This window comes from Hirundo rustica, chromosome 3 (genome assembly GCF_015227805.2).
Source record: "Hirundo rustica isolate bHirRus1 chromosome 3, bHirRus1.pri.v3, whole genome shotgun sequence".
NCBI classification, from domain to species: Eukaryota; Metazoa; Chordata; class Aves; order Passeriformes; family Hirundinidae; genus Hirundo; species Hirundo rustica.
Genome location: NC_053452.1, coordinates 50596759 through 50840551, shown reverse-complemented (window position 1 = coordinate 50840551; position 243793 = coordinate 50596759). Strand labels below are relative to the sequence as shown.

Here is a 243793-nt window from a genome sequence, read left to right as displayed (position 1 = left end):
TTTCCAAGATTTTCCACCTGAACTTTAAGTACCTGGCATATAATACTGCCATATAATTCATTTTTCTTTCACTGTTCATTGATGCATTTCAACTTGCTGGTGTGCATTTTTTTGTTTTGAGCCATTAAACATCGGTATCCACCCAGGCAGTGCCTGGGCAGAGTGGGAAGATGTATTGACTTAGCTGTACTTGAAAATAACTCTGTTAAATCTGTTTCAGAAAACAAAGTGGTTTTCCAATGTTGACTATGTAGAACTACTCCTGGAGAAACCATCACAACTCCAACCCTATGTAGGACAGATCTCTAAGGGGCTTCATTCTAAAATCAATTTTGCGGTTCTGCTTGCATCTGAGGGACACAGGAAAACACTCTAATTCTGAAGGGTGGATTTTTTAAAAGAAAAGTTTAAATTTAAAATATTTGCTAAATAGCACAGAAATAAAATATATTTCCAGCTCCTGTATTTTGTTCAATTGTTGTATTTGCATGGCACAAATTACATGAGTATTGTTACTGAACGCTTTGAGGCACAAATGAATTCTGGCTTTAAAAATGTGTCAGAGTCAAGAAGAGTCCATGCAGTGATATCCCTCAGTGATGACAAGTATTTCTCACTTAGAAATACTTATCAGTGTAGAACATCAATACTTCATATATTTTCAATTAAACTTCACAAGCTTCTGTCATGTTGAACATAAAAAGAAAATGGTCTGAAGCAGAAATGAGAAAATGGAGATTAAAAGTGACCAGTGATCCTAAGGAGAACTCATTACTGGAACTGAAACAATAGTTTAAGGAAAACTCTCCTTTAAATACTTAACCAGGTAAACGTTTTCCTTGGGGTTTGAAAATCCTTCTACTACATGCTTAGGAAAATTACATGGAAATGCCTTCCTTGCTGGGAACTCCACTTATATTCATACGGTTAAGTCTAAGGGGAAATTTAGAGAAAAGTTCTCAGAAACACCGCACTAGGAAAGTGATTATTCTGTTAGCAGAAAGGAGAGGCAGTGAGAGAATGGATGCAGTGGGATTTTTGCTGCCTTGTCACACCAGAATGTCTTCTGCAAACAAAGGAGATTCTTCAATCAACTGGCTTTACCAAAGAACGTGGAACACTTCACTTTTTTTTTTTTTTATTAGTTGTCATTCTTCAACATGATGAATACTTACAGCAGTATGTTAAAAAAGATACAGTTAAGTCTCTTGGCATCACTGCATAGCAGTCACAGCATTTTCACACAATCTAGTGCTTCCTTTCAGAATGATGCATATGGCATATATACGCACATATGGGGGCTGATTCTTGGTCCCAGTGAAGTTGGGGGGACCAGTGTTTGGCCCATAGAGTTGTATAAGATATGTGACTATGTATATATAAAATGCTTTACAATAAACATGACATATACAATCTTGAATTCAAAGATAAGCAGAATATATTTTACATCCAAGTCAAGCTTATGTTCTGCACTTAAAAGTTTATGTACCTAAAATATTGGATGGATTATAGAAACAAAGAGCAACAGTTTGCACCAATCAAAGTAATTTGAATACATATTCATGGCATGAAGCTTGCCTTGTGGGTTTTTTTGTGTTTTGGGTTGTTTTTTTTTCTTTTGGATTTGCAGGGTTTTAATTCAAATTTAATTACTGATTTTTGTGGGCCATGGGGGTTGTGGTGACTTCAGAAGGGGAATGGGCGTACTTTATGGACAACTCAGCTGTGTGACTTAAAATATAAGGCAATAAATTATGGCTGGTACCCTGGCTGGCACCTGAAAATAAAATTGTGACTACTTGAGTTTCTCCTTTCTGAGTAAAATTCATTTGGAAGGGCTAAGTGTGTACTGTGTGTTTACTTTGATGGAAACTTTTAACAGAAATTTAAACCCCAGATTGCAAAAGCTGGTGAGATCGCTACTCAGTGTAACAACAGCCTCATCTCATTTACAGCTTTCTAATTAATCACTAGGGAGGCTTTGGTTTTCTTCATGAAAACCGAGTTTATACAAAAATAATTGACCTGTGTTGTAGATTAGGTTAGATACAACTGCAGATCATGTGGGTTGGTTTGTTTTTTGTTGTGTTTTTTGTTTGGGTTGTTTTTTTTTTTTTTTTTCCCCCTCCCGAGATTCTACTTAATCTCAGCTACTCCTGTCTTTCTTCCCTGTATTCCAAAGGTACATGTTGTCAATAGTCCTTTTATTCCCCATTTCATTGGTGACTGGACCACTGACATTTACAAACACAAAGATAGGTAAAATCTTTACTAAATGGCAATGCATACATATGCATTATTTTAACCAGCCTAAGATTTTCACTTATTATCAATTATTGTTGTTAGTTATACAGAATTGCCTCTTAAATGGTATGAAATCTTCATTTAGAGCAGCTAGATTTTAATTGCATTTGTGAGGCATAAAAACATTTTAACGTCCTGCTTTTAACATTTTTTTTCCTCTTTCTATATATGAAAACCTTAATGCAGTTTGAAAACTTCAAAATCTTTCAGCTGCACTGGCCCAGTGGGAAGGAAAAATAATTTAAAAGGGCCTTCTGTAAAGTGGCTGATAGGGCTGACAGCACTAAAATCTGTGCTATCTGCACAGCTTTTCTATTCTGTGCATCAGCAGCCTGTTGGCACACCAGGGAGAAACCCCAGTGCAGAAATGCCCTCCAAACCAGAGAATACCAAATGTTATCACAACTGCATGTGCTGAACACTGGTGCTGTTGGATTGGCTGGTACCAGTTATGGTTTCTACAGGAAATCAGATGGTTGCATTTTGCATTACAGACCCCAGGGAATCTGGCTGCCAGGCGTCTCCTGCCAGAGACTACCCTTTCCGAGCACTTCTGTCTGGAGCACCTGAGGCAAACTGGCCCAGGCCCAAACCTGTGTAATGGGTTTGGCTCACAAGTACAGAAGCATTGCTGGGGCCACCCTGAACCTCTTTCAAGCACTGTTTCATTAGACAAGGTGATTGAAATCTGGCCTGTTTGTTCAGCGCACCAAAATCCCCCACAACCTGATCATTTTCAGACGAGCGTTTTAAAGTTGGAAAGTTTTAACACGGTAAGAGCAAACTTATAGAAAAGAGCTTGGGTTTAATGTGGCTGTAACAAAATTCGATTTGTACCTAAGCTTTCCTGTTGGACCTATTTTCTGGAAGCTCTTCAGAAACAGCTCGATAATGTTTTTGTCAAGAGCTTTTTCTGTTGCTAGATGCTGGGTTTAACTAAACTTCAGAGCATTTTAAAAAATTTCTTTGAACCAGATGGAAAAGGGCTTCCATTTCTTAGTAAAAAGATAAAACACGGAAAATTACATCCTTTTGTATGGACTTAAGTGCTTCTAAGCAGTGCATTACATTGCTCATGTAATGTCCTAATGATTGTCCTACATCTGTCAGAAGGAAAGGTACACCTAAAAAGCTGCAAAGTGGTGGCGCTTCCACCCCCACCACCCCCACGTGGTTAAGAAGACATTTATGTCCCGTAGTTAGAAACAGTTTAATTCTACTACAACTCTGTTGAGTGCCCTTTGCTTGCTGTCGTCCTTCTGTTATATGAATCCCATTTAGATTAGTGGGAGGAAGAAGGAGGTTTTCTATTGATTGTACCTTACATAACAGGGGAGGGGCAGAAAAACATCGCCGGAGCGCTTTGTGTGCTCGCCGCCTTTTGCCCTTGCTTACTTCACTGGGTTTCAGCCTCTTTTCTCCAAAGATACATACAAAGAATTAGTGGAGTAAATCATCTTTCACTAAAACTCATGCTTTTTATTTTCCTCTGAACGTATTAGTTACTTAGGAGAGTGAACTTTCTCTCATGAGATCAATATCCCCTGTAATTGAGAAAAATGTATTATATTTTTCCTTGCATTTTTGTGAGTCAACATCTTGCTCTGTTTCTCTTAACACCAGCTTAAAAAGCTTTTTCTTTGTTGGCCTCTTCAAGGTCTTCATATCCCAACGTGACTATCCAAATGTGACTACCTGGCCATACCTGCTGGTTCTTTTGGAAAGCAGCTGTACAGATTTGATGTACAGGGGGTTCACAGCAACGCTGTACTTCACCAGAACACAGTTATTCTTTCTGGGGGCAGAGGAGCAGGGGACAATCCCTTTGGTGCAACGCAGTAGTGTCTGAGAATACAATCTCACTGAAATGGAGGAAGCTTAAGTAAAGTTTAATAAAGACTTTCCGAACTGAGGTTGTTTATGGCGTAGTTAAGGCCAAGTATCTTTCACAAACACGAGATCATAGAAAATTCCTCAGCCACTATGATAGCTAAGAGGATTTCTCTTAATAGTCTGACTACAGCACGTTTTTTTCCTTCATTGACTGAGACTAACCTAAAAAGCCAGTTGAAGTATTCTTTTAATTAAAAGAAAAACACAAATGTGTTTTGATGCTGACTATCTAAGGAGGGAATGTGGGGAAAAATCAGCTACACTGCAACATCTCTCAAGAAAACAAATGAACTCCAGAACTAATGCCGTGCTTCATAGATCACTAAGCTATTTAGTAAAAATTCACACATTTGAATAAATGGTAATCAGGCTGAACTGTCAAATCATGTGGTTTTGCTCTGGGGCCTGAGGGTTCTTCTGAACTTAAAACTTCAGGCTCTGTGAAACATTTGCCTAGACCGAATGTGCAAGGTGCCATGGATTAACAACATGGACCCATATGGAATGTGTTTGAAGTTTTCCAGAAGTTATCCTGCCAGACTTCATTCCTTAATGACCTTTGATACACCCTGGATACTGGAAAGGCAGTTCAGAATCATATCTTATAATCGTATGATTTTGGCAGCTATCAGAAGATGAAGGATGCTAAAAGTTAAGGCTTTTATCCACAAACAATGGTGTATATTAATAAACTCTATACCATATTTACAAATGCTTTCTCTTGTATTAAAACTAACAGTATTCTGTTCACAGTGCCAATGTTTTTACAGGTAGCAATCATCCCACAGTACTCCAGTATTTTGGCATGGGAATCAGTAGCGCTTTCTATTTACAGAAAATGTACACATATGAATATAAACAGGTAACTTGAAACAGTACTCAAAAGATAGATCTGTTCGTGTTTCAAAGGTTTAGACTGTACTACACCTTCCCTTTTGGCTGCGAGGGAATACTGTTCCTTGCAATGAGAAGATGCCCATCTTTTATCCAAAGTGGCATAAAAATGATTACCAAAATGAGCCTTGTTACACTGGAGGTGTGTATATGGAGAGTAACTTCAGTTCAAGGTTTATAGATCTGTTGTTTAGTGCACAGAATACAAAAGTTAAAAAGGTTTTTAACTACTAAAACAACCTGACTCTCTGCCCTCTGTGAGCACTGTTCTGCTCAGTCCATGACCTCTGGATGCTGGAGATGCTGGTGGTTTAATGTGCAGCCCAGCTGCCAGCCTAGAAAGGGTGTGGCGCTCTGGGCCTATATACATATGTCACCATACGACTTGTGGTAAATGAAAAGATCACCAAGAGTGCCTCTCTGCGCCCCGTGTTCTCTCAGCAATCATCCCTGCTTCATGGCAGTCAGAACAGGCCTGGCTTCCCTGCTGCTGACTGGGACTCTGCATCGGGGCAGTTCGGGATCAGGAGTGATGAATGGCATCAGGCATGCACAGGATGGAGAGGAGGGAGAGGAGCGTGAACATCAGAAAGAAACCCAGCAGAACCATGGGCGCATTTGTGAGGCCCCTTAGAGCTTCGCCATCTCTTGCCTTTGCACGGTGTTGACAACAGGCTCCTGCTCCCTGGGACCTTGTTTGCTGCTGTGACCAAGACGGAGATAGCAGTGCTAGAAGGAGAAGTGCAAAGCCACCACTAAGGAGTCTCTTCTTCATTTAAAGTCTGTTCCTGGCTGCTAGTCACTTGGCCTGAGTGGTCGTTGCTCCTACTACTGCTGTGTTGCTTGTGGAGCAAACTTCTCCACTTGGCCTTGTTCCTCCTGAGATGGTTTAGCATGTTTTCAGATAGGGGAGTGTTGCCTGTAAACTGGGCCCACCTCTCAAAGAGTGGTTCAACGATGTATGTCATGAACCCTGGAGAAACACACAAGGGACAGCTGGTGAGCAACGAGTTAATTCCAGAAGTGCCCCACCGAGTGCCTCGAAAGCACAAAGCGAGGTAAGTGGCAAAAGTCCTGATGAGAAATAACAACAAACTCTCAAGCAGATGTCAATTCCTTTTGAAACGCACAGCTTTGGACCAGCGTACGTGACAAGATATGGCTCTATCTAGGTGTGTCACAGTAAACTCTGTGACAGTCAGCAACTCCCTGAGGAGATATCAGACAAGAAAGTAACCAGTGTTTAACACTAGCTGCAATTTTTTCCCATGGGTATTTTTTCCCCTTTGCAAAGACCTCTCTGTCTTTCTGTTAAACATTTGGCTTAGATAGGCTTCATTTTGAACATTTTAATCTAGAACAAATTTTTTAACTCTTATGTTATCAGCAGCTCTTATTGTTAAAACAACTGGATTGGAGTGGGGCATATGGTGGATTAAAATTTCTCAGAGCTTCTGCCACAGTGAGATAAGCATGAAGAGAATGAAACTAATACTTACCAATCTGGATGCTTGGTACTGTATCCTTTTGCTGATTACAAAGGGGGCTTATTTCCAGTTCAAATTTTTGTTCCAGATCACCTGCAAAAAAAAAGGAAAAAAAAAAAGAATTTTTTTTCTGCCACTTTTATCTCTTCTCCATACCTGTGGGCACACTCACACAGTGTCTGCAACTGTGTGAGGAGTTGGAATCTTCTACCAATGATGATCAATTATCCATACAAAGAAAGATCTGAGAAAAGAAGACTTTGAGATGAAAATTAAATCTGAGCATGTAACTGTTCTGAGGACCTAAATTTTTAAAATAGACTCTTTCATGTGAAAGATTTTAAGACACTCTAGTCATTTACTCATTGTTCAAATCTCTTCCCACCAGAAAATTGCAGTATATCCATTTTAGAAGAAATTCATCTCCAGCAGTACTGTCGTGGAAATTTCTAGTGCGTTCTTGTGAAAGTGGCTTGTAAAGGGAAGAGTGTTGGAGCCTGGCAGCCCACAGCTGTGGCTGCACTAACAAACTAATAAGGGCCAAAGCATGGACTCCAGCAATGTTCGAAGTGTCAAGAGCTATGGAGCTCCAGTTATAAATGTGGGAAAGGGATGAAATTCAAAGTCTGTCTTATTACTGTGCAGTAGCTGGGTATCAAGCTATGCATTTCTTGCTGCACTGAGCATATTTATTTCCTGGGTCATCCAGGAAGCCCCCAGAGAGGCATCTGCACTGGACCGACTCGAGACAGCAAAGTAGTTGGCTGAACTCATAGCCACCTTCATAGCAGAGTATTTGATTAATTAGACCAGGAGATCTCCAGTTCTAAATCCAGGACTGCCCTTAAGATTCCTGCAGGAGCTCCTGCTGCGATCAGCCCTGGGGACTTTCTTGTTGGGAAGAAAAACCTGGCTGAGGGATCTGCTCACTCCTGATGCTACCCTTAGATTGTTCCTGATGCAGAATTGACCACGTTTGACATGGAGAAGATGCTTATAACCAGTCAGTAGAAATTATTCCTGCAGAAATGGTCACACAGGACAGGCTTCTGTACATAGTGATGGCAGGAGATGTTTTTTATGGAGTTGAAGGAAGTCAAGAGCAACAACAACCATTCTGGATTTAAGAATTCAGCAGAAAAACATCTCAGTGGGTGTAATTTGCCCACTGCCATGCAAGACAACAGTCACTTTTTCTGCTGGAGAAACTGCATTCCCCCATGCCTGCAATTACTTCATGCAAAGATTGCTCTAAGTTTTGGGTGTAGGGGTTTTCTTAAAACAAACACTTTCTGTCTGTGAGTGCAAAAAGTTCATCCTTTGTGATCGTCAGCCTTCCCTGCCAGTGTACATTCCTGGTTACTGCATGAGGTACAGGACCTTTCCTGTCTACAGTATGGAAGGGAAGTGAGAGTTAAGTGTGTGCAAGCTTAGATGTGCCACTTCCCCTCACACAATAATATTTTGTCCATCTGATTTACTAATAAGGATGTAGTGAGGGCTGGTTAGGAAAAACTTTCCTGTAAGATAGACAGACCTGCTAGTTTAGACAAAACACTGTATTTAACCCATAAAGAAACATTTTGCTTTAAATCCACTGGTTTTGTTTAAAAGCTATTTTCTCCCCACTAAGTTTTTGCTGTTGTGCTACTCAGGTTCTACAGACCCGTATAAAACACTGTGTGTATGTCTAAGCCTTGCCTTTCTTCACTCTGCAGCATGCAATTGCTTCTTAAATGTGAGCAGAGTATTTTCAGTTCTAATTGAGTACTTAGAAAGTATCAGGAAAACATTTTTAGCTTCATGAACAATCAAATGGAACAATTTAGCAAAACTGAGACACAATAACAGTTTCTCGTGTTTCCAAATGTGCAATTTGTCTTCTTCACATCTACCCCACCAAAATTTTTTGACTAAAACAAAGTTTTTAACTCCAGTGATAATCCCCCGTGTAGGTGTCCTGGGTAGAAAATGGTTGACCTGTCTGGCTCCAAGTATATCCACATCTTCCTGTCTTTCAGAAGTCACTTAACTGACACAAATAAGATTTGCTTTTGCACAGTAAGAACTTAAAATGACAGTCAGTTTCTTTTGTTTCAAGTTACTATAAAAGGAGCTGCATGAATTAGTTCCTGAGAACTTTCATGCTAGGGAAAAACCTACCAAGCAATTTTAAAACCTTATCAGAGAAAGTGACCATTAATGTTGCTTCAACACTAGCCATTTTCTTGAAAGCTTTTTCTTACAACTTCCAGTTTCATATATACAAATCAAGTTTTATTACTTATGCAGTGTTCCTAGCTGTGTCGACTTTTAAAAGACCTGAAAACAAACTAAAGTATTTCTCTAGGAAAAGTTTTTGTTAGGAGCTGCTGTAGGCTCAGATGCTCCATGAAAGGTACCTGGATTGTATGTTTCATTTACTAACATGTAGTGTAGATGTACCAGAACACTGGAAGATCAGGATTGAGTGTCTATTAAAATGAACTTAGAAATGTTCTATTAAAAAAAGTTAAAACTTTGTATCTGTTCCAGAAGGAAGATTAAACAAAGCACTAATTGTGGTATTATCTGTTTCATCTGTAGTTAAAAATCAAAACACAAGATCTTATGGTTTCCAAATGTTAAACTTGGTGCCAAAAAATACCTTCAAGCCCCATCACTGTGTTTAAGGGGGTAGAGAGGTCTACAAAAACACTTTAAAGTCATAATGGTATCTAAATGCGTGCTATTTACTACTGGGGGTGTTGTACCACAACTAAACAGCATTATACACCCACTCGTGATAGTCAGACCAGAGTTTCTGTATAATTGTCCCACATAAAATGCTCCTTTTCTCCCTGTGATGCTTCTTACTGGTCTCACGTACTCAGGTATCCCCTATCAGAGGTCTATTTTAGATGTTAGACTAACAAATCTCAAGGGCAGTGGAAAAAGCTTACATTTGTAAGAGCTGAGCTGTCCTCAGCTTGCTCCCCCGATACACTAAAGGTGAGGTACTGCACCTCACAAGCTGCATACCGATTATGCCCTCACTGCACATCAGACTAACTAAACCTGTATTGGGCAACTTGCTTACGTTGCTTCAAAGGCATCAAAGTCAAAGACATATCGTCAGCCTAAACTGTCATTGGCTGAAAATTAACTTGCTGACCTTGTTTGTCTTTGTTACAGAGTAACTGTACCAGGTACCACCTCAGATGTGGCTTAATTTTGTAGTGCAGAACATTAAATGAACTAAGAACTTCATTGTGCGCTCTTCCACTTGCTTTCAGCTCTCAGGATGCTCTGAACAAAGAATTTAACAGTGATTAAACTCTGCTGCACCCTGTATTGCAGCACAGCATGACCCTGCCTATGCAGATAGAGCCAAATGGTGTAATTACTGTGCTTTTAAAAAAGCCCTGCTTGACTGTGCTCTCTGCAGGGGTCTGAAAACATTTGCAGTAGGTTCTAGCTGAGGTTTGGCTTGCCTGCTTTGGCCCTTTCAACAGCATGCTGGGAAGCTGTTTGAACCCTTTCTCTGCATTTGCAGGCAGAAGAATGTGTCATATTTGGGAAACAGTGAGGGTAAGTCTCCCATCAGAGTTGTAGTGGGAGCATGAAAAGCAAGACAAAACACAATGCTAGGATTTTGGGGCAGTGTGGCACTGGCACCACTCCAGCTCAGAAATGGTGACTGGAGGGTCTCAGAGAAGAACCCAGCTGTGGGCTTTTCAGCTGAACTCAAGTGCTGAGGCACAACAAAACCCTCCCTCCTGCCTGATGCTGGTAGAGGAGCAGAGAAACGCTTGTTGCTTTTCTACCCCTTCCCACTTTTCCAATGAGGCAGCGCATCTCTGAACAGCACATTCTCAAGGGACGTTTCAGTGCTACCTCCAAATTTCTGCCAGACAGAAACCATGGCAAGCTGAGGTGAAACGGGACTGCTGTGAGTTGAAGGGGCTGACCTTGTCGGTAAAACTCTTCACAGACCCGTTCACTCCACTGTTTGCTGAGATCCCAGACTCGGCACGGGTTGCAAATGTCAGCACACTTGAGTGCAATCTGAAAGCAAGAAGAAAAGCAGTAGTGAGAAAAGAAGTTACTGTTATAGCAGCGCTTCAGCAGTAAATCTGCAGTCATGGAACTCCCAGGCCCCAGCAGCAATGTTGGGAAGGGTTAACATTACCTTTCAGAGACTCAACCTCACCCAAATGTGCCCTTTGAGGAAAAAGCATGTATTTCAGCTGCAAACAAAACTTTCATTCAGCCCTCCGCTTTACCGTAGTGAAAACAAGAGCAGGGCCACATGCCAAGGCTGCAAAGTGTTTTGGATATTCCTTGCAAGGGATAAGCCAACAAAAGCCTCAGGCTGGCTCCTGCTGACTGCTTGGCTCAGCATCTATGGCTGATGACAAGGAAGGGAAGAGCCAAGCTGGTGTATTTGGGCATGATTTCTCTGCGGTCTCAGTGAGTGACCTTGCATCTCACTTCATCTTAATGTCTGCATATTTTTGTTTACAAAGCTAAGCACAGGGCTCTCCACACTGCCCCTGACCTGGTTTCACTTAGTTAACTAGTACTTTTAAGCACTTTGTAGGAGAATGAGTACGGGGGAAAGGTTTTTAAAACCGAGTAACTACTTCAGAAAAGTAAACCACTTAGTGTGCCTGTCTTGCTGCCTTGAAACGAAGTATCATGTGCCTTGTCTCTTCAGACTGAACACAGTCATTCTGTCTGACAGAAGTCAGAAGTCATTTTGGCCCCCAAGAAGAAAACATAAATATTTCCTGTAAGAGTTCAGACCTGTGAACCAGGGGAGGGAAATCTCAAAGTCATTTTTCTCTTTGGATTAAGCTGATTAGCCTTAATGTTATTGTCTAGTGCAAGGACCTTTCAAACATTCTTTAGGTAACTCCAATCAACCAAGATTTGATTTTTTTGTTTTCTTTTTCCATAACTAATCCACCACATAAGTAAACCTTACTATGTCTGTTCCCTTGTTCCTAAGTTCCTAGTGCATAAGAAATCTTTTTTGCAATAGCTGAGAGCTGTAATTCGCCTGCTTGTTGGCATTTGCACAACTTTCTTGACTCATCTGTCCAGAAATATGGTCAACCTGTCACCCTGCCCTGCACAGTCTGTGCAGGAACCTGACAGAAGACTGTGTTTGAGGCAGGAGAGGTGAGAAGCTACTACAGTTCCCATGCTGCTAGAGGGGGGAGAATGATCAGCACTTCTTTGCCTTGCAGCTGTCACCCTTTCTGTAACTTTGATGGAAGGAAAATATATAGGTGCTTGTTTTATAAATGGAAAAGATTATTTCAACTTCTTTATGTATTTAGGAATGAAATTAATGTGATTTCTCCAAAGAAACAAGTATATGTAGCTACATTAATCACAATAACACTTTAGTAGGCAGAGGCTTATTCGAAAGGGTCTGCTAATGACTGCTGCTTAGCTGGAAGAACCAGGGTGAACCTATTTGATTTTTGAATAAAGCATGGGTTTTTCATCAGCTGGGCAGATGCACTGGAGAAGCATCTGCTGCCATGGCAACAGCTGTCTCTGCAGAGGCAGTTTCTGAGCATCCATCACAGGAACAGGACTTGGAGACCTGATGTCAGGCTGTCCTGAGGGGGCTCTCCTGCACGGTGCCAGAAAATAACACCAGTGGAGTGCCATTTGCCAGGAGAGAGAGAGAGACACTACTAATTGAAGCATTACCTGGCAAGAGAAGCAGTGTTCTGTAAATAAAATAATTACTAGCTTATCTTCATTGCTTAGCTTCTGACACTCTCCTGTATCTGTTGCATTCACAGCTTTTTAACTCAAGGAAATAACATAAGGAAATACTGAAGGCACCTTATGCTTGCCTGACATGCCAGAAGGTGGCAGAAGGGAAGTGTTTATGGTAATAGATAAGGAGAGGCTGATGTCCAGACATGCTATAATACACTACTCTTAACATATATTAGGAAACACTGTGACCTGAAAAAATTAATAAAAACAGTTTAAAAAATTTTTTGACGTTACCTGAAGCATAAAATGTCTGTCTTGTGCATCCTCCAGCCTCAAATCCTGATTGTCAAGGTGAGATTTCAGACGAATCAAAAACTCATTCTGCCTGTTGATGTCTGTTGCCAAGATCAGGGAGCCCAACTGCTGTTCAATGTCCTGTCTGCAATGAAGGCAAATAAGCCCCTTTAATCATGGAACTATTCAACATTAAGAGCTCAAAACAACCTGCTCTGGATCTTTGGAGCTGGCATAAAGCTCCCTCTTTCTTTATGGACCCAGTCTGATCTGTTTGGTCAGTCCCTGCTGGGGTTTGTGGGGTACAACTGTTCTACCTGCCCAAATGCGTTCAAGAAGAACAGATAATGTAGAAGAAAAATGTTTGCTGGCACAAGTTGTTCTGAAAGCTTCTGAAAAGTGCTAGGAAGGTACAAAAAAAAAAAAAAATCCATCCTGAAACAACAGCACGTTGCATCAAGAAAAAAGCTCACGTCTTACTTCAGCTGCTCAGAGGTGAGCGGTGAATACTGCAACTTTCAAGTTGCAGTCAAAACTGTGAAGGTCTAGACTGAAGTCCTTTAAGTTGTCGGTTTGATGCAAAGAATTTCTGGAGGGATATGGAGCTTATTGCTTCCAGGTAACTTGTTTATATTCTGGGTAGAATCGCCTGTGATTTAAAATTTAATACTGCAGTCTGTTCACTGTCTCAGTCTCCCATCCTTGGTGGGACTAACACAAGTAAAAAGCTAGCAGCAACTTGCCAAGGTGCTCATGTGGCTGGCTCTTCTTTTGCTTTATCCATAAAAACTGAACCACATTCCCTCAGTGAGGTGAAGTCCAGAACAGTCTTGATGTTTCCTGACCAACTCCTTCAATTTCCTGGTTTTAATCACTAAATCTTTCCATATTTGGTTGGTGCTATGTAAAATGAAAAATGCCAAGAATCCATCAGAACAAGTCCACTCTTGCTGGAACTCTCTGTGTTCCTGGTGCCCAGCGTGGCCATTCCTGTGCTGCAGAAGTGGGTAGATCTTAAAAAACACTTCCACTGTGTAAGTTTGTCTCATGATTTCATAGTGGCACCAAGAAGGGGCAGGAAGTTCCTGAAACCTGGGCCTGTTTGCCAGCATGCTTTTAAGAAGGGAAAAGGAGGCCATGGCCTGGTTTCAGTGATTCTGGTGGATACTTACGTGACCTCCTTGGGCAGGTGGGCGAGCAGCCGTGACTCTCGAAGCATGCCTATGGTGGAGCGCCAGTGGTGGTTCTCCAGCACGGAAACGTTCTGGGGAGGAATACCACCAATAAACGCAAGGATTAGGATGGTATCCACGGTACAGGTACACAAATGGATTTGCCATATCACATGATATCCAGAGCTGGTTAGACATGCTGTAATGTGAGCCTAAAATGTGTGATTTTCAACCACAGTTGGATTAGAGTAATTGGTCTAGATTTCTACAGTTAAGGACCTTTTGCTTCTGGGTTTCTTAGCTCAGGTCAGCCCTAGGGGCCTGTTGTTCTGCAGTTTTTGAGTCCTGCTGTGAACAGAGGAGCTAATCTCATCTGAGTGGGAGGTAGCTTGCATTCTAACAGATTTATTAACAAATGAATTGAAGCAGGACTGCAAAATCATATTTTTACCTCCTATTTATTCCAGGTTGACTTTTCAGCCTCTACAGTTTAAATGCAGAGCGGACAAGAAAGAGAAAACGAAACTGCCGAATTTCCCTTCGAGTCAGGGAACTGGAAGCTGCCTACAGCTGTTCAGTGAAAGCAAGAGGAATAGCAGTACTGCTGAGCATTTCCAGGCCTCAGCAACTTAGTCTGCAACAAATTTTGACTCCTCTTTGTTTCCTTGCTTTCAACTAAGTGGAACCCAAGTCAGGTTGGAAAAAACCTGCTAGGGAGCTGAAATCCAGCTTTCTAGGTTGTCAGTAAATTACAACAAATTTGGTATCTTATGTCTGATGACTTGAAATTACTATCCTAACACACAATGCATTTTCCCATCATCCCTTGTTTAGTTCACAGAGTACTTTCTACCACCAAATGCCTCAGAAATATCACTTGTTCAGAAACCTCTATCATCTGTTCCCTGTTTTGGGCAGTTCACAACTTTTGCAGCAGATGAGCACTGGATAAGAAAAACGAAACCAAACCTTTTGAGCAGGCAGCAGAACAAGGACTCCACCCTGCCTCTGCCAGCTGGGAAATCCAGCTGGAGTCAGAATCCCTCCCTCCAGCCACTGTCCATCTCTAGCTCCCTCACGCACAGTCCCACAGCTCTGAGGTGTTGCTGCCATAGTACTGCCTTCCCCGTGGGACATGATGTGCAGCCTCCACGTCTCTAAGAGGGACTGAGCAGTATTTTCTCCCTCAGTCTTCCCCATCTTCCTTTGTAGTCCTATCATATTGAATAATGACTGTTGAAACTCTGAACATTGCCAGTAACCAAGAGCCAATTTGCATTGTGATCATCTTGTGTAGTGCAAAAGTGAGAGTACAAACTGGATTGACTTCCTATCACAGTACTTTCTGCAATGCTTTTTGTTGCTTCTGAATTCACAGTGTTGCCTTGGTTATTTCTCTGGGTTTGTCTGCTTGTTTCCCTTACAGAAATCACAGATTCTGTGGGGGGAAAAAAAACCAAGTAAAACCAACGCCAAAACTTTCCAATCATGCAAAAAACTTGCTTAGGAAGAGCTGATGGACTCAGGTCTCAACATCAGTTATGCAATACAGAAATTACTTTTGACAGCAATTCTGTTCATTTGCCAACATAAATATCCCTTTTCTCCTTTTGCCTAAATACATCAGGACGGACTTTTGCAACCCTACACTCTGACCAAGGAAAATAAGAATGTAATAGGACATCATAACAATTTTTTTTTTTTTTTTCCACCTACCGAGTCGCAGAGCTGAATACTGGTCCCAAGAGTCACCCAAGGCCACAGGCTGCCATCCTCCTACTAAATTGGACAAACTCTACCTGACTGTCAGCTTTGGCTTTTGGGAAGGCTTACGCTTGTTTAAGGCACTGCCTGTGTGCATTTCCTGTGACTCTGGTCTGACTGCATCCTTGAAACACTGTGACCAGGGAGATCCCCCATGAAGCACCCTGTGTCCCCACATCCCTCCCAGCGTGGCAGCCTTACCTGCTGTGAGTAGCTGCTTCAGCAGCACCTGCCTCAAACAGGGAATTACACTCCATGGATGCAGCTGCTCCTTGGCCATACTGAAGATCAGCCAGAGCAGGGCTGAGGCATCTGAGACCTTTCCTGCAACCACTCAGTAGTTGCTCATAGGAAAAAGCAAACTCAGGTAGTCATCTCAGACTATTTCTGCTTCTTTAAGTTTCTGCTCTTTGCCTGCTGCTATAGGGGGAACCTTAAACTGACACTGCTGTACTGTTTAGTTTCCCACACTGAAACTACAGGGAGGAGGGAAAAGGAAAGGGCACGTTAACAAGCAACAACTGAGCATGAAGTCATATGACTCCCCTCTAAAATGTAAGGAGCCAGAATCCCTGAAACCGCTGCCAGTAATTAATAGAGTCAGCTATTCCACCCAGGACACACTACTGCTTTATTAAGACTAATTGCCATGAGCTATCCGATCACCCAGGCTGGTGGGAGACAACCCATGCAGGGAAAGTCTCCGTGCTGGCGTGCAGACTGGGGCTCTCAGCTCTGCTTCACGTGGTGTTTCAGTTCTTTAAAAAAATGAGTAGGGCAGCTTTGCTTTAAAGGCTGCACTACAGGAAGCTTCTGTCACATTTACAGCCCAAGCCCGGTAGACTGCTCGAACGGAGACTTCAGGCCTACGACTGTTTACTTTACTCAAGCTACCACAGTATTTCCAATCTGTTACTTAGTCTGAGCTATTCGAACCATGGCATTTGACATACACATTTGAAAAAGAACAGTAACTTGAAGAGAGGGAGACTTGCTACTAACTAGGTCCAGAGCAAATTTCAATTTTAATTCAAAGGGGATTAGAATTTCTTTCAATCTTTTCAATCTATTCTTACTCATTAAGCAGTTGGTTTAACTACATAATGTTAAATAGTCAAAAATGACACTTATAATTAGAAACATTGCTTTTAAGGAAGACTGCAAAGGAGAACTGTTTTTACTGATGTCCAAAATGTACTTTCCTATTTCCAGCTCACCTACATCTGTTTTAAAGTTGTAAAGTGTCTTTTCACAGTTTTCTGAAACCTGTTTTGTACTAAGATGTTGTATGTGATCTATCCACACTTCTAAACTTTTACCGTTCATTTAAAAGCCAGACAACGCAAGCTAGAAGCAAAGTCTGCGTCACATTACAAGGAATGCTGTTGTGCTCTTCACAGCAAAACTAAGTGACCTCCAGACCACAGAGTCACCTTCAATGCTCTCAACTGTCCTTGTAATGCTGGAGATTTCAATGAGCTGCTTTTATTTTTGTAGATATTTTTGGTGCATGCAATCGTGCAATAGACTCTCGTGGAAATCACCCTATAGATTACAAAACAAAGTGTTTTGCACCATACAATATGGATTTAGTTTGAAAATAAATACTGAAAGCTCTGAAGTCCTTGGTGATGCCTTCCTGAAATATAACTCTTCTCACACACACATTTCAGAAGCTGTCAAACACTTTACATCTTTGTCAAAAGCTGACCTACCTCATTTTGCAAAGCCTTTTCTTCCAAATGTAAATGTAAAGTTCTAATTTAAATGTCAAGAGACATTTAAAAGCACAGAAATGCCATACATGGATAAGTCCGCTGTCTCAATGACAGATGACTGCCAGCTCTGTTAAAACTTACTTTCATTTGATTCTCTTTCTGATTAATCCCAGCAGTTCTGTGGCTCTGCTACTTAAAACCCAAAAACCTAAGAACTTTGTTTCAGTTTCAAGCACATGTTGAAGTACATATTTTAAAGACTATTTGCTAAATCTAAATTTTTGACTAAAAATGTTTTCAGCAAAACCTTTTTCCAAGAGTTATTTTTATTGGCATTCATATACTGTATATTACTAAAATCTTTGGAAACAATGTGGGATCGTTTTCAGTTAAAATAACTCAAACTTGCCAGCAAATGTCCTTAAGCAGGGTACTTCAGATCTCATTTGCCGTTGAAAGATTGAATTTTCTGCTTTGTCACTGCCTTTTCTAACAACATTTGTAAGTATATTCATACCCAAATAACTGAGCAGAAACCACTTTTCCAAGATACTAATATTTTAGCTGTATGTCTTTCAGATTAGCCTGATTTTTCAACCTAATCATAAAGTACTGTTTGCCACTATTAATTTGAGAAGGAATTCTTTGTACTTTTTCACAAGACAAGGGGTTTTGTGGAATGGCTGTACTCACTCCTCTTCAAAGCACCCTTACCGTTCCCGAAGTACCCAAGCTTAGGCCCCTGGCTTTTTTCCCCTCCTCATTCAGCTGGCCTGACATTTAGAAAAGACTGGACCAGAAGCATATGGGTATGACATAAAAAGCTGCATCAGCTTATGATGAGGCCAGTCACAAGGGTTTCAGTGTCTGAGCATCACTGTGCCCTGGCTGGGGCTCCCATACTCCAGCCCATTCCCATGTCTGAGGGCAGGAGAGTTGCACCATTACACAATCCTCTTCTTATGGGAAAACTCAAATGTTGCTTGTGTAGGATAGAAAAAGAGAGAGAGACTCTCTTATCAAGTAGTAAGCACATCACAGCAATTTCTCGATTTGCTAAGTACGTGTATGTAGCTATTAGCGAGTCTTCTTCAGGTAGATTCATTTTAACATGGGATATTCGGTTTCTGACAACCTCCATGAAGGCTGAAATTGACTCTTACAAGTGGCCAGAAAGCAACCCAGTGAGAGTGCTGGGTTGACAGCCAACTGAACACGAGCCAGCGTGCGCCCAGGTGGCCAAAAAGGCTGATGGCATCTTGGCCTGTATCAGGAATAGTGTGGCCAGCAGGAGCAGGGCAGGGATTGTCCCCCTGTACTTGGCACTGGTGAGGTCGAGTGCTGTGCCCAGTTCTTGTCCCTTCACTTTAAAAAGGACATTGTGGTGCTAGAGCATGTCCAGAGAAGGGCAACAAGGCTCATGAAGGGACCAGGGAACATGTCTTACAAGGACTGGCTGAGGGAACTGAGGGTGCTTAGCCTGGAGAAAAGGCAGCTCAGGGGGGACTTGATTGCTCCCTACACCTACCTGAAAGGAGGCTGCAGCGAGCTGGGGGCCGCTCTCTCCTGCCGTGCCTGCAGTGAGAGGACCAGAGGCAATGGCCTTAAGCTGAGACAGGGGAGAGTCACATTAGATAGTAGAAAAAAACCTGTCACTGTTACGGTGGTCAGGCACTGGAATGGGCTGCCCAGGGCGGTGGTGGAGTCACCATTCCAGAAGGTGTTTAAGAGGTATCTGGATCTGGCGCCAGGTACTGGGTGAACAGCTGGGTTGGACCTGATGATCTTAAAGGTCTCTTTCAACCTTCATGATTCTATGAGTCTGTGATCATAAAGAAATCAATACTATCTCCATTTATTACCTGTGAATTATGGTAAGTGCAACCAAAATTAAGACGTACAACATTGCTCTGGCACATGGTATATGTAAGTACAATGCAAAGAATGGAGAGATGTGCATATATAATAACGTATTACACGTGTGCAAAAATTATACTCATAGGACAGTCTGAGATAAAATACAGAGCTACAGCAATTGCTGTGGGCCAAAACCTCAAATATATTCAAAAAGGACCACAAAAATCAGGCGGCATGGGTTCATTGCTAGTTATCAAACAAGAGGGTCTGTGTTTTTGTTTCAGGAAGTTTTCTACTACTGCTTGCCAGAGCTGAAAGGATGTATACTAGGTGAAGGACAACTCTGTACTGTTCCCAGACTTAGGTTTCTCTCTGAGATCTTTTACTAACTGCTCTTAGAAACAGGATACTGGTCTAGACAGCCTGTGGTGTGACCTAGTGGCTTTCTTGAAGCTCTTTCTTTGTATCTCCAGGAATGTTACTGTAAATGTCTACAACTTTTCCTTTGGTTTCATCTGCCTTCTATTTTTTTTTTTTAATGAAGTGTTCATTAACTGTTTAATTTTACTACAGCCACATGAAGCAAAGGCAAGTTCTTTTAATGCTATACCAATTTAGAGCATGCCTGCTGCTTACTTGCTTACTGAAAGAAAATGAAATCTTCTTGTCATGATTTTACATCTCCTATCCACAGTTCCTCACCCCAGATGATCTACAGCAGAAACAACCCAGGCAACTGATCTGGCTTAAATGCCCTCAAAAAAGTCTGACATTTTCACTTCTTTTCCTGTATCAGCTTTGCTGTAAGAAGTGACACCCAGTGACGTGCTTGACTGAAACTGTCCAGACTCCAAAGAGCAGGGTGACTTGACCCGCATCTCCCGTTGCCAGATTTTGGCATTAAAAGTTCGCTGCAAATTGCTTAAACTCTCCTTGACTGCATTTTGCACGTTAGCAACTCAATGAGCAATTTTACCTGGTACAGGCTGGCAAGGTGGTGTTTAGTTTTAATCAGGAAGGGTTGATTGACCCCTGGGTGATCCACGTCATGAGCTGCAGCAGCGAGCAGTCCGAGCATGATGTCCGATGGGGTGAGGAAGCTGGCAAGCTGAATCATCACACACATTAATCACAACAAGAACATGAACAGTAAACACTTTCTTTTGGTAAATAAACAAACCAGCTGGACATCATGGCATTGCTTGCCTTTGCAGGCATTTGTAGACAAATGTCAAGTATAAATTTTGTGAACAACATTTTTAAGGTAAATGCTGAACATATGTCTATAAAGATATTAGACTACATAATCATCTTTTATTACAGTTTTTATTTCTTATCTCTTTATCATTCATGGCAATATAAGGATTGTTATAAGAGAAGTGCTTGAGCATAGTCTCAAAGATTTAGTTTGAAAAGCAAACAGGTAGGCTGACAGGCTGGCATATGTTAGCATCCATTGTAAGAGCTCTGTCTCTCCAAGTATTTAGTAATACCACCAAAAGATTAGGCTTCAGTTCTCCAGCATAGCACCATGTTATAAAATGCAGAGTTTATCAACTTCTGAAATTTCAGCCTTGGCTGTTAAATATCTATCTCAGTTCTAGTATTTGTATTTTATTACAGAACATAATTTACCTTTCCAACTTCAATCATTCAAACTGGAAAAACTGTTCATATTTTTTTTCTGCTACTGGGCTCATTAAGAAGCAAAAAAAAGATAGTCTTAGCATTTTCTGTTTGTGACAATGAGGCAGTTATTACCAGCCCAATGAGTCTGTACAGAGTACAGGTCTACGAGATGAGAGAAGTATCCTGAGGTGAGAACTGATTAGCAGTATAGTCCAGGTTCTGGATTTTGGCTGTCTTCTGTACTTCCTGGCAAGAATAAACTTGCAGATCTTGCAAGAGATGAAAATACAGGAAAGGAGGGGGGCCTGTTCCTGTCCTCGCTTACCATTACTATATTCTGGTGTAACAAACTGCTAGTTCTAGCAGAACATCCTTTCATTTGAGCCAAGCCAACAAAAAGATTAGTTATATTCTTATACTGTGGCTCAGCACAGCAATATTACAATGCCTTCCCGTAACACACAAGGCAACACCACCCTGATACTCTGAGAACTGGCAGCAGCAGTCAAATACTTGTGCAGAGGACCTTTGCAACAGGCCCATCTGAAGGGACTGTTTTCCCCTTTCCTGGTGTGGCACCGCGCCTGATTCGGTATTTTGAAATAGCGATGTGGGGAGCTAATGCTCTGAGGTGGCCGAGGCACAGACATGCATTGCCTCCTACTGAGTTTGATGGGAGAAGAACTGCAGGCACCAGCGGGTGGCTGGGTGACACCGCCGTGGTGGCTGGAGCTCACATGGCAGCACTTAGACACGATGCCTCCCGCAGCTTGACTGAAACATCTGTAATCTGTAGCTGAGGCTGCTCCTGACTTCCAGCATGCCATCACTTTCTGCTGTCTCTTAGGGGTTTAATTTCAGTCCTGGGAAGAAAACATCTGAGAACCATCTGAAAGCAACATCAGTGTCAAAGGTTGCCATTACCTTGGGCTCCCTCAGATAGCAGTGCATAGCTTGTGTGACATCAGCAGCATGGACAGCATTGTGGTATGGGTTCTGGCTATGGTAATCTTCTTGAACCATAACTGGGAATCAAAACAGAAAACAAAGATCCTATTGTCTCTGAATGCCATGGCCACAAGTGGGAACTGGACTTAAAACACACTCTGAGGTTTTGCAGTCAGCTGCCTAAGGAGTTTCTTCAAATAGCTCTAGCTTATTTAAATTGCTGCATTTATCGGGATACCTTTAGAGAAAAAATGCATGAAAGGATTTGTGAGGCCCAAGGGGATATACTGGGTCTAGTGCATAAATCACCTCTTTCTTGCCTTAGTGAAGGCTCTCATTGAGGAGTAAAATAAACAAGGAAGAGAGGCAAATTGATCCACAACGGAGTGTAATTACTTAGGCTGCTGTCATAGGGTAGTAGTGTGCCATTAAGGCTGTACCACCTATTTTACGGCAGCAGGGAGTGAGACCCTGATATCCTGCCATCATTTGTTATTTGAGTCATGGACTACAGCCAAAGGCGTTCCTCCCCCCCCCTCGGTCAAAGAATCAAAAAAATCAGCTTTGGGGTATTCACAGCAAAATCTCCCGTGACAATTTTAGTCACATCTGTGTGTTCATTTAAAAATGTCAGTCCCTCTTTAGTTTGCAGTGCTGGAACCGCTCCAGTTGGACCAGGAGCACCAACCTCTTAACTCTCAGCTTTGTCTCAGACACAAAAATCACTGAGATGCGTGCTTCACACCCCTCTGTTCCTTGCAGCAGCGTGTGCACCGTTACGTGGCCTTGGGACACCACCACGTGAGCGCTGGAAGCTGCACGTGACCCTGCCTAAAGCGCTCCCCTAGACACGATCAAATTATCAAACGGAAAGCTAACAGGCAGATTTCCCATGGCGCTCGCTGCCAGCTTGAGGAGCGCCAAAGAAAGGCCAAGCCCTCTGTTTGTTTCCAGCCGCACAAGCATCTGGAGGTACAGAGGGTAATCCCTTAAACTGTGAGTACCACTAGCTCTAATTACCCGACTGTCCACTTCACGTCTGCCCACAGGAGTTAGAAACAGCAGGGAGATTTTGTCTGTCTCCGCACCAGAGGAACCCTTTCCAGAAGCAACAATTAGGCAGTCTTAAAGAAGAGACCCTGCTTTGGAAACTCTGCCTGACAGCCTGAAAAACTGGCATTTGGCTGCCTTCAAAAAGTGATACAAAAAGTAATTGATTTTGGCCAATTTCTTCTTTTGGTTCACTGACAGCATGGGGCTAATATTTCTGTTGGCAGTAACAGCAGCAGGGGCTTTCATCAACACTGTTCAGTGTAGACAGCTTGATATAATTTGTTAAATTTTGACCATAAGCTTTTAACTGCCCCGGGTCTCAGTGGTCTTTTAGTCACAGTAAATAATTACACTGCACCACAATTGTACTGTGCACGCGTAGGTCCTGCAGTGTCTGTCTGTCTGTGTGGGCCTAAGCCAACCATATCTCTGCATGGCATACTTTATTTTAAATCACCACTGTGACTGTGGTTCTGGGATGCTTCAGACCAATGCAGAGCCTTTTGAACTCCCTCCACTGACTAGGTACTGCTTGAATGCCTGCAAACTGTATGCTGATATATATCATAGACATATTTTCTGAAATATTTCCAATTACACCATCATTTTTACACAGAAAGACGAAGCCAGTGCCTTCTCTGATGCTCTACTTAAGCTATAAACTTCATTCAAAGATGGCTTTGAGGTGCGCACTTACCAAAAAACCTGTGTAATGTAACCATGTCTAACTGGAAATGGTGAATAAGTCCATGCACATTGAAGAGGTGACAAAGCAGTGTTACGAGACTGTTTCCTAAAAGCAGAAAGGAACAACTCTCAGATTCCCTTTACATGAAGTTACAAACCAAGCAAGGCTAAAATCCTGGGTAATTTCCTATTAGTCAGCTCCCAGCACTGCATGTCCAATGAAGTGAGCTTAGATGACTCTCATATACACAGAAGTCACTTATATGAATTACTCATACATATAACCAAGACCTGATGGAAAGGTTGTACCAATGGAGTGCCATTCTTGTGTCTAGATGCCATAAAGTCACATTGCTGTTTCAACATGACAGGCAAACCAACATGGTTTTAACAAAATCTTTTGACAGGCTTGTCTGAGAGCAACATCGTCTTCATAATTCAGGTCTGTCTTCAGAAACCACAGAAACAAGAGTGGCTTTTCTGCCACTTTGGTTTGTCACACTGTACTAATTAATTAATCACAAAAATGAGGAGTTTGGAATTTTTTTTTTTAAATTTTGCATATGGCTGTAAAAACATGTAATTAACCCATGTAAACCTAGCTCAGCTACAACTGCATCTCATAACGATCATACAGACAGGAAAAATTAGTTGAAGCATTTACAGTCTCAAATCCCACTGTAATGTTACCATAAATCCAATATTGGGATCACTGGCAAAATTGAGCCTTACTAGTATTACATGATCAGCCATACATAAACACGGTCATTAAAAAAGTTTGCACTGCTTAATTCAGAGGCACTGTTTCCATAGAAGTTAGGAAAAAACCCAAACCAACCAACCCATACTACACATAAACAAAGTTTGAAGGGAGTCTTTTCTTATTTAACATAACTCAGGAAGGAAAATAAATATCTGTATGAAGAACACATGGAAACTGACTTGGTCTTGACTACTGAGCAGGGGCACAGAAAGATAATTTAGAAGAACTATGCTTTTGCTGCCCTGGCGAGTTGCAATCCTTTTCACTCTTCACTGCCAGTCACTCAGCTGAATGACCCTCTAAACCAACTTTTTTCTGTATCTTCTGCCCCAAACAAACCTAATTAGACTGGGGGTGAGGAATGAGGGATCTCAGTTCTCTGAGCAGTACAGGAAGGGGAAAGGTGCGATCATGATCCTCTTCAGCAGTTACCTGATCAAGAGGTATTGCCTGGACATTTGTGGGGAAGAGGGATGGCTTTACAGGCATGTACTTAGAGAAAACATTTAACAGATTTTTACTGTCTTAATACATTTCCTAATTTTTGCTTCTGAACAGACTCAAGGGTATTTTCGCTCAAATGTCTTTAGTGTTGATAGAAATTGACTGATTATGGAGATCTGGATGTATTGACCAATGTATCTAACAGGTATATTTAAAGTAGCTTGGGAGTTTCAGAGGAAAATGAAACAGAAACACCTTCTTGAAAAGGTGACAACAGCAAATGTAGGAGATTAGATTAATACAAAAGCTCACTTTAAACATTACCCTATAGCTCAGGAAGAGCCTGAAAAAGCTCCAGGATGTGATTTTACTAGAGGTTAAATGTAGCAAATTTCTCTTCAGAAATTTAAACTGGAAACATTTAGCAATCAATTAATTTGAGATTTTTTGAATAGTCATATACAATAGTAAAATAAAGCCTTAAAAAATTTACTTACCATTTGTCAAGCGATCAAACAAGAAAATGTCAAAATCCCACATTCCCACTTTGGACAGCATATGCTGGAAAAAACAAATGTGAAAAGGCCAATGATTGGTATGTCACAGTGTAAAACAATTTTTATTATTATTATTACATATTAACCAGTCACAGAATTGGTTACTGCAGCTTTAAAGTTTTTTTCAAGAAACCTATAGAGGTTGTATTTGAAATATCAGAAATCAGGTTCATTAAGCTGTACTGCATATCACTTGCACTTAGTTAATTGAGAAGGTTTTGAACATAACACTAAAAATGCCTTCTAAATGGAACTCAAAACAAGGAATAATATAAACCAAAATATTATGAAAATATTCCCTTTACTGCCTTATGGTTCTTCATGTCCCCATATTGTCAGTGCAAATTCTCTTAGGTTTTTAATACAGTGTTTTAAAGTCTTAGCTCTCATGGTGAATATGAGTGGCAATGTGCTAAACAAAGCAGTACACTGGAAGAGGTTTTATAAACTATTGTTTATAACCACTGTGCTACTGTTAAGCCCACTCAGACATGCAGAAGGATCCATCATTACCACCAAATGCAGTGTTTTTGCAGCTGCATCAGTTAAGTCAGGAGACTGATGCTGGACTACCTCTGTGACCTATGGTGATGTACGTGTGAATGAAATACACATTCATTCCCGTCTCTAGTCTACATTCAAACAGTTCTGGATTCTTAAATTACTTTCGAAAACCTGGCATATAATCTCCTCTAGCAGAGAATAAAAAAATGCCTAGGCATATAATCCCAATACCATCAATTGTGCAAGTTTTGCTAGAAAATACCGTTCAAAGTAAGTGTAAGAGCGGCAAAATAAGATAATTAAATTTTGATCACCATGAAGTTTGCAGTCAGTGTTCCACATTTCCTAGCCTTTGCCATTATGGAGAGCGATTGTGGATTGCCTAATAGCTGTTCCATACCAGATGAGAGACACCTGTCTTTCTTCAAGTGGATCAACTAAATGCTGTCGGGGCTGCACTTAGGTCAGTAACTTAACCTGAAATCTGTTATCCTTTAATAAATCCGTATTGTAATTTCAGTTGTTGGAATCTGAAAATGCTGACTTTGACGCTGAAAAAGCGACTTTTTGTCGCTTTGAGACCTAAGCCTTCAAGGCTGTAACCACAAGTGAGGAAGGGACAATCTGCTGGGAGGGAGGGACGTACCGTGGGTCACTTAAGAAAGATCAGCCATGAATTCGGTTATCTGAAGACTAAAACAGAACTGACACTCCCCGCAGTATTATTAAAAGAAATGGAGATCTGGACACCTGTCTTACCCTTGCTTGCCCAAGGTAGTCCTCATCCAGTAGGTACAGAGAGGCTTGTGGTACAATTCCACGCAGTAACCGGGATGCATGGAAATACCTCTGGAAACTTAACAGTCTTTTCACTTTTTTCTTGGTGCCAATTTCCCCTGAGAGTGTAGTATCTGTGAAAAGCAATCAGTACAGAAACCATGAAACCTGAGATGGTGGATGACATTATCAGTTTCGTAAGAGAAATATCAAACATTTTAAAACAGTAATACAAAAATCATGAATTTCATGCTTCTTGCCAAGCCACATGAAGGAGCAGTATTCAAATCACTTCAGCATAATATATTTGTTTATTTTAGAAAAGAAGTATGTTCCAAGAAAGAGAATACTATTGTAGGTTTTGGAAGATCTGAGTTCAGCACACTGCCTGCCACAGCCTTTAATGCGACCCAGCTCAGGCACTGGGGGGAAGGAGGTCATACATCTCCTAACTGTAGGTGTTAGAGGGAGCATAAATGACTAGCCAGAGTTAGGTACAGGAAAGCTGCTCTTACCCTCTCTGCCTCTGCTCCCTAACTATACACCTGAAAATAACTTTATCTGGCTACCTCACGGGAGTGTCATTGGAATATAGTAAAAATTGCACAGTACCAGAAGCGATCTTGTGTATAAAATCAAAAAAGTGACACTAAAAGAGAACTCAAAATACACTTTGAAAACACAAATGTGTGACCCACTTTTGGAAAAATAAATAAAAGAAAGAAATAAGAACAGGTTAATAATCCTATTGCATTGTCTGCTGTCTTTTCTACATATTAAAGGAAATTATAAATGAAGAAAATATTTTAGCTCTGCAATGGGGAAAGCAGGTATATTCAGATAATACAGGCATTTCTGGTTACACAACAGAATATTTTCTTTTCACTCAGTACCAGGATAATTCTAATTCCCTAATGCTGTATTAGTAGATTTTCATATAGGGCTAAATGTGACACAAAAACCAAGGCAGTTTTTATACAGTGATTAAATCACTAATTAGAGTACCTAAATTACCTTATTGTTAGTAAGAAAAACGTGGAGGCTTTCTGAAACTCATAATGGTTTAGGTAATTTCATTTGAACTTTTAACAGAACCTCACACTCAGCTGTGGTGTTTTCATTTTGCAGACTGGTATAAGTTTTGGAAAAAAGGGAGGACAGAAACTGGACAGTTGGTTGAAGGTAGCAAGATTTGATACAGTTTTATTTGTAAGACAAACCTTGTAAGAAACTGAAGATTAAAGAGTCCTCTGAGAGAACAGTAATGATTTATTGAGATAAGAAGCTCCATAGCAATTCACTGGATTTCAGGTTTAAATAAGAGCTCACGAAAAATATCCACACACTGAAGGTGACTCTCTCTATTCTTTATTTTTCCATCTTTTTTTATGAAAAAACACTGAATGTTTGTTCTACTGTGAAATTAAAATATCATTTTGTCTGCTGTTTCTATGGGTGGTATTATTCTGAGAGGATTTTCAGAGAAGTCGCTAAGGTTTTTTTGGATCATGGATGGTTCAGGATTTGATATCTCTAACAGCAGATGTGCAAGCACTGTCTGTAGCAAATTTCTTCCTTATTAAGTAATCCAAGAGCTACTGAGCAAAACAAAGTCAGTAATAACACCAAAAGAAGCCATTCTTATATACTGAGTATCAATATAGCTTCCAATACCAGTAATCCTCATGGTCCTCGCGCAGCCCAAGGACCTAACTGAGTTGTAATAATATAAAAGCACAAAACAACTGCATTGCAACTTGACAAGCCATGTGGTTTCCAGAATGTAAACAGTAACAACACCACTACTGTACAAGCCTGAAGGTCAGGTTTTCATTTATGATGTGCCAGCACCTGCCTTGATTTTCTCACACATTTTAAAAGCTGGAACAATTTCATGGGCTGTTGAAGGAGTGACTAATGTAGGTGCGAACAGTTACCCAGTGGCAGAGACACGTGGAGGAACCAGTAGACATGTTTTCTTACTTCTTTTCATTCATACAGGGCTGCTATGAAATGGCTGGCATTCAGTTTAATTCCTGGACAACAAAACAATCTTAAAATAAACTCACTTTTTAAACTTGTGTTAGCTGTTTCTTGACTTTCCAACTTTCCTAGTTCCACCTTAGCCCACAAACTGTCACTAGTTTCAGATAACAAGTTTAAATTTTAAAGTACAAAAACCTTCACTTTTTTACATTAAAAATTAGAAGTCGCTCCCACTAGTTTTTACCTAAGTTAATATCTGTTTTTTTCAGTTAAAGACAGATGACTGAAATCGCCACCTACACTCTCTTAGATTGTCAGTAAAACTCACACGTAGAGTTGCTGTGGATGATCTGAAGGTGAAGGTTTGGTCTGAGTCCCAACAAGCAGCTCTGCATTGGATTATGAGGAAGTGGTTATTTTATCCTTTGGATTACCGTATCATTTCAGTTGCATAAATAATACTTGCCAAAGCACAAACACATCAGATGGAAACAAGAAACTTCTTACAATGAAATGTAATTTTGAACTGAACCATCAAACTTGCTGCCCATTGCTCTGTATGGTTGTCATGGGTCTCAATTCAAATTTAATCATCAGCAGACAGTGGCCCTGAAACCTGACTTGATGCTTCAGGTGAGCATTATATTCTAATATATTATACTAAAAATATTAAACACAAAAATCTGTTGATCTGTATTTTTGTTCATAAGGGAAGAAGTTCATAATACTGATGAAGAATTGTAGGAAATGTATTTCCAAAACTGGGCTCTTGACAGAACAGCCTGAATCCAGCACTGCAGGCTATCCACATGCAAACTCTGGATGTCAGCTTAAAAGAATACCATGCTAAAAACACATCCTTCGGGTCATTTCAGTAATAATTGATTTGCCTTTGAATCACAGGACTTATCAGCAGATTTCTATGACCCATCTCAGATTACTGTGACATCCACAATAATGTACTTTATTATGATGGTGTCTCGCATAAAACTGGACTAAGAAGCTGCGCTTCTCTGAGCACAACGCATCCCAAACAAGTATAATCTCACCAGCATTTTCTTTCCCCTTCCAAGATCAGCGTCAAACAAAAAAACCAAAAACCCAACTATAGGAATTTGAGAGAAAAAGGTTAATTAGAACAGAAGAGCAAAAGGCAATGCAGCCAAAGGTGAACACTCAAATTCTGCCCTCAGCTCAGCAGTTGCATCTCTGAATCTCTCAGAAGCAAAGAGCCATTCCCAGCATACGGGATCCAGCAGCTGACACAAAATCAAGATGCAGTTTTAAGATGGAATTAAGGATTAATGTGAATGACTTGCAGTAAAATGCTGAACATACTACTTCTTTACTGAGAACTGCAAATTTCAATTTAAATTGTAAACATAAAAATTTTGATGATGACAAGTGATCTAAGTCATGTAGTGCCTTCAAGTGAAATTGAGTTACAAAGTAAATGAATCAAAATTACTGCAGATATCCTTGAAGTTCAGCTGTGGAACTATGGCTACTGAAACTTATATGCTATAGTATCTGGTTGAAGACCATGATCTGCAAAGCTCACATGGGAAAGATTTAGTAATTATGCGCAATTTTGAAATGATCACGAAAGACAAACGAGAATGTCTTTTGTTTATATCCATAAAACTTCCCTCGAGAACTGTGTTTAACTTTAGTCATTGTGGCAACTTCTGGATGTTTTGCTTACCTAAAAAAACCCCCTCCATCTCTTATTAGATGCCCATTCTTATGCTCCAGTTACTGCCTAGCACAGGGGTTGCAGAAACCCTCCTTTGTACGCTGAACGAAGTTATTGTATGAATTACACAGACATCTTGCATGAATTACACACATATTTACAGAAGTGTTTGTACAAGCATTCCTCACAAAGCTCAACTTCTGCCTTCAAAAGCTCAGGCAGCCTGAGCTCGCAGCGTATCTCCTGTGTTTTAGCAGGCAACCAAAGTGGCTGCATTTTTCTTCAGGTAATTTGATAGCCACATCACGCACACACACACCAGCAGACCATGGTTGATGTCTGCATTACTACACATGGCCCTCAAGAGGTTAATAAGCTGCAGAAATCAATGGCTGCCTTCTTTCTCCCAACACAGCTCCTCCAGTTACACTGATCTTCTCGCCTTAAATTGATCTATGGCTCACTACACACCGACCTCTGTTATTTCAGGAAAAGTTTTCCTGCACTGGGAACTGCTACCAGTTTTATTTCATATTTCTTTCACACTGCTGTGCTAGCATGTGCCCACAGGCAGCATGAATATAAAAATGATGGAGGTTATGCTAACAATGGTTGAGTTAACATCCAGAAATGATCACATAAATCAAATTTGGACAAGGATGTACTTAACTCTGCACCAGACATTCATTACATTGTTACTGTTCTTTCAAAGTAAACAAACTTTGTTATGCATTCAAATAAAACCTCTGAGTTTTTCTTCACAGTACTGCCTTTTGTTATTTTATTGCACCTCAGTGTACAATAAAAACAGGTCACCCAGCAGCATGAGCGGAAAAAAAAAGGGTTTATTAATTTTCAAAAATGAACTGATTCAGAAAAGGGAAACGTTTTTTTTTTTCCCTCTTCTTTCCTAAAGGATGCAGAATAAATAAGATCCTCGAGCAGCTGCCTTTGACTCATACAATTTATAATACCCTTTCCCCTCTTCCAAGGATGCAAAGGCGTTTCATACACAGCCACTGTATGTCTGAAGAGCCAGGCAGGATTGGTGGGAAAGTGCTGGGATACCTGGAAGATAAGGTGAGAGGGTGAGCCCTGCAATTTAAGGTCTGGACAGTCATCTGCAAACAGTGAGGACTTTGGGAAACGATTTGTCTCTGGTCCTACAATTTTCTGCACTGGTTCCTGGCTCGACAGCTGGTTATAAAACTTCTCTTTGTGACCCTGAGAGGTTTGTAATTGACTTAGGAGGAATAACTGGCATTTCTCCTTTTTTTTTTGCATGTAAAACTATGCCATGCATTTAGATCACCTTTACTCTAGTCTGGTTTGGCATATGCATTGCATGCTTGGTTGCTGAATTTTTCTTACACAGGAGAGTGCATAGCACTGATGATAGAAAAAACCGCTGTGCTTTCCTAGTATCTTCTGACATTACAGATTTATCACAGTGTCCAAAAGACAACAGCAGCATTAGTACGGGTAGTTGAACTAACACAGGTGATCTAAAAATTAATTACAAACTCAGTATTTTAAATTTGAATTTTGGAGAAAGCACCTGTCAACTAGAACAGAAAACCTCTCCTCTCTGCACTGTCTAGGCCTTCTGGATACGTTTCACCTTGTAGTCCAAATAGCCTTCAGAAAGAGAACACTGAAGCTTTGAGGAGAGGTCTGAGCAAATGCACAAACCACCAGAAGCCCATGTGGAGGGACTGTCACTTAAAAGCTTTCAGTCTAGTGCAGAAGGACCAAGGAGCTCAGATGAATAAATACCCCAGTTCTACATCTCAATCATCTGTGTAAGAAACTAATGAACAAGATTGATTCAAAAATAAGAAGATTGTGTCATTTTTATCATCTGAATATACACTGGTCACTGCAACTAAGAAGACTGAGACAAAGACCGTGCGCTGTATCATACTGAGATCTTGTAAATGCAGAAATCCTCATGAGACTTCCTCAGACTATATGGAATCCAAAAAGTTGTGTTATAAACACTTCGGTTTTATTTGCTCCTCTAGTGTCTAAAATATTCTTTGTTCCTTGACTTCTGATAAAATTTGTTTTTAGAGATCAAGTGCTCTCTGTTAGCTGCCGTTGTTCATATAGGTTGCAATATTACATTATTTCTCTTTAGGGGGTTAGACTTTTTTTCAAATACGCAGAAGCTGTGAGAAAGAGAGAGGGACCCTGAACACATCAGAGAAAAGCACAAAATTAGAAGTATAGCAAAAGAACTTTAAAATTTCCGCTTTTGAATAAAAATTTTGTTCTCCAGCCACGTGCACAAGTGCACAAAACCAATGCAAAGCCTTGTTTACAGAGGAGGTACTTGTCCTTCTCTGGCTGGTGGGAGAGGTTCTGAGCTTTCTAGGTGACCTGGCTTTGGAGTTTCCTCTTCTTTAAACATCACTTGAAGTGATGGTGACTTGTAACAGCTGAGTTTCCAGCTCATTGAGTTCCTGCCCAATTGTTGGCATCTTGAAGAATGCTAGTCATGCCGTTTCCTCCCCATCCCAAAAGACATTCTTTTTGATACTGTTTGAAAGAGAATACAGAATTTAAGAATTATGCTGATAATCCCACTTATATACTGAATAATCCTATTACAACAAGTTCTGGAGACATCAGGGTTTCAAAGACCACTTAAGTAACAGAATATCAGCCATAATAGGAAGAGGAATAAATTAAATCCAAATTTAAAATGAATTTAGATGTGTTTCTTATCACAATTTGAAGCCTTTATTTGGACTATCATTCATCTCTATGCAAACAAACATTTTGGCATCTTTTTATTAAGCCTCCTCCAATTTCTTAGGAAATAGCATGCTATTTTCTGTTTTGTCACAGTCTCATTATCATTTAATTGTGAACCTTTGCTTTGCCACTTCAATCTCTGTACAGCAGCCAGGACCTTTTCTTCCTAAAACTGCAAATGTTCCATAGCTGATTACAGTTTCTCCAACAGGAAACAGTGCATCCCCTCCTCCTTCACTCCCCTTGAGAAAAAACAAACATAACCTGTAATAACAGCAAACCCAACTTTCATTTATCATTTTAATGATCCCTTCTCCTCATTCTTTCTTTTCCTCTGGTCATTTGGAAAGTATCCTCAGTGTTATCTTCAGTACATCCTTTCCCTGTTTTAATCAAGGAAAAGAAGGTGGGGTGGCAGAAAGGGTCACACATCATTTGGCAACTTTTAAAGGGACACCTCCAGTTAACTGAATCCCAAGTCTGTACTAAAAAAATAAATGTGTGTAATCAGGTCAGTGTTCGCTAAGACTTTGTGTATGAAGCACCTGCAGGATTTTTGTTTGCTTTGCTAGCTTTTGTTTGTCTTGAGTCCTCCTGAAGCATCCATAACCCAAAATGATGCATTTTGTTAGCATATGAGGGCATGTGCATCAGTTTTACATTCTGGCTTTCATTTTTGTGTAGATATGGCAATAAAGCTAAATAATGAGCATGAATGGCAGGAAGTAGATTATACTTCTCAAACAAACTCTGTAATTAAATTTTGCATATAACACTACTTAGAAAAATACAAAAAATGCAAACTCCCCCCTGCCTCCCCCAAAAAACACCAACCCTTGTTGTTATTTGATGAAAAGGGTGAACCAGATTGACTTCCAATGACAGGAAGAATTTTTAAATATAGTGAGGAGTTACTAGAAAAGGGAACAATCTCCATGCTGAAATATTAAGGATTCAAATTTCTATTCCTTGAATAGGTAACTGATAGCAAGGCCACAGGCTAACCAGTTCTGAAAATGCTTGTCCCATTCAAACAAGCTAACCAGATTATGAAGCCTATGTTTCTTAGGGATGTTGATGAGTATCTTTTGGATGGGCTTATTCACGAGGAACTAGGGGAGGTATTACATAGAAATAATGCAGACCTCATAAGATCTCTCCCTATCTAATTTAAAAACCATCTGGAACTTTGGACTCATCTCCACAGGCTGGGCTGGGATCTGAGTAATCCAATCAGCCCTTGAAACTTCCTCACAAGACTTTTAGTGTCCTAATTTAACCTAGGTCAGAAATATCTAAAAAAGCATCTCTCACTCCCACTGCTTTTTCTAGCCAAAGGCAACAAAACAAGGCACTTAACCAAACTCTTTTTAACCTCACTCAATTGGGTTCGGGTTACTTGATGGTTCAGTTTTGGGCTGGTGGCTGTGGTTACGTTTTATTTTCCCTGGAGATGGGCCCTACCTGAAAGCCCTGAAGTGTTCAAAATTCAAACCTAAAAATGAATGTAAATTTTGCAATAGACCCTTCTGTAGACAGGCAGAAACCACAGATTCAAATGTCCACAGAATTCAGTTCTTTGAGATGGAGACATTTTCATGACTTCATATCTTCCCTTATTAACCCTGACAACACGTTTCATTCCTCCAATACCTAATTCATCACATGCCTGCAAAATATGCGATGAATTCACTTTATTTGCAAACAAACTGAAAACTAGAATATTTTGCTTGACTCAGATCAGACAGCAAATCAAGGACAGAGACTGAATGTTACCTAATAGTGCCTTTCATCCCCATCTGGAGTTAAAAGTACATAACCTGTAATAAATTAATTTGCCAAGCTAAGCTTAAAGCAGGTGGGATTCTTCTGGACTCAACTTCTGCCAGCATGACAACTTCAAGATCCTAAGTAATAGAGAGACATACCTTTGGAATGTCTACAGACATGTTTTGACATTTTACATATTCTCAGATCCCACTCTGTGCTCCTGTTGTGCAAGGTGTGAGAAAACAGGTATCGCTCTGGGTAACACCATTTGGGTACCCAGAGTCCAATTTGCAGGTCACACAGATAAATACTGAAGTGAATACTGAAGAAATTAATTAAATATAGTCAATTAAAGGCTAATAATTTTGTCATTTGCAAGCCAAAATTTAATCCAGATAAAAGCTTAGCATAAACAAGATGGGAACTGGAGAATTTAAGTCTTTGAGAACCTCCTTGTCTCCTGACTTGCTTGACAAGCATACTTGTAAACAACAAGTTACTTATCTCAGCTGTAAACTATGTTATTTTGTTACTCTACTTGATTGAACCTGGCAGAAAAACAAAGTATTTAGCATAATTGCAACAGGGTGAGGTCTTCTTGCTTACTGCTGCATGTTTACTTTCAAGTCCAGATTTATCTCAAGGAATTCCCTCAAACTTTGAGCGAAGGCAGTGAAGAAGTGTACCGTCACAGTCACCAAAAAAATTCGTAATGAGATCATGAAATCCACTTAAATCAATGCATATTAGTCACTGGTGGGATCTGTTTCAATGACTCACTGAGCAACTTTGTGAATCAGAGAACTAAATTACTGCTTACCATAGCTATGCTCCTTTATTCCTCAAATCCAAACTATACTCTGCTAAAAGGAAAATTGGATTAATTTTTACTGCAGAAGTGTTTCAAATTCTAAGTTATTACCCTGCAAATATTCAGTTTAACTCTTTTTCTGTCTTGTGAACACAGTAAGGTTCATTTAACTCACTGAAATTCAGAAGTGTTAATGAGCTGCCAACATCAATTTCAACCTGCACCAGGTTCAGTTTCAAGCTTGAGACACCCAGTTCAGAGTCAAAATTTCCAGAAATTTGTGAGGTTTTGTTCGGTATTAATTGAAGAGAAAACTCTCACCCTATTTTCCTATAAACCTACAGGACTGCGAAAAATTTGTATCTCTTATTTCAGGAGTTTGTAAAGTCTGATATTGGTTCATTAAGACCCCTAGTGAGCGTGGAGCCTCAAGTCTGTCATGAGGGGTTTATTTTTCTTGGGGTATGTCAGGGGCCATTGGGAGCAGGTGGTTTGGCTGCCCTATCAGGACAGAAGGAGGGCTGGTGGACTTGCCTCCAGTAGGTCCCCGCACCAGGCTGACAACAAGCAGCAGCTGCCGCAACTTCCCCGCAGGGGAAGAGCGGCTGCACGGCTTCCCCTCAAACTTCTAACTCCCTGCCATCAACACAGAACAGAATCTGGGGCTACACAAGTTGTGGGACTAACCCTAGAAGCAGGGGCAAACTGCTCCTCAGAAAACAGAAACCCAAGGAGCTCTCAGCGACACAGGGCTATTTTACGCTTGTTTGTTATTCCAGAGTTATCTTAAGAGTCCCCAGACCCACCACTGCAACTATGCCTAGGAAAGGAAAGGAAACTAGGCAGAGAAAAGACAGGAAGACACTAAAGCCCTGTATCTCCCCGAGACAGGATTCTGAAAGATCCTCATGGTCCTGACAGCCTGGCAAAGACAAGGTGAAGGAACACTAACTTTCTATATAATGCAGAGAGTCACGGAAGGAATGTGTAGATGGCACCACAGACTCAAACTGTAAGAAGCCAACATTAATCCAGTTGGCTTTGGTTAGGGCTACAGAAGATCCCATTTTCAGAGTGCAGGAAGTTTTCCCATCCAAAAAGACTTCATAGTGTCTTAAGTTACACGGCGACTTTACTGGAGGACTCCAGAAAAAACAAAAGATATGGTCTAGTCTGTGTTAACCCTTAACAGACAAAGTAGGGAAAAATCCAATTATTTGACTGAATCTGCAAGTACACTAAAAAAATGTTACATGTAAATATCCTTTAGTCTGACATTAAATATCAATGCCCTGTTTTGGGGGGGGGGGTGTGTGTGTGTGTTTGGTTTTTTTTTTACATGTGAATTTACATAATGCATGTCAACTCTGTTCAAGAACAAGCTTCAGTGCTTCAGTGTTTTCCCTTACTTTAAAACAAGGCTGGTACAGTTATTTGGAACAGTATTTCAGAAGTGAGATGGAACAACCGCTATTTAAGCTCAGTTTGTTAGTGCGAAGCTGGAGTAATGTTTATGCTGCATTTGTTTATGACCTCTGAGGATATTTACTATAAAATTTCCTCTGCCTCTTCTCTCCCTCAATCTAACATCTTTCAGTATACAGTTGCTGCCTGCCAGTTATCGCCCCCAAAGAAATGCAACATGGTGACAAAATTTTACTGCAAGTGTTAGTTGGGTACTTTTCAAGAAAGTGGGCAGTATATATATTATATATATTTATATATATTATGTATTTATATATATTTCTTTTTGATAGGATGTGCAGCACCATGTTTTTCGCTGCTTACATGCTTATATGTTTTGCTACTTCTGCACAGCAGAAATGGATTTAACAGACAGATGTAAATGAATAAATATTACAGAAGCCTGTTTATTTCCTGGCAAAACACATCCGCATGCTCTGATGCTGAGCATCTTCATTTACTCGTAGGTCACCAAGCGAGCCAGGCCCAGTGCACTTGGCAGCTACGACAATCAGTAGTCAAGTATCTACAAATCTCACTTCATTTTGCAAATTAAGGCAACACTACTTCTTAGAGAGAAAATGGTAAATATATAAAAACTTGAAATCCAAAGTCAAGATCACTGCTTTCCCTCACAGAGATCATGATCAGCCATACTGACGTATTTCAGATTATGGAAAAGCGGTAAAAAGAGTAAGCTGGAGGTCTCTGTTACAGAGCAGGGGAGCACAGAACCCCAGGTGCCCCACCCTGTTGGACCAGAGGTGCACACACAAGGAGGCACCACTTTTTAGGTTCAGCAGTTACATTTAGAGGTGTTATGTGGAGTGCCCTGCTCCCAGCACGATCAAAGTCTGAGTATTCATCAGAGCATCCCTCACCATGGATGTCTCCCTACACAGCCCACAGACAGCACCAGAAACTGGCAGGATCTGGAGGATGGCAGAACTCATCTACAGGGGCTAAAAGTGAAAGCCCTATCGCCAGAAAAAAAACCCTGAAACCATTCTTGTGTTCTTTCTTCTCCATGAAGGAAAACAGAAAAGTTTTCAGTTTCTTTACCCATGGAGAAGGAAGAATACAATAATGGAATTTCATATAACATGTATGTATTCAAAAATAAAAAGGAAATAATTAATTTAGTCACCTTTCAATATGAATATATATCCACTTCTATTTCATGAATGAAAAGTGCTTTATTTTCTCTCAGTCTTTATAAGGGCATGCATGACCAGCACTAGTTCCAGCTAGCCTACACCTGATTTTTCTTCATGCTTTTCATTGGCAAGTCAGAACTAAATTGTTCTCAAAACTCTGCTCAACCACTAAGTTATTCCCTTTGTCCTGGGAAAACTGATGGACCCATCTTACCCCTTACGTCCTTCTACCTCATCCATAGCAAGCTCTTTGATGGACTTACAACCCAGAAAATACCTTTAATCAGCAAGACTGATAGCAGCACATTGCTGGGTGGCAGTAACTCTGCCTGCATGGGTGAATGCAGCCCATCAGTTCCCAAATCCTCTCCTCCCCAGCTCCTCTTTACTCCTGACTCCCAGCCAGCCTTCCTGCTTTGCTTCCTCCCCACTCCCTTCCCTCCCCACTTCCTCCTCCCTTCCCCTTTCCCAGGCACTTAGACAAGGAGGTACAAAAAGCAGAATTCAAACTTTGGTTTGACAATTGCTCTTTGATGAAAAGCACAATTGCTAAAGCACAAGTGTCAGCACTGCAACTGTTGGAGTTCCACCCTGTTTTGATGAGGACAGCGAGTAACAGTTTTTTCAAAGGTTGCTTGTGCAAGTACACAAGGACACATGGAGATCTGCCCGTGTCTGAACACCGAAGTTAACACAGCATCCAAGCTCAGTGCTACAAGGCCCAAAAATAAGTGGTCACTGTTCCTTTTATTTTTTACACACTCACTAAGGGGTTGGCATCAGTACAGAGAGTCCATCAGGTGAAAAAAAACCCATCAGGATCACTTTTTTTATTCTTTTTTGATTGCACAGCAATCTCTCCTTTATTTACAACAGTGGCAAAGTAACTTCCATCAAAACGAGGTTAAGATTATTTTTAACAGATGTTCACTGCTGGCCTGACCCAAAATCCATTGACGTCAATGAGAAGACTCCACAGGGCTTTGGATTGGGTTCTAATTGTTGGAAAAATTAATGTTATTGTAAACCACTGGTCAGTGCTGTCACACGCTCCCCTTCTGTGCCAATTCTATATGACCGGATAACAGCTTCACATAAATCTATTCCAACTGTTGTCTAAGAGGCTGAAGGACACAGAGGTTTATCTTTTTAATTCTGAACTGCCCCCACTTCTTCCCAAGCACATCCCATGGCCCTACTGTATTTACATTTGGCAAACTGAGCATTGTGGACTATTCACACAATCAAAATATTTCACAGCCAGACACTGAGTGGAAAGAATGGAATTAATGCTGACTGTGTGAAGACAGCTGAGATATGTACGAGCTGAGACAGTTTGGTTCATATACTTTCAATAGAGCTTTTAATTTATTTTTATTTAAATACAGACCTGAAAGAGAGGTTACACTTACTGTTAAGAAGACGGAAGTCTATAAATGGGTAGGAGCCGCGGCGCTCGGAGACAACCCCTGTCTGACCTCTCACCCGTGCATCTCCTGCAAAACACAAAATCCCCAGAGAGATCAGAAGGGGCAGCTGCCTTTCTCTGCTGTTTTGATCTAGATCTATTTTTTAATACAAAGTGACAACATTACACCCCTCCAGTGGGAAAACTAAGGTCCAAAAAATCATCTCCCATGACATCCCTGGGTAATTGGGTAAAGCGGTACAGCTGATCCTCTTATCAGAACAAAGACACAAAAACCCCTTCATTGCTGGCTGGGATTAAACCACAACATTATCCTATTGAACAACTTCCTGCCCAGCAAGCAGACTCTCACTGATTCACAAAAAGTGCAGGCATCTGCTTTTTCTTCCTCAAGCAAGAACAGGTAGGATTCTGACTGTCATGGCTTCACATACAAAGGTCCCAATCCTGGACCAGGCCCACAATCCAACTGACTTCCAAAGTTGTGGGAGTGGTCCCAAAATCATTAGTTGATGAAAAAATCCCCCCAAAAACGTATGAAGATATTTTTGCACTTGGGTGGGTGGTTTGTTTGTTTGTGTTCGTTTTACTTTCTGCTCTTTGAGCACTGTGGATAATGCAAGCCTTCTCCTCAAACACTGCAGCTGCTTCATATAAGTGAAAACCTGATGTTCCCAGATAAGCATTACTCTGGAGCGTTAATATGTATATTTAAAGATGTGATGTGTCAACACAGTACTAAGAACAGAACTGCTGTGCAATTCACTGACTAGTTCTTGACTTACCATGTAATATTGATGAAATAGGCAAAACTAATTTAAGGAGAAAGATGCTCCTCAGGATGAGTAAGTTACAAAACCTCGATCCAAACAGACAGGAAGTAGTGGGAAAGCAGATGTTCTTTTTTATGTTTCCAAAATTTTAAGTATTTTGTAGTGCAATGTAATTATTTCTTTACAGCAAGACTAAAATACTAAAAATTCTTAAATAAGATGAAGTTTGAAGACTTTGACATTCTAGTTAGAGTATTCTAGTTCTTCACCATACTAATTTCTCTTCTACAGAAACAGACCACAGTGTTGAAAGCATACCCACTGCACACCCTTACACGGCTCACACGGTAGTCCTCTCAAAGTTTGCAATAAAGCATGAATTTTTAGTTAGTCTGAACTGTATTTCCTCTGGGATACAAATATAGCATCTGACTAATCTAAACAACAATAATTTAAGAATTTGGCTGCTAGTGCCAGCTTCTACTGCTTGTGTTTAAAAACAAGAAAACATCGAGTAGCATAAAAGAAGGACCTAGTTAAATGCTATTAATTTTTTCTATCTAATGTTCACTTAAAATGTGCTTACAGTTATGTTTAAGGGAAGAAAGCCAAGTAGAACTATTAAGTTGAATATTTGAGGTGGAGAAAAACTTCCGTGCCCTGTAGGGGTCCTTAGAGATACGAAAGACACAAGAGAGTGCATGCAAATTAAGAATATTTCAAACATAGTCGCTTTTGATTATAAATATAAATCTAGGTTATCTCACCCTTACTTTCACTTTGCTTTTTTGTTCCCAGAGACAGAAGCTGTGTTCCCTGTTCTCAGCCCTTGCTTGCCAACCACTCTAAGGAACCAGTCCAAAACAACTCAAGCTGTTGTTGACCCCACTTACCCCTCCTGACAGCAGGGGCAGGAGGTGCAAACCTCTACCTGCTCTTCAGCTGTTCCACTTCAAAGGTACGGTAATGCCGTGGGTCCACCTTCATCAGCAGTTTAAAATTACATGCAACGCAATTGTGGCAATGAAGGTTCACGAACCCATCCCCCTGCCATCCTTGTGCTGAAGAGCAGAAGGGTGGAGCAAAGAGCTGGAAAGTTTGTAAAACACCGACGCAAGACTCATCAGCACCCACAAGCCAGAGCCCATGAAGCAGCACCCAGACTTAAAAGCATTGCTCTCTGCCACAGGTAACCCCATCAGATTGGCTCACGTGCGCAGAAGCAGTAAGAATGGCAAGCATATGGTACACATTATATAAACTCAAAAAAATCAGGCAGGCTTGAGCCTGCTACTAATACAGGCATCAGCAAATTAAGAACGGGTGAGAATTCAGAGCATGCCTTGACTGACGCTTTTGTTTTTCTGCAGGCACCAATGAATTAACAGGAATCTGCAAGTAATCCTCTGCTTTACACTCTGACAAACATGTCACTTGTGACTATTTCAGCACAGACATTAAAAAAAAAAAAAAAAAAAAAAAAAAAAAAAAAAAAGAAATTTAGACTCCAAAAATCTGAAAAAAACACCCGTAGCATATGACACTATAAAAGCAGCAAGACTGCTATTCTTTCTAGGCATGAAATAATACATCTATCAAATCAAAGGAAGTACTAAAGAAAATCATATACTGTCATGTATCAAAAAGATTGCTTAACTCTGATCTCAATAGCATGACCTCCAATTTTGAGGAAGAGAACAGTAAAGGTAGGTAGACAACTGTAACACGGAAGAAAACACAAGGTGGACTTACCAAAAGTAGACCATACAAGATACTTAACTGTCTCAAATAAAACAGCTAACTGCTAGACAAAAGGAAAAGAAAGCAATACTGTAGTGCAATTCAACCGTATGGACCTTGTTAAATATGCAAGAGAAGGCAAGAGATGAGTACAAGAACTGAAGACTAAAAATAAGAAGGTAACACAGTGCACTGAAAGGAAACCTTCGCTTGGGAACAATTACTCCATGATCTCCACGATATTTAGAAAATTCAAGCACTACAGACACTTGAGGACAACACAATGCTGGGAGACACCAGGTATTAACAGCTGCAGCTTTTTATATTAAGTTCACTGCTGCTGCCACCTTTTCTGTCCCAACTGCTCTGCAGCCCAGATACCCGGATGTTCCTGTTAGCCCAGCTTCCTCCCACGGTACTGCTGTCTCATACAGAACTAGAGACTAGCCAAATGAGATGCTTATGTACACCATTCAAAGCAATTTCAGCAACGAGAGGGAAAGCAATGGAGCTATTGATGCAATTAGTAAGAAATGTGAATGAGTTTTACTAGACTAGCAAAGCCCAGGAACTGAAGTAAAGACAAATTAGTGATGATTCCAATTGGCTATCAGTGTAATTTTAGTTTTTTTACAGACAATATAATTTTGGCCTGTCTTTAGCACTATAGGAAATCTGTATGCAGAATCAATCTACATCCTTGCTGACTTAGGAAAAGCCACTAAAATCTTTATATTGTTACATGATTATTAACTTTATCCTGAGGGAAGGCAAGTTTCTGATGAGTCAAAGATGTTATCAAGCAGCTCTACCTCATAAATCTGTTATTTCAAAATACTTCACCAGGTGCCACCTAGTCTCTCCCTACATCATTAGAGAAAGATTAGTTAGGAAGTGGTGGTGGGCTAAAACGACCACACCTCCCTTCCTCCATTTTTTCTTGGCTCATGTATTTGGAAAATATTTATATACTTCCCTATTATTTTAATTGCATCTAAGGACACTCAACAGAGAGACTAAGAACAGGGATTGCACCAGATATACAGCTTATGACACGGATTTTAATTTCCAAGAGGCAAGGGCCACTCATGGCAAGACACTCAATGTTATTTTTTGCTTTGGCAGATGACTTCAAGGCTGACTTTCACCAGTCAGACCTTTACAGCTCTTTGTCTCCACCTTAAAAATCAAGCTAAGCAGTCGTTCCAACAATTTATGCAATTAGCAGTTTTAGATAAATAACCCTTTTTAGAGCGAAAGGAAGGAATTCTGTGGTAACAAGGCAGGAAATTTTGACAGCTCATTGTGTTCCCAAATGAAACAAGAAGGGTGAAGGGAAATGGTCAGGGTACAGATTCTCCTTGACTGCTTTCGGGCTGAAGATGCAAGGCTGGAACATCTGCAGCTGCAAACACCAGCGGCTGCACCCTCACTGGTGCCAAGCTTCCACACGAGCTTCCAGCAGGGACATCTCCCAGGGGCTGCTGTGCTCTTGGAATTTACTTTGTCCTTGTTAAAACAGACAAGAGCACAAACCAAATAAACCAAAACAACCTATATAGGGAGCCAGAGCTGTGACTGACATGCATGACAGAAAATCAGCTATAGGGCAAGAGCCACGGCACTACTGCAGCCATTGCATCAAGGGCATGTCAAGATGGCTCAGAAGGGTTAAGAAAAAAATGAGGCAGCTCTTAATTGCCTTTCACATCTGGAGGAAAGCGCCATCTGCACTGAGGAAAACAACTTCTCCAAGCCTTGCCTGAAACAGCGTACGATTCAATTTCACTGAGCAAGCACAACAAATTAGGAAAGAAAATAGGTGCATAGCTGTGACAAAACAACAGAGTAGCTTCATCCAGCAGACGTTAGGATGAACCACCAAATTATTGATTCTATTTAGTACACAGCCCCATGTAGTAAATCTGGAATACCACAGCAAATTCACAAGAGGTTACAAGTATTTATTCCAGTCAAGCTTTCTTACAATCCTCATTCCAGTATTTCTTAAGTTGACTGTTCACATACAGCAGTGGCTGACAACTTCTCACAGAAAACCAAGCAGCAGTAATAAGGACTCTTGTGGATTCTGTGGAGCCCATGGCTCCTCACTATTTCAGAAAAGCCTTGGTATTTCTGACCTGAAGGAAGAGGACTTGTTGATGTTTTAAGCATCAATCTGGTTTTAGTGGAAAGCTCTCTAAAAGAGAAAGGTGTTGCTCCGTAAAAGAAGCAAACAAAAATGAGAAGTTATGTTAAAAGTGAGTATCAGAATTACTGGAATTATACTTCTATTTAAAGAGACTTAATGCTTCTTTGTGGTGATTCACGCTGGTTTGGATTATTTTCATTCTGCTGTATTAGTGCTATAAGTGTTACTGTAAATTTGTGTTTGTAGAAGGCATTTTATAAAGATTTCTCATGTGCATCAGATCTTCTGAACAAAACCGTTTCCTCTGAACAGACATAGAGAGACTGATTTAAGGGTTACAGACTCAGGACAACTCCCCTTTGCGGCAGGAGAAACTGAAGCAGCCAGCTCACTTCATTCATTTGCAAGCACAGAATTTTTAAGCATGTAAACATTCCAAAATATAAGCTTTTCTGTGCTGTATGATGCATGGTTCTACTATTTCTGCTAGTAGTCCTAATGAGCTCCTAAATATTGATTTCATACAGTGTATTCTGCAGTTTTGTTTCAAAATGCTGTGCAAAGGAAGTAATTGCTGGTACTCCTTTTTTGCAAAAAGAGGATAAAGTGATGATGTAGAAACTGCAATTCAGTTTTTTAAATGTTTTTTTACATAGAAAATAAATAATTTCCCTTGTAGTGGTCCTACCCTGTGAACAAATTATTTTTATTTATTTATTACCAGTCAGTTACTTGAAATTCAGCTATTAAAAATTCCTCTTCCAGCTGTAGATGAGACATTTCACGCATCCTCTGTTTCCTTAGTATTTTGAAGTGAAGTGAATGGTGGTTCTTATGTTCAGCAAGAACTACTGGGACTTCTTTACTGTACCTTCCAGCTCTAATTTCTGTCCTCCTTTACTGACCAAAATCCACACTGCAGTTGTATCTTAACCTCCCAAACAGTACTATCACCACTCACCCTTCTCAGTGCTGGAATTCTTCTGGTATGTCTTACCCAGCTATAGAGGAAGATCCTAGGATCCACAGGCATACAGCCATTGTCCAGTCTGACAAATGAACAAGTTAAACGAGTATTTTACAGACACTCTAGAAATCCTCTCTTTAACTGTATCATATGACACCAGTGACTGCTGAAAAGACTGAACTGAGGCATCTTGAGGCAAAGCTCTTCCAACATGCAGACTTTGGAAAAAGTTCTTGCAGACGAGTGAAAATCAAGAGGATGAGAAAACTGCCATTGAGAACCAGAGAACAGCAGTCATCAGAAACTCATATATTGAAGCAGCACCCACATTTCCCTCTTCACAGATCTGTTTGCTCTTGCATGAGCAAATGTGGAGCCTGCAACACCAACATCTGACTGAAAAAAAGTGGCCAGAGTTGATAGGACAGACTCCCTGTTGCATGAGCTAACATAGGTAAGTTTCCAAAATGTCAATGTATTATATTGCACTGGCAATTCTTTCACTTGTTTTTGAGTTTGATAATGGGCTATGAATTATTGCCTTAAGGTCAAACGTATTTCACTCACTCATAGGTCTAAATGAGTGGAGAGAAGTAGGTGCCTCCACCCAGTGACTAATGCTTAAAGAGATTTTCAAAGATCTAGGTTTCTGACTTTGATGCAGGTGGAGTCTAAGACCCTCTTTTCCTAAATTAGGTATCATGATTATAAGCAGAGCATGGAGGGGGGAAGAATCCAAGACCTCACCTGTGAGGACTGTATTCAGAAAACTCAGACCACACCAAACCCCTTACCTTTGAGTGCACCTTTCACCGTGATTAACCCTGTGACTATTTGGTAACAAACAGAACAGATACATACATATCTTTAGTTCACACAAACGCAGTCACACCCTCAAAACTTGCATGTACTGTGCACACTTGTTCAGTGTAATGTTATCTCACAGCTCAGTTAAACAAAAAACAGCACTTGTTATGCCACAGCCATTGGAGTATTGTTCTGGATAAAACACAGTAACTTATCTCTTTGATTCTACTGCATGATATCTACTTAACTTTCAGTATTTTCTAGATAAAATACAGAAGTTTATATAGAAGTTTACATAAAGTGCTAAACCACAGGACATGAAGACAGAGAGGGACATAAGAATGAGCAATTTGCACAGCCTGTTTAATTAGGAACTTTTCCTTTTGAAGGCATGAGAGAGTCAGATATAGGAAGGAGCTTGCCAGAAAAAATTTTGCAAAATTCAGCCAGTGGCTTTCACATGCAGATAAAAAGACAGACAAGTGTTGTTATCTAGTAGTAAAGTATAGGGAGTTATTGAACTAAAACCAGGAGACAGGTTTTGAAAGAAAGAATGCAACAAGAGAGAATGGAGACCTGTACAAATACAGCATGTTAAGTGTAGAAGACAGAAGCCAACTATCACCACCTCCATACTTGAAAGGCATGGTTTAGACAACCATCTTGACTTTGGTAAATATTTTCCTTGCACTGTATTGTAAAGAGCAAGCCATCTACTTTCTAGAGGGGCTGAAGTCACTAGTAAGAGAGGAAAATGAAAGCCTGGGAGAACGACTTGCATACGACTGATGGTATCTTGAGAGGCACATTGCTGAGATCCCAAATGGAAGCACTCAGAAGGGTTGGTGCAGTAACAGAAGTCCTGGAACACTCTGAAGCAGAGAGGATCCTCTTAGTAAAGTGGATATGACCATTCCAAGTTCTAACACTACGAACCACCTGTATCTCGAGTTTTGTATGGTGTTATTGGTGGGCCATTTCTGTCTCCAAATACTGATCACTGACTTTACAGGAAAAGTGGATATTAATATAGATAGGGCACTCAACTGTCTTGATAATCTTGTCTTCCTAAATGGTTTCATAGCTTGTAAATTTCTTTGCATTAGAGGAGAGAAGCCATGTCAGCAGAATCAGGTTCTTGCAATGCTGCCACTGCTATTACTATAGAGCCCTGCTGGCAAGTGGCAAAACATACTGGTTTTCCTAAAAATGAAATTAAATTGTAACAAACACCTTAAAAACTAAAGGATACATCCAGCAATGTTAAGAGCTGTAATAAAAGTAATAACAGCTACAGCATAGCCTTAGCAACAGGTAGTAAGTTGCATTACCATGGCAACTTTGAACATAACATCCTACTCTCATGCTACTCCCATCCCTCTCTCAAATAAATTACAGCATAAATAAAAGAACATTATTACTTATTCAATTTGAAATTTTTTTATTCTAGTCTTCAGCTAGACTCTCAACTACTGAAATAAACAGGTATTTAATAACAAGCTTCTAAGACAGCTACACTCCCAATTCCAAGTCATTAGGCTTTCATTTTGTATAAAAGAAAAAGCACAAAAGATCTGGGTTTTTTTCTAAGACCAAAAAGTGGTATCGAATTCAAATGTCTATGCACAGTGAAGCTACTTCTGCTGTCATTCCCCAAAGACAAGGGTTTTCCTCTCTCATGAATACATCAAAATCCCAAGTTATCCCAAATATAAATTACATTTTCTTAACTGAAATAACATTCTAGATATAGATACTCTATCAGAGACCCCTTTGTATTTGCCTACGTATTGTAACTTCAAACTGAATTTTTTCAAGCATATATATAGTATTTTATTATACGGATTTCTGATTTGAACATCGCCAATGCTTTAAATGCTCCTACTGTGAGAACACAATTGGACTCCTTGGATCCACCAGCGAGGGTTTTGCAGTTCAAAAACAGATTCTTTTTCTGCAGAAAGCTGAGCTAATTGTCAAGCATTTATTCAACCAAGTCTGCCTTACTGTTCTGCATTCTCATTCCTCAACCACCGATATTATTTGTTAAGGGATCTCTTAAATTCACTTTTTATTTTTTGTTCTGCAAGTTCTTCACGAACCTACACGCAAGTGTGCACACATAATGAGTTGCACTGATTGAGCCACAAGGCATCATTCCCATTTTCTAATTCTAGCATTCTTAGTAATGCTAAGGCACTATTACGTTGGCAAGCAGAAAATGGTTGACACTACAATCCATATAAATCTAGCATAGCCACTGCTTAAAATTTGATATATTACATACATTTATGTAAAAAAAATAATATAATGACATAAATATTAATGAAAAAATGCTGCTCACTCCAAAGAGGAATAGAACAAATAGAACTTTTTTTTTTTTTTTTTTTTTTTAATGTTCAATAATTTGGTATTAACATTTTTTTGTTTCTGAGAAAGAGAGGGCATGCTTGGAAATAACATGCAGGATGATAATCATAAGCCCTGAGCTCATTTCCTGGTTTCTTATGAAACAAACTGTTTTCTTTCCATGCTTCAGTTTTCCACCTCTGTGTTTTGTTTGTTCTGAGTAGACAGTGAGTTCTCTAATGCAGGGCCTCAGCGGTTCAACAGCATTTTCTACCTGCAGTTCTGGTCCTGGTTTCTACATTACCACAGTTCAAACACTAATTATCTCTGCTTTTTTTACAACCAACAGTAAAGTTAGACAACACAATAGAAAATGAATGCAGAGGGGTTTACTCGTGCCATTAAATCAAAATTTGCTTTCAACTCTTTCATGTGACACTTAAGAAAATTTCCCTCTATTTCCACAGCTTTGCCCGCAAGATTTCTCCACCCTGTCTTTCCCATTAAACTACAAAAGGCACATGTTTAAAACCATAAGTAGTAATACAGCAATTGCCATTGACTACTTTTGAAACACCTAACATTAGCCAAAACCTCAAGTCTATCAACAGTTTTCACAGAACGGCAGCCTGTGGAGCCAAAGAGAAAAAGCACAAGACCCTCTGAATTTGCTCCCCTCTGATTTTGTGCTGAAATTGCACAGCTGCCATTTGCTTCACACAAGGAGACTGAGTCTCTGCTGATTCAGTCTGTCTCACTGTATTTAAAATATGGCGTTTGCATTGGTACAAAGCCAACGTTGGAGATTGAATGAGACACAATAAACTTAAATTGTCTCAATCTTGTGCACTGACCACAGGATGATCCTTCTGTGCCAGTTTCTGCATGTCTCCATCCCCTCTTTTCCGACTCTGCTCTGCATTATACATCCATACACACATACATACATACACACATGCATACATACACACATACCTACATATATATATGCATGTATCCCTAACTCTTACGCGACCCTTCTTCCTCGCCTCTGACTCAGCAGTAATTCAGCCTCCCCTCTGCTCACTGCCCTCTCCCGAGACTGGAATACTGTGGTATTACTGGTATACTGGTCTAACAACCAGCCCAGCAGAACTGGCCACTTATTCTTCCCCATGGGGTTACCCCAAGGGTCTTCATGGCTGGAGAGAGCAATGACATGAAGAAGGAGGAGAAGGAAGCGCGGAGCAGTGGCTTGGCAGCCCAGGGAGGTGCCTGTTACATCTTGCAGGAGAAAACTTTACGCACCACCTGAAGCTTTCCTCTGATTAAAAGCTTTATCTACATGGGAGACTGAAGGAACAGATGTCTTGAGGTTAATAATTTAAATTCTTTTTGTACATTATATATTACAATAAATCCTTCTCTATCTTTTGAATTCAAAAGAAGTATCTACGGTAAATAACTGTAAATCTTCTTTCTTATTTTTAAATTTGGTCTAGTATCTCTTTGGAACATACAAATACCTCCACAGCTCAGTGATTACCGATCAAGAAGGCAAGATAACTTGTCCAAAATAAGCACTGGTTTTTAGCAATAAGGTAACCTTAGCATTATTTGTTTATTCAAGATGAGTATTTCCTGAGCTAGTCCTAGGCTAGTCTACATCTTATCATGCAATACTTCTTAATCATAAAGTTTTATTTTAATAAAAAGATATCAGATGTATGTAACGTAACTATTTGGAACGGGACCTGTTACGTTTTGATGCTAGACACAAGAACAAAACTGCATCAAGCGGAAGCCGAGCATAACTGATCTACTGTTCGGAAAATTCTTTTCTCTTCCTGTTTTTCACACTGTATTTTTCAAATAATTCATTGTATCTAAAAAAAAAAAAAAAAACAAAAAAAAAAAAAAAAAAAAAAAAACCAAAACAAAACAAACAAAAAACAACACAAAAAACCACACCAAAAAACAACCCCACAAAAAAAAAAAAACCAACAAAAAACCCACACCCAACTCATCAAATGCAGAATCCTAATCCGGCTATAATTTAGCAAATATGCTACCTCTTACACTTAAACACATCACTGACCTGGATCATTCTTGCTTGGTACTATGCATTTAAATTTCATAACTTCAGAAAAGTGGGGCAAAAGAGCAAGCTCTAGATCAATCTCACATTACTCAAACATCAGCACAGTCTTTGTGTCCTGCTCACTGTTATGGTTCAGTTGCTTTAAATTATCTGTAGTCTAAAGTACAATTAAATAGCAGTTGACCTTTTTTCTTCATGGCACATTCTTAAGAGAGGTAAGCACAAGCTGGCTCCAAGAAAAATAATTATCTGCATATTTCTGTAATTACAAAACACCTGATAAACCCATCTAATTAGGTGCTTCCCATGAGCAAAGTCTGGGTATTTTCCCAGACCCTGGGTTTGTGTTTCCTGGGATGGCTAAGCCCTGACCATGACACAAAGTAGTGGCAGGAGCAAGTGGCATCTGGTCCTCTTCCCCAGATGATGTGCTGTCAGCCAGACCTTCACTGAGACCAGCAAATGTGCAAGCTGCTGCCAGGTAGCCTCTACCCAACTTCTTGGGACAAATATGGGGTTCCGCTCCAGCTCTTTATTCCAGAAACTGCGAAACTTTATCATCTGGAAGGAAGAGCGACTCACAAGCCACGCAGAGAGGGTTAAGCATGGCTTACCAAAACCAGACCCCTCTCAAGGACCTTTTACATCACCATCACTGAGTGCTGCTTTCACTTTGACAAATAATAATATCCCATAAGGGACCTGCACTGAACATTGCCCTTTGTGAGGAAAGGCCAGGCATACCTGAAGAGGGGGAAATCCTGTCTTGCCCTGGAAATAAATAGATTCTGTTGGGCCCCTTGCTGAGGACAGACAGACCAGGGGAGAGAAAGCATTTTCCTCCTTCCTCTACTCTGTAACTACTTTTCTGACTACAAGAAGTCAGGAAAAAACTTGGTTTTCAGACTCGCTGCTCAACGTTTGTATCAATACATATTTGATTGATAATCTTCCAAATCCACCATGAATGGATAAAACCATGTTTTAACATTGTAAAAACGGTACAAATGATTCATCTGCTAACTGGCCCAACCCAGCAGTCTCCATTTATGAACATGGAGCTACACCTAGAGACTATCAGCAATTCAGGCCCATTATGGCATAAACCTTGCCAAGGTTTTATTTACTGTGTCAGCATCAAGAACCAGGAGGCATATACAGGCAACCCACTGTGAAGGGAGCCAGCAAGGAAGCTTTTTGGGATGTTGGCAGTCCGGTGCAGGCTGGCATCATACCCTTGATGGAAGCCAAGATATACAGTTCTATCTTCCTATTTGATGTCTTCCAACTACTTCAACCTTTAAGAAGCGTCATTAGTAAATATATTTAATTTTTTAATTAAGGCTAACTTTATATTTGCAGTTTCCACTAAAAGCTCCATGCACTTCATCCCTGTTTTTAATTAACACAGAAAAACAACAAAACCAAAACAGCATCAAAAATATTAAGAACATTTCAGATGTTTTTTCATGAGAAAAGCCTGGTCCTCCGATGGGCAGCACACACTGCAATACTGCCTCTCTCCACAACTAGGACTGAAAACAGAAGCCGAGGCTTTTGTCTCCTGTGTTTTAACATACTCTTAGGGAATTCAAATAGTTGCTCAAGTCTTTCAGAAAGAAAGCAGCAGTCTAAAACTTGTAATTCAACAAAGATAGTTTTTTGGGTGGAGGCAAAGAATACTGGAGAGACGTTTTTATAAATCCCAAAGGAACAGTAAACTATGCAAACAGTAATTTAATTTTGGTTTGTCTCAAAATTTACCTTTCAATTACAGCTTAGCAGCCCAGGAGTTCTGTCTTAGATATTGAACAGATCTTTTTCTGAGCAATCCAGCTCCTCAGGCTCCTCCTCAAATTGTATTTTAAAAGAGAAAGAGCAAGACAGCTCCTCAGTATTTGCTCTTCACAACCCCCTGTAAATTCCACGAGCAAATAGCTCTGGCAGAGACCTTTTGGCACGTGCACGTGAAGACACATAAAAAGTATTTCTAGACTCATACTCTTGTGCAATTCATACCAAGCAAAGTTGGGGTTTTTTTTGCTTTTTGTTTTGCATTTGGTGTGGGGGTTTGTTGTTGGTCTGGGAATTGAAAGACATAACAGAAAACACAGTAAGGTTACTGTCTTTTTCTTCGTAACAGATCAGCTTGAATAAACATTGAGTGTAACCTGAAGCAATATTGGGAAAAAGATTTTGTTTTTCCTAGAATCTACTTTAACAGTATATTCAGAAGCTAAGGATTAGAAAAGAAAAATCAAGACCTGTATGAAAATAGTCTTATCTAGTTAGACTCTACTTCCAAATTACATATAATATAAAGGTTCTGCAAATTAGGTTTTAAATTATTACAGAAAAGCAGTTCTGCAACTCTGCTAGAAAACCTCCAAGAACCTTCCTTACTCAAATATTTGGCTGACTAAACCAGTGAAACACTTACCTAAACACTTGGAAATTTTGAAAAAATGTAAATTTTAATTTGGCTCTACACTGATGAGAAAGTCCATGAAGATTTGTAAGAATCAGCTCATCATTATCACATTACTGAAGAATGTAATAAAATCCTGTCTATAGTTGTAGAACTGACTAATGTTTTGGAGCAGGCTCTAATGCCAGATGTATATTACTGGGAGAAACACTGTACTCCGCTAAGTTCCCACACAAGTGTAGCAAGGTAATGTACACTCTATGCACACAAAGCTATTCAAATACAGATCCTGTATCAACTATAGGATGAAAAACATTGATTAAAATTCTACCAGCTGACAAAAGTGTGCCTAATGCCTTAACAAAGGGCATATATTGTAGTTTACCTTAAAGTGAGCCTCCTGTTTTATTCCTCCCCAATGCCAAACAGCTGAGTAATTCTCTCTCCAGAAGGCAACACGATCCGTTGCAGCAGGGATTGGTATAGAGAAAAAGAAATCAATTCTGCCAGCACCATCTTGTTTAGTACACTGCAGCTGTGTGCTCATGCTTCAGATTAGTTGTTTCAGTATGAGATGTTCCTATTCTCTCAGTCTTTTTAAGATAAAGCTCTGCAAATCTGGGGTTTGGGTTTGTTAAGTTTTTTCCCCTAGATACAGGAAGAATAGTTTTTCCTAGATCTCGGCGATCAAGTACTGGGTGTCTCCAGTCCCTGTGTAGGCTCCTGCAGTTGCTCTGAGATCTACTGGCCCATCTCCAGCATCCCACCAGCCCTGGACACCGAGAGATCTCGCATACTAAGGCCAGTGGAGGTAGTGGCTTCATGTGGCTACTCCCCACAAAGGAGCTGAGCAGCCTGCCCTGCTTTTCCACCTCAAAAGACAACTCTGATGTTCCTGAACTGACTTCCCATTTGTATAATAAAAGGGGAAAATCATTTCCACTCTATGCAAATGGGAATGGGTTCTGGGGGTGACCTAGTCACTTTCCCATTCCTTGATCACCTCTGTGAGGTCCCTTCCTAATCTCTGCAACTGACATCGTCTCTGGGGATCCCAGAAAAGTAAATGTGTTGGTTTGGGGAGGTGTTGGGAGTAACAAGAAGAAAAGAACAGGTTGTCCTGAGCCTTCCACAGAAGGAACAGCTGATGCAGGACACCCTCAGGCCCCTAGGGCAGAGGCAGCCGTCCCACTCCCAAATCTTTCATTTTCAGAAACTGAATGACTGCATCTGCATTCAGATACTGCAAAGTCTGCAGACACTTCAGGAACCACTGTGGTCAGTGAAAAATCAAAGTTGTGGGCACTGGTGAAGGGTGAAAACAAACAAACAGGACCCTACCATTACTAAAAGGATATGCTATTCTGTTTGAATATTACTGAGGAGTCTTGAAATTTCAGATCAGAAACTGAGTAGGAAATTAGAACTTGTAAAAATCACATGTATTCAAGACCTTGATCCAACAGCCTCAGAACTCCATCTCCTAAAAACAAGCAGTGACACCCAGCACTCCTGGGACACTTATGTCAGGCTGTGAGGAAATTCAGCTGAGACCAACACACTTTTCATAAACTAGACCAAAAAATTCACTTGTATTTTTTTTTTCCCTGTAGTCGGGTAAATATCTGTCAGTGGAACAGACAAAAAGTGGAAGAAATTGAAGTTAATACAAACTTTCTAAAATGAAATCTATGTAACTTAGTAACAAGTAAGCCCTGTATCCATCCTCAACATACTAACACATAAAAAGGAAAAATACTACATTATACACTAATATTCAGAGATATTAGTGAAGAATGGAGAAACTGAAATGGGTTTTAGCAAATCATTCAATTGCTTTCAGCAATACCTTGTCTAGCAGATATAAAAGATAGGATATCAGATTTTCCTTCTCTATAAAATGAGCTTCCCAAAGAAGAGCATACATAGCTAAAACAGAGTAGTTGTTATTTGAGTTTCCTTCACAACTACAAGGAACTGGAAAAAGAAGGACCTTTGACAGCAAGCTTTGTAGCATTACTTACAACCCTCAGAAAATGTGCATAATCATAAAAAAAAAAAACAGTAGTCATAGAGTACAACTGTTTTCACTACATTTATGAGAGCGTGGAGGGAGCCAGGGGAGATCAAAGCCAACTATTCTACATTTTCCCTCAGTGTCTCATCCAAGTGTCTTTCCTCCATTTATTTTCTCTGAGATTTTATGAGCTGTCTTACCATACTTTCAGTTGAAATCAAGTAAATTTTAGCTCACATGAAATCTTGTGTCATCTAGTCAATACTGGAGCAGGCAGTGCTATGAGAATTTTTCTATAGATACTAACATTACATACAGTAAAAATAAACATACTGGGAAAACCCTCCTGCAGCACAGGACATCTTCAAATACCTTCAGACGATTTCACATTCTAGTCCTAGAAGAACAACATATTCCCAAACAAAACAGTCTTGCATGCTCAATAGATTCTGAAAAGACCTTGTTACCAACCTCAATTCTCTAATCTTATCAACAGTAATAAATAGGACAGGTGTGAAATATATTCATTTTATTGAACGCTGCTCTGCACATCCAAGAAAGCTTCAACTCTACCCATTCTTCAAGGGCTTTTTATTATTTTACACTGTACAATAAATGATCAATAAGACCTTATCTTTTTCTGTCACATCAGGATGAATAAATTTAAGGTGGGTTTCCCTTCCCAATATAATTTTTTTCAAAACACCAGGCACTTAACATTTCAGATTTATCATAATTAGTTTCACACCCAAGGATTGCCAATGATATGTGCTTGCTATTGTTTTGAAGAGCAAAAGCGGGTTTGTATAAACATTCCTACATCATCTGCCTGACAAGCTATTGGCTCCATCTGTGAGCAGCCCTTCAGTGTGGAAGTTCCTGCCTAATTACTGCAGACAGATGTTGTCCTGCTGTAGCTGTAGACACTGTGGAGGTTTCTGCCATGTCAATTAACCAGCTTAAAGACATTCCTTTTACAAACTGAAAAACCTAGAAACACAGTAGAAATGCAAAGTCTCACCTTACCTCCATTTTTTTTTTTTTTTTTTGCTAAATGGAATTTTCTCTGTATTTCCTGCCAGATGCTCAGTAGAAATTCAGCCTAGCTTGGTGATAAGTATGTTTGACCTCACCCAAACAGTCCTTTACAAATGGCTTTGGGCAACTACTCTGAGAGACCAGTATAATTTTATACTTGCCAGAGACTAATTTCACTATTAATACATGGCAATGACCCACAATTTCTCTAAAGGTTATATTGACAAAACAAGTGGCAAAGTTTGCCATGAGTTACATCAGACTGGTAGAGCATTTCAACAGCCAGGTGCCTGAAAAAAATGGGAAAAAAGCAAAGTAAAAAGGAAAGGGAAATACAAATATATATTTACATACATGTAAAATTTGTTTATGTACATAAAGACATATTTAAACACATTTTAAAGATTTTTAAGATGTGATGTCTCCCACAGCAGTGAATTGGTAAGGTAGTCAAAATGGTTTCTGTGTAAATTGTTTTATCAAGGGAAACAAAGGTTTAAACACTGCAAGTATTTCAGAAACATGACCCTCTCCTAAAACTTTATTTACCAATAAGATTCTAAGATGAAAGAGTTTGACAAAAAGGGAAAATAAACCATCCTTTCATTCTCTTGTTTATACTTTTATTCTGGCTGGGAAATCAGATGTTTGGGGATTAACTGAAATAAAACATATATGCCCTGCCCCTGTTATGTCTTCAAGAAACACCAAAGAAGTTTTACATGACTAGTGGTACGGGGTCACAAAGTAGTTTTTTAGCTAGTATTGTTAGGAGTGGCTTTCCTTCACAAAGCCTTCTACAAGTGGTCAGACCAAACCTGACCAGTCCAATATACAGGTAGAACACAAGACTTTTCCAGTTAATGCACACAATGTATGAAGGTAAAGTAGGCTCAGTTCATTCTTACATAGCTGTTGAAGTCCATTTCACACATGGGAAACTAATGCTGGAAACTGAAACTGACTTCTGAGAATCCATTAAGTCCAAACTCTTTCACATCAAACACTGCTCATCCTTCACCCTATTATTAAGTAGAACATTTAGTTTACACGAAGGTGTTTTGGTCTCCAGGAGACTTCAGAACAAAGGTGAAGGAGAGGATGGCACCTCAGGTTTTCAGTGCCTGAAATCTCTGCAACAAGCAGGTAAGTTCTGCGCCCAGACAACTGCAACAGACAAACAAATGAGAAGTCATGAACCCCAAAAGTGATTTGTTTTCGACTAAATTAATGTTGAGATTGAAAAAGTTTCCATATTTATACTCAGATCTTCAAGTGACCCTACAACATAGCTCTGTGTTTCCGTGACACAAAACATCAAAATAACGTACAGATTAAGGTGCAGAGCTGGATCTGACTTTTGGGATTCTCCTAATGCAATCTAAGGGAGAAGCAGCTCCTGGGTCTGGGCTCCAGTTCACAAACAGGCCATGTCCTAGTGCTACTTCATTCTTCCTCCTGGTCCCAATAAAAGGTGAATTGAGCTGTAAGTGCAACTGCAATCTATCAGGTCAATACACACTGCCCTCCAGTAATGTTTCACCAGCTGTAAGACAGAGGAAGGAGACAAAAGGCATTAACTAAAACCTACTCATAACTAAGGGAAATGCTGATAAAGAGAACGGAAAAATCAGATGAAAATTACCAGAAGAACACACCGCACTTTGTCCTTGAAGAAAGGGAGCATTCATACAGAATCTACTCCATCTTCACCACCTATAAAAAATTATCTCTTACAAGACTTTTGAACCTCAAATTACTAGATTTCATTAAATCCTCTTAGACATCAGTATAAATACCACTGTAAAAAAAAAGGATGTCTTTTCTTTACGGGAGGTATTTGTCCTGAGGAGGTCCCACCGTTAAGTAGAAAAGAAGTCACTTTGAAAAAGAACTTGGACATTGGCTGAAGCAAGACAGCAGTCAGCAATATAGAGCATGGATGCTAAATGGCTGCAGTGTACTCAGTAGGTTACCAAACAACTGCACAAAATGAAATGGTAATGCACATACACACCCAAAATATGTAGCAGGCACATAGATGCTGCCATACAGATGGCTGCTCTAAAAGATGTAAATGCAAACAAAACACCCCACTGCCTAGAACATGATGTTCTTGAGTCTGTGATGGCTAGTGTGACATCTTGAAAAATATCTCATTTCTTAGGTACGAAAGATGATATGTAATTATTTCTTCACAGCTCTAAAGTAGGTCCAACATCCTTCCTCCTTTGTGTGAAAAATCTATTACAGTCAACTCTGAGCCTCCATAATTGGTCTCCATTAGTAATGATTTACATGATATTACAGCTGTCACTGAATGTCAAGGTAATTTTCCTGTTTTCTTTGAATCCTTTTAGAAATTGTAGTTTAAAAGAGTACCTACTGTAAACATGTTCTAACAGAGGAAACTGCTAAAGAAAAACAAATTCTAAAGGACATGAGACTGTGATTTTGAAATATCTTGTCCTTACAAAATTGACATTATTCATTTCAAGTTATGAAGACTTTGTATTTCTTTTTGCACCCAAGGAAACATTGTGAGGAGTGAAGAATTCAATTTTCTGATCTGACAATGGCATAGGACAGGGTGGAACAATCTGTCACTCCACTTGGAAACCTGATAATGTGATGTTTTCAATTCATAAAGCTTCAGTATGAAGCTAAGAAATCCAAAGTTAATCTTCATAAAAACCATTTCTTAGGATTACATGCCAAAATTCGGCTTAGGACCTGCAGGCCTGAAAACTTCCAGAAAGAGGACAGGCTTTGAGTTGCCTCCCTTCCTAGCTGTAAGCCTGGATGAGAAGCTGATGTTGGAAATGACGCTGCCTCCCACACCAGTCTTGTGTTGGATGGAGGAGCGTGGCATACTGGCACAAGACACGGCAAGCTGGCAGAGCAGCATGGAGTTGAAACGTCCTGACTGTATACTGGACACAAAAGAGATGAAGTATAAGCATCCTTTCTTCAAAGGGACTGTTCTAGACTGAGATTGATCTGAACTTGGTGGGTACAGGAACACAGACTACAAGTACAGCTTCTCTGTGGGTGTGACTCATGCAGTTCCTCATGGTGGTGTTGACAACAGACTTATTACAAGTGTCTTCTCAAAACCTGCACATCCAAACTATGTCCTACATTTGACAAGTGGAGTCAAAGCTACTCTGCAGTCACTAAACTCTAACCATAAGTTCAAAATTCAGAAAGAAATACATATGATAGTGTTTCATAATACCATTTAGACATGGAAAATAAAAGGTAGGAAGAATGTATTGGCTGACACAATTGGACTGCTGCCTTCAAAATTGTTCCTAACAGTAATTTAGACATTGGTTGATTTTTTTTTTTTTTTTTTTTTTTTTTTTTTTTGTAGTGGTGGCTCTTTAATTCATACCTACTAGAGATTATTCGGGAACTACTTAGGAAAGCGTAAGTGAACTTAACAAAGGAGTGAGATCCACTGGAAATCTGCCCTGGGCAGATTTTGGTTTCATTTTGAATAATCCATCTTTATTCCAAACACAGGTCCCATTGATTATCACTACAGAGAAAATCTGCTTTCCTTTAAAAAGTAATTAAGAGTAAGTTGGTTTGTGTTTGCTTCTCTGCAGCCAAGTTTTCACGTCATAAACCATCCATCACCATTTACACTATTGGGTGAACTTCTCAGAGAGATTAATAGGGAGTTTTGAGGGCTCTGCTGTCCCAGCAGATGATGCTCACTTATTCCTGAGAATCCCACAGAAAATCAGGACAGAACAACTCAGAAAGAGCTAAATGGGAACAGCTGCAGTCACAAATGACCAAACTCTGACTGAACAGAGCAATTCACTCCTAACAGCTCCATGCTGTCCATAACAACCTATCAAGGGTAGCACATCCAACTTGGAAAAAAAAATATTTATCTATCTGTCAAGTAGAATTTTTTCAAATAAAATTAAAGAAGCAGTTCTCAGAAGCATCAGACTACATCAAACATTGTTTGTCCCTAACAACCAAAGTGTGGAAAACACTGCAGTATAATTCTGCAATTGGGAGGGAGACCAAAAGAAAAGCAGAAGGCTGTTTTAAGATGTAATTTATTACTGATTAAAAAACCAAATCAAACCCCACCCCCTCCCCGCCCCCCCCAGCCCAAGGGAATCTAGGAAATAAAGGCAGCTTGGCGAAGGGAGTGAATTTACAAGCTAAGATGTGGGTTTCTCCTGTACTGTCAATGAGGTGAGGGCCCCCATGGACCCATCCCAGTCTTACAAAACATACCTGGGGAGATCAGCCTGGGGAACAGAAGAAGCCCCCACAGCCCTCTGAGCTCTCCCAGCCTTCACATGCCCATCTGCTTCTCCCAGGGCTTCCACCCCTCTGCATGACCTGGCAAGTCCTACCAGCCTTCCTCAGCCTTCCTTGTCCTCAGTTTCTTAAATTGGCACTGAAACACTGAGTTCTGCTGCAATCAAAGGTAAGGACAGAACAAACTAGTATCACCAGAGTTTAACAGAACCTGAAGGTTGAGAGAAAATTCCCTACATCTAATACTTAAATGTAAGCATTTGCATGTGAGCTACATGTCTCAGCTCTCATTCTAGTCAAAGCTGTAAGCCAGTGGAGCTTAGAGAAGTATTCAGTTGATTCAATTTCCACTGGCTACAGCAGGAACTTACATACCAAACTTGAACCGTCTTAACCTAGAGCTAAATCGCTGGCTCTAGTGACCAAGAACAAAATTGTCTAGAAGAATCACAATTTTAGGACAAACTGTAGAGAAAGGAGATATCTATTTGAATGCTGAGGGTAATTTAGAATAACATGTAAAATCCCATTAGAATCACCATAGTTTTTTGGGGTTGTGTTTTGTTGTTGCTGGGATTTTTTTTTGTTTGTTTTTTGGGGTGGGTGTTTTTCTGAGGGGAGGTAGGGTTTTGGGTTTTTTTTTGTTTGTTTGTTTGTTTGTTTGTTTTTGTAATGTTGTTGTTTTGCGTGTTCAGTGGGATTTTTTTGAAGTGTTCTTTTGAGGTTTTTGGGAGGGTGCAGTTTTTGGTTTTGGGGGTTTTTTTGGTTTTTTTGTGTGTGTGTGTGAGCGTGTGTGAGTGTGTGTGTGTGTGGAGAGGTTTCAATTAAGTATTTTCAACAGTTGTCTGACAGAAAATGGATTAGATTTAAAGACTATTAGTTCAACAGAACCAAGGGGGAAAAAACCCCATCTAGATAGGTTTTCAGCAGAAACCCATTCTGTGGATATTACTCAAGAACACTCTACCTTTCAGTATGTTTTCTGATTGTAGTCATACTTTCCCAGTCTTAACTCAGAAAGACAGTAACATACTAAAACATTTGCTTTTCATAGCAAACTATAGACATAAGCTCAACTAATTAAACTAAACCCTTAGCAAGAAACTAGTAACAGTACATAAGTATGCTTTGTGAAGTCAAAACTCAGAAACCACTCATTACCACAATAATTGCATAATAATTGTGGTCAAATTCATTGAGCTACACACTATGGTGCCCATATCTGAATATTTACTTCTAGCTTACCACAGTTCATTAACTACCATCTTATACATTCTTGAGCAGCACTACGTAAGATGCTTTCAGGCTGTACAAACCCATTGAAAGATGTGGAAACATCCTCTGCCAGCTTGCCTAAATCTGCATAATCTTTGCTATCTGAAACTAACGTATACTAATTTAAAGGCTCCTTTCCAAATTCAGTCTCACAATGTAAATGTAACACCCACTACTTCTGTGAAGTATCTAATGCTTCTACATCACTGCACCTGCACAGCAGTTATATGCAACAGGAGAAAATGAGGATTTTCACCAGGGCAGTAAAAAAATGACATTTGAAATGTGTGTGTGTGTGTGTGTGTGTGTGTGTGTGTGTGTGTGTGTGCAGTTTGAGTCAATATGTGCAGTTTGAGTCAAAAGGACAGTTTCCTCAGTGAGCTGAGGAATGCTATGGTTGCCTAGCTGATGTTCAGCGCATTTTCATACAGAGATGAAGCTCTGCTTTGTTTAGTGAAGTTATCAGTAAAGTAAAAACAGTTTCCATTGCTGGAGATTTAGAGTTTTGCTGTAATTTCTGTCCTTTAAGAGCAGTAGGCTAATGGAAAAGTAACATTTATGGTCTTAGCAGAGTCCCAAAGAAAGTTACCTTACATTTTGGCTGGACTGGAAATACTAAGGGAATAATCCACCTCATAGTATTTTTGTTCCATTTCCATGAGGTTTTGGGTGAAGAACTTTGATGGGCTCTGAACTTTAACAAGCCTACCACCTTCAGGTCAGGTGACATTACTTTATGGCAATTCTCTACCACATAAATTAACATCCTTGGCTTTGACAAGTCTACTACATACACAAGGAGACTGCTAAGGTAGAACACTTACTTTCTTACATATCCAGTTAAGGATCACATAGACAGAATGATTCAGTCTTCATGTCTGTCCTCTAAAGAATATTGAGATAAGACTTCTTTGCAGGCCTTTGTGTAAGCATATGTTTTAACTAGTGTGGGCCAAACCCTGAAACTGTAGGGGAAAAAATTAAAACCCCAGAAAAACCAAAAAGCAAAGAGAACTCTTTTCATGGTCTCAGAAAACACTGTTCTCAGTGTGTGGCTTATCTGAGTTTTGGGGTACCCCTCTGCAATTTCTAAGAAATTATTCTAAAAAAAGAACCAGAGCAGAATATATTTGAACCATGGGCGTGCCTACAACAGGAAGCTGCATATTAAAACAAATTTTCCAAAAGCACCTTTTGTGACAGCAAAAAATTGCTAACTTTTTATAATTTTTCTGCAACTTTGTGATAGGAATGTCAGCTTCTGGAAAGCGCTGACACACTGTCATGTTGTCTCCAATTAATTATAATCGCTAACATCTCTGCTATTTGTTATTCTGAATAGAAAAAATTCTATGGAACTAGTAAGCGAATGAATCAAAGTACCTTAACTCATGAGTATTTTTATCACGTTTTGTTCTTTAAAGCACTGTATCAGGATGAGAGAAAATAAGAACTGTTAAGCAAGGGAATCTTGAGTTGTTACGTGACTATTTTCTCTGATTCTCACCTTACACTTACAAGAACTCTGTAATTCTATGGAGAGGATGATGATATTCTCATTCCTGTTACAAAGAGAGCCTGCTGTGCTCTCATACAGAGGCTTTTTTTTTTTTTTACCCCAACTCCTCTTGTTATCAATCTAAAGTGAATTCTACTCTTAGTAGGTAACTATGACCACTCATCATTATTTTCTGAAGTTCATGGCTCAGTGACAAAGCCTCTCATTACAACAAGGAATTTGTTCTCTCATAAGGATGTTTTTCTACCTCTGGCCTCCTGCATTTCCTTTGTTCATCCAGCTGTCTTTTCAAGAAAGATGTATAAAGTTCAAAATGTACAGCACCCAACACCCTGTCCTTCTGCAATTTGCCACAATTTCTGCATTAACTCTGTGCCCTGGCATTAGCAGCACAGTGGAGTCCAGAGAAGGGCAGGGGGGCTCTCCCACCCAACAGGTTGTGCAAACAAGTTTCTAGGGCACAGACGACTAAGTTTTTGACAGCTCAAGGAAAATTTTCAAGAGCCTGGCACATACCTCTGCAAAAGCAGAAGGAAAATGGTGGGTAAATAAAGCAAATACATGCTTACCATTTAGCAACAGCTTTTCTCTCTTCATTATTCCAGTTTTTGTAATCTTCCAGTCAAAAGTTGTTTGTTTCATATACAGGCATTGCTGCACAAAGCCCTGCTAATCTGCCCTTGCCGCCTCCTCCTGTGCTTCAAGTATAACAAAAGGTGATTTTCTTTCTTTTTTTGTGTAATTGATTTAAGTGAAGGATGTGTTCTTTTCATTTAATACCTTCTTTATACAAGACTGAAATACCATGTCTGACACCCGACCATTACGTATTTATTAGATATAAATAAACATACCGTCAAACCTGGCACTTCAAACAAAAAAAATCTCCTTTCCCCAACATTTCTGTTCTCCAAACTACTGTATTATTTTCTGTACTCAGATTCTGACCATAAGAGACTGTTCTTGTTGATAAATGCAGTGTAAGTTTCCACCTCTATCAACATCCATCTGCTTGCCTAAAAGGTTCTGTTTTACTGTTATTTCATTCAACACAGCATCATGCAGCAAGGTGAAACAGATTTGGAAATACAATGCTCATGCCTTGATGCTGGGTATGTCATGCAGAGCGTGATGAGATGTTCTATCTACCCTTTCAGAATTTCAGGCAGAAGTAAGAGTTAATTGGATAGGATTTGTCTCTCTCAAGAACCCAGTCACACTTTCACAATGCTCTGAAAATTTCCTTTTTCCAGCTTTCCCTTGCTACCTATATCCTGGCACAATGAGTTGCTGGACACTTACGAAACAAAATCAGCTCTCTTGGACTGATATTCTGAAAATTCAAAGCTGTAAAAAGGGCTCACAACTCTCAGAGTGATCTGATGGTTAGAGAAAAATAGAATGCAGCCTAATAATTTTCAGTGCCAGCCCTGGTTTGATCCCATTCTACCCTAAAACCATCTTCAGACCCAAACCCAGGACAGCTCCAAATCTGCAGGACAGATGGACCTGAAATGCACATGTACTCATCAGAATAAGTCTGAATTTTGACCAAGCAAATCTATTTCTCTAATGACTTTTTTTTTTTTTTTTTTTTTCCTTTTGGATCCTGACTGGTTCCTATATAGATTTAAAACAAGAGTGTTGCAACTAAGAATTTGGACACTGAGATACTAAATTTCAAAAGTTTTTCATTTGCACATCTGTACATAAGTAATAAATATCACTCACTTGTACTCCTAACAACTGACTGTTGTGTTCAATGACAAAATACATAACCTTGGCATTACCAGCCTTGCATTTCAAAGCCATTTCATAATTGTTTACCTCTTGGCTTGAACAGTAGTACTGTATGTACAAGGCCCTCCTTGAACTTGTGTAATTCAAAACTGTTTGGAAACTTTTCCTCAAACTAATTTCTTCAGGAGGGGGAAAAAAAAAAGAAAACGATAATAATTATAACATATTCCAATAAAGGATTTCTGTTAAGCCTTTTTGTTAAAAATAAAAATTCCTTTCTCTTCTACCCCAGAAAAGCAGTTTTCATTCTTGCTTATTTCAAAGGAATGTCTGCAATTTTGCGGTATTATGCAAACCCCAATTAGCAGTCCACAAGGTGTTTTGAGAAACAGTGCCTAATGTGTTACAGACACATTTAGTGGCCAACCTCCAACAGCTTGAAAAAATGCCTTTTTTGAAAGAATGTTTGGGAATTAAGTCACCTCAATTTTACTGGGAAATGCTAATAGAAATAATTCTTCCAACAGTTAATAAAACTTTTTTTTTTACTAGTTGTTGTTGCTTTATGTCCTCTTACAGGAACAGAGCAGGATATTTCTGGCATTTGAGCAATTTGGTTTCCTTCAGTCTTTCCTTAAAATCCAGTTCTACAACTACCCACTGCTGAGCAAAGTGGTTAGTACTACAAATTGTATTCATTATTTAAAAGCAGCTCCAAAGACATCCGTTGATTATATTTGTTTATTTAGATTTGTTATGGGACCTAATAACCGTGGGGTTTCTTTCACCTACACTGCCCAGTGTAACAGGACACAGGTACTTAGGCTGCTTGATAGGCTAACCTCCAGGACTGGGTTTTACAACAGTAAAAACAGTAAAGGATGCTTATTCTAGGAGCACTCCTGGGCTACATACACCACGACTTCCACTGAGCAGAATGTGCTGTCTGGCACAGCCCACCTGCACATAGGAAACAAGACTCCACAGATTTAAACACCCAAAGCACCACTGACATGCACAAGTGACAGGGAAGTTGCTACTCATTCAAAGGGCTGAGGTTTTATCCCTCCCTTCCTCACCAGAACAGTGGAAAGATTTCATGTATGCCAAAGTTGGAAAGAAGGTAAGGACATACATATGTGCATTTCAAACACCCATGACTGTATTGTGCTGGGTATTTCATTCCCCTTAATTTCTCTTCCCTGCAGAGGAAAAAACCCTCATCCTATTGTTAGCAATCTTTTACAAGTGATCCTACCCCAGCCAACTCCAATAAGCACGTTTTATTGCTCGATTAGTTCTTTAGTTCTATCATGCCTAGGAACAGAAGCAAGATCTTGAAAAGTTTAAACCTTTTTTCTTCTTGGCTCACATTCTACACAAACTGTTTCTAAAAATCTCATCCTTTCTCACTGACACATAAAAGCTCCTGGTCTTCTTTTTCCAGTTTCTAATCATGCCTCAACTCCTCATGAAACTCCAAGAGGCCCTGGCAGGCTCAGCTCCTCTCTCTCATTCTTTGCTAGCACGAAGTGGGGCTTACAGGACAAAGGGAGAGAAGGGGCAAGGCTTTATTAAAGTTACTCTCAAAAGATTTTAATTATCATCAGAATAAACACAAAGAAGATGAGTATCTTAAATTGTGATTTTTTTTTTCCCCCTGAAGGCATAAAATACTGTGCGTATCTAGAAACACCATAAATTACAGATCAATACATTATGTAAATAAATATTCAGTGGTTGACTAAGACATATTTCTGAACCTCTGGTGCTGAGTACCATTTAAGTCATTCAATAGCACATCAAAACTGATTCTTGTTTTAGTTTTCCTGAGAAGTTCTGCTGACCAACTGCCATTTTGCTCTTCCTTGTTTGGAAATCTGTGAAAGGAGAATATGCATTTAAAAATATGAAAGGCATAAATCAGTAAATTAAAAATTACAGAGGAAGGGTCTGAGCTTCAGCTGAGTGATTCTTACAACCTTGGCTTTACTCTACACTTTACTGGGCCTCAAGCTGACAAAATGGGGCCAGACAGCCAAACACTTTCCCTTTTGGTTCAGTCTGGCAAACTGGGAAGGGCTGAGTCAGCCACAAAATACGGGGCCCAATCTGTTCTGCTAGAACAGCCACTTTTGGTAGCTGGTGTTGCTGACAGGACATTGCTTCCAACAACCTGAAGTCTTTCAGGTAGTCACTGTATAAGTTCAGCCTTCAAGTGTAAGGCAAGTCAAAGTGTGTATTGGTTTACTAAAGTAACTGCCCCGCTGCCGAAGGTATCATCCCTCTAGCTCTGTTATGTTAGAGGAGCATGCAAACACTCCTAGCCTCCCTCAATGCAAGGTGTGTAAAATATGTTAAATAACCTTGAACCTAAATAAACTAATGAACTTGTGGGTGGTTTCCAAAGTTATCATCCATCTGTACCCACATGCTGCGGGTTGCTTTTAAAGCTGAACGGTACAGGAGCCTATGATACAGACCGTTTTTACCTCAGTAGCAGGCATAACAGTCTCTCTGCCAGAGGTCAGCATTGACGGCAAAGCAGATCCAGAAAGAGAAGGGTTTGGACCTCATCTTACCTGTCAACTAACACGAAAGGTCTCTAAGTTCATGCAATTTCAAAGCTAGAAACTCAAAGAAAAATTTATATGCTTTTTCGTGTTCAATTACGCCAGTAAGAGAAACAGCCACTCTGAGCCTAAATAAAGTGCATTTAGGGCTTGGGCTCTATTTCAAGTTCTTATTAGCTCCTGGAAGGGTGCCACAGCAGTTCAAACCCTCTCCTGCCTGAAGCTGCTTAACTCTTCTGTACAAAGAGCGTCACATCTGCATGGAAGAAAACCAGTTCCTTTGGATTCCCCACTTGTGGCTCTGCTTAGCTCTGTACAACCACACTCTCCATGTGCTGAGCTGCCTGAGCCAGAGGCACAGCTCTGCTCCCCATCTCCATGTTCCCCTGCAGCCCAGGAAACACAACCCGGTGCCACACAGCAAGAAGGCACCACCAGACCACCACTGACTGGATGCACAGATCACCTGTGACATGTCAACACAGCCCTGAGCAGCTTCTGAGTGCCTCATACATAATTCACGCTTCCTAAAGTGGTTTCTATGTGTATTTTAACGGCTGACACTCCAAGTTCATTTCTTGTCTGTTGCACCCTGGCATCGAAGAGCTCTAAATGCTAGCTGACTTCCCCCAGAAAGCATTAAGTTACATACAGAGTCTTTGTTCTCCACACCTCCCCCCCAACAAAAAAAAAAATAGCCTGGTGGCTTTCCTGTAAATTGGTTCATGCCTTCAGCAGCTAAAAAGGAAATAGAAGAAAGTCAGTTCCTTCCTCCACTCTGCATCTCAGACTCATACAGAAAACCCAACACAGTGGTCACACACCCTCCTCCCACCCCCCTTTTCAAGCCGTGGAGACAGCTCTTTGAAGGCCATCTCCTCTGGTAACAGTCTGCAGGTTGTACTTCCAGAGCTTGTAAGTGGCGATTTGGGAAAATCACAATGTGTGGCTCCACCAGCCTGGCTTACTGCATTTCTCAGCTGGTCAAGCGTTCAGGTGTGGTTTTGCACTCAAATCCATCAGAAAATACACTACTCGAGGCAATGGGAGCTGGCAGGCAGCTCCTTTTGGTTTTGGGCTTTTTTCATTATTTCCCCCATGCTTCTTTATTTGTAGAAACATCTTGTAAACAGAGACAGAAAAATAAAATTTTTGCCCAGATTTTTCATGGTTCCATTGTAACATCTGTTTGCAGATCTTACATTTGATAACAAAGGGAGAGAAGTAACAGAGAAAACAGTTTTAATTGTTCCATCTTCCCCTCCCCTTCAAAGAGTGAGGACTCCTGTCCCCAAAAGGGACTAAACAGCACCTATTTTGTGAATTGGTGCCTCCTGTTCACAGGCCACCTTCCACTAGCATCAAGCCTTAAAGAAAATATTTTCTTATTTCATCCTCAAGGGTGACAGCCTGAAATAGAGGTGATACACACCCTTACTTTCAAATAAGTTTTTGATTCATACAGCACTCACATGCTACTTAAGATTTTTTTGGGAACTGACAGATGAAGTAGCTAAGCCACTCTCCATCATATTTGTGTAGCTGTGGCATTTCAATAAAGTTCCCACCAACTGGAAAAGGGGAAGCAAAATCCCCATTTTTAAAAAGGATACAAAGAAGACCTTGGGAACTACATGTCAGTAGGCTGGTCAGGCTCAGGCTGCTCAGTTTCACCTCGGTGACCAGCAAGATCATGGAGCAGATCCTCCTGGAAACTACACTGAATGATCACATGGAAAATAAGGAGGTGACTGGTGACAGCAAACACAGCTCCAGTAAGGACAAATCATGCCTGACAAACTGGTGGCCTTCTACAGTGGCACTAACATGTTGGTGTATAAGGGAAGAGCTACTGACATCATCCGCCTGGATTTGTGCAAAGAAGCTGATGCTGTCACACACAATTCCCCTCTCTCTAAACTGGAGAGACATGGATTTGACAGATGGACTATGCAGTGGATGAAGAACTGGCAGGATGATCACACTCAAGACCTGCAGTCGACAGCTCAATGTCCAAGTGACAAACAGCCTTCCTCAGGAGCTGGCTTAGCAACCAGCATTATTCCACACTTTGGTTGGCAACATGGACAGTGGGACTGAGAGCACTCTCAGCAAGTCTGCCAACAACACCAAGCTCTATGGTGTGTCCTGTATGCTGGAAGGAAAGGATGCCACCCAGAGGAATCTTAACAGGCTTGAGGAGTGGGCCTGCGCAAGCTTCATTAAGTTCAACAAGACCAAGGGTAAGGTCCCTCACCTGGACAGGGGAAATCCCAAGCATAAGTGCAGGCTGAGAAGAGAATGGATTGAGAGCAGCCCTTGTGAAGACTTGGACCTGTTGGTGGCTGAGAAACTTGACATGAGTGGGCTGTATAAGCTCGCAGCCAAGATGATCAACCATGTCCTGGGCTGCATCAAAAGCAGCGTGGCCAGCAGGGCAAGGGAGGTGCTTCTGCCACCTCAGTCTGCTCTCATGAGACCTCATCTGAAAGTGCTGCATCCAGTTTTGGGCCCCCAACATGAGAAGGACATGGATGTGTTGAAGCAAGTCCACAGGAAGGACATGGAGATGTTGACAGGGCTGGAGCACCTCTCCGCTGAAGACAGGCTGAGAGACTTGGGGCTGTCCTGAAGATGCAAAGGCTGCAGGGAGACCTTATAGCACTTTCTGGTACCCACAGCGGGACTACAGGAGACCTGGAGAGGGACTTTTTACACGGGCATGAAATGACAGTACAGGGGAAAATGGTTTCAAACTGAAAGAGGGCAGGTTTAGATTAGATATAAGAAATTCTTAACTATGAGGGTGGTAAGACATTGGAACAGGTTGCTCATAGAAGCTGTCAATGCCCCATTCCTGGAAATTTTCAAGGTCAGGTTGGATGGGGCTTTGAGAAACCTGGTCTAGTGGAAGGTGTCCCTGCCCATGGTGGCGTGGCTTGAACTGCATGATCTCTGAGGTCCCTTCCAACCCGAACAATTCTGTGATTTGCGATGCAATGCAGCACTACGTAAGTGTCCTGGGGTGACTTTATGATGCTCGTATCTCCAATCGTGTGTTCTGTTTGTGCTGTATATTAGGTTCTACACCTTGAAGACAGGTTCTGAGAGTGAAGCAGGGAGAATGAGAAGCGCTGAGTTTGTTTTGAGAAAATTGCCTGACTCCTGCACATTCCAGCTCCTGGACTGGGTTCATCTGAGGCACGGACAGGCAGCGGGACAGAGATCTCTTCACTTTTAGTTAGTTTTAGCTAGCTGAAACAGAGAAGCTTCCTGGACTGTTTTCTTTTTTTCGTTTTTCTTGGGACTGTTTAAACCTGCTCCAGACTGGAAGACCCAGAGGAGCACCAGGAGTTCACTCCTGCAGCCCACCGGAGTCTGGACCTCCGGAGGGACTGATAAGAGACTGGGAGAGCTGAGCTAAACTATGGAAAAGACTTTCTGAATTTGCCATCTCACTTCAGAACAACAAAAGGTTCTGTTGTTTCATACTACACATTCTTTATGCTTCTGGGCACTTTGTTTGTCAAATAAATAGTTTTTTCCACTTTTCTCCAAAGAAGTTCTTTCCCGGACCAGTTGGAGAGAGGGGCCATTTGGGTTTGCTTCCCAGAGGAACCTATTTGGAGCTTTTCTCCCTAAACCAGGACAATAAGGATGTCTAAGAAGTTGTTCTTTCCTGATTTCAGTGCAGTTTATTTTTGCTCTATCCTTGTCCAATCCAGTTCAATTACTGGATTCCGTCTTAAAGAGACTTTAAAACAGTCATCCAGCTGTTCTGATATCCCATTGATTGGTTGTGCTCCCCACTCAAGCCATCCGTCTGGCATTCATATTTTACATGCTTTTATTTTTACTATCACGCAGCTTTATTTTATTTAATCTCTGCTCCTTCCACTCTGCTCCTGTGTATGGCTTTGATGGTTCTGTGTTACTTTATCAGACTCTTAACTATAAGAGAAATTTGGGTCAGATACCAAGTTTTGCTGCTGCATGCCCTGCTTGTGCTCACTCAAAAGAGGCTGAGGCTCTTCTCTTGATAAAAAGATGGGTTTGGGAACCGGAGCAGAACTTTTGAGCAATGGTATTACAGTCAAACAAGTTTCTACTGGCAGCACCTTACCAGTTCACTTGGGAAAACTGCTGACTCCTACAGGCCATAGGGTTTTGGTGATTGCAATGCTCGTGACCCAGTGCACAATGAGGTTTTCATGAAAATTAAGTTTCGGTATCTACTCTCTCCTTCTGGACAAAGGTAAAGGAGAAGCTCCTGCAGGGCACTGAACATACACCTCCCAGATGAGACACATAGTTTGAAAAATTGCTGGTTAGAAGCATGCCTGCCTTTGCACCGTGACAGTCATCCCTGTAGCTTCAGCTACCCTAGTTAAAATAAGGTGTGGGGTGCTATCTGGGGAAAAACAGGAGTGCTATTGACTTCAGCCAGGGAACAGATATTTATGAGGCATTTCACAAGCCATTCATACAGTGACAGAGCAAGCTGTATTTGTAAGGGACATCAACTGTCTGCAGACTCCAACAAGACACAGCCTTATCCACCATATCTACCATATGCTATCTTTTGTTAAAGGAAAGGAGCAGTAAATAAATTCCTGCCTGTAACAACGAGGAAAAGGGAGTGCGAGGGACAAGGGATGCCAATTTTCTGTTGAAAGAAGCGTCACTGAAAATGTACTGTGCACAGAGGTGGAGGCTACAGTAGGGGAAGGTTTCAAAGACTATCTAAAATAGAGAAGAGGCAATTAAGACTGCAGGTGTGGGAACCAGTTAAGTTGAAGACAGAGATGTGATTGCAACAGAAGAGAATGAACTTGCAGTGAGGTAGTCAGTCTGGTCATAATAATTTGGAAAGATGCTCAAAGGCATGGCAGCTGAGGAGTACACTAGGACAGAATTTGCAGTATGAGGGGAGAACAAATGACTATTAAGAGAAATTGAGGATTTGACAGTGATGGTGAAAATGAAATCCTGTATTGAACTGTTGCTCTGCTTTTCTAAAACGGAGAACTGGCCTGGTGATTTTTCTCACCCTCATCTCCCCCCTGTGATCTAGAGTCGGCATGAAAATTGAAGTCTATATAGGAGATTAGGGGAAAAAAAATTAAGTAGATGACCAGAAAAACAAAGATTCTCAATGATGATCTAACCTTCAGTAGTTCTGCCTCTAATTCACAATGTTGCTCTTAACTCATGCTGCTAACAAGGTCACATGTAAAACGTTTTTCTGTCTGTATGACAAGACAGCTAAGTATAGAGTGCTTTCCCCTTCTAGTCATTTGATCCTATTCAAAACATATAATCTCCCTGGTCTCCAGTCTGTGCAAAGCCAGACATCAGCACATTTTTGGCTACATGGCACCTACAAAAAGATTAGTGACAGTCTTGTGAGGCTTGTGGTGCAGATTCTGTCAAGGGGCCAACATTTAAATAAGGTATCTTGCATTTTCATTATGAAAATTCCAGTTCACTATTAGCAAAGTTAGTTTAATTTTTACTCTGTTTTGTCAGCTACTTAGTAGGTACTTAATGACGTGCATGGCTGGAAATGGGGGAAGGGAAGATCTGTTCTATTGCTATTCCACAGGGAAATTAAATAAGCTTGCTGAGTCTGCTTGGTTTGGGGTTATAACTTTATTCTGAATTCCATCTCTTTAATGTAATTATGATTTAACAGCTATGTGATTTCAGTAGATGATGACAGTTTACAGATTATATCTTATAACTCAGAAAACAAGAACAGTATTCTCTACATAGCTTAAGCATTTATTTGGCACAAATCAGGTAGCTTCCTTGACACTTAAGTCAGGCTTCTGTCTTGAAGCAGAACTTCAGATCTAGTTATTAATGAAGATCTGAGCATTCAGGTTCTACTGATGATCTGTGAAATCTTGTCAAGGATCATACATTTCTAACACGTAACCCACGCAGATCACTCAGTGAACACATCCCAGTCCCGTTCTGACAGGAAAATCCCCTACTTCTGACTCTTATTTTCTCCCTAGGCAAAACAGGGTCTTCAGGAACACTTCTGTCTTAAGCTACTTATTATTTGCTGCACTTCACCTTGCACGCAGTACGTTATCTGCACTCGCCTCACAAGTCCTACCATCCCTTTCACTTTTACAATGGCTAAGTTAACTAGTACTCAGGAAGAAAGAAAAGATATTATACTGAAACCTTTTTGATTACTCATTAAGCTGAAGTATTATAGTCCTGTAACAGCTTCTTTATGCTCTTGCCTGCAGCACGTCTTCAGCATGAGCCCCCATGCTGCTTGAGTTGCTATTCTTGATATTTTCATCACTTTGGCTGAGATGCATGAAGCTAGAGAAATGGATAAACCATACTTCACAACATGCTTCTTAAAAAAAATGTCTCTGAGAGTCAATGCAGGACTGCGCCAAGCCCATCTCATCTGTGTCACCATGCCCTCATCCACATCTGCAATTACGGTTTCCAGTGAGAGGGCAGGACAACTTGACAGAAAGAAGACGGGCAAAAAGCTGTGCCAGCACTTATACGCAGCAGTGATTGTTGCCTTATTCATGATTGACAAGGAGGAAACTTGGGATTAAACTTGGGACATGCTAGTGGACTAAACAGCACTGAAGAAGTCACCATCTCTCCCTCCAACTCCTACTCCTTGCTTGCCTCTTCTAAGTGCGATCTGCTTCTCAGTGCTCTGCTTTCTTGAGAGCTCTCAGTTTGCTGAGATCTAAGCAGGATGTTCAAATTGACCTTGCTTGGAAGTGTATGCTGACAGTGTCACCTAAAAGCCTCGCACCTCTGCAATTTTAGGGTGACAGTTCTCAGCTGTGCAGTAAATTCCTCTCTCCTTAGTCTCTTCTCCAGTGGTCATAGAAAGCAATACACAGACTTTTACACACACAGAAATGAGTTCAGTTCTGAGATATTACCAGTACTAATTTATTCAGCTAGCTTTAGTTCCCAAATAAGAACATAAAATGTGTGTTCACTAGTGTTTCCAGGAAGAACAGAAAGCAAGTGCAATAGCTGTGCAGCACCTATACAGTTCAGAATCTCCTGCATGCAGTTTTCTGTTTCTTGCTGTTAGTGTGCCTGAAAACAATCTGCAAGCAGGAAGTTCAGAATTCTTTTCCTCTCCCCACTTCTTTTAATGAGACAAACCTACATGCAAAGCCCAAGCTGGATCAAATAATTTTTTCTGGCATTTCTCAAAAAGCCCAGTCTCTCTCACCCCTTTATTCTCTCAGTTCCACTTGGAATCAGAAATGCAATTGCCCAATTACTGTGAAGGCAGCTGTTTCTGCCGTATATCCACTCAGGCTGGAAGCAGGAAATAAGAAATCTTCCATGAAAGCCTGTGATTACAAGACTTCCAGTTTAAGTTTCGCACACATGAACTGTTTGGAAGATGTCTGGATAAGCCAAGTTTGGAACACAGCTATTTGGATAAGCACCTGGTTCTCCTGATAACCCAGATAACATGCAGAGATGACCGCCCCAAGGACTTGCTGCGAATAACCTTAACTAACGAAAAGGTCAGAAAGCTCACTCACAGAAGCACTTTCCAGACAAGGAAGAACTTAGGCAACAGCTATTAAAAACAGGATAGTGGAGTGTGTATGGAAGGTGTTTTCAGCACCTGTCAAAATTTTGATGGCCTAAGAAATGTTCTGCACCTGCATTTTCCAATTATTCTGTCTGATTTTAAATGGAATATTCTCCTGGCACATCTGTGTAGACACTAGTTTTTGACTATTGTGGAACACAGGTCCAGCAAGCTTAAAACTAATTCCTTCTACTTGATGAACCTACTTTATGATTTATCTTTCAAAAGCAGTGTTCAAACACTATTATGTAGTACTTAGTTTAGAGTTATTCTTCTGTCTGATCTGTAATTCCAGCAGCTGAAAACAAAGCGTTCAATCTCAAGGCAGTGCTTATGCAGCGGGAAAGAAGCAATGCCTGCCACAGCACAGCGCATTCTGAAAACTCCCCAGGATAATGTTTCACTTCTAACTGCACCTGCACAGAGCATCTTTTAAGTAGGCCTTTGAATTAATACTTTGTCCTTACCTTTGGTCAGGGATATCAGGAGAACACTGAGATAGCAGTATTTGAAGGGCATTACCTCCACACAAGCCAGAGCTGGCTACAGATTAAAGGATTTCATACGTTTTGCACACTTCCCCTTCAGAAGGGATCAGAGCTGGGGGAAGTTTACAACAATTTCTCCAAATGGTCTTGTGTGTATAGACACTCAAGGGTACAGCTTCCACAGGGTTTTACCTAAAAGTAACACTGAATATCCTGTTTTAGAACACAGGCCGTCCATGTCTGTGGAAAGACCGTCCCCGGCTTCACTGCAGTTTCAAATACGTCCTCAGTTCCTTGGACTGGAGAGCACTCCCACAGCTTTGCATTCCCACAGATTGTAAATAAACTGGCAAAGGTCAATGGCAAAGTTTTATTTTCTGAGGGAAATTTGAAGGACACCTGAATTTCAGGATATTCTGCTCAAAGAGCAATGGAAGGGATTTGCCTCTCTATTGCTACTGTAATAAGGGGCAGATCGGACAGCAATACTCCTGAGCCTGCTACATCCTTACTGCGTTGGACCACTCTCTTTGCACACTCCTTAGACAATACTGTGTTCAGCTTTTTCAAGGAAAACCACAGCTGGCAGTCCACAGGGGAGCCAAAAGAAAGCTTTATCCAGGAGGTGAGCAAGAAGGATTTATTCCTTCTCTCATACAGAATTTCTTTGTTTGTATATCCATAACAGTGACAGGAGAAATTGTATGTTGCAAGCTGAGGAAAAAAATGAAGAGTGGAGACATTTTTGCCTTGTATTTTCAAGTCTACACCGTGGGCCAGTCAAGTTACTTTACTTAATGTAGTTTATCCCATAATTTAATAGGCTGAATGCTCTTTTTGAACAAGGTAATGATGACTTACAAAAAGTTTTTAACAAATGTCAAAGCATGTTTTAAGCTTGATATCTCAAGAGTGTTTCACTTTTTAGTCCAGACAAAAGGAGAAAGTTTTATAGAATTATAGTGAGAACCAGATGCATAATTGCTGTAAAGAATCAGCCTGAGGTCAATTGACTTTTTTCAAAGAAGTGACCAGGGAGCTCCTGCAGGACAACTCCAACTCAGACAAGTTTGCCCATCTGTAAAGATGCCGCTTGGAAACGGGGCAGTGGCGGGGCAGCATGTGAGCTATTATTGTAAGTAACATGGTTCTGAAAGCTGAAAGCAGAGTTCTGGGGAAGGGGTGTGAATAGGTCATAGTGGAGAAAATGGTGACATGGACACCCTTTTTCTTTGTTGTCAGGATGGAAAGCCAAACTCACACTTCCTATAGCCGGACAACAGAAAGCTGTCTGGGATGCGTGTCTCCAAGCAAACTCTTTTAAGTATGACAGATCACAAACTAAGTTTGTTATGAAGAGGCACTGAAACAGCAAACAAGTTGCATACAATGTGCTTCCTACTTTGGAAGTTGGAATGCAGTATCAAGCCTCCCACAATGCATTTTAAACATTTCTCCCACAACATTTAAGCAATGAAGAAAACCACCACCACGAGGCAGGCATGGCTAATATCGCCACTGCTTTCTATTGCTAACCGCTTACCAGTTTAATTCTTCACAGAGAACTTTAGAGAACTTTAGAATCAATTTACCAAAGATAAAATAAAACTACCAGCTTTAACTCTAATGAAGAACACAAGCATACAACACCCTCCCCCCCCGGCAACCCCCCAGCCCTGTTTGTATTACAGTGCAGAAGCTTTTCCTTTAGAAACAACATCTTTATATATAAAGCCACGTCTCTGGCTCCTAATATTTAGAACCACTTCACTGTGGGCAACAGATCGGGCCACCATTACACAGCTCACTGGAATTTGTTCTATTTGCTCTATTTGTATTTACAGTTTTCAGCAAACTGCTCATTTGTCTCTTGAGCTGACAGACCAATAAACCTCTGTCACTTTTCTAGCATGCCAGCCCCATTTCCTTCTTCATGCTGGCCAACATCAAACCTGGGCAATTACGTTTTATCTGCTAACTTTATCCAGAAGTCCTAGCTCTAAGATATTGTAGTCTTTTTCTCTCTTTTGTGGCTGTACATAGCTGAACAGCTGCTCAAAGAGCTTCTCCAAATATTTCTGCAAATAAATTTTGTTTTCCAACATTCACAATAATGCAAACAAAAAATGTGCCAGCCAGGCTGAACTGGAAGACCATTTGGAAATCACTGAGATTTTTACATTATTTCTTCTCTACTGCTTACCCCTGGTCTAGCTCCTATTTTGGTGGACACAGCAGTGGTTGAACTTGGTCATCTTAAAGGTCACTTCCAACTTAACTCTGAATATCCCAAAATCCCAACAAATCCACACCAGAAAATTTATGTAAAGATGAAGTAGAAGAGAGTGGTTAAGCACAGTGGTAAAGCAGAAAATCTTCACTCACAAAATAAACATGACTTCAATTGACAAAAACAAAATAAGCTCAATTTGACATATTCAAAATGAAAGACTTCTAAAATCAGTTTAGCTTTTCATTCTACACTACATTTTAAACATATTTCGAAGTAAACAGGTAGGTATCAAACAAAGACCAGAATTTGAATGGTGACCATGATTTAATACCTCAAAATTATTTATTTTAATCTTGGAAGCCAATTTGCTAATTAATACACCCTTCTGGAAAAAAAACAGCCCCAAATCTTATGTATCAATAATTAACTTACATTCAGCCAATAAACTGAAGACTTGGGTTTGAACAGCATTACCAATAGATGTGGTATGAGTTTTCTCTCGTGGTCTATATACGCACACTATAGAAGCGGTACTGCACACTGTCTAATTTCACTGTTCTTAATAAGACTATCACACATAGTTCCACTGATTTAGATATAGATATAGAAGATATAGAAGATCATATTTCTTTATCTCAGGAGCAGGATTTTCAACACAACAGTCAGTGAGCAATCAAAGTTGCCACAGGTAGTCTTGATCCTATCAAACTGACATTCTTTGTCCTTCTAAGTGTAATGGATTTAACAAGTCTCAACATAAAACTTGGGGGAAAAAAAGAAGAGAAGAAAACCTAACCTCAGAAATATATACAGCAAGCTGCCTTCCTGCCTGCTGCGCATCTGTCACCAGAACATAAACAAAGCTGATTTCAATCTAAACAATAACACCCGAGACTGGTCAGATGCTAAGACAATGCCATTTGACACCTCCTACGATTTATTTATTACAGGATCTACATTTGTGGTACCTACATGCTCAGCACCAAATACTCAAAACTCTGAACTTTTAAGCTGTTAGCCAAACCCCCATTAGGTTCTCAATAATTTACAGATTTAAATTTTAAGATTTTATGCTTATTAGTTATTGCAGTGGACCTACAAACACAAGCATGAGCTTCAAGGTGTCACAACCGAACACAAATTTGTATTCAGCAAATATGCAGCCAAACAGGTTGTTCAGAGAAGCTGTGGATGCCAATTCCTGGAAGTCTTCAAGGCCAGGTGGGATGGAAATTTGAGCAAGCTGGTCTAGTGGAAGGAGTCCCTGCCCATGGCCAGGGGATTGTAACTAGATAGTCTTTAAAGTTCTCTTCAAACCCAAATCATTTTGTGATTCTATAAGCAATGATAGGGAGTGGAAGCATGAAGTTTACTTTAACATGCACAGCAAAGCTATTGCACAGGATGATAAAAATTGTTAAATATAAAAGAAAAAATTAAGTAGAAGGCATGTTTCCTGGGATACTATGGAAGAACTAGGTCTTTGGGAGTCTCGTGAATAACTTTAAGGAAGACTTTCAAGCAACCACTGAGGAAACACACATGATTTGACTCTGACCTCTCCAACAGGTGTATCACAAGATTGCTCAGCAGACAGCTCTAAGGTTTGAAAGACCAAGAGAGAACTTTGAATAGACTGCTGAACTGTAGAGGAGACAGTGGAGTGAAGAGCAGAAGTAAACAGACACATCAGTAACTAGTGGAGATTTTCCCAACTGTAATAAGAGTGATGTGTAGTACCTGATTGTTTTTCCGACTCATGGCAAAGGGACTCACCAGTTAACAACAAGCATGATGCACACATGAATCAGAACTTATATTTCTGAGAAAACATCCACCAACAGAAAGAGGTAAGTGGAAAAAACATTCAGAGTTACTTCAAAAAACCCACAGTGTCTCAACAGACCTTGGTAACTCTTAGTAGCATTGCACCTTCTCTCAAAGTCTTGCATGTTTGCACATGTGCAAGACTCAGCACAGAAAGTCTCTCTGGAGTTATCTGGGATGATCACTGTAAGCTTAATAGGTTGCTAATGCTCGTAACGAAGACTTTTGGAGGCAAACGTGTACCTGTTCCCTGATCAGGTTTGTTTGATATGCAAAGCTACTGCTGAACTCTAGGAGAGGGTGATAAGAAAGTTACGGTCATAAACAGAACACAGTTCCCTCCTAGAGATCAACAAATTTTCAGATCAGAATTATTTAAATAATTCAACTGTAATAATATCAACACATGGTGTTATTTTATTCAAGTGAAAGACACTGGCTTGCAAATAATCTGTTTGAAACACAGTATGGAATGACATCAAATTATAGCCATTTCCCACAGAAATGGCTTCTGTCACAGCCAGAGAGAGTCTTCAACAAATATCAGTTTTGCTCTGATTTGGTCAGGGATTGAAACGTGGGGGAAAAAAAGAGCTACTAAGCAACAGCAGGCCAGGACCAGGAGAAAGGTCTATACTCTTAATTGATACTAACACTAAAAAGCAGTGCAACAAGAAGAGAAGGCTCAAGATGAGAGTTTTGCTGCTTTGGAAGTGAAAATAAATCATCATTAGAACCCCAGGCAGGCACTCACTGAAATCCGAGTTCTTCATTCATCCCAACTATATGCTGCGTGATGTATTGCAAACCCATTTTTTGCAGGGAGATTAAGTAGCTTATTCTTGGTACTGAACAAGATGAAAGACCCAGATATAGCTCTTACATATGAGAGCCCAGGACACACAGATAGTTTTGCTCTCTACTCCTACCTCAGGAAAGGGGAATGTGGTATAAATGACGGTTAAATGGGTCCCCAAGATATCGCCAAGCACAGGACTGACATCATGTGCAGATATAGCTCTCACTCCTCCACACTATCTATGGTTAAGAGGGTTGTGACTTTTCTAGAAAGCCAGCCCAAAGCCCAGTCTGATCACTTGGACAAGGCAAAGAAATTTGCTTAGCTAAATCTGCATTAACATGATCAAGCAAGCCAGAAACCCTGACAGTTTCCTTCCAGAATTCATATCTATTTCCTCTTCTACTGTAAGCAAAGTAGTTTCATAAGGATGTGATAACAGAACATGAGTTATCACATGAATACTTACAAATTCAAATGAAAAAGCCCTTGATGTGGAAAGTGCTTGTGAACTCTGCTACTGAACAATCAGCCTTTATTTGCCTAGCTAGCAGTACCTCAAGCAGAAGTTATTTGCTTCAACTTCACCTGAAGAAAATCTGATTCCTGACTAAGTACTGCCTTTTTTATAAGATTTAAGTTATTAAGTTTTGTTCCATTTTTTTTTTTTTCCCGCAGGAATCAAACATTCAAAATACACCACTCAAACATGAAGCTGAGTACCTCAAACTACTGAGCCTTCCAAACAATTATCTCTTCTTCCCATTTCTGCATTCTTTGACTCTGCACTTATTTAAGTATACTAGATTTCAGCATTTACTGGTTTTCCCACATACCCCAATGTACTCAAAGTGACTAAAATGAAACCACAAGAGGGAAAACTACTAGGATGACTGTTGCTGAGGAGGAAAAACCAGCAACCCAGGTCTGGTTCACTCAAACCGTCTGATGATTCGTATTTAAAGTGTTGAGAGTTAAGAGTCATCTTCTGCCCTGATTTGTACTGGTGCAAGCCAGCTGCGTTTATGAAACAGGATCTGGCACCATGAAGAGGACTGTCCCCTCACAGGATACGAGTAATGGCCATTTGAGTAAACGCAAGTTACTCACATCCTGCTAGTGGACTAATCTGTCTCTGTACATTCATGCTCATTTTTAGTTGCCTCCAGGAATCTGAAGGTGAATCTCATTTGTTACCTAATGAAAAGTAATTTCACCAGATACAACACAAGCACACTGAAAAACCACCATTACTCATACATAAGGTGTAAGCAATGCAGCATTTCTTAGGTTGCTTAATTAGGGTCCATCTCTGAACACTCAGCATTCACCACACAAGCCTCAATCTCCTTGGCTGGCTACAGTACATTCCCAGCAGATCTTCTCCAAGTCTTACAGAGCAATATGACCTCCTCTTTTGTTAGCCACATCACTCTTATTATTTCTTTAAACTCAAGTGATTCCCTTCAGAGTAGGGTGTAGAAGATGTACCATCTGTCCCTCTACTCTCTAGCTTGAGACCTATCTCCCCTTTTTCAAAATGGCAATGGATCAAGCATTTTTTTTATTAAACTGCACACATTTTAAATAATAGACATAAAATGACCAACCAGCCAACCTTAGCAAGCATTCAAAAGTGACAGACCATACCTATTTAATATTCAAATTTATATATACAATTACGGAGAATACATACTTACACACAACAAGCACTTCGAAACACCTACAAAGAAGCGATTCTATCTAAGAAACCAAATTATTCTGGCACAAAGTACTGTAGATTATAGGTATCAGTAAGAGATACACCAAAGAAGATGAAGGCACAATGTTTGAAGACTGAATGCATTGGAAGGATAGATACAGTGACCAAGTCGCAGAGACGAGATAATCCAAAATCCTGAAGAAACAAGCCACGCGGTTTCATTAAGTCTATTAAATCCCAGCAGCGCAATTAGAGAAGAATAAAAAAATTACCAACTGAGAGTGACACAACTACAGGCCTTATCACCCTGACTTCAACAGAAGGCAAGAGGTTTTGAACCATAAGCAATGTGGAGCACAGGTTAAGATGTAGAATCAACTGATCAGAAGTACCATGCTAACCTGAAAACTCATCTCTACCTAAAGAAAATGCTGCAGGTCTAACCTGGATTTCAGTAAAGCATGTGATGATATGCCATATGTTAGTGAGATCGGAAAAAAATTGTCAGACGAGATTTATAAAGTTAATGAAAAAGCACGTGCTCTTTACCCAGTAACATACCACTTTTAAAGAGAAAGTAGTGGGATAGGGCAGCGTTTCTCAAGTTTTTAATAGCGGTGGCTATCAAAACCCAAGCCATAAGGGAGTCGCTCCGCTTTGCACAAGGGAAGCGCGGGCCGGTCCTGTGAAGTGAGCCCAGCGCACGCAAAGGCCGGGGAGAGGTTTGGCGGTGGAAGAGGAGAGGCCATACGCTCGGAGGGGCACGGCGAACACAGCCGGGAAAGCTCCTGCAGCGGCCGGGCTGCCCGGCGGTCCCGGGGCACCTTGACCGCAGGGCCGCCGCTGCGGAGGTCCGTGCGGGCCGGGAGAGCTCTGAGCCCGGCTGCCCCGGCGGAGGTCAGCCTCTAAGCCGCGGAGCTACTCGCTCCGGTTTTCCGCCGAGCTTTTATCACCCCGCGTACAAAAACCACGCAACAGAGTGAAGCGGGGGAGCGCCATCGGCAAACTGACGTGGCTTCAGCGCGGCACAAACTCCGGTGCGCGCGTCCCGCGGCGGCGGAGAGCCGCCCGAAGCACGGGCTGCTTCCCAGCCCGGCCGCGCTCGGTCGGGCGGCTTCGCGGTCCCGGCGGCTCTGCCCCACGACGGGACGGTCCGGCTCCGGCCGCGGCCCCCAGCCGCCCCCGCCCCCCGGCCGCGTTGGCCCCGCAGCTTCCCCGAGCGGCAGGGCGGGGGAGACCTACCTGCCGAACCGCCCAGGGCATCCTCGCTCTCCAAAACGCCTCTGTGCTTCGCCCCGCGGAGATCCCCCTTGGATTTCCAAACGAGCTTTACCATCTTGATCATCTCGGGCAAGTCCCAGGCCAGGGTCCCCTGCTGATAACCGGGCAGGCTGCCCATGGGAAAGGGCATCGGCTCTTCCCCCGTCCTCCTCCGCCTGCCCGGCTCTGCCGCGGGGAAGAAGCGCTCCAGCACCGGCATCCTGGCCCGCGCCCCCCGCCGGGGAGCCGCAGCCACCCCCCGGCCCGAGCAGCCGCGATGGGCATCCAGAGCGCGAGTGCGGCCGGCTGCCCACCGCCGCCGCCCCTCGCCAGGGGCGCGCCCGGCCCCGGCCCCGCGGAAGGAAGGAGCGCCGGGCTCCGGCGGCCGCGCTGGGCTCCCGCCGCTGCGCGCCCTCAGCCCGCCGCCAGGCGCCTGCAGCAGGGGCGAAGCGGCTGCCGGGCAGGCGCGGGGCCGCCGCTCATGCCGGCGCGGCGCCGGGACCCGGGGGCGGAGGCTCGGGCCGCTGCTGCGGGCGGCACTCGGGGCAGCCGCAGCTCACGCCCCGCGAAGCGCCACGGCGGAGGCACTTTGACTTTATCCCTGCCGCGATGCCATGGGGGTGCCCCCGCCGCCCCGCCTTCCTCCTCGCCCAGCTGGCTGCGGAGCCGGTGGGGGTTTTGGCCTCTTAGTCAAACCCCGCCGTCACCTCGGCTGCCCTTCGGCGGGAGGAAGGGCGGTGATTCACGGGACGCTGCGAGGGCCGGGAGCGGAGCCCGAGTGCGCTGGCTGCCTGCGGTGCCCCCCCCGCCCCGCTCTCGCCAGCCCGACCGGGCCCGCCGAGGGGCAGCGGAGGTGCCGGCGCTTGAGGGGTCGGGGGAGGAACGAGTTGCTGAAACCACGGGTTTAAGGGAGCTGTGGGGTCTGCCCCGCGCCCGCAATCGCTTCGGCTGTAAAGCTCCACCTGGAACGGGTTCACGTTAGGGTAGTGCCTGGTGGCAGCGGTCGCTGCCAGACTAAGACGAAGGAGGCAATTATTAATCGCTAATCTTTAAAAACAAGGCAAAGCCGCCCGGGGGAGTGCTCTGTCTCATGCAGCAGCAGAGGTGGCGCGCTGGGGCTGCGCAGCTGTCAGCGAGGGCTTCCCCGGCCTTGTGGGCTGCCTTTGGCCAGACCCTGTAGCAGCACCCGGCCTTTCCTTGGATCCCGAGCCCGGAGGGGCCGTGCGATTTTCACAACATTTATAATGCCTTTATACAATATAGCCCTTTTGGCCCGCTCGTGGTGCTGGTCTGTCTCTCAGTTTACGGAGCGTACAGGAGAGGGATGGAGGTTCACCTCTTGTACCGGCACCTAGTTTTCAGTAAAATTGCCGAAGACTTACTTAATGGGATGTTAGTGGGCATTATAACGCTCCCTAGCATGCATAGTTAATAGGTTTGTCTTCTCTGGGTTACATTCAGTGTTCTGCCTTCGCTCCAGATGGAAAAGTAAACCGTCAAACAAGCTGGATCTTCCTTCAGACAGGAGAAGCCAAGAAAATCGACTGAAACTTAACACTTTTACATGTAGAAAACAGAGTGCACAAGTCTTTCCTCCTCATATTAACATCAAGCTGTTTCCCTTGCTGCAGGATCTCTGCCTTGTTTATCTTGATGTTCCAACCTCAAACTGACAACTCTGATGGTTTGCTTAGGTTTTGATTGCAGACTGCAGTGCCATACTATTAGCCCTCTACTGTCGGTAGCTTTGCCTTGAAAATTATGAAGCACTTCCAAATTAGTGTAGTATTGTTGTTGTGCTGATATTTTGCAGTCTTTTATGTCAGGATATCCTGACTCATTGAACAAAGGAGTTAAGAACAAAGAAATAGATGGCGTGCAGTGCAGTAGCACAAGCATTGACACATTCATACAATCTGCGATTATAATCTTCTAGAAAGGCAAATTTTATTGGTTCTATTTTCATATGGTTTATTGTGATACTTTAGGTGTTTCAAATTGGTGTGTCTCATGCAATTACTCTTTAAAGCACCGTTCCTGTCAAAAAGGGATAAACTAGGCAACAGAAATCCAGAAGCCTTTGAAGACTCTCTGCCTGCTGGGTGGTTTAAACCATACACCCCAACTACTTCATTTTGGTTTTGCACAACAAGGAGTTGCAGTAACTTTTTTCAGCTACTGCTTTTCCTCTTTGTCTACCTCTGTGTTTTGTGGCAAAGAGCAGAAGTGCCAGAGCACTCTGAAAGAAAGGCTGCCATTTCCAGCTTCACTGGATGCAAAAAGTGATCAAGCGATAACTGAAAGAGGCACTTAGCGCTGTGGTTTAGCTGACAAGGTGATGTACTGCCAAAGGTTGGACTCACGGTCACGGAGGTCTTTCCCAACTATAATGATTCTGTGATAAAATATACCAGACATTGTGGAAGGCAATGTATCACAGATGTCTGGACTAATTTTTAAATGAATACCTGAATATTTAAGTGTTCAACAGAAATTAGCCACCAGCCCTCTTGATAGCAGCAATAAAAATCTTCTGAGATTTCAAAATCTATGCTACCTTCTTGTGTCCTTAAAACTGTGAAAGGTTTTGTATCATTTGTGGTTGGGTCACTTGGGTCACCTGTCTTATGGATAGGATCAGGATTAATTGTTGTATTTGTTTTCACTTCCAGTTCTACAGGTACAAAGGAGGAGGCCAGTCAAAAAATAAACTGAAATACATCTGTTGTTATAGTATCAGTATTTCAAGAAGCCATGTAATAAACCTAATGAACTGTATGTACTTTTTCTCTTGTAAAATTACTCTTAGATGAAAACAACTGTTTTAGATAGCCTGAAGTTTTTGGTTTTGAATTTTTTTTTCTTTCTGATTTCTGGCCCGTTTAAGGATCAGCAGTTGTGAATGGCGGGGGGGGTGGAATTTTGCTTGGCATTAATGGGTATGTTTGTAAATTAATTCATCTTATTCTTAATAAACTTATGCTTCACAGTTGTACTCCGATTCAGTGATTACTTATCTTTAATTCACCCAAGATTTTGCTGTAACTTACTTTCTTTTTTTCTTTCATTATAAGAATGGAGCCACATAAGAGCTGCTCACAGGAAAGCCTGGAAGATCTGTATTTGAATATGAGGAGTTCTAGCACCAAAAATCAGCTGTAGCATCACTCACAGAGATTTCTAATTGGCAAAATGCTCAGATATTGCACGTTTTCTGTTTCTCTGACTTCAGCTGTGCTGTGATGATTTACCCGACTTGAAGATGTGACCTCAACATCATGCTTTTCATTTAAGAAAATCCATCAGAAATAAAACATACTTCTACACAGCAATGCACCCAGCCATTTGTAACTGCATTTTAAACAGTCCTTCAAGCTCGGCCTATCTAAAATATCTCTTTTGCATTCACACTTCTAGTCATATTTGAAGGAAATAGTTCAGCAGAGATGGATGGCTTTATTTCTACCAATTGCATTTCTCTCAGACTCCAAGTTAAAGAAGCTTAGTGATTACAAGAGAAATATAAATGTATTAGCTCTGTCCCTCATTCATTCTGAGAAGCAATGCCAAAAAGAAGGCAAATGGAGTAATCTGAAAGCATGACAAGGCAGTGCATATTTTCACAGGTAGATATGAGAATTGGAAGAGTTGAGGAGAGGAATACTGTGGTGGGAGAAAAGGGAAGAGGGTAAGCTGACAGATTAATAGCTGGTGTTTCATGGTTGGTGTCTCTTAAAAAGTTTTACTTGTTTGATTATTCACTCCAAAGTTATGTACTAAGAGCAGCAGCAGCAGCAGAATTGTATGCCAGATGGTAGAGGAAGTGCCTCGTGTATCTTTCCAGTCCACTGAAGCCTGCAGGGTTCTTGTTAACCCACTGCTCTGGTTTTCATTGCAAATCCCTTTCTTCCCCTTTTTTTTCTTTTCCTTCCTTCAAAGAAGAAGGAGGGAGGGGGGAAGGAAAAAAAAAAAAAAAAAAAAAAAAAAGAAAGAAAAGAAAAGCCATAGTTTAAACTGGCAATAGCACCATCCTTTTGGCTTTGAGCTACCCTGTCTTGTGCCAAATATACTGTCTCCAACAGCTCTCCCACAACAAATCAGTCCAGACATACAAAAGCTATAAAAAAAGAATGGTGAAGAAAGATCCTTGATTCTCCTCTTCTACACCCCCCACCCCCCCAACAGCCTTTTCCTTTTGCTTCCCTCCTCGAGCTTCATTCCCCAGCAGTGGTCTCCTTCTTGCCAGTACTGTAAGCGATACTGGGACCTCCAGCCTGCAGCTTTGCTGACAGCTTCCTTAGAGTACAGGCGCCTTTGCCTTTCTGTATTAACAGGCCATTGTAAAGCAGAAGTTATATTCTATTATTCCTCCCACTTCCATCTGATAGCTGATGTTTGAAAAAATGGCTCATAAATTATTAGCATGGCAGAGTCATTACTTTTGGAAACTTTTCCTATTCTTTCAGCTAACCCCCACCACTGCATTGTGTCAGAACTTGCATTTCCAAACAGACACCTAAAAAGATTTTACATAATGTGTTTTTACAGTATATTATTTTAAAAATTTGGAAAAATACTGCCAATTTTTAAGTGATTCATGAACATTAAGGAGTCCAAATGTAGAGATCAGTTCAAAGACTATCAGATACCGATTTTTTAGAAAGTGTAAAGCATGTGTCTTTAGACAGCCTTTACTAGTGAAATCATCTTAAATCAGTAGTTGCTTGTGAAAAGTATTCCTTTGTCTCTCTTTGAAGGATCGTACAGTCATGCAGAGACGATAGGTGAGGCCATTGCCTAGGGTCAGAATCAGGAGATGACACTATCACCAAATCAAGTTTTAGGAGGTTTCAGGGGGGTGAGTTTCATGTAGAAGAGAAGATTGCAAGTGCAAGGGCACAGTCCCTGCACAGAGTGTAAAATAAAATAAAATAAAAAAAGAATGTGCACATTTGCAGGGCAGCATAATCCGAGCAACAGAGAAAACAAGAATGCAAGCAAGTAACTTTTAAAAGGGACAAGGGAACAGAGTGCCTAAGAAAGTTGGGGAATATGACAGAAAAAACATAAGCAGGCATAGTTATGCAGATTTTTTTCTAATAACCTCCTGGAAGGTTTCTTTCATCACTTAAAAAATTATAGTATAATTCTCTTATTCTTTGCCCCACATTTGTCTCATTCCAGATGCCTATTATTTTTTATGTCATTCTTACTAGTATGAACAATTACTCTTAGTTACTGCTATCATTACAATTACTTCATTAAATATGAAAAATATTTATATTTATTTGAGGACAGCTGCTGTGTCTTTGCTCTAAAGTGAACATATCAAATTCTCTAAACTCTATCTCCGAGCATTTTTCCAAATCTTGAATTTATTTTAGTATTTTTACTACGAATTCTCAACAATTCACTAACTTTTCTTTCATGCATAAAGGTACACAGTAGAAGATTTTTTACCTGCTACCAACTCACTGTCAGGAGCAATGAGCTTAACTGCTAAGAGCATGGTACAATGAATTAATTAATTAATATTGCCTGAGCTTAATATTGCCATATCATCACACCTTGAGAGCCTCACCTATTGGGAAATGTAGAAGACAGTCTGTAGTGTTCTATGGGTTCATAAACTGTTGGTTGTTTTCATCAGTTAATCAGATTCCTTGGAAAAAGGTTCTGGAAATGGAGGAATAAGGATTGCTTGACTTCTGTAAGGCAAGGAGAAAATGCCTTTTTCATTCCTAGTGCAAGTGAGAGAATAAATTTTTAGGATTAACAATTTGTACTACTAACTAAGCAAAAAATGCTTGCAGTAAAGGAATAAACAGAAGTCAATAATTGGAAACATTGAGGTTGTGTAATATTTCCTTTGCTTTCTTGGGAAAATTAAAAGTTCAGCATACTGAATCTGATGATTCAAATCTACCACAGTAAATAGCAAAATTCCATGTGGCTTTAAAGGAAATAGAAAATAACAGAGAATAGGCTCATCTCAACTTAATAAGCCGTAATAAGAAAATAATAATGATAGGCTGAAAGCAAATTGAAAAGGGAATTGCCAGCAGGATATTTAATTGTGTTGCACAATGTATCTGATGGTCTGTTAGCTTATTCCCGCCCATAATTCTTACACACCAACAAAATTTACCTGATCAAAGGCAAGGTCAAGGGACTTAAAACTCATTGCCTGAGTTTACAGAGTGATCAGTGTAATAGATGCCTGATGATGGACTAGGCTAATGGAGTGGGAGGTTAAGAACACTGCATCAACTTGAAAATGTTGTAGAAATCAGGTAGGTAGAAAATAATAACCTGTTATTTGGGATGGTGGACATGCTAGTAGTCATCTTTATGAAACAACCCTATGAAAAGAATAATGTCTGCATCCCACAGGATTCCCTTTAGGGAATATGTGAAAAAAGGCTGAGGGCTGAGTAGAAAAAGAAACTAACCATGTGAGAGACACCCATCCCTTAAATACATAACTAATAGTAAGTAACTGTATGGTCTCAATGAACTCAAAGGGATTGCTGCCATCTTTAAAGCTGAGCATGTGCATAGATTTTTTTCTCCGTTGGGACCTATGTATCTAAAAATTATTGCATCAATTTGAAAGATGAGAGATGTGCCACATTTGAAAAGTTTATTTTGTCACCTCTTACTTTAATGAGATGGCATGGGTGGCCACATGGCCTGCGGTGTCCTTGTCCCTTATGGTATACAGAAAAGACTTGTGCCTATGATTTTGTCTTTTTCTGTCTTTTGAAATTATAAAAGTGAGTAGCTACGAAATCTGCATTAAGAGATATCAAGTTTAAATCTTTTGTCAAAGAAAGCTTAATACCGTAAGACTAAATGGAGCGTAAATATGAAGAAATATGCAGACAAATAATAGTGCTTGCTCCCTCTTTTGTAGATCTGATAACTTAGGTTTTCCTTTTCGCTTTTAAAATGGAGATTAGTATTTGACTAGGAAAGGAAGCACTATTTTAAATAAAATTAATACATTTTCTTAATTTTGTTAACTTATTGGGTATTTGATGGCATATATTAATATTGCAGAGTATCTCTCTGAGTATCCTCGTTATTCTTCAGTCTTATCTGACTTTAATAATTAATGGTGAATTTATTTCTTTGTATAATCCCATTTAGACCTTATAACAAGCATCATGATTGCATAGGTGCAGACCTCTCCCAAATTTATTTCTATTTGCAATGCAAGAGTAAAATAATACAGCTGAATTGCATTTTGCCTGATGCCATTCTGGTTGCAGACTTATTACTATCTCTGACTAAATAAGCTTGACACTTTGGTCATGTTGAATAGCTAGGCCACTAAGTATTTCAGATTAAATATCTACGATACTTGAGTACCATACCTACGCTTCTGCTCAGGTCGTATCCACACTTTGTACTTTATGCTGCCTGCACATCAGCATTCCAGTGATGTGTATATCCCAAAGCTGACATTATCTGCCCTCTCACAGAAGTCCTACAGCTTCATTTCCCTCTTTGCATCTTGCATGACAGCAGTGGGTGGAGTTTGCTGTGGGGACAGACTGGAGATGCTGCTGGGAAGTCGTGGGAAAGGCCTAACAATGATGCACAAATATCCTAGTGATAAACTAAGCTCCCTCTGACCTAGTTTCTCATGACTGCAAAATCAGGCCATATTTACTGTAATCAAGCTCTTTGCATTTCTTACGAATGCATTTGTGTAAATGTAGCTCCACTGGGATGAGCAGCTTTGGAAATACGCTGTCACCCCTGTCCTGGCATTTTATTACCATGCACTCAAAATCCACTGATAATCATGCAAACACATGGGTTCTTTTCTTCACTACCGATTCTTTTTGAAATATATTCACACTGATGAAGCTGCAGAAGGAAAAAACTCAGAGTAGACAGCCTAGGAGGAAAAGCTCTCTCCATTAGATCTGCAGATGGAGGGAAGGCTTTTTGGAAAACCTTTTTCTCTCAGTTGTATTTGGGCAGGTTGCTCTCAGTTATGTAGTTCCAACTGTACTGTGCTTTCCAAGATATCCTGACAATATGTAAAACCATAATTGTTTTTGAGTGTTTCCTAAGATATGTTACAATTCTTTTTTTCCAATCCAGGCAAACACATGTGATTTTGCCAGGCTCTGCACAGCTTTTATGATAGCAAAAATAATTTAGATACACAGCAATTGTAAGATACATTTAAAACCCACAAATGCTTAGTAAAAGAAGAAAGTATTCAGGTTATTTTGAAAAGATGGTCATGAAAATACTGTACTATACACAGATTTTTCCCCAGACATTAGCCACATATCAAAATGTGAGCTTCAGTCATGGTACTGACATCCATAAACATCACTTTCCATCAGTAGTGGTGCAATTACAGAAGTTTTCAGGTGGCGTTGTCAGTCAAAAGCTCGCTCCCTTTCTCCACCTGTTCAGCACTAGGAACTACATTTACTTGTGGTTTTTTTCTGAGGTTTGCAATATTTTCAATCTATTTTTCTGAGGTTTGCAGTATCTTGTGCCAAATCAACTACAAGGTATCACTGGCTACTTAATGCCAGAGACTTTAAAAACTTTTAAGACTTTTGGGTTACACTCTTTAGCTTGCCTTCTACTGACAGAGGTCCCCTAGAAACAGCAAAACCCTTTTCAGCCACCTTGGGGTGGGATGACAGCTAAATGTAAGAGTGCTCCCACTATCAGAATCTTTCAGTTGCAACCTGAAGATGCTTAATTCAGAAACCAGGCTCAGATCCTTAGAATGACAGGTGCACTCTTCTCTGTGTAAGCATGGGCTTGTGAAACAATCACCCTTTTACTGGAGTCCGTAGAGTTATGATCACACTCAGAGAAGCTGACTGAGGGAGATTGCTGTTGGTTTCCATCAGCCAAGGAAAGACAATTTCCATGATCAAGGGAGCATTGAACTTCCAGGGAAAATTTTGCTCCCCACTTCTATATTCACTGTCCATACAGCTCTTGAGCACTTTGAGTAGAGGAGATGTTACAGAGTATTTGTTACTGTGTCCCAGAATCAGAGTTTAAAAAAAAAGTCCAAATGATGGCCTAGTCTATCTTTTCACTTCTTTTTAAGGGAATATTGTGAATATACTAAGTAAGTAAAATGGCTTATGTTATTTTTGTCAGGAACTTCTTATGCACTTTGATGAAACCTATTACATAGTTGATGCTGGCTTTTAAAAAAGTATAATATCGATGTTCAAGTAATACCAGATGAAACTGATTTCAGCCACCACTAACTGTGGCTTTTCAGAAAGGGAAAGGAATCCTTCAGTATTTCCAACTTCAGCTGGAACATTGGCACAGGAAACTATTTAGCAGGGCTAGTGTGCAAGGAAGTGATGTAACTTTTACCAAATTTTCTGACTGTGTGGAAAAAACCATCCAGCATCCATTGGCCTACTACCCTATTAAACCACTAGTTTCCTGTGCCAATGAATTGGAAAATGAACTTCATCTCCTTTGCTGACATTTGCTATCTACATCAGCTGGTTTCTTAATGGTCAAATATCAGATTTCCAACTATGCCGTAACATGTGCTTGAGTAAGTCAAATAGGAAATACTTATTTAAGTCTCATTTTGGCCTGAACATAAACTTCCCTTTCTAGTTATATCAGAAACAGAAGTGTGTGCTGATCTAGGACTGTCTGCTGGTTAATTAATATATTATTTTAAAAATCCTGATTCTGTAGTTCAGAATATAATTCCTAAGATAATACTAGTAATGTTAACAGTAGCAAGTTGGAAAGCAGAATTTGCTTTACAAAAATGTCAGATTTTTTTATTAGAAGTTAGAAGTTAAAACCAAATGTCCATCAAGAGAATTTAAATTTTTGCAGGAAATTACTTCTGAGAAAATATTTTTTTTTCCTTTTGATGTAGTGAGTATTCTGTTGAGATAACCTCAAAACATTGCAATATAATAAGAGATCCTATAACCTGGTATTTGAATAACATTTAACCTGGTATTTGAATAACATTTAAATAAACATGTTAGAATATTAAAGTCTAAATAAATTAACAAAACAATAGTGAAGGAAAATTACCAGAAAAGGTCAGAATGCAATGCTGGTTGTTTTCCTAACAAAATGAGAAACAAGAAGCAACCTTTCCCTCACAGAAAAAATTGCAAATAACTTTTTTTTAGGGAAAAAAAAAAAAATACTGCCTTTTCTAAGGCAGCCTGAATTCACTGAAAAAAACCAAACCCAGCTTGCTATTTTATTGAACGTTTTGTCTATGGAAGTGTGTGGAAGCCACAGAAACCATTGGAGCAAGAATGAGGATGGGTTTGAGTAAAGAGCTCAGTGGCTTGCAGAGGAAGACCTGATGCAGCACTCAAATATCTTTGCAGCAGTAATGGTAAAACCCCCACCTTGGTGGCTCTGCAGCTGATGTCCTTTTCTGTGGCTGGGACCAATGTGCTGTGATAGAGGAACTGGCAGAAATTTTCCTGTTGAAGCAAGATTAAACAATGAAGGAGAAAATTCATGGTCAAAGAGAATAATAGAATAATTTGGATTTGAAGGGACCTCTAAAGGTCATCTAGTCCAAAGCTTGTGCAATGTGGAAGGACATCTGCAACTAGATCAGATTGCTTAGAGGTCTATCCAGGCCAGCCTTGAATGATTCCAGAGGTGGGGCATCCACCATCTCTCTGACCATACACACCTATAACATGCACACCTTCAGTGACTGGTAGATGTTTAGGATGGCTAATTACTTGCATTTAAAAAAAAAAAAAAAAGTAGCAGACATTTATCAAGCAGGTGATGGTTTTCTAGATAAGATGATAAATATTAAGCTCATAGTTTATATATTTAAATATTAAAGGTAAATAGTAGTTTTATTTAACATGTACATCAATTTTAGGTGATTTTTGTCATTTCACTGCAGCATAGAGCCAAATATTACTTTCCTAATAGCTTTTTTTCTTTAATACTAAGTACCAATATATTTTATTTTGTATGTGGGAGTACGAATCATTTGAATTAGATAATGTGATAACAGATGTCTGTGTTATTGGAGCCTTATTTTGCTAGATGTCATACAGACAGGTCATAATTATCATTTAAAGGTCAGTGTAAGAAACAGAGAGGCTTTCACAACGACAGCTAGTTTACTTTGCCTTCTATTCTGAATCACTGTATCAGAGAGTCTGTGTCTTCCCTTTGACTCAAAGAGGAACTATGGGAAAAGAGCTAGACAATTTAACCAACTAAGTTTTCTGCTGATATTTGGGTAAGCTAATTATACTCTAAATTATAGTAATGGACTGTGGAGTAGCATTTGAAGCAGACCAACCATCCTAAATTGTAACATTTGCTGTTTAAACATTGCGTAGTATAGGTCCAAACAACCAAACTTTCCTTCTTTTTGTTTTGATATTCAAAATGTTCCATTGCTTTAGAAATAAATAAATCTTGGTGTCATCTGTGCACCCCTGCTTTTGCTGAGATCAGAAGTAGGATAAGAATGGTGCAGAAGGCACTTCCAAGGAAGAGAATCTCGTAAGAAAATTCTGATCTCAGGTTTTTTGCCTAAATTCCAAGACACTAAAATAAATTGAAACATTCCAAATTTGATTTTTTGTTTTTTAATAAAACACACTCACCAAAGCTTTTGAGGTTTGCCTGTTGTCTATTAAACGTATCAGCAGTATTGCTTGAAAAGTGCTGACTTTGCAAATTCTGTCTCTGAAGCTCGAGAAAACAGTAATGGTAATGGCTGTGTGAATATCTGCAAAGTATCACAATAACCAAAACAGTTTTGTTTTCAGCAGTTCTCAAAATATCTATTCTTATTTAAAGAGTTCCATTGTATTGATGGCATTTTGTCACCTCCCCTCTCCTACATACTGTCCTTATGGGAAAATAAAGGAAAATGAGCTATACTGTCTCTACAGATGTCACCTGAAGAGTATCCAAATGATCTGTAACAAATTACACATATTCTTGAAAAGTAATTTACTTTTTTCAGAACAGATACAAATTCAGCTCTCTGGTCTGTCACAATTCCTGTGTGATACTAAGAAATCAGTTTTAAATACTTTGACTATATCTAAGTTATTTAAACTCTGGAGTTCCTCCTCCTTCTATGGTTGGCAACGGAGAGCTGGAATGAGAACTAGAGCCTGTTTCTTGTTTGTCTCTTGCCTCCTGGTTTCTCTGTGAAGAAGTCCAGGGATGCAAGTTGAAAAAGCACCATGCTGCACTGGGTAATGGTGGCTGATAAGGAAACCAGAACTAGCATCTCTCACACTGTACACGTGTAATTATTATCTTTGGATAATATGGGAATAGTGTTAACTTTTTTCAGAGGAAGAAAGTAATGTTAGGAATAAGGAACCGTTAGTATATTGTAATAACAGAGGTCTTACACCTCCTTCTAAACACATTTATTTTGAAGAATCTGTCTCAAACATAGTTGTATACATATAGTTTAACAGTTGGACTTGATGATCTAAAAGGTCTTTTCTAATCTAAATGATTCTGTGGTTCTGTGAACCTGGACTATCAAGATTTATAGCTATCTAGTCACCCTCAGGGCACAAGTGCAATTGGCAAGACAGTACAAATAACAAATGCATGTTGAAATGTAACACTGTTAGCCAGGTTCAGATATGGTGGTGTTTTTCCCAGAGTCGAGTAGGAGTTCATCACTTTGCAATGTCTGTGAGTCATGCCAGGTAGCACTGGCAGCCCTGCATGGCCTTGCAGAGGGCTGTGTCCCCAGCTAACCTGAGCGTCTCAGTGTGAAGGACACGTGAGAAGCCTTTCCCTGGGCAGGGAGGGAGTACTTGCAACATTCCCTAAAGCCCTCATCAGGCACAATGTTCAAGTGGTGTTGTCTCATTGTCCAGCCCAGTTCTGGTTGGGCAGTTGTGGTTGACAAGAAGTGTCTTGCATCTTCAGTTGCTTTTATTATGAACAACATTTAAAAGGGTTTTTTGTTGCTCAAAATAATTTGATTATTTGTGTTGTCTTTCCTGGGCTATTAGGTGAGGGTACAGTTGCAAATTACGGTAACAGCTGAAAGCTCTGCTGTTCATCTGTGACTGAAGTGTGACTAGTACTGAAGAGAGCTGAATATAAATACTATTTTTATCTATGGAACTTGAACAGATTATGAGCAAAATTTGAAAATATTAAAATATTAAAAGTTCTCTGACCAATATTTTGGTCAGAGAAGTGGGATGAAGACCAGTTCTAAGAATCATCTGTCATTGTCACAAGTAACAAAGGCCACAGTTACTTTATCCCCTTGATGGTTTGTGAGGAGTCATTTCCCTCAATTTAACACAGGGAGGACTGCTTACCCAATTCATCTTTTGTTCCAGTCCTGCCGTGACTGGCGGATCAGCTGAAGGGCTGCAGCTGGCAGGCACAGCCCCACGTGCAGCCTGGCCCGAGCTGGGCAAAGCCATGGGCTTGGCTGGAGATTGAGAGGCTTTGGAGGTGAGACGTGCTCAGGAATTTCCCTGTCTGGCCTATCACCAGCACTGCGTGCTGCAGCACCAAAATCAGCTGCAACAAATGCTTGTCTTCTCACCGAAATACCGAAAAAGTGCTATTGCTGTTGAGATGAGCCAATTTACTCTACAGAGTAAGTGAAATTCCTGTGTGTGATTTCTCTGTCCAAGATGTGTGTGGCCTTGGGTGGGAAGAAAATTTTCCCATCTCATCTGAAAGTAACAATGTGTTGTTTATGAGAGAAGCATAGACTTTGGAAAGTTGTTATTCTTGAATATCTGTAAGCAGTTTTCATGCATTTCTTTCACATGTGCCATTTCCAGCAGTACTGAAAACACTTATTTTTTTTGCTAAATTTTGCTAAGAATTTACATAAAACTCTTCCAATTGTACTACACTAAAAAGTATTTAAATGTATGAAATTCCTTTTCATTATGAATCCATAGACTGTAAAACATAGAAGCTGGTTTTCAAAGAGACTGCTGATTTGGGTGTCCTGATTCTAGACAATCCAGTTAGAAGCATCTAAATTAATTGATTTTCAGGAACTAATTAATAAGTATCATTTCACTAAAAGAGTGTATCTTTAACATATTGCATGTTGGTATCATAAAATCATAGCCTGAGGTTTTAAGTTCTGATGGAAAAGATATAATAGCTGAGGAAAAGGTATCATCATTCTTTAAAGAACCAAATTGAAATTGCCTTTTTAAATATGTGGTATCGTTTCTTGGCTGGACTAATTCGTCCCATGTCATGGAATATTATCTACATTCTCAGGGCATGTCCAATGTAGTGATTTTTCTCTATTATACCATGCAAAATGCCTTTTAAATACACATTTTAGTACCTTGCATTTGCTTAGTACTGCACAATGAGCAGTGTATATTTTCTAGAAAACTTATGTATTCCCTCTAATGCCCATGTATGTGGTGTAGGCATGTGTGCGGACATAGCAAGGCAAGCCAACACTCCCACTCCCACACGTGCACTTCTGGGACATTTAGAATTAAAAACATAAATATTTGGCAATGTGAGACTCTCTCTCCACATCTGTAGCACATTACCCGTGATCATTGTTAAAAAATTGAAGTTGGACACAAGTTGCAACAGAGAGTTTTAAAATTTCCTTAATTATTCTATAATCAGAACTGACTGATTTTAAACATGACATGAACTGGATGTCTGATTCATCATACATGTGAACCCTCTCAAAGTCCCACTGCCCTCTTTCATTTCTCTTCCTCCTCACAGAGGAAGAAACTTTTGAATTAGTCATCCTTGGGTCCCTTCTAGTTAACCAACAGAAACAACTTATTTGATTCTTATGAGGTATTTACATTGACACAGTATATTTTGAGAGATGAGAAGAGCACCTGTGTCTTTCTGCTGACTGCCACGAAGCCTTGGATATAAACATTCTTACTGTGGACAGAAAAACACAAAAAAGAGGTAAGGAGAAAGCACACTGCTCCCCTGGCCATTCAGTGTGCTCTCTGTGAAGAGAATTTAACCGCCCTCAGTATTGTGCAGTAACAATTCCTTCTTTAGAGCTGAGATCCCCAATCTGTACTCTTCAACCCAGACCCTTCTGTGCCTTATTGTCCCCTGCTTTCTTTCCTTTTCCAAGGTGAAACTCCTTCTTAAGCAGTAATTTAATAGAGTGAGAGAAGATAAAGACTTCAGAACTTTATGATAAAGTTCCATAATTTCTTTTGTAAATTAATTTTGTATGTTTGATACAAAAAACATGCATAAACATGCATATGCATAAAACATGACTAAACAAGCCTAGGAAATATATTAATCTTGATATTTTGGCTCAGTACCAGTCTCTTACAAACTTCTCCTCACTTCACTCATCCAAAACAATCTAGAACTTCAGCCAGGGCTATCTTTTTCTATATTCAGCCTATGATGGAAAAATAGCTTACAAATATTACCAGCTATTACATAATTATGAGACAATGAAATTAAATACCTCCAAATAACTCCACTAGATTTTAATTATTTTTTTCCCCTAAATAAATCCCATTTAGATAGGCCATGTTTTAGGGGACAGTTAATGACAGAAACAGTAATTACAGGAAAGGCTACCTCAAAGAGCCCGAGTTCCACATCAGTAACAAAGTGTTACTGATGAATCAAGAAGATAAGACTACCTTTACGGACAAACGGGAAAGGGTCTAAAAACAGATATTCCTGTTAACAATAGGAAAATATCTGGAGAAAAGCCAAAGTCTCATTTATTTGTGCAGCCTTTAGGGAAGAAAGTATAATGTATGGTTGCCATGTTAGGAATATGAGAAAGCAAATTAGTAACTGAGAGGATGTTCAAACAGACATCTATCTTAAAAGGCAGCGTATATGGTTCCTAGGATTTGTATGTGATGAAGCTTTTGTAATGCTTATTGGATGGTTTGAAGATGTTTATAAAGAAACATATGAAAATGGGTTTTAGCATATGAAAGAGAGCACAGTAGGGAACCTGACTTCCTGTCCCATAATTGAGCAAAGTATTGAAGGAGAAGAGGTGTATCAATTTTCTGGTGGTAGGAGATGAGAAGAAGGCTGCTGGGATCTGCAGCTGGCCTGAGCCAGAGGAACTACTTTGTTTGTCACAACCGTGTGAGCTTCCATGCGTTTGTTTCCCTGGGGGCGGGAGCTAAAACCTGTTGTGATGTGATAGTCCTTGACTTCCTGGAAGCAGCAGATAGCCCACCAAATGACTGATAGCTTCAGCACACCGGGGTGGCCAAACCACCCACCTCCTACAATCTCCTGTCAGGCAACAGGCAGTGTGATAAAAACTTCCACTACAATTCTAGGGGAACCATTGGGACTGCTGGAACCCAGCACTAACACAATTTTTGAAGAGGGATGGATAGTTGAGCAGCTGTAGAGCAGAAGTGCAGATGAGAGTTCGGTGAGGACAGAAGTAGCAGACTGCCTAGGTCTTGTGACAGCCCAGGGTGACCTGAAAGTGGCAAATTCAGGCACAATTGAGTCCCACAAGTACATCAGTTGGAATTTTTGCTGCCTCGTAGCATGAAATAGGCCAATGTGTAGAGAGAACTTGATGGTAGTGGAAGGTATTCACTACAGCTGCTCTCTGTTGGCTGGAGCTAGAACTAGACGCCCACAGGCACGGGAAGAGGTAAGTGTTCCTTGCTTTTGTCAACTGATAGCTTCCTGGAGTTCTGAATTAGGAGAGTCTTAAGTTTTTACCTCACTATAAAATGAAATGCCAAGAGCATCAGGTCTGTAATTTAACAATAATCATGAAGCCAGTAAATGTAGCTTTGTTTAAGTAAGACCTGGTTAGGTCACAACTCTTAAAAGTAAATGAAAAGGAAAGATTAAAGTGGGTTCAGCAGCAAAGATTATCTTTGACCACATGTTATCAACGAGATGGCCTTATGCCTTTAAGTCTAGGTTAATTATGTTTTTTTCCAACAATATCCAATTACATGACGAATAACCTTGGCATCTAAGGCAGGAACCTCTGATATGCGTCACTTCTTACCTCAAGAAGACTGTTTATCAGAGTTATCAGTGCTGGCTGCTGAAAAATCAGCCTGCTATTGTTACATTCCCATTCAGAGCACGCTGTCTTCCAAAACATCCGAGTAGACCTGACAGGCTGATGGCTGGGAGTGCTTTGACATACTCTACCAGAGGGAACTCCTGGGGGGAATAAGCCAACTGCATTCATTGCACTTTCCCCTTTGTAGTGTGTGGTAATGCAGCTAGGGAATCCAGGGGAAGTCTCTTCTGTGAGAGACAAAGCAGCAAGTACATATAGGAAACAGTCAGGTCATATTTCTGCTTTGCACTTATTTTACTCCAGGTTCTTGTTAGGCCAGTGGTTGCAAATTACAAGGACAGAAATATCTTGCACTATGGAAAAAAAGACTTTTATATACAGGGATCACTCCACAATCGCTCCACAAAGAGATAAGCATTCAATTTCTGACTAGCCTTGGATCCCATAAGCAACAAAGACTGAAAAGCATCATTAGAACAAAAAGTGTTACCAATAAAATGCTTCTCAAGAATAGATTAGAAGGTGATTTTGAACAGTAAGATCTACTGTCTCAGAATAAGAAGAGTCACTATAAATTGGAAAAAGAAAGCATGAACTTAATTACAGAATTGTTTGGGATATTCATTACTAGAAATGGCTATTTGATATATATTATTTATTTATCAATTTAGCTATATAATGCTCTAATTAACCTGGGATTTGTACTTAATATGTATGTCCTGTTTGAATCTTGGGTTAATGCTTTAGAAACGTCTGCTGTCCCGAAGAAAAATTATATTCCCTGCCCGTTGCCAGAAGAAAATAAGTTTTTGACTCACAGTTAATAAAACTTTTGTTAATAATTAAAGAATGCTGATGATTAGAAGCAGTCTACAGCTGCTGTACATGTATATTACAGATGAGATCTATCAGTCTCTGTTTCTTAGTGAATGTGAAAACATGGCATGGGTCATCAAGATGTTATGGACTAGATCCAAAAAATGTTCCTGCACTGGGATTTTGGAATTTCAATTAGGATTTTGTGATTACCTCCAAGGATAAGACCCTGAAAACTCCAATTTCACTTTTGTTTGACATTGAAAATACTTCAACACTCTGCCTGGTACAAAATTCTTGCTTTGCTTTCCTGCTTTCTAACTTTAGAAGCTAGTTGGTATCTGAAAGATTTGAGTGAGAGCGTACTCAAGAGAACCTCAGATTGAGACAGAGCTCAGAACCACTGCTGCTTTCCATCCTGTTTGCATCCAGACTTTTTTCTCCAGAAAAGAAGCACTTTTTCTGGAGTTCCCTTGGGTTCACTCCAGTTCTTGTTCTCAGTAGTTGCCAGGTACAGCTCGTCACAAGCTCTAGCACTGACCACTACAAAATAGGATCAAGAAGAAAAGAGATGCCTTTTCTTTATATAAAAATAAAACTCAGCGGGGAATTTATATATCAGATTAGCATTTATAAGGGTTATCCATAAATTGGGGGAGCAGGTTAAATTTTACTGTCTGCCAGGGGGAAAGGCTTCTTCCACAACCTGTAGCTCCTAGCAGAACACCTTGCCTGCAGCATTAGGTGTACGGAGCAGGAACAGCCTGTCCATGTGCAGTAAGGAATTCAAGGTTAGTTGTGTACGTGTGTGCAAGAGTGAAATGGGTTTGTAGTGTAATGGATATGACATGCACCTAGGATGAGGGAGAATGGAAGTCTTGCCTGAACTTCATAGTCTTCCTGGATTTTATAGCATAACTTCCTTGGGGGACATCTAGTCCAGAGACCACAGTTTAGGAGTGCTTCTTCAGTAGTGTGTGATTTTAACTGGAGCGGAGTAAGCTGTAATTTTAAAATTTAATTTATTTTTTGCTTTTAAAGTCTGCCTTTTTTATTTAAGATTTTTTTTTCATTTCATATTTAAAGTAGCTTTACAGTAACTTTTCTCTGCTTAAAAAATTGGTCAGGTGCTTGTGAGCCAAATGAAATGACTGAGAGTCCTCAAGTGAACAGGGACTGTTTGCAATGAGTTTGTTCATATTATTTTTCTAACTGGCTGATAAGCTATATAGGGATGCTTTCAAAGTCCCACTGGGCTGGGATGGGAGTGACTATTTCAATACTTAATAACTAAAAGACTGAACCTGCAGTTTTCCTGTTCCAGTGTTGCTGCTTTATTTCATGGATACATATTTAAGTTCCCCATTTGAATCAACATTTGCACTTCTGAGGCAGACTCAGACTCAAATTGCTGTGATGTTTTGCCTCGGAAAAATTACAAATAACTTGCCGCAAAGTCTTGCATTACACACCAGTCAGCACTTTAGGGTAGCGTTATAATGACAAGGAAAATACAGACAAAGAGCTGTTCTACCAAGAAAGACGCATTCATTCTGGTGGTCTGGCTTTGGAAACTTGATTAAAGACAGCTTCTTTGTTTGTTTGTTTTTGCGATAGTCAAAGGGTAACTGGCAAGTGTTTGTGCACCAGCACTCATGGGAGAAAACAGCCCAGAACGTGGGAGCAGGTGTTGCATTGGCCAACTTGAAACAGAGAGAAGATGACTAAAACCCTCCTTCATTCTCATCCCTTGCCAAATTAAATCCAATTTAGAGCAATGTGTTGCTACACATTGCACCAACAATTAAAGAGTATAAAACTCCTGACTTATTTATTTTAAAACTGAAGAAGTCCTGTTTTACAGTATAGTACAACTGCTCTTACAAAAGAGATGCCACAGGATCAGTGAGCAAAGGGCATTAAGAGCAGAATTTTATATCTTTTCAAGCAGACAGCTTCTCCGTGAGCAGGACACTCACAAACTGCACAACAGCACTGATCTACAGCTGACACAGGCACTACCTCAGCTCCATCCCTCCTGTTACGTCATCCATGTCACTGTGTTAATCCAACTCATCTTCCTTTTTGTCAGATAAGTTTACTACCACAAAGCTGGGTCACTAGAGATCATACTTGTTAGCTCTAAGGGAACAAGTTCAATAAGGAAACGTGGTGGAAACTGAAATGTTGGCTACAACTTATTTTTTATCAAAAAATTCCTGAATTATTCGACAGGGATTTTTTCTATTTGTCGGAGTTGTTTAGTGGTTTAGTTTTCTTCCACAAATGAATTTTCAGTTTTCATCTCTAAATACTGGATTCACGGGTGCTATAGGAATTCCTCAGGTGAACATTAACACGTCTGTCTCTTTATCCTATTTTCTTCTGTGACTAAGGTTACTCAGCCAAGCTGAACCTGCTGTGAGCTGTCACCAGGGACTCCAGTCATATGCTGGAGTAACTCAGTGAGACACACAGTGATGCACCTCCCACATAAAAGAGTGAAGCACACAGACCTTTTACAACCCGGCCTTTTAAACGCCACATCAACTTTTCTGAACCTAAAGCTTGTTACTGGCCAAAGGACTTCACTAAAAGCTATTGGATGTGAGTCTCAAGTTTTCATCTGAAATGTAATTATAAGATCTAATTTCAGGAAGATGATTTTTGTCAAACATTTCTGATGAAATTCTTCTTCCAGCTACAGCTTAGGTGTACATTTGCTATCAAAAGCAGGCCAGTTTTTTAGTGGAAAAGAAGCGGGCATAGTGACAGCAAAAATAGCAGAATGATGGGCCCTGTCTATGTGAAAATATACTTCTGGTGTAGCTCCCACCAAGGGAGCTAAATATATGTCCATAATATAAGATCCTGCGTTATGTCTTGTTACTCTCAAGGCAGCTTCAGCAAGAATGTGAAAAACAGATGGATAAAGGTGCTAGTAGCTTAGCAATTCCTGCAGATGATCTTTCCATTTCAAGGAAGATGATTTCTGTCCAGGACAGTGTTAGAGGGATTTATGCTGTTTTACAGAGGGAGGGCTTGAGGCTGCACAGCTGCCAGCCTAAAACCTTTCTAGATCTACTACTGGAAATTCACTTAAAATTAAACATCAGCAAACACCCTTCCCCAACAAAGATTAGGAACAAAAAATGTCAAGTAAGAAATGCACAGGGTGAAGAGAGAATTGTGGTGCTTCTGATTAAAATCAAAATCAAACTCTCCCCCATCCCATTCTAGAATTTCAGAAAGCTTTCCAGCAAACATCTGCCTCCAGTTTCCTCTTTGTTTATTCAGTCATCAATTATCAAGAGACTTTTTGTTTTGTCTCAAAGAGCTGCACAATTTGAAGCAACTGTGGTATCTAAGATGGTTCTGCCTAAACCAAACACAGATTCCTTCATGGCACAGAGAAACTGGTTTGGATTAAAATAAAAATGTCCAAAACCAACAGCATTTTCTCTGTAAACTGTTCTGAGGGCTATTATAATGTCATTTTTCCCCGTGAAACAAATAATACAGAGACTTCAAAAGGCCTGAGTCTTGTTCTCAAACAACAGAAAAGAAATGAAATTTGACATCATGATTTATGATGCTGCCATTCATTTTTTTAAGAAAAGTGAAATATGCTAATAATTAAAGTAATGCAAATTTGGATTCTTCTGGCTTCTTAGGTATTATGACATGCACTTGCCTCAAGAGCCCTCTAGGACAAATGTACAATGGCAGCAGTTGCACTTGTGCCTTTAATGTGGTAGCTCCCTGGATATATTATTACCTGTGATAAACCAGTGGACTAATGTCTGTTGTTACACTCCCTACTGATAACAAGAAATTCCAGTGAGGCATCTGCCATTCATCTTCCCTTTCCAGCAGAACTCTGTCAGTGACTGCCATTGTTGTTACATTGTGTAGCTGCTAGCTGGGAACTCGAATAATTTATGCTACGCCCTAACTTACATTCGCATCTTCACAAGTCCTTCCACAGGAGAAGTTCCGTGGTGATTTTAATTGAATATTTACAGATTGGCTGAGTGCATTGGCAACTCTATTTGAGGTTTACAAACCAAAGCCGAATAATATCAATTTAACAATGATCTTTCTGTATTGCAGATACTCCCCCAAGTTTGTAAATATAATACTTCAGATACCAATAGTTAAAGAAATTAAGTTCCATTAGAAAATCTTCACAGGGAAGTTAGAGCTGAGGGAAGTATAAATTTCTGTCTCTTAGACAATGACCTTTCTCTTGACAAATGCCTGTCTCAACCATCAAAAGTTCCAGACGGTTCTGGGATTTGACAGTCATGTACCTTAACTATAAATTTATCTTCCTACTTTTGTAGAAACCTGAAATATAGTTCATGGGGTGGAACGGCACCCCTTTTTAAGAGTATGTTCATACATACTTTTTAAGAGTACGTTCATACATTATTTATTAACAAAAGTAGAAATAGGACAAACGTATATATGATCTATCTTTACATATTGTTATCTAACTGTCTGAAAAGACACTGAAAGTAACTGTCCCTTCTTCTGTCAGCAGGGTAATATGCTTCTTGATATGATCATGTTATACATTTCTGCCATCAGTTTATAGCACTGTTTTCAGATGGAGAAGTCAATTCTAGTGCACTAATTCTTGCCTTCTTCTAAGTCTACTAATAAAATGTATGATCCCACTATTTCTGAGTCCTTTCATTAGCACTCCCTGTTATAAAACAAAATACTCAATTATAATTTGTCCTATATAGGCATGACTAAAATGTGAGAATCTCATTATTGTATGTCAATAAACAAAACTATGAAACATTAATAATTCCTTTGAATTAAGTGTTAAATTAAATTTGCTCTGTATTAATCTATAGGCTCAATGTGAAAACCTGATCTAGAGTTAAAAATCGTTTTACCTTATGTTTCAAAAAGGACAAATTTCTCATTGGACTAAATCACATTTTCCATTCCGCATAAACCTGTCCTCATGGAGTGTGTAAGACAAATATCTGATAAAGTTGTAGGCTGCCTGCACTAATTGATGGCTTGTGTACTCGAAATAGGCAAAGGATTAACACACACCTAAAACACATCATAAATTATGAATTATATACATCCTGAACATCTTCAGTTGAATCTTAACTGAATGGTCCTGAAGGTAATTTGTGGCTAGAGAAGTCTGCATAATAGAGCCACAGCTGGTTTGAAGTCCCAGTGGGTGTTGACTCTCTGGCAAGGTTCAGAGAATCAGGAGCACAAGAAGAGCAAATTGCTGAGTTAAACAGCCGCAGCAGAGGCTCCCAGGTCTGCACTCTGTATGTTTTGGAGGCTTTTGTTTGGACTACTTTTAATCTATGTCCATGAATTAGATGTCTAGTAGCAGCTGGAATGCACTAGAAGTGCTCCCAGAGCACAGGACTTGCTCTGTTACATGTGAAAGTTGTCCAGTTTGTGTATTCTTAGACTGCTTCATAAGGCAAACCACAATTTGCAGTATGTTGGGATAAGATCTCAAGAACACACTCCTGAGATGATCTAAATCACTAGTGTGTACACTTTCTTTACAAAAATGAGCTATAGAGTACACTCCATAAAAATTTTACTGTGGATGAATATTCATGATGTTTTGAAAATCAAAACCATATTTGACACATCAATGGCAGGATTTAGTCTTCTTATCTAAAGGTTTCACGACACAGTCAAATTTTCTTCCTGTGGGACAGAGTGCTGGATCCCTTAAGCATTTGAAAAATCCTTTGTCATGTTTTCAATTTACTTTATTCAACTCAAATTCAGGAGCTATTCAGATGTCAGAAAAGGTCCTGCAGCTATGTCAAAGGGAGAGAGAGAGAAATGACTTCACAAAAGCAATGAGGAAAAGAATTCAGTTAATAAAAACAATTTCCACAAATACTTTTCTACAAATATCCTGAAAACTTGAGACCTGATTTTATGTTAAAAAACAAACCAACAAACAAACAAAAAAACTTGCAGATGAGGTTGATTAGTGTATTTTTCTACTATTCTTTCAACTTTAAATCTGAAAGCTTTGAAAGCCATGAAATACAGAATCTGTACTCCAGGAGTAAGATTATTCTTCTCCAGCTGCTCACATCCACACTTCAGTTTCTTGAGGAGTCAATGGGGAGAGTAGGATTTCTCAGACCAGTTTTAGACATCTGTTTCCCAATGATCTAAGTCTGAAGGAAGCACCTCTTTCTTGTTCTTTTCTGCTACAAAAGGAATGATTAGATGATGGCTGCAGACTTTAAATTTTTTTACAGATGTTTACAGACATTCTGCTAGATTAATTGCATCCCAACTGTCTTCAGCAGTATTTCCTCTGCAGAATGAGAAGAATGCCCTGTGAGGGAATTCCAGGAGGAGAACTCTCTGGACTTTTCTGCAAGAAATACATCAATTTCTTTACATAGCCAGCTGTGATTCAGAAATTCCATTTCTTTCAGAAATTCCATTGTTGCTAAATAGAATTTTCATCATTTATTACCGATATTCACACTCCACGATTTCATAAGCCCAGAGCCTCAAGTGTTTGGATCAGATTAGTTCTTGAGCATGCACAGTGCTGGACATTGTGACTGACCTCAGCATGCAAACTTATTTCAATCTGCTAATTTTTTGGCTCCAGTGCGAATATGTAAATACATGCTTCAGTAGTTTGATGATCAACAGATGATCTAAGAAAGCAATTTAATGCGTTAAGAAGTATGATGTACAAAGAGACAATAGATTATAATTAGAAATTATATTTTAACATTAAAAAAAAAAAAGGAAAAGGAAGCTAAAGCCATCAAGGAAAACTAGTTACCCAGCTAACCACGCAAAAGAACAGCAAGGAGTTTGATTTGGTAGCTTTATTTCTTTATACTAGAGGCGCAAAAAATTCCCACAAATATTACACTGCCAATTCTCAGTAAGAATGGTAAAATTATTAACAACATTTCAGAACAGCAAAAATGTTTAACTCCAGAATATGAGACATCCGTATAACACAAAGCAGAGAAGAATATAGGAAAATGTCTCCTTAACCTGAGAAGTTTATGAGCATGTACAGCCAGGAACTGAGTGCTTGAAAGCACAGGAATTTCATGGCTCTCTCAGACATCAATCGCTCTTACTAAGGGTAGCTATACAGTAACCTGTAGGACATTGCAGAGACTGCGAAATTCCAAGCTAGCACCAAATAATAATTAAAGAAGCAAAGACTAATTGCTAGAGATGAGCTCAAACCACAAATTATAAATCTGAATCTTTTAAATCTAATTTTGAAAAGTTTAGCTCTGGAGATTTCATTATATGAACACAATTATGAAGGGATGGCTGATGTAAAACTGTGAATAAGTGTTTTCTTCTTCAATTTGGTCCCCAATTTGGAGTTCCTTTCCCCCCTCCCCATCTTTTTTGAGAGTACGTTATTATAGCAGTATGGTTAGTCACAGCAATTTTCTGTACAGCGAGTACTTTGGGTGAACACAACCCACTCATAACACTTCGGACAAAGAAGATGGGAAACTACGTGAATGCAGTCCGTGTTTGGGCACGAGGTTAGGCATGAGGAAAAATCAAACTGTGAGGAAGCAGAGTGAATAGGCACTTGAAATCTATTTTCCAGCAGGGGATCAGCAATAACTCATGTGACAAATACCATGAAACAACATATGAGATCATCTTAAGTAAATCAATCAAGCCACTGTTCCTCTGCTTTTCTAAGAAGTGCTTAGTTAAAAAAGAAGGGAAAAGGAAATGTCTGTGAAACAAAATACAGGATTCTTCTTGTCTTACATGTGTGTGCTCCCCCAGATGCAGGGGGCTAATTTTTATCCTCCTGGAGTCATAGCCAGCATCTGTCCTTGTGCAGGGTGAATAGATGGAACAGAGTGCACTTAATCCTGGCATCTGTTGCCTTTATTTTGGTAGGTAAGAAAAAAGTGAGTGCTGTGAGGTTTAACTGTCTTGGGATGATGAAAGTTCAGAATTAAAAGGTAAACTTTTCACTAGATTAAAATGTAGATGGGTGGCAGAATGCAGCCCTTCTGTATGCAACATGCTTTGGACAAAAAAGGAGACATTTGGCCTTGCTGTCTGCTAGAATTTTCAAGTATGTGTAGCCACGCGTTGAGTGCAACTTCTGGACAGGATTTGGAAATCTGTAGCTTTTTCCTAAATTCTCAGACAAGTAAAAAAACCTTTTTTGATAGAAAGAGAAGCTGAAGAGTCATGGGTTTGGGGTATTTCTAGCTGGGAGGCAGGAGAGTTTTTATCCTCATCTCTTGAGGTTTTGAATCTCAGCTGGATCTCCTGGTCCGAATGAATGGCTTTTGCAGACATGGGCAACACAGTAACACTCTCTTCTCCAGAAAGCCATCATGCTGTGCTTACATGGTATAGATGCTGCCAAATCCTCATTACTGCATTCTCTACAAGTGCCCTGACACTTCCATCTCTCTCCTGTACCAGCTTCAGACATAGGATAAAACTGTATGTGATTCAAGTTAGTGTTTATGTGATAGAAAGCCAAGAACCTTTAATTAAATTTAGAAAAGTGTTTTATATGCATGCTCAAAGGGACAAGTACAGTTTTTGTCTCCTTCAGCACCCTTCTGAAAGGTAGAATACTGCAAGAGAAGTAGTTTCAGTCTGACCTGATCTACAGGTCAGGACAGAACAGGATAAACAGGTGGTCACTGTCACTCAACTTCCAGCCTATATAATTACCTAAAACAGTAATTAGATCAAAATTACTTGAATAATGAGATGTTATTAGAGAACTGCTCTTTAAAATATTCTTAGGGCATCAGAAATTAGAATTTTATTTTTTTTTTTAAATAATTTCTTTCCCAGATTAACCAAATAATCATGAAAGTTAAATCTGGATTTGATATTTGCATTCTTTGCGGTTTTAGGCAAAAATCTTATCATAGTAAAGACAAAGGGTTCCTACTTGCTTAGCCTGAAACGGTAACATAGTGATGAAGTGGCACAATGATGGCGTGTGTACACCATAGAGTCCTTGGCCTGCTGGTTTGCCACTTTCTGTCTCTAAGCAATGCTCCCATGTAGGCAGCCTGGCACCTCAGCCTGCCACACCAAGCACGGGGTGATAGCCCAAGCCTTTAGCCTGCTCTGTACCGCTATGACCAACAAGTCATGGGCGTTCTTGGAGAAAAAAGGAGAGATCTGGAAGGTATCGCATTTCAGGAAGATACAGCCATCTCAGGGGGGAGGTCTTAACTGACGTGAAGGAGTAATAAGCCTCTATTTCAGCGGTGGTAAGGACACAGAGAATCCAATTTTTAAAATTCATTTCCAAGCATAGTTGCAATATTTTAAATTTAATTGCTATTCCAGAGGAAAAAGGGAAAAGTGTTAGAAGTTATTTGAAAATCACTACTCAATTGGGTAGAAGAACTACAGTTCCACAAGTGCTATCTATACAATCCTGTTCCCATCAGAACAAGCTGTTGGTAGAGAGTGGCAGTTGGAATATGAAATATAAGTAAAACTTGAAGCATTGACTTATAAGTTAAAATCTGAATTTATCTACATTAACAGGATATCAACATGAGACACAGTGTTTATCTTTCTGTATGTTTTCACACTGTTGCTTTATAAATGGAAAAAACCTGATTCCCTTCATCCTGTGTTGCATGCTGCTCATGGAATAGAAGCCTATCTTTCTGTAGCACACATCCTAAGCCTCTCCCTTCCGACAGCTTTGAAACTCCTGATGGGCAGTGTAGCAATGAGCATGGATTTCTTGCTAGACACTGTAGATTTTAGATCTTTCCCCCATAAATATGTTGCTTAATTTTACAAAAATTAATTAATGTGTTTCTTTGCAACTCATTTGCACAGATAGACTACTAAGTCTGCATAAGGTCAAGTGGAGGTGTCTTCGAGTGACTTCGAGTAACTGGGATATAAATAGTCCATATATTCGACTATTTAGAGCACCATTGCTCATGCATGACTATCAGTTGCAGCAGAAGTTTTGCATGTGCAAGAGATAAAGGGTCATGTTTCAAATGATGTCAACGAGGGCTCCAGGACAAGCTCACAGGCTCTTCACCAGTGCGGAACCATTTGACTAGGTGCCACATTTCTCTTTCTCCCTTTGCTGCAGGGCAAGTTGACACATTTAGTTACTCTTCAGTATTTTTACCCATTAAGTTATTTGGTCATTTACCTGATCAAGTTTTGAAAAGTGAGTTATAGTAGATTTTTTTCCTGCCACAAGTGAAGGTGCCTTCAGTGGTTATATAAGGCAGGGAACAGCCAGCCAGAGCCTTGCCAGTACCCCTCTCTCCTGGCTTTCAACACGGTTGTTATTCCAGTAATGTCTCTCTCTCTTAAGCTGTGGCTGCCAACTCTGTTCAAGTGTGTGGTGGTTTCCTGCAGTGGGCAAAGAGCCACCAAGACTGAAGCTGGATCCACGAAACTAATTTCATGGCTAAATGCCGATTTCTTTACCCATAACTCTTCATAGGCAATAAATGGTGGAAGTATGCCAAAAAGAACTTCTCGGGGGGGATGAAGGAGGTAGACACCTCTCTGTGCTAGAATATGAAAAAGTTTGTTGCCTCAAAGCAACAAAGTAATGTACTAGTAGTCTGGAAAATTAAAAAAAAAAAAAAAAAAAAAAAAAAAAGGTGTCACTACCTCAATTTTTTTTAATAATTTGTTGTTGTTGCTTTTGATTAATTTTAAATGCCTATTTGTGAGGAAACTACTTTTATTCCGAGCAAGGATTCATCTGTCTGCTTTTGCAAGGATTAAGTCTGCACTAAATGTGAAGCAAAACTCAGCCACATCATTCCTGTCTGCATGGGATTTACAGTAATGAAAAGAAAGCACCTCAGCTTTTTGCCATGGGGTGTCTGGACGGCTTGTGTTTTCATCTTACTAACCAACTCCTTAAGGAGGGCAATTCACATTTCCCCTGGAAGAATTTCTGCAGACAGCAGAGTTGGCCAACAAGAGATATGACCGCTTCAAAATCTGCCCAGCATTTCATTAAGGAGTAAAGACTAAATCTAGTGGTGAAAGACAGCTTGCTGGAGTAACAAACTAAATAATTTGCTCTTATCATCCATCCCCCTTACTTGACTATCATCAATCAGGTTGAACAGATTATAACCAAAGGGATGGTTTAATTTTGTATGTGTTATATATAAATATATATACACACACAGATTTGAAGTTTCTCTTATAGCTGGCAGACCTTTTTTCCTTCTCTGCTAGTCTTAGAGCCAGCTATGGGAACTTCTTTTTTCCAGGACAAATTCTTAAATCTCAGTCGAGGCCACTGAGTTAACTTTGTTAACTGAGCTAGTTAAGGAAGTGAGAACCAGTTAAGTTGCCTTAACTTTGGACTCTTACAAGCTCATATGCAATCCTTCCCAGCAGAATTAATTAGCTTAGACTTTCAACCAGCAATTTTCACAGCAAACTAACCCAATTATCTCTGCATGATATGATACTCTCTCATGTCTGTGCTCAGAACATGTCTGTCTGCATATGGGAAAAATTAACCTCAGGTTGTGCCATTTAAAATAGCAGTGGGTGCTCTAGGGAGAGGGATAGTTCCCTTCTGCCTTTCATAATATGTATCTCTGGACTGATAACTAGATAGTGAGTACATATAATCTCAATTTTTGTGCTAACTATAATTTTTTTCAAGTCAAATAAAGAGCATGAGGATCCCAGGGTTCTAACTTCCAGAATGCAGCATAAAGCATAATTTTTTTGACATCCTGTTCAGCATTATCAGACAATTTTTTCACAGACAAGTGCCCTTTCTAACTTGATAACAGTTCCAATTTAAGCAGAACAGTTCAGATTTTCTTCCCTGCCCTGGAAGTGCTGATGATCTTCCATTACCTCTCAACAGACTTGGAGGTTCAAGGGAAACCTCTGACACACTTCTATTGACAGTGTGATATTTTCATTACTTGTATTACTGTAGAGGTTCAGCTTCTCATTGCACTTATAAATTTATTCTTTTTGTTCCTAAGAAGCGAGGAAGCAGTTATCTTCCCATTTTTCAAAGGACAATATATGTGCAGGATTCAAAGTCTTATCCAATACCATACCCAAAAAAGCTGTGATGTATTTAGGATCTGAACACTTCTGGTCTTCAAAAGGCTAAGGTGGGCCACTGACCAAATTTCTTCTGTGACAGTTATCAAAGTTGTGTTGCTTTAATTGATATAACATATTGTCCTGGTTTTGACTGAGATGGAGTTAATTTTATTGTTTGTAACTTATATAGTACTGTATTTTTTACTTAGTGTGAGAGTGTTGTTGATAACACACTGATGTTATATTTTTTGTTCAGTAGAGCTTGCTCTAAGTCAAGGACTTTTTGGTTTCCTTTACTCTGACTGTGAGCAGGTGCACTGAATTTGCCAAAGGGATATTGCATATCATACAGTGTTGTTGTGTATTACTTGGGTTTATATTGTATTTCATTTTTATATTGGGTGTTGTAATGGTTTCTTCTGTACCCCCTGGTCCCCTGGAAAATGTATCACCCCAAGGTTTGTCCCTGCTCCTTTTCCCCTCCCATTCTCCCACGCTGGAATGTAATCCAGCTCTGTTCCACTCCCACCTTATCCCTGATTGAGTAGTGGCTTGTCCCTGCCTCTAGCCCCTTCCCCCTGGGTAAAAGCCCAGAAAGAGCATGGAAATCTGTCTTGGTTTGGGGACAGGGACTGGGCTCCTGACCAGGCAGGACCACAGGAGAAAGACTGAATAAAGCCCTGATTTCCCCCTGGACCAAGGGCAGACTCTTTCCTTTTGCCATCGATGGGGGCCTGCTGTCTCTAAAGGAAAAGGTTCACAGCTACTCCTGGGATTTTTGGGGCCCTGAGGAAAAAATCCTTCCAAATTGTGGTTTGTCTCTCAAGCTAGCCAAGGCTCTGAGGGAGAGAGACTGCCACAATACAGCATCATGATCAGGAAATAAACTTATGTTTCTCTGTGTGTGTGTGTGTGTGTGTGTTGGCTGGGAGCTGCCGATCCCTTTGGTCAGCAGGTGGTGAGCAATTGTATTGTGCATCACTTGTTTCTCTTGGGTTTTATTCCTCTCTCTCTTTTTTATTACCACTATTATTAGTGTTGGTATTATTGCTATAATAATATTTTATTTTGTTTCTGTTATTCAACTGTTCCTTCCTGTCTCAACCCACAAGTTTTTACTTTTTTCTGATTCAGCTCCTGCTGTGGGGGGGAAGTGAACGAGTGGCTGCATGTTGCCAGCTGGGACTAAATCATGACACAGATAAAAGTGTAAGGAGACAAGCACAATATAAAAAATAAGAGGGACAACGTAATTTTCTGTAATGACTTTAGTGCAGATAATTGCACTAATACTAAACATATTCTGGTCAGAGCGCATAGCTATTATCTTTTATATGCTCAGGAAACGCTGCTAAGTGACCATTTAATTTTGTTATTTTTTTACACTTGAATTATAAATATCCATCACTCTGATGCTGAAAAATGAGGCATTAAGCTGATTCTATGCTCTTAATCTCAGGCTGAGTGATCTATTCAGTGTGTTGAAAAGTTACCTACTTTCACTCCATGAATAGTAAGCATTTTGGCATATTTTAATGTATTATTTACTTTTTTCTAGCAGGAAGACAGGATTTTTACTGCAAACTCCTCTTTCCCAGCCTTTATAGGAAAAGAACTTCATACACATAATCCATGTTACCTCAAGGAATATGGACTCAGTGGCAAGCCTGGCATTACTTCTAAAAGACTTTAAATTTGAAGCTATCTCAGAACCAGTAGTATAAAGCAGATACAGACATTTTCTGACAGAAACAGCTACTACCATTTTAGAGTACAGCTCAATAATGTGCAGTTTCAAGTATGAACTAATTTTGCATCAAAGATCCCTGGAGAAATACAGTCAGTACTCCAGGCTTCTGTGTTTCTTTTCTGACTAGAGTAATTATCCTCTTGCAGTTGCTGGGACTTTACCTCTAGATTTCTGTCTAGAGCAGTGTGTCACTCTTACATTAAATGACAGCATCACAGTTTCAGCATCTTTCAAGACAGAGCAGCCAAGAAAGATTCTCTCTGAAGCACGCTGTGCTTTGTTCACTGGTTATACCCACAGACATTCATCATGTCAGCTTTGCATTGATCAGTGACAAACTGTTACATTCTCTTGGAAATTCAATTCCCTTGTAAAATATGAGACTGGGCGCTGCATGACACATTCAACACAAAGTTTCAGGCCTTTTTGGCTGCCCGATTTCTGGTTTCTGTTCTTCCCTACAAGTTCAGTATGAAACGAGAGGTGTCCAGAATGGACACCCTTTGGTTTTACAGCGCTACCAGAACCACACAGACTTCTGTGATGAATTTGAGACAACAGAGCTTGTCTTCAGTAGTCACTCTCAGAGAAACCATAGTTTCTGCTGTCTTTGTACTTGTTGGTTTCTCCTTCAGACGCCTCTTTCAGAGCCAGTTCTGGAATACACAATTTTCGCCTAGAATAGTTTCACCTCTGTACATGATTTGGAATACCTTGGAGTGAAAATAAAAATATAAAATTCTGTATTATATATGACACTGCAGTCCTTAATTTGTTAGTGACACTGGAAAAGAACAATAGAAGGCAAAATATTTTTTAGTACAAGAGACGTAATCTCTGAGAATCAGTTACACCTTTGGCATGTGCTCTTGGAGTCATTTGTACATTCCTGGCAGTTTCCTTACCCAGCACAGCACATGTTCTCATTCTTGTACATATATATACTACAAGACATAGATAAGAACATATGTAATGGAAACAAGATCTTGTTCTTCTCAACTCTGCTAAAGAATTGTTTTCACAAAGAGGGCTGTCAAACTCCCAGTTTTGGACTGCGTTGTTCTAAAAATGCCAGATGAAATGATGAACCAACCCGTGCAGAAGGGGCTTTTTTGTTCTCCTCTCTCCCATCACCCATTCTTCCCCCTAATGTGTAATAACACTTGCATGGATATAACTTCCTTAGAACTAGAGTATTAGGAACTCAATTGTATTTACACTGTAGATTATAATTGGCATGAGAAAAGATCACAAGTGTATCTTTTTTTGTCAGCTTGTTCCATTGAGGACTTCTAACCATGGATCATTGATGTAACAGATCATTATGGCCCATTGTGTCAGTTCATCTGTTGGGATCTGTGCACTACAAGCATGACAGATTTCCTCTGCAGCAATTATGGTCTGTTGTGACAATAGGATTTAATGAATATAAACAACAAACCACATAATCTGTTATTATAGAGCACAGCTATGCACCCAGATGGGAATTAAGCTCCTAGACATGCCAGTTGCAGTTTTAAAAATTGTGGCTATTTCAATCTTCATGTTAACTAGGTGCAATGGTCTAATTTACAGCATATATTTATCTCTTCCCTGGCAGGTCAAAGGTCTTCAGAATTTAAGGCTTAATCCTGCAAGTGTTCTGTGATTTCATTTTTATTCTGAGTAAACATCTCTTAGGTTTTTAGACACTTACTCCCTGCCTTTCACTTTGATACTAACCATGCTATTAATGATTCAGTACTACTAGCACTGTAGATGAAAAAACAACCACAATGAAATTGGTCACAGAAATTAATGAAATATAGCAGAATATTTTTTATTGTTTCTAAAGAATAGACGCTTCTACTTCATATGATTTTTTACAAACCAGTGCAAACATGTAAAATTGCATTGACTGAAATTTCCCTCACTGATGCAGCTGAAGGTGTGCTCTAGAGACTTTTGATACATACTTGTGGAATTAATACTGCCTTTAGAAGTACAGATTTTCAGCTTTTGAATATGAATTCTGGACTTCAGCTCATGAGAGTTGGTACTGCTATATTTTCATCTATGCACATGGGCACTACTGGAATACATGGATTTTGTTTAAAGTATTGAAGTTCATTAAATAATTGAAAGTTCATCGTAAAGAATATATATTCATGAGGACTACATGTGGATAAGCTATGTAAATGTCACTGTGTATAATCATGGTCATTATCATGTACTTTTAAGAAACAAATCCAAATTAAACATATTTCCATATGCACACACTTGAATAAAAAAGGGAAGAGATTCTTACCCTTACCTAGCATGCGAACACATTTGGCATTCTGGTCAGGACTATCAAATGAGATTTCTCCGCACCTCTGGGGGAAAAAAGAGATATATTTCATTAAAGATTCCGTGATAGTACCCCGTCCTCATACTCTTGATACCTCTCTATGTTTTGGAACTAGAGATGTTCAAGACACATTGTAAAAACATCAAAATGAAAGTCTTTGCAAGTAGCCATTGTTTAAGAAAAAAATGGTTGTTGCAAATGTGCCAGGATGGGTCAACACTGTACTCCGGGGTGTTCACCGAGGAAAACTCAAGGTAATGTCTTACTGCCTTTGGATCTGTCTTAAACTAAGACCAATGTCTGCCCCTATCATAGATGATGATTGTCTCCCTGTATATTTCCAGTCGAGGAACATCATTAGAGTTACAATCAGAATACAGAAGTGTTAGGTTGTTTTCAAACACAAGCTATCATTTTTGAGTTTATGCAGACAGACCTGTCAGTTTAGCTGCCAGGAGAAACATAATTGGTGTGGCTCATGGATCTGATCCAGCTTCAATTAAAGACAATCAGTGGACAGATCCCACTAACTTCAGTAGTGGTTTCTTCAGGTGCTACATAAAAGACTCAGTTTTGTATCACTACACTCAAAGCTCATGAGAGGGGCTTAAGGACAGACTCTCTGGTTTTTTCTACGTAAAAGCGCTCTAGGTATTTTTCCAGGAAAAAGTGGTCTATACTTTCTTATCTATGTACTTAGGGGTTTGGTATCCATGACCAAAGGGGAATAAAAGCAGAGTGAGTAAAGTCTGAAAAAATAACTGGGAGCTGTCCATTTCCACTCTTCTTTCTTTCTTTCTTTCTCTTGTGTACTTTCTCCTTTTCAGCACCTATGGTGAAGTTATTAGAACTGGTTTGTTTTTGTTTTTTTTTTTTCACTAATGAAGGTGACATTTCAGCAAATGTTAAAACCTACAAATCAGGTAAGTAAAAGCCTCAGAGCATCAAAGAAGACGAAACACAGCAGCAGTTTCATAAATGAACAACACATTTGGAGCTCACTATTGTTAAAAAACTTTTCACCTCCCTCACACTGAAATAAACACAAATAAACAAACAAAAGTCCTACACAGTCTTTTCATATATCAGTACATCTAAAAAGAGCAAACAGATGCCTGTATTAACCTTCCTAGGTGGGAGCACATACTACAGAAACATTGAAAATCAACACATTGCATTTCAAAGTTAATTTTACGAATGCTCTTACACCAGCTGCCCATCAGGAGAAGCAGAAACTTGATATTTATTCTTCTGAGAAGAATGCTAAAATGTAGGCATCTTTTCACAGCAGTCTCCCAGCTGCTTCTTCTCAAGCAAGCATACTTAGACAAATGGTAGACACAGATGGTAGAAAGTATGTCAAAATTCACTGCCCACCTCACCTCTGGAATTATGGTGCTCTCTCAAAACCTTTGGTTATTTTTGATTCAGTCCCTCAGAAGTACTGTATATTCCAGACATATTTATATAAACATCACATTTCAGGCTGGCAAATGGTGTCTTACCATATCTAACAATGCTCACCAGTCCTAGAGTTATGAAACTGGGAAAACGGCTAACGTTCCCCAGAGCCAACTAACATCCCACGGGATCCATTGTGATGATGGATGAAATTTTGAAAACTTGGCAAGTAAGATTCAGATAACTGTATACAAGTTCATAGCCTTATCTGAATTCCCTTTACGCCTGCAGTCCACAGAAGTGGTTGAAAATCATGTTACAACAGCCAGCCTAGGAGATTTTTCACCACTACCACTGCAGCTGGAAATACCAGGAGACAGAGCTTCTGCAGCTGTTTCACTGCTGTTGCTAGTAAAAGTTCGTAGGTATGTGTCAGTGGGATGAGAAATAAACTGTTACCAAACTGCTCAGAGCATCTGAAAAAGACCTAGATGGATCCTGGATGTGTAAAATGGCACAGAAATACAGCAGGAACCCACTTTTGCTCATCCAAAGAATAGAGCTGTTTGTGCATTTTTGTTGTTAGCAAATGTTTTCCACGAACAAGAAGTGAGGAATGATTTCCAGATTTAATATTTAGGATTAAACTGGGACTTTACCACAAGTGCTATGGATTCTTCCAGGGCTGGATAAGCTTCCTCTGCCCTTTTCCTGGACTGGCTTACTTCCTTGTTTAGGTTTGTTCTGCCTGCTTGTACATCATGATTGGTACTGTGAGAAGTGGCTAAAAGTCTCTTCAGACCCAATCCATTTTCAAACTAATCTTACAGGAGCTGCTCATTCCCTCCTGAAAACATCTAGCTTGGCTATTAGAGTCAGTAAAGAATCAATCAGGGAGAAGAAATAGGAATTTGACATTAGATGCTGGTTATTCTACTTTTTCATTTCATCCAGTCAGAAAGCAGAGAGAGAAGGAAGAATGACTTTGGACATACCTGAGTTTGGGATACTTTAAATCTCAGTTTGGGCTTCATGGCTGGGCCTAGTATAGTATTTGCTGGGCTGGCTCTGCCATATGCAATCCTGGATGTTGGGCTGGTGAGTTCACATAGGCAGTGCTGCTGAAAATAATACCACCAGCGTTCAATTTCCCTGAAGTGCAAGAGCTTTTGTTGTTGAAAATCTCAAAAAAACTGTTGTGTTTTGAATTGGTTAGATTTAACCAAGGAATGGACAAATACAAGTAAAATTCAACCCTCCGAGTCTTCATTGTACATTCACATACTTTGAATAACTGAACTCTGGACTAGACTGATTTTTTTTTTCTCTTTCTGGATAAAAGGAAAGCATAGGTCCTTTCAGTTAATAATATTTTCAGTAATAGAGGTGTATTTCCACATAGAATTGCAGCCTGCAGTTCATTATACATGTGATTTTCTTTTATATTTATATAAGAAAATGAATTAATAAATTATCTGCTTTCTACTCCCTTTTTTGAGATCAGATGCATGCCATGATATCGGGCCTGTTACACAAGCTGCACTGTAGTAAATTAGAATGGAACGAACTTACACGTCCCCCATAGAAAAGAGACTGAATCTTGGAGCAGCTGAAAGTTGAGCTTAAAATAAAACAAAGTGAAAAATGAGAATAGGGACCAAAGGGCGTGGAATTCAGAAGAAATGTGGCATGATCTCAGTAAGGTAAGTAAATTGGAGAGCTTGAAACCACCCTGGATGACTCTGATTGCCCAGAAGCACTTGTCAGAGAAGGGAAACACCGAAAGGCACAGGCACCATCTTCCACAGAGGAAGGCTCTGTTGGAGAAGGGTGCTCTCAGGCAAGATCACCGCTTTGCAAGATACTCTGAGGAGTACAGAGGAAGGAGCCCTGTACCAAAAGAGTGTAAGTAAAACCACAACAAAGCAGGGCATAACTAGCAGGAAAAAAATTCATGCAGAGAACGGATGGAAAATCTACCCTGTGTGCGAATGCAGTAACGCATCTCGTGTTACTTCTCTGGTATTACGTGATCATTCATTGGTTGGGTTTCCATTTCCAGCATGCCTGGGCTCACACCAGCTGCATTTGAGGATTGAGATATGTAGCAATAAACAACATGTATATACCCCAGCCTGAATATGCTCTTAGTTTGTTGGGGGTTTTTGGTTTCTTTTTTCATGTTGTGGAGAAAATTTTACCTATGGAAAAACTGGTTTTGAAGTCATTCTATTCAGCTTCTATCTGTGTGATAAACTAATGCATTACTCTTTTTAAGGAGGAAGATGCCAATCAAGTAACTGAAATAAATGGTTCTAAACTCTTTTCTATGAAAAAATTCAGCAAGTAAATGTTTGAAAGTGTTTTTCATTAAAATTTCATTAAGTGACATTAATTTTCTACTTATTAAAGGCATATAACTAACACTGATCTAGTATTTAACTATTTTAATCTTGTTAGATTTTATAGTGTTTTAAAAATATAGTAGGAATTTTTCTGGCATGAAATTTGAACGTGTGTAATTTTGACCTTTTTAAGCTGCAGATAACCAAATTTTGTAAAGCCAGTTTAAAAGGTTATTGGAGTAGAAACCGTATTTATAGACTTCATTGCTCTAATCTGTTTTTGTTCTGTATGTCCTGAGTACAGTGTTCAACACATACCTCTTCCAATATTGCAATAATCAGGGAGGTACTTGGTGTATATGATCAGCCAAATGTGACAATAAATATTGTATCATTTTCTTTTTGCAGGAGGTGACAGGGATTATTGTACCTCCAAACAAAGGAGGTGTGTTAACGGCACATTGATTGCATGCCAAATATTTTTAAAGAATCTATTGATTTCTTTTTTTTTTTAAAGTAACCTTCAGTTAGGGTGCTTTGCTCTTACCAATAGTAGATGGAAGTAGACTCCACATAATATCGTTTGGTGAAAGCGCTTTTCCTTTCTTTCGTTTTTTCCTAGAGTACTACATATAATTTCTTTTTCCCTTAGAAAGTAGAGTTAAAAGATATACTCATAAACATAATTGATTAAAAGAATTTAAGACAGAACAAAAAAGCGTCTATGCTTTTATGAATAAATGGATAATCTCAGAGGCAAAAAAAATTCTACTCTTATTCCTATTTCTGTTTCCCTATTTCTGTTTCCCTATTATGTTTCTTTCTCCATCATCTTTAAAAAGTACTTAAATAATGTTCTCTAGTATGTAAAAACATCATTCTATTTGCCTAAGGGTTATAGATATAAAATCTGCTAGTGTGAAAAACAATGCTACTTTGTAAGTCTTAGCAGACTTCCATAAAAACAACAGGCCACTCATGAAATCTGAGGGCAGTATTTCAGAAAGAGTCATGCCACATGCCTTTCATCTTCAAGCCGCATGGGAGGCCTTTTAAGGTTGATTCAACAGACAAACCATCAGAGTGTAGGAATTGTAGGATATCCAAGGCACGGTGCTTCCCTTTCTGCCTCTCCTCTCTGACAGGGACAAAAAGTATGGGAACTACAAAAGCAAAGTGACATGTAATCTCTCTTACCTGCAGCTTTTCCACTACCACCTCTCCAAAATAAAAACCTTGTAATAACATCTGCTGGTGATTAAATCAATTTTTATGCAAAACAAGGAAGTTTCCTACCAATACTCTGTAATCTTGAGATGCCCTTAAATGTCAGATACTTCTGAGTTTTGCTGAATCTTTATCCATGGTCTTTGTTGGCTTTAGCAAAGGAAGTAAAGCGACTGTTCCCATTTGTTTAGAGACAAAAGCTCATTTTCTCTATATTACACTGTATTTTAACAGGCCCAAAAATTCATATTTGATGACTTTTCTCTGAAGACAGTAATTGCAAAGGTTTACCCTATTCATGTGATCTTGAACTGATGACTCTGCATTTTTCAAGAATTTTACTTATCCTTTCCTGCATGAAAACATGTGTATAATGAATACAGCTTGAGAATTACATGTATAAACATTCCCATTGGTAGCAAATTCTACTAAAATCTTTCAGCTACTTAAATTGCCCGAGATCTATTAAAAAATTGTGATTTGTTTTATGTACTATTCCCGAGGACTTATTAACAGGTCCCATAATGATTACAGATAAAATCTTATACTTACCTGAAAATTTAGTTTACATTAAGCAACTCAAGGGTTTCACTAAATTGGGCTGAAAATAACTACACTTCCCTTGAACTGGGGTGTATTATGTGTATGTCCATCCACTTGCAACTATGGTGTAATCACAGCATACTGCTGACTGCCTTTTAAATACTGAAAGAAGCCAGAATGTTGCATTTCTTTGCTATTCAAATTACTACTATTACATTGCAGCTATTATATTGCAGCTGTACTGTATTTCATGGGTAAATTTTCCAGCTTCCCTTTTTTGTATCAGCATTGAGGCATACTTAAACTGAAAATTCAAGTTCTGTTAACCCCTGGATGATTTTGTGCAGAGTAGAATAGCTATATCTGGGCAGACTTATTCAGAGAGTTCATCCCTTTCCGAGTTTTCCCAGTGAAAGGAAAGATTTCTCTTCCCTCCAAGAAATTAAAACATGTTGCTCCAGTAACCTTTCAACACTGTCACTGTCAATCTCCAGCAGAACCCTGGCACTGCATTTCACTCTGGAATCTACCACACTGTAGATCCTCAGCTAGTCTTAACAGAAGGCACAGCAAACTAAGTAATTGCAACCAAATTGAGCAATGATTGCCAACCACCCATTGTTGCCAGTAGTCAGCATCTTGTTTGTGGGCTAAATAGCCCGAGGTGAACCTTTAGGCAGCTCATTTTATCACAAACCTGTGATTTAATATGGTTGTGAGAGTGGTTTGAAATGGATTAATGTTGCTGGAAAATGGATATAGTAGTTTAACTGCTTTGTTTTCTTCCTGAGTCAAGGAAAAAAAAATTTAACAGCGTGTGACTTCATTAGGGAGGCGCCAGTAGCCCTGACCCCCATGAGAATCTGTCAGTGTTTCAATATGGCATCCCAACTTTAAAGTGTTTATAACAGGGACACTGGGAGCCAAATCCAGAATTACTAAGCAATAAAAATGTGGGAGTTTAATAAGCCGTAAGTTACAGTCGAGTGTGCATTAACGGGTGAGGCACAACTTTCAGTCGTGCTCTGAAGGGGTGCCATAATCCAAGAAACATTAAAGAGCAGACTAGCTTTTTACACTCATGGGATGAATCTGTATTACAATTCATTTTTTAGTTTACATTTAAGAATGTAAAACATCTGTAGATTACCTAATGGATCCTCCCACCACAGAACAGTTCTAAGTAGGAGAGAAGATGGAGGAAAATATCAATATTAGGAAAAAGGCAAATATGTTCTCTCTATTTATTGTTGCTCTGATGTGAAACATCAAAGTTCTTTGTATTTAAAACATTTCCTCACCACATAATTATATTTTCTCCTCTGAATTGTAGAACAGGGCTGTTCTCCTAGTTACTTTCCATGGTCACAGCTGTTTTAACTTTCACTTTCTATTGAAATATGTAATGGGAGAAAAATATGGGACTAACTTGTGAAAATGTAGGTCTCAACCACATGTTTTTGTCACATAATTCCCACCGATCCACTGGTTCAAAGCCTTGGAAGCACCAGCTGACACACCACTCTCTCCAACAAGCAAATCAAAGGTCTGTGGGAGAATGAATCTCCTGAAAAGTCTCCTCAGGCTGTTTAGCGCAATGTGGGATGAATTTTGGCACCTGCTTGTTTGTGTGTGCCCACTGCATACCATATGGTTTGCAAACAAAAGCGCAGTCTCAGGCAGGACAGGAAGACTGAGTGCCAGTGAGTTGACACAGGCATCCGCCTGACAAGACCGTCTCCCTGACCACATCCCGAGCAGTACCAAACACCGGTGGCCACCTGCCTCTCAAGAGCTGGGCATTCCTGGCTCCCTAAAACATTGGAATATACCAGGGCAGTCCTGTTTCATCCTTTCTAGGGCTTAATTTTTAAGGAATAGGAGTTGGTGAGAACAAGCCATGCCAAAAGCATACTAACAATTAAGCAACGTGTTCACAAGTCCACCGCTTTCACTCACTTTCTGCCGTACTTAGGGGACAGAACTGGCACAGGACCAAACAAACCACACAGGAGAGAGATAGAAGTCAAACCTGAAAACACATTTGGTGGACACAACTGTCTTGTCAAGTTGACAGGTTCAGCAGAAGTGAAAATAGAACACTTAGAGGCAGAAGGCAGGAAACTACTTTTCCTTAGTTCCTTGCTTGTGCACCACACATTGCCTGGGTCTGAAGGTAGTAGAGTCTCAAGGACAGCTCTAAATGATTGCAGAATTGGCCATCTTGTTAAAAGGGAGGTTTTCCCTATCTCATTTCTCACTCTCTCTCTCTTCTTGCTCTTTCCCTAAGGTAACTTTGTCTGGCATCCAAAAGGAACTGGGCAAATAAAACTTTGTATGAACAAAGTCCTTTCTGTAACACTTTGAGGCCCCATGATGCCCTAAGGAGACCAGGGCCCAATTGCTGTGCAAAAAAGGACACCACCAAAGGATGGCCACAGGCCCTCTTTTGATCAGCTGTTTAGATGAGTTCAATGTGTCACAACATGAATAGCTCACATCACACAGTATCTCCTGGGTATATTGCCAGCCACTTACAGTTTTACTCCCAAATTTGCTCTTGGTTATACTTTTCAAACATTCTGAGCTCTCCTGCATTGTACTTATTTTTAATCTCTTTCGCCACTGTAAGCAATATTAATATGTAAGTGCTATCTTCAATAGTTCTGCAAAATTGGCCTGATAACAAAATTCTGTGGGCACCTGTCCAGTGTGTTACCAAACACACTCTAAAATGTGTGTTAAATCTATTTAGCTTGTTAACACCTGCTTCTACAATCATAGCTATCCATTAGAAGTACAGAAATACTTATTCTACTTATGTGTAATACTCATTGAGTATCTCCCTCACTGGGAGATTCAAGAACGCTCTGGATTCAATCCTGTTCCACGTGCTCTAGGATATGCTTAAGCAGGGAGGTTGGACCAGATGACCCACTGTGGTCCCTTCCAACATGAGCCATTCTGTGGTTCTGTGATACTCTTACATCACTGCAGCTTAGAAGAGGAAATCAAACCAAAAAACTGAGTGACCTTAATGCTGAAAACATGGCTTTTATAAATTCAAGTACAGCCAGCATACCTCATGTTTCTATGTTCAGAACATATGGAGCTAAAAAACAGGAAGTGTTGTTTTGACAGGAAAAACTTGCATTTCAAAAATTGTCACATTAGACATTGTGGAAGAACATCTTCTGTATTAAAAGAAAGTGCCGTTGGTACTAATGTCTCTTTGTCAACTTTCAAAGTGGGATTAATAACATCCAGAGCCATACAAATGCCATTATATTATCAGGAAATGCTTAGTTGCTACTGTAGTAATCCCTATGAACATATTTCAAATACAGGGGAAATACACATTATTTTGACACATTCCAAGGTTGCAGTCTTTTGGAGCAATGCTAAAAAGACTAATTTTCTCCCTGAAAATAATTTCCACAAGCAGACTGTTTTGGTTTGGTTTGTTTTATGTGTGGAAGCATTGGTTCGAAATAGATGTATTTCTGGCAAGTATTGCACAAAGCTGCTCTTTTCTTTCACCTCTGAACAGATTCTGACTATAATCTCTAAACCAAGATTACGTCTATGCTTACCCTGGAGAAGGCAAAAGAAGAGGACAAAGTACCTGCAAATGTTTCTTTTACTGTGGTAAAACTCGTCATAAAAAGTTCACACAAGGAATAAAATGACCAGGAGTTTACACAAGGAATTAATTGCCCAGGTTTCCTCCTTCTTCTCTAGCAGTCCCAAGGCCTTCCCAAGTGATTTGCATGTTGATTCTCCATACAAAACTTGTACAAGCTTTTCATTCTAAAGAGGCTTATTTTAGACTGCAGAAACAAGTAGAATAAAAACCAGCAGAAGCACTCAGTGGGAACAAAATGTTCCCTGGTCTGCACTCGATGTCTTTTAGAACTATTAATCTCTAGTCTAGAGAAAATAAAGCCATCATAATTACATAGCTATCTTCAACTCCTGTCATAATCCTGTTTTGAGAGCAGGTATTCAAACAAGTCTGAAATTTTATTATAGAGTTCACTTCCATGTGTAATCCAAACAATATCCTGAGCATATTGGAGGGTAAGAGACCACTAAAGTCATTCTACAGCCAGCATTTTACCTGCCACTCTTTGTTTTCTTACCAAGTTTTCATCAAAAGGAAACATGAAAGTATTTTAGACTTGATTATGAACAAATGCATTTTGCAGTAGAAAAAAGGTCGTGCACCTCACATTTTAACTACAACATACAGTAAAGCACATTATATAAGAAAGGTAATTATTGAAGAAGGAAGGGTACAAATTAATTCCATAGAACGCCTCTGTACTAAACCGGCTTTCTTTGTAATAGAAACAGGAAAAAGGAAGTAGTTACTATTCTTTCAGGCTTTGCTAAGAGGTGACAACACCTACTATTTATGAGATCTAAATGAAGGTTAGAGAAGGACTCTGTTTTATGTGGTTCCCTCCTTTCATCTGGATTTATTCTCTTGAAGAGATGTCTTCCTGCTGTAACTAGCAAACCTCAAGAATTGTGCAAAAAAGGCAAAGATATGTTACTGCTGTTACTGCCTATCCAACTGGATACTGCTTTTCAGGGGGAAAACTGAGAACTGTACTTCATCTGTAGAATTAAGAAATGTTAACCTGCTAACCTCTGCTGTCATGGGAATAATCTTAGATTGCCTTTGGCCTGGCTCTGCTCATACCTTCCACTCTGAGCTGCCAAAGTCAACATGGTGAACATTTTACTGGTGGAGTCTCTATCATACCTGTCTGTACAAAACCAGACAATCCATTTCATTTTTAGTGTTAATCAATTTGATTCTGACTAGTACACATGGCATCATCTCTCCTTAGTGTCTGTTACCAATCTTATCACCACATGGCTGAGTTTGTTGCAGTGGATGTATCAAGCAATGTGATTAGTACCTGCCATATATAGTTTATTCTTTAACTGGTCCCCCAAAGAGAAAACTGGGTTCATTATCTATAATTTTGTTCTCAAAAATTTTATTCTTGGATCTGTTTGGTTTTGTCTCATGCTATTTAAGTGTGACTGCTATTATGTATTTATGTTAAAGATGGGATTCAAAAATTTGTTTTGAATTTTTTCCTTTAATTCCCAATTTTTATATTTCTATGCTCCAGGAAAAATCATTCTCTCTGTATATTTTCAAACAATTGCTAAGATACTGAGTGCCTTACCAAGTTATTTCTTTAAATGGAGTCTCTATATTGGTAGAAGTCTGTTTTATAAAATTCCCAAATACTAACATGTACATCACATTTAAAACTATGGTGGGCTTTTTTGAATCTCCCTTGAGGGAACTGAGCTCTAGATTTTTTTGTTCATAAAGGAAGAGAGAGAGAGAGAGAGAAATTTCTAGAGACTTATTTAGCCCACCTGGTTACAGAGAAAAGACTGGATGCCTAACTCTTTGTCAAATGCGGTTAGAAGGATTTAGCTGTCTCTTAGTGTAAACATCAGCTGTACATTTGGACCCTAAAATCAGCATTAATCCTGAATGTTAGAGGTTGGATCTGCACAGCTGGAAATTTTTTTCCCAGTTGCCACATGACAGTAGGGTGGCTGCCAGGGAAGCAGAACTAAGGGAGTTGAAAATGGTCTCTCTGGGATGTGGGATATCCAGAGTGTTTGGTCATAGGGGGAGGACAGCATGGACTGTTTAATAACTCTAAATTCACTGTGTTTTTGTGGAAGAATTAAAAATATGTTTCTAACACTGCTATGGCCACCATTTTCAGGACTAATTAACCACTTGGGAAGAGTACAAGGTGAATATCAGAATACAGCAGTGAGGCTCACTAACAGCTGAAGGAAAAGATGCCATTTTCTTCACAGTAAAGGGAAAACCTTTTCTGAAGCTAGGGGTAAATCTTGTTATTTCCTCTCAGATTTAAAAAATTATGAAGAAGTAAGCAAAAGAATGTTTCCCATTTCCCTATTTTATATTGTTATATACCTTTGTATATAAAATAAAATTATCATAATGAAGCATAAAAATACAGTTATAATGTCATGGAGGTAAGGACTGCTGAGTAAATTGTACTTTGTGGGAAGCAGTGGTACATTTAGAAGTTGTGCAGTGCAGTGATTGAGAGCAAGGACCAGAAACGCTTTGCTTGCCAGAGTCTGAAAGCATTTCTTAAAAATTCTCTTTTAGAAACATTTTATACATTATTATGGTATCTTTAATATTTACATAAGGCAGGCCTTTGTCATTCTTTACAAATGAGTCATGGTTTCCCATATCTTGCAATATACCTGAGTCACATGACTCTGAAAAAATCGCACTTATTACAAGTGGTACATCCACATAATTTTTACAAGGAAGAGCAATGACTTTTCTTTACAGCTTTTAGAAACTTTGTTTAAACTTACTTTCCTAGCATTTTCAAAAATTCTTTCAAAACAGATTTTACATAATACAGAATAATAATTTTACATAATACCTAATAAAGTTGTATATAATTATCTTTGCTGATGTTAAAATCTAAAGGTGCTGTTTATTTTATGCTACATGATCTTAATTAATAACTCAAGTGAAAATGCTGTTCAATGCAAACAAGGTTTTGAGTGGAAATATGCTGGGTTCCAAATAAAGGAGGTTCTGAAGAACCCCCTATTTATAAGGAAACACATGCAATTTACATTTGGATGTAAACTCAGGCACACCTATATTGTGAGTGCAGAGGCATTTCTCCTATTTGTTTGCTGGCAATGAAACGTTGACCTACAGACTAAAGAGACTGCAGCAGTTGTCATGCTGAGCTTGACATGAACAATGTAATGAGTTTTTAGCAGGTCTCTGCAAGTGAAGAACATTTGGTGTCTCTTGTGATTTTTATAATTTTGTTGTTGTTGTTCTTTTTTTTTTTTTTTTTTTTTTTTTTTTTAATTTACAATATTATTTAACATTACCCTTGAGGCAGGCAAGATTTTACAGTTGGGTACTGTACAGATGGGAAAAGGAGGAAAGGACTGCTTACACAAACTTGCTAAAGGTCATCAGACCACTGAAAGAGCAGGGAGTAACATTTCAGTTGCCTGTGATTCTGTGTGCTATTTCTTACATTAACAGTATGACTACATGTATCTTTTTGAGTTATGGATGACTAAATACGGGAACTAATAGAGCTGAATGATGAGCACTCTCACCTCATAAATTCAACTGAGAAACTTAGGCCAGAAAAATCAGATTTGAGGGGAGATATTTTGAAAACAAATGTCACATTAGATCAGAAACTGTGTGAAGATCTTTTTCTTGAAAGGCACTCGTGTGACTTCAGAGCACAGTTATTAAAACAGTCCTGTGCTTGTTGAGCATTTTCTTCCTTATGAACCTGTAGCAAGTAAATCCAGCACATACAGGTAACATTTTGGTCAGCACGAGAGGCTCTGTTTGACTCTGATCTGCAGAGGGAGTAAAGACCCTGGCTGGTACAACAGTGGTTGTTTATCTGCAGATGACCACACACACCAACCCCCACACTCCTCCCTCCCCATCTGAAAGCCACGAGGTGAGTCCCTGGAGTATCTGCCAGCATCACATCAATAGCAAAAGGAGCTATGGGGAGAGGGTGAGCACTACCAGCACTGCAGATCTGTGCTGTATTTTGTGTTGACACATTCATTTTGCATGAAAAGAATTTGATTTGTACAAAAATGTGAATGAGGACTTTCCTTCAAGGGGAAACACAGAAGGGTTTATCCTCATGAAATTTCTGTTTCCAGAAAAATCAGATTTGGTAGCAAGATGTAAAACTGAAACCAAGGAAATTCTAATTTTGAAAACAATCACCAAGCCAAAAACTCCTTAAGTTGAAAAAAACCTCTAAGTCAAACTAATCTTCCCATCTGGATGTACAGTAATCCAAGAGGAGGATAAGAAAGTTATTGTGTGGGTTTTTCAATGTTTTTCTTGTGTTTAGGGTGATATTTCACAACTCTCTGGGGCCTCCTTCGTCAGTGCATTGGGAAACATCCATTGCAATATTAGATTCTGTAAATGAAAAAAAAAAATAATTGTTTGCCAGAAATGTTAGATTTCTCTAACACAGGAAGTTGGCTTCTTGAGTAGCTCCGTTTTCAGCTATTGATAAATCGATCTACAGATCAATTACAGACAGCCCTCTGGCCATTGGAAATCATGCTCTGGCTGAATTAGAAGGTCTACTGACACCTGGGCTAACGCTACTTAGAAATTCCAATTTCCACAGACAGGGACTGATGCGGACAGCACTCAGCATCCCCCGTTGTGCAGACAGAAGAGACAGCAGCCAAAAGAGACAGCTGCCAAAAAAGACAGCAGCCATCAACACAGATCCCAAGCAAGACTCAACTCTGCTTTCAACTCTAACGAGCAGAAAGGCAGCTTTCCTCTATACACCTAACGCCTAAACCACCATCATTAAACAAAGCTACTGTCTTCTACTCTTTTAACCCTATACGAGTTAAATTACCATTTCTGCTCATCACTAAATGTCCACCAAAAATCAAATCCATAAGACGTCCGTGGCTTTCTGGACGTCACTGTGGTAACATTGTCCCATTCAAAGCTGACTGTTCACCTCTCTTTACACAGTCTCTGCTTAGCTGCTACTGAACTCTTTTGCTGGTGCTCACTAACAACAACTTCTCCAAATATGACAAGGGCCAGTGTGGTTAGTATTTTGAAGTATGGTCATTTTCCCACTGTTATATTGCTTTATGAGAGAAAGCTCTGTCCTAAATTCATTTCCCTTCTCAACATGGAGATTTGACATTGTTTGATCACACATTTATTTTTGTCTGGTGACTGTATAGAAGGGATTAAAAAAGCCTATTGTAATAACACAGAAGCCTGGAATAAGACAAAAAATGTGACATTCCCATGGAAAGGATGTTAATCCAGTATCAAAAAGTGTTTAGGTTGTGATATCTTTGGAAATTTACGGATGTCACCTTACAATGGTGTGATAGCTATGAATGGTCTGACTGAAACTAAACAAAGATGAAATTCAATGTCATCCTGATCCTGCTTATCGTTTACACATTATATCACACTAAAGCAGGGAATTTCAAAACAGCAAATTGCTATAATCCCAATGGAAAATCAAGGATGGAGAATTTCCTGTTCTTTGATATTTGAAATCAGAAATGCTGATGTTTTCTTTCAACTTACTTTTATTGGTTTTGCATAATACTTGAAACAATACATAAAATAAATATTTTATAATTTTGTTCCTGAACATTTTCGCAAAATAAACACAAAATAGTGCAACCTTGTCCCCTTTTTGGCCTTCACCACAAGTGTCCAGGACATGAGTATCTCCACCCACCAGCCAGCTACATAAAGGATTAATATGATATTTTAAAAAGGAAAATTGGGAGCGTGCAAGGACTGCTTGAGAAGAGATAATATGGAAAGTGTGCTGTTAGAGGGCTCTCCAACAATCTTTACCAAAACCACAAGACACAGTGAAAACTCAAGGCTTCTTTTAAAAAGTGCTCAGCCCTCCACAGCTAGACCAAGCACAGCACAGCAGTCACAAAAGTATATCTCCATGGCTTTTTTCTAACCATGTCTGAAAATTCTGTCTAACCATCGTTTCAAATCCTGGCAACTCTTATCTCACATCTGGGAGACCTGATACCTGTCACTCAGCGAAGAGGAACGAACTATCTTTCCTCACCTCCTGCAGAGATTACCAACAAAGAACACCTATAGCCTTTACACCAAAGCACTGATACTTTCCAAGTCTTCCAGAAACCCTCTTTATCCCATGCATCATCTCAATAAAGTAGCTTTACTCCCAAAGAGAGTACACCATCAAGCCTTCGAAGAAACATGTTTTTGGCCAGTCACTTCAGTGATCTCTGCTTCCAGAACACTAAAATTACCAGATATCTTGACCTTCTTCTAAACCAGAAGAGGTTAACATCTTTTAAACCTCCTTACACCTTTTTCAAAAGGAAAGGAAAATGTTTTGCCCAGAATATAGTATGTACATGAACAAATGCAAATTTGTATGGGAAAACATGAGCAAGCTATAGCCTCAGTTCTTCAGTTCACAATGTTTACCTATCCTTCTGAAGAGTAAACTAAGTAACTGATAGGAACAGCTCTCAATTACAGAAGAGATGGAGACCAGCAGATCAGACCAGTCTTTGGACAGAATTTAGAATATGGACCTGAATAAAAAATTTAAATCCATGCTTTTGTGAAGAGTGCTTTCAAATATAATCACAAATTAATACTTTGCTACATAGTCTTTTTACATCAGTTTTTCGGATCTGATCAATGCTTCCTTTAAAGACAAAGTATCATCTGGAAAATAATTATCTGCACAGATTTAGTAAAGCAAAGTTTTTTTCTGAACTTTAGAGTTTGGACATTAAGGTTGGATATAATTAGCAAATTATGATACCAGGGACAGTTCTTTAAGGCTTACTGGCATAGAATAGTTGACATCAATCATTAGTCTCCAAAGCAGCCCACAGTGACAAATGGAGAGAGACCAAGTCCACCCTGGAAGGATGAAATTGCTGTGAATCAAATCAAACCCCACAGATTAGCACAATCCTCACAATTGCTAAAATATAGCAACGCCCTGAAACTGTCTGAATTACTGCGAAACTGCTCATCCCTATAAGCCTGGCAAGAAAGCCAAGCTCAGAGCCTCCCTTTCCTTGTTTGCAGCGTGAGGTTTCTGTGCTTAATTACCTCACAGAGGTGTTGTGAGGCCCACCTACATAATGTTTGCAAAGTTGTGTTTGCAGAGCAGTGTATGAAAAGCACATGAAAAGCAGGGAAGCGAGCCAGGCACCGAGGTGGAGATGGAAAAGGCAGTTGAGCTATGGGTTCCTATGCTTCTGCTCACTGCTCTGGTAGCTTTTGCATGGTGGCTGCAGACATTTAGGTAGCACAGCCTTGCAATTAATTATTTCCTTGGTATAAAGCATATTAAAGGCTCCTGTATGAGAGTACTGTTTACAGGCTTACAAGTGGCTGCTCTTTTCTGCTTCATGTTACATCCTGGCATTGCTACTGCCCTTGTACACAGAGTGGCATGGATTTTCCACGTAGTTACCTGACCTTGGACAGTTTTAGCTCCCAAGGAAACTGCTTAGGAAATATGTGTGAAAACAGCATTGTTAAGGGAAATATTGTTACTGAATTGTAACAGTCCTTACCAGTGACTACTATAGTGATATTTATGCACGTGTGTGGAGGAATTCACTGGAGGCTCACAGCGACTGGGGAAAGCCAGACCCATCCAGCATGAATAGTGGCTGTTCAAGCAGGACACAGTATTTCTACTGTTGCAGACAGCTAGGAGCAAGTCTTAGAGAGGCATCACACCTACTGGCTGCACACTTCTATCGGACAGCTTTCAAAGAGACCAGCAAGCAAAATCTCTCCCTATTAAACAGTGGCAAACCCTGCTCCTCCCTGGGGAGCCATGAGAGTAGGAGACAAAAATTCAGTTGCCTTAACCAATCCCTCCAGAAAACAAAAATATCCTACAATTTAAAGCTCCATTTCACCTTGCCTATATTGGCTCAAATGCATTAAAAGGGCTGAAATTGCAGAAAGCTGGCCTGTGGTTTTCTGAATCATGAGAGTCTAAGTAGGTAGACGCATAGCTGTAATGTCCATGTATCTCCTGTTAGGCCATTTGGCTCAATTACTCTCAGAAAAAGCTCACCTGTTGCTGGCATCTCTGCACTTCCAAAATGTTCTCAGCACAGAGGCAAAGACTGGTCCAAATCCAATTCGAAAGTATGCAGTGCAGAAGGTGTGAGCTGTCCCCCCTGGTTTCATTACTACTCACACTAGGCAGCCTTTTCTGTTATTTCTTGTCGTAGATGCTAGTATGTACAACTCTTGTACTTTAAAAACCAGTAAGCACAGCCAGCTTACTCTCCAGGAGATGACCAACTCTTGGCGTTTAAATCCACTGTAACATTCCCGCTGGGCAGGCACTCATGAAAGTCCAAGTGATTTCAGCTGGTGGGAGAGCTAGCTTTGAACAGAGGTATTCCTGAGAGATGACAGTAGGGACAAAGTACAAAACTTGATGAAAGTGACTTTTTAGAGCTTTGTTCTTAAGCTATCTCTGATTTTAACCGCTTGTCTTACCAGACTATATGGAGTCATCTCCAGAAAATCCCGGCCTGTCTCATGTGGGAATATCTTATTTGAGAACTGGAATGGGTCTTAGGGCCCACATGGCCTAAAGGTCTGTGCTTAAGGCACTGATATAATAAACATAATTTAATAATATACATAAATATCTCATCCAAAAGCAACATGGCTGCCTAACATGCCATAAAAGTCATGAAAATAGCGAGTGCCCTCTCTTTTACTGCAGCTATTGGCCAGCTCAAGACATCAAACGCTGTTAAGTTACTGGAGTGCACTGATTTTGAACTAGAAAGTCAAGGACTGCCTTGCAATAAGGGAAAGAAAAAATGTGCAGCATTTGGCACTAAGGGTACTGTGACCTGTAAGGGAAAGTCTGTGATTCAGATTCCTGACTCTGCTCCGTATTTTGCAGTAAATAAATACTGACAAATAAATATAAGCAATCCAGAAGGCAAAAACTACAGATCTCTGCCTCCTAACATCTTTGTCCAAATCATAAAGAATGAGATCTGTGCTTACTCTTACTCCTGGCCCTGGTCCACTCAATCTTTAAAGGCACCAGGCAAAGAAGAGCACATTCAAGAGGTCATATGGAGCATATACAGACCCCAAATGGTGTGTGATCTGGTGGTTGGGAAGGTAGGAGATGTCAGTCTGTCACACACCAAATTACTGCTCTTAGCAGAGTATCCAATACAACTGGCTTCAATATAGCAGTGACACATATAAAAATACAGCTTTTCTGTATCTCAGCAGAGGCAGGATCAACTAACAAGTAAAAGGAGTTGAACTCAGTGCCTTGGACAGAGGTATGTACACAAGCCTGTGAAAAATATGATGTTCAAGAAACATTTTTATTGTTACTTATCCTTTTTGCTATCTGAAAATGTTGTTGTCTCAGTTGGCGCGGTTTATAATTGGATCGATTTTATAAGCCTCAGAAAACTATTTTAAGGGAATCAGCCATTTTTACTAGTATATTGAAATGCTTTCAGATATTTTTCTGCTAGAAATCCATGCTTTGGGAAGATTCAGATGAAAAACAATTGTATAGCATAAAGTGGAGGCAAAAGTAGTCATTAGAGCTGTGGGCTACCCAGGCATTTGAACAGTTCCTTAGAAAGTTTTAAGGACCTGCATTTACGGAAATGGTTTAAGAGTTTGGTCAGGCAGGTAGATACATAATACAGAAAGAAAAAATTAGGGGTCACTAGAATATAAAATCCCTGAATGTTTGTTTACTAATAACAGGAAAGAGAGATTACACAGTACACAGGCAATCTGTTCCTGTAAGCAACACAATCCCTATGAAAATAAATTTTGTAAAACCCACTGTAGAGTAAAGGTAAAGATATTCTGAAGTATTCAGCATTTGATTCTGCTCAAATCAGCACTGTTATTCTCTGGGAAGATGCTGTAAGAAACTCTCTTCAACAAAACTAAAATGTTACTGCTAAAACATTGTTTTACTTGCATTTCCAACACTGCATATGTGTTACTGTGTAAAGCCTGTGAGAACATGTTTGCATGGCAGATGCGCCACAAAAGAAAGCTGTACTGTACTTTTGTTTGCCACTAACAACATCTTGAAAGTTGGGAGTTATGCCAATAATCATGAGGCAGTTATGTTGTGGAGATACACCAAAAAGACTCTGCAAGCTTCTGCTATGCAATTTTTCTGCAATTCTAGTTAACAATTTAGTTTCCATAGTAATGGTGTTTGCTCATTCTTACCAAAATAGTTGACCTGATTTATTAATAAAAGAAATGAGCACAAGTAAGTAATAGTCAAGTTAAAGTTGTGGAGTTCCAAGAAGGATGTGGGGAAAGAACGAGCTGCATTCGGTCACCACTGAGCTTTCACAAAAAACAAGACCTACCTAGGACCTGTGCTTCATAGAATCATAGAAATATCAGGGTTGGAAAAGACCTCCAAGAACACAAATTTCAACCTCCAATCAATCATCACCAGGCCCACTAAACCATATCATGAAGTGCCACATCTATTCATTTTTTGAACACTTCAGAGATGGTGACTCCACCACTTCTCTGGGGAGCCTGTTCCAATGTTTAACTCCTCTTCCTGCTCAGTACTTGTTCTTTTCTCTGAAAATCATTGTAACTTTTAAAATTATTTCTCTGTTGAATACCAATTTATTCTGTGTTATTACAGCTATTGTCCTTACATTTTAGGAATACATTTCAAGTCAGTGCTTAAAAGGAAATATATTATAAGACCCACATGCACTCATTTTTCCAAGATTGTCCTTGTTAAAATATAAGCACAATAGCTGTAAAAACCTTTGGCAAAGTATTTCATACAACTTCTGTGACTATTTTGTGTAGACAACAGAAGTTCATTTGTGTTTATCTCAACTCATTACAGGTCCAGTCCTGCCATGAGACCACAGAAATCCCAATTTAGGCTGGAAATCTTTTTTCATCTATAAAAGCTGAGATAAAAGTATGTAATAAATCTTTGCTAAAAAAATGTCACAAAGTATGTAATGTCATTAAAGACTGTTAGATGCATATCCATGATGAAGTGGCATTAGGGCAACCTTAAACCTTATTATTTTCTAAGGAAATGTTGCTGCTTTTAATCTTGTCAAGATTCTCATTGCTACCAAGTTTGAATCTTTGCCTTTATGACAAAAGTGTTGCTTAGCCTCATTTAAAAAATATCTAATGACACATGGAAGTTAAAAATATGGTAACAGGAAGAATGTAAGGAAGATATATGTGAGAGTATGAATGTGTACTTTGCTTCTGGACAGAGTTGACTGCAATGTTAATTGGAGACACCGTGCTGCAACTACTCAGATATAATCAGAAGATGTAAGAGCTAGGGCTCTTTTTAAATTTTTAAATGAAAGAGCAGAACTTTCTGTCAATAATCAATTCTGTCCTCATGTCTACTCATTTGGGATGAAATTTACTTCGTCCAGAAGTGTTCTCAGTCTTTATTAATTACTGACATAAAAACACCACAAACCTTAGATGAAGATTTGTAGATTCAAAAAGCCTTATGTGCTTCATCACCTACGTCTTCTAATCATTGATAGTCTACTGCAACAGAATATAGGAAAAAAATGCACACCATATTGGATTAGCCAAAAAGGAAGTACAGGTGATATGATTAGAGAACTGACTAGCCTCTAGATGTGAATTTGCCAGTTTTTAATCTTATGTCTTTTTCTTTTTTTTTTCAGTACAGACTACTATGTATTATTACTAATGCCTGGACTATTTTTCAGTGAGCCCTTTATGACAGGGAATCAAAACTCTATTCACATAATACAATGTGATCAATCATTTTTCTGTGTATGGGGTTATGACTGCTACTATATAACTGTCTTTTACTTATAGATTAAAAAAATAACAGATAGAAGACATCAGGTCTTCTACTTTTTTTTTTTTTTTTTTTTTTTTTTTTTTTTTTTTTTTTTTTTTTTCCTGTCTAAATGGAAGAAAAATGGAATTGAAGATCCAAAATCAAAATTCAACTTGGTGGGAGGCCGGGGGGTGGTGCGGGAATAGTGTGGCAATTCATTGAAATCACACCTGGACTTCTGAAAACATTTTTGGTTTTTGTTTTAGTTTGCTCTTGATCTCCTGGAACCTGTCTTAATCATGAAGAATATTTTCTTTGAGAGTAGACAGTGTAGAGACCAAGAGGGCATGATTATGGTAAGTCACAAACTATTCACCCCTGTCCTCCAAAATGCACCTCAGTGAGGTACTTGCTATCATCTTCTAAAATTAACTGATCTCCTCAGCTGTGAGAGTGTCATCACCATTCTCCAAATTGGGTTTTGCACTGCAGTATGAGGCCCATGACACCACTTCAAAGTATGTCTAGGCTGTATGTTTCTCTGCCTTGTTTATAACTTGTCAGAACAAATTATGCTGTGGTATAACAGCTTCAGATCATGACCACACTGATTACTAATCAAAGCTCTAAGATAAATAACTAATTTACTTTATCACAGTGAAGGTAACAAAAAAGGGTGTTATCTTCAAACACGATATACCAGATAAAGTACAGATAAAGTAATATGCCCTGTACATCTGATACTTGTGTTCTATCTCTAGCAGAGCCTCCAGATTCCTTCTCGCTAGAGATCACTCGTCTAGGAGGACCAGAGATTTCCTTATCTGGCTGGCCAAGATGCCAGAGTGATGCTTTGTGAAAGAATCATCAGGATATTGCACAGCATGTGGCTATGGGCTTAATTACCACAGCATGCCTTATCTGGCACACCTTCTCTTTAAAATAGCAGTTCTAATCTTGACTTGTGCTCCTATAATTATACCTTCCCCATTGTCCCTAAAAAAACCTCTCTTTGCTTGGTGTAGAAGAAGGCATTGAAAACTGTCAATCAAATATAAAGAAAATCCCATTCATTAAAATAAAAACAATGTCGATACCTGAGAACTTGAATATTCAGTACATAAATATATCAGAATTTTTTCCACGTGGCATTCGCAAACTAATCCGTTCTGCAAAACTGTGCCTTGACAGAAACAACTTGCATAACTTGCATACATTTTTAGTATGAATAGATATATATAGTACATTTTTTTTTTTTTTTAATTTAGATAATCTCGAAAGTTTATGGAGTCTAACAGTACAACAAATAGGGCAAACTTTTAAGTGGGTTATTATGCTTTTCAGTACCGGGTTACCCCATTATCTGTCACAGTTTCATTTTTGGCGAAAGAACAAATAATTCTTCTGTTCCTTAAAATGAAGGTACGGGATAACTAAGATATGGCAGCAGCTGAAAGGTGATCTAGAGCCCTCCACTCTAATATTTTTAGAATATTTTTGCTACAAAGTAGTTTCCAATAACTTTACAAAAAGGACTCTTCCCAGTCTAGCCTTACAAGGACTACTCCCACAGATGTCCATCCTTCATGCTTTTTAATTCTAGTTTTGTCCTGCTGTCAGAGGAACACTTCTGTTTTTTTATAAATTGGCCGGCGTTGCTTTTTCAGTTCTAAAAAGTTTCTACAGCAAATATTTGGAGAAAAAAGTATAAAGCCCGCCAGAAAAATTATTCAACATTTCAACATATCCACTTCCGACCTGAACATAGTACAGCTTGGACATACTCCATCTAGTTTCGGGCAGAAGCAATCGTAGCATGAGATTTCTAATCTAATCTGTCTTTTTTTCTTGATTGTGAACCTTGAAATAGACTTAAAGGTATTTTCCATCACCAATTATTTTATTCTATGGTTTTCTACTTCTAATAGCAGAAATAGAATCCTAGAGAGCCAGTGTTTCCATGTTAGAGAGAAAACACAGGGAACGCTTGACAGGGGTTCAATACATATATTTTGCACATGGAAATTGATTGTTACCGTGAAGCACAGTCTTAACAGAAAAATAGAATACTGATGAAGAATCTTTTTAACTTGTACAAAGACAGATTAAATGAAAACTTGTAAAACTTCAATCAAAAAGAGAATTGTCCATTCAGAAGACAACCACTAAGTATTAAATTTTGGTAAAGAGTCATTAAGCATTTCTTTAATGGACCTTAATAAACAAATGTCAACATATAGCAAAAGTTCTCTAGCAGCATAACTGGTGTGGTGAAAAAAAGAAAAAGGTGAACTCTGTGGTTCATTTTGAAATATCTTAATTGAGAAATAGTGAAAACCTGTTTATTTTTCACTTAACATTATGAAGTTTTCTACAAGACATGCTCTTTTCCCATTTAAAATGTCTGATGCAATAGACTTTCCTTCTTTGCGAGGAGTGTTCTGACAAAGAATTGGTGGCAATAAAATTGTGTGTATTTTAGATATTTCTGGTGTTAACGTTTTTAGATATTTCTGGTGTTAACATTTTTCAGCCAAGTATGCCTGCCTGTTTTTCTCACTATTCCAACACAGACATCTTGGATGGAAGAAGATCTATGTGAAATATATCCTAGGGGTGAGGTATCCAAAACTCTGTGCCTCCCCAAAATGAAAATGACAGTAAAATATTTTGTGGGGTGTACCAAAATAATGCTCCAGAGTATAGCTATTTATCAGTGGCCATATCTTATTTGTCTGAGAACATTTACTTGGTGTGATGGATAAAGGAGTAAAGGAATGATAATGTACAATAAAGGAAACACTTCATAGCACGAGGTCTCTGCTAAATCCCTGAAGGCAGGGGAAACTGGATCCAAGCAGAAACCCGCTGTTCACAGCAGCTGAGAAAAGCAGGGTAAAAGCAGGAGAAGTGCTCTGAGTCAAAGTCCTGTCTGTCAAACAGAATTTCCAGGAAGGGAGTTGTAGGTGCTGTTACCAGACATTCAAGGACAGGTTAAGTAGAAATGCAAGAAAGTCATCCCAAGAGCTTTCATACAACTACTTTTTTATAACTCTGTGTGAAAATAATTCTGCCACATTTATCTATACATGGAGAACTTTCTCTAATTAAAAACACTGGAGTTTATGGGCTTCAGGCCAGTGGCAGTAAAATCAATGCAAAATAAAATCTATAAAATACAATAGGGGGAGAAAAAACAAAAAAGGAAACAATTGAAGCCCTTGTGCAAAGCAGCAGTATTCTTTGGTGTTGTTATTCCTTTGTTAATCAGGAAAATAGCAAAATGACCCCACTTAACTTCACTCCAGAAAAGGGTGGAAACACCATTGAGCTGAAAGCTATCTAGTCAGGCCTCCAAACAAAGGAATCTGGTTTTTATGGTTTTCACATTTGCACACCTTATACAGCCATCTGTTTGCCCATGTCCGTATTACAGATAAGCACTGACTTTTTTGTAGAGATAGACAACATCCCATTGTGAGTTTGAGTGTAATAATATATGGCACATCCTTACCAAAAAAGTACATATTTAAGTAATATAACTGAATAAAAACACAATCAACATTGCTCTTTAGTTTAATATGTAAATAACTAGGAGTACTTCAACCTCCAGAGTTCTTTTTAATATCACAGAAAATTTATCATAAAGTGCCACAATGAGTTTTTATAGTTAAATAAGTGTAACAGAATGTTGGGTTCTATTTTGCATCTTTGAATTTCTGGTTCTGCTCCAGTAGCACAAAGTGTTATGTTTGATTTCATTCCTGTAAAAATCTGCAGAACTGTTAAAGCCCAAAATTATTAAATAAAACAGTATTTCCAAGTTAATTTATCTTAGCAACCTAATGTTCAATTCTTGTCCAACAAAATATCTCAGGTGAAGGTTTTGAAATTATTTCCTTGAGGAAAATATATTTTATCTATCACCTGGTTTATTTCACGTTTTTTATTAATAATTAATTTTTAAGAAATTATATTGACATTTCTTTCAAAAATTTAAACAACCAGAAAAACTAATTTTTTGCATCTTCTTCGAAACAGAACCATGCATGTGAGACCATTTTTGCAGCAATTCATTGATTCCATATTCCTTTTTTTCTTTTCTATCCTTTCCAGATAACAAACTTAATAAGATGACAGATTAGGAAAAAAAGTCCACAGCACTGAAAAGTTAAAAAGATCTTTGCAAGAAATGTAGGAGTTTTTTGTTGTTGTTGTTGTTGGGGTTTTTTTGGTTTGTTTTTGTTTTTTTTTTTTTTTCCCCAAAATATTCTTTTCTTTTTTTTTCCCAAGTGCAAGAATCGAGTAAAAATTAATTGACCAAAATTGAGATTTTGAAAGGAACATTTTGCGAAACATCATCCACTCTTACTAAAAATATCTCTGTTTCTTATTTGGGAATAATGACTCTACATCATTTATTGCAGACAGATTATTTAGCTGATCTTTTCTTTGTAAATCTGGTGACAAAAGAGTTAACAGATTTTGGGAAGGCGTGGTGGTGAGCTATGGTGGAGGGCACTTACCAGCTCAAAATTCCCCCAAGCAGCTGGGGCTCCATGGAGTTCCAAGGAATTGTAACTACTTACGCCAGATCTAAATATATCTGCATCTGAAGAGTTTCTATTAGCTAACATAATCATAGTTCAAAGACAGGTAGGGGTTTGTCATGATTTTTGTATCTGGAGAGTTTAATTACAGAAATCCTTTGAGCTGTCCTTGAGAAGAGCCAAAACTAGTCTGGTCCCTACCTGTGACAGAAAATGTTTTATTTTTTCAGTTTTCTGATGAAGAAAAAAATATGTTCAAAGAAAACAGACCCTTTCCAGTAAAAGCTTTTATCAAAACGTAGCAGGGAGTAGTTATGCTGTGTGAAAATGGTAAATTTCTGTGATTGGCTTCCATGCTATACAGGAACCACAGATAGGATCCCTCACCTTTTTTTACATCTGTCCACCTTCTTCATAGAAACCACACAAAAAAATAAGAGAAAGAAGGTGATTTTTTTAAAAGAGTTTGACTTTTGTTAGAAGAAAGTAATGGAAAATACTTGAAATAATGCCATGTAGGTAAAATGTCAACCCAAGCAGATATGTAAATAGTCATAGGATCATATTCTTCTGGGCTGGCTCTAAAAAAACTAAAGCCAGAAAAAGCTTTAGGAAAGGAAATCGAGTTGTTCCTGACACATTCCCTCGGCCAGGGAATGTTTAGCTGAGGGCAGAACATGACCCTACCAAGGGCTGCTCTGCACAGCTGTTCAGGACAAAGCTAACAGGGCTGCTGTGGCTGGGGTCCCTGAAGTTTACAATTGCTCTGATTCTGTTCGCAATTAGCAAAAAAACCCCAAACAAATGGGGTCATGTTAGAGATCATTCTGCTTTGTAAATTACTTTATTAAAGACAAGGAAGAGATGTTGGGGTAAAGACTGTAAGAAACACAACTGGTAGATTAAACCTCCCCTGGTAAGTAGCTGTCGTGGTTTAGGAACAGTATTCTCCAATTTAATATTCCCACTAAAACCAGGTGCTGCTCACTCCCAACTTCCCCATCCCCTGCAGCACTCTGGAGAGGGAATTGGAGGCAAAAATGGGCAAATATCACAAGTTGAGATAAGAATTTACTGGAAACAGCAACAAGATATGAGAATGAAAAGTAATAGAAACAATAGCAATGACAGAGGGTACAAGAAACAACTCACGCAAAACCCCTGAGAGCAGACAATACCAGCTGGCTCCCTCTGGCACCTTTGCTCAGCCAGACCAGACCCCCTTCTCCTCAGAAGAAAATCTCTTCTCCTCCTGCCTCTGACAATGACACCAGTGTTATAGAATAACCTCCAGGTCCTGGCCATGGTGTCTCCTGGAAACTGAAAAGAATTAACCCTGTCCTCGCAGGAACGAGGACAGTAGCTGTCCCCTTTCTGGAATTTGGCAATCCCGTGATTTCCTGAGCAGGCTGCAACTGGGCCATTTTGTTTAGCTGCATTTAATGGATCTATTCAGCATGAATTTGCATCTTTCATCTTTGAACTTATTTGTATTTTTGGCCTCTTCAACATCCTGTGGAAAGGAGTTACATTATTTAATTATGCATTGTGTAAAAAAGTACTTCCTTATCGCCTAACTCTGCTCTCCAACACTCTAATTTTGCATTTCCTCATTCCTGCCTTACAAAAAAGAGTAAAAATCCATGCCTTTCAAAACTTCTAGACCTCTGTTAAATCCTTCCCTTTCTTGGTGATCACTCCTCTTCCACTCCATCGCTTGTCTTCCACCTGGAAGCCAAATCCATTTACACAGTAATGCTCAACAAACCCTACGGCAACCAGAGCAAGTTGGTTGCATTCTGGCTGAACTGGCTGCCTGACCTTGTCATGGCAATAAGGATGGATGCATTATTTAGTGAGCTTTTCTCTGAGAATCTAAAATTACATTGCCCATCACCATTTCTCTCCATGAAGGAGGATTCACACAGGTGGTATTTTACATTTCAGTAACGGTGTGCACTTTGGTCCATGGAAATGACTTCACCTTTGACTTTATGTTACAATTTGGGGGGAACTGAGCTCATTTCTTTAGCATGTTACCAAATTCTAAGCTAAGGAAGACAGCCTCTAATAAACAGGGAAAAATTCCATTCTCAGTTGTACTTAAAGAATATCTTTTTGATGTCTACAAAATTACAAACTCCTAGTCAGTGTCTAATTTGATGTCTGGGGGAAGGGGAGAATCTTCCCTTTTTATTCTGGGCAAATGTTCCTGGTAAGTCACTGTTTTAGCTTTGACTGTTTGGAATTACCATGGCAGTTCATTTATTTTGGCTTGAAATGATTTTCTATAAGAAATATTTGTCTCTGAATTTACATGACATTTCTGGCATCGGCTTCACAGTTGCACCATAAAACTGGTTTATTTCCAGAACTTTCACCCTCTCTGTCAACACATATCTGGAATGGAACAGAAGGCAGACAAATACAGACTGTTTGTGGACTTTTGAGAGAAATGCTTTGATCACTAAGCCTGATATGAAAAGGTAAATGGGATTTCTTAACCACTTTCTACAGACGATCTTTCACTTTTACTGACATCTCTGAAGTGTGTTCTTGAGAAAAAGGGTGAAATTGTCAACAAGTACAAATCTTGAAGCGATTTCTTTCTGGTAGCAAAAAAACCTGGGCTGAGTAATTATCAACTATGTCTATCATCAGTATGGATGCAGAAATTAACTGTGTTCCTGGAACTGATTGTAGCACTACTCAGAGTTGAGGGACAGGCTTCCATAAACCAAGTTTTAGAAACTTTCTGCTGTGATACTCCAAATGGAGAAACCTGGAACAGCAGCAGCATCAGGTTATTTCACTACAATATACCTGGATATGACATATCACTGATGCAGAATGCAAAAAGGAAGAGAAAGGAGTAGATACGGACATCATGAAACAAAATCTAGTACAAGGAACAGAGACACAGAAGAAATGTGAACAAGTGTGAATGGGAAATGCTACTGTGCCAGAAGCTTAGGCACAGTATCTGTGGAAACTGGCTGAATGAATTTGAGAATACCAATCTAACAAAGAGGAAAAACCCAGTGCTGTAGCAAGAATAGTTTTACAAAGAATGAGGTTGATATTTGACCAGAAAATGGGAAATGGGCATGTGGGTAAATTTGAGGGTATTGCAGAATCATCATAAAGTCCACAAGAAAGAAAGTAAAAGATGAGGTAGTTCTTAGATAGGAATTGGAAAAGAGAAATCAGAAAAGAGGAACACCCTGGATTTCTCAAAAAATCTGACTGGCAGTCACCTGTAGCTGAAAGTAGAAGATGATGATGAGTGAGGGAAGAAGCACAACAAACCTACAGCAATCTTCAGTTCAGCCATAGGAATATCTACATACTCATGCATAATGAAAATATTTCCTTAGTATAAATTAGACTTGTTTTCACATTTAAATTCTGTAGACAGTGGAGGCAATCTTTATATGAAAAAAAATTATAAAAACCAAAGACATAGGAATTCAATCTGCTAAAATAATTTGAAATTTTATCAAATTCAAAACAAGCATATATAGCAAAGCATAAATTCACATTGTTCTATGCTACTTTCTCTACTTAAATTTGCTTTGGATTCCAGCCAAAATATCATTTGTAGGCATCAGATCAACACATCAAGAGTAAAGTCAGAAATATATGGTCATACACAGATGGCAGAAAGATTTCTTTCAGCCCATATCAGTAAATGAAGATTTGAGATCCCTGTTTTGTGAACATATAAGAACTAAATGCACTGCCTGAGTCAGAAAATGCTTCATCCTATCACCTGCATTTGTCCCCTGTGTAATGCTCCATCCCCTCCACCACTTCACTCAGCTGTTGTTCCATCAGCTGGTTTGCAAGGAGACCTTAAGCACGAGGGTGGGCAGTCGAGGTGTAAATGGGAGTACCGTGCTGGGTATCACTTTACACTGCCTTTCAAACTGGCCCCTTATGGATCCCAGCATGTGTTGAGCAGAAAGGATGACAGGATGGACCTCATCCCGACACAGAAGGCATGTCAGCAGGAGAAAACATTTCATCTCTAACAGAGAAACTGGTCATGATGAAAGACATTCAAAACTTCTGTAAATTCAGTTTAGGAAATGGGACTCAATTTTCATTATTTCTAGGAGAAGCTTACCTGCCAATGTAATCAATGCTGTTACAGTTCCAAATATGAGTGCAAAACCTCTGAAGTGCAAGAAGTTGACATTTCAGCTTCTTGTTTACTTGCTATCATCTTTTCTGCCTCATTCAACGACAGACCATTTCTAAATTATGGAGATGCAAAATTACATTGAACAAATAGGCTCTTCAAAACCTTCATGCTACTCTGTTTCCCACCATGTTATTTAAAGTCTTAAAGTAAATAAGGATTATGCCATATTATAATTCTGTTTTGAACTGACTGAGTGGCATGTAAGACACTGTTTCCTCTTAGTTAGACCATTCTGAAATAGTGCATTAGGATCTCAATGGATAAATGGAGGAGAGCAGGGCAATGAAATAATTTGTTGTTGTTACTAATCTTTTTTGATGGGATGCTTAGGGACATGGTTTATTGGTGGACTTGGCAGTGCTGGATAAATGACTGGATTCAATCCTAAAGGTCTTCACCAATTTAAATTATTCTATGGTTCTTTGAAGTTGTGAACAGCTCCAAGATTTTGGCTAAAATATGTTGAGTACCTATTAATGGCATAGGCAGCTGAGCACACCATGACAGGCAGTATGGATGCTCTGTCGTTGAGCAGACACTCTCCTGCACAGTTAATGGCAACCAGCTCCAGCATGGCTAAGGATGGGCTGGTGGGAAAAAGCTGCCCTTGGCTGCACCATGTGTTATATCCTGAGATACCCGGAAAAAAAGCACCCAAATTCTGCAATGTCTCTTCCAATTAAATCTGTCTTCCAATTAAGAATGCAAGATATAAATGTTTCAATATATAACAAAGATCTTTTCACAGGAATTTGTTTCCAGCTCTCTGCTTGATTTTCAGCAGAAAAGATGTCTTTGTCAAACATGTGTTCCAAGATTATTCCACCTTGTTCTGTTATTTCTTTACCTTGTGTAAAAGTGCAGGAACTTCTCTTGTTTCCACAGAGCTATGTCTACCTCATTACTGAGTCTCTCTGTGTCACTTAGAGATATGCAGTACTTGACTTTCTGTTCCTGTGTCCGAGTTCCCTGACTCTTTACTCTGCCACAAACAATGAAGTTGACATTTCCTTCAAGTGAGAAGAGCAAAGTACCTTTAATGTATATTTAAGGTTGCCAGTCACATTGATTGACACAGTGGGCAGTCAGAAGCACTAACTTACATGTCAAAAGGTGTGCATTTATTCTGTTTGTTTAATCTCCAATGAGGCAAGCACCACAGAACTGCATCCTTTATGCTTGTCAGGACCTGGCAAATCAATAGTAATCTTCTGTCATCTTGCAGCTTTGAGCTGGATGAGCTCATAAAGCTGTACTCAGTTTAAATCCACAATGGACATTGTTTGGAGGTTACCATAACCAGCCATACAGCATTAATAAAATCAAGGAGACCTTTTCCTTGGCATCTGGAGAAACATTGCCTGTCACTCCTTCTAAGGGGTTTCTTTACTTCTTCAGAAATATCAGACAAGAAGAACTTTTGGGAACATCCTACTAGTGCTGGAAGTATTTTAATAACATTATCAGAGCTCTTCAAGAACTGTTGCAGACCACATGTACTTTGTCCCCTGCTCCAGATTTTTATTTTTTTTTTTTAAGAAATAAACCTGTCAGGTTTGAGGAAAAGAATGATTTCTTTAGCTGAAATAAAAGCACAGTAGCCTGTGAGATATGAGTCTGCAGTTGACTTGTAAGTACAGTACAGCACTGAGTATAATAGCTACAAAGGGTGAAAAGTCCAACCATCCCCTAGAGTCATTAGGTGCTTAGGCTGCAGCAATGGATGAACTAATTAAATAAAAGTGAATTAGACTGGAGCCCTTCTTGGAAAAAATACTTGGCTAATGACTTTGATGAGAAAATGTCAACATACATTTTCAAAGTGTTTCCAGATTATACAATGAGGTACTAATAGAAAATTCTATTCCCTTGAGAATTTTCTAGACCAGCTCTTCACAGGGCAAAGACAGAAAACAAGACCCCATTGTTGTGACTTCCAAGTTCAGAACAAAGCTTGGGTTGCAAGTTGTTTTTTGGGTTTTTTTTTTGGGGGGGGTGGTGTGGTTTAAATTTTTTAAAAGATAATATACAAGCATTAGTACTCATTCATAGCACAAAATTCTGATTATGCAGTCTTTTTCTAAATTAATGCATACAACTAGGCAACATAGAAAGAAGATAATCTTATGAAAAGAATCATGAAGATGGAAGATTTCAGTAAAACTCTACCTGGATTTGCTGGAATGGTTCTTTCTGCAGGATCCCCTCTTCCATTTGCAGCATGCATGATCAAAGTATGGCAGCTGTATTATCTTTAGCCCTTTAAACTAAACAGCACACACTTTCTCTCAGTAAGACCTTAGATTCTAATTTATTCCCACACATTAAAGGAAAAAAATAAGTATTGTGTGCAAACACTGTGTGTGTATGTATGTGTGGGAGGTATTTTGCAATGTAGATGCAGCTGTTGCTTTGTGAGCTGCAGCAAGTAAAACTAGAATTATGAGCTGAAGGTGTCCACTTTCAGGTTCCCCTTGTGGCATCAAGAGGCCCCTGTACATTTTTGATCCTGCTATCAACAAATATATTTGCAGCCTTCTGAAAATTACTTTTGGCCTTGTCTGAAGGTCATTTCCATGCAAGATGAGGAGTTATTCTGTTGGCTAGAGTGGAAACCTTGATACTGCTACCTTGCTGTATCGCATCCATAACAGAAACACTTTTCTTAAGTTTGAGCCTTTTCCTTAGAAAATGCAGGAACCTCTCCTTTTTCCGCTTAAAAAAAAAAAAACAAAACACCCCCCCCCCCAAAAAAAAAAACCAAAAAAATCCCCAAACCAAACAAAAAAACCCCAAACAAAAACAAAACAACAACAACAAAACCAAAACAAAAAACAAAAACAGAACACCAAAAAACACCAACACCACACCACCACCCCCCCCCCGCAAAACCCCAACCAAGACTGTACAAAGTATTTAAAAGGAAAGAACCCCAACTGTCAATTAAGTTAAAACAAAAAATCTCCACACTCTCTTCTGAGTCTGTATTTGACAATAAATATAACTTTACAACCTGCTGACTTTCTCCCACTGAACCTCCACCTGGTTTATCAGGTAAGTGACAGTGCTGAGGATTAGCCACCATATGGTTCCTGCTGCTCTCACAGAGTTCCTGGGTTATGCCTTCTAATTAAGGGATAGATTTTTACTTTGCTTCATAAAGATGCAAATATGCACCAAAAGGGATTTTGAGATGAGAAACATCAGCTTTACAAATGGCTCAAACATATTTTTTAAAGTGGGTTATGAATTTCTATTTGTTATTTTCTCAGGGCCCAAGTAAGAACTCAATGAGAATTATGTTTTAACATATAAATATCAAACTAATACAAGTAATTTGGAAATCTACATTCCAGGCATTAAAAATTGGGAAAATCAGACAAGAAGAGTATGCTCAGCTTTGGGGAACAGGATTATTTGTCATCCATGAAGATTATGCCTCTTGAACTTTAGAAGGATTCAGCTTTGATTCATATTTTACACATTATTTATACTACTGATGGAACCCTTGAACATAACCTGTCTCAGAAAGAAACAAGGCAGGTTAGATGGGTAAAAATTGACTACTCACATAGTTACTAAATGGAAGAGGAAGTAGGAGAACAACAATTTCACAACAACAAAAAAAAAAATAGGAAGACAAAGGAATCTTGCCTGCCTAGCAAACAAAATATGAAGGTAAAAATAGTGAATAATAAATTTGATTTTAAAAATAAAGGAGAATGCCTTCATACAGTGCAAAAAGAGGATAAATTATTAAATCTGTAAGTACTAAAGAAGACACCAAGGAGATGGAAGCATGGGCAGCTAACATGTACCTTGTATAAGTATTTGTTATACAGAAAGAGGATCCACATTACTTGCTCACATTTGAAGTGTCTAGGGTAACAGACATAATAATATAAGGGTATCAGACCTGTAGCTCTTAAGTAGCTAGTAAACTACAAACAGTGTATAAAACATCCATGTTCTCAAAGAACTCTCAAGCACACAGAAACAAAGGTACAAGAGAATGAAATAATTAATTTTGACACAATATGAGACCATGACCCCCTACCAGACAAAGTTCTTGTTCCTATTTAAGGCTGGTCACATCTTAGTTGGTCACAGGGTATCCTGAGTTGGAAGGGACCCATGAGGATCACCAAAGTCCAGCTCCAAGAAATAAAACTGTACAACTACAAGGCGTATAAATGCAAAACTTCAGACACTGTCAAGCACTCAAGACATTGCAACAGAAATCCTTTCTCCTGCCCTTCTGCAAGTCTTATTTTAAACAAACAGTGGTATTGAAACATGAGCAACAGAAGAACGTACAACAAAGCTAGTAAGATCCTTTGGGCCCAAACAATAGGTAAAGGGCTCATTTGTGTTTGTGTGGGCACGGTTTTTTTACATAGAAATATAAAAATACTCCATGTCCACCATCACTGTTAATGCAGTCCCATGTGGCAAATGAAGCAGGTGTGCCTTGCATAAAATGCTGATACTAGGTTGTGCAAATACGATAAAGAACAATATTTACATGCCATTTACAAATTAAAACTCTTAGGAAGAAGCAATATAAACACTTAGCAGGCACTTTTTTCCTACCAGAAACCTATGAGAAATGCTCAGACAAGACAAGAGATTCAAAGTTTACTGCAGTCAAAGAGGGACTCCCTCATGTATTTTTTGGGGCTTTGGATCAGCACTTAAATCACAAATAGCTTTGCAGATGAGAATAAGAACACTATACTAAAGAAAAAAAGATAATAAATAATGAACTAAAATTATTGACTTGAAAACTACAAAAAGCATTTACTTGTTAAGGAATTATTTTGTTTGTTTTGCAGCATTACCATCTCCTTCTGTTTCTGGCAAAAAAAAGAGACACTGTTGTACTATATACTTATCACACGCAGATTTCTCCATGTCAGTGCCTAACCAGGAGTCAAATAAGAGTTTACAAATGTATTACAATTAAAAATTCTTCAATATTACAAACACAGCTATGCAAGGACCGCAAATATGATATGTAAGATTTAAAAGCTTTTTACAGCTCTAGTATTAAAAGTCTGGATCATTAAGAACTAGTAAGCCTCTTACTGTTATTGTCAAGTAAGACATCAAATATTCACTGAATTCACTTTTCCCAATCTAACTCCAGGCCTGCTGCTACTGAGTTATTACAACTAATATTTGCAGCAGAAAAACGAAGAAAAACAGATTCTGTCATATATACATGTGAAGAGCCTTGATCAACAAGCACATTTAGAACATTGTGAGTTTTTCAAACAAAGTCTTCACAAAACTAGCATCGAACTAATATGTTGACTATTTCAGAAAACCCTATTTACATAGAACTTTGTACAAACAACACAGCCTTTTGATTTATTAATTATTCTGTAAGTAGAATATACATTCATGCTTGGAAGTTTCAAGTAGTCTTTTGCTAAAAACACACTGTAAAAACTTTGATAGGAAATAAGAAAGCCATGTAACATATAAATAAAATCTCAATTGATGCTGATAATTACATCATCAGGTTTCAGTGTATGAGGTTGCAATGTGTGACTACGTGAAATTAAAATTTCAGCAAAATCTGCATACAGACACTGTACAAATTGAAACACATTCACTTCCACTATACTCAATGCAATTTTGGTTTCTAAGCAGGAAAGGTCCATGTTTACACACTCCAATTGGCTGCATCCTCTAACAGTGTTACAAACAAAAGACACCCCTGAAATTAAACACCAAAATCAAGATAATTATTGACAGCAAGAATCGGCAAATGCAATTTATCTATACCTTGCAATGAAGTTTAAGAAGTAAGCTAAGCAGTCAGTCCATCCCCTAGGTACGTGATTCCTTTCAGAGGTTTCAGGCAGGTATGTTTCTAGTGTATTGCTGCCGAAATGACTAAGCCACAATACCACAGTGTTGAAATGCCACCTTCTGAAAAATTCCACAGTCGTATTTGTTGTGCATTCAGATCCTCAATTTCTTGTGTTTGTAAGAAGTTTCTTGGCTCACTAGTTAAAGTGAAGTTAAACAGGTTCCTAACAATGGGAACAAGCACAGTGTAGCAATCAGCTTTAGAAAAAGGCTCTTAAAAGAAAATAATTTTTGCTTGAGAACAGAAGAAATCCAAGTCAGTTACATTCAGATAATAGATACAGAGCTGCACATTAATGGACCGGAAAATTATTTTGTTGAAAGATTCTTTGCCATTTCTTGATCAAGATGAACCACAAGGATGATTGTATTAATCAAACAGGGCAGACTGGGACATGTCAGGAGATTTAATAAGTTCTGCAGAGTTTTGGTTGCTACTGTTGTGCTAGTACCCCATGGTTATTGTGATATTCTGTCCCTGGCGTAGTTCACAGGAGAGTTATTACAGAGCTCATTACATTCATTTGATACACTTTAATTAAAATATTAATTAAATATAACTGTAAAGAGGGACCTGGGATATACTGTTTGAGATCAGATTCACAGAATGACATGTTGCTTCTCATCTTCAAATGTAGATTCTTAGGCAGGGCTGCCACACACAAGCAGATTTCTACTCTATCTGTTGATGATACGGACAAAGTACTGGGTTTTTCAAGGTTGTTCTTAAACTGAGAGCTGTTTGGAATTTATGCCTTACTTGTAGCAAATTTCCATTTGTTTTGATTGAGAGTCCTAGAAATTTTCAGGGATGTAAATATCTGAATTATAAATTATGATTCATTAATAGTTATAAAAAACCTTTGCAGTACTAGGCTTTTAGAGCAGAGAGCATGCAGCTCATGCTTTTACATAACCCTGTCCCTCTAATACAAGCTATTTATCAGTGGGTTCAGAAATATTTTCCCTTCTGAATAAATCTAGCAAAGACAGGCAAGCAGATATGCTCAAAAAAATTAGAAGTTGTAAAGGTAAATTATGTGCAAATTACAATGTGGCTTCCCTATGGATTTCAGAGTCTTTGGAAGAGATAAAAATACCAATGCCTGGGCATGTACACACACATACATACGCATAAACAAAATCAGGCCTTCAAATTACCTGCAGTAGCAATTATTTGGAACATCATAAGAAATGGGACTCTTATTCATCTTTTGAGAGCATAAATACTGACTGAAAGCACACGTTATATTTCAAAATTTTACTGTCATGTTCCTTTTGAACTCTAATAGTATACTAATGGATGTACCAGAAAAATATTAAAGCATAGATGACCTAGAATGCCCAGTGGCAAAAGGTTACTTTATTGAATGTGAATTAATGGATAAAATGTTCTGAAAGATAATTTGACCTGCTTAGTAAAAGCAGGAACAGACATAATCCAGAATATCCTCAAAATACTCTGAAAGATAATGGAAACATAAATTATCTACATTGTTTTGATAAAGAAGCAAAGGTGCTAATTATGACATTTTCTTGAAATCATTTGTTAGCTTGGACCTCTCTGCTACGGAAAACTTGTTAATGGTGGGATGTTCTTTCTGTCTTCTTCCTGAATGATATTACTGGCATTTACACTTCCAGCCGGTGCCTGCTGGCAGTGCTAGCACAGCTGTGGGGCTTGGCGCCCTGCCAGCCGTACGTGTGTCGTGCTTGGAGTCACTAAATGGTTGGGTTTGGAAGGGACCTCCAGAGATCGCCGGCTCCATAGCCTGTCTCTCTCCAACTCGCTCCATCGTACACAGTGACACAGCTATCTATACAAAGTGACAAGCCTTCCCTTCTCCAGGCTGAACAGTCTCCCATCTCTCTCCTCCTCTCCATGCATGGCAGATCCTCCCAGTCCTTATTCATCTTCGTGCTGCTTCACTGAGCTCACTCCAGTAACTTCATGTCTCTTACACTGCGGAGCCCGAACTGGATGCAGCGCTCCAGATGTGGGTTCACACTATGGATTGTTAATAAACTGGGAGCCTCTAAGGATCTCAGTAGAAGCTGTCATTAAGGACTATGAATGAAGAATGCCCACAAATTTTTTTTTAGATCAAATTAAGATTGATTCAAAGGTAGGCTACCCGTTAAACTTGGCAAGCATGCATCAAAAACAATAACCTCTAGTGGAAGTGAGGTTTGAATTCCCCAAAAAGAGGAAAAGTGCTTTTGCTCTGAAGTAAATATCAAGGATAATATCTACATCACTTAAGGAAAAAAAAAAAAAAAAAAAACCATCTGAAAAGGTTCCGACTTCATTAGCTCACTTTAACATAGAAAAATTTAGATACCAGTTAATGCAACAATTAAGCTGTGCAAATATCAAATCTTACTTTTGAATGCTTACATTGCTTCTTCTCTTTCATTTGCTACACTTGACTTTTGTTTCCAATTAAGCAACTAAAGCAGTGCCTTTCTCTCTGTGTCACCTTGATTACACAGCAGCTAGAGCAATTGAGATGGCAGAGGGAAACTGGATAGCTGCAATATGAGTAAATACATAGGGAGCAAAAACATGGGAAAAGTGAAGACAAATATTCCCTTCTTTCCATTCAGGTCTGTCTTTGGTTTTGCATTTTAAAGAAAAGCTAGACTTTGCTGTGATGCCGTGAAATAATTTAGAAATCTTTGACAAAATTTGGTGTTAAAAAAGAAAAATCTGCTTTATCACAATAGGAAAAATTCTCTGGTCTAAAAAAGCATTGATCTGTTATTTTATTTTACATATTGATAGAGGAGTAGAGTCAGTTTAGCTGTCAAATAGTTCTGTACGTCAGAATTAAGCCAAATCAAATATCAGATTTCTAGGAATGGGCCATATTGATTTATTTACATAAAGACAGAAAGTGTCTCTTTACATCTTGATACCACACATCTTGGTAGGGGTGGTCGAAAACTTCTTCCTGATCCTGTGGAATACAAATTCATACTTTCAAATATGGATATACTGCCCTTATTTTTCCAAACATCACACATGCATTACAGCTTACTTCTCACTCCTTCCCAGTAGCAAACATGCCTTCAGATATGAATTACTTGGAATTTATACTCTCTTCTGCTAGTTCTCAAGTCCATCCTTCACTTGAAATAAGACTATATTTAAAAAAAAAATACAACCCAAAAGTTTGTTCACATTAAGAACAGCTTCTACACCTTAAAAATAATGAATCAAAGGAAGCAAGAAGAAAGCACTCTCTGCGGATTCTGAATAGCACAGGGAAGCCCCTTGGCTTTGCAATAGATGGCTCCTGTTGATTGGTCTTTTAACAAACTGTCATGTGGTCATGTAACACTTGCATTGAAATTAAGAGAGTGTTCCCAAATAGCTACGGGAAATGCTAATTTGACATGGCTATGATGCATACAGAAAACCAGAGGTAACAAGATGATATGTTGTTATTATTATATCTGATTTTTGTAGGTTGTTCTTATTCTGTTCCTGAAAATCAGCACTTTAGACTCCCAATATGTTGTACTTTAAAAGATATTATGGATCAGTAACTTTTTTCTCTTAGTATTGAACCTGTGCCTAGTGCTGTTTGTTTTTACAAGAGTTATTCTCAGCTCATTCATGTAAAAATTCCCATTTGCATTCTAAATTATCTTCTTCTGTAAGTAACAAATCCATTTATAAAGATTTAATAAGGAGATCTCTTAAGTAGGTCTGGAAGGCTAGCCTAGTTAATCATAATATTGACTTGAATAAATATACATTTTAAATTACAGTATTTTTATGTTGCTATAAATCTTCCTACAGATAGCTTCATACAATTTTTAGAAAACCTTATATTTTAGGGAAGAAAATAATTTCAAAGAAAGGAGCATATAATTTTTTTCCTTATGTAAAACAAAGAAAATTAAGACTGTGGCCTGTTATTTTCTACATGTAAATATTAAGGATCAGTATCAGAGGACCAAGTCTGAGTCAAATCCTAGTGAGCTTGAGCTAAGATGAATCACCAGTACACTCTGAATTAATAGTCCACTTCAGTTTTTCTGTATTCACCCCTGCCCTTTAATTTATTTATTCCTTTCTCCATCCTCATTTTAGTGAATGTTAATCTCTGACATTACTCAGCAAACAATGTTCTTCGACTGACCACTGTAACTCACTAGTACAGGACCTGTCACATGAGGAGAAACCCAAAAAACCTCTCAATGACACTAGGCATACACAGATGATAAGGAACAGTGACACACCCTGGCACATCACACCTCAGCCGCCCGTGTGATGGGCAGAGCAGACCCCAGGAGCAGCCAGCGAGGGCAAAGGTCACCAATGGCACCATTTGGTGATTTTGGTGACCTGCCACCCACACCGTGAGGCACAGCCAGGCAGACCAGGCATCAAGAAATGCTCTGGAGGCAGGCAAAACAGGCAGCACACTTGATTCACCAACCAAATTTTCAAGAGCCTGCAGAAGGCACAGCCAAACAGGTCTGTGGGATAAACTTCCGTCAGGCAGAAGTACAACTAGAACTTCGCTATGAAATGGAATTATGGGAACTGATCTGACTTTTCTCTTTAGGAACATATATGCTAAATATATAATCATGTGTATTTTTAATCTATGCATTTGTTGATTCTTGATAGGATATTTCGGATTATGAAGAGCAACAAGTTTTGCTGTGCAAAGAAAGCTGCTGCTTGTCTGCCTTCGGAACATACAGCGAGAGTAACTTCCAGGCCGAAATCAGACCCTTAAAGTATTAAAACAGCAAAGGCCAGGAGAAGCCTGAGAGTACAACTATCCAAGTCTCATTAAGCAAATTATTTGTTTCTTAGGAGTTAAACTATTTCCTAGCATTTAAATTATTCTGTGTCAAACTTTGTCTTTTATCAGAACTTCGAGCAACATGGGGTGATGTTACAAGAAAAATGCACAGGTAATATTCCAAAGTGGCTGGTATGAGTAGAGGTACAAGGAAAAGGAAAATAAAGAATTAGACAGACCACAATGCCTAGAGGCCTTGTGCATTGTTTGTTGTCAAACACTAATAGTCTAGTTTGATGTTTCACAAAGTGATGTAAAACACGTGGTAACCTTTGCCCATTCCTTACTCTGGAATTCCCATGTACCAAATGCCACTGAGGCAGAGCAGCTTCCCTGGGACGGCTGCCAGCACTCTGAGTACAGCTTGCTGAAAATAAACCTGGTGCCAAGAAGATGCAAAGGGCAATCATTTAAAGGGAAAGATGCCATCAGAGGATTAAGCACAAAATGACTACAGCAACCGAGAGAGAGGAATATACAACTTTTAAGTGAGAACCAAGAGACAATTTCCGAACAACTACTATAGTTCCTAGGGCTTATTTCATTAGACACAATAATTTCAGGTGCCTTTAGGCAAGTTTATTTTAAATTTGAACTGATTTCTTCAGAATGATTAGCAATCTGAAATCTAGGCAAGGGCATAGTCTGATTTGCTGATGTGCTAGTGACAAGAAGGTATCTGCCAAATTCATAATTCTGCCAAATTCATTTATTTATGCATAAATACTTGTTTGGAGATATGGCAAAGGCTTTGTAATCCCAGAAAGTGTTAGGTATTTGGCTCTTCAAAGTAAAATGCAGTAGAGATTAGCTGCCAGAATATTAACACAGAATTTACTTAAAACATATAAACCAGCAAGGCTTGGTTGATAAAATAGGAGAGCAGGATTTTTCTTCTCATTAGACTCAGATATAAGCTGAATCCTAAAACTGGAAACAATACTAATTTCTTTATGTGACATAGCTCTCTTCCATACATGGAAGATTACCACGAAGCCAAGCAGTTTTCTTCTTCCATGTATAAGAAGAGAATTTACATCTAACAAGTTTTCTGTACCATGCAGTTTTTCAGAATACCTTGATAGCTTAGGTACCCAGTCACAGACATGATCTTTCACCTTATGAGCTTGTGTTAGATCCTAATTTCTCTTTCATATCTGTATTTAATAACTCACAAACAATTAATAGTTGAAATCTTTCATACCAATATAAAATTTAGAAGGATGTAGAAATACTTCAAATCCACAGATATATTCTGCCAGTTTTCCAAAGCAACCATTGCCTAAATATCATACAGACTTTCGAAAAATGATTTAGTGATTGAGAAATCAATTGTTGGTACTGTGCAGTGGTATTGTCAAGACCTGCAGAGACATTGGCACTTCCTTAGTATTTAAACACTCCTAGATGCAAAGCTATTCTCATAATTAAACACACAGTTAAAGATCTAAAACATTCAAAGTATTTAAAATCACAGTTCTCCATATGAAAAAAAAAAAAAAAAAGAGCATATTATTGCTCTTGTGAAACACATTATTTGCAGGTAATGTCATAATGACTTTTATTTCACGTGTCAAATAAAATTGCCATAACAAATTCTCAAAGACTGTGAGAACAGTCCAGATAATTGCATGTAATAGGATGTCACAGGGTGAACCACTGAGGTTAAAAAATATTCTGGAGTCAATAAATAGTGATCTTCATTGTTTCTTGTTCCTAAAGGGCAAAACTTTACATTTCCAACAATCTTCTCAGGTTTTTCACTGTTTTGTCACTCATCCTCAAGGGTGAATACTTTCCAGTACTGTATAAACTAGGACTGTGGTATCTGTTATATTTGATTTGTAGTCTCAATTACTCTCTTTTAAACATGTGGTGATTTCTTTGAAATATTTCTTGCACTTGGAAAGGGAAGCGTTAAGGAATATGATAATCCTCAGTTTCTTAGCAGCTCATTTTAAAATTTCACAGAGATGTTTCCTATACAGTTTTTATCCTGATGCGGGAAACATCCTTTATGTCACCATAGACATTCAGCCCATCACCATAAAGAAATCTGTGTAAAGCTGGACCCAAGCTCCTGAGAACCCTGATGTTAAACAGATTAACTTTTTAATGAACAGCTTGTGTGAAAATACTGGGGGGGTCAAAAGATCAAGCCTTGATGGAAACAAGGCGAAACAGCGCTGCTACAGACTTAATATCAGCAACTTCATAGCAGTGATGACATTGACTTAATATCAGCAATTTTAGAGTCAGTATCAGATAGAGAAAGGCGCATTATTACAGATGATTATGATAGCAAGATACAGTGCGATTTCCCCCCCATGATCCTCTGTATCCACCCTTTCCTATTACTTCCTCCTCCACTCTTTCGCTCCCTATCTGCCCCCACCCTGCCTGCACAAGGGGAAGAAGAGCTGGGGCCTCTGGGTCAGAGACAACAAATTCTCTGTGGGAGATTCTGCTGTGCCCAGTGATGCTGAGGAAAGCTGCACTCTTACCAGAGCTGTGGGATCACGCAGTTTGGCATTCTCTCCTGTGGGGGTGCCTACGGGAAACAGAGCTCCAGGGAATGTGAGGTCTCCACCCTGCCTGCTGAAACAAGTCTGTGCTTTGAGTTCAGAGGGAGATGGGTACAGTTTGTACTCAGGGTGCATATGGTAGGTGAACTGAACACTTCATTTTTATTCTTTTAATTAGTAAAAATCAAATAGATACATTAATTCATTCCTTGGGAGTTCAAGAACTCCCAACCCCTACTACACAGAGCAATTTGCCATAACAAATTATTTATTTTATGAAAGGGCAAATTTCCATAGTAGAAAACCCTGTCAACATAAACTGCTTAAACAAATGTTTGATGGTTCTGCAGTCAAATAACTAGATTCACAGACAAAGAATAGAAAGCATAAGTATTGTACTTAAACACTAAATTATCTCTGAGTTAATGAAATAGTATTTTCTGAATTGGGAAATGTGGAATGACAAAAGCTTGAATCTCCAGCTTTTAAAAGATTTATGCAGAGAGGCCATTTCCAGAAAGTAATCTTTAATACATCTGCATTTCTACCTGTGGGGAATACAGGTGTCTCACTTAAATGACTCGTACTGATCTGACTTACATTTTACATACAATATTTTCATACTCTGCTGCCACTGCAACACACTTTGCAACGTAGAGCATGAGCCTTAAATAATCTCTTAGCTCAATGCAATTTTTCCTAGGCTAGCATTTCATTTGGTATGAGTCTGAACATGATATCACATTCCTGTTTGGGATACAGAGTCTCTGAGACCATATCTGCTTGCCTTTCTCTCTTTCACTCTCTTATCAGTCGCAATCAGAAATGCTTCTGACGTCTTCTGACAGATGAGGCTATACCTTCCTCCAAAGCCTGCCCGCAGCACAGCGCATTGACTGCCTGTAACTCTGCTCACAGGTCAGAAGGATGGTATCCTTGCAATGCTTCACAATCAGAGGAAAAAAGATTATTTTTCCTTTGATATTTCAATTAAAAAAAAAATAAGCTAGATAAAAGATTCTTTACCCCTAAATGTAATAAGATAATTTTTTAGAAGTAGCAAGCAGCTGCTGTGAATGTAATATAAAATACGGACAGAAGGGTCATATTTTTCAAAATGAGCTCCCCGAAATATTTTAAAGAAGTGAGTAAGTTTGAAAATTCTGAATCTGGCCATTCAAAGAATCTTCATTTAAAGTGCAAGTGTTGGGGTTACCAAGTCAAACTAAAACTCTTTCTATGGCTCTATTTGTAAAACTAATAATGATAAAGCCTCTCTTAAAAAATACCTAATTTTGGCTTTATTCAGCGTGTTCAGAAACATCCTCTGTCTGTATGAGGGTTTTCATGAACACAGTTTTTTATACTAGACTCTGAGAACAGTGGATGCCATTACATGCATGAAACATGAAAAAAACCTTGTAATTTCTTATACTATATATGGAAATGTCACAACTTAGGCTGACACAATTTCGTATCTGCCTGGGTTAAAACTAAGGCCATTTCTTTTACATAACTGACTTTCCAATGCACACTAGAACACATTGCCCAGAGAGACTGTGGAGTCTCCCACACCAGAGATATCCAAGAACTGTGTGGATATAATCCTGTGCCATGTGCTCTAGGATGACCCTGCTTGAGCCAGGAGGTTGGATCAGATGACCGCTGTGGTCCCTTCCAACCTGACCCATTCCGTGATTCCATGAGCTCCTCTTCCAGCTGCGAGGAACTGCAGGAACTGCCAGAGGTTCATGGGCAAGTTGCAGAGGGACATAAATTAGTAAAAAACCTGTGTGCTCAGCAAGTACTGGACTCTGAAAAGCAGCGAGGGCAATTTAAGGGACCAAAATTATAGCACCACTGGTGACTTAGTTAAAAACATCTGATGGTGGGCTGACTCTTCATCGAAGCTTTTCTGTTCTGTGTGCCACTGAAATCCGCTATTAATCCTATATCTCAGAAACACCCTATCGTTCTCTACATTGCACTTTATTTGTTGCCAGTGCAGACAAATATGTGTTGTGTCAAATATGAGGGTAAAATATGTTGAATCTCCTTTCCCAAGAAGGACCACAAGAGCCACTCTACCAACAGCGTTATTCATATTTGATGTTTTAATGTAAATTAGCTAATCCATTTTTTTCTCTCTACTGCACTCAAGTGGCACTTCTCTGCAGAACTCAGTGGTATCACAATTTGGATGCCAGTTTGCTACAGAGACTGACTTACTCTTTTTACTTCATAAATTAATTAATGTCTTGTATACCTGCAACACGGACAGGAACTCCCTGGTTCAAAGGCATTAGATTTGCTTGTGTGGAACTTAATAAAGTGTAAAACAGTTTAGGTAATGAAGAAGTGGTTAACATCAGATTGTGACTAATTTTCTGTCTGCTACTAGGAGAAAGAGCACTATTTTCCGTGCCAGAACTTATAAATCGGTGTGGTGAAAATATCATTTTAAGACAAGTGTTCTCAGGAGAAAATAAAGGTTGCAGACTCACAAAGGAGAAATGCCCTTTTAACATTGTATTTCAGAAAATGTCTCTAGAAACTGAGGAATTCGCTCAGAGGCTTCTGAAATTCTCCTGAATTGAGAGCTGAAGAAGTTCAACTGTCAAAGTCTTGCCAACAAATGACAATTAAAGTGTGGATAGAAAGTGCTGAGACCTCTCTGCTGATTATTTTCAACATCTTAAACATCAGGACTTTTTGAGACATTTTAGAAATTTATTTTCTTATTGGCAAACTAATTTTTATCAGCTATCATAAAAAGGTGCAATGCCAAGCACAAATTGACATTGAATGATTTAACTTAATTTTTTGGGGGGAAATGTGAAAGAATTTTCACATTTCTAATATTTAGAAAATAGCAGAAATCAGCTCCAGCTTGTTCACATTAGTAGTAAACACAATCAAATTTTTAAAAAATTACTATCCAAGTGATGATCTAAAATTGTGACTAATAATTTAAAAATTCCAAGGTACTGAGATCAAGCTGCAGTAGCCTACTAGGTGGTCCAGATAACTGAGACATTGCCCCCAAAGAGGCTTTCTGATCAGCTGACATATTAAAACATGTTAAATATTAAAACATTATAATCTTCCCTTTGTCATATTATTGTATTTAAAACAATGTTTGCTATGGTGTTTAAGCAAAAAATAAAAACCCAATCAGAATCCCATACTCCTTTGCTCTGATAGAGAAGCCCTGAAGTGCTGAATTTGAGGAAGGATGAGAAGAATAATAATATACCTGTAGTGCATATGAAAACCTCTTTTTAAAGCAAATGTGTTTCCCAGTTTAAAAAAAAAAGTGAACTCTACAAGCAAATCTTCATGCAGAAATAATCTATTCAGCACAATAGGGATCCTATAAATAAAGGATGGATTGCTGATTTTTTCCCCCACTTATTTTGAAAATAAAAAGCAGAAGTAGAACTAAGTCTATTGGTAGGAGAGTGAGGAGAGGATTCTTGAAACATTTGTAAATTAAAGGCTTCAGTGATTTCTGAGCTTTCAATTCAGGTGCTATACAATAAAATCTAAACAGACAATTCAAAATGATCACTGGATGGTCACCAGAACTTCACAGCATCACCAGAGTTGGAAGAGACCTTGTAGATCATGTAAGTCCAACCATCAATCACTCACCTCTGCCCACAAGCAGGCACCCAAACCAGTGACCCTGCACCCCTCAGTCCTCACAGGCTAGATGGACATTCTCCAGTAGCAGTGAGATTTTTCCCTCTCTGTAAAATATATCTGAGCTTTTTTTTTAAAAAAAACAACTATTCGTTGGTACAAAAAGTTGTTCAGAAGGTGGTGCTCATTTGAAGAGAACACCCATCAGAAAAGTTTCTTGTGTTCAGGACAGAACTTCTGGAGCTGCAGGTAAATGCCTGCCCGAAACCACCTTTATGTGCTCCTTCAGCAGCGTAGAAGCTCGAGTTCCACTCTGGGGCTAAAGGTGGGGCAGTGGACTGTGGGTTGCCTCTATGAGGCCCCATGAAGACACTTTGGGGACACTGCAGTGGTAGTCCAACGCAAGAAAGCTGACAGAAGCAGAAAAGGAGCTGGTATCTTTTCTTCCACACCTTCTTGAAAGCACTAACAGCAGGCTCTTGGCTGCTTCTGTCTATCTGAGGTAGAAAGGGAAAACATTTCCCGGGCAACCTCTAACACACAGCAATTTTTCAGGTCCAGCTATTTCATTTAGAGACTAAAGTGAATTTTAGCTTTTTAGAATGCCTGGCCATTTCTACCTGCCTTGATGATGATATATAGGATGAACTTCCTTCAATGTTCTCATGTTGCACTGGTGTTTGTTACCGTACTATTACAGAGGTTATACTTTGGTAGTGGATAGGATTGCTATAGTTATAGTTTCATGGATCAAAGAGACAGGATGTTACAATCCTACTGCATGAAAATTTTCTTGTGATACAGCACAGTACGTGTTGGTTCCTAAACAAAATTACTATTTTCCTGTTATTCCTCAGCTTTTAAAAATATTACTTACATAGCCATGTAAGTAAAACAGATCATAGTCTGCTCTGAAAACAAGCAACATCAGCCCCTTCTGAATTACAAATACATAGTTTTACAGATGCTAGTACATAAACTAAAAGTTAAATGTAGGGATCTGATTTCAAATAAAATCTTGTAAACATTTATTTTGTGTGAGAAAGGAAAGGAGAGAAGGGGGCGGGGGGGGGGGGGGGGGTGTGTTGGTTAGAGTGTGACAGAAGGAAAAGAAAAAATCACAGCTTCTGTGGAACCAGAAAAGCAGCTCTGTTGTACCACAGTGCCAAGGAAGTTCTGGAAAACTGGTATGAAACGGGTATGATGCAAGGTTAATGAACCCAAAATTTGATCTAACCATTGAAGAGAAGGAATTAATTTTAGTCCTGAAAGCTCAGTGCATCTGATCTTTCACAGGTATAAATTGATGGAGTCCTATTAAACTCAGTGGAATCATGACATTTTACACATTCGTACAGCACTCCAATTTGAGTCTTGTTTTTTTTTTCCTTTTAGTTGTTCTGCTTTTCAAAGCAGTCCTAGTAAAACAAACCAACTGTGCACTGGAGGAATTTGCTTGGTGAAGAAATACATTCCAGTTGTATCTTTCTAGCTGATACTTACAGTTTGCTCAAGAAAAATGTGGTTGGTTTTTTTTTGGTTTGTTTTTTTTTTTTTTTCCTAACGAGAGAATTTAATTTAGTATTGTAAGAGCATTTTCAAGCGTTTTTAAATAAGTGTTCTCAGATCCACTAAAGCAAAATGCTACTTGCTCTCCTCCCAAGCCCTGAACTTGGAAAGCTCCTCTCTTCACTGATGTGTGCAAGTTATTCCTTATTAATCAGGTCTAATTATTGTTTTCCTGGCTGTCCTACAGTCTTCTAATGACCATACTGATTAAACTGGAGATACACTGCCTAATTACATTTATGATGGCCATTCTGATGCTACTTGAACATTGTTATTAATAGATACTCAGATGTTATGGCAGTGTGTAAAACAAAAGTTACTCTGCATAAGTCAGACAGAGCTAAGTCATATTCCAGCATTTTGAAACAGAAAGAACCCTAGAAAATGGTCAGTTTCAACATGGTTTTCAGTTAACACAAAGCCAGAAGTGTGCTTTCTCCATGAAGGCGTCTCACATCTGTTTTCATCTCTCTCTGGGTGTCTATGTGAGGTCTTCTCCTCCACCCTGGCAGCCTGGTATGCACCAAGTCCTCACTCTGTCTAACATTCTCAGAGGTTTAAAGCCAAGGGGTAAGTTAAGGAAAAGGCAAAACCAAATATCAGGTGTTGCCCATCTTTAGTGTACTTCAGCATGCAGCTGCATACGTGTTCCTCTACAGAAATACGGAGCAGATTATGTCCTCTGGGGCAGTGTAAGCAGAGGTCCCAGCTGTCACTCTATACCCAGATCACTGTACACAAAGGGGAAAATAGCTACACCCTTTGGATGACAGCTGAATTTTTGAGAAAGTACTGAGGCGTTTCAGGTCAATATGTGTTTGTTTGCACAGCAGCCCCCTGGGGATCCACACCTCTTTTACCAAGGGATGAACCCTTGCACACTTGATGATGGTAACTCTGACACCTTGTATTAGGACAAGCCCCAGATCCCAGCCAGTCTTTGCATGCTCTGTTGGAAGTGTGCTAAGTTGTGTAGGGGGACAGAGAAGGAATAAGAAGATGAGCATACATATCCTTTCTTTCAGAAGTAATAAAGGGCAATTGCCAACGGTGGCAGAACTGATCACAAAGAAGATCAATACCATCCTCTGGGAGTTTTCCAGTCAAGTTGATGCTTCCTAATTTCATTTTTACAGATGTATATTTCTCTAAGCCATTCTTGAGCTGCTGCATATTCAGTCAAAACATGCCTACCTCATGCTTTATTCTTTGCAAGGTGAGGACCATCCTGTTCAAAACACCTTTCCTACATACAGAGGGGTTTGTATCATAGGCTCTGCTGTCAACAACCATGCAGAAAACTGTACACAGGTCCTGACAGCAGTTGCCCTGAAAGTGTGTTTTTATGCCACTGTGACAATTAGCTAAACTTAATTTGACAGGAGATTCTTTGCTCCTCTTTTCAAAACTTTATACTGCCAGCATTAACACACACCATAGTGAGATACTAGTTGGTGAGTTTTCTCATACCAGAAATTTTTGTGGGTAACTAATAAAAATCTACCAGCTGCAGTAAAAAAAAAAAAAAAAAAAAAAAAAAAAAAAAAAAAAGGGGGGTGGGGGGGAGCACCTCTGCAACTGTTTCCTTCTAAATACTTGTTTCTACTTTTTAAAAAATAACCTGCTCAAAGAAAAGTAAATCTTGCACCTTGTGTCTGCGGGCAATTCTTCTTTAACTAAAATGTAACAAATCTGTCTGTCTCTGTGTGTGACTGGAAGAATCCTAACTGTTCATGCACACCTATTAAGAGGAGGAGGTCATCAGCTATGTTTATCCATCCAGGCAACCCGGATGTCTTATTTGGCTGGACAGCAAGCTAGCAGGAGAATATCATATGCCACCACAAGACTATGTGACTTAAATAAGTATCTAAACTGAGTTCTTACCCATCCTCACTCACAACTCCTGCTGGAAAAAAGAATAAAAAGAAAGAACAGAATAAAATAATACAACTCAATAGGACTCTTTCATTAGTTTAGTTTCTCTCATTTGACACTGTTTACATACTTAAATGATAGCCCTAGACTTTCTACTTTTTGAAGAACAGAACAAGTGACAAATGTGTATTAAAATTACTGCATCTATGATGATTCCATGCCATTAAATGTGTGCAAAAGAAATGCTTAATTCACTGAACTGCTGCTTTTTGAGAACTGTCTCTGTCACAGACTTTTCACTTACAGTTTTGTCACTGAAGTCTGGCCTCTGGAAATACACTCCGTCCTATCTGACCTGTCTCTGATTTATTAATTTTCCACTTTAAAACTGGAGGCTTTAAAACAGATAGCTATCACTAGCCCAGACCTAAGCACTGTGAACCCTTGCAATATATCTTCTGAATCCCACAGTCTGTTACAGGATAACAGAAACAACAGTGTTCAGAGCCTCAATTATTGTTTTCTAATGCAGGTTTTTTTTTTTTTTTTGGAATGGCACTGTAGTAAGAATAGTAGTAAAAATTAATTTTAACAATTCTCCACCTTTTCTAGGATGATACAGAAGAATTCTTTTTGCAAAGAAAACCTTGCAGAAGTTGACTTTTCATTTTCAAATTCTATTAATTAAACAAAAGGTCTTAAATTTAAAAAAAAAAAAAAAAGCATTCTATCTCTCTAGTATTTATACAAAGCTAATACTTTAGATTTGAAAAACTGCTGCTACAGCCAGAAGGTATGTTATTTGGTTTTTACTCATTTACTGTGAAACACAAAAGGTTTCTAGCCTCATTTGATTGCATATGTGGTGCCTGGCACTGTGACCCATCTTCTCAGCAATATTCATCTTTAGGTGCCAAAACTGATGCACCTTGTGGTGGCCAGAGAGAGAAAAAGCATCGGAACTTCTGAACTTCTTTCGTACACTTGGGCTGCATCTGTGTCCCAGTGTCATCAGGGTATAAACTCCAAATAACATCAATTCTACACCCTGAAGTTTGCCACTGAAAAGTGCAAATTTCACACTAGAGACGAAGCCAATGTTTCACTGGAAGTGCAAGAGCTGATGTCCCTGCAAGAGTAAGCCAGCTTGCTGGCTGAGGAACAAGAAAGACCAATTTCCATAGTAAACATCTTCTACCCAATATGGATGTGAGAGGAGGAATACTGAACCATCGTTTCATTACAAAAGACTTAATTTTGTTCTGGCAGCTAGTAGGACCACAGCTATCTCTTTCACTTTCACCCTGTGACAAGCATATGGAATGTTGTAAGAATTTAAGGCATGAAAATGGAGTAACAATGTGAGGATGAACAACACTGAGTAGCTAAGAATTCCCATTTACACGGGATACCTTCCTGGCTGCACCAAATAACCTGCTTCTTCTTCTAGACCAGAAATCAGAACCAATCTCATCAAGAGCTTTTGGCCACATATCTACCTTGATTTGAGGAGAGATTCAATCTCAAATATTTCTTTATGATATAAATAGAGATGTGTCCGGTTTTGCTCTGTTGACAGTAATGCCTTGGTTAGTAGCTGGCATTTTTGTTTCATACAGCTCCTATAGAGGAAACTACCAGTACAAGAGCAGTTTTTTGCCTGAGATTGAAAAATTACAGGAAAACCATATATGTGTCATAGAATACCAATTTTCAGTCCATTTCTCATTGAAATATGCTTTAGCTGTTGGTAGAAGGACTGTGTGATGAGAGAAAAGGAATTACATACGATCAAATGTCTCAGTATACATACTTGTAGTGAAGACACTGGAAGTCTGCTACCATGACTTACCTAGAGATCTGGTAAGGACGAGCAGAGGGCTCAGTTTCAGAAGGGAAAAGGACATAAACAGGGAGAAAGGGGAGCTCCTGTCATAATGATATTTTTATATACTATTTTACACAATTAAACATTTTACAATTTTATAAAGTGATCTGCAGTATATTGGATTAGGCTCAGCAGAGTGCGCCTTGCTCTGAGGGGATCACTGGAACTTCACTGGTGACAACTCCTGTCCACCCTATGGACATGAACTCAGGAGAAGCAGCCATTCATAGCCCATGAAAATTCTGCAATACACAATTTTTTTGAGACAATGAGAGTGCAAATCAGTCAGTAAGTGTTTCATCCACTGCAGAGAGGCCAACCTTAAATTGTATTTTTTCTAGATGTTGAATTGAGATTGTTCAGAGGAAACACTGCAGATAAACTTTTCTTACTAAACCAGCAAAAGTCACTTCCTCAGCTGAGGTCCACTTACCATATTTTCTATTAGTACCACCACCAGTGATTGCTATGGATCAGAGATGCAGCAACATGTAGATACAGAGCTTAAAAACAAAGCTTCTCTAAAAGTTGTTTATCCAAGAAAGTCAACAGTTTAATTCTCAGAGATTGTTATAAGCAAATATCTTACAGATTGTCTTTTAAAAACTTGAATATACTTATACGGTTACAGGGTTTTTCCTTACAAAACAGGTTATAGTCTCCATATGCTGAGACACATTCTTAGTTAATTTACAAACCTCTAACCAGCCTATATTAGCCTTTCTGAACATGAGCCTAGAGAAGTAGTAATTTAGTTTTTGAAAACAGCTGGCAGTTCACATAGTAAGAATTTGAGGAGGGCCGAGGAGGAGAGAATGACATGGAGATTACAGAATAACAGTTCATCCAACTAAGCTTGACTTTGGGTTGTTGGATGATATGAGAAAATATCTTCCAACATCTTCAAAGAGATGGGGCACTAAAGAGCTTATCTGTGACAAACCTCTTTGTTTCTGCAGTCATGAGTGAAGATACAGCAAAGGAAATGGAGGAGCTGCAGTTATGCATTTGCAATACACAAAGTCCTTGTTTTCCCACTAGGCACTGCAGAATAGCAATTGTCCATTCACAGCACATAGCACATCCTCTGCATTTGAGAGCTAATATTTTTGCAGTCCTTAAGCTAGCATGCTTCAGCCTAGTGTAGTTAATTTTTTTTAACCCAATGGGGTTATGCACTGCAGGAGATAGGTGTGCTCATGTTCAGTTCCTGGTTAGAGGAATTGGTTTTTCAGGTATAATTTTTAAAGTTAAACTGAAATATTTTGAAATTGCTGAGGATTTACATCTACAACAATACTTCAAGCTGAACTATAAAAAGTCTCTTTCCACAAATTGGAAAAATATGAAGACTGCTGGTCATTGAACATACCTGTATATCGATCCAATTAACAACAGAAATCTCCTGTGTTGGCTGGAGTTATTTTTAAGACCCTTTGTACACACACACACACACACACACACACACACACACACATATACACACACAAGCTCTGACAAGTGGCTCTTCCTCTCATAATTTAGAATCACACTCTTGAAAACAATGTTAGTTTGATGGTAGCAGTTGCTCTCATTTACTGCAGCACACACTGCCCACTGTGATGCTGCAATACTCATTCACAGCAGAACAGTGGCTCAAATATGAATTGAAGCTATATGCTATCAAACAGATGCCAGGTTACATCACTTCAACTCCCGAGCAAATTTCCACTTCTCTCTATTTAGGTAGCAAAAGCTGTATGAAAACTGGTGTTGATATAAGATGACCAGCTCTCCCCTCTCCCAGTGGGGATCTGTTTCTTAGTCAAAGCTCAGGCTGCTTCCTAATTTTGAACTTCTGAACCCAAACTAAGTAAAGTAATATAAGCATGTATTAAAAAAGCAAAAACCAAAAAACCCCAGCACATGTACTCCTAAAAATGAGGCCGATATTCTTTTCTGCTTGACCTGTTTATTTCCAACTCTTCCTCCCTCTACTCTAACTCTGAGAAAAACTCACAGCCCTCTCAGGATAGGAACAAGTTTCTGTTTTCCTCTCCCTTCATCTAAGCCAGGCAAGTCCCAGGTCTCCTCTCCTGCCACAGAGCCATAGGAAAACATATAGAAAAATCAATCACACTTTCCCCAGTGGGATCAGAAAGGACTACCGCAAGAGATTCTTTTTGCAATCTTCTGTAACCATCAAATGGTTAAATCACCAACATAAGTTAAAATTTTCGTCTAGTTTGAATAAAGAGAAAAAGGGAGGAAATTCAAAAAACGGTTGCTGTAGTAACAATCACCAATAAAAATCTTTTCCACTAAATAATAGTATTATCTCCCTCTCCCCCTCACAATTTTAGTTCCCCTTCAAAAAATAATCATGCTGCCTCTTTTAGGTTTGCTGTACATACCTCAACCATTAAACAAGACATTTAACCATAGTGGCAGTTCTGTGACCTTTGAATGCCGTGAAATCTCTAAGCGGTGCAGCTTGTTCATGAAGACTTGTACTGCAGAATCCAGTAACTGCATCCAGGATTGGGAATAGAAATAAGTAACGACAGCAAACAAAAATAATAATTAAAAAAAAAAAAATTAAAGGGGGGGGGGGAGAAAAAAAAAAAAAAAAAAAAGAAAAAAAAGGCAAGCACAGCTCCCCAAGTCCCCCCAAGCCGGGCAATAAAACCACCTTAAGAGGCAGGAGGGCTGGGGAGGCGAGCGCGGGCCGGCGCGCTGGGCTGCGGCAGAGCGCTGCCCGCGGCGGGCGGCGCAGGCCGGGCGGGGAGGCGCTGCCGGAGCCGCGGGCGCGCAGCGCAGACCAATCCCGGCCCTGCTGCCAGCGCCGCCGAGAAGCCTTTGCTGTTTATGTTTCCTCATCTCGGGAGTGACGTCAAAGGGTTTAGTTTTTCCTCTGCATGTGCTATTAATTTTAAACGACTACTATGGGAGGAATGTGGCAGCGTTTTAGGCAGGCTACCCTCGGCGAAAGAAACCGGAGTCGTGATTTATCTGTCCTGGATTCAGCTCAGAAAGATTTCTTGTCCAGAGGTACCAGAAAGATCCGAAATACCCTCACAACATGGGGAAAGGCTATAAATATGCTCACCTGTGTTGAAGTATTGTTAAACGTACGAGAGATGTTTTCCAGGGAGAGCCGGGTTATCTCTACGGGTTGTGGTGCAAAATCAGACCTGATTCTGCCCTCGCCCTGCAGTAAATCAGGAACTGCTTGTCTAAGTTCAGCGGTGTCACACCAGTGTAAACCTGGCGAAGGAGATAAGACTGAGACTACTGTACACATCCTTTTATCAGTCAGCAAGAGCTACGCTGCTCCTGGTGACTGATGAAAGATTAGCGAACTGCTTTCCTTACCCCATCCGAGTCACGGACGCTGCCACCACCCTTGGGGGCTGCTCTGGGCAAAGGACTCTTCCTTCCAGCAGCAGATGACAGCCGAGCTGTGCTCACCTGTGAGCTCTGCTGTGGACCACCGCACAGCCTCTTATTTTGTACCAAAGTCCACATCAAAAGGCAAGAGGAAGGTAGAGCCTGGCTTTCAGTGTAACCACACCGCTGACAGTGGAGAAACCACGCTGCTGAGGCTTCGAGAAACAAACAAGGTCAATTAGCATGGGCAAAAAAGATAATTGATAGGAGGTCAGTTGACAACAGTAACTGTTTTGTTATCAGGATCATTCTAATTTTATCAATTTGTTCTTCTAGGGAATCGTCTCAAAGGTCTCAGTCTATGAGGCACCATTAATTTCTAAAATGTCTTAGTCTCACATTTCATTTTAAAACACAGAGAAGTGCTTTTAAAACTGGGTAGGCAGAAAGCTTTTGAGAAAGAAATTTCTCAGTGCTCCACAGAACGTGTACGAATACAGTTGAAGTCATAGGAACTTCCCCATGAACACCAATTGATTGTACCAAAATGCAGCTCCAGAGAGGCCAAAATATTTAATGATTTTGGCTTACTGAAAAATATGTCTGTGTTATCACTGCTAATGCAGTCATCTTCACAAACAAATGCTAAGGGTTATGGGGATGTAAATGCTAGAATGACATAATAAAAAGTATTAAACAAGGTAGAGATTTAAAAAATTAATCAGAGCATGTTAAGTTCACTGACTGTACTTAGAGAACAGTATATGCAATGTCTTGTCACTGGCTGTTTTTAAAAGTATGGTTAGTCAGCTATTAATCATGAACAGTTTTTACACAGGTGATCCTACTGTGGAGTACAGATGTAAGAGTAGGAGATTTTAAAATGTCCATTTCAGTCTGATTATTTTCTTGGTTTTGCATTTTAGGATCAATCTCGTTAGCAACATTACATTACATTTTATTACGTTCCAGTTTTGCACAAAGTCCTAGGTCTTGTCTCTCTCCTAAATAAATTAGAGGTTACTTCAGCCTCCTGCAACCAAGTGAGTGGTCATTTGGTTGCAGTGAGTGGTCACTGTGGGTTCTGTGATGTAGAGGTTTCTTTGGTGAAAAGATAGAGAGGCCTGGAAGCACTTCTGATTGCAGTTTCTACTTGGACAAAGAATCTATCTTAACACCTGCACGAGGAGATGCAAGTAAGGGTGGGAATGCGAAGGAATATCTTGGTTACCTCAGCATAGTCATGCACTTCCATGATGGGGTGGGAAGGACTGATGAGAAAAAATGGGCTCCACCTAGCAAAGAAAAAAACACCTCAGCATAGATTTGCTAATCTGATTTGATATATGCTAAAATATCCTGCCAGGCTGGTGACATGCATGTCCAGGTAAATGTGACCCACACTGGCCTGAACAAAACAGCTGAAAAAGTTAAAACTGTGATTCTTTAAAAAAATATCATTGAAGGAAGAAAAAAGGAAACAAAACCACTGATGCTCTAGACTGATGTAAACTGTATCTAAATAAACATAATGGAGCCAGAACACTTAAAGCAAGATCAAAATTACAACTTAATTGACATAACAGAAACTTGGTAGGGTAGAGTCATGTGAGTATGTGACTAGAATACTAATGCCAAAGAGCACAGCTTGTTCAGGAGCAAGAGGAAGAAACAGCAAGAGGAAAAAAGGTGAGGGAGCTTATGCCTTACTGAGAAGTTCAGAATGCAGCAGGAGACATGCATTGGAGGTTTGAGCAAAAGTAAAAAGGACAAGATTACAGGTGTTGTTGGGGAATCTTCTGCAGATAAAGACAAACTCTTTTTGTTAGCAATTAGTAGGATTGTCCAGAGCATAGCAATTTGCCATAATGGGAGATTCTAATCATGCAGCTCTTGAAAAAAGAGCTGAGATTGACTCACTTGCCTTGGTTCCTTCTCCCTGGAATAAGCATTAGAGTATATACGGGAATCACTCAAATTATGAGCCTGCCTTTTTGAGCAATCCTTCCTAATGAAATAATTTATTTGACTTCCTTTTACAGTTCTGGTTCAGCACTGGAGATGCTTTAATATTTGTTTTTAGCAATTCTCCTTTCTTGTTATGGGTGGCACACCAAGTCATGTTCTCTCTTACCATGGAATGGCATCCCTCTTCACAAATCTGCACTCCTTCCATTGTGGTCTTTGGAAAGGAAATTGGATATTAGAGAGGCTGCTTAATTGGATATTAGAGAGGCCTCACCCTAACCACACTCCTTGTACCCAGATTTAATCCTTACTTAAAAACGTTAAAAAAAAAAAAAAAAAAAAGTTAAAAAAAAAAAAAATTCATCTCAGTGCCAGTGAAATTTGTTTGCACATGATAGAATGGCAGGCACTGGGCATGGAGAGGCAAAAAGATGGCTCCTTCCTAAGATACCTTCCACTTTCTTCCCATTGCTTTGTTTCTACCCTGACCCTCTTTAGGATGGGCTGCAGAACTGGACCAAATATTGCTCTTCATATTGCTCTCCATGAACATCTGAATGGGAGCTGGGAATAAGGAGTGGAAAATGAGGCATCATGTTCAAGCTGCTACCACAAATGAATAAGTTCATGCCTGACTCTCCCTTTCTGCTTTCCTTCGCTCCCCCCAAAATTGCTCTGAATTGCAAAGTTGTAGATGTTACAGTATTCCCCAAAGTATTTCTACTTTTCCTTAGGGCATAAACATGTAAATCTAGGATGCTGAAAACTCTGTGATAAAAGTTGCTCTTTGTCAAGTCTGTTGCAGCTTTCAATGTCAGGGCACAATAAAGGTGGACAAGTAGTACAGAGTGACCGTGGCCTGCATTCAAGAAAACAAAGGAAGGAAAGGGTCGACAACCACAGTCAAGGTATAATTTCAAAGAAGTTTATACTTATCCCACCCCATAAATACAGACACACTAGTGTTGGAGGTGAGTTCATATGTTACACTGTAATTGCTGTTGGGAAATTCTAAAGGCAAATTTCTCCAGGCTGAATTATGTGAAACTGCTCGTAGCGACTAGATGTGAATGTTTTGTGCCTGTTTATTTCCAAATCAATGCCTTCAGATTAGTCATGTTATACTTGCAATGCATGCCTGGAAGCATCCTTGGTGCACAGTTTGTGGAACAGACTCCCTAACATTTCTTTTCTTCTCCTGGGATCTGTGTGATGTTTTTAGTGTGTTTACAGAGAGCCTGTGTGAACTGTCAGAAGCTGCTGTCGGCTGATACCAGCTGAGGTTCTGGGCTGTTTGAAATGACCTGGGGCCATGTGACTCAGACAAGAATGGAGGTTGGTGAGTGCATAATGTTGTTCAGAGTGAGCTGGTTCCCACAGGAGGACACGAATTGCTGACATGACTTTAGTCCTCATTTATTTGACCTAAAATCTGCTGTGTTGGTACATAGTTTGGACTGCTGGGCTTCCAAGTGCTGTCATAAGAAGATTACACTGCTCCAAAGAAAGGTGTCTCCAAAAGGGAATACTCTCCAGCTTTCTCAAATTTATCCATGCAACATTTTGTCCAGCTTTCCAGCCTTGATGCCACCTACCTCTTGTCAGACATATTTTCCAATATGAGACAGAAATTCAGCTTTTTCTGGCAAAAGTTTCCCTGTAAATATTTATACCCTATCAGAGTTCCCAATCTTCTTCCCATGAACTGCTGAGTTTAAAAAAAAGACTTTCTTTATGTCATTCTGTTTCTTTTAGCTTTCTTTTTACTTTTCCTTTTTACTTCTATGCACTTATGCATAGATTTAAGTGATGGGAAATATCCCAAATAAAATGGACTTTTTTTTTTAAATCAAAAACTTTAACTTTTAATCAAAAAATAATATAAATAATTTCTCATCTGTGGACTAGATACTTCATGTTAACAGCATTGGATGATCTCAACAAACATTATATAGGCTGATCAACACATCAGGAAGAGAATTTCAAGTGCCCATTACCTTGAGGCAGTGATCTAGAGTATTGTATGGACGTTGATTTTCAGCAGATGTGACCCTTGAATTAATAAAAAAATAACTGGACACGCGAATGTTATGAACTTATTTGGGTCCAGTCATAGTCTGGTTTCTGTTTTGCAGCATTTAAATGACTTCCAAAGGGTGTCAGTGGGATTTCCAGTGGAGAGGACAACAGCATGACTCCGCCCTCAGAGTCAGGTCTCCTGGCCACAGAGCAGTGTAAAGCCCCCAAAGTCAGCATAAGCCATCCCAGCAAAGGTGCAGCTCATACAGCTGCCACAAATGCTGTACACAGGCACAAAGGACTTCATCGCATGGGCCAAAGGAGCTGGCACGCAGTTCCCAGGCACTGAAAAAGAAGGGTGAGAAAACATTGCTGTCAGTGACTCATATTTGTTTTAGAGATCAGACCATATGCAAAAACATTTTGTTTTGTCAGACCCAATACAATAATATCTAACATTTGATTTCAAGCCCAGGAAACCTGAGAAGAGACAGGTGAAAAATTTAAGTATTTTTCCTTACCTGAGAGAGAACAAGGTTTTATTTTGGTCAATGCTGAGTACTTTTGTCTTTACTCTATCACTCATAGGTGAGGGTCAAAACTTTCCTCTAAAAAGTCCATGTCCAGAGAAAATTTGAAGTCCTAAAGAGCAGCAAGATCAGCAAATCCAAGACTTCATCTTTTTAATACCACTTTATTTCCTTAGCATCTCATACAAAAATACCCCTAAATACCAATCACATACGTGTCAAACAGCCTACAAAGTCAAAGCGTATGTAGCAATGTACAATCAGTGACATTTATGCAGCAATAGATCCATTGCTTTCAACGAACAGTGATGATTTGCAGTTTGAGACTTTAAATGAATCATAATTGGAATTTTTTTTAAAGAGGAAGTTAAAACTAGTATGAATTCACTCAAATGCTAAAGATGTGATAAGGTAGGTAAATCAGGAAAACAGTGGAAATGTATTGAAAATATATAATAGACAAAGTCTTTGAAGTCAATAGTATTTCATCATTTACTTCAGTGGATTACACCTGCTATACCTTAGAATTATATATTTAGGAAGAATATATTCTGTGTTAAACAGTGTAGTGATACTTCAAGATGCTAATCTTCACATTTTCATGTATATTCAGAATCTGGATGAACAGGCTAAATGGTTAAGTAAGACACAAAGAATGTAAAATTCTTAGCTCCTCTTATGAAGACAGATTCATTAAGGACAAATACAGGTTGCTTTGATGTTGTGCCAAACATCTGTAATTTTGTAAATTGCAGAATACAGTAACATTTTGAGACAACTTGGCAACAACACTGACAGACGACAAACCGCTGATTTTCTGTCAGCTGCTTTCTTCCTCCTTTTTCAGTTCTCTAATTCCAAACATCTCCGATCCACATCTTCACAGATCTTAACCAAGACATGGCTTTCCACTGGGATTCTAGGCAATAGAACCTGAGTGATGGAAGTAATTATTCCCAGGATTCCTCAGCCTATGGATAATTTGCAGGATGCCTCCTCTGCACTGATGTGCTTTTTTGGAGCTGCTTCACGTGCAATTCTCTTGTTCTAAGGGTAGTGACTTCCAGGAGAAGCATCTCCTCCAACAATCTGACTTCACCTACTCCATCCATCAATATAACAGTGTTGATTTAAAACTCACAGTGTATAAGAACCTAGGTTACTGAAAATGTGTCAGCCTAGGTTACTTGTTTCAATGTGTCCTTTGAAGGCACAGATTATTTTACCTAAATCTTAGATTTTAATTTTGTTTTATGCTATCCTATTTATACATATACTCCAGACTTGCAAACAAATGTAAATGATGATTTGAAAAGATGGCTCCTTTCCTATGAAATGCTGTAAATCTTAGGATCCACATTTTCCAATTTTTTTTTTAAAGTAGAAATGTTTTCAGTTGGTAACTCTTGCAGGACACTGGAAAAGCAAAGTGCAGTGACATTAAATGTAAGAAATTACAAATATACTTTTTCAAGGACTCATTACACATTCAGTAAAAACTTTTGAAGACAAAAATGTGGTCCCAGATGGGGAGAATAACAAATACAACAGTAACCCATGGATCTGACAATATGAATATTTTTTAACTTGCATCAGAGGCCTGTATTTACACAGAAGTAATTACAAAGTTGTTCTGGCATTCAGCCACTTGATTATTAAATTATCTATTTTACACTATCCATTAAAGATAGGACATAGCTACCAAGGTCCCCTAGATTTTGGAGTCCAGGTTTCTCCTTTAGAGCAATTAAAGATGACTTTTAAATGGCATCAAACAGGGCTTCAATTAATGCTCCCCATTACTGCATTTGACCCACCCTCCTCCTGCACACACACTTTTGTTTTATGAGCAAGACTCTTTCCCTGTAAGCTCTCTAGATTTAGCTTCTAAACCAGGCACTTGCTGTCCCTACTTTGCACTCTTAAAATATGCAATGCCATTCCTAGGTGCTTGCAATGTCAAGGTACATAAAGTGTAGTTGTCTTTTATATTCCTTCTGTCTGAATGTCATGTTCAGAGTCACAAACACATGAAAATGTTTTAGCAATTATTATCCAGCAGTAACTGTTAAGAATCAACATCAAACCAAACTAGGACATGTAATCCATCTTCCAAAACTCAATAAATATTAAAATAATAACTAGGTAAAGACTACCAGAATTAATTTCTTTTTTATGCAGTTGTCAGACATGGCTACCTATCACATGCTTGTACAGTTTAGTTCATTGCTGAAACTCCAGGTTATTGTGTGGTAAAGAGAAAACACAGAATCAAGATACTAGGAATTGTAGCTGTAATGCTCGAAGAAGCCCAGCCACTCACACTGAAGTGCCATTTCCCTCTAATGTAGTTTACTGTGATAACTAAGATCAGTAAGTACCATGAGACAAGCCAATCTCTAATAAGGGCAAACGTGACATTAATGAAACTACTAAAGAACAAAACCGAGCAGACAAGAGAGAAAATGTTATCAACGAGGATTGTGGGAAGGAAAACGTATTTTTACCTGGTTCTACATCTTTCCAATGGGCTTAGCTTTTAATCTTAAAGGCAAAATGTCACACCTGTCACACCCATGAGATACATAAACAGACTAAACATGACCCAGATTAAGGACAAAAGCTAACATGGGCCTGCACTGACACAGAAGAAAATGAGCTCAGTGATGTTCAGAGATTAACTCAGCTACACATTGAGGATCAGGAGAGATTTTACAGCCAATGCCTTGTTAAAACAGCAGCAGCGTTGCAGACCACTCTCACAAACTGAGATACCAGTTGTCTGATCGGGACCGTGAAACACACATGTCTCTAATCAGTCTGGTTGATCTCTTAACACGAACAATGATTTTTATTTCTGAAATCTCAATTTAGACTTCCCTGCCTACACACAAAATCCTCGCTGGACCGCAGCTCTGTATTCTTGCAGACATGCAAACACATACAACCAAGTATTTCTTACTCTTCTGCAAAATGTCATTATTTACCATTGTAAAGCTCAAATAATCTTTATTGTATTCTGAAGAAAGGTCAGTATTTTAAGTGTTGATGAAAGTACCTATTCCTTTTGATGTTGGTTAGTCACCCTGTGGAAACATAATTTTGTGAAAATCTCCTTTCTTAAGGAGACTTTTGTGAACTTTGTGACTTTCTTTCAGTCGGTTACACTATCCCATCCCTGGAATTTCAAGATCAGAGGACAGCAGGATAATTTCTTGCCAAATTAGTAAAGGCTTAAAGAAAAGTCATTCAAAATTAAACTTTCTTTAAAAACATTGGGAATCAAATGAAGGAACAATGCTTTAACACAAGATGCTGTTATACTTGTGTGAGAAAATCTTTATCTGAGTCTTCTGTTTTCACTGCTGTCTGGCTTAGACACATCCATAACTACCATATAAAGATGGATAGGGACAACAATTGCAATTACAATTATTATCTGAAGTAGTATTAAGGAGTAGAAAGGGTACTGGATGAAACACTGACATTAGAGAAAACAGATGAATATTTGGTTGATATAAAAAATGAGAATCTGGACTCAAGGACCTATATTTTACTTGCAGCATGAAGTAAAACCAGACAGGTTTTGTTTGTTATTTGTTGGGACTGAAAAGTTATGAGAAAGATTTTCCACTGTGACTGGGTGTGGAAGCACTAGAAATCTCCTGAGAAAGCATCTTCTGCCTAAACATGAAAAGCCCAAGAGACTCGCCTGGATGAACTTTGATACAGCACTATAAATAATGAGCACGTGTCTGGGAAGCAACGCTGGATTCTGAGGGGTTTTGCATGTCATTCATCTCTACCCTACTAAAGAGTTACAGGAGCAAAAGGGCTCATCCAAGGTTTGCCACCATCCCGGTATCAGGACTTGTGCTCACGTATTGTACTTGAACTTTTTAGTTCCACTGCGTACAATGAAACTCTTGTATAGTTGCTGCTGCAGAAGGTTAAAATTTTTGGTCGTAAATGGACAAAGGAGAGGAGAAATAAGGGCAAGCAGTAAGCAGAGAACCCAAAATCTGGCTTGGGTTGGGTTCTGCCTAGGACTTGAATTTGTCCATTATATGACTACAGGAAACGTTGCTTTCCCCCTACTCCTGCTGGATGTATCGAATCATAACATGGCTTGGTTCTCTCTTTGAATGCTGTGCCCATGCATTGTAGAACAAATGGTGGGACACCTCCCAAACCTTAGGAGCCTGCTGATTGCACTTGTCTGCACCACTTCACATTTCTACCTTCAGATCCAGAGCTCCATAGGAAAAGAGTTTGGGTAGAAAGGAATTATAGGAGAAAAAGCAAAGTATCGTGAGAAAAATGTGGGCAGTCAGGTCTCTGGTCTCTGTATAGACCTGAAAGTAGAGAGATCCTCCTCTATCTGAAACACAAATAGCTTCTGAAGGTCTCTGAAGAACCAAAGGAAAAGCTTCCAAATGAGAAATTTGCCAAACATGATGTTTGCTGTCTCCCTCTCCAACAGAAACAATGTTTTCTGGTTCTCCCTGGCTACAAATTTGGAGGAATTTGTAAGTTTCCAGGCAAGATTAGGAAGGAAATGCTGTGGTCTGTGTCAATCCAGGCAGATTCAGGCTGCCCGTTATGGATTTACACCTTACTGTGTGCTGCTGCTGAATGAGCCAGCTTAGACACGAGCTTCACAGAAATGCATCCAGGTAGACAAGATCTGTATGAAACCTTTGAAATGGGACTTTACAGCTTACTGTGGTAAGTCATAAAAGCCACTTAGAACTTTGAACAGCACCACATAGCTACCTATAGAGAGCCTGGCTGTTTTTTTCTGAATGATGGCACAAGCTGCAGCTCATCAGGAGGCATTGTGTTCCCCAGAGGCAGCATTCAGCTGGGGAATTGGTGGCTCTTTTGAAGTTCTTGCAGACAATGCATTCACATTTCTGTGAATCCACATCCACATTGCATTCCAGAAAGAACAGACGGACCCAGCAGTAACTACACTCAGTAGTACTAGTAATAGCAAATTGCTGTATCTGAGGAAATTTTTTTTTGTCGATAGTGTACTAAAATACTGAAAAATAGTTTAAAATCAAGAAGGATATCCTACTAGCACTACCAACAACAACATGAAACTGTTTTCTGTCTCAAAAAGTGGGTCACGTATTTTGCTTGTGTTTGCTTAGCACCTATCACTAAAATCCTGGCCCATGACTCACAAAGCACCAGTAACAAGCACAAATTTCTTCTTGCACTTCCCTGCTGCATTCTCTTATTGCAATGTGATCTGAGAGGACAGGGATTTCTCTGACCATTATTAGTTAGAAAGCATTTAAAAGTGTGATAGGCATCCACATTCAACACCACTAATATTTTTTCTGTCGAATATTTTACTAACAATACCTATTAAGTAAAGCTGAGGTGCTCATGAAATTGTGCAAGGCACAGAAAAATTCCTTGCACATCAGTTCAATGGAAGTGTGAACTAATTTGATGGCAAGACACACTTAGCTTTGGCTGATACCCTTAGTTCAGCTGAGACACTTCCATAAGGCCAAGTGTAAATTTATTCAGGACTGAAGAAAGCTACTATTTATTCGATGTGTACAAGCAGTACTGGGAAAGGGAGATAGCATTTAAGCTTTTGCTAATATAACATATGTTTTGTAAATCTGAAACCCATTAAACTGGGTATTGCTGTGGAAAAATAGAACAGGATGATAATTACCAAAAACACTCATTATAGTAATCAAGAGTAGTAAAGGTCATGCAAATGAACAACATTCAGAGAACAGGATATGAGACACTGACTTCTCTGGACGGAGGGCAGGGAAAGAGATGGGAGAAAATGTTAAAGGGGAGTGCAAAGGAAGGAAATGTGAGACAGAGTGAAAAGACAGCAAGTCTGTGTCATTTACGTCACAACTGCCTTAAACAAGAGCAGCCAGGAAGATGCTTCAGAATTTTTCCATTTCAGTAGAACTGAAATTATTTATGTATGAAAATTGTAGAGAACCATAGTGATTTCATTTTAGAGTAAAACGCAGATGTTTGAATTCAAACACATAGAACTTGATCATGAGCAAGATGGCAAAAAGGGAAACCAATGGGAACAAAATAAATTGAAGAGATCCGATTTTGTTACTCTGAATGGATATGAACGTTATCTCCCGCAGTCCTTCAAGGGACTTTGCATCAGTCTGGCTATAAATGAAGGTGCTGAGAAGTTAGAGGGATCTTCCTTCACACACACCAACAAAATGTTACTTGATCTTTCCCCTAGGCTCAAAAAGAATCCTTTTCCATTTTTTCCAATCAAGCCTGAAGGTGCCCCTCCTCCTGCAGCTCCTCAACAATTTCTGATCAGCAGAGCACAACAGAAACTCAGTCCAGTGCTGAACCCAGTGTACTGAGATCCTCCTCAGCCCACGGGCTACTGCATCCAACTGGGAATTTCCCGAGAGGCCATGAGAGGCATCTGCCTAGAAACCTTCAACAGGAGTAGATATGTGTTTTGATAAATCCTGAAAACAGTATTCACTACATTCATATGTAGCAATGATTTGTGGCAGGCGTATGTCTTAAAGAAACTTCTTTGAAGCTTTGTGGAATTCTTTTTCCTTCCCTGAACTGCAAGAGCACAATCAGAGGTGTGTGGGCAATGTCATGACTTAACAGGCAATTTCTCAAGCAAGAAGTCACAAACATGATTTTTATTTCACTTACTCAACTCAGCCTCAAGAAAATAAAAAGCATTAAGTATTCTAGTTAAAATTTTGTCAGCAGCTATTTCTTCAGGCTGACTTCTATAATGTAAGTAAGTCTTAAGTAACAATTGTTTTCTTTAATATTACACTGCAAGGATTTGATTGATTGATCCAGCCTTCCTCTTAGTTAAGTGAAAAGTGAAGGAAATCAGTGTCATCCTTTACAAAGAGCAAAGGCTGTCACACCAACAGGTTTTGTTCAAAGTAAAGCTACAGGCGTTGAAATTACATGCAGAAGTTAGGCTAAGACTGTGTGTAGGAGTTATCATGATGTTCTAATAATCCCTCAGTGTAAAAACACATCCTGGGGAACTACTGACTGAAAAAATACAGAGAATATGCACATGCACAAAGCCAGCTGTAACTTCACTGCCTTTGAGGACTAAAAATCTCAGAGGTAAATTCCTGTTGTTTTCTCTGTGGTAATGCTAATTCCTTTCATTTCTCTGCACCCTGAAAATTATTTGTAGATTATTCTGCATACTAATGCTTACCTCACTGCTTATCACATGTTCCTTCATTCTTCTAACTCAAGAGAAGATTTGTGGGGGAAAACTGATGAAAAAACCCAACAGTAAAAATTTGTCTCTGAATACAGCTCAGCTCTTAATCAGTTGAGAAAAGCTATTACTGTGCAGTTGATCAGTCATTTATATTTTAAAGTTTTAATATTTCTCCTGAATCCTAGTTTACCTATCCATAAATGCACATTAAAATAAACTGATGATAAAACGTCTACAGAGTTTCATGTCCCAGTGCTCTGATTAATTTATTCTTGAGATATACTATTCCCCTTAAAACACACAGCGTTTGTAATTTGTTAGTATTGTTTTCCACCGCAGGAAACATCTGATTTGCTGTAATTAGGCAAGGCAGCAATATATGCCATCACTCAGCAAACTGAACAGCAATCGACTTTGGTGATTGCTTGCCAATCTTCAAGCATTAATAGGAAGCCAACATCGTTTCTTTTGACGTAATCTCTGTACAGTAAATAGGGCGCTTGTGCCAATTTGATGGGCTTCATTAAAGCTCGGGGAGCAAGAAAAAAAAGAAAAAGATGGTGCAGTGTAATGGACTGTAGCCTTGGGACATTCTATTCTGTGATAGTAGAGAGTTGCCAGGGGAAACTGCAAGATGCAGATGCCAAACATGTTTTGGAAGGGAAGAAACACTGATAGTGGAATGGTGTCCTTTCTTGCTCCCTTTTCTGTGTGTGTGACTGCAGAACTCATGTCAAAAGCTCATATTACACCTTCTGTACTGTTATGTGTTGGGGGACTCCAATTTTAAACTGTGCTAAATGAATGCTCAGCAGAAGTTTGTTAATACCAGGCAAGTACTGCGTTTTCCCAACAGCACCTTAATTTTGAACTGCAATGCACTCAACTTCATGAGTACCGTGATTCACCCTGGTTGTACAGACCAAGGAAGAAGAGGTGTACAGACAAACAACCTTCCTTCCTGCTGATTTTTTTTTTTTTCCCCACTATCTGATTAGATCAGCTTGTTTTGTCCAAGAAATGCAATCAAATTTCTGAGATGGACTTACAAATTAATATACACCCTAAACACCTTTTTTTTTTTTTTACTATATAGTACATGAAAGGTAAGATTTTCAATCTAACTAGAAACAGGCATTTTTTTCACTGTGATTTGTAGCTGAGCCAGGTACCTTTATCAACAAAAGTACATCACACACCAGGAATACAATCAATCAACAAACCACAAATTTTCTTTCTGTTGCTTCCTTTTGATGTACCTGATTACATTTAATAACCGCACCTGTTCAAAGCCAATTATTCTCTTGCACAGGTGAGCGAAGCAGAGAGCACAGGGTGGTCTTCTCATAATCCTTATACCTCTGACAGCCATCATGGCAGTTATTGATCTATCAGAGACAGAAACCTGTTTTCTGTGAACATCCCAACTAGTCATTTGCAGTGAAGTTGGAAGGGTGTAGCTGAGAATGTAAATCACTTTTTTTTTTTTTTTTCCCCTAATGTCACAGCAGAAAGCTTGCTGCCTCTGCTGTAACACTCTCTCTGAACACAATACCACACATATCACTCAACAGGTAGGGCAGACTGGCATTGCTTAAGTTCTGGCCAATAGTTAAAATGCATAACTAAGCCAAACCCTCAGTAAACTGAAAAACACTGCGAGGGGAAAAACATGCCACCCACCTCAAGGCAAAGTGAATATATCCTTCCATTTACTTCTAATGCACCAGCTGCCCCAACATACAGCAATCACCCCTGGATCACCACTAGAGTTTTTTATACAAGTGTTTTTAGAGTTGCGTTTGTGAATATCCCCACAGCACCAGAAGAATTCTGCCTTGTATTTAGCAACTCCGAACATAGCTTGTAGAATACAGCTGCAAACCTTGTGATTTTATCCTGTCTCCAAGGAAAACCATGAAGAAAAATTTCCTTTCTTTATCTCACAGCCTAAGCCTCCTAGTAAACCTGTAATTCATCAGGTTTTGGCTCACAATGATGAGACGCTCTTATGTAGAAATTAGATTTATCGGATGCTGAACCAAGCTGATCTTTACAATGAGAACTACTTAATCCATTTTGATTAAATCAGCAAAGCTCCTAGTGAAAAACAAGTAGAATATTTGAGAGCGAGCTACACGAGGATGATTCTTAAGTCAAAAGTTGCAACTTTGTTATAGAAAGAAAGCCATTTCTTCTAGGAACTCATCGATGTTTATAGATAATAGCTAAATTTGAGATGCTCTGCAGTGTTTTGACTACCATAGTCCTGTTTTAGATCCCTGTTTTTATGTCTATGCTCTTTTCCCCAACACACACTTTATCTAGCTTTTATATGCTGCTTTTATTCAGAGCCATTTAGAGGTGCTTGTATATGAACCCTATCTCTCCTATTGCCTTTGTGATTTAGCGAGTGAGAAAGAGGCACAACACTTCAGTGATTTATCTGAGACAGTGGACAAGGTGAGACATGCAGATGTGTGCTCTGCTCAGGAAATCATGTCGATAGCCACATACAGGCACAAAGTAAAACATTTCACAAACAACTACTGAAATCAGAAATCCATCTGTCTATGAAATACTGCAACAAAACCAAAACTAGTGAAAACTATCATCACCAACCCGCCAAATATCTGAGCACAAGGCTTGTTCTGCAATACAGTATAAATCCTGTGTAAGTTGAAATCTGTGGAGACACTGAGGAAAAGCTACTTCAAGTGAAATAAAAGAAAAGTTATCAATTTTCAACAATTTCACCAATAGTACCAGTGGACGAATAGGATTTCAAATTCCTTTTAGTGATTGAAGCATCGGATATTGTTCAAAGCACTCAAATATTCTGAGATCACATTTAACCTCTTGGACTGAAGAGCAGGTTCTAGACCACCTGATGAAACTAAGTAGGCACAAATCTTTGAGGGGCTTTCAGCAAACTGTGGTTGGAAATAGATGGTCTTTAAGGTCCCTTCTAATCCAAACCACTCTATGATTGTCTTTTTATCTTGCATTACACACAGGATTTCAGCCTTAACTGAAATGGGAGGCTCCTAAGTAGAAAATAATTCAGACTAATTCTAAAACAATTATTACAGGTCTCGAAGTTATGGCTAAAAATCCCTGTCTTCCTTATATAAACTACAGGGGTTACAATTCAGTTTGGAGAGAAAACTAAATTTAGTGGTTATCTGTAATAATTTTCCAATTTAGATATGGAATAGATAGTTAACTAGGCACATATAAGCCTGTCTGTCATCTGGAATCTTCAAATAGGCATTTGATGTGTTTTCGTAATGAAATACTCTTGGCCAGAGAGAAGTGATGGACAAATGCTACTTAAATTTATGTTGTCCTGATGTGCAGCTTTTCTAAGTAAGCCATGAGAATGGTGCTAAAATGTAATTCTGTGATTGATAAACCACATTTACATCCTGCATGTACAGATTCTGGTTTGAGATTGAGACCCCAGGCTAGCAGCATGTTTGTACTTTGAGCAAGGCCAACACAGTCAACTCTCTGTTGAGGGCAGCCATCACAGCATCTGCTGACAGCAGTGCTCTTCCCCCTCCTTTGCCCTGCTAAAAACCCAGACTATAATTTCAGGAAGAGAATATTTATTTCCTTCTTTACAGTTAAAGGTTAAACATCTCCACTAAGGTGATGTTCTGAAAAAAGAGTAGGCTCCCTATCTATGGAGATCAAAGAGTAAGAAACTGGGTTTAGGCTTTATGCCTGTTTTGAAGTGACATAGTGTTGGCCTTTACTATTGCAAGGTTAATATTTCCTAGTCCTGCATAATTTAAAAAGCCTTTATGTGGGACCTAAAATTGGGAGAACATTAGTGATGACCCTTTTCCCAAACTTCGAATGCCCCAAAGTCCTACAGATATGCTGGCTCTTTGTCTGGATATACACGTACTTTCTTTTACAATTATGGAGAGAGAAAAGTTGATTTTTTTTTCCTTTCACACAAGAATGATTAAAGTATAACTTATTTGGATTACCTGATGACCTCAAACATGGATGGCCCATCCTTATTTTTTGGGAAAGTACCAATGGAAACATTCTAGGGAAGAGGAACTAGCTCAGGTTTGTTCTGAAAAACTAAAAACCTAAATCACAAAACAAAAGACAAGGAAGAAGTCTTTTCTTCCGGACAGGTTTTTGATAATGAGAGTTATTAGTGGCCTCATACTTGTACCAGCCATGCTGTTACACAAGTCAGACGGGATGCATCCTACCTAGCCACTGATTAGGAGAGTGTTTCTGAATAATATTCTGTCTGCTCAGAATAAATTGCCTCAGGCAGTCAGAAATTCTGTTGAAACTCAAGTTCTCTACCTTATAAATTAAGGGGTATTTTTATGCTAAGCATTATTTTCTGAAGAGATTGAAATATCAAGAGCCATATTGTGTTCCTCTTTGTATCATCAGAACTGATTTCTAAAATTTTTCCAATGTTTTGTAAATGGGCATATGACCTGGAAAAATTTCCTCTTGTTGAAACTGTAAGCAGGTATAAAAAAGATGTTTAAACACTGTATATTCATAAATATCTAAGCAGCTTTAGAAACATACTATTTGTTGAAGGGGCCACATACCTGTATAATTTTGGGAGCAACCATATCATAGTCAGCTGAGAGATGACCAAGTGAAAAATCAGTTTGAAAACCAGCTTGTAAAAGACATCCATTCAAAAAATATATATACTTTTTGTAATGCTTCCTAAAGTGCTCAAAGAAAATAAAGGCATTGAAACAAACAAACAAGCAAACAAAAACCTCAAGCAAATTTTTGCTTTTTGTCATTATAGAGGAGTTTGAGTGACCCCTCATGCTACACAGCTTTTATATGGCAGGCACATCAGATTATCTGATGCAAACTGAAAACTCATTAAAAGAGATTACAGAACTGGCCGTTAACATTTATTTTGTCAAATCACAAGATCCAGGTAGTGATGTGTAAACTGCTTAGAGCTGCTTGGTGCCTGAAGAGTGGAAAGTAACCAACAAGGCAACTATTTAATGAAGGGATTTCAGGGGTGGTTTGGGGTGAGGGGTTTACAAGCTTGTAAATTTGAGGCTTGGGCAAATTGGTAGATATCAATTTAAAGTTGTGAGCAACTTGGTACTAGAAGAAATATGATACATGTGCTACTAGATATTGGAGTTTGTTTTTTAACAAAATTGTTTTAACTGGGCAAAATGTGTACTATTGCTCAAGTGATGGAGAATTTTTTGTCGCCTAATTTCAAAATGCTGATTTAGATGGATGGCCCTTTGGCCTAATCTAGAACAGCTGTTTCTGATCAAAAAGCTTTCTTTATACTTTCTATTTTCATTTTAAATGAGCCAAAATATATAATTTTCAATTAAACCTGATTTTCTTGCTCATGTGTTTTAGTATTTTGTTACATATCTGAAAAATCACAATGTAAGTGGGACAGTGCTCTTAACCAACTTTAACCTAGGTGATTTGTATGTTAATTAACTAAGTGGAACATATATAGATTGCTTAGCACAGAGACTAAAAAACCTGGGGTCTAGTCAGAATATAAAACTCTACATAGAAGTGCACATACAAGGAATTTTTGGACTGCTTTATTTGGCTTAATGCATGTTAAAATTATATTAATCTGCTAATCTGCCACAAACAATTTTTAAAACAAGATTTCCATAGGCTGATTTTTATATTGTGCTTTTGTGCAGCATCAGTTTATTACTTATCTTGCTTAATTCCTTGTTTTGAATCTTTCTATTCAGATATCAATGATCCAGACATGTGGTCTCATAGGAGAAATAATAAGGCTACTTTCTGACTGCATAATAGCATTTCTCCCCCTAAACCTTTCCCCTGTACTCCCATTATATCATAATGTTAGACACTGTTATTTCTCTGAGGAAAACCAAATTCTACCATTATTGTTTCTTTTAATAATGGTGTAAGTTTCAGAAACTTTTGGTCATCAAGTGCTTGATAACTCCTTATCAATCAAAACCTGCTTTAATCTTCTTGTACCCCTTTACAGTCAAAATATTTTTTCCCATTATTTAGTACTGTAAACAAATTATTATTGACAAAGGATATAATATTTTGGCAATATAAATTAAGTTAATTGTTGTTGTGAAAGATACTGTACTAGCTCTAACATGGTGTTCCATGTCATGAAAAAATTATTTGCTCTATGTTTACATTTAAAAAAAGATTTTCAATGAAGAATTAATTATTTTTTCCAAGCTGATGGCCCAATTGTCCATACTTTAGAAAACAAACTGTCAGTAAAAGTACAATACTCCTCTATTTTTGGAGCATTTTTCATATGCTTTGTATTAGTTTCAAATGTGTTCTGACAAATATTTCAGAGTAACTCTAGTTAGTTTAAAACATCACATCTTCAGCGTGAAGTTTTTACCTTTTTATGGGTCAGTCTCACAAGGTATGATTTTCCAATATAAACAGCAAGTGTATCCCAGTACTTGTTTTACCTTTCTGTTCAGTCTGGCAAGTACATTATGAATAGTGACAGTAGTGTTAAGTCTCTCTGGTGGAGAAACAAACTGATTTCTGAATTTCTGAAAATTACCCTTGCTTATTTAAGAGCAGAACCAGCAACACTAATAGGAGCTTATAGCTTGAGTAAATGTCTCTGATTACCTCTCAGGTTCCCCCATTGCCTGCCCACCAGATCCGGTGTCAATATAAGAAACCTAACTGGGCATCAGAGCTCTGTGTTAGCTCTGCTTTGCTTCCTGCAGGAAAGGTAAGGGTCTGGTTTGTACCTCTTGGGTTTTCAAATTAAATACTTCCAGTGTGGTCCAGCTGTATGCAACATATTTGAATTCACAGAGAGATTAAAAAAGAAACCTTAGTTTGAGGCGTGAACAGCCCTATTCATTGCAAGACTGTTACCTCATGTAAATAGTATTTTAAAATATCAGCACTCTTAACTATTTTGTTACAGAAAGCGTGTAAAAGCAGATGGGAAGTACAATAGGAAGATTCATGCAATGTGCTCTGAGAACTGCTCTTTTGAGAGAAGCATTTAACAATACATAGTAAAAGAAGATATTTTTTTCATTTTTACCCTTTTTTAAAAAGTTCTTCTAAAGAAGACAGACACAACTTTCAAAATGTCAGAGAATGAGTTAAAGCAAGGGTCTGGTTTAGCCAAATGGTAAGGGAGATCCAGACCACTAAAATCAACTGCACATATAGGAAAAAGGAAACACATAATGTCATACATAAAGTTACTGCAACTGCATTCATACCAGAACAATACTATTGCTTTACAAACACAGGCTTACTGCAAAGCCTGGCACCATGTAAAGCCTAGTTTAAAGCTGAAATGATTTACCTTTGGCCTCATCACCATCACTGGCTAAACAACAGTATTTGCTGCATTCTGTGCTGAGTATAATGCACGAATCTTTTTGGATATTATGCTATGTCAGTCAGTCTCATGGTGGGATACTGGATCAGCTGCGCTGATGCCCTTGCACACAGACATCTTAAAACTCATTTTACTTTTGTATTTTCTACTATCTATTGGGATTTCTGTTTCTTCTAAAAAGCAGTTGCAGAATTTTCCTTCTAGTGAAAAAGGACGATTTGTAAATAATTCAAGACCAAATTTTGTTCTTGTCTCCCTTGTACTTCTTAGAATTGACTTCAGGAGTAACTTGTGTTTATGCTGTGGTTTAGGAAAAATATGTCACTTCAGTACATTGAACTCACTGACAGTAAAGGGCCATTATGAGGAGATTTTTTACTTCGGTCCCCTTTCTTTAACTTATTTAACCATATCTCTTTAAAAGCATGCAATATTTTCACTGGCCTGTAATACTATTGCAATAAAGTTCAAGAGGTCTAAGAGACAAAGCCATTTTCAGGTATTTTCATTAGATGTATTTAACTGCCATCTTAAGCAGTAACTCTAGTGTCTCTGTTCTCCGAAACAGGAAAACCCAGGGATGAGCAACATTAGGACTGGAGCAAACAATTTTGCAGCACTTGTTATGTGCATTATCTAAAATATGGTCATTACTTTTTCACCCTTTGTGAAGAGCTGCATAGTTTTAGATGTATGTTTTGGATATATCTGCCATACGTCAGGCTGGAAGAGTGACTGTTGTACTGTTATAGACAAATAATCAAAAGCAGAACCCCCAGGCCACATATTTCCGGTGATTTTGACACGAGATCCTTTTGCTCTTCAAATTTACGTGTGGTCATTGAATCAGATTTGTTTTTTACTTGGTGTATTTAGAGCATGGGTTTTCTGACTCCATTTTAACACACACCAATTAGTCAGCTTTAATGCATTCAACATGTAAAATATCTATTTTGTACCATTCTAAATTTTTAGCAAAAAATCCTATTCAAGTATCGATGTTTCACAAAAACCTATGTGTGCTCTCTTAATAGCATTAACATTGAATAAAACTTAAAAGAAAATTAAAAGACATAATTTGACATGTCCTGTTGTCCAGATTCTATTTTTATAAATGTTATACAATTTTATATAAATTAGCACCATTTATATGAGCCTCTTTTAACTGATTTTTTTTATCAGCGTTTTCACTTTTCTCCAGGACTGATGTTAATCTGCCGGACCTATTATTGCCTGAATTAGTTTCTTCACTCTGTTAAATGCTGGCTTCATTTTTCTTCCCATCCTGCTGAGGTTCTTTAACATTCCAAGACAAGTTCTGGAGCCTCTTTGCTGGTGTCTGCTAAGGGCTCTTGTAGCCTTTTCGATTATTCTCTTCTCTGCTGTGACACCAACAGAGACAGCTGAAAATTGACACCAGCAGCAGTAATGAAAAGTTTGAACATTTCCATTCCATCAGCAGTGAGCTGTGATGTGAAAGGTTCAGTCTTCCTTCCTTGCTGGTGAAAATAATGCTATCTTCCTTAAAACTTCTTTGTCTTTTTCCTCTTCTCCATCAATAGCAGCTCCCATAGCACAGGGATGAGTCACTGCTTCTGTCGATACCTCTTCATTCAAAAACTGGAAACAGAAGATGCTCTGGCTATTCTAGGAACTGGGAATTGGTCCACATGTTCTGAGCACATAGTAAACACTTCAGGGAAAGAAAGACAGAAGCTGCTCTTCTTGGAAGTCAGAAAGTCCTATGAAAGTGACATTTTATCAGCATAACATTGAAGCATTTATCTCTGATGTAAAATTGGACAAAAAGTGCATGTACTGGATAACATTGTTATTTCTTGTCTCTCTTCAGACTTCTCTCACAGTGTCATAAATGATAACAGTGCTTCAAAGACAAAGAAGAGATTAATCTAATGAGCCACTCCTATGAACTGTTCATCTTGGATGACCCTTGAGCCACATTTACCAAACTGTCCCTTTTTGAATGGGCTCAGATGCTGGAACATCCTATTAATTCTGAGGACTGACTGCCAGAATATGTGTGAATCATGTACTGTGAAGTGATGCTTAAAAAAACAAATAATAAAAATAAATTACTTCAAATATTGGAAGAATATTCTGCAGTTCCTGTTCATTACAGCAAGTGTTTTTTGTGACTCAGGAAGTACAAATTATTCTATAGAAATTTCTGCAGTTCTTGAATCATGCTACTCCCCTCTGTCTATGACTCTTTTTATTTATTTTTTTTTTTTAATTTATCTTGCTTGACTCCAACCTTGTATTGATTTAGTTATCAAATTAATGCAATTCTAGCCTCAGAACCCTGGCCAAAGAACATGGAGCAAGGATTTAATTATAATTGAAAATAACAAGGATGCATTTCCAAGCCCATAAAAAAAGGAGTATGGCAAAAAACTTCAAGTGTCGGTTTGCAGTAAAAATTAAAAAGTGATGGGCTACACAATTACCAAGGGCTTGATATGCTGCTGCATTTACAACATACACCAAACAAAGTGTAACAGTGATGATTAGGAGTGCATCTGGAACTAGAGGATGCCTGTAAAACCTTTTTATGAAGCTTAAGTGCTGGACTTTGTCATTAAAGTCACTTTGATGAAGTATCAAGAGGGGACAGGATTGCCATGAAATTCTGATTAGTTTTGACACAATACCAGATTAAATGAGTATATAATGGCAAAATGTGTGGCAGGACTGCAAAAGTGAAGTTAAATGTCAGAAGCATACACAATAGTTTTCCCTTTTCCTGATCTGTGTGCTGTGAAAATTAGATTCCTTTTGCTGTTTGAATCCCTTACATGAGGTTAAAGGCTTGATCACTTTTAGGGGAGAAGGAATAAACATATCCTGTTTATTTCAAAAATGACTGTTTAAAGATCTAGTAAGATGGAGGGCTTCACACTGGAGCAGGTTTTGAAACAAAGAAAAGTTATTATTATTAAAAATATATTTTAACTAGTCATGCTGGTATTATTTAAAGTCTCATGCTCACATAATCACTCTTCAGAATCACAATTTTTCTGCTTTTATGAAATCAAGCATTTTTGATATCATCCCTTATTTCAGTTGTCAGGATAATTTTCATGTAGAAGGACCAAATATGACTTGTTCTTATCTGAGACATTGCTTAAAGTGGACTAGGGACTTTAATCAAATCAGCAAGATTGAGACAAGCAGTAGATGTATTATGCTTTCTGCCTTTCTTACAAGATCAAGTAGTAAATAAGGTTTATTACAATATGCCACATAACCGGGCTGCAGAGGCTTTCAGCAGATATAAGAAAGGATTAGACAAATTCACAAAATTAATTTTGTATAAATACAAAAGTAAAATGAGTTTTAAGATGTCTGTGTGCAAGGGCATCAGTGCGGCTGATCCAGTATCCCACCATGAGACTGACTGACATAGCATAATATCCAAAAAATTCGTGCATTACACTCAGCACAGAATGCAGCAAATACTGTTGTTTAGCCAGTGATGGTGATGAGGCCAAAGGTAAATAATTTCAGCTCTAAGCTAGGCTTTGCATGGTGCCAGTCTTTGCAGTAAGTCTGTGTTTGTAAAGCAATAGTATTGTTCTGGTATGAATGCTTGGCAGGTGCAGTAACTTTATGTATGACATTATGTGTTTCCTTTTTCCTATATGCGCAGTATCAGGAAGAGGTAAAGTTCTGACATCTTCAATACAACAACTGGAGCAATGGTGGAGTGTGTGACTGAAAGATGCCAGGTTTGGGTGTTCTCCCTAAGCTGCATCTCCAGCTGCCGTTAGAACACTGGAATAGAGTGATCATGGATCTGACTCAGTAGGGCAATTTTTATGTTTAAATAAGGATGATTGAAATGGATATGAGTCATTCAATTAAGATTAGTATAAAAATAAGAAAAAAATAAGTTTGGTAACACAGAAGATAAGGCAAAGCAATTCTTACAGTGTACACTCAACCACAATGAATATTAAAAGGACAGGTAAAGAATATATAGGGAAAGAATAATTAGAAATACACAGATGCAAAGAAGAAACTGCAATAAAATTTAGAGAAGGAAAAAGCAACTTACCACAAATTGGAGAGAGAAACTTGAAATATACCTGTTAGGAATCATACCAAACAACTAATAAGCATAACTAGAAATCAATGTAGAAATGAATGAGGGCAGTATGACTTCAGATTTATGTGCCACTGTTAATCATAAGGGAACAGATTATCTAGAATAATCAACAGATGAAGTGAAACTGATCTTAATCAAATAACTCCAGTTTGACTTCATGTGCTAGGTACTGGGATCAAAAATACAATTAAATGTCTGAATCCGGTGCTCCAATAGATAGAAGTGTTGAGGATCTTATTTTGCAATAACTTTAGTAGTAGTAATACTCAAAATGCCTTTAAAATAAGCATTCATACAAAGTCAAGAGATTTAATACATCTGGGCTACTTAAAAAGTGCTTCATTTTAAGTGTCTGTATTACTCTACACAGTTTAATTAATTTAGCTGTATTTAAGGTTAGTAATACTCTATTGATTTAGCTTTAAGTATTGTTCTGAATACTTCAGTAAGCCAGGTGGTGAGGATTTGCAGAAGAGTGATTACTTATGAGCTTGGAAGTTTGTTACAATGAAAGTCCTATTAAGCCAGTTACAGACCCAGCTTCTGTTCTCAGTTATAGTGCTGTAAATCCAGAACAATTCTACTGATGTCATTGGGCTCTGGGGTGAGACAGAAAGAAAGGCATGTGTTTCAGTACAAAAAGCTAAAAGGAGACTTAGGCTAACACAGGATATAACTGGACAAAATCAATGAATGTTTTTGCTCTAAAAACCCAGCAAATACTTCTCTCTCCTTCCAAGTTTGTTGTAATATGAAAACACTAGTCATATTGCATATCCAGCCAGCAAACTTCCAAACAAGAAAACACGTGTAGATGTGTCTACAGCCCATATTCACTCTTTGGAAAGAAATCATATAGCTTTTACGTGCAAAAGTGAATGCAAATGCCAACTCCCCTACAAAATTTCACAGCACACGTAACAGGATGAGGCAGGAAGCTGCAAGTATCTGATGCATCTCTTCAGTCCTATCAGTCTTCCAGACCATTGTGTGTATCAGGCTAGCCTGTCCTTGGGTGAGAATTACACTGCTCCGACTGTTAGTGAAATGATCCTAGATTTATATTACTGAAATCAAAAGCTTTCTAGGTGTTGAGAACACTATGAAGTCTGCTACGACAAGAACTTAGAAGCTATAGACAAAGGCAACAAAGATACAGGATTCAGGGCAGATGATAAGGCTGAGGGCAAACTCTTTGGAAACATTATTTAATAAAGGCAATAGGAGAACACAGAGCACATCAACAAGAGGACTTGTTCAGAGATAAAAGGGGAGAATAAATCTTACATTTAAAGAAAGGAGGTGTCTGCTGAACATCATGATAAACCTCATTTATTTTACACTGGAGCACTCTCTATATCCCGTTCAGAGTACGTCATTGTACAGTTAAGAAAAGTGGCCTGGATGAAACAATAAAATATGTAAGTATTAGGGAATTCTGCAGTGCAAATGGGAATCGACTGGGCTAACTTATAAAATACCATAAGTTTAAATGATGTGGATTCACAATTCAGAGCAAGAAGCATTTAACACATTCAATCAATCACAACCCTACTAGTTACTTTCTTTGTCCTCTCTTTATTTTATTAACAACTTAGTAAGAGGATTAGATCACATCCCCCAAAAGCAGTAATACTCTTTCCAAACTCCCTCATTAAAATGATCTCTTGTTAGATATTTTCCTCAATGAAAAGTATTTATTCCATCGCTATTGTTAACAGTTTGGAATGATGAAAAAAATGTTCCAGACTTACAGGTTTGACCTGGACAGTGTGATTTTCACCGTTTCTTCGGGTGCCTGAAATGTGAGCTATGCCATTAAAAATCAATTACCCCTGACTCACAGTTTGTGGAGTCAAACCTGTGCACAGGCAAGATCCTCCACTCTGGATGACACAGCGGGTCCCAAGGCACTTTTGGCTTCAGCTACTAAGGGAACGTCCTCAAGGTGCAAGTGCCATTTCTGCACCACAGGCTTGGCAGGAGCCAGACTCACTTCAGTCATGTCTACAGAGCTGGAGAGAAGAGGACTTGCTTTGGTCTAGACTGATCTGATAGATCTGCCTCAAACTGACTTAAGAAGATTTTAATTTCATGTACTTGCCAGTCTTTTTCTCTCAAACTGCATTTTAGACAGTGAGTAAACCTTGCTGCAGTATTTTTTGTCCATTGGGGAGGCTTTTTCAAATGGAATATTGTCTGTAGTTTCAATTTTTGTTCCTAATGTGATTTAAAATAATTATTTTAACACTTAATTTGGATTAACCAATTATATTAATAAGTAATGACTAATCAATTAGAAACACCAGAGACTTTCCAAACAATTTCCAAACATTCTTCATTTAAGAATATTTCTTGTCTTTTGTAACTTCCTTGCTTATCTGTTACTATATTGCACTAATAATGAGCCAACTTCTTGCTTATTCAACTGTAATCAAAAAGTCAGGCTGAAACCAAATTGCCTAAGGACGTTTTCAGTTATCTCCTCTTTTCCCAAGCTTCTTACAGAAGTTATGTCTTCCTGACCTATCGTCAAGCCAGCATGTTAAGCATATTGCAATCTTAGGTTGAGAACCTACTGTTGTGTAACAAATTAGACATTAGGGGCAGACCTGACAATGAGTTGAGGAGCTAAAATGCCAGTTTAGGCATCTGAAGTCACAGAATATATCTTGAAGGAACTCATGAGGATCATTGAGTACAAGTCCCTGTTCCTTGTAGGGCTACCTAAAACTAAGCAATATGACTGAGAGTATCACCTGAAGAAATTGGAAAAAAACACCGTAGGTGTTGAGAAGACAGTTTTTTGTCATTGACCTTTCAATGATAATTGGAAAACCCTAGGATTTTGATTAAGCCTAAATTCTATTTAAGGCCTAGTGTTTTAGTAATTTATTTTACATTGCTAAAAAAAGGGGTTCTCACTTTGGCCTATGATCTTACAACACAAATGGGATGCAAATAGAAAAGAGTTTTTTCTAGCTCTGATAATTGTTGTTGAGGTGTGTTAATCCCATGTTTATGACAATATATAACAAAGCACCTGAGCGTGTCTCACAGGGCTCTGCTGGGGCTTTTAAACAGTCTCAGGTCAGATCTTTATTTACATTGAAATTTTGTCACCATAGTAAATATAAGGCAACTAAGCAAGCAAACAAACCCATAAAGCCAGAACTCCAGAGTGCCTTTTTCCGGTCTTATTTATTGTTAACAACTGCAATTTTTAGTAAAATAAGGACTCTTGACATATTCTTATTTTGCATTACAAGTAAAAATATTACAGCTAAAGTGATTGTGCTTGTCCCGGATTAGGAATGGTATTCTCCAGTTTGGTGCTCCCATGCTGCTGCTTGCACCCCCTTCCCTCCTGAAGGTGGCTGGAGACGAGAATTGGAGGCATAAAAGAGGAAGATCACAGGTTGAAATAGGAAAATTTACTGGAAACAGCAATGAGATAAGAACAGTAGCAGTAACAATACCAGTGACAGAAGGTAAGAGAGAAGAAAGGATCCACACAGAAAAAATCCCAACCTGGTAATAGAAAATGTTGGATGTCTCCCTCCGCCATGTTTTCTCAACAATCAGGAGTCCCTTCTTGCTGGAAAAGACTCCTTTTTCCCCACCCTTAGCAAAGAAGCGAGGTGTTAAAGAGTAACCTCTCTGTCCTGGCCATGCCCTCTTTTGTTGCTGCAAAAACATTTACCCTGTCCTGCCGGGAACCAGGATAGTGCTGTAACATCAAATGCTAAAAATCCAATGAATCATGATGTCAATAAATTGGCAGAATGGTACAAAAAAGCCCTAGGGAATATATTATGAATAACATTAAAATCCTGAATGCAGTGAAATCTGTGGGAATTTTACCATTCAACAGGACAAGGTTCCACTGAAAAAGAATATTCAGAGGTAGTATTCAGAGGCTTGGTATTTTATTCATAAAAGGGTTGTGAGTCCCAAAACTAATTCAAAAGTTTACACAAATAAGCTTTAGTTGCATTTTGTCTTATTGTTATTATTATTTGTTGTAGCAATGTCATGTATCAACTCAGAGGACAAAAACAATAATGTGACTCAGAGAGTGATACCATATTTGTAAGGAGCACAGAAAAAGCTACTTAAAAACTGAAATTTAATTGCATAAATTATTTGGTGAATAATTATGGCTAACAAGAATATTAAAACAAAATCTGGACCATTACAGAATGGCAACAACAAAAAAAGCAGCCAAGACCAAGACAAATTATCCTGTGTAGAGTTCTGTAGTGCCACAGCTGAGCTGCCACTGGTCTTCAAGCTGCATCACATCAGTCTGGCTTGAGTACTTCAAGTTGCTACAAGTTGCTGCTGTCTTGTCTAAATAAACCACTTAGAATAAATTATTCAAACAATTCAAAATCTCAGAACACATCAGTTTAATAATACATACTAACTCCAGCAGTTTCCTGCTGTCACTCCTTACTATGCACTTTAAAAATATTTTTTATTAACATGTTTAATCATAGTAACAGCATAGAGACAAACAAGTGTTTTACAAATGTTTGAAAACATGGAAAAAGAACAACTAAACTAATATACATGGGTTATTGTTCCTCTCTGGTACTCTTGTTTGAAACATGCGAAGTAAGGCAAGGAATTAATTTGCTGCTAGCAATGTCTCCAGTTTTCTCATTCTGCCTAGGTTTCCCTATGGTTGAATGGCTGTAGAATAAACTAGATTTAGAAGGAACTACCGCAGTTCTGTGCTACGTGATGTCCTGCTGGGTCTCATATGTGAAGTAGCCATTCAACCAAATAAATCAAATACAGTGTAATAAACCCAAATAAATTTTAAATGCTCAGCCTTATTTCCATATTATTGGAGAAAAACACTGCCGTTTTCTTCTTCTGACTGAAATTAATTTAAAAGATGGAGCAAAATCTGCAGAAGATGAGGGCTCTCTAGCTGGGTTCTACATAGAGCACCTCACCCCACACCCCAATTTCTGCCAGAGGTTATCACCAGATGTTAAAGAAAACAAATGCAGAAAATATAAATATTTATATTAACATCTAGAGCACCATGAAGTACACATAGAAACTAAAGTCTCTGGACATTGGTTCCTTAAATGGAACACAAGGCTTCTCTTACATTACTTAACTTTTCAATTCATGGAACATAAACTTTACAGAGCCTTAGGTCAGGATAAAAATATTAAAGCCTACATCTTTTGTTGGGAGTCTGCTTCCACTTGAGAAGGCCTCCTTGCCAGGAACAAACACTGACAATTTGATCTGCTTTGAGATCCACTCAAGACTCTGATTGGCCAGCTTTCACTCTGAATTTTAACATTATGGTTGACCAGTTTATACTACTAAAATGATTAAAATGATAATTTAGATTTGAGCTATAGTTTCAAATTGTGCTTATCTCTCCTTTTTTTTTTTTTTTTTTCCCTAAAATTTGTTTTGTTTTGTTGTGCTGAAAAATCATTGCAGCTTCTACAAACATGGTTTTGAATAAGATTTTCTGCATTCCTGAAAAAAACCCCCAAGGTTTTTCATTAAATTACCCTCAATGATGCAATGTTTGACTTACTCCATTTGGGATTTGGTTGATGCTGAGTGAACTTGCTGATCTACTACAAAACTTATTGTGAAAACTCAGCAAGTACTCTGGATCTACAATGCTTCTGTTCTCTTGTCATGAGATTATAAATGTATTTATCTCACGGAAGTTTCATAAAAATCAGCACTCCAAAGAATGGGGGTAATGTAAATTACAATAGAGAGAAGATAGACAACTGCTTGGACAAAAAGTAGAGGAGAAAAAAGCTGTTTCTGGGATAGCGCCAAAGGGCCTCAGTAAATTTTATTCAGAATTAGGCTGAACCTAATTTCCTTGTTTGTTTTTAAAGCCTCACTGAGCATTTATGTAGCTTGCAGAGCTTGTTGTCGGTAGTTTCAAGTGGCCATGTCTGCCCAAATTACAAGAGGATTTCAGTCATGGAATTTTATTTTTTTTTCCACAGTCTAAATCATAGTCTGTACCTCCATACATATATTATTGTAAAAGGACAGAAAAGTTCATATGTACTTCAGGATTTTGTAAAAGCAAACTTTTGAAAAACTTGAAATCATTATAAAATCTTTCCCAGATTTGTGTTTGCTTTTTCAAATGCCAGTGAAGGTCTGTATACATTATAGAAATATATTTATATAAAGAAAAACAGGGACAAAAAAACCCTTAATCCAAATGTGTTGAAAATGACACATTTTTCTATGGCAAGTTTGTTCAGCTGCTGTCAATAAGGTCATTATTTAACTGTTTTCTAGATGGAGACGGTTTATCTTATAAAAATGTTTTATTTTGTTTTTTAAAGGACATAGTTCAACCTTGGCTTGGATTTTGCAGTGGAGTACAGCAAATCCTTTTTCTACAAACAAAATGTTCTAATTTACTGCCCTCAATAAGATCCCCAGGCTTGCTTAAATTGTTCAAAGTGTTAGAGGTGCAACCTCTGCCAAAAACTATACTAGAATAAACATTGCATATATTTTCAATTTGTGGGTGAATGTAATGCAAAACAATTTTAGTTGTTAGGCACATTGCAGGCAGGCTCTGCAGGCTTCCCACACGCATTGCTACCAAAGCACTTCAGTCCTGACAGTTAACACCATATGATGTTCCACTCTTGAATTACCTTATGAGCAGCAACTGCCAACTCTGTCTGCGAGTTTTGGAATATTCAAGCCCTGTAGACCTGATGAGTGGTTGGATTTTTTTGGTTTATTTTCCTAAGCACCCTGCTCTTTACATGCTATGAATGTCTGCTTGATGTGAAGGATTTCTTCTGCATACTTAACTTTGCCCCCTGGAAAGCCAGTTTTGCTCAACTTACTTTCAGTTAAAGTCATGGGACACCTTCTTTCTAAGTGAAGCTACTGAACTTTTTTCTCCACCTTCTATTAATATAATAAATGTGTTTACTGACACAATGAATATATAAGTTGGTCTTCAGTCTCTTCCAAAAATTTCTTAGCACTTAAGAAAATGGTTAACTTCTGTGCAAGTTGACTCAGTTGACTCAATTGACTACTAGAAGAGATAAACTCAGTATATTGAAATGAAAATGGCCCAAAAAAATGCCCCCCCCCCCAAAAAAAAAAAAAAAATTCTTTTTCCAGCACTACTGGAAAGAAAAAACAGAAGGTTGTGGGGAGGGAGAGGTTAGTATGCCTGGTTTTATGCATTAACATAAATTTATATTGGCTTGTTCTTTATTATTAATTTTCCAGTTTTGTTCCACAGTGGTCAGATGAAGAAACTTTAGAGAATGGAGAAAACAGGCAAAAGATAGGATGCTTTGGAAAGACACTGAAGACCAGTGAACCATTTATTTTATTCAATGTTGTCCTGTATCATTTGTCCTATGAGAGCTCAGCATCACTTGTGGCTTTGCAGCATTTGTCATAGCAACGAAACAAATTGGCACATGCCTAACAAGGCAAAGTGTTGTCCAGTCATACTCCCTTCAGACTCTTGCTGTCAAGAAAGATTTATAATAAAGGCTATAAATAATAGAACTATAGCTGTAGTCCATGTGCAGAGAAAGAAAATTCAAAAAATCCTTACTAGCACATACATGTAGAAATAATTTTGGAAATAGTGTTGGAAATGTAAACTGTCCACCTATAGGATTGGAGAAAGTCATTAAATTAATGCTATCAGAAAGCATACATACCACCTACACGCCAGTAAAATCAAAAATACAGAAACATATCCAGCTGAAGCAGTGCTGGGAATCCTAATTTTATTCAACATCCTTAAGTATTTTTTATTATCCTAAGACAATTCACATTGAACTCAGAGTCAAATCATCGCCCTAAGCATTCAGGGTGTTTTCAGAAGCAAGTTCTGCTGCAGTGTGCCACCAAGAGAATGTTAGCTTTTGGATGGGCATTTAAATAATTTTTAAGTACATGATCCTCTTTAAAATGTAACAGCAACAGAACTCATTAATCTAGTTCATCTGACACAGATGAAGCTTTTCCTGCCTACTTTGTCCAGTGTTGCTACAAGAACCTCTCTTCTTTTCAGTCTTATGCCTCCACTAGATCTGGAATTCATAGCTACTGCACAGCTTAAGGTTAGTGCTGTGTCCACTTCACTTAACCACCAAGTCTGCTGGGTTTCGCTCTTTCCCTCTAGTTTTGGGAAGTATGAAAGAGGTGAACATAGAAATTTGACAGTCTCACCACTCAGCTTCGGTTGAACATGATTAATATCTAAAATGAAAAACAAAGCTTTTACAGGAAGACAATAGAATGATGGTTTTATTCCATCTACAAACACCCTGCTTAAATTTATTTGTTAGATGTCTCTGAGCATTTACTCAGTGAGAGAGAGATCATATTCACCCCGCCAAAGATCCTTGGCCCTGGTTCATTCTTGGGTTTTGCCTCTGTTTGTCCAAACCTGTTCATCAGGTTCGTGAGGACACTGAGCCAAATCTTTTTGGTCCAACAGTTATGTCATTGCCATTAATGACAGTCATATGTTTGCTGAGGTGGGACTGGTCTTCAGTACATCTTCCTTCCTTGTTTTTAAGTTTAACTAAAAGATTTTATCTGCAAAATATGTACCTCATAAGCCCAATCTGTTTTGCTGAGCCTCCACTCAGAGCAGCTACTGTGTTGCCCTCCTTTCTTAATATCTGTTCCTTCTATCTTTTCATACCTTGTTCAAACAATGCCCATCCTGTCTTCAGTTTGATTATATTTGGTTTTAAAGGACATATTCTATTGCAAGAAATTCCTGCATGCAGATGCACTTGGATGGATTGCCTTCCAGCATCTCTCACCCATGCTCTTTGAGCAGCAGGAGAAATGAGGTGATAAGGTAACACTGTCCTGCAGTCATTACAGCTCTGTGAAATTTCATCTTTACCATCTCACTCCTTTCCTTTCTTCAACCACAAATAGTGATGGGAGGCACAGAAAAATTGTGCCGTTCACACACTCACCATAAGCAGATACAGTAAGATAAGAGTTCAATTATCCAGAGAAAATGATCCTGATAGTCGTTGTTAAAGACACCAAAGGGAAGTAGTTACTAAAGACACCAAAGCGGAGCAGACAGTGCTACCTTAAACAGCCATCAGAAAAGGAAGAGAGGTCTGGGAGAATACTGATTATGTGGCAATTGAGGAGGCAAGCAGGACTGATGTACTATTCATGTTGACATAGTTCAACAATCTTTTCTACCCTGTGACAACCATGCTAATCCTCTGTGAGAGCCTGATAGGCTTATTCACCCCAGCCTGGCTCCCCGTGCAAAAAACCTGCATAAAAACCCTGGATGAAATAGTGCTTTGTTATGGCGTTGTTGTTTTGAGGGTGTATCACACCTAGCCATCCTTACATAGGAAAATAAGGCAATATTCAAAGACAGTTATTTGCCAAAGAAAACAGAACAAAGTATTCCTGTGGCAATTCCCATGTTAGGCTATCAAGATGAAACAGCATGTCTTGTGTATAGGAAAGAAATTAAAAACATTTTAAAGTGTAAGAATTGTGTTCATTCACGATTCAGGAAAAACGGGTTTCACATGGGGGAAAACAAAATAAGCTTTTCTGTGTTGATCTGCTTGTATGTGGCAAGAGAATCCTACTTGCTCTTGGCATGGAGAGAAAAAGCAATGTAATTCAACTGCAGATAACAAATGACCTGGACAAAAAGAGCTGAAAAAGAGTAATGCACTACAGGAATCCTGTTGTATGCACAGGATTACTCCTTTACTCACCATTAAGCATTCTGATTTGGAGGAGAACCGATGAAACACAACATAGCTGCGACAAGATTCAGTATGTAAATTGCACAAGGCAAAGATCACATCGAGGATTTTTTGTATTTACACATATCACAACCACCACTGGAATTTCTGGAGACTAATATAACACAAACATTACTGCTTCTAGTACTACTCCTATGGTAGTAAATGTTATTTATAGGAAACAGAAAGCTGATAAAAATCTTCTGTAAAGGAAAAGAAATTTAAAATGGCAGTAAATTACATGGGATATATTGAGATTATAGCACTTGGCAGTTTAAGTTTCTTCTCTCCTATGGATAATCACTGAATTAAGAATAGAATGGCAGCTAAGGGTGCTCACATAAAAAGTTGATCCTATTATCATGAGAGCTATATAATCTATTCCATTATGGAAAGAGGTTAAATAATGATCCATAGTGATCCGTTCAGCCCGGGCTATATCCGGCACAGATGCGTAGTTATCTCACAATTCCCAGTGCAATCCCGACAGCTACCCCTTTAGTCTTGTGCACAGCCTTGGGAGTGTGAGTGAAAAAGGTGCCTCAACTTTGGGATTGCGTGGATCTCTGCTCTTCAGCATGGCTTCATTCTGATTCTTGCTTTTCCAGCATCTCCAAGCGTCTCAGCAGTGCAGCCCAACAATGACTGCTGCAAATGATAGAGCAGAGTCACAACCAGTTGCAAAACTGGAATAATGTTTTGCCTCTCCAAAGCTGAATTTTCATCATGCTGACACTGGGCTCATCATTCAAACCAGACTGAGCCTGGACAGAAATATCCCTTTCTGTATCAGTGGATATTTCTGAAGTCAAGTCTGGAGTCAGAGCCTTTAATGTGATAAACTTCCCTACTTGAGGAATGAGATCCCTACCTCCTTGGCAGCTCTTGCTGCCAAGCACTAGACCCAGACTCCTCTTACCAGCTTGTCTCTTGAACGTGGTACTGTGTCTTACTCCTCCATGCTCTCTCCCTTCCAGACCAATTACCCCTCCGAATATCAAGTGACATGATTCCCTCTAGGCATTAGCTTCTCAACTCTGTGTTGCATCTGGTGTTTATCCCATTATCCACACTATCTTGGAAAGGCGAGGAGGTACTTTCCAACATGCACCATCCTCCCAAACTTTTATATGGATTAAAAATATGCCAAATTTCACCTCCTCCAGTCTCCTTGTATCTGTTTCCCATTTATTTTCAATTATGCAGCTACTAGAAGATGCCCTGGCTAATATGTTGACATGAGACTTGCATGTCATGCTGACATACTGTAATCTTGTAGAGGAGAAATGAAACAACATCTTATTGTTTAGAAATGAAAAAACATATATTCTTCCCTCCTCCCTCCATTTTTCCTTGCCAGCTTCCTTTCCTTGATTGCTAGCTTGGTTTTTTTTGTCCTTCTTGCACACAGCACGCTCCTGAAAGATTCTGTGTACTTTTTGGATGCAGAAAGCTGTAATGTTCCACCCACTGCATTGCAGTTGTGACTGAAAAATAGTCTGCAAAAAATATGGGCCTCCCAGAAGATCTGAGACACTATTACAAATATATTTAATGCTAATATCCTATGATAATGTTTATTTAGGAATTATATATAGTGTTAAATAGTGGCATTATTGCTCACCACAAGGACTATACTTTCCTCCTTTATTTCAAGAGGTTCAGTATGTTTTTATTTCATTTCAGCTTGATTTTCATGAAAACAGCTAGCTGCTTATTCCTTAGCGACTGCTCTCTTACTGAAAAATCTGTTGTGTAAAAAATGTGATTTATGCCCAAAAGGCAAAGCTTGCCATCACTCTGAGCCCAAGCGAGAGAAATGCCCACTTAGAATGGCCCTCTGATTTCTCGGCAAGCCTGGCTTGTGAGCCATGACTACATGGTATAGTGGAGTTCACAAAAAATCTTCTCAGGAACAGCTACCCTAAAGCAGTTCTCAAGAGGTCTGAAGAGTAAAGCCCAAGCCATTACAAAAGGTCAAGAGGTGGATATAATACTGTAGAGAACATAAATTCACAAGCTCAGATTTTCTCCAAAACATAGTCTACAATGACAGGAAACAAAACAACCACATAACTTGATCATGTCAGCAGATGAAATTTTCACATTTCCTACTTTTCATGTACTCCAAAAGGATTTTTCTATCAATATAAATATCATCCTAATAACTAATGGACCTAGCCATTATATGTTAATTTAAAGAAGATTTTCTTAACTGTTTTGTAGGAGTTTAAGGAGCCACAGTACAAAGAGGAGAAGCTTTAGATTTGTCTTGCTGGAAGGGGAGGGGAGGAAGAAGGAAAAGGAAGGAGTTGAAGGAGGCAGAGAGATGGAGAGAAGGAGGGAGAAAAACAAACTCCCTTTCTGTATTTCTGTCCCTACCCATACCCACTGAAGCAGAAAGTGATGTAATAACTTACTTTTTTTTTCTTTTTTCTTTTTTTTTTTTTTTCCCCCCCAGAAAACTTGCAATAGATTTTCCTTCTGAAAACTCTTACACCTGGCATAAAGGCAAATGCTATAACAACAGAATTCATGACATATTTGTCTTTCTGTACTGTCTATTTGAAAAACTAGCTCCGTCAAGAGCTAGTTTATTATGTGAAGAAAGTGCTCGCTTTATTTTCTGGCTAGACACAATTCATTGTTTTCCTGTGGGTGATGACAGATCTCCCCTCTGTTACTGCTGAAAGCTGGCAAACAGCTATTCGATGCAGTTAGGAAAAAGCCCTATAAGACAAGTAGACACAATGTAAGCCTGATTTAGAAACTCCTCTAGAATCGGAAAGGCAAAAAGTTGTTTGTTTACAGGTTACTGGGGTACTAAAAAACAAAGCTGAGTGAAGAGTATTTCAACATTCACCTCTTTCTTATTTATACAAATAATTTTGGCTGTGTCTTTGAACATCTCTGTTATGAAAAGATTTCTAAGTGCAAAGCATGGTTTGGGGTTTAGTCTTTTGAGATTTATGGTCCCTGCCTGTAAGGATAATTATAACTACACATATCACAAGAGCATTTTATGTTAGTTTGATACATTATGCTAGTTTGTTTTACATTAATTTGATATTTACATATATGTGTGTACCTTTCCAAAAGTCTCTTAGGAAAACAAAGTATTACATTTCCTGCTGTATATTATGTCTTATAGTCTTTACATTACTTTTTATGTAAGTGATGAAGCAGTGATGAACTGCTCCTGGAACATCTTGAAAGATCAGGAAATCATTACTGGGGGACTGTGGTGACAGTAATTCTGTTGTAATTCAAATTCAGAAGACCTTTTAGTCTCCTATTTCTCTCCATGATGTAAAATAACTATGTAGAAAATAAGAAAGGTGTGCCTTTGCTCTACAAAAGGGTTATTTGTTTTGAGTTAATATTATAAAAAAGGCTTCTAGAGTGAAGTGGCAGGGCATTCTGCAATTAACAGATAGAGCAGAATTCAATATTTATTGCCTTTGGTAGGATTCACAGAAATATTGCCAATACTTTGCAGAAGACATACCAAACATTCTTCACCAGGAATAGTCTACATACTGAATTTGGTATCTTCCTTTTTGAAAGAGAGGTGCTGGTAACAAATCTGCCTTTAACAGTTGTTTTCATTTTGAAAGATTATAGAGTGATTGGAATAAAAGGAGTGAAACTATAATAGCCTTTCCTTTCTCTCTATTTGGATGTTGAAGGCAACATTCCATACTGATTAAAAACAGATTTCTTAGAATTATTGGAAATCTTGCCAGGTATTTATCATCTTGACCAAACCCAGCACAGTATATATATTAAAAAACCAAAACCAACCAACCAACCAACCAACCAACCAACCAAAAACCCACCACAACCAACCAAACCAAACCAAACCAAACAAAAACAAAAACACCCCCAAAAAATCACATTTGATTTTGTTTGATTATCCTTCTCTTGAAGTATGATTCTGGTCTGGCTAGCTTGACAGACCAGAAGCACAACAGTTATCTATAGGGTCACATTCTGCAGTTGTTTGCTGCTTTAAAACCACTGTATATAAAAACAAAGGAAAAAAAAAAAACCACCTGGGATCTGGGAAAATCTAAAGAGTAGTGACTGATTTTGCAAGCAAACAAATAAGGCAGGTATATTTATTTTTTTTTCCCCAAGAAAATATTTGCTCCTGTAATTTAATGTATATTTTTTTAAAAGCCATTCATACATTCCTCAGTCATCTAGAAGTAAAATTCTGTGTGGAGATATTATGGAGTAAGGCCTTTGTCTGTTAATCAGTGAATGATTCATTTATATGAGCAACTTAAAAAGTAAACTGTGCAGATTGAAGTACATATCATCTCAAAACATCTAAAGTTATTTCTCAGCACAGAAAGGCAGGCTACCTAGGAAATCTTTTTCGTGACTGTACCTGTCAGCGATGGATGATGATCCCAGGCTAAGTCAAGACCTGGAATGCACTGACAATCGTTTGTCTCACCTTTTAATTTTATTTTCCACTGTAACCCTGAAGCTAAACTTTTTGTTTACTGATGTTTGCTTTTAGCTTTTCCATTTTTTCCTACAAAATGGCAGCATCTATTTATGTTCTCCCTCTATCTTAAGGTATCAGTATAGTGTGCTACAAAATACTATAAGCTTTGATGAACCCTCAAAATACTTGACATTTTCATGGTGCTTACTATATTAATATGAAGTAAATCCAGGCTCTCGCATCAAGATAATTAGTAAGCTGATCTTGTGGTCCCATCCGTAATCACATCTCTTTCCATATATATATAATGAATTATTTCTTCAAACCCAATGTTTTTAATTTTAGCTACAAAATCTTAACATAAAACACTGACACCAAGGAAAAAATTCAGTTTTCTAAAACCCCATCTTCTTGCACACACACACAAAAGGTGCAGACATATTTTTTTAAAATCACAAATATGAGCAGCACAGCTTTTCAAAAATAATTTCAAATATGTTTAATGAAGATAAAGTGGTTGAAGAACGGCTTTCCTCTTGTAGTTAGGAACATCAGCTGTAGCACACTTTCAAAAAACATGCATTAAAAAAAAAATTCAGCACTGAGCTTAAAAATCTTCAGCAAAATACTTTTGCCATTCCGTTTTCAATATCTGGTAACAAAATAGATGTGAGAATGCCTCAGAAAAACACTGAATTGAGTCAGATTTTGAATTAACAATTTATCCTGATTAATTATAAAATTGTCAGTGTTTTCTGTGGAGGATTTTTAGGTCCTTGATATACAACGTGGTTTGAAAAAAGAGTGTGAAAAAAAGACCTGGGTGCAGAATAAAAGACGATTTTAAGCTGAATTTTGTATTTAATGCTAATAAATATTGCCCATATTAATGCCTCAACGAGAAACTCGTACGGAGGTTTTCGCATTCAAAAAGCAGCAGACCAGCTTTCCATGGCTACTGCTCCTTGCCTTTCACACCCGCCTCGTCTGCCAACTGGATCTATCTTGAAGGAGAGACCTTAAATCCCTGCAAGCAGACTGTAAGGCACATGCACTAGCGGCAGTGTACTGACATTTGCTAAGCACCAGCGTCCCTCAAGTGACTGGGAGCGAAGCCATTGACGTCACTGAACAATAGGCAAAATATTTCCTCCTCCTCCATAGTCCTGAACTGTAAACACCCAGCTTGCACACAGCAGGCTGAACATTTGGGGAGAGGCGGAGAAGGAGAATGTGAAAAACTCTCAACTGATGCTGCTGAAAACAAGCAGCTGTTCCTGCATAACCAGTCTCTCCTTATTCCTTCCATTTTGCTGTGGGGATTGCTGGTTCCCCCTTAGGGTAGGTCACACTGTAAAGAAGATCAAGGTAAAAGAAACTATAAATAAAACTGTGTCTATTAAACTCACAAGGAATTTTTTGAAGTGAAATGCCTACAATTAATTACAAGTTTAAAAAAACACACTCTTTTTCTCCCTCTTTCTGTCTCTGTTGTGGATAACTGCAGTATTGTAACACTCATCCCTGTATTTTGGACAAGGTGTGATAGATTGAATATAAGTGAATTTCCATCTCAGTCACCGTCTCTCCATGCAGCTACATTTTTGCAAGACAGAGAGAAAAAACCCCATGGATCATAATTATAATTACAAAATCACATAGATCAGTATATGCCCTAGATTCGCTGTAAAGACTGGTTTAACTCCTTGAGTTGGAGAGTTATGGTCATGGCATAGGCAGAAAACAAAAGGGCAGAGTTAATCTTGAAAACGGAAATCTAACTACAGCCTTTTTTGACTATATTAAAAAAAATACTGATGCACGCAGTCATTAGGATTTACCAGTTATTTGACAGAATATTGTACAGTAGTATGAACAGTAATACAGTTCTGGAATGTAGTAAATCCAGGGAACCTAATTCAATTCTTTTCTTTGCAGCCTCCTGGAAGCAGCTGCAGTCCTACAATCTTCCCTGTTTCCAGAGCACTGCCTGGAAGATCCCTGGAGTGCAGGAAAAGGAGACCACTAGAAACAGGGAGTAGTGTGGTGCTCAAAAGAGGTCAGAAATGCTGTACCTCTGAAAAAGCTCAAGAAAACCACTGAATCAGGGAGCCCTGGAAGCTTCTGTATGCCATTTAATGGAATGCACCAGCTTATTTGGTCCATCAATGTGAACTAGATAAACCAGGAGTCCTCAGCCTTGGATCCAAAAGCCAGCGTAGGAAGAAACCCTCAGAAATAGCTCCATGAAAATATTGGTTTTCTTTTTAGAGCCTTGTCTGAAAAAATCAGCTTGATGTGCCTGGAAAGGGTTTAGGAGTGTCAAAAAAAAAAAAAAAAAAAAAAAAAAAAATTCTTGTGCCACCTGATTGCTAACTGAAGAGTTATGTCTATGGAAGTCAAAGTGATCCAAGCAAACACAATGTCTATCTTCCTCTTGCCTCATATAGGATTTACTCACTTTGGCCAAGGTGGCCCTCAGGAATATTTATTCTCAAACTAAGATGAAAGAATCATGCCCATCACCATTTTCTGCAGAAGGCAACATGGAGGGGCCAGGGAGGAGCATCTTTTTCCCCTCTCTAGTGCAACTCCCTCTTCAATAAAGCCGTTAGATGGCACATCACATTTGCAGCATATATTGATTTATGATTTGAAAGTGCTGAACAAACAGTCATTATTTTCTAAACAGACCATAAACAATTGCTCATTATCCCCCATTTAATATGCAGGAAAAGTAGGTGGGCAGATAACACACTTTGCTTCTCAGTTACTCTAGTGGGCCACGATGCTGCACTAATGTGGCTTTGTGTCCAGATGCTGTGCTCGTGCTGAATTAGTTGTGCTGTTGGTTGAAAGTGCCCAGCTGAAAAAGAATGAACCTCATCACCTCTCCAGAGTGTGCAGCAACAGAACACACGATTAATTGCACTTCTGGGTCTTGACACCTACTGTTCCATGTGTTTTGCTCCATTTGTCAATATGCTGGCACTGAACCTCTACACCCTGTCTGTGCTTTCACACAGAAAACAGCGGCTGAAATGCAACTTCTCATCTTACCAGAGAAAAGGCATGTGGAAAAGTAACACTTTGCTGGCCTGCTTTCCTTTTTTTTTTTTTTTCTCTTTGGCCTTTTTGTCTTTGCATGGGCTACTCTGTGGTCACTGCACTTCTGCCAAGTAAGGTGGCAAACCAAAACATGTAATGAAAAAAAGTAGCTAGATGAAATGAATAAAATGCTGCCTGATATGACTATTTCACATAAATATGTATAATACCAGCATGAAATGCAATATTTTTGATCTGCTCAAATCTCACTTTTTCTTTACTTACACATGAACAACCACCTCCAATGCAGAGCAATGCAAGCCTTATTGGGGACTGGGAATGTCCTTCACAGCTTTGGGAAGCCAAGTATGTTGAGATATATTTAGAAGCCTCAGTTTAGTGAGTGTAGCCTGGGCTGCACAGCTGAGAAGGTCTTGGATCTTTGTGTATGCCTCAGTTGTATCCTAGTCCCAGAGAGATGTTCAAGCAAGTGTCTTTAGGAGCACTGTTTTCTACAGGAGGAAAACTGCTAAGACAACCTGTAAAAATATTTTCCACTCAGGCTTATGTCTATCTTGGCATCTTTCTTGAGAAGTACTGTTGCTGGAAGCCAAGTGCAGACTAAGAGAGGGTTACATACTCTTTGGGGAACAGTCTAAAAGAACAGCCTGGAATATTAAGTACATTTACTTCATTCATAATAATGCCTTTCCTAAGCATACCTTTAGGCGAACATTTGTGCATTTAAGTTTTACTAGTGCAAATACTGAAAGAAAATACAGTTTATTTTGGTTGCTTGCCTGCACTGATGTGAACATAATTTGATACATTCTTACACTTGGTAAATTCCAAGGTTTTCCACCTTTTCCCTTTCACACAATACGAAAACATATTTCTCAGTAAATATTGTATATAGGACGCACAAACGTTTCAAGCTACTCCCTGAATATGTGTGTTGAAGAAATAAGGGACTGGGGAAGGAGTGACAGAAAGAAAACCAAAGGAAAATTTCCCTCACTGAAGGAAACATGCCTTTTGCATTTAGATTGCTCCATGTATAGCTGAATGAATTTTACACAAACTCGCCTTCAGGCAGGGCCTGAGAAGAGACAATGCTGTGAAAGTACTGGAAAACTGTGCACTGTAATGAAGTCTCCTACAATATAAACTTCAGTGTATTTGCATAAAATTAAAAGTTAAAAGAACATAATATTTTCTCTTGTTCCCATCTGAGCTAAAATGAAAATGTAATATGCTAAAAAGACTATAAGCAGCATTTCCCCTTCCATTGTTTGAACCTATGACAATCAGAAAAAAACAAAGGTAAAGCTAAGCCACATGTGTGTAATTCAAGACATGAGCAGATTCTTTAACTTCTGCACAAAGTGTGAAGAAATACTTTGGTAAATAGCATCCCTGCACTCCCAGGAAACAACAGCAGAATCATTGCATGGCCAAATTTTCAAAGGCTAATGTATCTTTAAACAACAGTCTATAGAAATTTGTTTTATAGGTCCTGCTTTAGGCTCTACCATATTATAGGCATGTCAGTCATGTTTAATGATGGATTTTTTGTTGTTTTTTGTTGTTTCTTTAATGAGTTCTGCAGCAGTCATAAGAGGGAAGTTTATTAAAAAACAAGTTTCTATGTGTCCATAAATTCTTTGCATGCATAGATTAATTATTTAAGTATCCTTATTAGGATTTGGAAATCTCAATTTGTGACTCAGATTGTGAATTTTGGAAAGTATGGTACTAGTTGAGGTCTAGACTGATTGTATGTGAAGTAGGTATTGATATCTAAAGTAACTGGAGAAATTATCCTCTTCACAAGACAAAGTTTTGATGTGGAAACCAAAACATTCCCTTGAATATCTTCTTGAATTTCTCTGCATGTCATCTTGAATCGATATTGCTGTTGGCACACAAGAATTTGCTGATTGGCCAGTGTTTCTACTCCTTATGTTACAGCTAGACATTTATTCCCAGCACTAGAATATTTGTTGTAACCATAAAGTGGACACAGTAGGGAATAAAACTTAATATAGTATAGATGTGATGGAAATTAGATCAACAATGCTAAAAATCAAAGACAATGTTATATAATTCTTAGCTGTGGGTTTTCTAAATACTACTAATATACTGATATACTATGTACTACTTGCCTCAAAATTTCATGGTCTAGTTCAGAAAACCTCAAGATCTGTAACAACAAGGCAGTGTGCTTTCTACCGCTTGGAATAATCAAACCCAGTGGAGACAGTGAGAGAAGCATCTCGGTGATGCTTCAATTTTTTAGGAAGGTCTAGTGGCAATGTAAGTTACTGCATACCTAATAAAGGGTGTTCAGAAAACCTTGATGAACTGTAAAAGAAAAGCCGAACGCAGTTTTTCATTGAGCACATAAGTTAGCTTTTATCCAGTAACTACTGAACTGCAGAGACTTGATTATACATCTGTTGAAGTCAGTACAGCTTTGACACATTAAGGAAATTAACACAGGTAGGTCTATTGTTCTCACTCTGACTAATTGCAAGTTTAAAATTAGACATTAATTAAAGAACACTTTCATGACCTTCTGCAGTGGGAAAATAATTTGTTCCTACAAAACTCCCATTATTCACAGCTCCCTATAAAAGCAAAGCTCCTTTTCTGGCCCCATGTCCTGTGTGGTAGGTCACAGAAGATAAAATTTTATATTGAGGACAGTGGAGTGGCCTTAGGTCACAGAATCTTACGATACATCCACAGAGATTAACTTTTACCAGGGCAAATTGGTGACATTTTCTTTATTATGGATGATAAAGAGTCAGAGACTTACCAAGCAAACCTCCTAGGAAATCTTATACAACCTGTAAATATCTCCTATTTTTAAAATTCTCCTAATCTGCATCAAACAAGAAATAAAATTAAGTTAATGTAAAACTCAAGATATTCCATGTTGTGCACAAATCAAACACTAATAAAAGCTAAGATGCTGACACGCAAGGTCATAGCAGCTGTTCCAAGACTTGGCTAGCCACCAAGGTTGCCTTGACATTCCTCATGTTGTTTATAATTCTGGAAGTTAGGAGTAGAATTATTTATTTAATAGGAGGCTCAATCTATTGCTCCAGAGCTGCTTTAGTAGCAAGTACTGATATACATCAAAGGGCAATGCTTATGGGTGGCTGAAACTATAAGGCAAGCAAAAAAAGCAGACTGGAAGCTCACCGGGAGTTTTGAGATGTATCGGCAAAGAACGACACACTTCTTTTGGCTGTAGATTCACTGTGGATGTAGATGAAGGACATAATTTCATCCAACATTTTCATGGTTAATTTGTAACCAGGGTGTTTATAGAAAGTATAGCTGGAACTTGATTCTTTGCTTACTGGTCGTATCTCAAACCTGAAGTGCATTTCAGGAATTTAGCTCAGAACCTAAATACAGCCAGCATTTAACATTCATATCTAAAACTCACTTACTATCTTTCTCCTAAACCTGATTATTTATTGCCATCAATCTCTTTCACACAAATGCAAATTAAATAGAAAAAGGTTAAAAAATAAGAAAATGTAAAATGCATTCACACGCTTTTTAAAAAAGTGCAAAAGACAATCATGTAAACCCAAAAAAATGGTGTAATGGGGGTTAATTCTAGAAGAAATTATAGTGTGAGATCACATCATAGCATGTTTAGAAAGCAGTCTTTGGGATACTCAGCTATTAGTCTTTGGAGTTATTTGACTTTAGGCACAGACCAACACCATGTGATGCCCTGACCTAGCAACTGGTTCAGCTCGTGAGGATGTGGAATGCAGCTATTCTTCAAGATACTGACCTAAGGAAAAACAGGCAGTTCAATATCATGCCAATATTTCTTTTCAGTTCAGATTGAAGGTTTTTATTTTTTTCTACCCTCATTCCTTCTTCAGTTTCTTTTGTTTCAGGATGACTGTATTATTTACAGAATTTTATGGCAAAAATTGCCAGGATTGAATTTAGTCGGTAAAAAGAATTTAAGAAAAGCAGACTCTAGATTTACAGGGGAAAAAAAAATAAAAAAGAAAGAAAGAAAAAAAAGGACATTAAATCAGGCATTTGCAAAAAAAAAAAAAAAAGAGACCAGAAAATGCAGATTCAGACAAGTACATTTATTTTCTTTTCATGCATTCTTGTCAAAAACTGCTGTTAGTTGTGGCACTGCTTTGCTTGAATGCTGCTTTCAATTGAAGTGAAAATTCTGCTGTTCTTTTGCTTTAAATGAAGGAACAATTTCATTATCCAGATTTCTAGAGGAAGCTCTAAGAGAAAAGTTCAGCCTACGTAGTAAGACGCATGTTCATTTAGCACTTGCCATATGCCACCAAAGCTGCTAAGGTTCAGATGTTGAGCATCAAACTCTCAGAGTAGATACTATGCAGGGAAAATGCAGGGAGAAAAGGTAAATCATAGTTATCAATAAAGGCTTTGAATCTAAGTTATTCTTAACTGTGCAATTGCAGTCTCAAGCCATGAGATTTCCAACCTGCCACGGTCTTAATATTTTGGGAGCATTTTCAGCTTTGCAAAGGTGAGAGATCTGAAACAACACCCTGTCTCACAATAAATAGTTAAAGACCTGGGCCCTCTATGTATCTGCATGTTTTTTTATTAAAACAATTAGTGTTGTGGATATCTCAATGGATTTTATTCTTTTGACAGAAACACTCACCTAATCTTTTCCTCAGAGAAAAAATGTTTGTGAAAAATGTACTTTAAATGAGACTTTTTATAATTGAGGCATTCAGAATATTTTTTTTTCTAGTTGAGAAATTCACGTTTTATTAATTCTTAAGCACTAGAATGTTTTTCATAATGGCATACCATTGTTAATCAAAAGGTCTCCTCTGTATTTCTTGGAACAAAGCCAAAGCAAAATCACATTATGCCTGAAGAGGAATGCAAATGATCTCCCTTGCTTATTGCCTATCTCATTTCAATTTTTTTTTAATGAATATTTCAATTTTCTCTCCTAAATTAAATTAAAATTCTGTTTTATATACATACACCTACCATTCCACTGCCCTCTGCTGGAGGGAGTACATGCTATAGACAATTCATGGAAAAGTAATCTGTGGTTGTCTAGGGGCCCGTGTTTCTGGAGCCAAAACCAGGGTGTTCCTCTCTTGGTGAAGCCTGCAAAGTACATCCACAGGCAGATGTTTGATCAATATCTGTCTCCAGTACAAATAAAAATTTCATTCAAAAAAGTAAAAGCACTAAGTTAAGAATACATTAAGACAGCACAATTAACTACCTAAAAATTAGGAAATACCAGAGGTAAAGTTTCATGTGGAAATGTGTCTCTAATCTGAACATGCATTTACAGTACGGATTTTATTTTTATGGAGGAAAACCTAATTATTTTTCTCCCTGGTGCTCTCAGATTCAGGTAGTTTTTTCAGTATGGCTAGCTGCAGGTAAGGATTTGTCTGAACCTATTGTCTATATTAACCTCCCCAAAATAATATCAGGTGTTTTTCTACTTTTTGTTATTGAAACCAGCCCATCTATAAACATAAAGTGCAAACCAAATTAATTCATAAATAGGCTGAACACAATAAGTCAATCTGGATTGAGTAACATTTAATTAATAAATTATTTTGCAGAATAATACATTAAGGTCCCACTTACTACTGATTCAAATAACTATTCATGGCTAGTATTTTGCATAAGAAAAGGACAATTAAATCAGGACTTGCCTCACTTCAGGCAGCTAGGTGGTTACAAAGCAATCACTCATTCAAACACAAAACACTAAATGAAAATGAGCAGATCTCTTTAATGCACTGTCACTGGCAAAAAATAATCAATAGGATGAATTAATATTTATCAATGCTGATTTAACATTTATCTTGCTGCATTAAAATATTTCTCCATGGTTTTTGCTGGTACAGCTTCTCACTCTACTTCAGGTCAAAAGCTGGTAAAAGGGACTGGGAAGCAAACAGCATACAGAAAGTCTTCCTATATTCTTTCTTCTGTTTTCTATTTAGTTTGCAATGACATACCTGCAAACCACTTTTCCTATTCTGAGTTCATTCTGATGAAGAGAGGGGAAAAATGAAAATCAAAGTTCTTACTTGTTTCAATTTGAGATATTCTAACTAACTCAGATTTACTTACAGATTAAGAATGAAAAATTGTATATGCACTTCTAGGTTTAAGGTACTACGTATCCTGTAAGTGAAATGACTATGAAATCCATTTGTAAAATTATTTGCTTTTATTTCAGCTGCACTTTTTATATAAAACAACTGAATTTAGTCATAAGCTACACACAAGAAATATTTTTGCTTAATATAATACTCAGCATACAATCCGGTATTCGGATTTTCACCAAAAACCATCCTTGCTCTCTTGCACCTGCTTTTTTGTCAGACTAAATTTTATTTTACAGAGTCTTACAGTAACATGATTAAGCCCCTCCTGGCAAGGGTTTGTTAGAGACTGGAGAAGTCCTTCTCTTGTATTACCTGCAGGCAGCACAACGTTCAGCAAGTCCCTTGGATCCAAATGGATGTGGTGGGAAAATCTAATTTAATGGATTTTTTTTCCTAGGGATGATGATTTCGCGCTGCTCTGGAGCAGAAACGCTAAAAAAGCCGTGTTAGACCCAGCCGTGTTTTGGGCTGAAGAGTCAGGGTACTGAGAGTACAAACACAACAGGCTCCCAGACCTCGGGCGGGGGATGTGTAAAGCTGGCATCCCCAGCACAGCTGGGCAGTGTAACTTCTCCACTTGAAGGCTTCGTTCACAGACCTTTAAGTCTTCTCCCTATAATTAAAAACCCTGAAGGAAAACAAATACAATCCTGACTTTGGTTGCCGAGGGAAATGCGTGATTTGTGTATGTCTGTTTGACAGATGCTTACCCCTTCTTCCAGATCCCAAGGCTTTCCAGCAAATGAGCCACAAATCTGTTCCCCACTGGTTCAGGCAGGAAAACCTCCTGGTACAAGAATATATTTTTCTTTCCCTTCAGCTGAACCCTTGCCCATCGTCATGTAGCAGGCCTCACTTTAATAGAGAGATTATTCCCTGTGTATTTAAATACATAGGAAAAAGGAATTTCTGTAGAAGTACAGAATGACCTCATGCCTGTATCATTTTTCCCACCAGTCTATTTTGGAGGCAAAGACAGGATCCTGGTGTGTGCAGCTCAAAGCCCCCTGACCTACAAGTCTGAGGGTCTCTTGGGGTTCCTCTCTTGGTTCTCAGTGCAGGGTGAAAATAACCAAGAAGACCGTGAATGTTTTGCACAATATAATATTTGAAAGTAAGTGCGTGTGATGTTGCCTTCATCAGTGATTTCCTCATCAATTTGTTGTCTTCATGGAATGCAGTGGAGTCTTGTGACAACTGCCAAAGTGAAACAAACTCGATCTTAACTCTAAACAAAGTTACTGTTACCTTGTGTGTGTACAGAACTAGCATGAAAATGAAGCTTAAAAACAGGTCAAAAAAACTTAAAAAAACACCCTCAGGCTAACTAGAAGGCACTGGGGGAGGAATGGTTTAAAAGGGGATTTTAATTTCCGGAACCAATTCAGATCTTTTCTGCCTAAATCCAGGCACAATGATATTAACTGTTAGTTATATGACAGCACCTCACAACAGTGACACGGCCAGGTGTGTGCGTAGTAAGATTTCTCACATTTCTGCCTTACAATAGAAAAAAAAAATCATTAGTTTCTATAAGCTTTGGGAAAGACATAGTATTGATCTTGTATACATTTTTGCATCCTTTTAAGTTATTAAGAAGATCTATATTAAAGAATTTAGTTTCAGTATTTTGAATATAAAGTATTTTGTTCTGTGGTCATGGTGGGGCAAACCAGAAGAAATTGTTCAGTTTTCTGCCATGAAAATTTTCCTTTCTCAGAAGCGCCTCTTGGTTCATTACTTATTTATTCCAATGAAAAACATTGAAATTGTAGCTTTCATGAGACTACATGCAAAAGAAGTGCCTCCCTCACCTGTAGCTTGAACTGGTTAAAGGAAGGTTCTGAATCCTAAACCAAAACTCTTCCAGTTGACTTGGAAGCTCATACATGCAGCAGAACACCAGGCTGATGAGCTCTGTGCAGCCTGTGTTGCTAAGGAGACAAGGAACTGGTTTTGGAAAGCAGTGTTTAGTACATTTATATAACAAGGAGTTGCAGGTTTCAGTGCTGCAAGTGTACATATTTCTGCAGTAATATATATTAGATATGTTTGAGAGGGCTGTTTTTTCCCCCCCCAAAAAAAAAAAAACAAAAAAAACCACACCAAAAAACAAAACAAAACAAAACCCAAAAACAACAACAAACCCAAACCAAACAAACAAACAAAAAAAATACAACAACAACAAAACATATACAGGAGAACAAGTGAAGAAATATCTGAGACACCATTAAGAGATTTTTTTTTTTTTAAATTTATACTAATTTAGTTTTGTTCTCATGCTACTTGGGTAATCAGTAGCATTGAAGGAGTCAAAAGACTCTGAAGATGAGAACTGACTTAATCTCAGCCAGGCCCACACGAAATGCTGCCTGAAGGCTGTATCCTGCTCCAGACCCATTCAAGAACTGAGAGGCAGCAGTCATCTGTCCAGTGAAGATTTTGAGCCGTGAAGATGCCTCTTTCCTCACCCAGAAAGAAAACTGAGGTAGGGCTGACTGGGACAGAATAGTTGCAACCCAGGCTGAACTGTTTCCTTGCCTATCCTCAATGTGCAGGTGCTTTTGATAACCAGGGATTTTCAAGGAAACAATTCTTCTTCTAAAGCAAGAGCTTTAGAAGAATTTTTTTCTTCTTCTTCTTTGCTCTCGCTCTGATTCAGTTTTATCCTGCTTTTTTCATTTCAGCTGCCCATTTTGACAGTGTTTTTAGAAGGCTATACTTCTCCATCTTGGTTGAAAGAAGTTGTATAGTTTTTTTAGGTTATATTCGTTAATTTCCTATTAAATAAATAGAAAAATCTCTAACACTGTGATAATTTCTATTTCATTTAATAGTTTCAACACAAAGTAATAAGACAATGACATTGAAATGTATTTTTCTAATTTGTTTGACACTTCAAACAGAAACATATATTTAAAAGTTCTCACTTTTATCACTAATCAGTTTTGTAGTTAAATTGAGACCTTTGCTAAAATACTGAGGAGAAATTAATTCACAGAAATTAGTTTTGCATTTAGTTCCAAAAATTATTGGCATTGTGGGACCTCAAAATTGCTGGTCTAAAAGCTTTTGTGAGTACTTATTTAATATTAGAATGTACTAACTGTCATATTAATATAGTCACTGTAGAAATAAATGGGATCAGTTTGATATATTCACTTCTTTATAGAGGTACACGAGATTCTGTCTAGCTATAGGAAACACAAATTTTCTTAAAATTGGCTACTAAAGTTAAAATTAGTAACAACATATGTCCTGCTTCACACATTTGGGAAAAACAGACATTACTTTCTGCTCCCTAAAATCCAGACCTGCAAACAAAATAAACTAGAGTCCTTATATCAAATTCTGCATTTGCAAAATAAGACACTTCAACTATATTAATTCTTGGTATTTAAATACCACAATGCAGGCAGGAGCCAGATTCTGTGGAAGCACATTCAAAATGACAAAATCTGAATCAAAGAATTTACAGACTAGCAGAGAGTATCACAGACAAACACCGGAAAAACAATTTCCCTAGTATGTTAATCATCCAATGGCAGGAATAGGAAATTCTCAGGCTTTGTAATCCTCATCTGACTTCAAATAATTAGAAATTGTTCAGATGCATATTTCCAGCTCTGTGTTAAAGGAGTTGACTACAACAGAAAATATTGACCACAACCCATGTAAAATAAGTTCATACAACTAATAACACCTTGTTGAGGACCAAGAGTGTTGTAAGAAACCTAAACTGAACAGCTTTTATTTAATAATAAACTCTGTCCATTGTGAAAGCAAAGAAAAATATATTTAGATATGAGAATACGTGTCCTATATGCTGAAAAGCATAAATCAGTATTTACCAGAACTGGTGAAATAATAGTGGACAAAGCTCAACTTCTATCTTCTATAACCTTCTATAAGGTCTCCTTAAATCCAAGTTCTTACTAAGAAGTGTCTAACTTTGGAAAACTTTGCTCCTCTAGTTCTGTGGCTACAAATGATAGATTGTTTCCAGATTACTATGTGAATCTAGAGTAAATTTTCTGCTACCTTAATAGAGGTTGCATTGGTGGTAACGAAGAAGAAGTCTCTGTGTTTACCTCACTCTGGCTGCTGTACTATGAGTAAAATTGAAATTTCTGGAAAGGAGAATGAAGGGGGAATTGCTTATTTTCTCAAGAGCAAGCTCAGCTCTTCAGAACTTTTTAAATGCAGATGGAAAAGACAACAAGAGCATCATGAGAACAGGCTGGGATATTCCTGGGAGGATCAATCTACTTGCCTACAGCATTGCCTACAGATTCAAAGCTGAGCTCTGGAGGAAACAGAATAGAGAAAAATTCCTAGGAATGGAGAGAAGGCTTCAGTCTTTATTTCAACCCACAAAGTCACTGGCAGCTGCTGATTTTGGTAGAATTTGGAGAAAGGACTCTCATCCTGCAAGAAATATTGGTTTGGGTTGATTTTTTCATGCTTCTTTTATCCAGTAACCTGATGTTCCCTACTTCCTGAGCAATCTTCTCCAACTGTGTTTGCTTTTGTGCTAATGGCACAAGTAATATTAGGATTTGGATATTTTGTAGCTTACATAAAAGAAAGTATGACAGGAAGACAGCAGGGTGTTCTGTTTCCAGATTTTAGCAAATTCAGTGCTGAGACAGGAAAGAGGCATAAGTACCAAGTAATCCCAGGCTGAACTATCAGGACACAGATATACACAGTGTTCTGCTACATATTTGTTATTAAGCTGCTTTTAGCATTATGTTTAGAGGAATAGGAAATGATGATGCTAAGCAGTTCAAAGGGCAGCTGCATCAAACGGCAGATACCAGAGACTCTGTGACTGGCTCAGTGTCACAAATAGCAATGTTGTTGTGGCTGAATGAATCTTGGAGACAATTCTTGAAAATCAAATATTTTCCACCAGAATTTCTCGGCTGCCAAATATTTAGCATCTGTGCATGATCAAGAAATTAGGTTTACAAGTATCCTATTCTGCCTAAACTTAAAAAATGCCAAGCATTTGTTTACTTGGAGAAAAAGGTGAAATTGTAAAAGGTTGATTGTTTTTTATTAGCTCTTTTTTAACTTTCAGCAACTACTCAATTATTTTTGTTTAATAGACAAAACTACTAAATTAAGATTTTTCATTATGATTTGCTGCATTTAAATAAATCTGTTTATGTCAAGCAAGAGAACAAAGTGGGACATTTGATCTGCATTATCAAGTGGATTAAAAAACCCTGTACAACAGATAAACATGCACAACACTTTCATAGATTTCTGAAGTAGACTATAAGGAAAGAAATTTGATTCCTGCTCTTCAAGCTGACCTTTAATTTGGTGGTCATTAGAATCAGATCACTGTGGCCTCAGTCTAGCATAGTCTTTCATCCTAAAAAGAGTATAGCAGCAAATTCTAATCAGAGAAGTAATGCACTCCCAGCTATGTACTAAATTCTGTCTTGAAGGACCGTAGGACCTAAGAAAAATTAGAATTCACCTGTTTTGCATTCCTGATGGCAGATGATTTTAGGAATAGTGGTAATGAGATAATACTGGACCTGTGAAAGAAAAAAAATTAGTCAGCAATTGAAAAACAAGACCAGAGCTTGTTACCAGGGTATTTTTCAGAGGACTGACTAGATAATCTTTCAAGTAATTCATTAATACTGCCTAATTCTAAAGTTTGCTGCAGTTTTCCAAAACCATGAGATTTTATAGGTTGTTTCCAAAAAATCATGAAGATTCGGGGCAAAATTTTCAACAGGGTACTTTAATTTAAAAACTAGCATATTGATGATCTGAGATGAACCTGCAGATGTACAGCGTCTTTCTGCCACTAAACCCAAATACTTGCTCATTGCGCTTTCAAACTCGTCCTTATAGCCTGCTGGAAGGGCATAACGGCAGGAGGAAGGCTGTTGCCTGCACAGAGTTTTACTGGATTAGTTACTCTCTAGAGAACTGGTTTTCTTTGAATTTTTGTCCAGAGTCAGACTTTTCACCACAAAGATTAGAAGCAAAAATGAAAGTTTAATCAAGGAAAACAAAAGCTGAAGTTCTTGATTTCAAGACTGGAAACTTACAGAAGTGAAGGAAACAAACAAAAAAACCAACCCAGATATAGATTGTACCTAGCAGTATTACACTATGGGCTTTGAGGGATCATGTGAAACAGTCTTACTCAAGGAAGAGCTTCAACTCATACCACTTCATGCCCATCCTTGCTGCTGCTCTTAGTATGGATCAGAAGGAATTTGAAGACCTGAGCAGTTCCCACACTGCTAGAGCTCATCAAATTCTTTTGTGAGTTATTTTCTCTCTTTACTCAGAGCAGAACCCTAACCCCCTTTCTCATCTCTTCTCTGGCATTGTTATCACGTAGGAATACAGTTTCTGGATCTCCACAATAATGAGTGTTTTGACTCCTGTCCCCCCACCCTGTCTTTCAGGAGAAGTTATAACAGAAGTTTTACCTTTAGATAATTAGCAAGTATCTGAAGTGCTTGGGATCACCCACAGTGTTAATGCATATGGATGAGTATTGAAGGAGAAAGGAAACTTAACTTTCAGCAACTGCGGTTCTTCTGCATTCTTCTTCAGAGCTCTGTCCGAGCTTCTCCTGCAGGTACTCCTGTGGTCAAGGGGAACTGCCCTCTTACCTACCTGGAAAATGGAAGGAGAATGAAGGTGCAAGAGTATTTTTCTAAGTCAGTTTAGAAGACCCAATGTCCTCAGAGCTGAGGTCATCAGTCCTCTCCAGAACTCGCAACAAAGAGGGATTAGTAGTCAGCTTGAGTGCCAAAGCCTCTTGACAGTTTGAAAGTCTATTGACTATCCAGATTCAAAAGAAAACTGTGTCTAGCCAAGAAATTCCCATGATGTACAAATCACAGTGTTTGTACCCAGGAATTAAGAGAACAGTGACTTCTGTTCAAAACCTAATCTGTCTATGGCTAAAATACTCTTGCTAAAAGATGGTGATGATGAAAGATGAAACTGGCAAGGTCCTGATAGAAATCCAGAGGTAAAATATTAATTAACGTGAATGGATATTTCAGGTTACCATAAGCAAAAAGGGCACAAAAGGTACTTTGGGGTCAGAGCTGAGTGCAACCTTCATATAGTTTTACAGAGCTGGAAAAAATGGAAACAGAACAAAACCGAAGAACTCTATCCCAAAATCCATGAATGAAATAATACGAAAAGCATTTTGTTTCGGCAAAAAGACATAATATAGAAAGAGTTTTGTTTTGTCAAAAATATTTCTGTCCACTGTCTAAGTGTTATGACTCAGCTGAGGAGCTTATATGATGCAAGGGACACAGGCATGTGCACAAAGAACAGCACCTTCCAGGCATATCTAAGGCTGACTTAAGCACCTGCAAAATAAAAACACATCATAACATGACTACACATGTAGAAAACACCTAACAGAGAATTGCCTTCTTTTGCATGTTTCGGCTGAAGAGGCTTATGGAACATTTCCAATTCAACTTCCAAAATGTGTGCATCTAAGGCTAAATTTTAGCACAAGTTGGACTTTTAAGTGCTAATCTGTACTAAAAATTATACTTGTATTTTAAAAATTTATATTTGTATGTAAATGTTGTTGGCTATTTTTTCACTCCAATAGGATTTAAAGCTTTGCTAAGTCAGATTTCCATCAATAAATACTTCTCACTCAGCAGGCATTACAACACAACTAAATCCATTCTCCTTTTAAATATTCAAAGCAAGGAGAAGGTTGAGGGCAGCCCAGGGCACAGATCAAAACCCACAAATTAAGTAACCGAATGAGAAGAATAGGAGGCATTTGGCAAAAATTTTCTTTCACAACAAACCACACAGAAACTTGATTTCATTTCTGAGGCAAACATTCAGAGGTTTCAAAATCTAGATTTTTCAAAACTAAAAAGAGGTCTTGAAACAGGTTCGTTTAATCATTTGGGGCCAATACTTAATATGACAAATGCTGAAAGGCAAAGCTGGAAGACCTCCAAGTTTCAGATGAGAGTTAAAAGAGCAAAACTTGTGTTTAGCTTTCCATTGCAATTGCCATTCACAGTATATATACATATATTTGTCTAAGAAATCTTCGCCGTATTTTTTTAATTTATAAAGAAATTCCTACAAATTGCCAATCCTACAAACTGCTCTTTTCACTGTAGTCTTATCTACCTTTGCAAAAAATTAACAGTCATGAAATAACTCACATACAATGAAGCAATGAACTCAGACCTGAGAGATATGAACAGTAGATGAAGGGGATTTTGATTGACTATATATTCAAAATACAGCATCTGTTGTGGAGAAGAGGCAAACATGCTTGTAGCGTACAACATATGGGTGTTGAAAAGTAAACAAAGGTAATATACACTGCTGCTTTGATTTCATCTTTTTTTTCCACTTATACCCCATCCAAACACAGGTGCATTCTATCGTGAAGAATTTGAACAGTGATTGGCACTGTCTGGTTGAACTCAACTCATTAGATTTTATTTACCAGAAACACACCCATCTATATCTATTCTGCTGATTTCTTTCAAATATCAGGTTCTGCAGACCCAGCTGAGTATGTACAGCTACAGAAAATTATTTCCATATTACAGTTTGGTTTACCCAAAATGTAATCTGTGACTCTGGACAAAACATGTTATAACACTGTGCAATTTGGCAACAAAATAATGAATTACTAAAACTTGTATTTGTGGGCTAGCTCAATGTAAGCCCAGCAAGACAGTCTGCAAGAGAACTCAGAGTCAATTTGTATAGGAGTCTAGCCAAAAGAAAGGGATTAGCACTTCTTCCTTGAATAATTGCACCGTCTGGCAATTCATTCAGTCTTTTTGCACTACGTGCATGTGAAACTTGTCATAATGATGTTTGAGCCCAGACCAGACTTTCTTAGGTATTGCAAAGAATAAATATTTAATCCTACTGAATCATTTTGCAGCAACATACAACAGAAAGTAACTGTTTTCTTGATGTCTTCAAGTGATAGCTGAGTGTCTCTTTAAGAACAGGACCTTTACCATGGAACAATCTTGTTACTGGGGTTAGTGTATGAAATAGTATGTCTTATGCAGGAAGTCAAACAAGACAACTTAGTGGCACTGTCTGGCTTTAAAAAATTATCAAATGCAGGTCAGAAGTGAAAGAATACCTATGGGCTGCATTTTATCAGAAGGTAGTAATTGCTGTGCTGGCTGCTATAATGTGATCAAATGAACACCAACTTTGTGTTTTGCTCTCATGTCTTGTGAGATTAGACAGTGATTATAGGCAAAACCTAAATACCCACTGCTTCTAAAAATACATATATTTCTCCATCATCCTAACAAAGTTAACGACTCTTTTTTCTGCAGTGGTATATACTCTGTCCTTGACTTAATGCTGCTATTTAGGTGAGATTATCCATTCACTTGGAATCAGTGAGAGCTAATCAAAAACAGTGAAAAAGAAACTAAGGGCTTCAGAAACATGAGTCATCAAATGCCTGAAGACCCTGCAAGTCCACAGCAATATCCTCTTGAGAACGTTGGTGATCTTGACTCCATCCCTCCTTTAGTCAAAATGGCTGCTGCGCTGATACCAAAGCATATATTGAGTGGCAGAGGGAAAGCAAGGGAAAGCACGACCAACAGCTTGCTCCCAGCTCTAGTGAGCTGTGGTGGAAATTAGCATTTGCATTCTAGTGCAACTGGTCTGCTGCAGCCTCCGAATGGAGTGACTATACAAAGCACAGTCACACAGCATCAGCTTTGTACTCTGTCATTTTCCAGGGGGGTTAACAAAGTCCTGAAGGAAAATTAAACCAAAATAAGGAGAAGTTTTTGTGCTTTAGGGAGGATCAAAATAAGGAACAATATGGTATGCTTTTCTAGGACCACACAAGCAAGGAGAACAGCTGGTGAAACAAAGGAGATGGGGACCTTCTGCCTAGGGTAGTAAGTATGCATATTTGTTTTGGGAACAAGATTTCACAGAATCAGCCATCGAACTCACTCAATCCAAATACATAATTTCTGACCTTGCATTTGCTGATTTATTGCCATTGATAACCAGAAACAGAGTCCTCATCTGCAACTTCAGGGTTTTCCCGTAAGAATGCTTGGCCAGAAAACAATGAGACTTTTCAACAAAATGTAGGCCCAAGTTTCTAAGTGTCCCACTGCAGTAGATCATTGCAGAAAAATAACCTGATTTGAGGATTCTTTCAGGGTAAATCAGCTCAAAAATAACCTTAGGCTTAGATGAGAATTATGATTAACCGCATCCCAGTGTCATTTGGCACTCCCTTGTCATAACCCCATTGCAGCTTCAGTGATTTATAGGATGTGTGTCTCTATGATCATACAGTAAACTATAAAACACTTTCTTACGTATCACAGAATCCCACAAGCATCAAGGCTGGAAGAGGCCTTCAAATCTAGTACAGCCTTCAACCCAGAACCACTATAATCACCCCTAAACCGTATCCCCAAAAGCCACATCCAGGCACCTCTTGAATACTTACAGAGACAATGAGACAATATCTCCCTGGACAACTAATTCCAATGCCTAACCACCCTTTCGGTGATTTTCTTTCTCAAATATCTAATTGGGACGTCTCCTGAAAAATGTGGGGTTTTTTAATTTGTGTTTCGATAATTTATCAAATATTTTTGAAAGTTCAAATAGGTTTGTTTGAACTGTGTTTCTTCTGCCTTGTTGTTTATTCTGCCAAGACTAATGTAAGTTCACTTCAGATCGTGATGAAGGATAGTTAAAAATTCATAACAATAGAAATGATGCCAGAAGAATGTGCTTGTGAAGTAGGAGTGGCTACCCAGCAGCACAGGCAATTCATACAAAGCTGTCAGGTGTTGTTCCAGTGAGACAAAAACTCTCATTATTGATACTTCCTTTCCAGCTCAGAGAAGTCTGCCTTAGCTGGATTACATAAAAAAAAACCCAAGAGGGAAATGAAGGAGATTGCGTAGCTTGGCAAATGCTGAGAAGAACGTGTGCATGCACATACTTTCGTGCACGTGTGTGATGGGCACGTGCGTGCAAGTCCCTGGGTGGATGTGGTTTTTTCCACCGCATTGTTAAAGTATAGTGAAAGGGCACTGCCCACTCTCCCCTCCCAGGACTTGACCTGGTGGCAAGGGCCTTGCATTCCTCAGCTGAGAAGTGCATCTGCTTGCCTGAGCTGAAGCAGATGAAAGCAGGACTACCAGGCTCTAGCTTTGCCTCAGGCCCTTGCTTTTGAAAGAGCCAGCCCTGCTGTTTCTGTTCAGGGCTTGTTTCTGCTTTGAGAAGAATTGGCTAAAAGGAAAACCTTCCATTTTTCATTTGCCTTTGTAGCTTAGTAAGGAGACAACATATATTTTTCATTTGAAAGTTCATTTATTTTAAATATGGCAAGAGTTTGAATTTTATGCTTGAAAATCACAATCAAATCCCCCAAGACCAATTGATGCTTTCATAAGCTGGAACATGTTTAGAGTAAGACAGCTTCCTACAATTTAATTTTTAAGCAAGAACAGGTTTTAGAAAACTGCTGGTTCCATAATTCCATTGCATTGGAGAGTAGCATTAGGCAGTGGTATCCGTGAACAGCTACTTGAGCAAGTCCTTTCACTTCATTGTGTAATCAGCTTCCAAGAATGATGCCTTTCTGTTGGGAGCTATATGGTGGATTGGGCAGTGTGGGCACATTCTCATACATTTATACTTTGTGCTATGTTCAGCATGGTTATTTAAAACACATCAACGGTTTTGTACTAAATGTTAATACAGTTTCTCTGAAGAGGCAGTCGCTGAAATATTGAACATACTAATCTCTGATCTCTGCCTTGATATGATCACCCTGTCATGAAGAAGTGTCTCACCTAAAAGACAGAAGTCAGGTCTCATGCATGGAGTATGAGACTCTCTCACTGTCTCCCAGGACTACGCTCCCAGCCAGACCTACACGCTACCATTATGCTGTGCAGTTCTGAAGCACCTCTGGCATATTCTGACGGCCATCTGCGAGACGCTGTTGGCAACCTGTTAACTAGCTGCATTTAGTATTTTAGGTCATGACGGGGGGAAGCCAAGGGACATTAATGCAGCAAGGAGATGTACAACCCTTCCCCTATTAGTTGTTTTGCTACTTTCATTACATGATCTAATGATGCTCTGATGCAATTTGTAAGTTTTGCAATTCAGAGCTGCCAACACAAAACATATGAAGAGGCAGTTGTGAGAGAGAATAATAGAGCTCCCCACATACAGAAAAGTGTACCACAGTGTTGGGGTTTTCTCTATATAATTTTTTCCTATAAAAGTTGATTATAAACACTTCTAAAAACACCCAAATTACTCAATTTTTGATTAGAATTGTAGTTCCATAGAACAGCTTGTGTTGGAAGAGACCTTAAAGATCATCTAGCTCTAACTCCCCAGCCACAGGCTAGTTACCTTTCACTAGACCAAGCTGCTCAAAACCCCATTCAACTTGGCCTTGAACACTTCCAGGGATGGGGCATCTACAGCTTCTCTGGTCAATCTCTTCCAGGGCCTCACCCCGCCTCAAAGTAAAGAATTTCTGCCAAATATTTTACCTATATTTACCCTCTTTCAGTCTGGGGGCATTGCCCCTTGTCCTGTCACCACATGACCGAGGGACAGTAAAAAGTCGTTCTCCAGCTCTCTTGTAGGCTGCCTTCAGGTATTGGAAAGTTGCAATTAGGTGTCTATATTTTTCACCCATATGAACACAATCAAAGCTTTTTCATTTAACCTGTATTTTATTCATCCCAATCTCAGTTCATTCTACAGTTAATCCTCTGTTTCTGAGACCAGATGGATTTTTTTTCTTAAACATTGGAAGAAACCAAGGCTGAGTCAATTGGTTTCAGTGGCTTTTTGTTCTTTTCTAGTGTTGTCTGGAAGCAATTTTCTCAAGCTTTGTAATTTATTTGTCATCTTCCTCAAAATCCCCACGCAAGAAAGAATGAGAGCCTTTCTTTGGAATTAAAAACAAACAGAAGAAACCTTGACATTAGATTTTTATCCATATTGTTCATATCCTGAGTGTAATAAATAGGTGGTTTTAGTACTGGTGGCGGAGATCTTGAGGAAAATAAGTTATGACTGAAATCTTGTATTCTGGAGAACAGAAGTGATAGTTTGGGTCTCCAGAGATCCAGTCACACATTACCTGCTAAAATGCAAGCAGTCACATATTTTTATGTTGTAAAATCTGACATATAAAAGCAGAGTATGTATACCAATCTTTAACCTGGCATTTAAATGTTGCTTCTATACTTTCATACTGACAAAACAACTCTGCAATAAAAATAAAATCCAACAACATTTTCATTTTTCACTAATGCCATTTTCTTACATTTTGGTGTTTTTTTACAGTCTGGGTGAAGAGGTTAATGTTCTCATGAGCACACAAGAAAATTAAATTTTGATACTATGGGACCAAAAAAGAGACAGAAAAAAAAAAATTTCAAAGCTGAATGTTCCCTGAAAGAAAAAAGTCTTATCTTTACTTGTTCTTCCTCCTTCCTTTTTTCACTTACTCTTTTTTTCTGTTTTCTCAGTCTAGTTCAAATGCTTCCACTGGGCAGAGCTGTGGAAGGATGCTAGAGGGCATAAAACTGAGATGTGTAAGTTCCAATTCATCCTTGCAAAATAATCCATATCTTCAACTGCATCTGGAAACACACATGGACATTTGTGAGAATTCATTTTGGCCTGCATGCTGCCAAAAAGCAGTGATTAAGTGTCAGGTGTGACATTCTGTACCAGCTATGGGTTCTGGATTGATTTGAAATCAAGGGCTCATAATATGTGCAAACAATCTATCTCAAAATAGAAAAAGTTCTGTCTGTGTTCAAAGTATACCAAAGCCATTTGTAAGCCAAAGATGGGAATAGCTTTCCCCAGCAACATTGGAATGTGATAATTTTATAGCAGGCTGGCCTCAACACTAGAGTATTTGGTAAACATACGTTATGAAAAACAGAAACATTGAATAAGAAGAACAGTTAGAGTCACTACATGTATACAATTACTTCCTACAGCTCACCAAGATAAACTCAGGCTGGCTGGACTTTAGCTAATTAGCTAATTAGCTAATATCCGTGCATAAGGATGGATACAATCACTCTCAAACGCTACAAAAAAATATTGTCACTGAACTAATTTCGTTATTTTATATTCAATTCCAGAAAAATTCTTAATAAAACAATTCTGAGTTATATGAATGGAGACAATAATGTGAAGTTCTGAAATATTCTGAGTATTACAATAATCATAATCTTCAGATAGTTCATTGTATCATAATGGAATGCTTTATGCTTTCTCATGGAAAGCATAAAAAAGAACAAGCTGCATTGGGTAATTAAAAAAAAAAAATGAAAGAAGAAAGCCTAGACTAGGTTAGTTTATTGGAAATTATTTTTTTGTATTATTTGTGACTGTGAAGAAAGTTGAAAACACTTGAGAAGTGGACATGAAAACTTCTAACTTCACACATGAGAACTTTGTAGTGTTCTGCAAGTGCCAGGTGATGCGCCTGAGTTGTGGCAAGTCCAGACATAAGTACAGACTGGGAGAACAGCTCATCCAGAGCAGTCCTGAAGAGAAAGGCTTGGGGCTCCTGGAGGATGGTAAGCTGGACTTGAATGGGCAATGTGGTCTTGCAAGCCAGAAGGACAGCCAGATCCTGGGCTGCATCCGAAGCAGTGAGGCCAGCAGGGCAAGGGAAGGGATTCTGTCCCTCTGCTCTGCTCCACTCTGGTGAGACCCCACCCAGAGTGCTGTGTCCTGCTCTGGGGCCCTCAGCACAAGGAAGATGAGGACCTGCTGGAACACGTCCAGAGGCAGCCACAGAGATCATCAGAGGGCTGGAGCACCTCTCCCATGGAGACAGAGAGTTCAGGTTGTTCACTCTGGAGAAGGGAAAGGGCTGGGCATATCTTATAGAACCCTTTCAGTACCTCAGGGGTACCTACAAGAGACCTGGAGAGGGACTTTTTACAAGGGGATAGGACCAAGGTGTAATGGTTTTAAATTAAAAGAGGAGAATTTTAGGTTAAATATTATGATGAGATTCTTCATTGCAGTGCTGGTGAGACACATCAACAGATTGCCCAGAGACCTTGGGAATACCCCATCCCTTGAAATTTTCAAGGCCAAGCTGGATGAGGCCTTGATCATCCTGAGTGAAGTAGAGGGTGACCCTGCCCATGGCAGGTTGAAATTAAATCATCTTTAAGGGCCCTTTAAACCCAAACCATTAGTTTCATAGAAACTAATGAAAATTCTATTCAATACACCATCCCAAGTTGTATCCAGAGACGTATACTCTAGAAAATATCAAGTAGTCCATGAAAGCATTCACCTAGAAAGTTATATGCAGTTCCTCTCACTTTTGTCCCCCTTAGAACCATGCATTCTCGAATTTTCCTCCATTACTCAAACAAGTACATTCTTGTCTCTCACTAAAAAGTAATTTTTATGACTGAAATTTAGGTGGAATTATAATGTTAGTTTTACATATCTGACAGCATAAAAGCTTATCAATCTCTTGCTGTTGCATGTCATGTAGTCCTTTTGATGAAGGAATGAAAGAGTGGTTACAATACCTACCTACACTACTCCTACTGGGATCTTCTTTTAGAGTCTTGTACCTCTGGTGGTTAGAAATTCTATTCTAATCTCCCGCCTAAGTATTTTATGACAAGTTTAACAGGTATTCTCTTTCTGGCAAAAAGCACCACCCCAATGCATTTATAGAGAAAACCTGTTATTTCTCCTCAGTCCTCACTTTGCTAGGGTATACAAGCCAAGCTTTTTTTTTTTCTCATTTTGTCTAACACTCTCTCCACGTCCTTGATTGCCACTGCAGGCCTCCTTTATATCTGTATTTTACTTGAAAAAATTCACCTAAAAAACCAATGGATTAGAACTGCACCCAATTTTCTAGATGAAGTCTTCCAAAAGCTGTTTTTTCCAGAAGATATCTCTGTGGATATGTCTTGGGATGATTGCTTTTTCTTCATAGCCACAACAAGTACAGGACTTACACTCCAATTAACTAACTTATGACGGTTTTTTGTTCTCTACTTTCATATAACCAGATACTGTATATTCATATGGCAGTGGTTATCCTCATTATTAGTAGTAAGATGAAAAACTACATCCATATAATGTATTTTATTTGTACATAATTGTGCATTTTGTTTCTTTATTACTTTTAAGGCGCAGTCCTGATTCTTGAAGATAAATTGTAAAATACTTCTACATCTGTATAAAAATCCCTCTTTTTCTACATGAAGGAAATTTTTTACAATTATTTTTTAATTTTAAAAAACTTAATTTTTGTTCATATATAAAGTTCAGCATTTCCTCTCCTTTATCCCACACAACCAGAATTTTCCAGGGGCATGAATTTGAGTCAGTAAAATTTTCATGTAAATAAGACATTTTAACCTGATAAAATCTATAATTTGTCCTTGATCTATTGAGTTTGCTATTTATCTGTATATTTAGTTGAAATAATTCCTAATGGAGACCTGCTGTATCCATGGGCCCTCCATTTAGCTGTTTAACTTCTAGAACCTGTTGTTTTAATTTTCTTGATAAACCATTGTTTTATATACAACATTGGCTCATATCCCTGTGCCAAGTTTAAAATTAATGATTCTGGGTTGTTTAGGCTGATAACATATTCATCTTCTGCTTCAATGTTGCTCATTGAACCTTTCAAAATATGTGAATCCAATGAGGAGAGAAAGCAAGCAACAATGAATAAGGAAGCAATAAAACTTGCAATAATAGCATGAATGTTTTGGAAAAGACGCACACCCATTTTGCATTCAGGGCAGAAATCACTTATGATCAATCATAAGTAATTTTGTCGAGTAATTTGTTTATTCAGAAAATGTCTTCTTGTACACAAGCTGTCAGGAACTACACAGAGGCTTCAGCCAAAGGGCTACCACTTTTTAAACAAGAAGCAATTGTGTTTGGTTTCATTCTTTGACACTCTTCTTAATCTACTCCAGATCTGACCTGCTCCAAACCCTGAGTTTTAAACTTGATGAACACTTCAGCCTCAGGCTCCTCATGGGAGTACAGAATTTTCTTTTTTAAGTAAATTTTCTTTTGTTAAATTTCTCTGTCATATGAAATTATTTCCTGGATTTAATCATGAGAGAAAAGAAAAATCTTTTATGAAGAAAGAGTTCTTTCTGTTATGAACATTCATGTATTTATGTGTGTATGTAAATATGTGTCCTAGCAAAGATGAATACTTGGTGAGGTTTAAATATTATAGTGCAAATATTATGTGCAAATACAGTAGACAAAAATCAAGAGGCAATGACTTCAGCATGAAACTGTCTTTTCATCTGTAAAAACATTGTTTTTATCTGAAAATACTTAAATTTGAGTAATTTTTCTGTGTTACAAAGTTCTTGTAAGGAGAAAATTCAAAACACTGCCTGTTTTATCACATTCCACAACAAAAAATAATGAAGTGTTAAACTAACACAGCTGTCTGAAATCAGGTCATGGTAGGAGGTCTTGAGCTTATAGCAGCTTTCTAGCCTGTAAGACACTGTGCCAGCAATTCTAGATCTGGTTCTGCTGTGATCTGAAATTTAATTTTGTGACTGTGGCAAAAGTACTTCTCACTCATTCACCCATCCTTCTCACTCTGAGCTTCTTCTGCAGTAAACAGCTGTCATACAACAGTGATATCAAAGTGTTCTCATTTTGACAGCAGCCCTTGCCATAATGATTTAAGAACTACAACAATTATGAACCATTTCCAGGAGTCTCCACTGAAGTGGATTGCCTTTGGGGTTTTTAAGTTTCAGAAATAATTTATGACCAAATCCTGCAAAAGTGCACGCCAAGGTATAAAGCAAAGAATTAATTTAGCAAAGTATTTCCCCTAGATTATTTCCCACAATGATTATATATCAGAACACTATAGATTATACTGTATCTACTGACAATGAAGTTGTCTTCACACCAAATACAGTGAACTGTGTCAACATAGAATGAAAGTACAGAAATGATCAACAAGGAGAGAAAATTAAAATTCGTTTGAATAGTCAGTTTCCACAGAAGTCCCACAGCCTCCCGCTGGAAAACTACTCAGATTCTTTAAGGATGTTTAAAAAAAAACAATCTCCCCAACCCACTGGAACTGTGCAGTTTTATTAGAATTGAACTTATCTCTAGCCAGAATTTTTGATCCATGTATTTCAGATGTTAAGAAAACTGTTAATAGTTTGATTTTTCCATGTTAAAAGTGGGACAACAGAGACACAGAACAATTAAATCTTTGCCCCACGTTCACAAAAGTCAGTGCTGAAGGTGGAGATAAAAAGCCCTGTACTCCAGGACTCTGCCTTGCTAGCAAAAGCTGAATGGTCACAAGGTTTTTTCAATACTGTTTAGAAGATCTAGATAGACAAAGTTAGTATTGTAACAGTAGATCTAAAATGAATGGGGGAAAACTTTTTTGTCTAACACAGGCACACCTTTTGACCTGCTTCAAAGGAATGAAAACCATATATACCAACACTGACCAGGAACTTTTCTTTCAGATATTTTTATTAAAAAGTTGAAATGGCAAATAGCCTACAAGGAGTAAAAATATAATTATAAGTGAGGAAAAAACTGAAATCTTGGTCAGGACAGAAAAAAGTAATTACTGCACAATTAACAGCGTAAAAAGTTGGAAAGAAAAATGGTCACTGAATTACCCCTAAGTTCCATGACCACTGCATCCACATCCCTTCAGACCCTTCTCAAGCAAAGCTATATAGGACACAAACCCTCCTCACCATCTGAGATTGTAAGATCCCTCATTTAGAACAGGATCAAAAATCACATCTTTTCTTGCCATGGCAGAGTAACATGAAAAAAGAAAATGTAATATAATAGCTACTAACTATACTGAACAGGGTAAGACTTCATGAAACTGATACACAGTTCAAAACCAAGACACCTATAGAATTTGCAAAGCAAAATCTTTTACTGCACAGTTCCTCAGTTCCTGTGGTCCTCTTGATTCAGTATCTTTCACATGCTTGATACAAGTGCTCAGTTCCTTTTTTTTTTTTTTTGACTCATTAGTTTGGATTGGTGCAGTGAATTCTACATCAATTTCAGGAAGACTTTCACCCTGTTCAGTATTGTTGGCTCCTATTATACTACATTTTCTTTATTTTACCGAATATGACAAATTTGGTAAATTTATTCAGTGTACTATGTCAACTCAATTATATGTTTCATCTCTCTCTTTGTGAGCTATATTTTTCTTGGAACATGTCATATAAAAGCTCAGTATTTTCATACTTTCTGCTTGTATAACTTGCAATGTGTTATGCATCCCCACCAAGTTTATCTGTAGCTTGCCACTTTCTTTCTCTGCATTTTATCACTTTCCATCTAAAAACGAATTAAATAGGTTTTTGATTAACAAGTCATTGTACATTTTTAAACAGCTGTGAAGTCTGAATTAAAAGGGTTTTTTTTTTTTAAAAAAAGAAACAATTTATTAATGTTATTCTAGTGCCAAGACTACTTTCTTTTAATGTTACAATAACCAAACAAAAGTAGAGGACTGAGACAGTGAGACAAGTGTACTTGTAAATGTATAAATTTCAGGAGCCAAAAGGGTTACTCTCATTCTGAGGTCAGGAACTGTTCCATCAAGAGTGCTCAGGAGCAAGTCTGAAACACCTCTTAAGTTTGTCCATCACAAAGAATAAGTTCCTTTCAATAATCTCAGTGCTTGTTTAATATTTACTGTCTTTGTCTGGAACCTGTGCTTCCTGAATTTGTCTAGAAGTTGTCTTTAAGGACAAAGATTAGCAGATTAACCAGTAATCTTGATTTTCCTCTGGCTGCTCAGATTACAGGACTGCTGCCTAAACAGGGAAGGTGTTCTATCTAGGCAGCAGCATCTGATAACAAGTAGGTAAACCAAGATCTCGTACATGAAATTACACAGAGGTTACTACTGCTGATAAATAGATCTGCGGTAGCTGCCTGGAGAGAGTTATCTTGTTGCCTTAGGCACAGTGTCCCTATTAAGTGCACTGGGCATTTTCTATTTTTTAATATATGGACTGACACTAACAAAGAAACAAATAATTTTCAAAATGGAGCAGATCAAGATGCTTATAAATTTAGCCAGAATTTATGACCTTAATGATTTTATTCGAATTTATTTTCTTTTCCTTATTGCTTCATACTTGACCTCTTTCCCATTAGGGAAAAAAAAAAAAAAAAAAAAAAAAAAAAAGAAAAAAAAGAAAAAGAAGAAAAGAAGAAAAAAAGAGTTTCTTTCAGTATGGTTGAAGAAATGCAAACTTTCTTCTTTTACTTAATGTTTGCAAATGTTTCACTGATGAATTCTATTGCCTCCAAACTTCAGAGCACAAACATAAAACTTGGCAGAAGCAAAATAAATTAACCTGTTAGGGCATCTTATGTCATCACAGCTATGCCGCTTTGGGTATTGATGTTAGGTCAGAGCCTCTGCTGACACCCACTCCTCCCTGTGAGGTGTGTCCCTGGGAGTCAGTCTGCACTTCACAAGGGGACCCCATAATGCATTAAAAAAAAATCATAAAAGGCTTTATATGTACCATTTTTAATCAGAGACACTGCAGCACTTGCTGAATAAATTGTTGTGCAGTCTGAAAGCATGTGCAGCTCTGGCTCATGCTGCTCACGAGGTTCTGATATTGTTGGCTTGTGTAAAAGAGTGCCCTTGAGGAAGTACAGCTTGTCCCACACAGCTGTAGTCCAATCTGATGGGATAAACTAGGGAATGCATATTGCCAAAGCACTTTATGAAAGTCAGTGCCTCTTGTATCTGGGTTTCTAAGAAAAGTAAAGTGCAAACGTATTTTCATTTATTGAGGTTAGCAATTAATGATGACACCCACAAACTGAGGGTGATGGCCAGAATCCAGTGCAGCAAGGCCTCCCTCTGGCTGAGCATCTAGGCGGGGATTTCAGGGTTACATCCTTTGCACTTGTAGAGGTTCTGTCATGCTTTGAGCAGGGCTTACAAAGGCAAAGCTTCCCTTGCTGTACAGCTCACGACAAATAGAAATTGCATCCGCCAAAAAAGCCCTTGGACCCTCATTAAAACCCCTAAATCTCAGTTCATTATTTTTCTGAATTCCCAGTGGATAGGACTACAGGACATACCCATACCAGCCCCTGTAATCAGCACTGGTGAGGCCACATCTTAAATCCTGTGTCCAGCTCTGGGCCCTTCAGAACAGACGCTGAGGTGTTGGAGCAAGCCGAAGGGAAGGGCAATAGGGCTGGTGAAGGGTCAGGAGCACAAGACCTGTGAGGAGCAGCTGAGGGAGCTGGGGCTGTTTAGCCTGGAGAAAAGGAGGGTCAAGGGCTATAACTCTCTACAAATGCCTGAAAAGAGGGCGTAGCCAGGCGGCGGTCGGCCTCTTCCCCCAGTAACAAGTGACAGGCCTCACGGTGTGCCAGGGGAGGCTGAGGTTGGACATTTGGAAAAGTTTCTTCACTAAAAGTGTGGTCAGACATTGGAACAGGCTGCCCAAGGAAATGGTGAGATCACAAACTCTGTAAGCATTCAAAAAATGTACGAATGTTTCACTGTGGGTCATGGTTTAGTGGTGAACATGAAAACACCGAGTGAAAGGTGGGACTTGATGATCTAAGAGGTCTTTGCCAACCTTAATGATTCTGTGGTTCTATGAAACCTGCCTGCTTGTACCATGCTCTTCTTGTAATGTCCCTGGAGAGCCTATTTGGGATTAACTTCCTCTAGAGGAAAGCTACCACCTGTCCTGGCTCCTGTAGGGATTAAAGAGCTGCGTCTGTTAGTTTGAACAAGCAGAACTTCATCAGCACCCCTTTGAAAGGTTTTGTGATTTCCTAAAAAGATCTCTCATACTGTGAAGAGGATTTATACATTTTGTCTGATGAATAATCAAACTCTAGTACCATCTCTACCTCACAAATATTTAGTTTTTACAGAAATTTAGAATTTTAATCTGGGGCCAGGGTTGCGGTAAGGCAATGCTGACTCTAAGGCCATCTTACATTTTCAGGGAGCAGAAATAAATCAGCATGATTCAATAGCTGTGTTTATACTTCTCTTCTGAAGGCCACTTTCTGATGTCACCCAGAGCCCTAACACCCCTGTTCTCTCAACCAGCTATCCCACAACTTCTCCCTTTTCTGCTTTATTTTTTTGCACATCTCAGCTCTGCCACTTCAAAGCCAGCTGTAAAACAGGGGGATCATTTCAACCCCACAGTAGCTGGTCCTGCCTAAAACCAGATTTGCAATTAGACAGAAATAATAGACTTTTTTTAAATGTTGGTATCATTCCCAAAGCATTCACAGTTTTTTGGTTGTTTTTTTTTTTTTTTTTTAAATTAAGAGACTGTAGCCTCCATTTGCATTTCTGAGTTGACAGCAGTGTGACCTACATTACAACCCAAGGCCCCTGCCTCTCTCGAGCTTGGGAGCTCAAAAAACAATCATACGCCTATATAACCAGGAAAAGAAGAGAGCCTAATGGAGTTCTTACATAAATCTGTTCCTGCAGTAGATTTATAAAATCAATTTACAGAATACAGTTATAAACTAAGGGTTTTTTTCAGGCCTTGGTTTCTGAAAAACACCTTCCAAAAGGGCATTTTAATGGGTACTGAACAGGGACAATATCTTAGAGATGTCATTATTTCACCTTATTCCACCTCAGTTTATGGAAGGTACAGTTTTACATACTAGTGTTCCACAATGAACTGCAATGTTCTCATCAAGTGTGTTGGGGCAAAGCTGACCCATCCAATCTTATGAGAAGTCTGAAAGCTTCACTTCATATCTACCCTTCTGTGTGCCAGTCATTAACTCTGCACTGTTTAAATCTTAATGGACAGTCCTCTCCTGCAGCTGATCCCATTTCAGGGAAATCTGTAAGAATTAAAATATACTCACAATTTTGCTCCCAGTGGAGTGTATGAGCCAGGGCAGATCTTGCTCCACAAGTGTGACACTATGCAGAACTTAATGTTGCAATTTGTAGTGAATGGGGTTTGCAATCACTGCTCTAGCACAGCCTTTGGTAAATGGCAAAGTAAACGGTGGCAAAGTCTGAGAGTTGGTGTACACAACACCCTCATTAAGCACTGGAAAAGTAAAATTCCTCACCTGATCCACAGACAGGGGGAATTTTACAGACTTGCAAATCCATGAGATCTGAGAAAGAGTACCCCAAAGGACTCCAAATAAATAATTTGTGGAATGAAATGTTACTATTCTGAAAGTATGTAGAAGACACTGACTGGGCAAATCTGCTCACTTCAGGTTAGGACCTGCTTTTCCAATTTGTCACCATTATAGAGGCATCTGGGAGAAGAGACTCTAGGCCTGTAAGACTACAAAATCTAAATTCCAACTATCAAGGATATTTTCACACAGAACACACAGTATAGAGTTGTTGTTTTGTTTTTTTTTTTTTTAAAGGATGGACAAATTATTGAAACAAACAATCCAGCAGGGAAGATTGAATACTACAAAAAAAAGTCAGTAATAATTCACTGGCACTGTTTCTGCAATAATTCCCATTACAAGATAAATTTATATTTGTGTCCTTTGTTTTTGGTGTGATCCATGAATATCGAAGTGAGGATGAAGTGGTTTAAATTTTCCTTGAAAACAAAATATTGCATTAAATGTGCTAGTGCTGACAGCTGTTGGGTTTACAATCACAGAGCACAATATTCTGCAATAAATAATTTTTTGTATTTAACCGGTTTGAAAGTGATAATGAATCCATATGACATCTGACATTAACAATGAAATAACATACTGAAATAAATGCCAAATGCTCATATAGAATTTAAAGTTCAATTGTATCACAGAATGTTTGAATACTTGCAAAAAGCAATTGAGGAGGGTAGCAGATGTTTTGGTTATCCTGTGAAAAAAAAAGAAGTAACATTCAAATGATTCAAAATATATTATTCACTTAGGTTTAAATTTAAGACTAACAGCCTGGCCAGTTTATTTGACCTGAAATTTGCAAGGAAATACTTTCAGAATACTTTATAACTCTATTCAAATTAATGGCATTTTTGATGAAACAAGTATTTTTGTCCAGATCATACTGCACGCATACTGCCCACACAAACTTCTCACAAGATTTATCCAAGCAATCAGTACTCAGAACAAATAGCAACTTTGACTATTTGAGAACATTTTAAATGATGTCAGACACTGTCTAGCAGCTGCTGTACGACTAATACCATAAAATAAATACCAACGTCTTTTATAGTGATCTTCTTTCATGGATTTGAATGCATTTTGAAATGAAAGACAGGCACTAGCTGCCACATTTCC

At 38.8% G+C, this 243793-nt stretch overlaps 1 protein-coding gene across 4 annotated transcripts; it reads right to left on the bottom strand.

The window, feature by feature from the left end:
- Positions 1 to 1058: 1058 nt before the first annotated feature.
- Positions 1059 to 171966, bottom strand: PDE7B (phosphodiesterase 7B). Of its 4 annotated transcripts, none has more exons than XM_040057708.2 (14): positions 171899 to 171966; positions 171621 to 171735; positions 117214 to 117280; positions 39526 to 39609; positions 26452 to 26603; positions 25129 to 25192; positions 23435 to 23530; positions 21661 to 21761; positions 20084 to 20215; positions 13769 to 13860; positions 12597 to 12741; positions 10529 to 10625; positions 6591 to 6671; positions 1059 to 6064 (listed from the first exon to the last, which is right to left on the bottom strand). In XM_040057708.2, the coding sequence occupies exons 2-14, from the start codon at positions 171639 to 171641 to the stop codon at positions 5847 to 5849; spliced, it is 1350 nt and encodes a 449-aa protein (XP_039913642.1). In that variant the 5' UTR covers positions 171642 to 171735; positions 171899 to 171966; the 3' UTR covers positions 1059 to 5846. The 4 variants fall into 4 exon arrangements, with proteins under 4 accessions (XP_039913642.1, XP_039913643.1, XP_039913644.1 ...); XM_040057709.2 differs by having other exon boundaries at positions 117220 to 117280; XM_040057710.2 differs by having other exon boundaries at positions 117220 to 117280; positions 171621 to 171954.
- Positions 171967 to 243793: the final 71827 nt, after the last annotated feature.

What these genes read in the sequence shown, in the direction of transcription:
- PDE7B (XM_040057704.2), bottom strand. Translation starts at nt 83,437, where the DNA reads ATGCCGGTGCTGGAGCGCTTCTTCCCCGCGGCAGAGCCGGGCAGGCGG. An exon ending in ACTACCTTGGGCAAGCAAGG is followed by an intron (nt 25,193 to 26,451) that starts GTAAGACAGGTG and finishes TGTTTTTTCCAG; the next exon opens with CATATGCTGTCCAAAGTGGG. An exon ending in ACAGACATTTTATGCTTCAG is followed by an intron (nt 10,626 to 12,596) that starts GTAACGTCAAAA and finishes TCTTGCTTTCAG; the next exon opens with ATTGCACTCAAGTGTGCTGA.